Source organism: Leptidea sinapis, chromosome 2, assembly GCF_905404315.1.
Source record: "Leptidea sinapis chromosome 2, ilLepSina1.1, whole genome shotgun sequence".
NCBI lineage: Eukaryota > Metazoa > Arthropoda > Insecta > Lepidoptera > Pieridae > Leptidea > Leptidea sinapis.
In genome coordinates, this window is record NC_066266.1 from 14858849 (window position 1) to 15147206 (window position 288358).

At 35.4% G+C, this 288358-nt stretch overlaps 4 protein-coding genes across 9 annotated transcripts in view; 3 read left to right on the forward strand and 1 right to left on the reverse strand.

The window, feature by feature from the left end:
* Positions 1-10616: 10616 nt before the first annotated feature.
* Positions 10617-192709, reverse strand: LOC126976801 (LIM domain only protein 7). Of its 6 annotated transcripts, none has more exons than XM_050825433.1 (17): positions 192556-192709; positions 147172-147210; positions 91392-91589; positions 58382-58582; positions 54640-54779; positions 32575-32707; positions 29846-31297; positions 28034-28351; positions 27598-27924; positions 26987-27142; positions 25591-25659; positions 24708-25135; positions 23338-23458; positions 21532-21648; positions 20384-20490; positions 14530-14660; positions 10617-13207 (listed from the first exon to the last, which is right to left on the reverse strand). In XM_050825433.1, the coding sequence occupies exons 3-17, from the start codon at positions 91488-91490 to the stop codon at positions 13020-13022; spliced, it is 3987 nt and encodes a 1328-aa protein (XP_050681390.1). In that variant the 5' UTR covers positions 91491-91589; positions 147172-147210; positions 192556-192709; the 3' UTR covers positions 10617-13019. The 6 variants fall into 6 exon arrangements, with proteins under 6 accessions (XP_050681390.1, XP_050681365.1, XP_050681381.1 ...); XM_050825408.1 differs by having other exon boundaries at positions 29651-31297; XM_050825424.1 differs by lacking the exon at positions 25591-25659 and having other exon boundaries at positions 29651-31297.
* A 42552-nt stretch (positions 192710-235261) lies between these two features.
* Positions 235262-238567, forward strand: LOC126976849 (transient receptor potential channel pyrexia-like). Its single transcript, XM_050825481.1, has one exon. It carries the CDS (start codon positions 235266-235268, stop codon positions 238236-238238), a length of 2973 nt encoding a protein of 990 aa, XP_050681438.1. The 5' UTR covers positions 235262-235265; the 3' UTR covers positions 238239-238567.
* A 27101-nt stretch (positions 238568-265668) lies between these two features.
* On the forward strand, positions 265669-275446 carry LOC126977374 (trypsin CFT-1-like). Its single transcript, XM_050826140.1, has 4 exons — positions 265669-265728; positions 267912-268086; positions 268916-269174; positions 275072-275446. The coding sequence occupies exons 1-4, from the start codon at positions 265686-265688 to the stop codon at positions 275375-275377; spliced, it is 783 nt and encodes a 260-aa protein (XP_050682097.1). The 5' UTR covers positions 265669-265685; the 3' UTR covers positions 275378-275446.
* Positions 275447-282509: 7063 nt separating this feature from the next.
* The window catches only part of LOC126977366 (trypsin, alkaline C-like), a 5972-nt gene continuing 123 nt past the window's right edge, over positions 282510-288358 (forward strand). The window contains exons 1-4 of the mRNA XM_050826129.1: positions 282510-282657; positions 283041-283224; positions 287614-287872; positions 288116-288358. The exon at positions 288116-288358 is cut by the window's right edge and continues 123 nt beyond it. Coding sequence (XP_050682086.1) covers positions 282618-282657; positions 283041-283224; positions 287614-287872; positions 288116-288358 — 726 coding nt within the window. The 5' untranslated portion in view covers positions 282510-282617. The remainder of the gene's footprint in view (positions 282658-283040; positions 283225-287613; positions 287873-288115) is intronic.

Genomic DNA, 288358 nt, shown 5'->3' on the forward strand with positions numbered 1-288358 from the left:
TTTATCCACAGTACTCGAGCATTTTTTAATATAAAAAATTACATTTTTAGGCCCGCTTGAATGATATTGAACTGATTTAGATGTCCCAAAAAATCAATCGATATGAATTCGGTGATGGGTTGAAGAGAATTCAACGAATATCGTGGATGCATGGTTACATCCAGTGACGGTAGTTAGTGGGGCCCTCAATAGCAGAGTTTGCTCTCGTTTCTACTAAGTATAATATATTATGTATAGGTATATCGGTACCCGACCCAACCTTTCGTGACGTTTTGTTATGTAGCGCCTGGTCAACTATTTCGTCCCAAGTCAATATTGAAGAAAACCAATTCGTTCACTCTGACGCGGGGTCTGTCGTATCCAGGCACCCCGCAGATAACACAGCCCCACCCCTTGATAAATACCACCGTCACCGGAGTTTAAGTTTATGTGTAGTGTTAGTCCGGGGCTGAATTCAATGTAAAGTGTTTTAACATCAAAATTTTAGATACTTCTCGTTTGATTTGAATTGTTAATAAACGTTTGTGTGGTAAAAGTTACTATAACATAAATGACTTTCTTAATGATAACAGAGATTGGGAATAAAGTGACCGCCCTCAGGCTATTAAATAATAAGTTTCATTGCACAATATTACTTTGTAAACATAATTTTTCGATGAAAAAAAAAACCCGCTGATTTTATTGCGCCCGTTCTTCTCAGGTCTGAGGCATTCGTTTTGGAATGAATGGTAGTTTTTGACTTTCAATAAGTGATGTCACATCCTAATTTGAATAAAAATATTTGAATTTGAATTTGAAAATGTAGTATCTGAAAGCTTTCGTCTTTCATTAGTCGTCTTGAGTCATAAGATCGATGGATGATACATCTAAAAAACTATGATTATATTTTAATTTCTTTATATTATATTTCAGGATCCGTGCAGCTTTCGAAGCAATATTCAAAAGATCTTCATTACTTCCAGTAGAAACTCCTTAAGGAGAAATATGGTTTGAATTTGGAACGTTGAAATTAAAATGAATACATTGATGAATACTCTTGGCATATGGTCTTTATATTAAGTTCGTATTCAAAAATAGAATAGTTTTATTATTGATCTGGCGTCGAATACGTATCGAACTGGCCTCAAAAATAAGAATTTTTATTGATATTAATATCCGAATTCGTTGCGCTAACGATTCTAAATGACATCTGTAATCCCTTGGTGTAGGGTCTACTATTTTTTTTATGACAATACGAGACGAGCAAGACGTTCAGCTGGTGGTAATTGATACGCCCTGCCCATTACAATGCAGTATTGTAATGGGCAGGGAGCATCAGGATTCTTGAAAAACCCCAGAAAATATGAGCGGCTCTACATTTGCGCTGGTCACCTTGAGACACAAGATGTTAAGTCTCATTTGCCCAGTAATTCCACTAGCTACGGCGCTCTTCAGACCGAAACACAGTAATGTTTACACATTACTGCTTCACGGTAGAAATAGGCGCCGTTGAACGTTCCAATAATGGCCGTTTTGAACAAATTGGTTTGTTTACATTGTATAACACGGTTATTATGCTCACTGAAATGGTTGGAAATGGTCGCCACAAGTTGCAACTCGTAAACGGGTTCTCGTTGGGGTGCCAGGTCGACCTGTTATAGTTAATAAAATAAATCATTGTATTTGTTGGCAGCAATTAGTAATTATGACAATAATCACGACCATCATGTCCACGAAGCATTCTAACACCAACAATGAATTCAAGCTCTAAAGATTAATGTATCCAATTTACAAATAATTTATACTTAAACATTCTCTTGTATGTTCTTCTCACGAGCGATTAAATTTAGTTATTTAAAGGAAATATTTGTAGTGACGATTAAAAACGCTTAGTTTAAACAATAAAGTTTAATTGACTTTGACTTTATAAGTCACGTACCTATTTTTGTTTGTAAGTAAAGAATCAGCTGTTTTTTAACTACCATTGCGCTTAACTATTAATACTAATAAATATCCAGAAGAGTTAAGGATTGAGGGATTTTTTTCTGTAAATGCATTTATCCCCTTTACTTATTATTTTATATAAGTAACTCAGAAATAAAACGAAAAGGAAACCGAATACCTACTGCTCAAGAGTCAAGAGATAAATATACACTACTCCACAAACCAGCTCGTCCACTTTCATATATATTGCCGATTAATACTGCAGGAGCTATTGTGTACATGCCCTTACACAGCGGAGAGAATTGACAATAGCCGGTCAAGTTTGCAAGTATTATATGTTCACTCGGTATGTTGATGTAAGTCACCTACGCTATAGGTTGCTTATTTATAAACATAACATAACATTCTTTATTTTAATAGGTTGGGAAACATCTTTTTTATATCTATTTGACTTTCTACTAGAATTACATATATATAATAATAAAAAGCTGGTTTTGTTGAGTTGAAGGTCGCGTCGTCTGTATGATAAAACGCTGCACCACACACAGCTACCTAGCAAAACTTAAGAGATTTTACCTGAGAGGTGTTAGCGCATGTTAAGTTATTTTTACGGTATTATGTCCTATGCTATATAGTTATGGAGCTATGCAGGCGATACCATCTTTGTAGGTACTGCTGAAGAGCGCAATTCGCACTTTTTATAACCTAGGTTTTAGAAAACTATAATGAAAAAAATTAAGAAATAACGTACGCCCAATAGCGGATTATCTATTAACGTTATTACGTAAGTTAGTAAGTCTTATTGGGCGTTGTACCTATATTATTTTACAACATGATTCCACAAAATTTACAGAAAAGAAATTTTATTCCAAAAAACAAGGAACCGGCCAAGTTATCGTGCCCGTTCTTTTCAGGTCTTATACATATTTTATTCGATTGAATGGTAGTTTTTAACGTTTAATAAGTGATTTCAATCTAGTCCTGTTTTAAATATCAAAGTTGAATAAAAAAACGAAATTTGAATTGGCTTCTAACAATAGTACATAGACGTCCAATTATTGAATGGTAAGGCAAAACGTTTCTGATGGTAATGGGCAGGCAGTATCAATTACCATCAGCTAACCGTCCTGCTCGTCTCATCCCTTATTGTCATGAAAATAATACATCAACTACTTACTACATAAAACTTATACCCAAATAGGGATGTAAACCATAATAATGTATTCCATAAATCTGCTGGCAATGATGTCAATTGGTTCCAACACAAAAAACCGGAAATGTCTCATGACAATCGTCAATTACATTATTTATCGAATGTTTCGATCTCCGTAGCGAATATATTAGGGGAGAGTGGGTCATAGTTAATCCTGGGTTTCAATGGAGTTTTTACTATAATAAATATCTTCTTATATATTATTAAGGATCAACGAAAAACACGTGATATCTGCTCGTCTGATATTTTCTTCCACCGTTTTAGATATTCTGTGATGGTAGTGTGTCCTTGACACGATATAAATACGGAAAGATTGATTAAATACGAATAAGTTGTAGCAAAAGGAAAAACATGTTTTTTAATGTGGTTCTAAGATTGTTCTATGTCTATATGAATAATATAATGATTTAACTTTACATTTGATAAATATTAAAACTATTTTAGTTTGTAATTGGGTTAGCTAGACTTTTTTCGTGACTTTTAATGAAATGATGAAAAAATATATCGGACTTCAAACTACAGATCCGACAAGCATGCCCTATTAGCTGTTGTGGTCAGATATTATAACATAAGAAATAAAGCTATACTGATAAATCGTGCCACTATTTATCTTAGTGAAAGTACAAATATTGGATATAAGAATATTTGGGATCTTCAAAATTGCTTAAATATCAAGGCAGTATACCAGGATATCCTGACAGCGCAAAAACTATTTTTGATATTATAGCCAGCCAAGTGGTTCTGCAAGGCACCAGAAAATGATTTTTTTTTATTCTAAGTCGTGGATTGATTAACATAACATGTCAAATAAATGTTTGTAAATATTCAATTATTTATTTGTAATTTTTTGATTTGGTCTTCGATAAAGTTTCGTTGTAATAATTATTTTATATTGATTTAGAATATAAAAAAATATTAAGTAAAATTATTTAAGTTTACGTCTTTTACTGTGCCTTTCACGTTCGATCTGGTGTGCCCCAAAGTAGATTCAATTCACTGTAAGCCATGCCTGATCTAAACTGATTACACACGAACCATACAGTTCACAGAGTACAATTTTGAATTAAAGCGGATGTGTGGCGTTCCTCCGCAGTGCGGTTTTCAAGGAACTTTCTTCCACGCACTATAAAGCTGTGGTAGCTTTCTTGTACGGATTTTCCGGGACGATATGGCATAGGCACCTTCAAAACAAACACGTACACCTTCCTTAAGGGCCGCAACGTTGGAAAACTAGTCAATAAACGAATTTTTATTTAAAGATAAGATACTTATACTATGATATAGTTTCAGATATTTATAGCCATAAACTTTGAAACTGCTTCACTTAAGAACAAAAGTGCTTCATCCTTACCCCCATTCTCCCCTTGTATTTAATGCAACATTGAATTTGCACGGCACTGGCTTTCAGGGCCATGGGAAACCATGTATGCCTACAGATATACATGTTTATAATGAGTAAAGTTTGTACCAATCACACCTCGAGATTGCCTTTCCAATCAGGTCAAAATAAACGGTGTGTGTGCTAATATACTCACCAAGCGAGTATCACTTAGTCGATCAAGCCGACGTTACCCGACTCTCTCATCCAAAACCTATAAAATAAACTGCCCAGACCGTCTATAGTAGATTTTACAACGAGTGCACAAAACGAACCATTTCTATTCGAGACCTTTGGTAACCCGAGCCGAAGGCAAGGGCTGATAGTAATGTCGAGGAATAAATTGTTTTGTGGACGAGTTATATATTCTGCTTTTCATTGCGATTGCGAGGAAATAAAACAGTTGTAAAACATAACATATACATGACAAAAAAATTAGTACATTGTTTTTCCCGGCATGTTAACGGTATTTTTCAGAATATTGCATAAGCGTATTAGCAGAGAGTGCTAAATCCTTTTCTTCACTGGCCATTTTAACAATTTTAGCAAATTTGAAGAAACCAATAAACGCACGAAAAAACAAGACCCGTTTCCCGCCGCTTTTTTTTAAACTTACGTCATTGATATTAGACTTGGGCTCCGGGCCTATAATACAGCCTACTATTAAATTAATTTTGTAATATATATATATATATATATATTAATTAAATAACCTTACCGTATTCTAACGTAAATATCTTTTATGTCTTAAAAACACATGAGGCAAATAAATTAAAGTAAATATTATAAAATAGCAAATTCTATCTCTGAACTTTTTATTGTATTTGGCTGTATGGCTCATTTTCTTTGCCTTAATATAGATGCATTTATGAGTAGATACGTTAATGCACTATTTCGTGCATAAATACGCAATTTCAGAGCATGAGAATTGAAAAAGATATTTTCGCTTTAAAAGACTTGGGAATATTTTTTTAAAACTTCCTAAGCTTGCAATGTATTATAGATTTCAAAATTTCTCTCTCACTCTGTCTTCATATTATGTATAATATATTGATAAGTATACATGTTTGTGTTTAGTTCTTGTGATATAAATAAATATTAAATGGTTTTTGTAATTATTTAAATGAGTAACAATCGCGTTAAATAAAAAAATATTTATGATTATTATTTATCAATTGAAGTTTATGACCAATTTTTTAAATTGGTTTTACATGACAAACTTTATACCGTAATATGGCAGACAAGACAGTTATCGCTGATAATATAGTGACTCATCTTCAAGAAGACCGTACTCAATATTATGTGTCGGAATGGTTGGGTATCAGTCGTTCCACTGGTCAGAGGACCTGAAATAGGTTTTGAGAAACCGGTTTCTTTGAAAAGATGACCGATGATCGAAGATCAGGAAAAAAACGATGTACTGAGCCCAGAAACGATCGATATATTGTGAGCCAAGGTTTACGAAATCCTTAGTCTACCTACAATAACAGCAAAAACAATCCTGAACATGTTAGAAATGTGAGTGTTGGCGTATGGACTGCGTATGGAGGAGACTTCTACAAAACGATTTAAGCAGTCGAAGACCAGCTAGGGGTCCTAAATAACTACGTGGGCACCGTAATGTAAGGTTAAGATTTTCCCAAAACTTTGCAACGTGGACAGATGTAGAATGAAGTGACCGAACCTCGAAGAACCTCGTCCAAAGAATAAGGAAGTTATTTAAGCCAGTGGAGGCCACACTCCATATTTAAAATGAAATGACACAAATTAAGATCGACTTAGTTACCAAACAAATTTATTTTTACTTCCGTAAATAATATTTATTTTACTTTATAAAATCTCTTTTACAACTGTTAAAACAGCTTAAAGTAGGTATGTACGCGATAAATCAAAGTACCGTTTCGTTCGTCGTTTTTCCGTTTTTCGTGTCTGTCTTGTTAAATCGATATTGAAAAGTCCCAGTAGACATTTTTGCTCTTGGAAAAAAAAAAATACTTCAAGTTAATAGATATGTGACCTATTTTTTTCATATGTATTGCTTTTTCCTGAACAGACTACTGAGAATCCTTCTGGAAGACGAGCCCAAGACTCTATTATAGAGGCTTATACTGAACTTTGAGGTATTGTTCACAGCGGGGATCAGTAAATGCGTTTGCATGTTATCGAACCCACGACCACTTAGTTACATCATGATACTCATTAACAAGGAATAATTACTGATCCACATGCGACCAGTTGCGACCAGTTTGTGGGTTGTTGTTCTCGAAGATACCAGGCGTCGCCTGCGTTGTCTTATAATTGTTATTTTCCTGTTTCTTGTTTACTCACGAGTTGTCTCGAACTATGGCACGAGCAGATGACCGGGCTGTTATTAAGCAACATCATATGACCATCACATGAAAAAATTATAAAATATATTGATTTTATATTTTTTTTGTGTGACGTATAATTTAACATGTTGTTTGAATAAGTAATTGACGACCCATATAGCCCAGTGGTCAGTGACCCTGAGCTAGAAGTTCCCGAGCTCGAATCCCGGTAGGTTTATTTTAATATGATGAAAATGAATGTTTGTTTCCGGGTCATGGATGTTTATATATATTTATGTATGTTTAAGTAAGTATTAAATGATTCCTTGTCTTGCACCCATAGTATAGGCTATGCCTAGTTTGGGGCAAAATAATTTGTGTAAGAGTGTGTGAGTATTATTATAATTAATTGTAAAACATTGTTTATTTAGAAAAGTGATGATCTACATTGACGTACAATAAAAAACGTTCAAAGCCTATTGTGTAGGCACGCTCATTAGAATTTTATTTAGAGTTTGAGTGTGGTGCGAAAGGGAACGCGAACACGCGGCAAGATCATTTTCTTTTAGCAATTTAAATGTAATTATTTAGCAAAATGAATAAAAACGTCAATTTAGTTACACAATTTTTGTTAATCTAAAGAGGCACTTACCTGAAATATGACATACATCCTTTTTAAGTTAGGATATACTGTTTTTATTCATATTTATTTATTTGCTATATTATCTGGACAGTTATTCACTGAACACTTTGGCATTGCGTGGCGTTGTATTCAAAGCGCAGTCGAAACCCAACTGAATAAAAACTCTGCCAAATACGACGCATACGCAGAGTTTCGCTTCAGATAATTTTTGAGCGTAATTGTTCGGCAAAGTCAATGATACAACAATAGTGTCTAATAAATACTTTAAACATTTTACTTTTATTATTGAACCAACAGCACACAAAAATTAAACTAATTACAAAAATATTATGCGATGGCCGACTGCTATTTACAGGTTCACACCATTTATGGTAAAACATTTAACGCTCTAATTAAACTATGATTAAATCAAAATAAAAAAATGAACTTATAAATATAAAGATTTTGTGTGTATGAGTGTATGTGCGTATGTCTTAAGATGTTATCAAAAAAAAAAATCAAAAATTTATTATTTAGCATTTTAGTAAATAGTATTTGAAGGACTTCCCTTTTAAGTTCGCAGAACCTGTGTTAGGGAAGACCGCTCTTTCCAACGGATAAGAATGCTTACACATTTAACAAAAACATAAATTATACTTAATTAAATAAATCTTAAGCATAAAATAAACAACTAAAAATCGTTTCAATATTGAAGGTAGATTAATATTTGCGTGGCTCACACTAAACTTGTAAATAATATACCTACATAAAAACACTTGTCATCGTCTCAAGAATGTGCGACCACTGTAAGTATGAACTTAGGTAATTTGTAGTTTTACGAATATTTATTTAATAGTAAAATGTTCAAAGTACGATATTCAGATAACAATCAAATTACAACAAGCGAAATTTAATTATCTATTCATATAATAGACTACACTATAATTACAACCAAAATTAATGTAATATATATTTTTTAGAACACACATTTACACTATTTTAATCATATTATAATTAATTTAGCAAGTTTTCAGTTTCTAAAGAATTAAGAGTTTTCAGCCATTTTGTAACGCTAGTTTTACATTCCCTACATGTCTTTTTGTATATATTTAAGATTTTATTTGCAGTATTGTATAATTTAGGAGCCTGTGCATCAAATTGTTTAGACGCAAATTTAGTTTTAGTAAATTTACATTTAATTATTGTATTTTTTTTACGTTTATTTCAAATCAAAGGATCTATAGATTTAGTTTTGTGTATTTTTAGTATGCATTGCAAAATATATAATTTTCTTACGGATAAAAGGTCCGCATCTTCATATAATTTTGTGGTATCATACAGACGATTCTTTCTTAGCATATATTTAATTATTGCTCTCTCTGCTCGTTCTTTGCTTAAGAATTGAGTTTTAAAAGTACCGCCCCAGATTCTTATACAATATAGAAGGATAGATTGTATCAGAGATGTATATATATACTTAATAAGTTTGATATCACAGACCACCGAATGCTGGGCATAAATAGAGTGAGTAATTGGGACATTAAAAAGGGTGATACGCCTTGTACGCTTATTCGGGACTCTAAATTGCATAAATAAAGATGTAAGTTCGGTCTTTTAATTGCATTAATTTATGGTGGCTACAGGATTCCTCATAACTAGAACCATAATGCTTTAGGCGATATTCTAATACGTTTACAAATTTTTATTGTATATTCTCTATTTCATCAATATATATCCTATAATATGGTATGTTTAACAACAAATTTAAGCTACAATTTCTTTATGAAAAATTAGGACTAACGATCGTACGGCTCACCTGGTGTTAAGTGATCACCGCCACCCACATTGCAACACCAGAGGAAACACAGGAGCGTTGCCGGCCTTTAAGGAAGGTGTACGCGCTATTTTCACACAATCACATTTCTACAAAATAAGTAACTCGTTTATGGGCCAGTTTATATTTCGATTTTACAAACGTCGTAGTTATTAATATCCAGGATGTTTCATTATGTAAATTTAAATATATAATTAAGAAAATTCTCTGTAGAAACTAGAAAGGGTACCTATTACAAAATATCTGATTATTTGGATGACAAGCAGCCTTGGAACAAAAGCTACTCAACTACATTAAGCTAAAAATAATTAGTATACTAAATATTTACCAGTGGCAGGCTCCTTTACTAGATTATGGGTACCACAACGACGCCTTTTTCTGCCGTGATTCGTGAAGCAGTGATGTGTAAACATTATTGAGTTTCGGTCAGAAGGGTACCGTAGCTAGTCAAATTACTGGGCAAATGAGACTTAAGAGCTAATGTTTCAAGGTGACGAGCGTGTTAAAATATTGAGGGTAGTGTAATATTATACGAATAAGATTCAAGCTAAAATATATGGCAAGTATTTATTTCAACCAGTAAAGATACATTAAATTCTAATTCTAATATTTTTATTCAAAATAGGATTTTAAATCACTTATTGAACGTCAAAAACTACCACCCATTCAAATAGACTGCCACAGACCTGAGAAGAACGGGCGCAAGAAACTCGACGGGCTTTTTCTATATCAACTTATTTATATTATATTTTTTTTTATATTAACATTGGAACGAAACCGTTATTATTCAAAATAATAAATTATAGTGAATTAATTAATTAATTAATTTAACTTTTAACTATTTTGATTTATAAATATTATCAACATAATATATAATATATTCATCATTACTAACTGATATTATTAGTTATTTACTTCACACAGCATCTTAAGAAGAGCAGCACATAACTATAGGTACTATATTCATAGTCATAATATAATTCTATTCCTTCACAATTCGTAGATCTTAATTATTCGTTCAATGTTATCATCTCTTTCTCTTGCTTGTCGTCAACAGGTGGTATGCGTTGAACGAAACAACATGCTTTTCGACCATATCTTACAGATCATTTGTTTTCTTATAATTGATACATTTACAAGCTTTTATTATATCGCATTCTTTGCTCTTTACCAGCAAAACAGTAGATAGGTACGTAATATACAACATACAAGTTTTATATTGTTTATATGGTTTTGTAAGTTTGTAACAGTTGGGCGAAGCAATCAGTCATATGAACTACTGATAAAATTGTGGCTTTTTTTTCCCGAATCATTGTTAAAGTAAAAAATCACAAAGGTATTTGTTTAAAACATTTATTTATTGATACAAGTTGTTCCTTAAACTATGTACATCGCCATATTAATTACATGTAAGGATATATAAGTGCTCCATAAAATATTAAAAAAAAAGATTCATCAAAAATATTCCCAAATGATGTTAGAGTGATGTGTGATATATTAACAGATACATTTAACATATTTGGATAAGTGTTAAACTACACTAGAATACTAATTAAAGCTAATTAACACAATTGTCGCATAAATTAGAATTATATACAAAACTATACAACATCCCCCGGGTTAAAAATCAAACTTAGAACGAGTTAAACTATAAATAATATTGACCGTAATAATATCTAGACAAACTGTGGCGTACAAAATAAATAACTTTGTCTATTGTCGTGTATTATAATAATTCCATATAGTTTAACACTTGTGAAGATAAATGATATTGTTTCTATATTTAAAATACGGCATCATTGTCTAGATATTATTACATCACAGCTATTATTACATCGAAGTGGGCCGCAACCAGCCATAGATTTATTTAACCACAATAATTATTGCTCCACATTTAAAACACGCCACATCACAAAATTTCCGTAAAGTGAATTACTTGTGGCTATATTCAATTGTGGCGTTATAATTGCGTTAATGATATGACGGATATCTGGCTGGTATTAGTGTATACCAACTTGAGGATTGCGATAATTATTGAATGAGGGTGAACGAATAGACATGTTATGGCATGGCACAAATATATGAGGATGAATTATAAAGGCTAACACCAAAGATGCGGCGCCGTATTAACTGCGCTGATTGGTGACAAGTCACTATGTAAATGATTTGGTATCTTAAAGATAGATAAAAAACTAACGTTAAAGGCCGTTGCTTGCAAATATTGGTTACTAACGGCAAATTTATCAGTTACTTAGTGTTAAAGGCAAGGTTAAGTATTATACGACTATTTAAATGAAACCGCTGTATACTTTTAGCGGGACGAAGCGTTGAAGGCTATAATATTTAAGAAGTTAAACCAGTTCTGGATAGTGTCACACAGAAAAATTAAAAAAGTTAAATAATATATCTTAGTAAAATAAGGAGTTGCTGAGGGATCTAGAATACTTACACTACGATGGAAGATAAACAAAAGCGTGCAATAGTGGACTCAGTTCGGGCTGAGTCCAAAGACGTTTTGTGGTGCGCTAGGTGTGGCGTGTAGGTCGTTTAAATGATTATTTTATTTGCATTCACTCTCATTTCATTGTATTATTAATGAGATTTTTAATCATACAATGACTTGCGTTCTATGCTATAGTTGGTATTATAAACTGGTTACTAAATAAATACTGGATTAATTAGCTACGCCGGTCAGCTATCCAAATTGCGGTAGGTATTCCTAGCTCTACTAATAAGCTTGCTCCAGTATTAAAACCATTATTATTGCTAATTACTTAATAATATAAGGAAAATAGTTATGACAAAAGATAAATATATATTAATATAATATTCTAAGAATTGTTGTGAAGTAACAAAGATAAAGAAGTTAATGTTTAGAAGAGAAGATGTAAGATGAAGAGTAGAGAAGATGTAAGAATCTAACGTAATATATTGGTATTTTATTCACTTTACAGTTTTTGGTACATCACTTTCAATATTGTATGATTATAGTGATTTATTAAAATAGATGCTTAACATTAAAACATTGATACAAAAGTACTATTATGAGAAATAATCTGAATCCTTTAGTATAGCTAACTAACATTATTGTTACATCAAGGCATGTCATTAATTCCAGACTCTTGGAATTTCTTCCCGAAAGTTCCTTTAGTTCATGAAACAAGCACAATAGAGTATAATATTTCTATTTTCTTCATATTAGTTATAAGTACGTTAATGTTGTTTCACTCGAAGCTGACATGTATCAGTTTACTATCTGATACATGTCAGCTTCTACCTGGCCTCTACGTACAAAGCGACATGTTAGAAAACATCATTTACAGGAAACCAAGATAAAGTTATAAACCAACATATATAAAATTGTTAATTGTGAATTAATATTAATTTTATCACTTTTCAATATATTTTTTTTTACAAAATTTGACAGATTGATCATTAAGATTTTTATGAGTTAAATCTATTAACTAAATTTTATTTTATTACATTCGATACGCATTTGCTAGGTTTAGATTTTATTTATCTCTCATAAATCTTATCTTTATTTTATAATTCACATACACTGTGGAAAAATATCATAAAACAATTACATTTTTTGTTTTTTTTTTTTTTTAACATATCGCTTCATACGTAGGTACTCGTCGTGAGTGTATAGAGCGGTAGTGCCGCTGTTGCTATCTCGTTCAAGACTTGTCTCGTTCGTACTAGTCCCGTTATAGTCCAGGAGGTGGTGTTGTCGGCTGCTAGACGCGCGAGTACTTGTCTCCATCGTCGGTGGAGTAGCAGGCGTGGCAGTGTAGCTGTTGCTGTCTCACTCGCACGTCGGCGCCGACCCGTCCGTCTCCGAGCGCCGCGCCGCACACCGCACACGTGAAGCACCACACGTGGTAGCACAGCGACAGAGACTCGATGATCATGGCCGCGCCCCGACCTGGCCACAATTTATAACTTAGGACACCTCTGAACTTGCAAACAAAGTGGCAGTGATCTTTTAAAGGTCAACTATTTTATGAAATTATACTTCTGTGTGGCTCTTGTGAAGTATTTTTTAAATACGGACTCACAATTTTACTTTGTTATTTTAGAGTCGAATGTTTGTGTACTGCGCTGTCGATGGCTAACTATTGCTTCGTTACAAATTAAGATACAGCCGTGCACGTAGTATTCGTACTAAAAGGCGGCAAAAGTAGTGAAGAAGCAATTTGATTAAATCCTGTCCTAAAGCAATAGATTGAATATTCGGAAATGAAGCTTTTATGGGCGTATCCATGGCTTGTATTTTAAAAGATAGTTAGTGTTAAAATAAACTCTTGAGCGGTATTATTATTTTGACGAGATTTTTTTATCATGTGACATTTAAATAAGAAGTAATATGAAATACATCAACAATCAACAGAATACATTATCCAACTTCATTGATAGTTTTAAATCGGCAAAGGTGTATCACGATAAGACTCCTGGGAAGGTGGTTAAGCCACTTAACAACACCATGTTCCATAGAGAAGATACCCTTTCAGTATGAGTCATCGACCATGACCACAAGACCGTTTTAGGCTTTTTAGGTGATTATACACTTTTTAAATGGCGACCACGTTCCGGAAGATGCAGTGTTGGTAGGCCCCCCACAAAATGTACCGACGATCTGGTCAAGATCGCTGGAATACGTTGGATGAGGGCAGCGCAGGACCTATCGTCATGGAGATCTGTCCAGCAGTGGAGTAGTCTTCCGGCTGATATGATGATGATACCCGTTTTTGTAGATGATACCTACGTTGTATTACAAAACAACAACATGGCTTTACCAACTTTAGATTCAGGATCCATACTTAACAACGATTTTAAACAGCATAAGTGGCAGCAAACTAGATTGTTTGTCCACAATTATTATGTATGTTCCAATGTTGTAGAAGAAGATCCGTCTAGCCGTAATTAAATTTTTGTAACTATTATGATAATTGTTTTTTACAATCATAATATATAGAGATTATTTATTAATCCGGGTTTACTCACGTTTGATCGGTGTCGGTACCGACTAGTTTCGGACCATTCGGAGGTCCTTCATCAGGGTGAGTGTGGTGTGATTGCGATAACTTGAGTAAGAGTTGGGACGTTATCGAAACTAGTCGGTACCGACACCGATCAAACGTGAGTAAATCCGGATTAATAAATAATTTAATAATGACTCGCGAAAGTTTTAATAATTTAAAATGTAGAGATATATAAAGTTAAAGTCAGCTGTGGCTTGGTACTCACCTAGTTCCTCCCCGCATGCGGAGCACTTCCTCCGGCCGCTAACACTCAATAGTTTGTCCTCCCGCGCCGGGTCCCCGCGGGACAGGGAGTCGGGCCGCACTGGTCGCCGCTCCTGAGGGAGCTGCTGCTGACTGGAAACATTACAAATATGGAAATATAGAGTTATTCGTGATAATCAAGAAAACAGTATTTGTGTTAGGGATAGATACATATAACAATCTCGTTATTGAGCGCACGATGCAAAACCGTGCGCAGTTGGATTGCATTTCATCAGTGGGAGGCTCCTTTGCACGGGATACCAGCTTGATTATGGGCGCCACAACGGCGCTTTTTTCTGCAGTGAAGCAGTAATGTGAAAGCATTATTGTGTTTCGGACTGAAGGGCGCCACAGCTAGTGTATTTAATGGGCAAATGAGACTTAACATCTTATGTCTCAAGGTGACGAGCGTAGTTGTAGTGCCGCACAAAATTATTGGGTTTTTTAATAATCCTGAGCGGCACTGCATTACGATGGGCAGGGCGTATCAATTGCCAACAACTGAACGTCCTGCTCGTCTCATCCCTTATTTTCATAAAAAAATTGCATTTTCACCAGTGGGAGACTCCTTTGCACAGGATGCCGGCTAGATTATGGGTACAACAACGGCGCTTTTTTTCTGACATGAAGCAGTAATGTCAAAGATTTATCGTGTTTTGGTCTGAAGGGCGCCGTAGTTGGTGAAATTACTGGACAAATGAGACTAAACATCTTATGGGACTTATTGTAGCTCGGAATTATTGGGTTTTTCAATAATCTTGAGCGGCACGGCATTATAATGTGCAGGGCGTATCAATTACCATCAGCTCAACGTCCTGTTCGTCTCATCCCTTACCTACCATCAGTCTTCAGTCATATGAAAAAAAACTTGCAAAACCGTAGTTACGAAGGCCCAACATGGCTAAACCTGCATACGTTGCCACTGAATGATATCGTTCAATCAATCTTGTTCCAATTTATCTGAGAGTAACATTAAATATTGTTACATAAAAGTGCTTTTTCAAAACTTAATTCCCGACGCCCGATACATAACTCCGGTCAAATGAGAGTCTGCCTCGCACACGTTCCGCGTCACTCAGGGTTCCGTACTATAATATTTCAAATAATAATATTGACACACTCTTGGGGAGGCAAACGCCCGCAACAACAGGTGTCAAGAGATGAGATTCTGCCACGCACACGTTCCGCGTCACTCAGGGTTCCGTACTATAATATTTCAAATAATAATATTGACACACTCTTGGGGAGGCAAACGCCCGCAACAACAGGTGTCAAGAGATGCGTTGCCGGCCTTTAAGGTGGGAGTATGCTCTTTTCTTGAAGGTCCCTAAGTCGTATCTCTTCGGTAAAACCGCAGCCGGTAGTTGATTCCACAAAGTGGCTGTGTGAGACAAGAAATTTCTTGAAAAACGCGCGGTTGTGGAATGCCAGACGTCAACGTGATGCGGCCGCTGGAATCAACCCGAACAGCTCCTCTGAGCATTCCCTCTACTCCAGAGAGAACCCACATCTCTACGCAACGCCAAAGAATCAAGCCGATTGGAGATGACTTCCTCGTCGTTGTATGCGGTCAAATGGAAGAAGCTGATACTGGGGAGCAACAATATAGAAAGGTAAGCGAATCTATTATTACTGTAACCAGTTTTGATTGACAACTCGTAAACAGTCAACCACGCTTAGCATAGGTCCTTAGAATTATGATTACTAAACTAGCACTTATACGTGGGTAACACTGAAAATGTTTAGAACTGGCCGGTTAGGAACATTGCTAATGAAAACTTTTTTTGGCTTTCATTTTTAGAACTCTTTGGTAACCTAATGTAGTATATTGCATTCATTTGTCATTTGTTTTGGTGAATTGACGACAAATAATAAATATAAAACTCTTGTTACACGTGAAAATGAACGAGAAAATTTTCGGTCAATGGTTTATTATGACTTTCTTTGTGGGCTTACTCAACAACAAAGCTATGATAGGCTGCTAATAGCATTTCTTAATGAAGTTACATCTCGTGCCACGATTTACAATAGGTTTAACGAGTTTAAGCGTGATGGTAGCAATCTCAATGATGATCCGCATGAGGCACGTCCTTTAACAGAGACTACTGAAGATAACATCAATGCTGTGCGACGCATGATAGAGGAAGATAAGAGAGTGACCTATCAGCAGATACGGGCAAGCCTAGGCATTGGTATGAGTCAAGTTGAAAAATATTACACCAACATATAGGCGTCAGGCAGCTTTGTACCAGATGGATTCCCATGCTTTAACCGACGACCAGAAACACCTTCGCATGGATTGGTGTCGCCAGTTGTTAGATAAGTTCAACGGCGGTGACTCAAATGCTGTATTTGACATCATCACAGGTGATGAAAGTTGGATATATTGCTGCGAACAATCAGCTCAGTGGGTGTTTCCTTTCGAGGATCGGCCAACTAAGGTAAAGAAAGGAAGAAGTCAAGGAAAAAAGATGATTGCCTCATTCTTTGGTCGGAAAGGTCATTTCGCGGCAGTTGTGCTAGAAGATGGAAGAACAGTTACTGCAGACTGGTATGTCAATCGCTGTTTGCCTGTTGTGTTGGAAAAATTCGACAGCAGCGCCCTCGTAGCAGGATCCTCCTTCACCACGACTTGAATGAATATTTGACTATGGCAGGTGTCGAGATAATTAGTGATCCACCATACAATCCTGGCTTGCGCCCTGCGACTTTTATTTATTCCCAAGAACTAAAGATAAAATTCGAGGTATTCGCTTTAAAGCCCTGAAGATGCAGTGAAAGCGTACGAAAATGCCATAGAATGCTAAAGAAGAATGGGCCCAATGCTTTTCTCAGTGGTTCCATCGAATGCGACGATGTTGTAGAGAGGAACGGAGATTACTTCGAAAAACAAAAAAGTATTGGCAACTTTGTACATTAAGCCGTTTTTCATTTTCTAAACATTTTCAGTGTTACCTTATATTTCATAGTTCATACCCACTGCAAACATGCTTTTATATTTGACGGCCGTTTTCAATAACCTATCTATCCTTAGTTTAACTTACTAGAGGTAGACAAATCTATTCTTTTACGTTAAATTACATTTCAATAACCTACCGATAGATAGCGTTGGACTATAATTATATTGTACATAACTATGGACAGATAAGATCTTGTCATTAAACGGTGAGATTATTAGAGATACGTAATTGAAAACGGCTGTAAGCCAATAATAATGAATCAGTTAGTTTTGCTTATTTATATTTAGTTATTTTATTTTAACAAATTTTTAACCGACTTCAAAAAAGAAGCAGGTTAATAATTTGTCGGTATGTTTTTTTATGTTTGTTACCTCATAACTTTCGAGTGGCTGAACCGATTTTGATAATTCTTTTTTATTTGAAAGCTGGTGCTTCTCGTGTGGTCCCATTGTAATTTGGTCCAGATCTGACAGTGGCATTAATGCAAAAACGATAAAAGTCTTATATTTGCTAGCGACAAATATCTCAATATCGGACCAACCGATTTCGATGATTCTTTTTTTATTGGAAAGGCTATACTTCAAAGGCAGTATGGTGAAAGGTTCGTTAGGTTCTGATAATGGACGTACGCTACGTCGTTATGGTCAAGTAATTGTCGTAGTCGAATATGATGATCAATGGAACTCCTTAACGACTTACAGTAAGGGTGCGGATCTGTGGCGGAATTTCTAAATGTCTGTAATCAAATTGCAATGCGCTTACGTTCTTTGCTGCATTGGCAAATTTAGTAGATCTACATATATTTAAACAAATTATTAGTGAGTGTACTTCAGATTAAGTAAAAATAAAAGAAAATAAATAATAAAAAAACCGACGTCAAATCACTATTCCAACCAATAGATATAGTATGCACTAAAAAGTATATAAATAATAATAAAAATATATAAATAAAATAATATAATTCTAGTTACGATTATTGTTATTTTTGCAGTCGGTGTCAGCCAAGGTAGGTTTATAACTACATACATAGTAATAGGTGAGATGTGCTTGAGGCGCACAGGCGAGAGATTCCAAAAATAATAATAATTGTAACTAGAATTAGATGAATTAATTAGATTGTACAAAAATACGCAATTATTTTTATACTTTTTAGTGTATCTATGTGTGGTATTATATCTATTGTTTTGGTATAATGTTTTCGAATTCGGTTGATTTTTGTATTTTTTTTTTTAAAAAAATGTCATCCAAGTACAGAATTTCCATTACTAAAATTTATGGTGTTTTAAATTCACTCATAAAACCTCAAAAAATAGTATCGATTCGAAAATTTATGCCTCAGATCTGAGAAGTAGGGCGGGCGCAAGAAACTAAGCGGGCTTCGTTTTATTACAAATGAAAATTATAAACCGCCTGGTTGGTATTAAGGTGTGGTATTTTTAAGTAAGTCATGTACATCCGCATAAACGTTTATTAACAATTCTATTTTATTTTCTATTTATTTCTATTTATCTTGAATTTCTAACAATATAGATACATTGCTCAAAAAAAGATTTATGAATTTGACCTTGAAACTGTGTGGACCAGACCGACGTCTTTAAGAGGAAACATTCGCTGTGGCATATTTCACATTTAAGAATCCTAATACAACATACCGTCGCGATAACACGGTCGAGACTGTCATCAGTGGGTTAAGGAGAACTGCAACTCCGACTGAAAATCATGAGTAAAAAAAACTTAAAATTAGGGTTTCGTGCTCGGCAATTCCTTCCTCCAAAAATTACCCAATCGTAACAAAATATTGTAAACTGAATGGGAAAGGAATATTCTGCGTAGGACTTTTAATTATTGTTTTTTTTTTTTTGTGGAATTGTATACTTGGCTTGGATTTGTATATTTCTGTTTGTGGACTCTACAACTAAGCCGTTTTAAGCTAATATTATATAGTATGGATAAATATTCACGTTTAATTAATGTCTTGTCTTAAGTTCATTCGTCCTTTTAATGTCAGATCGAATAAAATCTGATTCAATCTTATATGATATGATTGGCTATCGTTATCAAACAGCATCTTTAAACATAGTATGGGCCAGAGTCTAGTCGCCGCAATCATCTTGTGGCAGTATCCTCGAAGGTCAGCACATCATAGAGCCACAGATACCTTTATAATAAACTCCATAAGGTCTTATGTCTGTATGGTCTAAGCATGTACAAATGTTGCTCACGAATGGCTCCTACTCCAAGAGTACTGTCTCACAGAGGTACTTCTGGAGGTCTTGGATAGTTAGCACGCCTATGAACTAGCTTGCACACATATCTTCAACATACACCGTCACACACGCACACCCTCCCACACGCTCCAGACAAACCCACTCTTTCGCGCATACACACACACCCTCTCATGCACACACACACATTTACCTTTATTATTTATAAAGTACCTACATAATTAGTATTTTCGATGATTAACGCGAATGTCACACATTTAAATAAACGTTAACCCGACGTTTCAAGACCTTTCCAGATCTCGTTTTCAGGGGGAAACGTCGGGTTAATTAAAATAAAAATATAACTTTTATGCAAAAAAATAATGTAAAAACAGTTACAATTACACGCGTTCTAATATTTAAAAAGTTTTTTATTTAAACCTACAGAGTCATTTTAACCAAAGCGTATTCCTCATAATTTCTTTTTTAGAAATCTTTTCATTCGCTGTGTAAAAGTGGAATCCTGGTGACAGTAATACAGATATACAGATATTTTATTACCTACCACAGGCACCAGCGACCCGCAACCAAAACCTTTGTGTCCCCTGTTCTTTATATCATTTTATAACAAAATGTGCAGTTACCCACTCACCTATGACTGAGGTGCGTCATGGTATGTAGCGGCGCAGAAGCTTCGTGGTAGGAGTGTCTGACGCGGCCCCGGTTTTTCTGTTCCTCGATGCGACGATGTTCAGCTTCCTGCAAGTACATTTAACAGTATATCCGGGACACGAAAGTACCCATAAGTCAACAATTGGTTTATGGAGCTTACTCTAATAGCTAGTTTAATATTCAACATACTAGGAGCTAATTCCATTGCCATAAATTGTGGTTGGCTGTTTCCGACCTATCAATCAAAATCCTTTGCAGAAACTACAGCATCCTTTTTATCTTGCTGTACACACAGATGTTCTTCACTCTCGCAGGCTTTGTTTATACGCTAGTATTTTTTAAGTCTATGTCTCCTCTGCGCAGGATGGCGGTGCATTTTTCTGCGGGCAACTGGTAATGTGAAGGCACAGATTATGTTTGATAACGTACTAGTCCTATTTAGGGAAATAGCTCAGCCTTTTTTTATGAAAAAGGAGGACAAACAAGGGTACAGGTCACCTGGTGTTAAGTGATCACCGCCGACCACATTCTGTAGCAACGCCAGAGGTATGTCATGAACGTTGCCGGCCTTTAAGGAAGGTGTACGCGCATTTTTGAACGTAACCATGGCGTATCCACATTCACAACTTTGTATTACGTAGAAGAAAGCTCCTTGAAAACCGCACTGTGGGGGACCGCCACACATCCAAAAGGTGGGGATAATATCCTAATTTGTGGCGTGTCGTGGTAAGGTGGAATTTGGTGACAGGAATCAGGAAACAGCTCTTCGGAACACTCACCGTGATAAATGCGGTAGAAGACATACACCTATCATATGGATATCATCTGGATGTGTGGCGTTCGTCTACAGTCTCCAGGAACAGTTAACAGTCTACACACACCTTCCTTTAAGGCCGGCAATGCTCCTGTGATTCCTTTGGTGTCGCAGGAGAATGTGTGCGGCGGTGATCACTTAACATCAGTTGACACGTATTCTCATTTTATGTCCTCCTCTTCATTAAAAATAGATTTCTTCTAAAACTTACTTTGTGATAGTAGCGATTATCATAACCATCAAGTTACTTATTTTGTCTTGCCCCTCTCATTACAAAATATTATTTAAAATAAATTGAGCCGGAGTAAACAAACCTGAACGAGCCAGTGGTTGTTATAGTTGTAGTTGTTTGGTTTCTGTCGCGGAGGGTTTCGGCTCTGAAGCCACTCCGAGTTGGTCATCAGCTTTGGTGTCGGCGCAGCGCTCAGAGCCTGATAAACAATATTAGTTAATATCAATGGTGAGATCTATTGAATATGGCAGAAATAATACATTTTTAAATGACAAAAAGGGACAAAACGAGTAGGACGTTCAGCTGTTGGTAATTGATACGCCCTACCCATTACAATGCAGTGTCCCTCAGGATTATGAGGATAACGCTGAGGATGAAAAACACAAAAATTCTGATCGGCACCACAATTGCGCTTGTCACCTTGAAAAATAAGATGTTAAGTCTCATTTGCATAGTAATTTCACCAAAACACAATAATGCTCTCACACAGGGGCGTGCATTGGTTTTCAAGCAAGGTAGGCACTGTGGATCTACCTGGTCGTAGTTTAGCTTTGGAATATGCAAAGATTGCTTATCGTAGGTAAAAGTACCTAGCGTAAGGAAAAATATTATGAGTGGGTGTTTGATAGAAGTTTCGTCACATAATAACGGAACCAAATTAAACTAAAATAACTTTAACACTATTGCTGTATTTATTTAGGTTCATAGCGATGTAAGCCTAATTGCCTATATTATATGCACGCCCCTGCTTACACATTTCTGCTTCACGGCAGAAAAAGGCACCGTTGTGGTACCCATAATCCAGCCGTCATCCTGTGCAAAGGTAAATGCCCTTAGTCGGATCTTACGACACCATTGGGCCTGGGACTTCCCTGTTCTTTTTTATGCCCTGGGAAAGCATAGGACATGACTGTAGAGTGTAGATCATGTAGAATTGACAATTTAATGTAATAAGGGATGCACTCGCATTACTTATATTATCATGATTTATAATATTCTTGACCACACATACGTATTTTAACAATTATTTAGAAAGGCGTAATAGATTTGTTTTAATCAAATTTTGGGATCATGTTGTAAAATCATATGCATCGCCCCATAATACTTACTAACTCGACATAGCCGAGAAGTAGGCATAACAAGTTTATGTTTGTTCCTGGTATCAGCATTATGATTATGGTAGTTTCTACAAAATTCGCTTACATACCTACATAGGTATACAAATACATAACATTATCTTGAATATACACTTGTTTAGTTATTGTTGACTTAGTGAACTTAATATAAACATAAACGACAAGGGATGCAAGCTTTAGGGGAAGCCTTAAAGAGAACATAAGACCGATTGTAAATACCGGTTTAAATAATTAAAAAAATATATATTTAGGTTAGACATAGATATCTTATGTATAAAATTCTCGTGTCGCTGTGTTTGTTACCGAAACGGCTTAACCGATTTGTATGAAATTTTGTGTGCATATCGGGTAGGTCTGAGAATCAGCCAACATCTATTTTTCATACCCTTTAATGATAAGACCTACTTCCACATATATTTATATTTTTTTGACAATTTTTTTTATTTTTATTTTATTATGAGTCAGTAAACACATGTAACATCCCGTCTACGACATATTTTTGTATCGCTATTCTGTTCCATTCACAGATCTGCAATAGGGTTGCAAGATGGCAATCGAATATAATAAATATTATTATAGTATAATAAATTTTATGTAGGTACAATATATTGGGTAGGTCTGAGAAACAGTCCTTATCTATATTTTAAACCCCAAAAATTTTAATTATTGAATGGTTTTTATTACTTTAAATGGCAATACAAAGTTTGCTGGGTCACCTTGTTATTATACAAGATTAGTGTAGTGTAGTGTACCTGTAGAGTGTGCCTCGTCATGGGGTGGTAGAGGGCGCCACTGCCGGTGGACACCCGCCGGTGCTGAGGGATCCTGCCATCCACGTTCACGTACTCCACGGCCGACGGAACCCGGCTGCTTCTGTAATGCCATTCACATCTCTGAAGTTAAACTTCTATTGGCACGTTAGGAAATAATTATCAGGACTGAATTTCTACGATACGCGCGTACACCGTCACGCAAATTCGGCACCCTGACGTTAGCTGGAGAACTAGGCCATTTGTATCATACTTCAGCTACCTTAAGCCCCTTTTAACTCATATATCTACTGAAGCAATGGACGAGAATTAAATAAATTTCAATACATAATTTCAATTTATATACAAGTTTTAAAATAAAATAAAAAACTATCTTCAATTGTATAAAGACAATTATATGATATTTGATTCCATGTTATTTAACTAAATATGCGGTATAATTGCTTCTTTATTACGATATTGTTTCACTACAAACGTAAAATAATTGTTTCAAGAATTTTTGTTTTATTATGTCAAGGAAGAATAACTTCTTTTAGTGCAAATATAAGTAAGTTAGTTGCATAGTTTCCCTTAACGCTGAAGTAATTTGCCGGGGAACTACAAACGCTCGAAGCATCCATAATCATAGCTGGTACCTAATAAAGTGTTCTAGACATAACAGCTATCATGTGTCAAAATTAAAAGATTTAACTGATTTTATCTACACGAAACATTGACATACTATATAGAACTAGACACACAATCACACTCAAACATTGTCTGACGCAAAATTTAACCTATGAGTCTATTAGACAGAGTTTTCATTCAGTTGTGTTTCGACCGCGCTTTGAATACAACGCCACGCAATGACAGTGTTCAGTGAAATTGTCCAAATAACAGCATACGCAAACTTAAAATGGATGAAGTATTGTATTTCAGGTAAGTGCCCCTTCAAATTAACAATATTGTGTAACGAACTTGACATTTTTGCTAAACAATGACATTTCTTAGTTCTTGCCTCGTGTTCGCGTCCTTCTCGCGCATGACGTAGTATCACTACTTCTAATGTGGGTACACAAAATTTAAATTGAACATTACTGCCACGAAATACGATGTCAATTTGAATGAATGTTTTAATGTTATCTGTATAAGTTAATGTATATGTATATACAATGCCGATCGGACATTTCAGGCGACTGGAGTCTAGTTGTATATAGTACGTCAAAAACACGAAATAAATAACCTTTTCTTTTTACTATAGCGAGTTATAATATGACACGCGTGCTCTGTTTATTTTACGGTGTGATCTCTTCGAGGCTCGCATAATCAATAAAAGTATAGATAGCTAGCATTAAAAATAGTGGCCAATGTACCTCATAGTTATTTCCCTCTCAATGGACTCCCTGCTCTTCGGTTTCGGTGGCAGCACAGGTTGAGTCGGTCTCATCACGTTCGGCACTGCCCTCCTCTCGTATTTCTTATCATCATACAACACCTTCCTGCTTTCCTCGACACCAAAGTGACTCTCAATGTGTTCTTCTGATACGAAGGGCTTACGTTTCAAGTTGTCATTAATTGGCGCTCTTTGTAATCTATCCCTCTCAGCTAACAACAAGTTGGGCATCGAGTGTCTGTAGTTATTTACACCTTTGGCTTGATGCTTCTCTGGTGTGCTGCCTTTTGATACGTCCTGTACCGATTTCTGTATGATGCGGTTCTGATCTCGAATCAGGTTCTCCCTCTGTCTTCTCAGTTCTTCTTGCTCAAGTTGTAGGAGTTCACGCTCGAATCGTAATACTTCCTATTAGATTATTGTTATTATTCCTCTTGATATTTTTTTATTATAGATATCAAGTTGTTAGTGCAAAGAAGCTTGTTAGAATGTTGAAAATTTGAATTAAATAATTTTTAGTTTACGTTTTTTTAAATTAATGATAATGATACAATTTCACTGACATATAATTTTATAACAATTCTATTATTTATCAAACTTTATAATATCAAGGCAATGATAAGAAGTCGATTCATATTTAATCTCTTGTCTTTGTAACTTATTCAATTTGAGTATGTTTTTCAAATGACAATGTTGCGTTCAGGAAAACATTAAATGCATATACATTTTTTGTATCATACAATGAATAACAAAAATGAACCCGTAGGTATTAAATAAGATATCACTTGGATGAGTTTAGTAGAGTGAAGAAGTAAACTAAAAATTATCTATACAATGATGAATTACTGTAAAATGTCAATCACCTTAGTGTGAACATCGTCATAATGCTCCCGCGACCAACCGTCGTTAATGCGAACGGCCTGCACACACACCTGTACACCGGGCGGCCATCTTGTTAATTGTTATTTACACACATAAAATGGCGGTAGAATAAATATTTCATTAGAAGATGTTAAACACAATTTTATAATGACATGTAAAGAAAATTAGGAGATAATTGAAAATTGTAATTTATGATTTGAAACAATGAATATATGTTAATATTATTTGTGAAGTCGTGTATGGTGCAAAGAATAATAAAAGAAAAGGTGCAACTACAAAGTGCAAATAAAAGGCATTCGTAATAATTAAATAAAATATATTTAAATCAAGAATACTTACAATATTCTAAACAGAACTAGATGGATCTACGAAATTGTATAACATTCTTTGAACGTCTCCTCTCCAATATTATTCTAATACAAGCATTAAAGCTGTGCTTTGGTTAATGCAGCATTAAAAATACTGGCTACCATAAGAAGGTAATTATCGCAGAAGAACATGCAGTCTTAATTCCTTAAAATCAAGATCAAGACTCGACATTCTCATCTCTGTAGGTATATATATATATATATATATATATATTGCTTCCTAAAGTTAAAGGTTATAAACCTACTATTTACTTATTAACTTCTTATGGTGCAATTACAAGCTATGTTACCATAACCAAAATAACAACAATTCAATCAACTCACCATACAGTAAATAAACTTTCGTTCATTACATATTTTTAAGTAATTATATTCATTGAAAAAGCAATAGCTCAAAGCTTTTCATAGAAATTAACTAGATAAACAACAATAACTACTAATTACTACATTAATATACTAATAGCAAACAAATAAAATGAAGAAAACTATAACTTATAAGTGATCAACAGATATAACATAATTAAAATTCTCTTTGAAGGGCATTACATAACATTATTATCTTTAAAAATTCTTTCACTTTATGAAATATTCAAGATAAGAGAATAGACATAATTGCAATGAAACCAACAATATTATATAAAACTAGTCGAATGCCCAAATATTCAAAAGTTCAAAAAGAAAACCACCGATTTATTTTAAAGCTTTTTGTCCACATTCTCATTAATTATGTATGCAATGACAATAAATAACGACGAGTTAAATTTCTTATGAATATATATTCATTCATAGAATATCTATACAATATCTGTAATCTATTCCGCCCTATCAGTAAAAATTTGCTCAAATAAAATTTGTTAGCCTTTGATCTTTTATTAAATTGTTATAAACATTTTTCTTTTTGTAGTAAATCTCAAGAGCCTTTAGCATACATTACTTTACCTACTACTACATAATATTTAGCATGAAGTTGGTACAATCAGTTTGTGGTTTACTCTTATTCACCACATACCTGTTGCTGTTGTATTTTCTTATCCAAGTGCTCTATCTTTGTATCATCGTTTGTTTGTATGTCTGTTAGCTTGTCTGTTAAGCTCTTCGTAAAATTGTCCTCTTGTTTCTTAGTAGCCTCTTCTTCATCAGATGTCACTGTTATTTGAGTGTATGGCTGAAACATTATTGTATTTATTATTATATCTCATTTTAACATTATTAATACAAACAAACGGCTAATATTACTGGAACTCCATCATTCTCTTGACGTTTTAAAATTATATACTGTCGTTATTCATATATTTCATATATTTACTGTTCATCTCAACAAAAAATTACGATTTGTAGGATAATTAACGCTGTTTTTTGTTCAGATGTAACTTTAGAGTATAGAATTTTACTTGTTCCTAGACAGTTATCTACATAAGGGTTATAAATTTAAACTAGAGAAAGCAGGGTTTAAGTCAGACCCGGTTAGTACGGACTGCTAAGCTAGCACTGGTCAACGCTACGATAATAACATCATTGGTTAACGCTTTAACGGGTTGTGACTATGACGGCACTTTGTAATGGTCTACAACGGCCATCTCAAAATGAACAAAATATTTGTTGGAACATAACAGCACGTACCTCACTATTCTGTCTACTGTGCGGTGCCGATGTTTCAGGAGATGATCCCTTGTACCACGCCTCTGCCGACGGTCCTCTATCAATATCAACACCAGAATCTCTGCTGTCTCTCAATTTCGCATCCATATCGTGTGACAGCGTTTTCTTATACAAAAGTTTCTCAATTTTAGTCGCTTCTTGTAGGAACGAAGTGAGATCGGGTCTCGGTGCTAGTGTTAAATCAACATCGAGGTAACTATCATCACCTTCAATCCCGAGGAAACTGCTGCGTTTGTTTCGTATTTCTTTTTTGATGCGGCGCGCAGAGTTGTTATGTTTAAAGTTACCCTGAAATAAATTACGGTGAGCAGTTATAAAATATTGCCTTTAAAGCTGCACGACATAGCTGAACCATTAATACGTAACATTCATTATATATAATTATTTTATTACTTACATTTCCAAGTAGTTCATCATCAGGACTATCTTCTGGGGGAGGAGGAGGTGGTTTTTCTTTGGGAGGTTCTAAAACTTTCGATGGCATGTCTAAAGGAAAAGTTCCTGTGTCAACTACATGGTTTTGTCCAAATATATCAATATTTTCATACAATGGAGCAAGTGGTGCATTCTTGTTATTATTAAATACTAATTCTTCTATCTTCTCATCTAATTGCGCTTCAGCCTTTGGAGGTTCAGCTGTGTTATTATTCATTGTAATATCTACACTCTCTTCAGAATCAAGTTCCTTAAACGCTAGTTCTAACGCATCAATTACCTGTAAATTTTAAGAATATTGTAAGTAGCTATTCACCAACAAATCTGGTATAATTTAAATTCATTAAAAGCGTAAAATAATAAAAATTTTATATATTTATAAGACACATGAGTCATGCACATACAAAGACAAAATGCGGATGCGTGTTAGTAATGAAGCGACCACTACATTTCTTACCTTGCATTAGCCCATCACCTTAAGCAGACACATTCCTAGCAAAAACAATTTATTAAACTTGGAAATATACATCCAACCTATTCTCAGAATGACACAGTTTGACTAAGACTTAATCGCTAGATAATGGTTGTTTGCTAATGATACGAGTCAAGATAAAGCGCTATTTTTTTATCATAGCAGTAGCTACTAGACCCTGATTTTTCTTAATGTCATTATAATTTGTCAACACTAATCTAGGTGATAATCGTTAAAGAATAATGTTAATGTCATTTGCGTGATTATATTAATAAATTACATAAATAAAACTCAAAAATAACAAGTAACATATATTTTTGATAATGAATTTACAGAGTCGAGAAATAAAATCAACTAACATTCTAAAAGGGATGGGGAAAAACATAAAAAATAAATATATAACAATAAAGGCGTGTTATAATAAACCCTGTTAAGTATTTATTAACTTTTTGTTTATGACGATATCGATCTTTACTTATTAAAACGTGATAAATTCGTGTTTAATGTTGTCTATTTATAACTGTTATAACACAAAGGGAATCGATCCTATTAAATATAAAAGCGGGTGAGTTGGCAAAGAGATCAGAAAATACTAGCGATCATATAACGGCACAAACTACAGAGTTCTCATCTGGCTTGCTTTTAAAGCAATACATGAGAATGTGTATGGATACACGTATTGATACGAATATTTAATGATCAATTTGTTCCTATACAGCCATTTGTGTTATTTGAATTTGTTACAGTTTGGATGGTTGTAACTTTGTTATTTATAAATAGAATAGTTTTTCGTCTATTTGGTTCAACAGGTCTTTTGGTTCGTTTCTGCCAAAACGGATTAGAATCTTGAGAGGTACTTACCACTCTATCATCATTTGCTGCGTTACTGAGAAAATTATGAGATTTATTAGACAGTTCTACATTATCATTACATGATGTGTGATTAGTTTGGGCTAAGTCTTTAAAGTCTACAACAGAGCTTATATTTGATGACACTACATTTTTAGCTTGGTTAGTTAGTGAATTTTTCTGAATGATTGACCTTAATGTATTAATGGAATTTTTTGGCGAAATGTTAGTAGTTGTTGTAATATTAGAGACAGTTACCATAGGCATGCTTTTGTTAGTTGTATTGTTGCTGTTAGTAGTTTCGTTGTCGCTACTCCCGCTTATACTAGTATGCCCAGCACCAGAGTTTAAGTTGTTACAGATTTCATTCAAGTTTAAGTGTATCGTCATTTTGCCCTCAAAGACCACCGTATCACCGTCCGATGCATTTGAAACTGGTTCATTAAGACTTACACTGGAGTCTTGGTTTTCTAAGCTTTTAAGTGTGTCTTCATCTTCTTTGTCAATTTGTATTTCGGTTAGTTCTTCAGTAACAGTGAACTCATCAGGATGTGATAAAGCTTGAGTGTAGTTGCTTGTGCTATCACTATTATCAGTCTTGTTATCATGTTCACTAACTTCTTCTATGAACAGGTCCGTTTTGATTTGACTTTCATTTGCAGACTTAGTTTCAGTTGGTTCATCAATTTTCGTTTCTACCGTGATTAAATCCTCGTTTGAAGAGTCATATTCCGAAACTTCAATCATAGGCTCTTCGATAGGAGACGCTACCTGCGTTAAATCAGCAATATCATCTGCTGGTGCACAAGAGTCTCGTGCAGTATGTATACCACTATCTTCAGTTTCGATGTCACTTGGAATAGCATTGCTTTGCATTTCAGCACAGTCAAAGTCTTCAAGACTTTGTGCCCTTTCAAAAGAGGTTTGAGAAGTTTGTTCGTTGATATCTAAACTATCAAGTGAGCGACAAAAGCTTTGCATTTGATCTTCTAATCCCAATAAATCTGTTTTATCAGAATTATTTACTGTACTCTTCGAAGATTTTACAACATTCATTATATCATTTTCAACAGATATTTTTGGTATTTCTTTATTCTTTGCTGCATCTAGACATGACAGACGTTCTTTAAGACTCATAGATACTTCTTTGACTCCAGTTTTGGATAACTTTGCTTCTTCTTCTGAAACTTGCGTTTTAAAACTAGAAAGACGCTCTTTTAGAGATTTTGTATAAGCTAGATCACCATTTGATAAACGTTTGACTTTGTCAGGTTCTGTAGATGTTACTTTTTCTAGACAAGACAATCTATCTTTTAAAGGTTTGACTTCTGTTGGTAATTTTGTTAGATCACTTGTCGATTTTACCAATTGACTTTCTTCAGTAAATTTTTCTAAATGGGAAAGTCGTTCTTTTATTGTTTTTTTATTTGTAATATCTGGTAATTTTGGTTTATTTGTGTGTGACTCTTGTGAGTTTTCACGTTCAAAATGTTCTCTTCGTTTGTGTATATCCACTTTTGGTAAATCTTTCTTAGGGTTATTATTCTTTAGATCGTTTGAACGCTCCAATTGGAAAGATGTTAACTTTTGTTCTATTTTATTGCTGACTGAAGTTCTGATTTTATAAATATCACCATTCAATTTTTCAGGTGATTTGTCTTTATCGTTTCTGTCACTATTGTTAACAGCTGTTTTTACAATATTGCTATTTGTAGTTGAAATAATCCTGGATTTATAACCTTCTATAGCACCTTCGTATGTGTATTCTTCTGGCTCTGGGGAGCTTATTGTAGCAGTGGTGCAAGTGTCGTATTCATTTGCACTCGATCCCGTTTTTCGGTTTCCGTCAAGGTTACACATATTATCCATGTCTGAATGGATTTTATCAAGATCCATGCCATCGCTCTGTAATAAAAAGCATAAATTTATATTATATGTTATGACACATGAACATCTTCCGTTGTGCTCCGGTGTTTACGCGTTTATTTCGACTAACGCTTAGGCTGTCATCTCTGGTCTGGCGCACCCCAGGATCAGCTCGATCCATTTGACCGCGTGCAACGCAGAGCAGCTCGAATTGTCGGGGACCTAGCGCTCTGTGAACGGCTGGATCACTTGGCGTTGCGTAGAGACGTCGCTTTATTGTGTGTCTTCTACCGCATTTATCACGGGGAGTGTTCCGAAGAGCTGTTCAACCTGATTCCTGCCGCCGAATTTCACCTTCGCACGACAAGCCACAAGTTACGATATCATCCCCACCATCTGGATGTGTGGCGGTCCTCCACAGTGCGGTTTTCAAGGAGCTTTCTTCCTCGTACTACTAAGCTGTGGAATGAGCTTCCTTGTGCGGTGTTTCTGGGACGATACGACATGGGTACCTTCAAGAAAAGCGCGTACACCTTCCTTAAAGGCCGGCAACGCTCTTGTGATTCCTCTGGTGTTGCAAGAGAGTGTGGGCGGCGGTCATCACTTAACACCAGGTGACCCGTACGCTCGTTTGTCCTCCTATCCCATAAAAAACAAAAGACACAGACTCATGGAAGCCAGCCTTTGTCCACTGGAATTCAAAAAAAGATGATAGCTCGGGTCTCCAAAATCATAGATAACATAATTAACCGCAAGCTCGTAAACCCCGGGGGTCACCAGTTGATCAACGACCGATAGTAGGGCATTTTGGTTAATTGGCTGCCCTTACTTTAGTATTTTATTATACTGGACACATGGATGGGCGAATATCGAAAGTAAGGCATAAGATTGGATAAATCCGAGATTTATATGAAGGCAAAGCTCAATTGTCTTCGAAGAATTTGGGGCAACTGTTTGCAACAAAAAAGCACGAACACACCTTCCTCAAAGACCGGCAATGCTCCTTTGAAGTCTCTGGTGTTGTCGGAGAACATGACAGTAATCACTTAAATTCAGGTGGCCGTAAGGTACGGTTTGTTCACCTCTTTTATCGGAATACGTCTACTGCTGAACAAAAGACTCTCCCAAAGATCTCCACGACGATCAGTCCTGCGCTGCCCTCATCCAAAGTATTCCGGCTGTTGTGGAGGGTCTACCAACACTGCATCTTCCGGTACATGGTCGCCATTCGACAACTTTGCTTCCCCACCGGCCATCTGTCCGTCGAACTGTGTCCTGCCCACTGTCACTTATTCTATTAAAAATAAACAACTTACAGCCAAGCTGTGCGTGTCACAGTCCTCGCTCAAGCTGCTCTTAGTGCTGGAGGTGCCTATGCCCAGGTCGCTGAGGTCGTGCGCTTCATCGTCCGTATACAAAGCCAGTGGGTTCCGCCTTCTGCGACCAGCGCTAGCAGCAACAATAACAAATACTTTATTAACAAAACGCAGACAATTTCAACCGCTATTCAATCACCAACAAGACAAAACAGATTGAGCAGTATTGTTCCGGGCCAGTTCCGCCACCATTAACTTCGGTTGTAAAATAGCAACTTGTAAACTCCCGTGTTTTTTATGATAATAAGAAACGAGACGTGCAGGGCGTTCAGCCGATGGTAATTGATACGCCCTGCCCATTACAATGCTGTGTTACTCAGGATTCTTGAAAAACACAAAAATTCTGAGCGGCACCATGATTGCGCTCGTCACCTTGAAACATAAGATGTTAAGTCTCATTTGCCCAGTAATTTGCCATTGCCTGTGTATTGGATTGAATCTTGTCTGAGTTCAACCGTCTCGACACCGAATGGGACAATATCATATTCAGAGCCTATATATATATACATATTTAAATATATTTTTATACAATTAGCATGTCGGTGTGCGCATGTATGTATATATATGTATGCTAAAATTAACTGTGATAATATTTCCCAAACGCGCTAAATGAAGTATAATTTATTTGTCCAATATTATAAAAGTATATAATATAAATAAAATTGTGGTAAAAATTACTGTGGGAAATAAAAAATTTAACACGCAACCCGTTTCAAGATGGATTGACACGAATAGCTATCTAGCAATGGGCTCGTCTAATATGATGTTTGGAGGAACAATTTACGTTTCGGCTTCAATTACGTAAGAGGTTAGCGAGGTTCAGTTCGCAGCGCGCACGCTATGGCCATTTCGTTTTATAATAAGCATGTGCGCGACACGCGTCACTTAAGGTTTGCTTTCTATTCAAATGTCAAAAAGTGTTACAGCGAAAGTATACACATGGTCGCTTCTTTTCACTTTTCTTTACATGATGGATCGGACACGTTATGCATAAATATGGTCACTATTATCTCGAATACTTGTTTTGAAACTTAGAAATTGAACAATAATCTCACTTCATTACCTAATGGACACTGGAACAGATCGCAGGGACGGAACGAGCAGATGACCGACCAAGTGTTACCAGCAAAAGCTACAGCTGAGACAATGTAATTTAACTATGTAACCAAAAAAAAGTATGTAAGTTCATTGGCGTATTAAAACAAAAATTATTAAAAGTAATATTGCTCGTGCTATTTCACGTTTATCTTGTAATTAAGAAGGTATTAAATAAAACCAATAAAAATATTGTTCCACCGCATAATGTAGTTAAGTAACGTGTAATAAATTATTATTAAATTATTTTTATACAATTGGAGTGAAATTATTATTTTTTAATTTTAAGACTTGCTCAAAATGAAATTATCATGGTCAAGTCCATTGGTTGTGGTTCAGTAGACATATTAGTTCCAGGCTTGGTAGCTCAAGTATGATACAAATATGGTTCTAGTTGACCAGCTAACGTAAGGGTGTCGAATTTGCGTGGCGGTTTCCATAACGCGCCCAAAGAGGTATAACTTCAAAAAAAGCACGTATTTACCAAAGGTGTGACAGACAACCTTATATGCAGGCGATGTTTGCCTCCATGTCGAAAAACGGTGACAGTCCAGAGACGCTTGCAGCAGTCTCAAAAGGGTGCTTAGCTCTCTGTGACGGCAGTTTTAGTTTGATACGATTGTAGATATTATATTATTATACGTCATTACTTATTATCGTATTTTATAAGCAAACCAGTGAACGCATGTTTTATATGCGTTCACTGCAATGACGTTCTATACATAACAACGTCATTGGTTCACTGGTATAATTCGTAATGACAACTATGAAAACTACTATCTTGACTCATTTCAACCGCAGTCCCCAAAGAAATGTGACCTGGAAAGGTCACGAAATGTTGCGATAGCTAAAATAATAATAAAAATGTAACTTTTACGCAAAATCTAATGTAAAAACAGTTACAATAACACGCGTTTTAATCCTTTAAAAAGTATTTTATTTAAACACTAATGATATTTTCCGACAAATTTAGATTCAAATCTTTTACTATCGGAACTTTCTTTCCCTATCCATAACAACGGACCCTGCAACTCCAGATGAATCACAGGAGCGTTGCCGGTTTGTAAATCTATGTCATATCGAACTTACAGTTTTAATAACAAGTCATAAAATTACTAGATAATTGCATTGTAGAGGTTTCAGATGGTAATAATGATATATCAGTGTTTATGATGTATAATTATTTAGTTTGAAAGTTAACACCAAACTTACATATATACAATACTAACTAATAAAATCCACGCTTTCCGGTGGCTTACTTCTGAGAAATTTACTAACTGCTCGTATAAACTTTTAAACCCCAAATTATTTATTTCTAATTGAACCTGCTCCTTCTCAATTTTAAAATAACGAACTTGCTGTCAACCGTTCATCTCTTATATTCTCTCCTTTTATTGATTTTATTACTTTGTTGTACCGAATGCTAAATTAATAATTATTTAAATTTAGGGTATATTTATATATAATTATTTTAATTTAGCTATAAAGTGCCACAGACTACCAACCAAGTAATCTGAACGAATTTCGTGTTATTTCACCGATTACATTCACTACAAGTGAAAATCCATTCTTTTTGCGAATTCTATCATGTTTGTACACCCAAAGGTCACAGGGCAAGTAATTATGAATGTATTGATTGAACTAACCAAAACTTTAAAATCGTAAAGCTTAAAGCTAATCAAAATTTAGGTACCTATCAGGGAATTTGATATAATCTTTTAGTAGATGAGAACTAGATAAAAGTGTAGTAAACGAAAGAAAATGACTTATTGAAATTCAAACAAGAATAATGCACAGCACGATAAATAACAGATGCTTGGTAATTACGAAGGGTTATAAACACCCAGAGAGAGGCAAGAACGTTCGCAAATTGTATGGGAATCGAACCCGCGTGACGGCAATTCGTGATGGCACGTCACAGGATAGCAGCGTGATTGTTGTTACGTGCCTGTTTCAATAGATGTTGATATATATTGTTTGTAGAATAGCAAAGTGAAGTTGTAATCCTGTAGTAAGACCGCTCTGTACCGACCGCCATCTAGTTGTGGAGGAACATACATCACAAATTAAAAAAATAAGAAATATTGGTATTCTACGTTGTCTAATTGATCTAAGTATATAAAATAGATTATGTCAACACTGCTGTGAAAACGGCTTCAATAGGTAATGATGATAATCTCGACGTTACAAACGTAGAGGTTGTTGTGCAGTGGTAAGATGGGGGGGACGGCGGGACGTACACGATTCAGTATCGCACGTACAAAGCGTGGTTTCGTGGATTTTTGCACGACAATCGACATGCGCAGTTATTGTTTACGCATATCGCGTGTCTTAAGTTATGAGCGATGGCGTTGCTTTAATTTTAGTTTAATATTATGATAAATTAATTTGGAATTAACGAAGTAGGCTATTACGACTCTCATTTATTAGAGCAACATTGGGTCGCGATTAGGACAACCTTTCTATAACGGTTCCCTTTATTTATGCCGCTACGGAAGCAACCTAGCTAGCCGCGGTCACCAATGCCTTTTGCCACCGTAGCGCAAGTCCTCACTCCTACCATGTCGCCTTGAGTGTTATCCGTCGGACTTCTCCTCCCGTCAACGGCATCTCTCGCGACGGTGGCCAGCCTAATGGTATGACATTGTTTACTTGGTATCGTAGAAGGCCGCTGGTGTCACTCGTAATAGACACAATGGCGTTTTCTCACATTACAAGCACGTTAAAGGTGGCAGGACATCAGCAGAAACGGTTGTAATCCTTATGAAGAGGAAATATGCGTTACTAGCTGGTGATGAATACATTTCTTCCGTTTGCGTTGGAGTTTTGGTTTGGGTTCCATCAGCAAGAACACTCATTAAAGAGTCGTCCAGACGACTTATAAATTTGACAGGTGACCCGAGATCTGGCGACGCACGCTTGGCAGAAAAAAATATTGGTAATTCAAAGGAAGTACCGCTGCCAGCTTTTTGTGCACGTTACCTGCGACTGTAACCTTAATACTGTTTGCTATTAATAATATATTGCGGTTTTATTTTTAAATCGATTGATGTAAATATAATTTAGTTTAGTATATTTATGCGAAAATTTAAAATTAAACTGTGACTTTTTTTATTCTTAAATACGATATTTCCCTCTTTGTGTACGATAGAAATGACGATCAATTTTTTTTAAAGAAATACACAGTTATAATATGTTATACTAGCTTTTAGTCCGGACTTCGCTGCGAACACCATAAAAAAGTCTTATAGATAAAGGTCTCCCTTCTTTTTCATTTCTATCTTTCATCTACCGTCGTTCTTATATGTTGACTTAAAATTCGTATCATGCTTCCTCAGAAACCTATAAATTTCAGGATATAATGCACCCTATATCCTTCTCTGTATCTCTGACAATAAGTGAGAAAAAACTCATGATGATGGGTTGAACAAGTGTATAAAAGAGTAACAAATAAATAAACCGCCATCGCTTCTAGTATAGACCGCATGCCCCCGCGTCGGTACGCTCGTGTATAAACACATAGCTCGCTGTCGCAACGTGTGAAACTCCGCTAGGGAAACGCAATTGTCGCGTTTTGACCAATGAATATTGTGTAGTGTATGTACTTGACTATAACATTACCTCGTAATCGCGTTACCAAACTCAATTTGCTCATGTAGTCTTATTTAGTAATAAATATCAAGTGAATATTGTCGAATATAAATTATCTAACTCTAAATGGGTATTTTTAACATATATAGATCAAAATAATAAATCTATTTGTCTTGTGATTCGCCGGATAGTCTCTGAATCGGCTGGATTGATTTCGACTGGACATTCGTTCAGTAGAACTTAACCACAACTTAACTCGTGTTATAAAGAGACTACTCTTACTTCTTTTTATAAATTAGGATTTTGTATTTATTTAGTACGAATTTGTATTCAATTCATATTCAAATTCCCACATTTATATTCAAAAATGGATATTAATTCAATTATTGAACGTCAAAAAGTCATATTAAAATTTATGCCTCAGACTTGAAAATAACGCGCGTAACAAACTCAGCGGGCTTGTCTTTTTTTTAATAATATTTAATTTCGTAACAATATAATTCCTCATTAAATATAATTATTACTAGATATAAACTTCCGCTTGAGAGTGGTCGCTCGATTCCCAATCTGTGGTATCATTATGAAAATCATTTATATTATTAGTCATTAATATTTACCACATATACGTCTTTAAAAAATCATTTAAATTCCTTAAATTATATTTATCACAATTTAACAAAATACATACTAACTCGACTTAACTGAGTATTGTCGTAACAAGCTGTCAATGTTTGTCCTGATGTTATTATGATTATCAAGTTTCTAGAAAATTCGCGCATACGCCTATATGTACATAAATAACATTATCAAAAATATATTAATAGGCAACAGTTAAAATGTTTATTTCTCATCTTTGAAGTGCCGAAACTTTCAAACACACCTCCCGGTATTAGGAGAGCTTATTTTTAATACCTAGCGATTTCATATTACAAAAATACTTCACGTTACGAAAATGTGAAAACAAAACACTGCATTCAAAACTTCAGAACAAAACACTGTATTCAAAATAACTAAAAACACTAGTATTCAATACTCGGAATTGAAACAAGTAGAAAATTGTGATGGACGTCGCTAGGACAGGTGAAAAAAACAGTTGATGAAAGAGATAGGAGTATAGCGGCGTCTCACTAGCCGCTGTTGTGATGCCGTTGTACTGTACGCTATGTCTGCCTATGATGGAGTACAACTAATGGTGCGTACACACTGATGTGTTAAAGAATATGTTATACAATTTCAATATATTTATGCTTAAACCAAACTTCGTGATACCTGACACTAAATATCTACAACGATGTCTTGACGTCGAGTCGCTAAGAATATTGAAAGGTTGTCACAAAAACATGCTTTAAAATTGATTTTAAGTTGATGCACCGCCATACACAATTGCACAATTGGTAAGCAAACTTAACGTGAAATAGTACTCATTTGATCTCAAATTTTAATAAGTTAGTAGTTTGGATTGTCATGTTTTATCGTGTTATGACATGACAATCCAAACGCATAATGAAGATTACGTGGCACGTTTAATAAGAGAACCAATGTGCAATTTAACTCATCCGTGCGACCGCGAACGGCGCGGGTTCGTAGAAGAGGTCGCCCTCTTTGTTAATTTAATAATCTTTAACTATTTGTTAATTAATACCTTGTTCTAACTATCCGGTGGATGGAATAATTAAAAATTCTAAATACTAAAGGGCAACGAATAAACGTTGATTAAACTCGTAACGACCGTAGATTGATTGTACGGATTTAGTTTGTGCAACCTAAAGAGAAAATTATGAAAGAAAATTGAAGTAAAATAAACTGAGATTTACAGTGCGGGTGAAAACCACAGGTAGCTAAATGTTAATGTAGGAACCTCCATATTGAAACATATTTTAACATTATCGATAGCCATATCTGTGGTGTGTCCTAAGCTTATCACACTGAGAAGCTAGCACATCGTATTTGGTAACCTGCGTAGCCAGGAAGCACAGCAGAGCTCCTAGTTTTTATCGATCAACAAGTCACATCCATAATGTCGCCGTGAAATTCTCGTAACAGCGGGAAATATTCGCTCAACTCATCTTTATATACATGCGTGGATAGTACATACAGCGAATGGGCATAGAACCCACTCGATGGTAACGTCATTAATATAAAGCGCGGGATACTCATACAATTAATTTTGATTAGTTACCGAGGAGATTATCAAAGTATGGCCATAAATTTGTGAGTTGTTTATTGATGTTTAGTTTTAATGCTAGATTTTTTTTCGTTTTATAATAAAAACCTAAATTTTTAAATTTTTTATTGCAATCTAGCCTTAGCCCGATTGTCTTATTTTCTCTATTAAGGGGAACAGACTGCGTTCTTGTTTTCTTTACGTTAATGCCAGAATGAATCATTAATTATATATTCCTAACACAAGAAAATCTAAAACCCTCCCGCAGCCATGTTTGTGTGGTAGGCATATGGCAGGGTTCTATAATGACAACTAGGTATGTATACCTACTGAAACTAATCTTCAGAAATATACGTTCAGTATACTACAAGATCACTTGCGTTTTACAAAAAATATGTAATTGCGTTTCCACACAACAGAAAAACACCTTTTTTATTTGAATGCATTATTATAAATTAGTTTCAAATATAATTTATGAGTATGATCAGATAACTTAGATTTAAATATTATTACATATTTATAAATTGCGAAAAGCGGGGGCCTCAGTATGGGGCCTTCATCAAAAGTTACTACTAGTAGGGGTTGAATATTATGCTCTGCAATTTTTACAATCTGTTGTCGGTGACTGAGGTACGATTGGAAGACTTTAATGTGGTGCCGGTTTTTTCTTTGTTCGAAGATTCATTTTAAAATGGTTTAATAAATTTCGGTACTCTTATTACTATTAAAATGTTATATTCTCTGATAGAAATTATATGTCTATTCAGATTAGAAATGGTATTTGGCTTGGTATTCATAAAACGAAATGAAGAAAATGTAAGGAATCTAATGAATGAGCTAACTCTTGAGTATTTTTTCGACCTCTCAACGTGACTAAACCACATAAACAAAAAGTCATTGCAATATTATAATATATCAAATACCATAAATGACTAACATTTGTTTCTCACGAATCTTACTCAATTACTTCAACCGTATCTGTATGATGGACGCAAGACAAGAGGGCTAGCGGTTATTATGAGATCAATCTCTGTTTTTTTTTATCTCAAGTGCCGTTTCAGTCTAAATGTGTACTATGTGCATTGATTTAATGATATATAACACAATATAAAAGCGAAAGCGATTTTATATTAAAGCGTGTTAAAATTAAATTCTATATCGATTTGAACTCGATTTAAAAAGAGGACAATTTGTATTTTTGTATGTAAATATAAAATTACCCAAAACATATTATCAATATGAATAATTTTCGTAATAGGTACTTTACTTCTTAGTTATTTTTCAGCTCATTTTCAGCTAAATGATCATAATTATTAAACGAGTCTTAGCGCAAAATTTCAATATCGTAGTCTGTGCACTCTGCCTTTAATAATATGTTAGTCTTTAAAAGTCGGCAACGCTTCTGTGATTCCTCTGGTGTTGCAAGACAATGTGGGAGGCGGTGATCACTTAAGCTCAGGTGACATGTACGCTCCTTTGTCCTTCTTTTGCATAAAAAAACTATTTATCGCTGACTCTCGTCACAAAGTCCACACGTCATCTGCGTATATGGTTCGATTATGATTTGGATCACAGCCATTTACGGCAAAGTATGAAGGGGATAGCAACCTGCCTCACAAGTAATGTTACAATCATTACTTCACTCGTCAACCTCTATGCTGTTGAATTTCTTAGTCATTCTGTACATGGCAGTGTTCGATAACAAAATGTATATTTTAACTATATATGATCTCAATGCGGATGACACTTGTCAGTCTCAGTATATAAATCACCACTGTTTTATTCATACGCCTGTTTTTCGCCGGCGGTGGAAGCAAAGAACAATACAAAAAAATATACCATATTACTTAGATCATTTATACGTCTAGATAGACTATGACAGCTGTGAAAACTTGAGTTTAGTTCTGCCTCTATTTGAGCAATTCACGCACACTAATACAAAGTGTCATACAAATCGCAAGAGTGCAAGACGTAGGGTGTTACGTAAACTATAGTATTAAACCTGTTTTTATCGCTTGTCTAACAGCAAGAGACTCTATCAAGACGTATAAACTATCTAAACGATATTATTATATGAAAGATTATTTCTTGACTAAATATTCACAATGGAATGATAAGAATATATTTATTTACCGAAAATAATAAAATCCTATATAGTAAGTATGTGTCCTAGGTAGAGTCTAGCGTGTCTGTACAATGGCTGTCATTAAAAAAAAGTTGTGTAATGAAGATTATTTTTAATTATTTTAGAGTTAAAATGCAATGACGTATGTTTGTATGTATGTTTGTAACTGACTCCTTTAAACGGCATTTTGACCCACTTTAAACGGCCAGATTTCATTCAAACTTTGTAGATTTATCGAGGACCGATGACAGTTCCAAATACCAAAGATTAAAATTTTTAATTCAACAAAAAAAATAAGCAGTGTAACATAATCAACCATGTGAGGCTTGGTTCATCTATCCACCAACAGATGGCGCTGTACAGATTGTAGAAAATCCTATGATGTTAAAGTTTAAACATACGCTTTTATAGAAAATTTAACTAAATAATAGTTTAAAAATAACTAAAAAACACGCTTTATATAAAATTCAAAAAAATATATTTCATTATAATAAAGCGTGGGGTGTAGAAGCATTATTATTTTAATAATATCTTAAAAAGCCCCCCACGCTTTTTTTACAATATTTTTTTTTTATACTATGTCCAATTTAAATTTATTTTCTATTTTTAGTTGAATTTTATATAATGCGTATTTTTTTAAACTATTATTTTTTAATCATAGCTATCTAATTATCTAAATAAATAGTTCCAAAATTATATAAAAAATAAATAACATAAAAGGTCTTTCGCCGCAACGCTTTGCTTAGTAAGAAGGTAGTAGGTACTAAAAGTCTACAAATTGCGTATTCGTTCAAGAGCGCAGTTGTAGTGCTGCTCATATTTTTTGGGGTTTTTCACGAATCCTGAGAAGCACTGCATTGTAATGAGCAGGGCGTATCAATTATCATGAGCTAAACGGCCTGTTCGTCTTGTCCCTTATTTTCATAAAAAATAATTTCGTAGTTGTCTCTAAGGAGCTATCTAAGCGAGCTAATCTATTGTGTATATTATATATTCGATTGAAGGTGCACAGTGAGCTTTAAAAACAGCGAATATAAAAATCCAGTATTATTTAACTTAGCAATATAGAAATGTATATATAAAGCCAGTTTCCTCTGTGTAAGTTTCGATAAATGTTTAATTACATACGGAGGTGCTCAGTGAAAGTGAAGTTACATACAAATAGATAGATCCGAGTGACACGGCTAGCTGCCCGACAGACAGACCGGGGCAGGAAATGTTACCTGTCAATGATATCAAGAACTCGGTAAACTATACCTACTTATTATATACCTACGAGCGGCATAAATATCGTTTGCGGCAATTTAATCGGTCTTATATAGGCTGGAAAGAAAGTTAAAATTCAGAATCATATATTTTTATTTTAAGTAGTATTTAAAATCTCTTATTGAACGTTAAAAACTATCATCAATTTGCAAATGTACGCCTCAGACCTGAGAAGAACGAGCACAAGAAACTCAGCGGGCGTTTTTATTTATAAAATTTTGTCTCATTATAATATTGTACACTAAAATTGATAATCAAATAGCTTGAGGGCGGTTGCCTCATTCGAAATCTGTGGTATCATTAAGAAAGTCATTTATGTTATAGTAAAATTTACCACACAATCGTAACAACAAATTATGTTTTGTACATTTTCAGGTTGTAAAAGCATATATATACATCGCCAACAAAAGACTAGCACGTATTTCGGATTTTTAACCGCGCGGATTCATTTAATAAATTAATTAATTTCCGTCCACTATTTGTAGTACAAAATTTGTTGTAGAATGACAATTGATACAAAGCATTTGTAACTTGGCTAGGCCTGCTGAGTACAAACTGAGTCAAACCGCGCAGATTTTCTTCCACAAGTGCGTGCAGCTTTATACAACTTCATATGCCACAGAATTTTGCGGGAGAAATCGTGCGGGGAAAATTCGCAATGCGTGCTAGCACTTACGTCTAGATAAACTGTGACAGCTGTGAAAACATCGAAACTAAAAGGTTGAAAGTTAACCTTTATTTTGAGCAATGCACACTAACACAAAGTTACACATACAAATCGCGTAAGAAACCAGGCCTGTTCTCATCGGTTGTATAGCAGCAAGAGGCTTTGTCTAGACGAATAAATAATGTATGTTCCTGGTGTTAACATTATGATTATAACAATATCTAAGAAATTCGCTTATCTGCCGGAACATACACAATATCAAGACCATGACAAATCAAGAGACCGGTAACTAATACGAAAATGATGACATAGTAAGTACTTTTGTTTGCCACCATTTTAAAAGGAGTGCTTCATACATCAAACTTCTGACATAGTTTTTGGACGTTTTTAATCGCACCACCCTTTCATTTGTGGCACTCTCGTGTGTGGAGTTAAACCCAAACTACCTCAATATTACTATAAATTGTTCATCAATTATATGGTTGTACAACAGACAGATCTCCATTGATTTGTTCGAAGGATTTCCATTAGGAATGACACCAGATAGAGCTGTGTTTAGTAGATCACGTCAGATAGACAGACAGACGCACAGTTTAGCGTAATTGTGCACCGTTGCAACTTTCTCGTTGCCTGTTTTGCAATTGTAACGTGAAAGTTATCTCTTAATTCAAAACTCTACTTTCAAGAAACATACTTATATTTTATTTGTGCATGTTTTTTATTCTAAGCAATAACTTCTTAGTTTTTATATTTATTTTAATATACATTTTGTCAACACGAAGCGAAAATATAAGCATAAAGCGGCCATCTATCTTTCTGTAGATCTCCATTGGTTTTGACAAATCAATACAATTTGATATAAGCACGATTAAAAAGTATAAATTATAACTATTATCTACCAATTTGATCAACAACAGGTTCTTCTTTTTACAACAACTAGACTCCTAATCGCAGACTAAAAGGTCCGAGCGACGTTGACATCAACTGTTATACGGATAATATTAAAACATTCATTCAAATTAACACCTTATTTCGTGGCAGTAATGATTAAAGTGTATGAACGAAAACTCTGCCTAATAAACGCGTAGGCAGAGTTTACCTAAACAGTAGCAAACTACATGTCGACTACCGATTAGGGTACAAATGGAAAAAAGAATATGTCGGCTAGAGGACAGAAAAAAAAAGTTACTTCCATTTTAAGAAAGTGGCGTAAATAAAACGAAGGCGAAATTACCATGACTGGAGGAAAGCTTAAAGACTTAAAATGAATTTATTTAACAAAAATATTGAAGTTTGATATATTTGAGTTTACAATATTTTTAGTAAAACCGGAAACAATGAAATATGAATGTCTTTAGTCTCTCAGTTAGAAAATACTCAAATGTAGATTCTCGCCGATTCTCTTGGCTCACTTAAAGAATACCATCATACTTTTAAGTCAAACAAAGTATATAACCCAATAACTTAAATGAATAGTACTTAGTTATAAAACACTAACTTTATGTTAATATTGGTCAATGCAGTGCATTTCTCTTATATTACACATGTACAGGTGTAATATTAGAATTATTAATAATGTTAAGTTTATACTTGTAAATGAGTGTATTTGGTTGAAGTGACTACTAAGTAAATAAATAAGTTTCACTATCTCAGTAAATTACTGCTTTGCGGCCAAAAGGCGCGCCGCCTGTGCAAAGTAACATGTCATATTATATCATAGTATACTTATATATAAGAGTTACGGTTAATTGATATGAGATATTAATGATATAATGAATGTTGAAATTTCAGCAGTTATCGTATTACGCTTACGGTGAAACAGAGCGCGGTAATTAGGAATCATATTGTGTGTCTGTCTCCTATACTTACGAGATGGAAATGAGATACATTAGGTATTTGTGTTTATAAAGGGTATTTCAAAGAGAGCTGGGTATATTTGAAATAAAATAAAAACAGATTGATTGTTAACAGCTTGGTACATCATATTAATTATTCAAGGCTAACTCTAATGTAAATATGAAAACACTTCTCTTTTTCCATCAAGGGACCCTGCAATACTACAAGCACCTTACTGTACAACTACATTGTTTCAGAGAAACTGTTTTAGTATGTGCATAAAACCTACAATCCCAAAGATAATAAAAAAGATATCGTCAAATAGTAATTTCTCATCTAAATGGAAAAACTACCAAACCTCACAAATGGGAGGCTCCTTTCCACAGGATGCCGGCTAGATTATGAGTACCACAACGGCACCTTTTTCTCCCGTGAAGCAGTAATATGTAAGCATTCTTGTGTTTCGGTCTGAAGGGCGTCCCAGCTAGTGAAACTGGGCAAATGAGATTTAACATCTTATGTCTTAAGGTGACGAGCGCAATTGTAGTGCCGCTCACAATTTTTGGGTTTTCCAAGAATCCTGAGTGGCTGCATGGTAATGGGCATGGCGTATCAATTACCATCAACTGAACGTCCTGCTGGTCTATTATGTCTATGTTGACAAATATGCACGTCATATATATGGAGAAAATGCACCAACCTCATAGGTCTTTTTGTAACATCAAATTGATATATTTATGCAAATAAAAACTTTGTCTTTGGCATACCACCTATGGAATACCACATATTTAAATGACCACCCCTACTTCGAATAGTAACGTGAATATGAGAGGTCCAATTTTCCATCACTTTTTGCCATAACGGCACCTCTATGTCACTGATAACCTAACCTGTTATGTTTCCCTTTAGGTGTTGCGACAGTTCTTGGCTTGTTGGCATACACCAGTCATTTCAAATAAACCCACAACATCAAGGTGTGTTAAATCACACGATCTTTGACGCCATATCTTGTCCCCGAAGCCTGAGATCAAGAACCGTTGAATTTATCATTCAATAAATTAGTAACAGGTCACATAGTATTTTAGTAAATAGTCACACATAACCAATTTGCAATTATACTGTGTCTTAGAAGCACAAATTCAATTCAAATATAAGGTACAATCCGATATGTTTAAGAACTGCAGACAAGTTTAAGTTACATTAAGTTGTGGGAACGGGCAGCCGAGCGTCGCGGGCACAGCACAGACAGACGGACAGATCCGGTTACTTATTGTTCCGTATTATCTAACTTGGGTAACATAGCCATTGTCTGTGGTAGGGAACGGCGCTGGTAGTGTCAGTAGTTAGTACCCACAAAAGTTTCATGTTACTAATAAGGAATTACATTCAAAACAGATTGAAACCGCATGTGCTTTATTCTTAGTAATCTCTTTCACGATAAGTAGCCATATTTTAGGATTTGTACATTATTTACTGCTCATGCAAATCAATTAACATTGTATACCTTATAATTTAAATCTTGTACCTAATACATATATTTAACAGTAATCATAAATTATACAAATAAATAAATCCAGTGTCCTGATGTTTGTTTCCAGTGAACTCCTAAACTAATGAACGGATTTTAATGGGGATTACTTCATGGAGTGCAGTTTAGTCCTACTTGAGACCCATAATAAATCATTAACAATTATTGCTAATACTTTTTGTATGGACATATTATCTATGAGAGAATTTATTGACGCACGGTTGAGTATACTTTACGAAAAAATTCTTGAAGTTATGAAATATTATTGACAATTTCATACAAAACAGTATTTTATTAATTATGTACAGAACAACGTCTGTCGGGTCACCTAGTTTTATATAAGAAATAGCATACCGGCGAGAGACTGACGTTTGGGAAGTGGTGAGGAGAGATGAGGAGAGATGGATTGGCAGCCAGGTGGTAGGTTGTATGCTCTAAACATGAAGGTACAACATACACAACATCAGCACATAATAATGAAACAAAAAACTGAAAAAAAGTGTGTATTTAGTACTTATTTATGAACGCAAGAAGTTATACTTCTTTGGCCTAACGAAGCAAGAATCATTAAAGTGATTTATTCCTCGTGCTATTCTACGTTTTTAGAAAGACAATTTTGTTAAAATCTTGCAAAGATGACATTGACAATTAATTATTGAATAATGTATACGGCTGTATGGGCTTGAACCCTTTGCCTGTCCTAATAATGGACGAAGAAACCAAAAAAAAAATAATAATAAATGACGCAAACGTCAGAAAATTTTAGGAACCAACTTCAACCTGTTACTTTTGTGTTACAGTGATCACTCTCATCATTTTTTCATAACGCGCCTAAACAAGTATAACTTCCAAAATATTGAATGTATCGATACGCTTAAGGTTTTATTACCATCCTGTGACGCGTAAATGCTGATGCCAGTGTTCAAAGTAGTATTCTAATTATGTATTCTCTCCCGAATTAAAGCGAACTCTATGAGTAAATATTTTATTCGAGAAAATTCGAATAACTACAAAACGATAAAATTGTTTCTGAATGAATTAAACTATTTATATTATCGAGTAATAACCAGTTTAATGACATTCATATAACGTGTCTAACATCCGCGTGACCGTCTGTATGTGTGTCAGTGGATTACCTCGCAACACATTAAATAATTAGAAACATTAACTTCTGAAAATTCGAGATTCACAACAACCAAATTAACTAAAGAATCCAGAATTTTGGTGTTCTTTATGGGTAAAGTTATATTTCATTGTATAAAAGTTTTTTTTTTATAATTCAGAATCATCTTCAATCGCTAGTAAGTAAAGTAGGTACGCATTTTGATAATTCCATCCTCGGCGAAATAACTACATTTTATCGAACTTGTAGCCAATTTTCACATTCATGTATTTGATATTACAAAATGATTTAATGTTACACAGACGTTTTGATTCTAATCGATCAAAATGAATATAGAGAATAGATTCATGTGAGACATTTATATTAAAGTATTTTGAAAGTATTCAGTAATTACCGAAATTGGTAAAGTAATGGATATGTTGGCAACACTGTGTCGCAAGACTTGAATGGCGCTGAGAATGTATGTGGAACCAATTATTATTGTAAGTAATATTGCTTTATAACTGACTGTCTGATTTGAATGTATGATCTGTGTCATTATGTCCGAGGCCATATGTATCGTGAGAAATATAGAAAAACACATCCTAAGATACATCTAACTACCCCTTCCCGAGGAGCTATAAACTTGCGAGGCTTACACGCCGTCCCGCGGGAACCCATGTGAACTGCTCCGTCGCTAGGGCTATCCAGGAAAACTTCTATTATCCTGCCATTCCGTCATTGCACAGGTACAATGACTCGTTGGTCAGTGAAGCGAATAAGAAAGCTGATATGCTGATCTGCTCTCTTTCGCATCCTTCTCGGCTCACACCACCGTTATTCAGCCATCCTGGTGGTGATATTCTGGAATGGCGCAGGCGCTTTTTCGCCTTGAACATACATAAATTGAGTGACCCCGAATTGGCTCCCGTCCTTACCCGTCAAAATGAGTTGGTCATACAAATTTTTCCTTCAAATTCACGCAGTTTTACAAATAAGTACATTTTTATCTTAATTAAAATATCGTCAAATATTGTAATAAACAATTTATTTAATTTCTATTTATTTTATTAATACAAAAACAATTGCAATTACACTTTCTCATTATTATGAAGTATCACCGTGGCATTTGCAGGCCCGTTATTATAGCTTACTCCTGTGGGAAATACTTCACCGAAATACTTCTTCTGTGGAGATTCACTGTCAGTGATTCTGTATAAAACGCGTTATCCGTTAATTCTATGCCAATCAATTAAAGGAATTGTCCGGGATCGAGTGTTCTGTGAGCGGCTGGATCACTTGGCGTTGCGTAGAGACACTTCAATGTATGCTGTCTACCGTATCTATCACGGGAAGTTTTTCGAAGAGCTCTTTGACATGATTCCTGACGTCAAGCTTTACCTTCGCACCACACGCCTCAAATTACGATATCATCCCTACCATCTGGATGTGTGGCATTGTGATTTTCAAGAAACTTTCTTTCACTTCTTTCTTCTCCGCTGTTTCCACGTCGATACGATATGGGTATCTACAAAAAAAAGCGCATTCACCTTCGTAAAAGGCCGGCATTGCTCCTATGATTCCTCTGGTGTTGCAAGAGAATGTGGCCGGGGGTGATTACTTAACATCAGGTGACTCGTACGCTTGTTTGTCCTCCTTTTCTATAATAAAAGGTGGCCGAAGTAGTATCTGACACATATTGTACTGAATACCTAAAAATGAGTTTCACAGAGAATTAAAAACGTGGACGTATTCTAAAAAGTTAAAATACAATATTGTGTAATAAATTGCTAATAGTCTTTTGCTTATTTACTGCAATAATTTAAAATAAGTCTAAAAAGACACAAATCTTGTGGGTAATGTAACAAAAATGCAACAGTTGGGTGCGCATGAGCACTGTAACCCGATCAGTCGAGGCGTGACCACCGACTGAGACGGACGTAACTCACACCGGGCAGCTGGCACGTAAACATGGAAAGTTGATTTCCTCAGGGAAATTTGAGTTAAGGAATTTAATGGATTAGGTTACGGTGTTATTTATAGCAATTTGTTATTTTTAATTGATTATTACTTACTTCTGGGATAAAATATATACATGAAAGACCCAAAGAGATTCATCACACACTCACATGTTATTGCTTCCATTTTTGCATTTATACATTTTTTTTATTTGTTGCCTAGGCTAGCCGATCAATTAGTGAGCTAAACGTTTTGTTTTTCAACAAAACTGGGAAATCAAAGTTATAAATTTCATCTATATTATATTATGTTGTGGTGTATTATATTATGTTGGTCGCTTTCTGCGCCTATTTTGAATGAGTAAGCGTAGTTATACAAAGCAAGGTTCTTGGTAATAAGTTTGTATGAAGTAAGAAAATAAGGTACCCTAATGGTAGAAAGATTATACCAAGGGATATGAGCCTTCAATATACAAATTTATGTTTAGTCCAACTTTTATTGTACGTACAGATATACTTATTTCAAAAGCATTTTTAGGATTCCGTACCTCAAAAGGAAAAAACGAGATCACTTTGTTTGTCAAGACCCTTTACTTCGGGAACGCGTGGAGAGTTGAAAATTAAATGGATAAACTTATGTCCACAGGCTCATAGCTGTCAAACTTTTAAGTTAACGCCGTTAATGCCCCAACAAAGGGGTATTTAGATTCTATCAAGAAAAACAATATTCATAGGTCCCGATTACCTAAAACTATGAAATTTTGCAAGTAATACCGTCTTATACTACAAGTATAGGGTAAAATCTGAAACATTTGTAATTAAATAATTAAAAAATTGAAAGGACCCCTCGGCGGGCGAGTCCGACTCACATTTATCTGTTGTTTTTTTTTTATTTATATAATTGACACAGCCAAATAATCTAGCAATATAATAATAATAAAATCTTAATTGTTATTTGGTTTTAGTTCGTACCTGGGTTCGTCGCGAGCTTAAATGCCACTTGCTTGCTCTGTGTGCGGCGATGGTTCACTTATATTTATTTCTCACTTATTAAGTAATTTTAAGTGTTTGAGTATTTTTCTTGCATCGATTTGCATGGATTGTATTGAAATTTGATAGGAATTATAAAACTGCTAATATTGATTTAAAAGACAGGCAATGGGTTTCATTTCACTACTCATTAAAACCCAACAATTACAAAGTGTTAAATGGTAAACATTAGGTATGTTTTACCACTGACCATTTACTTTCACGTAAGAATAAGTAATTTTTTTGATCTTCATGAGTTATCTTTTCAGTTTCCGTTTGATGAAAGTAATGAATTCCTCGTTTAATATCGAATTTTTATTGTAAATGTTCAGTTTATATAAAAAAAAAAATAAAAAACAAGAGACCAGCTTACAAGCGAAGAGCCTTCCCAGAAAATTTACATATGATGAGAAATGCGGCCATGATAGACCTAGAAGAACTAACATTTGAAGTAGATTTTAAACGTTTAAATTTTTTGGTTTTATTATGTCTGCGGAAGTTCAAGCATCGTGTTCACCTGGTGCTTGGTAATTACCTCTATTTATTGAAGTGAAACTTCTTTGCGCGCATGAGGATATTTTTATGGATCAAAAGAAATAAAGTGACACGAAAATGTGGCATGTTTTTGTCGAAAAAGAGGGAGAGAGGTGAAACCGATTGAGATAGAGCGAGAAACGGCGAACGTAGCATGAAGCACATAGCCATGGAGCGAGAGTAGGGAGAGAGCGAGAGAGAAAGGGAGACCGAGAAAAAATACCATTGGGAGGCTCCATTGCACATGATGCCGTCTAGATTATGAGTATCACAACGGCACCTATTTCTGCCGTGAAGCAGTAATGTGTAAGCATTATTGTGTTTCGGTCTGACTGGTTTGGGGCGCCGTAGCTAGTGAAATTACTGGGCAAATGAGACTTAACATCTCTTAAATGTCTCAAGGTGACGAGCGCAGTTTAGTAGTTAAATTTTAACTTTACATGGCAAATCAGTCGCATAACGTCTTGCACTATACAGTAAACGCAGATATTTTTTGTTTAATTACATTATCATTAGTACCTATGTATACAGGGTGTAAGTAAGTTTCACTTGTGACATGTGTACAAACGCACGCAAATTTTTATTTATTCTATTTTAATAACCTATTGAAGTTACGTAAAATACAGCAGCTATATTAAACTACATTTGTAAATCTATAATGACGCGAACACTGCGTCCACGCAACAGCACTGCAGGCCTAAACAGTTAATCATGGCTGGTACACACGGATGATTGATTCACCACGCAACACCACATTACCAACAGATCGCTGCAGTAATTAAGGGCGATCGAATTATCTTCGGGTTAAGTAAACAAACTCACATAGAGCAAAATATTATTTTACTATGAAAGAAACTCTACGATTAGCTACGCGTCTGTCATTAAATCTACGGTGGCATGGTTACAAACATAGACTTACAATTAACAAGCTTATAGAAAAACTAAGTGTGTGAGGGAGAAAATCTCTAACGGAGATACAGCAAGATAGAAAGGGTAAGAGAAAATATTGTTACTGTAATAAAAAAAATGTTTTGGAACTATTAAAAATGAGTAAGACTATCAACAAAAAAAATATAACTATAACTTGTAATGATAAGCTTTTATGAAAATAAGGGATAAGACGAGAAGGACGATCAGCTGATGGTAAATGATACGCCCTGCCCATTGCAATGCAGTGCCACTCAGGATTCTTGAAAAACCCAAAAAGTCTGAGGGGCACTACAATTGCGCTCGCCACCTTGAGACCTAAGATGTTAAGTCCCATTTGCCCAGTAATTTCTCTAGCTGCGCCCTTCAGACCGAAACACAACAATGTTTACACATTACTGCTTCACGGCAAAATTGGCGCCGTTGTGGTACCCATAATCTAGCCGGCATCCTGTGCAAAGAACCTCCCACTGGTAAAGCTATCATAATTTTTACTGAATAGTAGTTATTTAATCAGGTCTGATTGTAACCGATTTTGATTGACAAGTCGTAGACAGTCACCCATGAAAAGCATTAGTTGTTTAGTATTTTCATTATTAAACTGCTAGGTAACGCACAAATTGAACACGCACTGTGAGGTCAGGTGATGTGTATGGTAACAAATAGCTTCTTCTCCTAGAACTTTGGCAAACAGTAGGACAATAATGAGGCATACAGCTATAGAGATTAGGCGGCGCGGCTTGAATAAGTTAACATAATCAATAAAGTAATTACCTATCATGGAGAGGATTGCGATCTTTATAAAGACAATTATTTTCTCAAAATAAATTTATTTTATTTTTGATTTAAGTTAAAGATATTCATTCCGTTAAATCATATCTGTTTTCTTAATTTCTCGTACTTTCCACATACCAAGATTGCAGTTAAAATGATTTGATGATTTCAAAGATTACTATTTAATTTTAAATATAACAATCGTTACCGTTTCCGTGGGAAAATGTGACACGTCCCTCGGATTGATAACTTCTCTATAAGTTGGTTTGACCACAATGACCTATGGCCTTTATTCTATCGCCACGTTGCAGATCTAATTACGGACTGGAGGCTAAGTTTCACAACACTTCAATTCATGTTATGGCATATGTGATAAATGTGTGTACACATTTTTTTTTCTTTTTTCACCCTCACCCTAACATTAGCATTAAATGAATTCCATATTTATTTATAAGCACACCATTTTAAAAAGGAAGATCGATTTGAATATTGTTTATTTTAATGTTTCTTCTACTCTTAACTAACGTGTTGGAAGTTAATTTAAGAAGAGAAGTTATTAATGTTTGCAAAGTTAAGAAGGCATGAATATTGCGAAAATTCAGAAATTTACATATATATGTCTTTTGTACAAGCTTACAACTTAACGATGGATATGCATTTTTTTTTAAATTTACAGTAGAGACAATAAATGGACCTCAGTGGCAATAATGTGGGAAGGGCTAATAGGAAAAAGATAGCAATGGACAGAGAGGCTTGGAACAAGCTGGATGAGGGGTTCCAATCAATAATGATGAAGACAGTATTACAACAGTTATTAATACCAATAAATTATATTTTTTCATAATTGGCTATGTAGAAGGTAGATTTAAACTTACTATGTAAATAGTTGTCACAATTTATGTGGATGTAGGTATATGGATGTACTTTATAATAGATGATAACTGTAATACAACTGAATAAATATAATTTAATAGTACATTGGCAATAAATAAATAGGTTTTATTAATATTATTATAAATTTTACCACCCAAACGCTTTTATTTTTTTTTTAATTCTTTTGAATTTCCTAATATATTTGTTTAAACATTTTCTGGGACCTTGCTGTAAAACCATATCATCGCCCGACAAAAACTAATTAACTCGACTTAGCCGAGTTGTAGGCATTATAACTTTCTAGCAAATTCGCTTATGTGCCTATGTACATACATAACATTATCAAGAATATATTGAGAGGCACCAGTCAAGATGTTTATTTCTTTAAATTTTTCCCTCACATATTTTTTAGGATCTAGGTTATAAATACCTCTCTTCTGCAGCACAAATATAGTGTTGATATCGGCAGCATTGCCGCATAACAATATACCATAGGTTATAATCTTAAGGGTAAAGTATGTATTCACGTGACTCACCGTTCCTCCATCATCTCGTTGAAGGTCTTGGACTTGCCTCTGGGCTGGTTGGTCTCGGTCTCCATCCGTTTGACCTCCACACACCTCTCTATTATGTGCTCCACCCGCTTCCGGCGAGATGACTTCCAATTGTCTAAGTTCTGGAACAAAGTAATTAAGACGCATTAGAACTAGCTTCTAAAACCAAATACTTCTTATTATGAAACGAATTAAACCTATTCCAAAAATTATCAATACTGACCAATTTTTAGGTAGGCCCTGCGATGTTATTAGTCGAAGAAACTATCTGACTGTCCGATTATTGAGCCAAATAAAGCGTCTCAATAAAGTTAACAAGGAAGAGATTTCTCAAGCGATTAGCGAGGGCCAAACGTCAATCAGAGCCCGGCTTTCCAAGCTACAGTATCAGCAATGAACTTGTTCAAGTAATCTAACTTCCTTGTTAATATTAATTTGTCAACTTAAACGATAACGCCTAAGGGTTTACTTAAGTAGGTAACTAGCTTCAGATCACTTTTAATATTACGAGAGTAAAAAGTTACGTACAATAAACAATTAGACTCACAATCTCGCTCAACAACACTCTGCGTCTATTAGAGAGAGTATTTATTCAGTTGTGTTTCGGCCGCGCTTTGAATACAACGCCACGCAATGACAAATTGTTCAGTGAAAAACTATTCAAGTAACAGCATATTCAAACTTAAAAAGAATGGAATGTTGTCTTTCAGGTAAGTGCCCTTTAAATAAACAAATTTTGTAACTAACTTTACGTATTTAATCATTTCGCACATTCGCACCATAATGAATGAGCGTAAACCTCTTGAAAACATCTTTACTGTATGAAACGCAAATATTCTAAACTTAAAAATTTAATTGAATTTCTCAAATTTATTTCAACTTACTGAATTTTGCCCTTGTTACACTGTGGAATTGAGGTATCGATATATACATATTTAAATATTCTAACGTCGCTTCATTGTGTGTCTTCTGCCACATTTATCGCGAGGGGTGTTCCGAAGATCTGTTTGACCTGGACTTCTACCTTCGCACGACATACAAAAAACTAGTATATCAACCCCACCATCTGGATGTTTGACGTTCCACTATAATGCGGTTTTCAAAAGAAGTTTCTTCCACGTTCATCCAAATTATGGTATTACCTTCCTTGTTGAAAACCTTTCTAAATTTATATTTCCTGCGGTGATCACTTTACATTAGACACTTACGTTCGTTTGTCCTCTTTTTCCATAAAAAATATAAAAAACTATAAATAGAAATATAAGATAACTTTAAATTTTAACAAGATGAAGGACTGTAGGCACCACCTAGAGCTGAATATAGTATTTAAGGTGAATAAGATGAATATATTGCTTTGCGAACCATGTTTATAAATACCAACAATAATTCAAATGTAAAGGAGGGTTAACAAAAGGCGGATACGATAGTGATTGTGTTCGCCAGCGTCTGTGGCTCCTCAGTGTCCGCTCCATTGTCAAGTCTACAGACCTTTACAACGTCCATGTTTAATAATACTTGGTGTCAGTACAGATGAAACTTGTCGTTAGTAAAACGAATCAAATAGACCATACGGAAACATTTCTAAATTGTTATTTTACATTGTTAATCTGAATTTATATAAAATGAAAAAAAAAAATTGTATTAGTAAAAGAAATAGTAATTAAGTAGTAAAATATAAAAATCGTCGATTGTATAATGTAATAGTCTCATGTATATTTTGATGATAACGATGTTCACTAAGAATTTAAAATTTTATTTAATAAGTAGCATTATGTAATTAGTTTTATTTACATATTATTGTTTGACGGAAAAATTATAGGGCAGATAAGATTTAAATGTTTTTTTAAATGCTTTGTAGTAGCTTGTCTTGTATGTAATCGAAACTTTGCACACTTATCAATAACCGATGACAGACAATACAGTAAATTAATTAGTCTGTCCCACTTTTATTAGCTCGGTATGTGTGTTTGTTTGTATGTAAAGAAATCTTTGAGCCAGATTTGTCGGAATAATTTGAAACTTTACACAATTATCAGGACCCATGACAATTAGTATTTTTTATAGTCTGTTCAATTTTTCAAACCAGGATTTTCAGGATGACGGATGTGTTTTTAATCCGATACCCGTAAGTGTTTATGCCAAAAACTAAACCGCGTGCTCAAACGTTCTTACAAATTTATGATCGTTTTAAGACTGAAAAACAATAATAAATTATATTTAAAATTTAAACATGGGGTGCTTAACGTAAGCTTACTAGAATAAGTAATTGAGTATTTTTGTTGCGTCAATTTGTATATATTGTAACTGAAATGATTTGTAAAAAGATGAAGCTGTAAACGTTAATTTAACAGAGTGGCAGTAGTATCTTTCCAATTCTTCTCATTAAAGCTTAATCCTTATCGAAGGTGCGATAAATATAAACAGATAAGAAAACTTTACATTGATAGGTGTTATTTTCTTGACCTACATGAATAAAGTGATTTTGTTTTGATTATGTTAGATCCCAACCCGAGACCTATTTATTATACTCAAAATATTAAATGATGTCCATAGTCAACTACGGGTCATCAGACGACATAGTACATACTTACGTACTTAATTTGTCAAATTACTGGCCGATTACCTCATTCTGATCCGAGTTGATTACCCATAAACATTCGCCTGGTATTTCCGGGAAGTTTCTGGAATATTGACATTTTATGGCGCCATTTAAAGATGGCGTCGCGCTATAAAAACTGTTTGTAGCATTTTTTTAGTAAATGTTGTTGCCCTGAGTTACCTTTAGCAGCGGGAAGTAGATATTGTAAGCCTTGAAAATACAGACATTAAGAGTGAACATATTATGAGCGAATAAAGTGACCAGAGCAGAGATGAGAACAATATAATAGGACCTAGGTGGCCTTATCTTAAACTTGAGTTTATGTTCACTCATTTTGATATCTTTGCTTCTCGTGTTGGATCAGTTGAAAATATGTATCTGGCTTGTAGACACTATAAATCTTATTGTTTAACTACTCAGAAAACAAGATATAACCAGATGGTGAGGATGATATCCTAATTTGCGGAGTGTCGTGTGAAGGTGGATTTCAGCAGCAGGAACCATGTCAAACAGCTCTTCGGAACACTCCGTCATAAATGCGGTAGAAGACACTCAATGAATGTACGTCTCTAAGCAACGCCAAGTGATCTTGCTTTAATTAAAAATTCGAATATTTTTAGTCAAAATAGGATTTGAAATGACTATTGAACGTCAAAAACTACCAACCATCCGAAATAGTATGCTTTCTACCTGAGAAGAACGGGCGCAAGTAACTCAGCGGGGTATTTTTCTTATTTTAGTTACAATATAATATGTAGTAAATAGCCTTTTTTATCACAATAAGGGACGAGACGAGCAGGACGTTCAGCTGGTTGTAATTGCCACTCAGAACTCTTGAAAAACCCATAAATCTGAGCGGCACTGCAATTGCGCTCGTCCCCTTGATACATAAGATGTTAAGTCTCATATGCCCAGTAATTTCGCTAGCTACGGCACCCTTCAGACCTAATCACTGTAATATTCATACATTGCTGCTTCACGACAGAAAAAGGCGCCGTTGTAGTACCCATAATCTACCCATCATACTGTGCAAAAGAGCCTCCCATTGGTAAAGCCTAGTAGCCTGAGGGCATTCGCTCCATTCCCATTGTGTGGTATCATTTAATGTGATGAACAAGGTCTCACCGACTGCCAGTCTTCCTGTCGCTCGAGGCGCGCTGGTTCTGTCCGCTTGGCGAGCTCTGCTCGTCGCAGCTGCTCGCGGGCGCGGGTGCCCAGGTCAGCGGGCCCCACCTTGATGAACTGCAGCGGGTTGGCAGCAGGCTTGCCCGGCAGCACGGACGCGGTGTGGGCTCGCGTCGCCAGGAAGTCGGCGCTGTCTGATGTCTGCAACAATATCACCAATGTTAACATCATATTGAAGACGAAGGTTTTCAACCAGTGCGTGGTGAACATCATTTAATGTATATTTTCTCTAATTAACTTTATTGTTTATGGCACCATTTAGATGAACATCTTGCTTCAATAACTAAAGAACGGCTGGAACGATCTTGATGAAAATGTATTTGTAGAAATAACATGATTGCAGAACAAAAGACTATATAGTATAAATATCCTCCAACTATTCCGCATCACATGTGCAACACCTGTCGTAATTCGCCCTCAGGAATCATTAGATTTTGAAAAGTTTGCGCAGAATAAAGCACAAAAACAATCACCACTATAAATATTTCTTTAACTTTACTGAATTCACCATAATATATTCGGAAAAAGTAGAGCTCGTGAGAAGAACATACAGGAAACTCAACGGCCACTCCTTTCAAACAATGGAGTATTTTACAATGGCTGCAAATATACATAACAAATTGGTTAGTACGCTGCTGAATCCAATATATGAATCGCGTTCAAAGTTAAAACCGTTTTAAATGTCTTAAAATAAACTGTATAAATATAAATTATCATATATTGGATTCATCATCATCGTAAGAATGCTTCGTCAACATGATGGTCGTGATTACTGTCATAGTTAGTAATAGCATCCAACAAATAAACAGGGCGACCTGGCACCACACACAGCACTCGTTCACGAGTTGACGCATGACCAGCCGTTGCACATATTTGAGGGAAGGAGATGACTCGGTACACGACCCCGCCGCAAGCAATGGGATTTTAGTGAGCATGACGAACCGTGCTATAGCATAGCATTATCGAATAATTTATATTACGCGAACGGTCCCAATTAAAAAACACCAAAATAATGGTTTAATTTATCATAGGAACGAACAATATACTATGTACTGAAGAAGTACCGGCCATAGGGCACAGTAATACTTATGAATGAAGTTTAAACAACTATTAACAAACTAAGCCGTGGATCGTTTAAAAACGGGATATTACTGTTGCTCGAATAATTAATTCGTTAAAGACGTGATTTGAATAAACTTTCACAGTAATTTCTTATTACTTAGAAAATATTACGACAATATTATTAGTAAGGTATTTAGTGAGGGAAAGGTCTTGATTTGTTTTAAATGTCATTTATTATGTGAATAAGAGGTGACGGACAGATCACTCAACTAATATTAAACGGCATAATCTAGGAAGAGCAATGACAAGATAATTCATTTAGGACGTATCACGAAACAATAGAAACCCGATATAACCGTACTGCGCCCGTCTCACCCGTCTCTCTCTTAATAAAATAAAATATTAATTATAAAATTTGAATAGTGCTGAAGCCATATCGATTCACTTGCAGCTGCGAAGTTGGGTGTAACGCACAGACATCAATATCTGGTTGTCGGTGCGGCCGCTACTTTCACTGTCCAAGTGAGTTATGGTCGACACGCCCCGCGGCTTGCTAGACGTACCCACCCACACAAAATATCCTAGTGAAATGAAGGTAGATCTCAAAAATTGTTCACACATTTATAGAGCAATGTGGATTTAAGTGATGGTAGGGTCAACCAAATGATTGCGGACCTAAAGTGGCAGTGGGCAAGGCAGACAGTTTGACGAACAGACCGTTGGGGCAGTGAAGTCCTCGAATGACTACCACGTACCGGAAGACGCAGTGTTGGTACCCCCCCCCACGTGATAGACCGACAATTTGGTCAAAATCGCCGGAATACGTTAGATGAGGGCAGTGCAGGACTGATGGTCGCGGAGTTCTTTTGGGGAGGCCTTTTTTATACGTCCAGTGGTATCTTAGTTTTCTTATAAATAATAATTAAACATTCAGAATGTCCGCATTCAGTGCGTGATGTGATAAAAATATATTACAGTACGATCATTTTTACGACCAATTTCCCTGCCATGGCGTATGTTGTATGACCATACCATAAACACACGGACGTCCAGACAAGATTGACGAAGATGATGATTGAAGATGTTCTATGTTGAACACTAAGATTAAGGATTTGTCTCCGTTGCGCTCCAACTAGATACCCCGGCATGGTCGCAAAGTGCGGCAACTAATACTAAGCCCACTTTGGAGTACTTGAACCAGACTTGAACAATGTGTGACGTCGACGTTCCACATGTTTTGTTAAACTTGACTAATAATTGAATCGAATCAATAATAATAAAAATCTAATGTGCCGGGTTGCGTAGTGCAATTTTGTAAAAGTAATACTACAAGAATTAAAAAAGACACTGGGATCACATATCATCAGTAAGTATGTCGTATTTTATTAATTTCAATGTAAAATAACACGAAGCGTAGGTATGTTACAAAATTTGAAACATGCCATTGAGTATCAAGGTGCCAGGTACACAAGCATCTAATAGTTGCCGTAATAAAAAAATAATTTTATTTACCGCACAGATTATTTTACTTGATATAAGTAACAGTTTCGAGAAAACTGCTTTTTTTTGACATTTCGAGAGTAGAGAGAGCGCTTAAGGTTTAGGCACTAGAGGCTTGCAATTAAAGAATGATGATTAAAGTTAGAAAAATATTTCATATATCATATAGTGTATTATAATCTAACCTGATTGATGGTTTGACGAGTTTTCTTCTTTCAAAATCTTCACTCGTCTCTAATCACTCGTTCATATGTCACACGCGGCATCAAATCTACGAACTGCTCGTCACAAGGCTGACGCTGTAACTGTCAGCCAGCGACACCGTAACCGTAACCAAGTTCCACAACAGTGCATTACAGAGCTAATTATATTCATTAAATATATGTAGGTAATTACAGCAACGGGCTTTCTGGGTTTAATTTGAATAACTTGATGTCTGATTTAAATAGAAATCGGCCAAGTGCGAGTCGGACAGTTATTATTCGAGAATTAAATAACTAACTGTTATAATATGTAACACTTTTTACAAACATGTACAGGATGGTTTTTGGAGAAGGGCGGTGATGGCCAAGTCGGAAACTACAAGACTTAGAGAAAAGTCGTGAACGGACTCATGCCTTCGATTTATAAGAAAACAATAATTAGTTTCTTTAAATTTCTTGAACTTCTGACGGAAATCGACCCGAATAATTTTTCAAAAAAATAATATACTCAGGTGGTATTATTGAATCGATAGACTCTGCTGCTGAAGGGAAAGAAAATAGAAAAAAATTACAAATTGCTTTTCATTCAATCATTCATTTCAGTCAAAAGATCAAGAAATTTTAAGATAAATCGAGGGCATGAGTCCCTTCAGGACTTTATTCTAAGTCTCATAGTTTCCGACTTGGCCATCACCGCCCTTCTCAAAAAACCAGCCTGTATACATTAAACTATCCAGAGAATCAAATGGTCTTATCAGATTGTTATCAAAAGATTCTGTAAGGCGTTGATTTTAGAGAGCAAAGAATCTCTTGAAGGTCTTGGTCTTGAAGGCATGTTGACAGTCGACAACAAAACAAAGCGAAACTCAATTAATTCATTGATACCTTGAATGGTAAAAGGAAAGTGCACGCACAAAGTTCAAGCTGCACTCTATTAATAGAGCGCGCGCCTCGTTGCACGATCTAAATCTCCGCACGGAATGCGCTCTATATTCAGCCACTCTAGACTTAGTTCACTCTTCGCATGTGTCACTCACTCGCGCCTATTTTAGTTCCGATCGACTCCCCTCCGTAGTAACCCAATTTGTAATTCAAGAGGATCTCATCAAATGATCGAACACTTACTAAAACGAAAAAAGCACTGTTCTCCTTCCAGACACGACTAATAACTAAAAAGTATTAACATGTACTGGTGTACCATTACCTGTGCTATTCAGCCACAGTCGAAAAAGGTTTTATTCCAGTTTAAACGGGATTATACTCTGTGTAACTTAACGCGCGAGTTCTCAACGTGAACAGAGACAAGCCACTGACTTTCACACTTTTCCAGCGAACGCCAGGGAAAGTAAAAATCTACTAATTACCGCTGCGACGCGGTTCATACGATTGTTTATGCTGAGATAATTGGTCTCTTTGTATTGTTTCTGTGACTAACATTCGATTGATTACAAACACGTTTAACTGATCGAAAGTGATGAAAGGGAATTAATACGTCATACGGAAAGCAGAACAATATACCCTACTTAATATTATAAATGTGAATGTTAGTTTGTTTGTTACCCTTTCACGCCTTAACCACTGAACCGATTTTGATGACATTTAGTACAGAGATAGATAAGAGCTTGGGAATTTGCATGGGATAAATATATATATATATATATATATATTTATCGGGAATAAAAGGCTTGACAGGGTTGAAATAGGGAGTGGCAGTTTGTATGACCATGCACCATGAAAATTTGTATGTATGCACTTGATAAGAAATAAATAAATATTTGTTCTAATGTTTTTAAAATTTTAACCTGTGTAGGGATGAAAGTTCTATAGTTGGTAGCTTATAAAAATGTATTAACCACAGGATATTTTTGTGTATTATTTGCAAAGTGAGTTTATAAAGAAATAAAAAATGCTACCCAAAGTAACTATTGCACGCGCATGAAGTTGCGGGTAATTGCTAGTTATTTAATACAATTGCTCAAAATACACAAACAGTTGTCTGTACTAATTTTTTTTTCGTAGCAAATAAACAATTTACAGCGTAAAAATCTACTATTAATAAAGAAGATTTAAATATATTTTTATTTAAATGTTTTGCGTTTAGTTATTTTGCGTTCAGATAAATTGTTAATGATAACAATTTGATGAACTGAATTGCTTAGCTAAGTGGCAGTTGCTAGTGACAAGACAGTTGTAGAGTGGAAGCTGTAGGGGAAGAAGCGAAGAAATCCGAAGAGGATGACCGAAAATGCGCTCGAGAGATGGTAACGGGACAAACTGGATGCATAAAGTCCAAACTTAGTGCCAGCTAAATAAAACCTGCACCATCCTGGTTTAAACAGACTAAAACAAAAGCGATAAAGAAAAATATTAATAAATTATTGTACAAGTCTTATGGAAAAAAGTTAAATGGTAAAGTTGTAGGTAATAAAAAGATATCCAAAATATTTGTTTTCCCCTTCCCGACCTCAGATCGCCAGTAATTTATTTTTCCTTTCATTTTTATAATCTTCTCTTCCATTTCCAATGGGTTTCATCCTACTATTATTTCTTTTGGTTTCAAAAATGATCTATCCTCGTCTATCAAGTTTGCGCTTTCGCTGCTACGCATTTATTACGAAATGCCATCTTGCTGGAAGTGTCACAAACAATGAATGACTAGATTACGTCGCGTGATGTTACAATAACCTAAGACGCATTGGTATGTGTTCAATATTTTTATTATTCGTGAAAATGAAAGTTGAACGCAGAGTATACATTATATTATTTTGTTGTATTCATTCAAGTAGCCATAACATGTTTACATTATTACAATCTGCCCAACTAGGTAAGTACTTGTACTCAGAAGTAATTGTTTAACAATAATGCTACTTAAAATGTACATATATAAACTAAACAGTATTAAACTATTAGACGAACGTTAATTTATTTAATAATAATATGATATAGTCTATGTCGTCTATAATGAAATACCAGTTGATATTATCCAAACCGTTCTCAATTTTACTTCTGAAGTGAAAAACTTCTTTAGCGGCGTGGAGCACTTTTCTTGGGATGAGTATAAAATTATAACTCGCGCCAGAACACGTGGGCTGATCGAAAATTCGTAAGACAGCCGTTGAAATTATGGATGAAAGTTGATGAACTTTTTAATGTTAAATTATTGTAATAATAATTCTGAAGTGTTAAATTTTCTATGTAAGATAATATTCTATGTAATTTTTGTGTAAGATAGCGCAATAAATGGATACTTATTGTATTGAACATATAAATGCAAGTACTTTTATACTGATAAATTAAGCAATTAGTGCGAAATTATTCCCTAACCATTCCAAAATATTAAGAAATGCACGACGTTAATGTTCAAGTGTTCACTTCTGCCGGCACTCCCGGAGTGCAACCCGTTTTTTTGTTCACCAAAGACGTGCGTCATAGTGCAATCAATAGCGCGCGTGAGGCATGCCCTTAACGCATGCGCGATGACGGTTGAAAGCTAAGCGCGCGCTGTGGTATCCGTTTTCCCGCGTCGGGTGGATTTCTGTGCCACAAAACGTTCAACAACAATGACGGAACTAAATGAAAATTAATATAGTTGCGGGGGATTCCTAAGACCTTCAATTATTGAAAGTGCCAATCAACATTTAATAGAACTATGAAGACGAAGGTTCAAGATGAAAATGCAGTGTGGACATAGATATTCTAGTTTAAGAGTAGCCGTTAGTTTGAGATCCGGTAACAATGTAGCTGAACTCAATTTTAGGGAACGCAGAGTGTTGCATCACGATGACTGTCCAATCATAACAGTTATATAAAATTTGACAATAATAATTACAGATCTCGTTAATCGATTAAATAATTAAAGACTTAATGAGTCGGACCTAATTATTGATTACTTCATGATTTCTAATAATTATGCAATTTTACGTAATGCATCCAAAAATGGTACGAACTAAATTTATAACAAAATAAAATGTAAGTAGTTCTGAGTTCCTATGTGTGTGTGATGGCTGGTCGACAAGCGTATCGATTAAGCGTAAGCTATGGGATTCAAAAATTGTGTTGTCTGCAAGTCGTATCTATTTAACTGAATTTTTCTAGGGAAAAAATTTTTATTGGGTAGTTTACATTAAAAAAAATACAGTGGGCATCGCGAGAGATCGATAATGAAAATATAGACTATAGAGTCTGAGAAAGCACCATAGGGTGCTGAAGAAAATTGCTTGGAGTATCGTGGACCGAATTTCGTAAAAACACCTCAATACTCCAGGGAGTAGATATCAAGCAGAGATTATCTACCGTAGTGATGTATTCTCACCTTGTTTGGACATGTAATGTGGAAGGCAGTAGATAGCGCTGAAGGACACTCACGCGATAGGCCGACCAAATAAAATCTGCTGTGGGCAGTCCAGAGCTCTGAATGACATCTAATAGAGAGAGATGGAGACAAACTGTGAGGTAACATCAGCTGTCTCTGACAGATATGTCACGTGCGTATCGACAGACAAGAATAACAATAACATATCGATATACGACAACCAAACGTTCATAATTCTTCTGGCTTCAGTTTTAATTTAAAGTTCTTACCCATACTAAGTACTCAAACCGCCTGCTGCAAACTATTTTGATGGGGAAAATTGCTGGTAAAAGAGGTGTTTGAAGAAGAAAGAAGTCTTGGCTCAAAAGTATAAGGGAGTGGACTGGCATCAAGACAGTCCAAGTAGTTCTTGGACTCCGCTTAGCCATAGACAAGGAGAAGTTTAAAAGACTGACTGCCGACCTCCAGCAATGGAGAGGTACGTGAAGAAGACGAAGAATTACTCAAAGAGAATAGTCAGTCTTCTTGTAGAACATTGACACTTACCTGAAGCAGGGTACAGATGTTCACACAGATACACACAAGCCACGACTGAGCCACCGCACATACATGTTACAGCACCGAGCTTTCACTACGTGACTGTGTTACTGATTCACTAATAATGCACAAATACGTCCCACGAATACAAACGTGTGATCCATTTACGTTATGTCATAAAACGAAAGCGACAATACTGGGCGTCGTTTTTAATAAATGGAGAGCCAGTTGATTTTTTTTTTATGGAATAGGAGGACAAACGAGCGTTCGGGTCGCCTGTTGTTAAGTGATCACCCCCGTCCACAATCTCTTGCAACACCAGAGGAATCACAGGAGAGTTGTGGGCCTTTAAGGAAGATGTACGCTCTTTTTTGAAGGTATCCATGTCGTATCGTCCCGGAAACACCGCACAAGGAAGTTCATTCCACATCTTCGTAGTACGTGGAAGAAAGCTCCTTGAAAACTGCACTGTGGAGGATCGCCACACATCCAGATGGTGAGGATGATATCCTAACTTGGGGCGTGTCGTGCGAAGGTGGAATTCGGCGGCAGGAATCAGGTTAAACAGCTCTTCGGAACACTCCCCGTGATAAATGCGGTAGAAAACACACAATGAAGCGACATCTCTACGCAACGCCAAGTGATCCAGCCGTTCACAGAGCACTGGGTCCCTCACAATTCGAGCTGCTCTACGTTCAAATGGTACGAGCTGATACTGGAGTGCGCCAGACCAGCAATACTCCATGTATGGCCGGACCTGCGCTTCGTAGAGCGCTAGAATGTGGGCCGGCTTGAAGTATTGCCGTGCTCTATTAATGACGCCCAGTTTCTTTGAAGCCAATTTGGCTTTGCCCTCCAGATGACCACGAAATTGGCAATCGCTCGAGATTTCGAGACCCAGTATTCCGATACTAGGCGAGGCTTAAGGGAAGTAATGTCGAAGAGCGGTGATACGACAAATGGGGTTTTTTTAGTGGTAAACGCGCAAACTTGAGTCTTCTGGGGGTTAAATTGGACAAGGTTCAATTTACCCCATTCCGCGACCTTCTCAAGAGAGGACTCGTTAGAAGACACAAGTTTCTCCCGGCACTGGTCGACGATTTCCTGAGAGAGACCTGCATGGCCCATGTATACGGCATCACCAGTGCTGTCGTCTGCATAGCAATGAATGTTGGAGGTGTCCAACATATCATTGATATGCAGAAGAAACAGCGTGGGAGATAGCACACAGCCTTGGGGCACTCCAGCATTCACGGGCTTCGGGTTCGAGCAATATCCGTCGACAACGACCTGTATACTGCGCCCAGTGAAGAAGCTGGAGGTCCACTTGCACAAGCTCTCGGGAAGCCCAAATGATCGAAGTTTTGAGAGGAGCACCTTGAGCCATACAAGATCAAAGGCCTTCGCTATATCCAGGCTAACTAACAGGCCTTCCTCCTTGCTTTCAATAGCCGCAGCCCATCTATGTGTTAGGTATACCAGAAGATCACCTGCCGACCGGCCATGGCGATGCATGCGGCGATGGCATGATTGGGAAAAGGTTTTAGTGATAGGGTCGTGGAGACTCGTGATATACAAGGAACTGTACTCTAAACTTCTTCGTCCTCAATTTAATCCTTAATATTATAATAACCTCTTGTCATTAAAACAGTTTTTACACATGTCTTGAATGTTTTGTCAAATAATTCTGTTATGGTGGTAGAGAATCCCAATAATGACTTACTTGCCTTGATTGTTCTAAGATATAGGTATTGAATAGTACCTAACATATATACAGCACTCTTACACCCGGAAATGCTCGACATAGCTGATAAGCATACTGCAAGTAGATGCACAGAGTCCCGAGAAGGCACTGTTGACACGGGCAAGTCAGTGGCTGATAGCGCCGGTCGCCGAACCCGCTATCGGTCACTCCGCACTCCCAGCCATTGTTACACAACCTGTTATATCACTTTCTATTTCACATCACCGACCTTATCATCGAGATGCAGTTCTAAACTTCTTTTTCGTATTTTCAGTATAAACTTTATTGGAAATCTTTTGACTTGTATCTTGCATGTTCGGTGCCTTGTGATGGCCGTTAAGAACTGTGTGTATGTGTGTGTGTGTGTTATGTACGCATGCAAGAAGTTACACTTCTTCGGCGCAATTAAAATAGAGACCCTAAAAATATTCCTCGTGCTACCATATTACTATTCTATGATAGGTACTATTTTACGTTTGTAGAAAGAACAATAAGGATGGTAATATATTATAAAATTTTATATACCACATATTAATTATTATATATTAAGAAATGATTTCTTTTTATTTTACAACTAACGCGCATCGTATAAATTCACTCTATTATTTTCACTAATGCGCCTATAGAAATATCACTTTAATAATTACATGAATGGTGAACGTCAGAATATGTCAGTTAAGTGTGCTTATATCAAACGTGGTAACAATAACAGTAAGTATCTTAAAATTTCCTAAACTCATATACGTGACAAACTTCTGGAAACTGACCTTGTTATGTTCGTGTATGTAACACTTAAACATAACGTTTGCCCCGATACGATTAAAGGGACGGGAAGATTTCCGATTTTTTTAAATAAAGAACAGTACTATAGCAATGAATTACAATATACTAGCGTATGTACAAACAAAGCGTGCGAGAGCGAAGAACATCTGTAAAGGAGAAAAATGTAAGCGAATCTATTGCTCCTGTAATTTTGACGTTTAAGTCGTAAACCGTCAGCCACGCTTGTCACTATCTACATAGTATTTAATATATTAAACCACTAGCTAACGCACACGTCGGCAGATCAAAATTGGTCATGAATTATCGGGCTGTCTCGTCGCCTATACACTAGTATATCCTAAGTCTATGATTCTTTTAAATGCACTTCATTAAAATCAATCAAAGCCAAAAATAGTCCAAAACTTATATAGTATATATATATATACATACTATATAAGTTTTGGACTATTTTTGTATATATATATATATATATATATATATATATATACACTGTCAATCCATCAATTGCCATACAATCTTTTCGTTCAAATATAAACCTGTTTTTATGAAATCAAAGTGGTTCATTAATCAATTTCGATGAGCGTCAATCGTCATAGTCAAAAAGTAAAATATTACACCAATGTTGCAATATCTTACTATTTAATTATAAAATTGTTTAATCCGCATTTCACGATAGTCCTTTCTTGAAAAATAGTCGCTCTCTCGACGCATTTATAATTTCATAATCATATCAGCCGGAAGACGTCTGCTGGACAAAGGCCTCCCCCATAGATCTCCATGACAATCTTGACTTTGCATCTTAACCAGATCGTTGGTCCATCTTGTGGGGGACAATACTGCGTCTTCCGGTACCTGGTCGTCGTTCGAGGACTTTACTGCTCCAACGGCCATCTGTCCGTCGAGCTATGTACCCTGCCCAATTTTTTTTTATGGAATAGGAGGATATCGTATCGTCCCGGAAACACCGCACAAGGAAGCTCATTCCACAGCTTTGTAGTACGAGGGAGAAAGCTCCTTGAAAACCGCACTGTGGAGGACCGCCACACATCCAGATGGTGGGGATGATATCCTAACTTGTGGCGTGTCGTGCGAAGGTTTAATTCGGCGGCAGGAATCAGGTTAAACCACTCCTCTTCAGTTTTGCAACCTGGGTTGGTGACTTTGGTTCTCCTACGGATCTCCTCATTACTGATTCGATCTCGCAGGGAAACTCCGATCATAGCGCATAATATGGTTGCATGAGCTTCCACATAAGGACCATAGTTAGCGACCACGTCTGCGTTCCGTATGTCATCGGTAGCAACACACATTGGTTGGAAACCTTCCTCATGATATTTGGCATTTTAAATTACAATAAAATTAAATTGTAAATACAACATAATTTATAACAGTATAATATACCTAATCTCATATTAAATGGGATATCAAATCCAGGTTAGCACAATATACTGAACAATCATTCACTGTATATCTTATCTAGCAGTTGTTCTAAGAAGGGTAATATTAACCGACTGATTCAGCCTGTTATCTTAATGCCTAGATGGCCTACAATCTAGATTTGTTTTTGTTTCAACTACACGACTACTTTTCTTAACCCCAATTATGCGGAGGTTAAAATCCTATTATTAATGGTTCGTGTCTACGGGGTTAAAAGCTGATCCATTTGCAATTAACCTCGATATTTCGGTGGAATGATAATAAATATGTCTGGATTCAAATATTTTTAGAATCTTAAAGGAGACTCGTAGTTTTTTTTTGCTGGCTAGATTAGTGCCGACAATGCACCAACCACACAGTATTATATGAATCGTATTCCAGATTTTATACTATTCCAAGCGGTTAATCCGATCTATCTGTTCCTCCGGTCATTCCCGCAATTGTACGTAACCTTCGAATGGTTGAAGCTGGTATTGCGATATTTATCAAAGTGCACTCATATTACATGTGTTATACGTCAGCATTAGCTCGAGCTGCACAATAAAACTTAGTATAATGCCATAAAATTAATCATTATAGTGTGATAATAAAACGATAAATTCCTTTTAATTAAACTTTCCGTGCAAATATTAATTGTATTCATCAATAAACACTACAAATGATAAACTAAAAGTAAATGTAATAAGCACATCTCCACAAAGCCATGGTATAATATTGTAAAGTGTCTATTCATGAACGGTTATCCTTCTTTACACGCTTTTTATTAGCTTCACTTGTATGTATGTTTGTTTGTAACACACTCGTTTAGGCGCGATTTTGACTCACTTTAAACGGCCAGATTTCGTTCAAACTACGTTGATTTATCGAGGACCGACGACAATACATTAATTTGATACAATTATTCTATTTTTCAATTTGCAAAATAATATTTTTGTTATTTTATATAAGTTCATCTATCGTTGATAAGGCAGGAATTAATGTTACTTTTAATTTCAACCATTATATTTAACCGATTTAATTGATATTAAGAACTTTTCGAATACCAAAGAGAACTTTTAATTTCACAATGCAAATAATAGTTAAAAAAAAACAAAAAAAACATGCATTTATAAATAAACCAAACTAAAAAGTAGGAAATATTTTATACTCTCTCGTTCAGATTTCTATAACAAGCGTGTTTTTTAGATTCTTTTTAACTACATTATATATATGTCATGCACAAATCTGTCCTCTATGGTTATGTCCATATTAAAACCAGAACTCTTCAAATTATTTTGAATTTAATCTTTCATGCGGAAATTTGGGCCGCTAACGGCCGTTCCCAATATTCAGTATATCTATTACTTGAGATAAAATTCATAACTATCGTTGAATTTTCTATCCCAATAAACTTATCTGCGGTTATTCGTACACGCTGGCTGTCAATGGGACGACGTATAGCTTACCAGCGATAGAAGTTTGTATAGAAATTGCAATTCACGCGTTCCAATACAAGGCGATAAGAATGACTTATCGGGTATATTGGGACAGCTTCAGATTATTGTAAGCATCAGATTTAATCGTTACACGATATATTATACGTATATAGGTAACCGAGTATCACTTCGGTAGGGCATTACAGTTTCGAATACAATCTACATATATTAAAAACTATGAATTTTTGAATACCCGAGAATTTAATACTTTAGTGTTTTTATGAGAAAGTGACAAGACGAGCACAACGTTTACCTTATACCTTTTTTACCTATTACCTTAGGATTTTTGAAACGCGTTGCACGTAAAAATTGGTGAAATGGTATGAGATAATACTGAAGAGAGAGATGAGGGCAATTCTACATATGTAGCCCAAACTGCACTTTTAAGATCGTTAGAATTAGTATGGGACGGGTCGGCTTTAAGAATTTCTTGTCTTGTTTAAATGAGAATTCGACTTCAGTATGTTGAAGTTCCAATAATTATTGTGTACTTCCCCGATTCAAACCTTTACCTTAACCATAAAACTTTCTTAAACAATTCTTTCCAGTTCGTAGCACTTTGGTTTTATACATTTTCTAGGATTATGTCGTTAAAGCATATACATCTCTCAACACAGGACCAACTATTTAGACTTAAACGAGTACTAGGCATCAAAAGTTCATGTTTTATCCTGGTGTTGACATTATGATTATCACAGTTTCTAGAAAATTCGCTAACATGTCTATGCATATACTTAACATTATCAATAATACACAAATAAAATTTTATGAACTATGCGGGACACGAACCCACGACCTCCGGCGTTCCGTGCCGGTGCTCCAACCAACTGAGCTAACAGGTCGAGTGACGGTTATAAAATCTTGTATGCTTTTTTCAACTCTTCTCAAATTATCAATAATATATTGAAAGGCAAAAGTTCCAATGCTTATGTCTTTAATTCATGTCTTATTGATGTGCATACCAATAAGTCAGATAGATAGATATAAGAATCAAATATGTATCAGGAATTTAAAATTATTAGTAGCCATATTTAAGTAGGTGAGCCTTTTTTAATAAATAAATAAATGATTATTTAGGACTTAGGTTATACTACTGTTATACGCCTACTGAGCTAGAGGTCACGGGTTCGAATCCCGGTATGTGCAAACATTTATATGATGAATATGAATGTTTGTTTCCGAGTCATGGATGTTTATATGTATGTTTAAGTAACTACATTGTATTAAATATATCGTTGCCTTTTACCCATAGTACAGGCTATGCATAGTTTGGAGCAAGATAATTTTGTGTGAGAGTGTGTCAATATTTATTTATTTAAATAACGACTGGCCTAAATAAACTATAAAAGATTAATAAAATACTTGAGTGAGCACAAACTCTTCGTTATATTAGCAACTTGAGTTTAAGTATGTTTTTCGTACGTAAGGCAGGCGCTAAAATCATGGAGTAAGTGAGACATTGACTTGAGTCGTAAAGTCTCACCCAACGGAACACTAAACGTCTAAATGAAATTACTATATTCTATGTCGTCACGTCCGTGTCCACCTCTCAAGCACGCAATGCTTTGGACTTAAAATAGGTTAAATTTTATGGATATATGTAAGTAGTATAGCTGTGTTTAATTTAGTGTCATACGCAGAGGGTACGCGAATAAAGCAGTTCGGAGGAGTTTTTAAGTTTTCCTTCTTTTGGCGCGTTAGAGAAAAAATGTCAGTGTGAATTATTACAATACGCGCGCACATCGTCACGGAAATACGGCACCCTGACGTTAGCTGATCAACTAGACCATTTGTATCATACTTCAGCTACTAAAAGCCTTTTGTAACTTATATGTCTACTGAACCAATGGACGAGAATTAAATAAATTTCAATATATGCTTTCAATTTACATACAAGATTAAATAATAATGACCCACGAGTCACGAACATTTAATAAAATCAAACATGTCCGTGCGCATATTCTGCGTGCAAGCATCCTGGGTTAAGGTTAAGCCCTTGTAAAGTGCGTGTTGGTCAATTTGACACACAACCTTTGAATATCTTTGTAAATGTTTACTGACGACACGTACTAAGGTACGTAAATCGAAAACAAATTGGTACTTCGGGCGCCGTAGCTAGTGAAATAACTGGGCAAATTAGACTTGACATCTTATGTGTCAAGGTGACGAGCGCCGTTGAGTGCCGCTCAGAATTTTTGGGTTTTTCAACAATCCTGAGCGGCACTACATTGTAATGTGCAGGGCATAACAATAACCATCAGCTGAACGTCCTGCTCGTCTCGTCCCTTATTTTCATAAAAAGCGTAAATTCGTGGCAGCCGGGGATCCAACTGGTGGATTCCTATGAAAGGTAACGCCAAAAGCATTGATTAGCTTTTGTGCCACCGACGCTCTATCAAGTATAATGATTTAAAAGCATATAATTTTATTATTGAAACATTTAAACATAAAATAGCACGATAAATAAAAATTTTCAAGATTTTTGTTGTATTACGCAAAAGAAAAATAACATCTTAATAACACATTTTTTTTTCAAGTTAGCCCGATACAAGTCTCGCCGCGTGTGTGTACTAGCGAGGTGACGACGTCAACAACGTAAACAGAATAAATCTAATTACAAGATTAGCTGCACTTGTCTGGCTGTCTCGAGCTACGCTTAATAGATCGATACACACTTTTGAAGGTTTTATATTATTTATTGGATCTAGACAAGCGATGTTTAATTGGCAGGGTGTTTAAGGTTTTGTTTTTAATGGAAAAGGAGGACAAACGAGCGTACGGGTCACCTGGTGTTAAGTGATCACCAGATTATCACAGGAGCGTTGCCGGCCGATTAGAAAAGTATAGGCGCTTGTTTTGAAGGTACCCACGTCGAATCGTCCCGGAAACACCGCGCAAGTAAGCTCATTCCACAGATTGGTTGTACGTGGAAGAAAGTTCCTTGAAAACCGCACTGTGGAGGAACGCTACACATCCAGATAGATGATATCCTACATTGTGGCGTGTCGTGGAAATCGGCGACAGGAATCAGGTGAAAGAGCTCTTCGAAACATTCGTATGAAAAAAAAAATGAAAAGACATGTTGTTCAGCTGATGGTAACTCGTATTAGTTAACCCTGCTTCGGATTCTTGATTGAAACCAAAATTCTGAGATCGCAATAAACTTCTCCATTTGAATTGAAATTTTATTTCAATTAGTTGAGTTTCTTGTATGTTCTTCTCAAAGAAAAGAGAAGCGAAGAATTAAATATTTATAGTGACTATTCAAAAGCGCTTAGTTTAGGCCTAGTTGACTTTGATTTTGACGTGGAATTTTCCCGGCCACAAATATTAATCGGCCATTCTGCTACTTATTCTTCGTTATCTTGTTATCATTTTGTTAGAGCTCTTATCGATGATAGCTTGATAAACAAAACATACTGTTATCAACAAATATTGTTTTACAATATGAAATACAACACCCTCTATCCTTCTGATCATATACTAAAAAAATATGGGTTGCACTCCGGGAGTGTCGGCAGAAGTTAAAACTTGAACATTAACGTTAAGAGATATATTGAGAACTTTTTAGAAAGAAATAAGAAATAATTCTGTTTTTAACTATAGAGAAAATAAATGTATAATCTTATTTCAATAATAAATAGGTACATGGGTTTTGTTCCGACAATGATTTTATTATAGTGTTGGTACAGAGCCAAAGATAAGCTATAGATTTATAGCAATACAGCATTAGAATAGTCGTAATAATCTCATACCTGGTATCGTCTTTTAATAACCTAAACACCATCAACCATCGGACAGTCTGGTGGGTGCCTCGCACCAATTGGTCCGGCGTCGAACTCAGTATGGTCAGGACGGTAATAACAATAATTTTGTGCGATGGAAAATGCGACATACCCTCGAATATGGTCCGGTACCAGACCGCGTCCGATGGTTCGGCCGTACCAAATTCGACCATGTGTTTAGGCTTTAACAACAGTTAACATCTGTACAAAGTAAGTCGGTGTAACAGTTTCATGTTTGTGTCCTATATAAACAGACACACACACGGTCTATTGTTACATTTTCTGCGTGCTTTATTGATCTAATGAAATTTCTAGCAATCAAATATGTTTTATTACATTGATTAATAAATAAAAATAATATAACACATATATTCCCCAACAGAAGGCAGGAAGGATTTCCTCAATCTGTAACAGTTCTGACAAAGTTGGCTTCCTTGGCTTCTTCTAATGTCAAAAACACCTGCTCTATCTTTCCCGACATATTAGCTCTTCAGATTTGTGCACTTTCATCCATCATCAACATCACCATACTAACCAAAAATTTCTAATCTACGAGTAAATTCAAATTATGTCTCAATGGGATCAGACTGTTCGGCTTCTGATAGACTATTGGATAGACTATCAGTAGCCTAACAGTTAATAGACTCCATTGAAACTCGTAGAAAGATAATTGCCGACCTTAAAGGATATTTCTTTTAAGGCTATACTAAAACAAAGTTATTCGACAGATGCTTTCTTAGGGTGGTATAATATATAATATGGACTATAAAATTAGCACGATAAACACTTATTACAATCAATGATTGATAGTTCCAAACAATTTTTATGACACAGTATTTATACAAAAGTAATGACAAACACACAGTCCTTGAAACAAGATATTTAAACGACTTATTTGTACATCACCAAACCCACCTTTGTATAATTCACCAAAAATGTTATGCAAATGGGATTAGTCATCATTATACTGATACCTACTTCTTTTATATTTGTCATAAGAAGTTTTACTTATACAATAATTAGTATTGTATACAAGAACATTTAAAATATTTCTGTCAAGTGATGAGATATGAAACAACAGTGAGAGGATTTTGAAACGTGTAAAGTGTAAATATTTCTAATTAGATACTTTAGAAAATAGAATAAGACGATACGACTTTCTATTGCTTCACGACATTTTATTGAATAAAGTAGATTACAGCGAACTACTTGCAAAGATATCATTTCAAGTACCACCATATCGAACACGAGATACAAAATTATTTCAAATACCAAATTTTAGGACGAGTTATTCACGAAACTCAGCTCTATGCCGTATTGCACAAACATAATATCAAAGATTATTCTATCTTATTAATAAATATTTTTCATTTGTCGAAATATAAACTTAAATCTTAAATAAGAAAAATAGCTCAGAACAAAATAAAGACACAAGCACACATCACATTACAACACACTCTACTTTTTGGTAATTAATGGTAAGATAAGTGTTTTATAATAATTCTGTAATTATTGTTTAATTATACTTGTAATGATTTTAAAAGAAAGCGTAATATTTCATTAATAAAGCCCATAATTTCATTAAATGTATTTTAATTTCGTACTCTTAACACTCGAAATGAAGCATTAGTAGCTCCCGAAACAGTAATTTTATTCATTAAAACAAATGGAAAATTGATAAGTAACTTTTTGTTCAGTGTTTAGGTGGGCTTATGTATATAGCTTGACTTGTTACAAATTAAACAGAAGATTACTGGGAAAATTCGCTGAATTATGTATCTTAAGACGGATGTTCAGAAGGTAGAGTCAATTTCGTGACAACCGAAAGAGTTACTTATTTCTAATATTCTCTTTAATGCACAAATATTTAAAAAATGAAATTTTAGGAAAAGATAATTTTACCCAACAAGTGTGTGATTCAATAGTTATAAAATCTAGTTGCTAATACTATTTTTATTTCGGGTGTTCAAATGTAACTTCCGAAATGATGGAATGACCCTAAATGTCTCAAGTGACGAGCACATATGCGATGCCGCTAGAATTTTAGGTACAATCAAGAATATTAGCAGCACTGCATTGTATGACGATGATCCAATGAAGTATATTTTATTTATAAGTGATTTAAATAAAAAAAAATTCGAAAGGATTTAAACACACGTCTATGACGAACGAAAGTTCAATGAATATTCTCTTTAAAGAGGTAAAGGTTTCTTACACAATCGGAGTGGAATGCATTAATATAATTTGCCCAAATATAACATATTCCTAAACGTATCATGTAGCCTTCGTCCAATGAGCCTGACATTGAGATGTTCGATGAGTCATCAGCCAGTATCCTTTCCCTCACATTTAGATGCGAATCTTGTTTTTAAGATGCATTTTAATGCAAATCTCTGTGTTGTTGATATAATAATTCAATTTATATAATATTGACATTTAATTTGGCTATCATAATTAAAATTATTTTATTACAATAAAATATGGAAAAAATATTAAACCACTATACATATACCAACTTGCATTGTAAGTATGTGTCCTGGCATAGCTCCAAAGTACTAAGGATGTAATAATGCAAAGCGTGGCTGTCTTTTTACGACTTGTCAATCAAAATCGGTTACATTACAATAGATTTTTGGTTTTTGTCTTGCTGTATCTCCTCCTGCTGTGTATGATCTAAGTCTAAACTCTAATATTATGTATTTTTTTAAGACAATAAGGGACGAGACGAGCAGTACGTTCAGCTGATGGTAATTGATACGCCCTGCCCGGATGACATGCCGCTCAGCAATTTTGAAAAACCCAAACATTCTAAGCGGCACTACAATCGCTCGTCATCTTGAGACATAAGATGTTAAGTCTGATTTGAACAGTAATTTTACTAGCTACGGTGCCCTTTAGACCGAAACACAGTAATGCTTACAGATTACTGCTTTAAGGCAGAAATAGGCGCTGTTGTGGTATCCATAATCTAGCCGGCATTCAGTGCAAAGGAGCCTCCCACTGGTATTGTTTGTGCACATACTATTTCAATATAAAATAATACCTCCGCGATATTCGATCATAAAATATTATTATAAAATATTTTATAACACAGAGTACAAACAAATATTACTATGAATACTTTCGCGGGCGCACCCATAACACGTTTTACTTTTATCAGGTGAATGGCTAAAGAACGCCAAGATATTATTTAAATACATAGATGTTGTTATCATAGTGCAACTATTGAGAAATATTTTTTATTTAAAAATTTAGGTAAGGTTATCGGGAAGATACTGCACAGTTTGAGATCAAACTGTGACTTGTCGACTGATAGCTATAAAAAACAACATTAATTCACCGAAATAAGGTAGTAGAACAATAAATTTCTTAATTTAATTAAAATAACAGTTGGCGGTCACCACAGTGCTGCTACCAGGCGTGAGCACTGCTTTTTAAGCACGAAACCATACCTACCGGCGCGCGGATACCTCGAGGTAGATAATCAATCGGCTGTCAATCACACACCAAGACGCGCGTTCATCTATTTGTTTTTTTGTATCGGGGTTAAAGAATTCTCAAACATGGAGAAGTGTAAAAAGTTTTAGACAATCAAAACAAACGTATTTATTGAGCCTAGGTATATAATTACACAAAGTAAGTAGGTAATTCTTTTTTCTGTCATCGGGCTAGTAAGGCACTTACTCTTTCAGTTACTCTTTATTCTGTTCTGCTATTTCTTGTGATAAAGCTGCTTTTCATGTTGACCGCGAAAGCAAAATTTAAAAAGACATTCTGATATATCAGCTACTATTAATCGAATCATAGCGTTGTTACAGCCCATTACATTACAAAAAATTGTACTAATATCGAGTGCATAGCAGTACGAGAGCTAGTGGTTACTCAATTACTTGATACCTTTTTGCAATAAATATATAAAATTGATCGCCAAAGCATAGCTACTGATTTGGTCGATCTCCCGACTAGTCAGTCCCACGCTCGTCCGACAGTGGCCGATAAACCCCATAAAAACCATCAATACTAAGGTCAGAATCACTGGCGCCAACCAGCCTCATAAACAGCAACGAATGAATACAGGTCAAACATGCGTGTAAAGGTACAGTCAAGCACAAATATATACAACCACGTAAAAATAAAAATTTAAACTTTGAAAAATATTTAATCTTGCTTTTCGCCAGTAATGCATAAGAGCGGTGATATGCAAGGCAGTTTGTTCTTTAATAAAAAAAACTGCAGGTACATAAAATATATATATTATTAGCAACATCACAATGGTTACATTTCAAATAATGAAATGTATAATATAATTATGAGCATTAAAATATATCACTTCGTGGAATTTTACTGAAACAGTTGAAAGTAAAAAACGTAATAGTATAATGTCACCAGTTTATAACGTTTCAGAAGGTCGCAACGTATCCAATTTTCAATGCGAAATTTTCAGATAAAATAATATATTTTCCATTAAAACATAGAATTAAAATTTATACATAGGAAGTTTTTAAGTACCTACCTATCAGATAAAATAATAACAACATCTTTCAATGACTTTGGAAGATAATCTGTGGAGAGTTTTTAGTTTTTTTCGCAAAATATTATGATAGGTGATTGGTTTCGATTATATTATGTGATGCTGACTGTACCTGGGTAACAACATTAATGAAACAAAGTCAATTGACGTGGTAAGTAGCAAGCGCTTCACTAATTCAATTACGGTGGGACCCGGGATTGTCACAAGACAGACGGACAGCGCGAGAAGTAACTACTAGTTGACGATTTAAAGTATTATTTAGATTTTAAATCAAGTATTTAATCGTTAATTTAAACACACGCGCTTTATCGTATTATGCTGATTACAATATACTTACATAATTTAGACGTCTAGATATAGTCACCTGCTGTTAGACAACCGATAAAAACAGGTCAGCTTTAATATTTAGGTGTGCGTGACAAGCTACGTCTTACATTCTCGAAATGTATGCACTTTTTGTTAATGTGCGTGCATTCCAAAGATAGACTTTAGTTCTTAATTAATTTTTTCGGCGTTTTCACAGCTGTCATAGTCTTTCTAGACGTATAAAATATGATCTAAGTCTGAAATAGTAAATGAAACCCCCTAGGAAAACACAAACCGTTGTTCCGGACTGTCATTGATGAAGCGAAAGGGCGTTGCAGGTGAATGTGACCCGTACTCTCGTTTGTCCACCTCCCGATGTTAAGTGATCACAGGAACGATGCCAGCCTTTCAGAAAGGTGTTCACGCTTTTTTTTAAGAAAGCTCCTTGAAAACCGCATCGTAAAGGAACGCCACACATACAGATGGTGGGGATGATGGCCTATATGGCGTGTCTTCCCAAGTGGAATTTTGAATGTATAACCGCAACAATGGCCCCTGCATCGTGTTAGTGTGAGAAGTGAGTTTCACGTGCCTTTTGAACTACTTGATAAGGAATTATTAATTTAAATATTCAGAATATCTTACAATGTGTATAGGAAGGCCGGCAATGCTCTTGTGATTCCTTGGTGTTGCAAGAGAATGTGGGCGGCGGTGATCACTTAACACCAGATGACCCGTACGCTTGTTTGTCCTCCTATTCCATAAAAAAGAAAGAAATTTTTTAAGCCGACTGCGATTGTTTTTGGACGACGTCAAATATGTGCTATAATAAAGTGTAAAACGGTCTTCGCGAAACGTCAATATGATGCTTGCTCGTCTAACCTTTACAATAAGATTCACGAGAAGACTTTTATCTAGACAAAGTACTTATAATAATACTTACAAAAAAATTAAACACACACACAGACACTTGTCTGTGCTGTACTGCGAAACTAGTTTTTAAATTTTATTACAATTAACAAGTATACCCATGTATATAATTAACTAGTATTATGTAATAAACATTGTAAATTTTGTTGTTTAAGTTATTCGCAGTGAGTTTAAAAAAAAGTGAAAATAAAGTATTATTATTGCATCGTGTAATTTGGTGACAAGATAGCGGCAGATGTGTGATATTGTTATTACGGCGTTGTGGACAAGAGGCCTTATATTTTATTCATTAATATTCAGTGTTCCTTTCAAGACGTTTGCAATAAAGTATGTTACAAATTAGTGTGAGTGTGGGCCGGAAATGAAGCTCTCATGACAAAAGTTCAGCAAACACGCACTGCCGCGTCGCTTGATAATTGGAGGCCATTCCACCGTTGCGTAACAGACCGCTGGAGTAGTGGCCAAAACTCGTATTACAATCACGTTATTGTCTGTTAGTACTAATTGGTACTTGCTAACGAGAAAAAGTTATCAAAACAAAAAATCAAATTTAGTATTAAACTAAATAAAGCTCTGATTCCTCTCTACCAATGTGGAGTAAAAGACCATGTAGTGACAGCTATACCAAGAACAAGGCCACATTATCTCCGGACCTCGCTGGACCGTGAAGTCGCCTCCCGTTCCCCTTTCACCCCCTCGCCACTAGTAGTGTTGCGTCAGTACGCTTTGCAGTTTCATTATCGTTACATATACATGTCATGGATATTTTCATGCTATCACTGCTTTTTTTTTAAGTTTTTACTAAAAAATTTTGACTGTTGTTGTTAATAGTTAATCGTTGTCTTTAGTTTTGATATTAATAGATAAAAGTTATCCACAAAGGGTCTGTTTATCCTTCTTGAATTAATAATACGTTACAATTAGAGCTTTACCTAAATAAATAATATATCTCCTTATTTGATTTAGCTTCCCTTGTTGTACTACATACAAGTCATCTACAAAAGCCTCAAAACGTAACGGTTACAATCAATTAGCAGCAATGAATAGCAACTGCTTTACAACACAAGCATCTCTCACAACGCTGAGTTCTGCTAGCATCGCTTTGTAGAGACACCTCATCATTTAGCACGTGTAGAAATGGACCATCGTGCTGCAAGGCTGTATAATGTATGAATAATGAATAACGATAGATTTGAATGGCATCGTCATTGTGACAAGTAAATATGCATTCAAAGTTCTTCGAGTATTTATGCTTTAAATGAAAATGTCACTTCTTGCTCATGAGCAATGGAGGCGTTATTAAATAAAATAAATCAAGGAAATTTATGAAGAAGGTTCGTTGAGAATTTAGTCATCAAACGATGTAGCACCAAACCATGGTACCACCAGCTCACCCCCATGCTACTCACTCTAGGATAATTAAGTATAGACTAACGGCCGTTCCCAATATACTATCTACAGATAGAGATAAATTACAACCTTCTACTGTCAGTAATTACCTGTCAATAATCTGAAGCTGTCTCAATATACCCGATAAGTAATTCTTATGGCCTTATATTGGGACGCGTGAATTGCAATTTCCATACAAACTTCTATCGCTGGTAAGCTATACGTCGTCCCATTGACAGACCGCGTGTACGGATTAGGTGAGTTACCGTAGATAAGTTCATTGGGACAGAAAAGTCAACGATAGTTACGATTTTTTATCTCAAGTAGGCCACAACCGGAGATAGAATGAATATTGGGAACGGCTGTAAGGGTGGCTATTAATAATGTTACAACTCCACAAACCCATCACGTTTAATTTTCGAACCTGTCATTTTATATGAACATGTATATTGTTTTTCGCCAATCTGTGTTAAACATTCTTATGATATTCAAACGGAGTGGGTTGAAAAAGAGAAAATAGTTCCAATGATAAAATTACAGAATGAAACTCTATCCGCTTGGTAATTAAGTGTTTTTGTACCGCGATATTGAAAGATACAACGTGGTTTTTTTTTTGATATTATTTAATATTTACGGGATTATGATATGCCATATATTTCTATATAACACTAATACTAAAAACATTTCCTGTTAATTAATTAATTAACTTCTAACAATTTCTAACTATCTTGTTTATGATATCAAAGTGATTTAATGTTGACGTCTCATCGCCATTCACAACAAAGTTGCAAATTTCCTCTTTGACTTTGGAAAATTATTGAAACGCAATAACAAAATCAATTAACATCATGAGATAATTAATTAAATTAATTGATATTAATGTCAACAAAACATCTTATCGTGACCTAACTCACAAGTCACAATTTTACCCGCGGTCACACGATCGGCTCTTATCGGAGGCAATTAATTAATAATACCCATGTGTAGATAATTATAAAATAAAATTCAGGAAATATTTAATTTAAATATAAAGGAAAGAAAATCAGTAAAACTGACAACATTTTCATCAAATGTTTCAATTAAACTTGTTGTCCGAAACGGAAAAGAATTGATCAAACTGAATTTAGTTACTCCGGGTTGGGTAAAGAATTTTTCGACAGCCATACATAGAAAACGTCATAAATACTTCAATTAGTTTCTCTTTATGTCGGTTGGTGAAGAGACACCAGTGGGAGGCTCCTTTGCACAGAATGCCGGCTAGATTATGGGTACCACAACGGCGTCTATTTCTGCCGCTAGTGAAATTACTGGGAAAATGAGACTTAACGTCGTACGTCTCAAAGTGACGACCGCAATTGTAGTGCCGCTCAGAATTTTTGGGTTTTTCAAGAATTCTGAGCGGCACTGCATTGTAATGGGCAGGGCATATCAATTACCATCAGCTGAGTGTCCTGCTCACCTCGTCCCTTATTTTTTTATTAAAAAAAAGACACTCGGTACATGGAGCCCGGAGAAGCAGAGAATGAACATGTACTATCTATATAGTACATGTTCATTCTCTGCTTCTCGGGGCTCTGCTTCTATATATAGATATAGGCTTATATCTCATAACTTTTTACTCCGAAATCATTATAAATATGAAATGTTTGTGACCATCAAAGTCAAATAAACGTTACTCAATTAGGCATAAGCTAAGCGTTTTTGAATCGCCACTACAAATATTTCTTTTAAATTTCTGAATCTATATATGTATATATAATAAAAGTGGTCTTTATTTGAGGCTCAATCACGATCACTGATCGTATCGATATGAAACTACTACCATTCGATGCGAAATTTATCCTAGAACATTCCTTCATTATTATTTTTTTTTTTAATTCGCCCAGTGTTCGTAAATAGTTGAGCTCGCGAGAAGAACATATATAAGAAACTCAACGGCCACTCTTTTCAATCAAGTCACTTCTTCAGTCGGTCCTATTCGGTGTCCGACGAGAATGGAGAGCGTTCGACTGCACTCATTAAAATGCAATAAAACATTATTACACGTAACAAGCGATGTTTTGGTAACTCTCGGAAGGAAAGCGAGCTCTACAGCACTTACGTCACGAGAGCTATTTGAACAGCGCATAATGAGCTATGTACTGCGTAGGAAATGCTATTGTTATATCTGGTAAGTTTTGGGAATAGAATAATTTAATAAATACGGATTACGTGACTGAATACAATATTGTATGCCTATTATTCTTGTCATTCAAAAATGTTAAAGGGTTCCATCGGTAATGATAAAAAAAGTTGAATTGATTGATCCAACAGTATAACGTGAGACGTTTTTTTTATAAAAATAAGGGTCGAGACGAGCAGGACGTTCATTTGATGGTAATTGATACGCCCTGCCCATTACAATGTAGTGCCGCTCAGGATTCTTGAAAACCACAAAAATTCTGAGGGGCAAAACAATTGCGCTCATTACCTTGAGACATAAGATGTTAAGTCTCATTTGTCCAGTTATTTCACTAGCTACGGCGCCCTTTAGCGAAACACAGTAGTGCTTACACATTAATACTTCACGGCAGAAATAGGCGCCCTAGTGGTACTCATAATATAGCCGGCATCCTGCGCAAAGGAGCCTGCCACTGGTGAAACATAAACTCAAATTATATTTTGTAATTTCAAAATGTCGTGGAGAATCTTATTTCTGTCTATCTTTCAATATAAGTCCCTAGTATTTTTAAATTCGGTATTTGTTTCGTAAAAAGTTTCATTAAGCATATAATGTACTATGATAGAACATATAAAATAATTTGTATGCAAAGTATTAGCACGTATTAGTATCTTAATATTCCACAATACGACGTAAATAAAAATAATTTGAATGTAATACGACTGACCTTAGTATTGACAATAAGTCTTTACAAATGTCAATCTGACAGTACTATGTACGTTGTGCATTCAAATATAGAAAAGGTATAGACATTAGATACAAACGTAAGCCGTGCGGAATCGACAAGGAAATAAGAGTGTCGCACTTGACCCCATTACAACTGGTTGTGCCGCTCCAATTACACGAATATCAACCTTATTTGCATAACAATAGTCTGAACAAAACTAGTACCTACTTGCAGAGATATAAACTTAATGTCATTGGCTTAAGACCGAGATTTGAATAAATTGATAAATAAATAGAATGTGTCACCGATGTGTATGAAAGATTGAAAGTGTGGTGTTAGGTTATGTGCACACTGGAAATACTATTTGGTGCTAATATAGCAAAACATTGTGCTAAACGAAATAGTTAGTTGTTCGGGTTGATACCAACGGCCGAATTCCACCAACGGACATTACGTCAAAATGCTAAATACCACCCGCATCACGTTGACGTCTTGCATTCCACAACCGCGCGTTTTGCAAGAGATTTCTTGCCACTCACAGTCAATTTGTGGAATCAATTACCGGCTGCTATTTTCCCGAACCGATACAACTTAGGGACCTTCATGAACAGAGCAGTAATGCACCCCTTGAGCACTGGAGTTGCGGATGTCCTTAGGCGGTTGGCTCACCAGTCGTTATCACGTGAGCTTCTTATATAAAAAAGAAGAATTATGAAGTCAAAAATCTTTGTTCGTTTAAAACGTTCACCTTATGGTAAGTGATACGCCCTGGCCATTACAATACAGTGCCACTCACGACTCTTGTAAATCTCAAATTTTTGACCAGCATCCCAATTGCATTCGTCACTCTGAGACATAAAATGTTAAGTGTCACTAACACAGTAAATGTTACTATCCACTGCACCTTTCAACACAATATTGCGTGACGGATGAAGAAGCACAGATAAATAACAAAAAGTAAAATATCAAATAATAACGAGGTATAAAAAATTATAAACTGCACTTTTATAAATACATACTAGCTCACCTTTACTACTTTCATGTAGCTTCGAGTTCTAAGGTCATCGCAATCTGAAGCCGAAACGTGTTGCATCAGTACAGTGTAGTTTCATTACCGTTAAGTACATTTCGTGATATTTTCGTGCTATCACTGCTTCTGTTTTTGAAGTTTTCATTGTTACGTTTTGACTTGTGTTGTTAATAAATCTGTACTTTCTGTTGTTCTGTGTCACTATAATAGTACCTACTCCCGGAAAATTAAATACTTTTTTTACTTAACCCAGATTCTTTCACTGATTTTTCAAAATTATAATAATAATAATCAGTATCACAACACGATATCATTACATCAAGCATATAATACTGATACAATAAATCGGTGTTTATATATTTACAATATTAGTGATGGTTTTTTTTTTCACACCGTAAGAAAGTGACCATGTGACGTCATCGACGATAGGTTCGGTGACAATGTAACCGGGTAATAAATCTCATTTGATTTGATTGGTTGACACTCATGTCGTTTCGATCACGGTTTCAATGTGATAGTATGACAGTGTGCACAACGCGTAAGCTGTGATATTTCCAGAAGAACTGATACCGTATGATAGACCTTGATTGGGGTCACGCCGCGCTGTGATTGATTGGTTTGTGAACCGGATCCTTATCACACACGCGAGAGGGCATTGTCTTCAGTTAGGAATGTAGATCTGCAGACTCTCCAAGAATTCACTAAAGAAGAAGATAAGGAAATAACTAGAAACCTTAATTCGGTTACAGCTGTTATCAGATTGTAAATTGTTACAAAGTAAAAAATTGTACACTGAATATTTTCGATAAGAATACTTGCTGTGTGTTCTTGAAAACAATACCGAAGCAAATAAGTAGTTCATAGAACAAAGGACTGCAACGCAAAAAGTACTGGAAAGATTTAGTTCAAATTTTGCATGAACAAAAAGTAAGGCCATCATAATATATGTTATATATTGTCACGCTGATGTAGAAATACTATCATTGCTGCTTTATAGCGTTCACGTGGACGACGTCGCGGGCAGCAGCTAGTTAAAATAATATCTTTATCAATAGATTTATGCATTGTAGCTATAATTTTAAACCATTGTGCATGCAAAGCAGAAAATTATTAAGATTTTCGTAGTCCGAACACAATATAAATATTTTACACACGCCGTGTTAAATGTTAAGTTATATTTGGTAAGAAGGAAATTGTTTCTCGAATATTCTTCAATAAGGCGGGTTGCGGAAGTCGTTAAATGTCATCTTGTTGAACATTGAACAGTTTTTTAATTAACATAATATATATTTAATATTAACGTGTGTTGAAAATAAATTTTGTTACTAAATAAATGAAATCAAAAATATTTTATTTCAAAGGTAAATTAAAATCACACTTGAAATATGTCATTTCTTTCATACGGATTATTAGGAAGGCAGATTTCCTTTGAGAAGAACGAGCAAGAAGGATGCTCTTTTGAAAAGTTTCTTATTTTCAATACAATTTACAAATCATCTCAATTACCTACAATATATGTAAAGTGAGGCTTTTGTCTAGCAGTGGACGACTACCGGCTGATGATGATGATGAAAGTGATGCAACAAAATACTCAAACGTCAAATACTTAATGCCTGACACGGGAAGTAAAAAAAGTAAATTAATAAGTAAAAACACGAGAGTTGTTGAGTATAGTAGGTGCAATCAATCCACACACACCGCAAATAAATAAAAGTAATATGCGGAACATTGTTGAAGGGCCAAAAATTTACAATTTTAAAGTAAATAGAAGCTCTATATGAAATTCAAATAACTACAACCATTATCTAGTGCCCAGTACATTACCACTCAAGCTAATAATTCCGTGAAATAACCAATAAACTAAAGAGTAGATAATAAAGGAATGTGGTGTGAACCTTAGCATTTACACTGAGAAATCTGTGGACTGTGAAGGTCGATGGCAAATGTCAGTTGCAGACTGTACTGCTTCATATAGGCAGGTGATTTTATTGCCAATAAATACGCTTACTACCTTTTTGTAGAGGGGGAAGATGGACAACGGAGGATGGCGAGAATACATTTATTTTGGGACCCACTGAAAGAAGTGGCGTACATCGTGGAAACTTATTAATAATTGTAGAACGTAACAAAATTAAGAAAAAAACAAATCGTAAGTTAGTCTAAAAAGGTGGGTCGGGGACTCAGTGCTCTGTGAACGGCTGGATCACTTGGCGTTGCGTAGAGACGTCGCTTCATTGTATGTCTTCTACCGCATTTATCACGGGGAGTGTTCCGAAAAACTGTTTAACCTGATTCCTGCCGCCGAATTTCACCTTCGCACGACACGCCACAAGTTAGGATATCATCCCCACCATCTGGATGTGTGGCGGTCCTCCACAGTGCGGTTTTAAAGAAGCTTTCTCCCTCGTACTACAAAGCTGTGGAATGAGCTTCCTTGTGCGGTGTTTCCGGGACGATACGACATGGGTACCTTCAAAAAAAGCGCGTACACCTTCCTTAAAGGAAATGAGGCAGAAGTTCTTGGGAATGGCATTAGACTGGACTGGACATATTTAGCTTCAAGAGACAATGGTTTTACAACATGATGAGTATTATCTCTATCACAACACTACTGAAGTTCAAATTACAAAATTTAAACACCCTCGCATATATTGTTACATATTATTTTAAGGTTTCTTAACCACAAAGCATCCTTCCGATAGGAGCCTTCCCTAGCAAAGACAAAACATTTTAGCTCACATTGAACGAGCGTTGTTTGATATTTAACCTAATTTATGTTTAAATATTTTTTTTGCATGGATAACACAACAGGAAACGAAATTTTTCGTTGGTCCTAGGGACTTCTACCAATCATTTTGAACTGCATTTAAAATAAAAAATGCAGCCATTAAATAATGTCACACGAACAAGGAAACGGTTCGTAAAGACCCTTGGGCGTCGGCGACAGTACTGAGGGGAAAGGCTACTAAACGACCTTCGTCGTATTTCCGCGTCGATGTATTTTACGATCAACATGGTCTGAGAAGTCCGGCCAATGGTCTAGTATAGTTTAATGAAAAATAAATTATTGCAAAATACCTCTACTAAATTATTAATGTTTGGAGTTTATTGCATCAAATCCCTAACGATTTATTATATAGAGGTTATCTGCCATGTTATAAAACCTGCAGTTATCTATAGTTAATTAAAATGGTACATATTTGGACGATAAGACAGCACTTATAATCATTTTATGAAATGTTGTCATATTCAATTGGTATGAACATTAAGGCACCGGTCTATACGAAATTGAATTCGAAAAAGGACAGTTGAGAAAGGGTTCTTAGAATTTTATGATTAAGATTAAGATTATTATTATTAACACTTTTGATTTTAACGGTAACATAGCAGCCATTATCAAGCTTTGTAGGTCATTATATATATCTCACTGATCAAATCCCGTGACATTAATTTATACTTGCTTATTTTTAGTTTTTTTTGGTTTGAGTTTCCAATGGTATTATATTTTTTATGCCGTATTAATTAAAACGTAGTTTTAAATTGTATGTGTTGCGGTGTTACTTAAGTAGTTATGTACAGCATGTAAAGAGTGTAATTAGTTACTCAAATAAGTAAATAAATATCTGTATTATAACACTTCTTATATTCAACTAACGACACAATAACTAAGATCACACTTAGTTTTCCTGTATCGATAAATAATATTATATTATCATAAATAAATAACTATTATTCCAGTCATTGATTTGTTCTCTCCACAAACGCTAAAAATTTACTGTGATAAGTAAACGTAGTTAACATTATTAGAGCAAAAAAGAGTTTAAATCCTAAAAAAGCGGTAATCGCCTATCGTAAGAAAGTGAAACTTTTTAAAACATCTTTAACGCTAAATCGCGTTTAACCGTTACAAATCACTTGCAAATTAGAATTCCAATTGATATTGTATTTCTCAAATGATTCTTGTTTTTACTACAATGTTCTGAATACAAGTCATTGAATGTAATGGTGTTGTAAACGTTACAGAACACAAAAACAGAAACTGGACAAGTTTGACATGGTATTCAAATCCGTACTGCAATACTGATTGTAAGGAAATGTTTGTTTAGATTTAAGTGGAACATATTTAAATTGATATATTGATTGGATTGGACAACGATGATATAAAAGACGATTTAAAGGGTGAAATAATTATATCAGTACACATAACTGAATACATATTTATCTTTGCGAGGAAATATTTACTAAATATAGACAATATTTCGACAAATAATTATCTACTAGGTAAAGAAGACTAGACAAACGCCAAATCATAACATATCACCAGGATAACATCATTCTTTTTAAAAACGCCGGAAAGACTATTCAACGACATTGCACTAAATTCTCAAAAATAGAATCAAGCGTAGGAAAGACAGACTAACAGAGTCTGTACATCACTGTGTAGTGCAGCAAGAATACACCTGAAATCTACATCATCAATAATTATAACTTATTAATTTATTTCAAGGAATATTAACAGCTATTGACACATAATAAAAGTACATTAAACAACTTAGTGCTACTTACAGATATTCACGAATAGACGATAGAAGTAGTAAGAAGGAAAATTATAAAGAGTTCAACATGTAATATTATAATCTAATAATAAGTACACTTTATATTTACAGGTTAGTCAACGGATTCAAAAAATGAATTCACGATACATTGTTTCATTGCGTTAACAGAACTATATTAAAAATATTTTAATTAATTATTTCAATGCTTAGTTAATAGGTGGAGCTACACTGGTTAGCTACACTTGAATAATAATACATTTAGATATAAACGTGAATATATATGCTGTCTTTAAATTTTGCCAGTTTCTCTATACTGGATGCAAAAATAGTGTGCAAGCACTTCTGTGTTGCTAGTAAAGTAACTCAGAATTTTAGCTTTTCAACCCTTAGCAACTGTTTTTGTATTGTGTAGAGCGTACCTATCATTCACCAGCCAGTGCAGCTTCATATACGATGACGTTAGATAAATACAGGAAACTTACAGCTTTGGAGTAGCCGCTGCAGGCGCTGCCATCTGAAGAGTTGCTGTTGCGGCGCTCGGTGGAGGCCGGCGGCGACCACGTGCTGCTCTCTGACGGCATCTCACATAGCAGGCACTAGCACTGGCTAACGGCTCTCCCACTCTCACTCACTGACACTGCCCGGCACAACGTCCGCGGCCGCAATCACATCACGGATATCTGCAACAAAGATCAACATTCAAATCTTATGTTTTAAAAATTTCAGTGTCAGTTGTCACTGTAAAATCTATCCTAAACGACTAAATATCTATGATGCTGAAATTTATCCTGTTTCCCTGGACTGCAATAAATTTCACATGAAATTTTGGCGATAAATTCTATTAAATTATTCTAAGGTGTATTAAATATCGGTCTAGCAGAAAAAGTTTTTCGGTTCCTCTATAAATACATATATTATTATAATAAAATTAAATAATTCATCCATTGGTCACATTATTGACAATTGCAACTAAACAAGAGATGTTGGTCGCAGAATTTTGAAATACCAAATGATTACAGTAAATCTACTTGCAACGATTTAAGTGGTTATTGATAAAAAATGCATTGAGTCAGAAAATATTCTGGAATGATTTCAGAATGCTTAAATGACTGTTAAAAAGTTATGAAATTTGAGAAGAAAACACCGTTACCTGAGTACTTATTTTTGTTATATGCCATCTGTTGTTGACATTTATAATGACAAACCATAAACTTATAGACAAAACTCTCCTCATTATCGCGAGACTAAAATTTAAATGTTCATAACTGTTTTATGATTACTTTAAAGTGTGAACAAAGCGCACAATCTGCATTTATAATTAAATAATTCTAGCAAATGTTTTTCTCGCGCTATGTGTCATTTTACTGTTTAATTACTTTTTCTAGAATATACTATATCATTAAAAGCCTTGGTTTTTGTAAGTGTTCAAGTCATCGTTTCGCATTTAAAAATATTCTATTCGAATTTCCATTTATGTGTTGAATTTGACGAAACAAACGGTCTTAAAGTACTTTCAAGTGGAGTTTTTGCTGTTGCCTTGGGTCGCTCAGCCACATGTGTCGCTACTGGTTTGTCGTAGTGTTCCAAGTTATTAAACGACAATCACTAAGCGAAAGTATTTAATAATGTTTACAATTTACATTCAACCGGTATTTTATTACAGCAATACAATAAGTGTTTATTTTCAATAATGTTTTCTATTTGTATGAGTAGTTTGTATACACGTACATGGTTGCAGCGTTTACATTTTATACAGAATTGAATTTACAGATAAAATTTTCTTTTGACAGGATTGGAGTCAAGCGTATACGGATCCTAATAACCAACCAGTATAAAATGCAAAGAATTTTAATATTTTGTAAAATGTGATAGTCATCAGCCAAGCAAATAAAAATGCATTCTTGATTGGTTCTGCGTAGGCCACCTTAAATTGTACAGCTTTCTATTATGTACGCTAAGCAATTTTGTTATTGTATGATTTAAAAGATGGGCTTGAAGTTTCTTAACAGTTCTTCTCTCTTCATGACGTTTATGTCGTTATATTATTATTACTCTTTATGGTAAATAAATATATTTCTATACCTATTCTAATGACTAGCTGATAATACTAGGTAGGCATTCCGGTTGAGGTCATATTCGAAATAATCTTTCATGAATGAGCGTTTATAATGCTACTTCGAGTCATACCCGGGTATTAATAATGTATTAAAACTGTACATACCATCTAACAATGCGAAACACCGTTTACTATTGGAAAAGCCGTTAAGTTCTGTTTGGCACGTTTCGCTTATCAGTTCAAGACAATTTCTGGGGATTACGTGTTCGGAGACAAGAACTAAGGATTTGTAGCTCTGTAGGGGGAAGCGGTGACAGAGTAAAGGTCCTGTCAACTACGCCGTATACCAGTTAAAATTAATCATTAACAGTGACCCGCATCACGTTGACTTCTGGCATTCCACAACCGCGCGTTTTACAAGTAATTTCTTGCCTTACAGCCACATTGTGAAATCAATTACCGGCTGCCGTTCCGGAACCGGTACGACTTAGGGATCTTCAAGAAAAGGGCATATTCCCACCTTAAAGGCCGGCAATGTATCTCCTGACACCTATTGTTGCGGATGTCCAAAGTCGGTTGCCTCACCACTCCCCATCCCAAGAGCTTCTTGCCTAAATCTCTCTCTAATTGATTAAATCTCTCAGACAACAGGGTTGTACCAAAATTATTAATTCGTTCTACTTATATTTAATTTTATATCGAACTTGCTCCACTTTTACAAAAATAATGTAGATGGGTACATTTCTTCGATAATTTATACCTTATAGTTTACACTAGATAGAACCTCTTGTTGCTAGACAACCAATGAAAACAGGCCAGGTTTATTACTTTAGTGTGCGTGACTAGCTACGTCTTACACTCACGAATTGTATGCAAATTTGTGTAAGTCTGCGTGAATTGCTCATAATAGAGGTTAACACTCAACCTCAATTTTTTAACATTTTATCCGAAACAGGGCGACCAGAGCGAGGTACACCTTCAACCAAGTAGGTGATACATTAACTGACTGCAATAGATTTGCTATCATCATCATCAGTCGGAAGATGTCTTCTGCTGGACAAAGGACTCAATTAACAAAATATTGAGACACTTTTACACAAATCATCTTGCCTCAAACTAGGCATAGCCTGTAACTATGGGTACAAGACAACGATATATTTAATACAATATACTTACTTAAACATACATAAATATAAACATCCATGACTCGGAATCAAACATATTCATCATATAAATGTTTGCACCTACCGGGATTCGAACCCGGGACTTAAAGATGGATCATTAGATACTATAAATATCACAAATATTTTGATTTGCTTAGCGTTTTCCTTTTACGTAATAAAAATTTTAAATAGTGTCGATTTTCTTCATTAAATTCACTCAGTTTCATAGAAAGAAAAACAAAAATGCTGGAAATAACATTTAACTTTTTTCAAATGTAACTTTAAAAAAGTTATCTCATCTAAACCAGGTAGATAGAAATTACAAGTTCATACATATTTATGCGAAAAGACTTTTTCCCCTACATATACAATCATCTCAGTCAATTTGTAATATGTTGTTGTCCTGACAAAAAGACCGACTTATCGATAAAAGTCCGGATTTTAAAGTTTATCTAGTTTAAATATTGTTTCTCGTAAAGATTAAAGACTTTTATTTTATATTAGTTAATATTATGCACCTATTTTTATTACTGTATTCCGTCACATTTAAGATGAAATCCGGACAATATGCGGACTTGAGTCTAAAAGTCCGGATTAATCCGGACGGATGATAGCCCTATCTGTACTTACACATTCCCACTATCCAAAATCTCATCAGAACGTGGTAATATAAAAATGAACTCGGAAAGAAATTGCGTAAACGAAGACAAATCATCAATTGGTAAAAACATCACTTAAAATGTGAATCGAATGAAAGCAAGGTTAATTAAAAGTTAATTATTATAATGATTATCGCTAGGTTGCGTCACCTCGCAACTTATCCACCTACTTTCCTTCGTGTTACAATTGAGTACTTCGTGTTGGCACTCGTAGAACATAACTTCCTATTCATTCATATTTTGCATAATTACAAATAGTGCATTCAATTCTGTTGTTGGATGTACAAGTTTCAACGATTTCATTCGAAATATTTAACTACGACTACCTACTACCTACCGAGTGATTTCGAATCCTACTAAGAATTAGTGGTTTAAAACAGTAAACTAATTTTTATGCCGACCGTATATTTTTATATGAAAACTTGTTTATATACGTTAGGTATAAATAACAACTTTAGGTGATCACTTACCATCACATGAATCGAATAACATGAGCAATAAAATAAAAAGAAAGGTAGGTACCAAAGTACTAAGCTATACTTAAGTCTTGTCAAATGTAAAAATATCAATTTGTTACTGTTGATTCAGAATTCTTAAACATGATAAACTAAGATTAGATAACGCTATACCTATCAGATGAAAATGGGGTATTACTCAGCTCGATAAATATTAAAACCATTTTAACCATATAATAAATAATTGTACTACTATTAAAAATAAATATACTGGAAGAATAAATAAATAAATAGTCGCAACAATCTTATCTCTTGGAACAGTTTGTGAAACTAATAATTTGATCAATAAGTACTTAAATAAAAGAACACTAAATACCAACTGTGTGTTAACTTAAAAATTATTCCAGATGCACTCGAGAGCACATATCTGATAAGCCAATCAATGACGTCACAGATTCACAATAGAAACACTAATTACCCGAATATATCACAATGGCAGGCAACTGTTTCGTTTGCTAAACGACGAGTATTTTATAATAATCGTAGCAGCAAGCAATACGTCCGCACACGGCGACGGCGCAATTCGAACTGAAATCTGAATGTGAAATGTGTATGTGAATTGTGATTCATCCCACCGCTGGCACTGGGTACCTACTCGATGTCTCGATAGTCGATAGTGGCTGCTCGATCTACATCGATAAATCGATAACGATTGGAGAAATGCCTTGCAATTTTACTATCATGCAATACTTAATTCGCTGCGGCTATTTTGACTTAATATTTTCGCAATGACTGCAACGGTCAGATGTCTCAGAAATAAAGACGGCTTGCACATAATTAAATTTGATCCGTAATGAATTAAAAGTGTAGTTACAAATATTGGTCACTTGTTTTATGAAATTACATGAAAATTATGAAAGAAACTTATAAAGTACTGAACCTACACTTTGGCTGAGATCTATAGACCGTACTTAAGACTGCCCAAACTTTATTTACGTAAAACTTATTTGAGTATAAGCTTAGCATATTTGGTTCTTTTTATAGTCATTTGACAGCTGAAATTATGCTGAGCTTAAGCTAAGATAGCCCAATGCTAAAGTCAAGTTCGCGTTTTATCACACACAGCTAAGTTTTACGTAAGTAAGGTCTGAGCAAAGTTTAAGTACGCTTTATAGATATATATAGCCTCTTTGGCTTAAACCTTAGCTCCTTTTCACAAAAATGAAGTTTGTGACTCCATTAGGTTAGCCCCCAACCATTAGGTTACCAAAACGTAACTCCCGGTTTCAAATCCCGGTAGGTGCAATCATTTATATCAAGGAAATGAATGTTTTTTTCCGAGTCATGGATGTTTATTTGTATTTGTGTATGTTTTAGTATGTATATCGTATTAAATATATCATTGTCTTGCACCCATAGTACAGGCTATGCTCAGTTTGGGGCATGATAATTTGTGTAAGAGTGTGTCAATATTATTATTATTTTTTACGTCCAATGCTAGACAAAGGCTTCCCCCAAAGATTTCCACGATATATTCCAGCGATCTTGAACAGATCGTCAGTTCATCTTGTGGGGGCCTACCAACACCGCATCTTCCGGTACCTCGTCGCCATCTGTCCGTCGAACTGTACGCTCTGCCCACTGCCACTTTACTTTCGCAATCATTTGGGCTATTTCAGTAACTTTGAGTAATGATTTCTATGATAAAAATTTGTGGTTTCTGTATCATAAAATATTTTTTGTTTTGCGCATCCGTTATTCACATACTTTGAAAATAAGGTAATAAGTAGTTATCAACAAATCTCTGTTGATGTTTGGACTAACAGTGTTTGAAAACATTTCGCGAAGGATTATTTTTAATTTAAGTTACAACTAATACTTAAATGATATCAATTTATACAAACATGAAGACAACAGACAGTGTTTATTGGAATTTACATGTATCTATAAGGTCTCTATTTCACCGAAACCGTGTCCGAAAGCTACCAAACTAGATACCACAACTAACAACACAAACATCAGTTTAATGACGCGTCCGAGATGGTCGCGCCGCCAAATCAGTTGCGCCACCACGGTGTCCTAGCCACATTTTTAACTATTGCTTTCTGGTTTCTTGTCCCCTTTGACAGAATTATTATAACTTACTTTTAATTTCAATTTATAGAATATATAGGTTGTCACGAGACTCTCGTGCCAGAGTTTGAAGAGTCAACATCTCCTCAGGATGCCTCGTATAGAGCCTCAAGAAAACTCAAAATATTTGGATAATTATAGATTTCCGCAAAATAACGCCTAATTAAATAATTTTTTTATGTATGTTGTTGTATATATAATATAATACAAAATAAGTAAAGTAAGCATAATTCAGTGACGTCACACCAGTTCAAGGTAAACATGTAACTTGGTGTATTAGTTCAAGGATGCTCGCAAATTATTATTTTATTATAAAAAAGTTATGTGAATATAGAAATATTCCTCGGCACTAACATTTAATTACCTATTGTATAGAGGTATATACAAAAAATCAACCAAATTAATGTTCTTTTTTTTTCAAGTGAAACTGCTTTGCGAGGGTAGGTATAAATTTAACGGATGAAACGTAATAAAGTGACACAAACATGTGCCACGATTTTGTCCAAGAAGAGGGAGAGAGCAATCGAGACCGATTGGAAGAGATTGAGAAAGAGCGAACGTAGCATGAAGCACATAGCCATGGAGCGATAGAGCAAGGGAGACCGAAAAAAAATACAAGCTATTGTTTGATGTATTCCTTTCGTCGATAAATATTTAAATATTAGAACTTTAGATGGCAATTCTGTCGCTTAAAGTGTTGTACTACAGTAAACGCAGTTTTTTTTATTTAATTACATTATTAATAGTGCCTATGTATACAGTGTGTTAAATTTATAAAGAGACATTCTGTGTGAGACATAAATATTTTGTAAATCATCCAATACTAAGCAGTTGCTCAGAGTAACTTATATATTTGTGCTGAGTGAGTCCTAGTATTTATTATAATGGTCTGGTATTTTATTCTAAAATTGAAAATGGCACGTACAGTTTATTCTTCATCGTGAATTGATGAAATTGAAGCTATCCGCTATCTGGTGCCACACCTCGTAGAGTTCGTCCTTGTGCGAGTTAAACTCGCACTATTCCGGTTGTTTTAGCGATACGGGACTCCAAAAATAACTATCAGAGAGTAGATACTACAACACTTGCTGTGTACTTGTTGTAGAACATGCACCTCTCGAGGAGGAAATATCTACAATGCATATTACATCACCGTTCACGAGGTGACAATACAAACATAGTGTATAGATATCTGCATATTATAATAGCACGTACATACTCGTACATGAACACAACCGTAACGTAAGCGAATGTAGTTCACATTTTATGCGCCATTGTTGCAATCTATTATATGTAGGTACATGGTGCAATTCGTGTCTGTGGCTTACGTCGAAGCTTTCTACCGACATTCGACAGTGTATTACCCATAGACTTAGTATATACTAGCGTATAATCGACCCGGCAGCCAGATAGTTCGTGGCCAATTTTGTGATTCGTTAGTAAGTTAGCATGGATGAAAATGAAAACTGTTTGAGGGGACCTTTGCCAAGACGTAGCCTGTTCTCAGATAAATTGTTCAGGATAAAAAGCTATTTTTTTTTTCTTTATGTTTATATACAAGATATCAAGCGTGTTAATAAAACGAAGTGTAAAGTTACTCCAAGTTTAAAACTTTTTGTCTGTGTAAAGTTACTTCAAGTTTAAAACTTTTTGCTGAGTCCTTTGTCACTACAGAATTACATGACAGGGAGGAGTCATTTTAAATTTGGAGTAACTTTTGCACTGCATTTATTAGTAAAACAGAATGTGTGTTAGTTTGGAATAGTTTTCACATAAGTAACAGAAATCTGTTTTTAGAGATCTATATCGAAACGGGAGCCATGTTACTAAATCTTTATTCGTAAGTCCGTCCGCCAACCGCAACAGTTGGGGTTTTGACACAGTAAGACGTATTTTGCCGCCATAATAACTAAAATGGAAAATGAATGAATATGGCGGCAACGCAAATTAAATAATAAAAAAAAGGATTTACAAATATTTATACAAAGTATTTATTTTATTGTATATAGTAGAATGTTACCAAATCATTCGAGTAAGATAGTTTGTATGTACAGTTGGAGCCGGAAGGCAACATTAAGACCTAATTTTTAATAAATTAAGGCTACGCAATACAAAATAAACTCTTTAGTAAGAGCGTAAACACATCACGAACAGTCACAAGATTTTAAATATTCAAAAAACTAAGTGCTTACATGTTTTTCATAACTTTACGATTTCAAAATAAAGTTTGTGTTTAAAATAATAAGAAGAAAATACCTGACCTTGCTGGCGTCCAACCAGAGTAGGTATAATAAACTTAGTGCCCTATAAAGAAAATATTTAATATTTAACAGTCAACGTCAAAGTCAAAGTCAAATAAACTTCATTCAATTAGGCTTAAACTAAGCGCTTTTAAATCGTCACTATAAATATTTCTTTTAAATTACAGAATCTACCCTATTATGTCGTGAGAAAAATAAACACGAAACTCAACGGACATTATTTTCAATCAAATAGAGTATTTTACAGTGGCGGTAGTATACATAACAAATTAGTTTGTAAGGTGCTGCATCCAATATATGATTCGAGTTTAAATAATATCAAATATTATATAAAAAGTAATAGAGGATTTACTGCATAAATATAATATGTGAAATCTGAGCGGACTTACTACAAACATATATAAGCATTACAGCAGCTGATGATACTTTATGATATTTTGTTTTTTTACTCCATTTTTTTAATAATTTCCATTTTTCCAAGAAGATCAAAAAGTCCCAGTATCCAAGTGTCTGCGAGGTGATTGAAGAGTCACACCGTGATATCGCTCGAGTAACTCGACAGAGAGTAATTACATTTTAAACGCACACTGATTGGCAGTTCTTGTAAGTGAAGCTGATATCTTGTATCATTCCACATAATTGTAATGCGAATTATTTTGACACATAGTTGCCAGCTTATACTTGCTGACACACTTGTTTTTTTATGACAATAAGGGATGAGGCGAGCAGGACGTTCAGCTGATGGTAATTGACACGCCTTGCCCATTCCAACGCAATGTCGCTCAGTTCTTGAAAAACCCAACAATTATGACTACAATTACGCTTTTCCTCTTGAGACATAAGATGTTGTACAATATTGTTGTACATATAATTAAAAAGAGCGCAAAAAATAATGCTGGGAGAGTTTCTTGCGCCGCTTCATCAGAGCGCCATTTGTTTCCGAAGCGGTGGTAGTGTTAGAAGTGACATCAAAAAGAATTTTAAAGGAATCAATTTTGAGAAAATAAATGCCTTTTTATGCCTTTCATTATTAGTCTCATTTGCCCAGTAATTCAATAGCTACGGCGCACTTCAGACCGCAACACAATAATGCTTACAAATTACTGCTCCACCGCAGAAATAGGCGCCGTTTTGGTACTCATAATCTAGCCGGCATCTTGTGGAAAGGAGCTGGTAAATTCCCTTAGTTTCTTACGACACCCTTAGGCCTGGGACTTTACTATTATTTTTATATATGGGGAAGCACAGGGAAAAAGTTATTAGGTCATTGTATTTTCAGAAGGGCTCGCTTTAATGCTTCTTTACCTCCCTTTCTTAAAATATGGGCAGATAGCTGATTGATGCACCACCTCGACTTTTCTTTTTTTTTTCGAAAGGCCGGCAACACATGTCTTGATCATTCATTTCACCACCCCCATCCCGTGAGCCTCTTGCCCGTTTGCCCCCTCTTATATAAAAAATTTAAAGCTCAACTTTTGCCAAGAGCTGGTAAAAGTTAAATGTACACGTTAAATTATCTATTTTGAATGTATGCCCTTAAAATGTCTAGTTCATCGACATCATAATATGCTTGTGTAATTCCTGGCACATGGACATTCTATTTTAATTCCCAGTGACTGACAGAGGTATTGCTACGCTTGTTTTGTGATAGTTATGGGTAAATGATTCCATTTATCATCACGTGAATCATCTGTTACCATCGCATCCCATAAAGTTGACAGAGTAATTCTACTAAAGAGAGGGTTCTCTGCTTTTGAGGTTGGTACTACTGTGGCGCATTTTCTGACGCCAAGCAATAATGGTAATTTTGGTTTCAATCAAGAATTCTGAAAACACCATTTTCATGGGCAGGGTGTATTACTTATCATAAGACGAACGACTTGCTTGTCTTGTTGAATTGAAGGACGTGGTAAAAAGTAGAAATACTGCAGAGTGCTTTAAATAATATTGAGAGATTGGGACAATAGAGAGTAGCTAATAGTAGCAGGAGTCACACTTAGTTACACCTTTTAAAAGTAATTGTTACTTTAAATGAGCGCCAATAAGATTCACTTACGCATTTTAAATTGTAAACGTACTTAGTTCGTAGCTGCGTTGGAATTATCTGACATTGATAACGCTACTAAGCTATTATTTGTTTGTGGCTGTCGTGTGGTCGGGACAAGTTTGAAAAAACTTAAGCTACCTTACAATTCAAAAATGACAGAAGAACATGGGCAGAGAAAGGAAAATATTTAACTATGACTAAAATGCACTTCAGAAAGAACGACGCGGTGAGCAACCGACAACCCAGCACTTATCTACCTCGAGGTTTCAGCGCCTGTAGCTATGTTTTCGTACGTAAACGCAGAGTGACACATGCCTGCTTTAACGTAGGTGTCCGTTTTCTGAAGGTACCCATGTCCAATCGTCCTGGAGACATCGTGCAAGGAATTTCTTGCGCCGTTTCCTTTTTCAGGGCGCCGTGCCTGAAGTAGTGGTGTCGAAATGACTAAAATAGGAATCACAAAATAAGATTTTGAGAACATAAATTATTTTTATAGCAGCAGGTGTAAGGCCGGGTAAGGTCAGCCAGTCAGATTACGTAATAAGAGCACAGGCCTGTCGAATGTGGGTCGCTGGTCGCTCACTGCTGCAGACCTTGAGTGACGTTTTAAATTTCCTTCAGTACATTCGAATAGAGCAATCTGATATGCGATTGTGTTTGTAGAGTTGAACATTTTAAACATTTAAGTCTTCGTTCTTTATAAATTATATATTAATACAATATTTGTGCTGCAGAAGAGGGCTATTCACGCTATTTATAACCTATTTCCTAGAGAATAATTGAGAGCAAAATTCAAAGAAATTAAAATCTTGACTGATGCTTCTTAATATATTCTTGATAATGTAATGTATGTTCATAGGCACATAAGTAAATTTGCCAGAAACTGTCATAACCATAATGTTAACACCAGGAACAGACATAAACTGATGATGCCTTCTACTCAGCTAAGTCGAGTTAGTAAGTCTTTTGTGGGGCGATGTATATGCTTTTACAACAAGATCCCAGAAAATGTTCAAAAAAAAAGTATTAGGTTATTCAAAAGAATTGTTAAAAAACATTTGTGTGGTAAAGGTTACTATAACATAAATGACTTTCTTAATGATACCACAGATTGGGAATGGAGCGACCGCTCTCAGGCTATGAAATAATAAGTTTAATTGTACAATGTAACTTTGTTAATGTAACTTTAATTGTAAATCATATTTTTGATGAAAAAAAAAGCCCGCTGAGTTTGTTGCGCCCATTCTTCTCAGGCCTGAGGCATTCATTTTAGAATGAGTGGTAGTTTTTTTTTGAATTTCAATAAGTGATTTCACATCCTATTTAGAATAAAAATATTTGAATTTAAATATAATAGTTTATAAGCTTACATGAAGTAAATAATAATAAAACTATTGACACACTCTTAGACAAATTATCTTGCCCCAAAGTAGGCACAGCCTGTAGGTACTATGGTTGCAAGACAACGATATTTTTAATACGATATACTTACTTAGACATACATAAATACAAATAAAAATCCATGGCTCGGAAACAAACATTCATATTCATCATATAAATTATTGCACCTACCGGGATTCGAAAACTTAGACCTCTAGCCCAGTAGGCATGGTCACTAACCACTGGGCTATACATAGGGGTCGTAGAAAAATCTAAATGTTGTCAGTACGAGAAAGGGTACCAAGAAAAATGGCAGCATTTTGACGTTTTGGATAGCTATCCCTTAGGAGATCCGTTTGCCGAAATAAACGCGTAATCTCTAGGTAAATATATTGTGGCATAAATATAAAATTGTTTTCAACGATGACTGTTGAAAGTATGACACTATTAGTTAAACGTAGGAAAGTTATACTTTCCTACATTTAACCAACTCCTATTACCCCACGAAATTACCAACAGTCATTATAATTCACGGATGTGGTCATCAATTGGCGATAATTTTTATATTTGACACTGCACACTCTGCCACATCTACCCCGGAAGGACTTAGATGCAGGTAAGGAAGCAAATGCCATGGGAATTTATGACAGAGCATATCATCCTTTCAGTGTCAGAATCTACACGACAATGTATTTGTTATTTATGCAACATAGACTTCTATCCAAAATTTAAGAACGAAGAGTGCTCGGATGTTTCCCGAGAGGTTGCAGGTTCGAGTTCGCATCGTTCATATATTTTGGATACAAATTTAATTTTGTATAATTAATCCCTATAAGATATTTCATTGAAAATAACAAATTGTATTTATTATTATAATTAAATTAAAAATAAACTCTTAAAAAAATCTGTTAGTTTCACATTTATAAATTCTTAGTCAAATGATGCATGCAGGTTGTGGGACAGTGGAGCCAACAGCAGTACATATCCAATAGACCTGCGAAGCCATGATGCACAAACAATACATCCACTTAGGACAGCATCCTGCAGCTAGAAAAATTGCAACTCACTGCTCCCCAAAGAATTTAAATGTTCCTGGAAACAACAATTCTAAGTAGTGAAAGTTGAAGGAGTGCCACAATCGATCGATATCTGGTCGAAGTGGCACATATATTCAAATACAACCCAATAAAAAACATTGAAAACTAAGATATTATACGACGAAAACGTAAAATACAACGTATTCTGATGTGACAATTTTTCAAACCTTTAATTTGGACAAATGACCATGAGATGTCTGAAGACAATATGTCTTTTATGAGAGAAATTTATCAATTAATAAGCGGTATCGCAGCTAATATTTCAAAAAATCCCGCCATCAACACAAGATTCACAGAAGACGACACAATATTGGCTTGGCAATGAAACATCAGGTCACTGAATATATTAGAAACGCGTCGCGTAACATTCGACATCTTTGACAACCAATATATTGATGCATAGTTTATACACATAAACTAACACGTTATTGGCTTGTTAAATCACTTAATAAATTTCTTCTTCTTTGTCTCAAAACAGTATTAAATGTGAATTACAAGACTCTCCATTTATTCTTATATCGTGTGCCGTTTTCTTATTTCATTAGTATTATGAATCTGGACAGTACATATTCTATTGTCATTTGTCCTTGATAATTTAGCAAATTTTCAAGTAAATTCGAGATACTACTTTACTTAAAGGTGGTGAAACTTACGTTGAAAGATTTCGTTAGGCAGATAGCTAAATTATATAAATATTTCTGTTTTTTTACTATTATGAAAATAAGGGACGAGACGAGCAGGACTGACAGCTGATATTAATTGATACGTCCTGACAATGCAATGCCGCTCAGGATTCTTGAAAAACTCAAACATTCTGAGCGGCACTACAATTGCGCTCGTCACCTTGAGACATAACATGTTGTCTCATTTGCCCAGTAATTTCACTAGCTACGGCGCCCTTCAGACCGAAACATACTAATGTCTACACATTTCTGCTTCACGGCAGATATAGGCGCCGTTGTGGTACCCATAATCTAGCCGGCATCTTGTGCAAAGTAGCCTCTCACTGGAAAAAGTAATAAGATTTATAATTTTTTCTGTCCTAATCAATGATGTTTCCCGTTTAACGCATAATAAACCTTTTTAGGTGTTGATCAATTACAGCCAATAATCAACAATCGATTGACTATTACACAGACACTATACATTAACGGAAAAAGTGGATCAGCTTCATCAAATGTCTCAATGGTTCGCTTGTCTGTTGTAACTTGACAAAAACAACAATATTTTTGAAGACGTCAGCGAAATAAATGCACAGATATATAAACTGAAGAAAGCTGATTGCAAGCTAGAAGTAATCTACGTCTGTTGCCCCTCGTTATAGCAAGTGACCCTATTTTTTACACTCTTTTTATTAGCTTCACCTGTATGTTTGTTTGTAACCGACTCATTTGGGCGCGATTTTGAACCACTTTAAACGGCCAGATTTCGTTCAAACTTCGTAGATTTATCGAAGACTGATGACAATACATTAACTTCATAAAATTATTCAATTTTTACAAGATTTTTGTTAATTTATATAATTTTCGTCTATCGGCTATATGGCAGGAATTAATGTTAATTTTAAATTTCAACCATTATCTTTAATAGATTTATTACTTCCACGTATTTAAAACAATCGCTCAAGTTATGTGCCGCGTCTACGTATATTTTGGTAATATTAATATAATATCATTAAAGCATCCTACAATGTCATCCTTAATGCGATACTGAGCACACTATTGTTCATTTAATAATGTTCTTGAAATTAATATCGGCTATCTGCGTCCGCTTTTGATATTCGGCAGCACTTATAGCCCTTTTGCCAATTCAATCAAACTATCTCGATCATAAAATATTCAAAAGGATGTAGCTTGTTATATTTTACAAGGAATTATAATGACGAAATCAAAATAGCACCACGTTCTAATATGAAGCCGTACAAGGTGCAGCCATATCTTTAAAAGTTTCCTTGATCTAGCAACACTGATGTAACACCGGCTATGCACGATAGCTTAAAATACCAGCACCTACATAGGATTATACTATTGTTTTGAATTTCAGTTTTCGTCTGTTACTACAAATACATTATATCTTTTTTATATCCAGTTCGACTTTGAATGTCAAGTCTTTATAGCCTTCGAGCAAACCTGATGTTTTCTTTACCTTTCACAAAAGTTGATTTTTATATAAGTATACGAATTCGACTTTTGCTATACTTATAACCTTCCCGCGAGTGCAAGCAGTAATTTGGCAAGGTTTTATCACAATCAGATGAATGTTCTGGTAAAGCATTAAGCACGAACACTTTATTTTTGAATAAGTAGATACTTATATAACATTTGTATGTATTAAATTAACTTATATACTAAATTAACAATTTACGCCAATTTTTTTATTATAAATAGATGTTATAATATATATTCTTGTTGTAGTGCCTATGTAACATTCATAATCCTAAGCCAGTCACCTGATTTAAAGTAATTACCACCGCCCACATTCACTTGCAACATTAGATGAATTAGAAAGAAAGGTGTACGCGCATTTGTTTAAAGGTACCCATGTCGCATCATCTTGTATATATCCCAGCGGATACTCCATAGGGAGTGCCGCTTGCGCCTCTCTCTCCTCAAGAGAAGGTCGTCTTCGTTGTAGGCACTTACCCAAAGCCAACCTCAGGTGGTATTTAGTGGGTTAGGCACTTAGGTTTTACGTGAGTCTCACATAACCAACGCAGAAATAGGCTGCATTGATATGCATGAGCTTTGACCACCTCCTTCCCATCGTTATCCCGAAGGGTAGCACTTTCCCTTTGTCTAGGCGCAAAATAAAAATAATCGTCTTGTAAACACAGCACAAGGAAGCTCATTCCACAGCTTTGTGGTAAGTTCCTTGAACACGACACTGTGGAGGAATGCCACACATACAGATGGTGGGGTTGATATCTATATTGAGCCTTAATTTTAAATAAATTTTGCCCAATCAATTCAGTACTTACCAAGTTGGTATAACTAAGCTCCTGTTTCTCGCATATACGGCGAACTACATTTAATTATTTTGAGGACGTATTGTTAATTATGTTAGTTGTATGAAGGCACATCCTGTTACATTGTAAAATCAAAGTCTTCGGTGATCAATCTCCTTAGTATACCTAAGATATATAATAAGTTCACGTATTTAATATGTATATATTGATGTAGTAATAATGAGCCAACGAAATCTGATACGAGGCGCATCAAATCGTATCTTAACCTATCATTATAAACACCAAAAAACATTTCGCAAAAACGATCAACAGATGGCCTCTTTGACCTTTTCGAATTCTTTATACATGCACGTTAATATGGACTGTTTGTCTTTAGTTTTGGGTCCAATTTGTTATATCAGAGAGAACATTTGACGCTTTGATTGTGGTAGGAAGAAAGGTTAGGCTTGAGGTACACTTAGCTTTAAAAATTTTCATTTTATTCTTAACACTTACTCGTAGGTCAGTTTCAAAGTTTCAATTACATATCATGACGATGTTAAATGTCAAAAGTATAATGTGAAAACTTAGTCAATACTATAAAACCTTTTTACATTTATAAAAAAATCATATTGTTTATTCATAGTATTAAAAATAATAAACTTTACTTATATTTACTGAACCTTATAATAACAAAACAAACAGGATAAAAATAACTCCCACTTGGTATTACTTGTATAAAGTCACGAGTTCGGACAGATGCGCATCATTGTCAAATTAACATCTTTGTTCTTGCAAACATTAAAGTGACGTTACTAAAATGGCGATGACACCTTATCAACCCAAAAAGTCATTTTAATCTGTAAGGGATTGTTCTTTATTAGAGTCTCTAAAACAAAATTAGGGACTCTTTTCACTTCGTCGTCGAAGTGTCGATACTCTTAACAACACATATCAAGTAAAAATCAATATCAATCAGCATCAATCAACACGATGAATAGTCTTTTCGGTCTCATATTATATCACTGCAAGTATTATATATGTAAGTAAATCAAAATAAGATGATTCCACTGCAAATACTTATAATCATAAAATTTGTCGAATTAGCAAGGTAACTTTCGTCAAATTATTATATTCAGAGGAAATACATAAATTGTTACCAGTGTGTCGAAGCCTAACAAAAAACGAGAAATAACAAAGCGGTACCCGAGCGACCTTGGGCTTAACTGTAGGCCACATGGTCCTCACTCCGAACCCCCCACCCCCCACCCCAGCCGTGGCCCGGCCCAGCTATGCGACCGGTTCTGTTTTTTTGATTCCTGCGCCCGCGCCGCAGGGCCTTTCAATTACTCTACCATGACTTGTGCTTTGTATTGTTTCAAGCATACCATCGCCAGGAAATATGAAGATTTGTAAATTATGTATATAATTAGAAAGCACTAATAATAGCAAAAATCATCTTACACGGTGTTCGACGTAGGATGCGTTGGTATACCTATCGACAGTACGATATACGAACATGCGACAATAACGTATTATTAAATAGTAATTTCACAGAGTAAGGATGGATACAGCTTACGTTTCAAGTATTTTCCAGGAACATAACGCAGTTTTAACCTTAAGAAAGTATTTTATTGAAATATTATTAATTAATAATATTCAATAGTATGTTGAAATAAAAAAACAACGATTTCTTCACTACAACAGTGCGACCAGAGTACACTCAGCAACCGTTCACGAGTTTGCGAATGGACCAGCCATCCTATTTTGCTAGCGCAAGATACCACTGTTTGCGAGAGGCCCTCCATCGACTGTTTAGAAAGTAACATTGTGTAAAGCGGTGACATAAATGATAACAATCGAGCGTTCAAGTTATCTCGCCAATTGTCTGCTTCACGTTAATATAACAGACTCACGACCACTATCCATAAGGCACAGATATCATAATTTTAAGTCGTCTAAACTAATATTAATATTATGAAACACATAGTGCAAGAAATAATTGGTGAAAGAACGGAATGTTGAGAATCTATGGCTATATAGAAAAAAAAACATTGTTTATCCCTGCTGTGGTAGTATGAACAAATTAACAGAGCAAAAGAAGATAGAAGTGTTGGGGAAGGTCGACACAGGCAAATATTTCACGATTAGGTCTAAGATGTACCGGAAGGGAGTCAGGTAACGAATGATATGTGTCATGATAAGAGAACTAGCATGAAAGGGTAGATCCAGGGAAGGTTGATCGTAAAGTAGATCGTGGCTATCAAAGGTCGATCTGCCATCGGTATCCTCTAGGAAACCGTGTGATTAAAATATGCATCTATGAACATTTATGCTAAGAATAAAGGCAAAATCACAGATGTGTCAAATTTATAGCAACCCGAAAGTGGCAATAGGCTGGAATAATACGAGCATTTCATATGCCGAGGACTAGTACAGTCAACTCACCTTAACTTTGAGCCGTTTATTCCAGCTACCGGACTTCATCGTATTAAGCCTACCAAAAAGGTCATAAAGTGTTGCCTAATTTTTTTGCAGCTTATCGAAAAATATTCCAAAGTTGATATTTTTATCAGATGGATGATTTCTAAGGCCGAAACATGAATACCGCGCTTCATATCCTTTCCTGTTGTTAGCCAATGGTTTTTATTTAATTTTATTTAATTCCAAATTAGCGAAAAACAAAACTAGATAAAGAAGAAACAATCTTTCAATAAAGACCATCAATCATAAAGTTAGTTTCTGGAATTGATGATTTTAAATCAAGTTATGTTTACTATAAAGTTCGACCAATGACGGAAGAGCCCTGTCACCTTGAAGTAGTCAAGGCAAAAAAATTTAAACACCTAAAGATAGATTTCGTTAATTACGAATTCAACAGAACCTAATATTCAGCAAAGATACCTTTAACAACATTTGATTGCTTGATATTGTTTTTGCTAAATTTGACGACGTGAAAGAATTCGGAAACACAACGGTCCGATTACAGTTAGGAACGCATTAAATCGTAAACGACGAAGAAACGACGCCAAACAACGATATTTTAAACAATAAAGTCACTTATAAATTTATAATAATTATGCGATACGAATACCGTTGTAAATTGATTTCCAAAATTACTGATGTTTTCCTGATAAAGTAATAATTAATGTAAAATTACGGGGCTGGAGATTATAATAATTTACTACGTTAAAATAATAAGAACTCGATGTATTGTAACAGATATTCGCCACCAACACATGTTCCAAATTTAAATAGTTTTTTTCAAAATAGGATTGGATATCAGTTATTAAAAGTCTAAAACTACCTCATATTCGAAAAAGTATGCCTCAGACGTAACGGGCGCAAGAAACTCAGCGGGGTTATTTTTTTTCATAAAAATATGGTTACAATATAACATCGTACAATAAAATGTATTATTTAATAGCCTGAAGGCGGTGTCCCCGTTCCCAGTCTATGGTATTATTAACAATGTTACGACTACAGTGCGGTTTTCAAGGAACCACGTACCACCAATAATGTTCCACGTACAACCAAGCTGTAGCATAAGCTTTTTTGTGCAATGTTACGACATGGATATCTTCAAAATAAGCGTGTAACTTTCTAAGGGGACGGCAATGCTTCTGTGATTCCTCTGATGTTTCAACAGTGGTCATCTGGGCGGCGGTGATCACTTAACATCCGTACGCTCGTTTATCTAATAAAATTGAAATTGAAAGATTATAAATGAAATTTCATATTCTTAGCTGACCTCTACTCGACGAAAGGAATATATAATAAACTACGACCAAATATATAATAAACTTTATTACTTCAGATTATACCTAAAAAATATTGTTGATATTATTTGAACGAGCAAAGAATCGCTAAGCCGTTTCAAATCCGAAATATTACTTTTTCGGCTTTGCGGCCAGTGTCATAATCAAACCATATATGAATACGATCTCCTTGTAGCAGTACCTTATATCGCCGGTATAGTCCTAACTCTGATTTATCACTAAGCTAAATTTTAAAAGTGGGCTTTCAATGTACTGCTTTCAGCGTCAAGAGTCACCACTGATCAGTGACCACAACAGTAACAGTTAACCCACATCGTGATATGAAACAATACTCCTTGATGAAGATCAATCGTGAACAAATTGAGCGAGCTATTTTCGTAACAACTGCCAAACTATTGCGCAACATCGTTTCTTTAGATTGTCATTCAATAGAGAAATGTTAAGATAAAAAACTGAAATGTTCAGATGGTTTGCCATAGACGGAAGGAAAGATATAGATCTAATGTGGATGGCAGTATAGTAATAGGGATATGTACAATATTTGGCTTTTTATTTCAACGTTATTGCAATTGTAATGATCATAGCACGATTTATTGGCTGATAGATCGATTTACCCTCTATGAAGTAGTATCCTCCTCTCAATATTCTCTAATCGTGGTAAATATTCTTAAAGTGTGAATACAGATGATGTACCGAAGATGAGCCAGATCAAGAGTATCTTGAGTTGGTTGAATGTTTTGTCAAAGATTTGACACGAGTGGAATAATCCAGATGTGTCAGGACCGTGGCAAGTGGTGACTGTCTCTGTGAGACGTCTATGTGATTGTGTATATACAATAATATGTGAGTTTATCAATTATTGCAGTTTGTGGTATTGTAACGACTAGTAATTGTAACGTAATAGATTATCTTCTATGTAGGGTGGTAAACGGTAAGAGATAGATCTTCACATGACCTATGCGCACATAAATATTTTACACTTTATCTTGTCGTTTATAGTGTTATAAAAGAGCGTTTACGGCTTCAGTTGCCAAAACTGATAAAATAAAGTATAAAAAGCTAAAAATTTTCAGGTAAAAGGTTGAGAGAAAAACAGGCACATATTTATAACACTTTCTTATAGACTTTACATCGATATAATAAAATAGATAGTGCAAAATATTTTTATTATCCTGTTTATGAATGACAAGATAAAACAAGGATGAAAACTTTTTATCAATTAATCGGATGGTTGAAGCTCGCTTCTTAGACAAATTCAATTTTTATTATAATAACTACATTCGAAAATTAATGCGTTAAATCTGAAAATTATGGTCGCAAGAAACTCAGCGGGTTTCTTCTTATCTTTAATAAAATTTTGGTTACAATATTATAAGATTGTACCATAATCAAATTTATTATTTAATAGCCTGAGGGCGGTCGCTCGATTCCCAATCTGTTTTATCATTAAGAAAGTTAATTACGTTATAGTAACCTTTGCCATATAGAAGTTATTTAACAAAAAATATATAAAATAATAATATAACTGTGTTCTTACATTTAATTTTGACGTTTGTCACGCAGTCCCCCTGAAAACGTGACCTGGAAAGGTCTCGAAATCTTTACGTAACAATTTCATGCGCTTTAATCCTTTGAAGTGTTTTATTTACGTGTGAACAATTAGCGGTGTAATAGGCGTAGAAAATAGCGTGTAATGTCGATCCAATAATTGATAAAAATAACTAAATATAGTCATTTATACCGCATGATGCAAGGTGCTCTAGATGGAGTACTATTACGTACATCATTCTGTCATGTCGTCCTTGTCAACTACAACAAAACATGAAATATTCACAAGAGCGTATTTATATTCAGGTTAAGTTACGCACAGCGTGCCAACTGCTCGGTTGGTAACTTGAAATTAGCGGTATTTTTGGCACTACCATACCAATTGGGTATTAGCAATGATTTTAAGTATACTATTATCATTGGATATTAGTATGATATACAGCATAGAACGTCATTGTATACAGCTGTAATATACAAATGATTTAAGTCTTCTTTAGTGTTAATTCCGCCAATATTTGTTTTTAAAACAATTCGACACGTGTTTCGCCTCTACACGAGGCATCCTCAGGACGTGTTGTCTCGCCAAAATCTGGCACGAGACATCGTGTCGAGTCTCGTGTCGAATTGTTGCAAAAAAAAATATTGGCGGAATTAACACTAAAGAAGACTTAAATCATTTGTATTATTATGGATTTCCGCAAAGTGACGCCTAATTCAATATTTTTTTTTACAGTTGTAGTACTCATTGAACGAGACCTATGTTTACTCGTGGGTTCCGGTAGAAGGGCTATTAATTCCTAAATAAACTTAATTTAATATTTTTTTATCTAAAAAAATTTTTTTTCAAGCAACCACAAGTGTCACAAACCTTGATATTATATCGTCTATAATAAATGTAACCTAAAAGGTACATCTCAAATCAAAAGTCTGAGTATAATAGATCCCATCATTTCATAGATAGGTCGAATCAGACAGACGTACTTAATATTACACATATTACCGTCTACACATAAATGTACATTAAGTGAATAGCTGTTATTTTACACTTGTATCGGGATCTTTAATAGTATGATGTGATCAGTACCTTCGTAAGGAACCTCTTATAGATATATTTTTTATTTAATCTGCGGTGAGTTGGGGGAGAATGCCGTTCAGATGAGGACACCAGTGTCTCGATTGACTTCCAAGAACACAATTGCTCATATTCAGCGTTTTCATCGCCAAGAAATGAGCTACATTCATATTAAACAATACTTTGATAAGTAATAACTTAAACATTTAAGTGATTATTGAATACTAACAGTGTTATAATAAAGCTAACGTAATGTTTATAAAGTATTTCGTAACTCCAGTATTGCAAACAAGATATAAAAACAGAGAATAACATAAAACACACAAATGCATCGGCACAACCCACGAAAATAACGGAACGAACGGCCCATAAAGTATAAAAATACATAAAAATTAACATTACGGTCCATAACGCGGCAAATAAGACCTTTGTAGTTTATGGTCATGCTCTGTTAGTCAACAACACTATGCCATAGTCTATGGTCAACATGGCGGCCGGCCAATGAACTCTTGCGTTCGCAACAAAAATGTACATTCACCATGCCTATAATAGTTCTCAAATATTTACGAGTTTTATCTCGAGACTTTTGTTGTTTAGCCCACTACCACAATGAATATTATTCAAGATATATGCGAAGTTAATGTTTCATGAAAATATTTCTGTAGGGTTAAAATAATAAAATAAAATATTAAGTTTAATAAAATATACATGATATGGTATTTTCATACCATTCTAAGAGTACTTGTATGCTATAAATCAGCGACTTTGGCCGATCTCAAGAAATGGCAAGAGAGTTAGGTTTTTAATTACTGAATCTACCATATGGTCGGAAAAAGTAGAGCTAAACATACAAGAGACTCAACTGCCACTCTGTTCAATAAAATAGAGTAATTTACAATGGCTGTAATATGCAAAACAAATGAGTTTCTTTGGTGCTGCATCCAATATAAGAATAGTTTAAGGACACAGTTGAAATCATAAAAAAGGTGGCACGAAAATGTTCTGTTTTTTCAATGAGATACGATTATTCAATTTAGCTCTCAAAAGAGTTATAAAAGGATAATTAAAATTAGATCGATAGTATTTTTACTCGTAAATTACACCTATTTTTAAATAATTACAATTAACCAGGCCTTCATACATAAAAACTTATTTTATGTATGAAGGCATTTTACAAGTACAAGTAGCTACTCGTTTAGAAATGATTTATCGCGAAGCGTCCGAAAATGTTTTACAATTTGAATCCTCATTGGACACATTTGATAGTTATTTCTCTATTCAGCAGAAGCGCGACTTCCACCTGGCAACTACACGTTCATCGTTAAAACTATATGTACCAATACGGAAGATTACAAAGACCATCTTACACTAACTCGAAGTATTGGCTGTATTCTAGGAATATCTTGTCCAAAGAAATTTCAAACTCAAATCTATGGTATTTTGGTAAGATATTATCATCCACCATCTGGACGTGTGGCGGTCCACAGTGCGGTTTTCTAGGAACTTTCTTCCACGTACAACCTTTCTGTGGAATGAGCGTTTTGTGCAGTGTTTCAAGGAAAATACGACATGGGTAGCTTAAAAGGAAGCGCGTATTCCTTTTTAAAAGTTCGCTAACCCTCCTGTGATACCGCTGGTGTTGCAGGAGAATGTGATCAGCGGTGATCACTTAACACCAAATGACCCGTATGCTCGTTCTGCATAAAGAATTGTACCAGATGGGACAGAGAGCGTCGACGCCCTCATACAAGACTAATAGATTAGGACGTAAAATCACAATTAATTATATAATTTTTTGGCATGATACATAATATATTGTTGCAGTTGTTGATGCAGTATAATAATATAGTCCCCGCGCGTTGATAATCGGACAGCCATCTTGTCTAAGTGTCAGATCGAAACAGACTTTTCAAAAATAAGTTCACTTGCAAATTAGTTTGGTTTATATTTATCTTCATGTCTAAACAATCTCAATTATTCATTTAAAATCTTTTGTAACCTCGTTACAGTTTTAATATTAATGCATATATTTAACGCAATCTTCTATCTTATCGATATCAGTCATTTATTTAATTACCAGTGGCTTTAAGAGATAGAGATTGTCATATTATAATCGGCTTTGTCAAGCAAGCTCATAAGTTTTCATTAATCCCAAATTAAGTCATATATGTAGATACTCCACATTGGTAATGGTAATAAGGTAGGTATGTTATTAGATTTGTATAAGGCCTTGTACACATACAAATTCAAATCATTAAGAAAGTCATTTATGTAATAATAACCGTTACCAAACAAACGTTTTTTAACAATCTTTTGAGTATCGTAAAACTTTTGTTCGCTCGCTCCACAAAAGGCTTAATAATTCGAATTAGCCGAGTAGTAGGCATAATAAATTTATATTTTTTCTCGTGTTAACATTATGATTGTCACAGTTTGTAGCAAATTCCTCAATGTGCTTATGAACATATAGAACATTATCAAGAATATAATATTGAGAAGCAAAAGATTCTTTAGGACCTAGGTTACAACCTTTTTTACTCGCCGCGCCACAAATGCTCTTTCTCTTTCCCTCCAATATTTATTTTTGCTATAGAAGAAAAGGACAAAAGAGTATAAACAGGTCACCTGTTGCTATCTTGTAACACCAGAGGAATCACAAGATCGTTGCAGACCTAAGCAGTGTCGAATAAAACGGTTCTATCCTCTTAACCAGTGGGAAGCTCCTTTGCACAGGATGCCAGCTAGATCATAGGTACCACAAAAGCGCCTATTTCTGCCGCGAAGCAGTGATGTGTCAACATTATCGTGTTTAGGTCTGAAGGGCCCCGTAGCTTGTGAAATTACTGGGCAAATGAGACTCTAGTTCCGCTAAGAACTTTTGGGTTTTTCAATAATTCAGAGCGGCACTGCATTGTAATGGGCAGGGTGTATCAATTACCATCATCGGAACGACCTGCTCGTTTTTTTCCTTATTTTAATAAAAAAAAATATGAAATCGCCAGCGACGTTTTAAATTGTGATAAAGAGGAATTATTTTTATTTTATTTAAGATAATGTAAGAGTTTTTTAGTTTAGGTATTGCGATGTCTCTGTGTTTGGTTCGCTGTGATTCCAAGCTTAAAAGAAGTTTAAATAAAAAAATTACATATTTTCAAATGTTGTTATACTTTTTGAGTGTCAATTCCGCAAGTTTTGCCTTTAATCAATTCACGTGTTTCACCTCTACACGAGGCATCCTCAGGAGATGTTAACTCGCCAAATTTTGACTCGAGACTGAGTGAGTCCCGTGTCTCATATATAAATAAAAGATGTACAAAAAGTCGTGATAAAAATCACAACATTAGGATTGTAATAGATTTCCGCAAAATAACGCCTAATTCAATAAGTTTATAAATTTGTTATAAAACATTTACTAAAAGGCCGGCAACGCACCTGCGATTCCTCTGGCGTGAGAATGTGGGCGACGGTGATCACTTCAGCCTCCTCTTCCATAAAAAAAATTACCTATAAAGTATAATACTTATGGATGAGCATCGTTATCACAAATGAAATTCAGTAATAAGTAAGCTCGTAATCAGAAGCAGAAATATTTAAATAAAACTTCAATGAACAAAGACAAAATATATTAGATTCTGTTTCCATTGTTCAATTTTAAGAAAAGAAGTGAGTCTTATTAAAGATTACATGTAATTATGTTTATATAAATGGGCTCTGTCTATTTCTCAATCTTGTAACTTTTCAAAATTTTATTAATTAAGTATTGCTTTTAAGTTTCATAATCGTATGACACTAACAATACTGTATTATATCACATCACCCACTGGTATTGTGCACATTTTCCAGGTAAATCTCACAAACTGTTAGGAAACACATACATATGGCAGTATAGTATGTAATGTAGACAATATTTAATACTACCAACTCCCTGCGACGTCGTCCCAGAATTAATATTATGTAGTCTTATATGTTGTACCGTTCTTTTGCAAAAATATCTTTAGAAAATTCATACAAAAACTAACAAGAGGGGTTAAATTATGCAATTGCCGTTTTATTGTAATAGGTACTTCGAATTAACATAGAACCTTCATGGTTTGAGATTTTTGAGTGAAACTTCTTTCACATTGTACCAGGTTTTGTGTTTTTAAAAGAAGAATTACATAATTCTACTTTTAAAAACATGCAACATTCGATTATCGACTTTCAGTTGTTTTTTTTATTCAGTATAGCTCACACAGCATGAGGAACCGTTTAAGCTCCATAGGAACTGCAATTAGAAGCCATTCGTCACCGTTCCGTATTCGCCAGAGCTTGCAGCACCTTTTATTTCGTGATTTGGACAATTTTCTACGTAATAAAAAGTTTCTTCTCAGGAGGCAATACAAAAAGCTTTCACACAGTTTGTCGAATCAAGATCACCACAGTTCTATCGCAAAGGCATGACCTTCCTATTAGATGGCAGCAATGTATAGACTCCACAGTGCGGTTTTAAAGAACTTTCTTTCAAGCTGTGGAATGTGCCTTACTTGTGCAGTGTTTCCCGGACGATACCACACGGGTACCTTAATAGAAAAGAGCGTTCCTAAAAGACGGGCGAGTGTCCTGTAAGTCCTATGGTGTTGCAAGAGAATGTGGGCGCCGGTGATCTTTCATACAAATAAGTTCTAGATTTATTAATGTATGAATTACCAAGCTCAATTAAAATAGTATCTATACAGATAGGCATAATCTATATATATAAAAATGAATTGCTGTTCGTTAAGTCTCGCTTAAAGTTCGTTAAGTTCGTTAAAACTCAAGAACGGCTGGACCGATTTGGCTAATTTTGGTCTTGAATTATTTGTGGAAGTCCAGAGGTTTAAAAGGTGAATAAATAGGAAAATGCTGCTAAATTAAATAAAAACATACAAAATTGTTTTTCCTTTGATGTGTCCATACATAATTTCTATGAGAGAATTTATTGACGCACGGCTCGACAGTTCTGCTGTGAAACAATTTCATTACGACAGCAGGGTGCATATTTTACGAAGTAATTTTTGATGTTATGATATATTATTGACAAATTCATATAAAAACATTATTTCATTTATTATACACAGAACAACGTCTGTTGGGTCAGCTAGTACTATATATTATAGGTAACGTCAGGGATTCCAACTGTTCTGGAAAAAGGAGTATTATACGTCAATTTTAAACAAATAATCATCAAAGATAGTTTTCTACATATAGCAGCTGTTTGCACACTTATTTGGACAAACTTAAACATTTCTCAGTTTTTACTCAAAGAAGGATGAAGACATAAGTCCGAGAAATTATGTATTGTGTAAAAATATTCCGCGGAAATTACCATTTCTCATGCGTCAGAACTGTCCTTAACCTGTCTGTTTATTCGGAGAAATCAAAGCATCAGAGTATTTGATTAAACAAGTTCCACGAAATAAGTTATAGATCAGATTGGAAAAGAAGCCGATATCGTTCCGAGGACAAGCGCAGATTATCGATACAAAACTGAATAATATATAAACGAAATTTTGGAAGAATCGATAAATACCTACATTGAAATATATGAGCCACAAAAAAGGAGATTTCCAAATATCTTTATTTACCACACGCCACTAAATTTAAGAACAAATTCACCACATAAAGTAAAATTGAGGGCCCATAAATGTTTTATTACTTTCATTCCAATCTGCTCACAGTAATATATATTTACATTCCCTAATTCTTTAACGCCCACATCACCGGATAAGCAGAAGTCAAAGTCGTATCGCAACTTATCTCTTTCGTATCATAATTTCGACAATTGGAAACGCTATTACACGATCCTCAACATCGGCGTATCCGTGGGTGAAATTTATTAGCATTGTTTTTGTCTAAGCGATTATCACCCTTAACAGAGTGTAGTAATGGCTAGAAATGTAAATACGAAATCGGTGTTTAACGCGTTTTGAATCATTTGCGTGTTTTTCAAAGTTATTGAGGATGCGCTTGGAAAAGTAATGAGTTTTGTGAGATACGACGTTTGCCAATTACTAGTTGTCGTTTACTTGCGACACAGCAGGACACAATTTGCAGATGTCAAATAGGCCAAAATGTCAGGACGAGGTACCACCAAAAGAGTGACAGAATGGGATGAAAACAACAAAATTGCTGCAGCAATACAACATGACAAAGATAAAACACAAACAGAAAATCTTTTCAGAAGACAATTAACCACTGACGCTAATGACGTCGAATAATAAAAGACGAATAGAAAACATTAAAATATTGAACAAAAAATAATTATTTGACATTCTATCCGAAGGTATGTCGCTCATCAAAACATCTTATTGCCATTCATAAAAGGATACAAGCTTATCTCTTGTCTCTCTTACATATTGGTCATATTATATCGCACAACTGTTTATGAAATGAAATAAAATTTATTTATTGCATCGAATACAGTATACATAAGTATCTTAAATCTATTGTAGTTTCTTCTATTCGCCTAATTTAAATTACCATACATATACACACAAATAAATGATTATTTTGATTTACTTTGATACGACTTGGACTTGATACTATCCAGATCATACTGACCCTGTCATGGGCAGCAGATATCGCTTTACTTTTTTTTATGAAATAAGGGACGAGACGAGTAGGATCTTCAGATGATGGTAATTGATAAACCATGCCTATTACAATGCAGTGCCGCTCAGGATTCTTGAAAAACCTAAAAATTCTGAGCGGCACTACAATTGTACTCGTCACCTTGAGAAGTAAGATGTTAAGTCTCATTTGCACAATAATTTCACTAGCTACGGTGCCCTTCAGACCGAGACACAGTAATGTTATTGTACCCATACTCTAGCCGACTTCCTGTGCAAAGGAGCGTCCCACTCCACTTCTTTTATTTTCTTTAATCTGTTCATGCGGTGTCTGTTGTCTAAAAATATAAAATAATAATAGAATATTGAGAGCCTATGTGATATAGTATATTTTTAAAAAGCTTACATTGACAATAGCTGACTTAACCTTCAATTTAACTTTTATTTACAATTGATGAAATAGTTTGTCAAAATTATTTAAAAATAGAACTCTATTGACATTGTAAAAATAAAGCAGTTCTATATTAATTTGAATGGAATTCCAAAGAACGTAACTCTTTCATTAATAAAATATACAAATAAAGGAAAATGTCAAGAACAACAAAACTATAAATTTACTAAATTATTTCCAATTGTTATTTACTTGTGAAATAATAATTATATAATATTTTTCTTTGGATTGCTATGGTGATTTTAATACATTTATATTTTACACAAATTAAATTTGTAACCAAAATTTATGAACCATGCGAGACTGAAACCCAAATATTATTATGTGATTCAATTGCTTTTTTATTCTACATTTGATCAGTTATCAAAGTCTCCAATAGTGTTAACATCTGTGCAAACAAGGTATGCGTTTGATATTTTATTATGAAATATATGTAGGTTGATAGGTTCGGTACAGACAGATACGGCAGGTTAGCATTCCTGAGACCTAACCTGATAACAGGTTGATTTCTAAAAGCTGGCCGATCTGCTCTGTATTGCAACACTGTTAGCCGATGTCACTGTGTACTAAATGTCGGTGTTAACAGAACTTGTAGCTAGTGAAATTACTCGGCAAATGTGACTTGACATATTATGTCTCAAGGTGACGAGCGCAACAGTTGTGCCAGTTTTGCAAGAATCCTGAGGGGTACTACATTGTAATGGGCATGGCGTATCAAGTATCATCATCGTCCTGCTTGTCTCATCCCTTATTTTCATATAAAAAAATGTTAACCGCTGTAGCCGATTTTATAGTGTTGCGATTGATTGCAAATTGAACTACAAAAATCAGTTTATTTCATAAAAATATTTTGACAATTGTTAAAATCTTCCTTCAATCAACATAGATAGACATGTTGTTGCTGTAAACTATGTAACAGTGTATAAAACTGACTGGTGGTGACTGGTTCTGGACATCTCTAGCGCATGTTCCAACAATTGTCGTTGATAAATTATTGGTCAGTAATTTGTCAGTTTTAAAATTTTGCTATGAGTAAGACAGGCACCTATTCAAACATAAAAATAAAAATACAGTACAACTCAATATTATTTTAATTAATCAAAATAATAATGTTGATGACGTATGAGTAGTTATATTGTGAGTTTTATAAATTTGTCTGTCACAGATTCCAAAATGGCAGTAATGTAATTAAAAGAAATTTAGAAAAATACTTAAAAAGAAACTCCGCCGGTAAGGTTGAAGGTCCCTAAGAAAACTATAGCTGATAATTGATTCCATAATGTGGATGTACGAGCCAAGAAGAAAAAGAAGGGTATATCTTAATCTTCTTTCTTGTATCTTGTACAATTGTACAGATGACATCCTGTTCTAGTAATAAATCTATCAACAGAAGTTAATAAACAATTTGTTATTTTAACACTTTAAATATTCCTCACTTCTGGAATTAATTCTACAAATCTGAGAGTTGAACAAGATGTACGAAGATTAACGATTCGTACGTCACTTAAACCGTTGGTTCAGTTGGTTAGAGCGCTCGGACGGAACGAACGAGGTATCTGCATCGTTCAGAAATTTTGGTTACAAATTAAATTTGTAGAGCTAAATTAATGAAGTAATTGTTAAAACTGACAGCATACAAGATTATTCGATGAACTGATAACATTTTACAACCTCGAAACAATTTGGGAGGTATTCGTAAAACACTCTCTAGGTTGTTTCGTAGTAATCTATCAAGAAGCTGACATCTCCGACCATCGCGGTTATGATTGAAAGATACCCGCCAATATGTTGCACAATATAACTGAAATATTATCGATTTTGTCTCATTATAACCTCAAGCATTTATTACCGATTCTGACCACAATGGCCGACATTGTAGCAAATAATTACATCATGAGACCAGCATGAGAGACATTTCATGATAGAGACCTGACATCATCATGAATTTGGATCTGATACGTCATATCCGTGGGTTTTTGGCCATAATTGGCCAGCTTATGCTAGTGTGTAAGATATTCAATAGTATGGTAAATAGTAGAATAAAATAGAAAACAATTACTTAGTAACAAAAACACAACATTTTCAATTTACAAAATTAATTAAAATATTAAATAAGATAACAAAAATTATTCAGATATAAAAAAAAGTGTGTGACGCGTGATTTCCTGCAAAAAAGAGCTGACTCAGTACATTGTTGTGTTAACACAACACTGATTGTCAGCAGCCCATCGTAACATTTGTACTTGAGAGTTGCTGTAGTCTTCCCATTGTAATTAATTTCTTAGCAAGTCCAATAATAATTTGTTACAGCTACTCCATAATTGCAATTTTTTATGACAATAAATGACGAGACGAGCTGAATGTTCAGCTGATGGTAATTGATACGCCCCGCCCATTACAATGCAGTGCCGCTCAGGATTCTTGAGAAACCCAAAAACTTTGAGCGGCACTGCAATTGAGCTAATGTTAAGTCTCATTTGCCCAGTAATTTAACTAGCTGCGGCGCCTTTCAGATCGAATCACAATAATGCTTACACATTACTGCTTCACGGCAGAAAAAGTCGCCGTTGTGGTACACATAATCCAGCCGGCAAAGGTAAATGACCTTAGTCGCCTCTTACGACACCATTGGGCCTGTGACTTCCTCCCTGTTCTCTTTAATGCCCTGGGAAAGCATAGGGCAAGTTAGTACGTGTAGCCGCAAAATAATCCGACAAAAACAGTTTAATATAACGTAACATCAGTAAATGAATTGGAAAGTTTAGATAAATATGAAACCCACGCAGGAGTCATGCGCAGAAGAATAACACGGGCGGTCAGTCGATACAGTTTCGTCACCTAACGTAAGAACATCACGGGTTAGATACGAGAGATTGGGATAACGTTAAAACCTTAGATCATTCAGTCTGACACTTTCACATTCAGACAGCTGTGAAAACGCCTAAAAATTGAGGACGATTGTTAACCTCTATTTTGAGTAATGCACACATACTAACACAAAGTGACACACTAAAGTAATAAGCCTGGCCCGTTTTCATCGATTGTCTAGCAGCAAGATTCTCTATCTAGATGTATAAATCATCTAAAGTTATGACTCGCTGTTATTTAATGCATACAATATTATTATTATATAAATCGCGGTGACGATAAATTTTAATATTTAAAATAAACCTGCATTAATTTAACCGGCGGGTACACAGCGAAGACCAATGAAATAACCACATATTGTGAAATGAATACCAGCATCTGATCGATACACAAAAGACTAATATCCTGAAGATTAGAGAAAGAAAGAATACAAAAATGTAATGTATGAATACATATTATTTACTCTTAAACCAAAAGTTACAAAAGCGTACAATATTTGCACAATGCACTATCGCTCAAGTGGTTACAGCCAAGACAAGCATCTAATTTTTCCACAATTATACTGGCAAACAATTTTCTACCTTAACAAATCAACTTTACGGGCCAGTATTGTATGTGAGTATTAGTATACGTAACACCAGTGAGCGTTATTGACGATATTTACTATCTTAGATTGTAGTTATCTTATTTCGTAATTTATTTTTTATTCCATGTCTATAGGTTACGAGTCTATGTTTGGATTGGGTTTGTTTTCACAATAATGGTGTAATTCCTCCTACCGTAGATCTCTCATACATGTATTTTTCTAACAAAATTCTGTGCGCAACGCATCAATGTGTGACCTCATCTATCATTAGGATTGTTTCGAGGACTCCTAGTTCTGAGCCCATCATCTCAGTTACTTAGCAAGCTGGGACTAGTGTCCTTTACATATTCCCATGGTGACGTGTAAGTATCGCGCTACTTGCTACATTTAAGAAGTCACAACGACTTTTTAAATCAAGTAGACATACATATTATATTTTCTACATGTAGCACCAAACTTAAAAGAACGTTAACTAATAAGTTTTCCAGAGTAAATAATTGTAGTGAAGTTAGTTTTAAAGAGTAACATTACATCCTAGCAATAGGTTTATATACCTATTTATATATATGTAAGTATGTGGAAACTTTTTAGCAGCCATCGCTAATTTTAGGTATTTCATAAGTACCATTGTAAACTAGATGTAAGTTTCCCAAATAATAATACAATAACACTCTCCTCATCTCCATTTGGGTGTGTCATACACAGGTAAATTGAAATTATCCCCGATATATTATTTACAAGAACGGTCTTACTTCGGAAGTATTTCTAACACTACATGAAGTACACTATAGTCGATGGTAATTCCTCTGGTTTGCAAAGGTGATCACTTATTAACAAGCCACCCACAAGGTCGTTATGACAGCAAGAAATAATCTTATCACCGAACCCCAGCCACTGCTCCTGCAAGCCTATTGTTTGAAAGGTATCAGACTAAAAGTTACCCAAATTGAAATTCAGTCCAAACCAATCATGGATACGAACTAAATTAACGCATTATTAGTATAACCCAATCAGTGTACAGTTAAACCAATCAAAACATAACCAAAGGTTTTTTAATTCAATTGGCGATGGCGTAACAAAGAGGTACGTATTACGTTTTCACTAATTCACCATAAATGTGGTACGGTACTGTCGCGGCACTCTGGCAACAATTGACGTGCTTATATACATTTAACCTACTTTAAACTGTTTTTGTAACAGCAATAACCCGCCGAAAGAGATTATTGGGTATTCATAGGCAAAAATATTTAATAGAAAGCAATTTTTGTGTCTGTGTTATATAAGAAATTAAAGTATATAAAAGTATTGGGTTGCAATACTTTGCCATTAATCAAAGGAACGCGTTACGTTCTTTATATTTTATTACCAAATTATATATGAGCCAAGTTTTCTTATATATGAGAACGTATCGAGACGAGCAAGTCGTTCATTTTATGGTAAGTAATACTCCCTGCCCATGACAATGAAGTGCCGCTTAGGATTATTGATTGAACCCAATATTCTGAGTCGCATCGTTACTTTGATACACATACCTACGGCCTTACTAATAAACTCAGTAAAAATTTATACCTGAGAATAAAACAAGAATATACAAAATATTGACAAATGAAGATAACTCTTGGTTTAATCTCAGGTATAATTTTATACTAAGTTTATTTGTAAGGCCGAAGATGTTTATTCTAATAATACCAGTCATTAGTTCACTAGCTACGGCGCCTTTCTAACTGAAACACAATAATGTTTGCACATAAATGCTTAACGACAGAGAAAGGAACCGCTATGGTACTCATACAGTCGACATACTGCGCAGAACTCCTCCTTCTAGTAAACAGAAGGCTCACGAGTAGAGAGAAGCCATGAAAAAAACGACTAATCTGTTATGTAGCCAAACCTCTTGTACAATGCCATAGCTGTATATAACACTCAAACAATTATATCTCATTCATACCGGATCACTAATAGTTAACAATCTTACTGGCAGAAAGAAGTCATGAAAAGCGGCTAAACTGTGATATAGCTAAAACTTCTGTACAAGGTCTTAGTAGTATATAACACTAAAATATTTCTCAACGTACGTTCCGAGCACATATTCCCCAATATAGAGCTATTACAGAGATTAGTTAAGCTGTAATTATATCTCAGTCAGAGCGGATCGCGGCGGCCGCGCCGTTCAACTAATTGTTATTTATAGAGTATGTAATTTGGATTGTGCTCTGCTGTTAGCTACTGATATTCGATAACCTGTTTTAATAATTTATTGCTGCTTCGAGGGCACTTTTAAGAGGCTAATTATGGTTTTTGTCATATGATTAGCTATGAGCCTCGACTATACATACTCATGTGGCAATAGCACTGTTTGAATTCAGTTTTTTTCGTTACAAGAAGCCAACCGCGATATCGCCTGCGTAATTCTCGCTTACATGGCAATTTTTTGTGAATCGGACTTTATTCATAATATGATTTTACGCGGATGACTTTTTATTTCAAAAATAAAAGAAAACATGAATTTAAAAAAAAATATTGATGGGACTGCCGTTTTGACTGGAACAATCAAACAGAGTAGCAAAAAATATTTGTTTCTACGACATTAGTAGGTAAAATTTTGGCAAAATGTTTTTTCCGATTAGAAACAAACATTTCAATTGGTGGTTGTTATAGACTGTAACTTATAAGGAATGGTTATATATACTTAAGATAATAGATGAAAAGTAATTAATTATACTTATCAAAGTCACCTTACAATGAAGACAGATAGCGATAACATTGTAATAGCAATTGAATGTAAGATTGTCATCATCAATAACAGAGTCACAATAGTTAACTAGCTTCCAACACACAATGGCGCGGTGTTCCAGGACGACACGACACCACAGATTGACACGTCCACTTGTCAGCTTAAACAAATTTGACCTCCGAATTATAGTGGCACCGTAAGAGCGCTTTCGCACCTCGTCCGAACGGAATCCTATCCGTACCCGAGAAAAACGGTCCGGTGTAGTCATAGAACTATTTCTAACGGTTGACGGAAAGAAATCGGATGCCAGAAGCCAGATCCAGTGCGTAAACTATACTAGAAATAGTTCTGCGACTACTTCGGTTTGTGTTTTCACGGATACGGATCGGATTCGGATCGGACGTACTGCGAAAGCGCTCTAACGGGGTACATATAACTAATTAGGCACCTATTCACAATCATCGTAACAGTAATCTACAAGTACAGAGGCAATGTTTTCGATGACGAAACCATCACTCTTATAATCCTGTAACGGAGTAAAGACCAATAAACGGGCAGAAATCCAAGAATATATGAAGTCGCTCCGAAAAGTGTATAAACATCACAGGAGTGTCAAACGACTCTACATGTCACCTGGTGTTAAGTGATCACCGCCGCCTGCATCCTCCTGCAACACCAGAAAATCACAGGAGAGTTGCCGGCCTTTAGAAGACTGCGCTTTTTTTGAAGATACCATGTCGTATCTCCCATTACCATGGGCGTTCCACAGGGTTCGATTCTTGGGCCATTCCTATTCCTTGTATATATAAATGATTTACCATACTTTGTACAAAATAAACATGAGATAGTATTGTTCGCAGATACTTCTTTACTTTTTAAACTACATAGACAGCATACTGCTTTTGATGACGTGAACAATGCTATCTCCAAAGTAGTGGAATGGTTCACTACGAATAATCTCCTTCTTAATGAAAAAAAAACCAAATGTATTAAATTTTCCCTGCTTATGTTGTTAACAGTTTGACACAAATATTAGACAGGTTGACACAAATATTGTAGTAAAAGACGATGAGTTGAAACCTGTAGATACAACCGTATTTTTAGGGATTACCTTAGATACCAAACTTCAGTGGGGTCCTCATATTATGAATTTGGTGAAAATGCTTAGTTCTGCAGCATACGCAGTTAAAAAAAATTCGGCAACTTACGGATGAAAATACCGCGAGGTTGGTCTACTTCAGCTATTATCATAGTCTGATGACATACGGTATTTTACTTTGGGGACATGCTGCCGATGTTAACATCATTTTCACACTGCAGAAGCGAGCTATTCGTGCCATCTATAAATTAGGACCAAGAGTGTCACTAAGGGAAAAATTTAAGGAAATAAAAGTTTTGACTTTGACATCGCAATACATATATGAAAACCTTGTTTATGTATTAAAAATATAAATTCGTTTAAAAAAATTAGTGACACTCATAATGTCAATACTAGAAATAGGGATAGGCTTGCTGTTCATGTAAGTCGACTCCAAAAAGTCTCAACTTCATTCAGAGGTCTGTGTATACGTTTTTATAATAAGGTCCCTATTGACATTCAGAACTTACCTTTAAATAAATATAAATCAGTGCGAAAGAAAAAGTTGTATACAAAAGGGTACTATAAAATATCTGAATATCTGGATCTAAAGAACCCTTGGGACTGAGCTGCTGGGCTGTTACATGTCTGTCTTAGTTTGATAAATGTCATTATAGTTATATAATTTAAATATTAATATTGTTTCTGTTTTTTAATCAATTTTAATAATCATTATCATGAGTTATGTAATTTTAAACAAAATTGTCAGTAGAGGCATTTAGTAAGTATTGCATAATATGTAGATGAACTTGAATTGTTTTTTTATTCGGTAGATTTCTCGTGGCAGGTATCGTCATGCTCGCTTAAATGCCTCTGCTTGTGGCGGCGACGTGGGGCGGGTCGTTCCCTTCCCTAAAATATGGTCGAGGGAGGCGATGGCTGGTCCATGCGTCATGCTCGTGAACGGGTGCTACTCGTGGGGGCTGGATGATCTTGTTACCGGGAGGTCTGCTTGATGTGTTTTTTTATTATTATTATTTCCTTTAAAGTTAAAGTTATTATATATTTTATTTTATGAAATGCTCACATAATGCCTCTATTTATTTACGGTATGTGTGGATTGATGCATCTACTATACTCAATAACTCTTGTGTTTATAAGTATTAATTTACTTTTTTTTCTTTTTTTGACTTACTCATGTAAGCCTTTCAGTTTTTGACTTTTGAGTATTTTTGTTGCGTCACTGTGCATATATTGTAATTGAAATTATTTGTAAAACAACTAAAATGTAAATCTTGACTTAAAAGAGTGGCAATGAGTTTCTTGCTACATCATCTCATTAGCTCAACCCTTTACGAAGTAGCGGTAAATTCAATAAGAAACAATATATATATATTTTTTTTTGACATTCATAAGTGTCATTTTTGTGACCTACATTAATAGTGTTTTGAATTTGAATATCGTCCTGAAAAAAAACTTCCCGCTCAAGGAAGCTTACATTAAACCAACACATGGTTTGGTTGAACGTGACTCCTGGGCGGTAGAGGAACGCGAGACATCTATGTGGTGGGGTGGTTGGCTAGATTATGGCGAACTGGTTGGAGTTACCAACTAAACCTGTTCGTAAAATGGACCAAATTAAGGAGTTTAATTGCAGAAAGGGGAGCTCGACGGCTATCACTACCATGAGACGCCCCGTATATGGCTTAAAATTATAATATAAATACTGTTATACAGTATATTTAACATTATATTGTTTTAGAAACTGCAACATTACATTCGATTGATATTTACTATAATAATAAATACAATATTTTAACTTAAACTATTGTTTATATAAAAAAAAAGATGCGTTCCTCGCGCATGCAGTACGGTGCAACCCATAATCTATAATAGATAAAAGTATATAAATGGCGCGCAATAAATTCTCGACGCCATTTTGTTTTCGTGAGCATATTATGACGTAATGGCCTTTGTTTTGCCTAATTACTCATTTCTTCAAGATAAGTATTTTTAATAGAAGTATGAGCGTTTACTAATCGATACTATAGGCAATTATGAAGATTGGTTATTATTACAATCTACTTGGATGATAAATATTCGGCTATTATTGAATGAAACTGAACTGTCACGCTGGGCTACGTAGCGTTCGTTCGGAAGTCTACCGGAGTCGACAAAGGGAGCAAAGCAAAATTCTCAGAGCAAAATTTACCAGAAATTAAACGAATTTGATTTATTATTTATTTAATTTTATAAATTGTGGAAAATTCTAGAAATTGGTTGTTGCACATCACAATTCGCCTATAAATCGGAATATAAGTATAATTGTCGATAACGTAAATTAATATATTTTTGCGTTATCAACACACATTATAAAGTTATAATTCAACAATTTAATAAAAAGGTACCACTCCTAAATAATTATTTTTAAAACAGTGTTATTATGAATGATAATATTTTATTGTGAATACATAACAAAACAAATTGTTGTTATTCATATTTCCTCGCTTTGATGAAGTTTCACTTCTGTTGTTTTTTCTATCCTGTCCTGTAAAAAAGTGTACGCGCTTTTTTTGAAGGTACCCATGTCGTATCGTCCTAGACACGGCACAATGGAGTTATTTCCACAGTTTGGTCGTACATGGAAGAAAGTTACTTGAAAACCGCACTGTGGAAGGAACGCCACACATACAGATGGTGGGGATCATATCATAATTTGTAAGGTGTCGTGCGAAGGTCGTATTTCTTTTGAAATTCTTGGAAATAACTTACAAATACAATGGTTTTATTTAGTATTTAATTTACAATATGGACAAAAAAAAAGGTATTTGGACTCGTGATAACTCTATTATTGTACACCCACAAAAGCGTGATCTTCATAATAAAAGGACTACTCTACGTACGTTTTTATACTAGCTCGGGTAATTCTATTCTACAATAATTCTAATGCGTTAGGCTTCATCTTGTTTAATTTCATTATTTAAAAATCTTCTAAACTAACCAGCACTACCGAATGCACGGTTTCAAAACCATGTCCAAAATCTGTAATTTAATTTAATTTTAAAGTTGTATATCCGAGTACTCAATAACAACAATATAATACATTTGTTGATACTTCCCATTATTTGGCTTAATAGCTTTCTTTTCCATTCTGCTTCATGAAATAAAACGACTGGATTTGATTACCGCCAGTACAGTACACTCGCCACAATAGTTGCGTAAACGACCTCGTCGATTCTCTTTAAAACATTTAATCTATTGCTTTATTGAATGAATAGTGTGTCGATATCGGTAGACCGCGACGTTGTGAACGCTCCCGCTAAATAGAGCGGGACACAACATTTAACAGCTTTTTTTTTGTAATGATAGTTAGCGACGAGACGAACAGGACGTTCAGCTGATGGTAATTGAAACGCCCTGCCCATTTCAATACAGTGCCGCTCAGGATTCATGAAAAAACAAAAAATTCTGAGAGGCACTACAATTATTGCGTTCGTCACCTTGCGAAATAAAATGATAAGTCTCATTTGCACAGTAATTTCCCTTCAGACCGAAACACAGTTATGTTTACACATTACTTCTTCAAGGTAGAAATAGGCGCCGTTGGGATACCTATAATCTAGCCGGCATCCTGTGCAAAAGAGCCTCCCACTGGTTGGTTTGCACTGGAGCTAGTTTGGTAATTCTGCACTCATCTCTGTATAGTTGCGGTTGATATATTAAATTACTAAATAATTGATAAACGATTAAAAGTGTTAATAGTTAATGTGCCATTTGCGATAGAAACTAAAATCCAATAATATTATTTAATATTTGTAAAGTGTTCGCTTCACCCGTAAAATCACCGAAAACACTGCGCGTTTTAATGCACGCGTTTTCTGCGTGATAGTTCTATTCTACAGAAGATAATCAGATAAATGTTGACAATACCGGTTCGCGTGATGCCGCATCGCTTTGTGATTGGTCACCGGCCGCAAATGTACTCAAACATGGATCGTAAACAATTGGTCGGCGGTCACGGTCGTCGCGCAGCGCGTACTCTGTGACGCTCATTGTGCTAGGGTTGAAGGCCAATTCATATTTGCCATCCAATTACAGAGTCCAAACTGAGTGAGTAGTATCGTGTATACATTTAAAGATACAGTTAGATTAATAAAATGTGTGCATTTATGTACGCACGGCAGGCACATATGCATATAGGCACTTTGGCGTAACAAAACAAAAATCCTTTAATAATTTACTTTTAAGAAAAACAGTATTGTAATAAGGTATTAAATACAACCACTGAAAATATTATAATACCGCAAAATTTTGTTAAATAACATTTATTTGACTATCATTAAAATATTTTTATACATTAAATAAAAAAATAAAATAATTAGTTTTTTTACAACAACTTTTAGATATTGAAATTTATTTATAACATAATATATTAAACTATCGTCCATTGGTTGTGGTTCAGAAGACATAGAGTTACAAGAGGCTTGGTAGCAGAAGTATGATACAAATGGTCTAGTTGACCAGATAACTTCAGTCGTAACGGTAAGCGCGCGCATCGTTAAAATTCACTCTAATAATTTTACCCTAACGAGCCAAAAGAAGTAGGTATGCCTTCAAAGATCAGTCTCTCGAGTCTAGGAGTTTTCTCTTCTCTCGTCTCTTTCATACACACTCCTCTCTCACTCTCTCATTCGTTAGATTTAATTCGCCAACGTTTTTTGTGTGTAGCCCCAGCCCGAACCATCGAAATACCTACGCTAGGTTAACTTCTACATGTAAACCTATAATAGCTACATCAAGTTAAAACATGAATCAGCCCGTACATTTTCATATTATATTAAATTAATCGCAACATAAAAGTTATTATGACAATCAAGACACGTTTATTGCCATCTGCAATCTTAACGACTGCTCGTTTAAAGTGCTTTATGCCTAAAAATATACCAGATAACACTTAGGGCTAACATATTTTTGAACTCAAAGGATTTTGAATCTTATTCCACATGTATTAAGAATAATTTCAACATCAAACATAGCTATTACACCACCATTTAATAAACATTATTTTTATTATAACGATAGGTATTTGAGGCCTCGTTTAAACCAATTAAATGTTGTAACTATTAATATTGATATTAGTGTTGGGAGTACCATTCAGTGTAGGTAGATATTTAAATATATTTTAGAGGAATATTTACTCTATTACTCGTATAATAAATACCGTTGACGAATTGAATAGTATGACAGACATTGATAAAAATAAAACCCGTACTACGTCTTCACATAAAACGTCACACACGAAGCGTTTCAAACTCTCGTAAAGAATAGGACGAAGACCAAAATACTTGAATCACGGGGCCATGAGTAAGTAGAACATTATACCTGCAAGCGTTATGCACGAAGGGTTAACACGATCGATCATTTAATTTCGTAGGGCCTCGCCGATAACAGTTCTTTAAGACAGAAGAAAACTACAGCGGCTTTTACTATCACTATAAAATCACTATAAAATTTTAACATCCATTCCTTAGTGCCTACGTACCTACACAACGAAAAATAAGAAAATTTAAATTAAATTTCAGGATTTGGTGTAGGTACCTACTTGAAAACATTGTTTAATTAACAAACTATTGTGATTTAATAACTCGGAAGTGGCAGCCCTGACTGCTGTACCGGCACTCCTGTAGTTATCGCCGACAATAACAACGCCGAGTCTTAGGAGGATGTTATTTGATGAATATAAAAAGGACAACCACAACATACAACTATTATATGATCAATTTCAAATACTACAGTCCATTTTTTTTCGTTGTTTACTATGTCCTTACTTAAAAACTCAAAATTTAAACAAACACAAAACAAATTTGACTAAGTATATATGTTTGCGTCGCAATTGTCTATAGGTACTCTTTGTTGTAATTTTTTGTAATGGCAAACTATAGAGCAGATAGATTCCTGTAGGTAATAGAGAGATACCTATAGACAACTCTGACTCTGCCGGTTAACCTTAATCGATTGTCACCGGGCTCTCAACTCATCAGTGGGCACCGGTTTGTTCGCATCGCATATTCATTAATCAGTGGGCATCGGTATATTCGCATCGCATATTCATTAATTCATCAGTGGGCACTGATATATTCGCATCGCATTCATTAGTTCATTCGTGGACACTGGTATATTCGCATCATACATTCATTATTTCACCGGTGGCCACCAGCATATTCGCATCGCATAAAAGTCCTCGGTGTAACAGATAAATTCACTAAACGCCGAGCGGACACACACTTTAACACCTATACCAGGAAGTTCCTATAGGATAAGCGGAGGCACCAGCAGACCATCTCTCCTCGGAATCTCAGATTTACTGTCTATTTTTTCACCCTAAATAATTTTTATTTTTAATATTATATGTTTTCCTACGCACGCGCTTATACAATATATTTTTGTTTTTATTTAAAATAACAGACATAGTATTATATTTTATGAATGTATGTATTTACATTGAGATTGACGAGTCTAATAGCCTAAACAATTGGTTGGATTTGGTAGCGCCGGACCATCGGACGGTCCGGTGGGCGTGGGTGGGCACCTCTCCCCAATTGGTCCGGCGTAGTACTTGGTCCCCCAAGCCAACTGGTCATCACGGGGGATAAGTACCAGGATTTTTGATAAAACAGGAATATACTGACCGAATAGTGGACGTAAAAGGAATATCCGAAAGAATTGCAAATGAACTCACCGACTGAAGCAGATAAAAAAGAAGCTATAGATAAAATAGCGCATTTCTTTCAAACATTACAAGAAACGGTGGATTCCGCTTACAAGAATATGATAATAATGGGTGATTGTAACGGACAAATGGGGAATGCCATGAAGGCGAAGAGTATGCTGTAGGAAAACACGGTAATGGCAAGAGAAGTAAATGCGGAGAAAGATTGTTAAACTTTGGACAAGAAATCTAACTAAGTATCATGAATAGCTTTTACAAAAAGAAAAAGAGTAACAAATGGACGTGATGTTCTCCAAATAGGTTGCATCGTAATGAAATCGATTATATTATGACCAATAAACAAAGAGTTTTTAAAGATTTGTCATTTATATATAATTTTAATTTTAACTCTGACCATAAGATGATACGTGCGACATTACGAAGAACACACACGAAGAGTGGAAGGCTGCAATCTAAATCCGTACCCGGTGTTAGTTTTAAAAATGAGGCGAAAATAAAGAACAGCCTAAAAGAAAGTGAGGGAAAAGATAACAATAAATCAACTCAATCGAAATATTGCGACCTTGTAAATATCCTAAAACCTGAAGCTAGAAAAGCATATATAAATAATAGAGGAATACTATCTACAGAAACAACTCTTTAATTAATTACGAAAACAGGCGGAATAAAGAAAGCGTGTAAAGAGTTAGAAACAAAGAAAAATTGGATGCCTAATATGAAAGATAAACGCGGAAAGTGCACTAACAAAAGATTGTAAATATTAAATATTGCTACGGAATATTACAAGGATCTACATCAAAGCAAAAACGATAATCTCAATAATATAGTGATTGACACAGAGGAAACTGAACATAATATACCACTTGTTCTAGAAGAAGAAACAGAAAAAGCTGTTGGAATGCAGAAGTTAGGAAAAGCGCCCGGTCCCGGTCACTAATGAACTTCTTAGGATATAAATACCAGTAATTGTACCAAAATTTACCAATTTATTCAACGCAATAATAAATACAGAATATATCCCGGAAGATTGGGCGAAATCTATGGGTTTTGTTACACAAAAAAGGGGACAAAGGAGACATTTGCAAATACGGACCGATAAGCCGGATTTAGAAGTAACTTCTCCACTATAGATCATATTCACGTCCTACGACAGATACTTCAGAAATATTCAGAATACAATAAAGTGTACTTTCTGGGTTTCGTAGACTTCAACAAAGCTTTCGCTTCGTTGGAACGTCACTATATATGGGAATTATTATAGCGACAAGGGATCCCTAGAAAGAACATACGTATTTTCAAAAACATTTGCCAAAAAATTACAGCTCAAATGAAATTGGAAACGACAGGCGACGAGTTTCCAATTGAAAGAGGCGTCCGTCAAGGTGACCCTATATCGCCAAAATTATTCTCAGCTGTGTTGGAGACGATCGATTACAATAAATAACCAGCAATTACAATTTGTACACGAATATATTTATTTTTGGCAGAAATAATTTGAAAGAAGAACAGCTAATACATGGAAAAGATTTTGGTCGCTAAGTGAAAAAATGAAAAACAAAGAGATGCCAATGTCAGAGAAAGGCATTTTTTTAATACATTCATCATGCCATGTCTCACATACGCATGCCAAACCTGGGCCTTAACAGAACAGCAACAAAATAAAATCAATATAGTATGTCTGAATGGGATAGAGAGAAGCGTATTGAGAGTAAGAAGAAGAGATAGACTACAGATAAAAAAAGATAAAAGGGATAACTAAGTCCAAAAAAGTTCAAGCAGTATATTGGCCGATTGTCGAAAGACAAGCTGTTGTGAGGGGAAAAGAACCGAATGCCGACGATAGCTAGGGAGACTCCCTTGTACAGGATTCCGGCCAGATTATGGGTGTGGTACCCATAATCTAACGGCGCCTATTTCTGCCGTGAAGCAATAATGTGTCAGCATTACTGTTATCTGTCTTTCGGTCTGAACCATCAGCAGAACATCCTGCTCGTCTCGGCCCTTATTTTCATAAAACAAAGTTAGTTTAAGTTAATGATATTTCGTTACCCCTTTTAAGCTATTAATATGTTTTGATAATTAAGTAAAAAATAACAGCAATAAACCAATGAAAGTCATAGCAATAAAGGCTTATTTTATTTAAGTACTAGGTACAGTCCATGCAGCAATTCTAATAATTTTGTGCGATAGACAAAGCAACTTACGATCGTATACGCAGACTGCGTCCCATGGTTCGGCCGTACCAAATCCGATTATGTATTTATAGTTTTATCGATAATAATAGCAAGGTGTCAAACTTTTCTCGAATCGATTATTTTCGCTTCGATTTTATTGAAAGAAGTTCTCAGTCGGTTTAAACTGCAAATAAACTTAAAGCGCTCGAATGAACACATATTAAGTTCGCTAGCCGCATGTAGAGACGGTACAAGGTGTGTTCCAGCCATAACAATAATAAACGTTGCCTTTCATCGTGGGCGCCATTGAGCGCGAGATTTACAAGCAATCGTAGAAAGATTCCACGAAAACAGAACGGAATCCGGATCCGAGGTGCAGCAGATGGTTCGTGTCTAAATACGGACGTGATTATCAAAATAAACCTTCAAGGGCATCGCACCCGAGATACATTGCCTACAGTTCTTGACTAGAGACTCTGGTAAGCTTCTTTTGTTCATAATATTGGGTCCCCTTATAGTAAATACTTTCTACTGCCCGGATACATTATCTCTGGAACTGACGATGACGTCACATCGTCGCTTTGTTACGGTGCGCATAAGAGGCATCACTTGGTTACTATTATTAATAAATAAATAACGACATAGAACAACATAAACTACTTCTGTAGTTTAACAATAAAAGTCTAAACGCAACAATGAAAACTTCAAAAACACGTAGTGTAAGCACGAAATTATCACAACATTTACCTAAAGGTAATGAAACTGCACACCGTACTCACGCAACAGGACGACCCCGAAAGGCTGAAAGGGGATTAGTATGGGGCTGAAGGTTCCAGCGAGATACAGAGATGTGGCGATTTCCGCAAATAGTGCCTAATTACATAAATACATTCATCAATTTCACATTACTAAATAATGCATCTTACATGCAGTTGCTACAATCCTATAATTACTCCTACATAATTTTTAGGGTGTCCTTCAATTCCTTATTGCGATCATGATCGTCAGAAATGAAAGTGCGATAAATCTAGAAGATATATTGCAAATGAAAAACAGTCCAAAGTACGCCATAAACGACGACAACAAGCTAATCTACACAAGATATAATATACAAATATAATATAATATACCTTTACTTATTTAGAACGTAGTTATGCGAATTGATACATCTACTACTACTCTCCTTTGAGTTTTTTTAAGTTTAATCACTTTCTTTTCTTGTTTTTACTGATACAAGGAAGACATAACATACACTGTATAAAATATACTGTAAATATGCATTAAAAAAGGCCTCGTCTTCTCATTAAAGCTCAACTCTCTGACATTTACGTGCCATTTTGAGGGTACCACCTTTTGAAGACGGCTAATAAACAACAACATATAATACAATGTCGTTACATTTACCCCTATAGCCCAGTGGTTAGTGACGCTGCCTACTGAGCTAGAGGTCCCGGGTTCGAATCCCGGTAGGTGCAATCATTTATATGATGAATATGGATGTTTGTTTCCGAGTCAGGGATGTCTATATGTATTTATGTATGTTTAAGTAAGTATATTACAGGATATGCCCAGTTTGGGGCAAGATAATTTGTGTTAAAGTGTGTCAATATTTATTTATCATTATTAAAGTCGAAAGCTATAGGTAAACAATACCTGTATTTAGCTCAACATTAACGAAACTACATTTGTGTCTGTTTGTGTATATTTTAATCAGTTTACGAGACAGAGTCTAACAGGCGTAATTACAGAGCCACTTGTTTTCGTCTGCACATATTAGTGAAGTGGGTCATTCAGGTTTGTGTAAACAATGATATTAGTGGCACAGCATCTCTTTGTTCCACCATTACTGTACTGATGTACGAGTCGTAATTAGAACGACGTTTAGTGGTGAACAATTCCTTGTTAGTATCTTTTATGTTATACAATTGGTATTTACATGCTATGATGTTGGAAACAGTGGTTATATAGATTTGTTCTTATTTTACTTATACTGAGAGTTCAATTGTATAGTGAAAATATTGAAAAACTTAAAAACATGACCTCAGGATAAAAATTATAATAGGCTTATTTTCTGCAGTTTTCAAAATATTAAATTTTTTCGCAAGCATCAGAAAATTATACTTGTATCGTACATAATAGTAACACACTAAAATTCAATATAAATATTACTAAATTACTAACAAACTCATATATCATTCCTCATGTTAAATGACCTACTACTACTTTCTTTAGATATGCTGTTGTTCTTGTTAACCATCAATTATTTATTACCTCTTGTGTTACAAGACGTGGCAGTTAGTTATTTTTACTTCTACTGTTGGTATTATTTTTTTTACAAAAGACCAGCCTGTGGATTTTCTTTGCAACCTATTCTTCGCTCTTCTAGTGCACTAAAACACCAAACAAACTACAACCTGTTTGCATACAATTTCCACATAGTATGTGTGACAATTGGATTTTACAATCGATTAGTAAAATTTAGAATGTTCAACAAGAATGCGATTACATACTTATATATACGACCCATATAGCTGAATGGTTAGTGACCCTGACTACTAAGCTAGAGGTCCCGGGTTCGAATCCCGGTAGGTGCAAGCATTTATATGATGAATATGAATGTTTGTTTCCGAGTCATGGATGTTTATATGTATTTATGTATGTATAAGTAAGTATATTGTATTAAATATATCGTTGTCTTGTACCCATAACACAGGCTTTGCCTAATTTGGGGCAAGATAATTTGTGTAAAAGTGTGTCAATATTATTATTATTATACTTAATGTGATTCGTATAAATAAGACTACAATAATTACAATAATTTATTTTATTAGAACTTGGTTTCGTTTGAAAACAATCCATATGTAAAGTTCTTATGTATTTTACTAATTGTAATATTATAATACTCTAGAGTCTAGACTAACAAATGGAGAGCCGTTTTTTCCTTAGGTTATACTGCGAAAACTACTGAGCTGACACATCAAATTATTGATAAAAACATTAAACTGATTTTTTTACTTATCCGGAACATATATTTTTTGACTTAGAAATGCCTATACCAATTAGAGGTTTTGGTTACATTTTTCGACAATTTATACAATGAGAGTAATTGAATTTATATGACAAAACAATGTTTGTCGGGTCATATCTAGTAGTATAATATATTGGTAAGTTGCAAGCCAACAAAGTGGCTGCCGTAATATTCTAGTAGGTAGGTACCTACAATTATGACATTCTCCGTTAGAGGACATTGGGAACATTATCACGGACAGTAATGACTCGGCTAGACGACTCAACTGGCGCACCAGAGGGGAGTAAAACGTTAATCTTGATTAAAGAGTAAAATGTGAATATTTAAAACAATTGCGAAAACGCTATAGGTATATATGCTTTTACAACATGGCCCCAGAAAACGTACTAAAAAGAATTGTTAGGAAACGTCTAAGTGGTAAAGATTATTTATATCAGAAATGACTTTTTTAATGGTACCACAGATTGGGAATAGAGCAACCCCGCCTTCAGGCTGTTTAATATTTAAGTTTATTAAAAAATTAAGACAACCACCCGTTGTACTTTCCTTTTCTATATTTATGTTATTTGGAGTAATGTTAACCGAACGTTAATTTATGATTTTTTAGTTACAACATGTGATTTGAAAAAATAAAAAGTACGATATTTCTTTTTTATTTATATTATTTCCTTAATGCTCTAAGGCATTTAATATAATTGTAGGATCTGTTTGCCATGTAAATTAACAGCGTTTTGCAAAACAACTGAAAACCAAGTATTAGTAAACAAACTATTTGTCTGTTTGTTCCGATAAATCTTCGAGACGAGTGGTCCAATTGTTCACTGGCGTAAGTCATACCAAGGTAACACTAAAAATGTTTAGTTGTCAATACTTTTATTGTTTTTCGAAGTCGTCTCCTTTCCTCTCTACACCTCGTCGCATTCGATGCAACCACTGAGAAAAGAAGTGTGCCCATTCTTCCTTAGGGGTCTTTTCTATGGCATTTTTATTTATGGCGTACGCTTTCACCGCATCTTCAGGGCTCGTAAAGCGAATACCTCGGCGCCAGGTCAGGACTGTATGGTGGATGACTCATTATCTCGACACGTCAAACATTCAACAGTCCGTTTTGCGGAGTGCGCTGAAGCATTGTCGTGGTGAAGGAGGATCCTGCTTCGAGGGCGCTGCTGTAGAATTTTTTTCCAAGAGAACATGCAAACAGCGATTGACATACCAGTCTTCAGTAACTGTCCTTCCATCTTATAGCACATCTGTTGCGAAATGACCTTTCCGTCCAAAGAATGAGGCAATCATCTTTATTCCTTGACTTCTTCCTTTCTTTTCATTACTTGGCTGATCCTCGAAAGAAAACACACACTGAGCTGATTGTCTTTTGGTTTCGGTTTCGTTGCAATATATCCAGCCTTCAACACCTGTGACAATGTCAAATACAGCATTTGAGTCACCGCCGTTGAACTTATCTAACATTTAGGTACACCAGACCATGTGAAGGTGTTTCTGGTCGTCGGTTAAAGTATGGGGAATCCAGCTGATACAAAGCTTCCGGACGCCTAAATGTTCTTGTAATATTTTTTGAACTTGACTCATACCAATGCCTAAGCTTGTCCGTATCTGCTTATAGGTCACTCTCTTTTCTTCCTCTATCATGCGTCGCACAGCACTGATGTTATCTTCAGTAGTCTCTGTTAAAGGGCGTCCCTCACGCGGATCATCATTGAGATAGCTACGTCCACGCTTAAACTCGTTAAACCAATTGTAGAGATGGGGCTTCACTAAGAAATGCTAATCGCAGCCTATCATAGCTTTGTTGTTGAGTCAGCCCACAACGAAAGTCATAATAAATCATTGACCGAAAATTTTCTCGTGTTAGGTTCATTTTCACGTGTAACAAGAGTTTTAGATTTGCCGCCAATTCACAAAAACAAATGACAAATGAATGCAATATACCACATTAGGTTACCATAGAGTTCTAAAATTGAAATTGAAAAAAGTTTTCATTAGCAATGTTTCTAACTGGCCAGTTCTAAACATTTTCAGTGTTACCCACGTATAATTAAAATCTGTGAAATTGTTGTGGGACCTACAAATCACTAATCAAACTATGGCGACTATCTGCTGAGATTATGCATACGGCCTTCTACACGATCGGCATTAACCGCTGACCATCGCGTCCTTTGTCGGGGTTGATTTAAAAATTGTTAGTGTAGAAATCAGTTGACAAACTAATATATGGTCTATACCTTGGTCACGAGCGCATCCTTCGCGACAGGCTTTGCTTTCTTTTTTTTCTTCTTCACTCAAGCATAAAAAGTTATTGCCAAACGGATCTTTTGTTGCTTCCAAAGACAAAACCATATTCAGCTACGTCTTTACGCTTGGAATGCCAGTTGAGTCAATCACCAGTCGTATATAAAAATCGTTTGACCCGATCAAGGACACAATCGTGTAGATGGCCTTTAATAATCACTTCTGTAAGTGATCCGTTTGCTCGTATGTGCTCTCTTCCATACAAAAGGTAGTCTGCCATGCGGCGTTCAGTATTTCTCAATATTTTTTATGACAGTCTGTAATGGCTTGGTCGCCAGCTCTATCGGCAGTCGGCTCACAGACCGCATTGCGATTACATTCACAAACGTAAGTCGACACAACGGTACTTAATGACCCACATAGCCTATGTGTAACATAGCACACCTAGCTTGCCCATGCACTGCACAGATTTACTCACGTGTGATAACATATTTCTATAACGATTTGTTCTTTTAAAGTGATATCCCTCTTCTTGGATTAATTAAATTAAATTTGTAACCAAAATAAATGGACGATGCGAGACTCGAACCCGCGTCCTCTCGGGTTTCGTCCTAGCGCTCTTCCAATGACCCAAAGCTATGTCTTGAACAAGATTTTTGGGTTTCTAAGGATTCGGGATCAGGATAAGGATGGATCGAAAGCTATTCAGGTTACATTGCTTTGGAGTTACAAAATGAGGTTTGTTTTTGGTGTGTTTACATTGTAAGTCACGTGCTTTGTAAACTAATTGGAACATTAATTAATTTTGTAACTACCATCGCATCTGCTAGGCCAGGCGTACATACAGGGGCGCAGCAGACATGCGAGGGACAAGCGGCTCCTCAATATAAATATCTGGATGTGTGGCGGTCCTCCACAGTGCGATTTTCAAGGATTTTTCTTCGTCGTACTACAAAGCTGTGGAATGAGCTTTCTAGTGTGGTGTTTCCGGGACGATACAACACTGCTGCCTTAAAAAAAAGCGGGTACACTTTAAACGCAGGCAATGCTCATGTGATCCCTCTAGTGTTTCAAGAGAATGTGGGTGGCGGTGATCACTTAACACCAGGTGACCCGTACGCCCGTTAGTGCTCTTCATAAAAAAATACAGAAAAGGGTGTGACATATTAGTAAACAGCTTTATTTATTGAATGGTATTTTCTTATGTTACATAGCAAATAATAAAACCATATTCACTCAGAGCACGGTAATCTATGTAGTATGTAGTATACAAACACGACGTCCATTTTGTTTTATCGTCGCATTTTATCTGATACTCACGCGTTACATCACATCGGGTAGAATCGTGTCGTCTCGTACGTGCTAGTTCTATTCCATATTACACAAGTGCAATGATTACTTGTTTCTATAATAACAGTCTTTCAAAGAAAAGTCCACAGGTCATTCAAATGCTAAGCAGTGTAAAAGATTTAAATGTTATGTGTTATTTCTGCTAAGAGCTTAGCGATAACTCTATTGTATTCTAGCGATAATTATGGATCATTTTCAGAGTAAAGGATACGTCATTATCTGTGGATTTGACGACGATGACGTCACATTGTCGCTTTGTTACGGTGTGCAAAACAAGAATCAACATCACTAGAATACTATAATTAATAAATAAACTATGATTTATTTTTTTCTGTATTTTAGTTTGATATAAAGGTGTTGTGTTGTGATGCTGAATATTATTATTATAATGATGAAACATCAATGAAAGTGTCTAGGTGAAGCTCAAAGAGTTTTTGTTTTTTTGGTAGTACTATTATAGCGACACAGAACAACAAAAACTACAAAACTATTACCAACAAAAGCAAAAACATAACAATGAGAAGTTCAAAAACAAAGCAGTGATAGCACAAAATACCACGACATGAATTCTAAAGGAATCAATTTTGAGAAAATAAATGCCTTTTATGCTTTTTCATGTACCTAAAACTGTAATGCAACTGCAAACCGTACTGATACAACAGGACGAGCGCGTGGGGGTAAAAGGGGAATGGGAGGGGGCTTCACGTTCCAGCGAAGCTACTAATCCCTAATATATTCTAAGTCTAGTAAGTATAGTATAAATAATAATAATTTTAAATCGAATATGAGAAGGCGTTGACCACTAGTGACTAGACCACAAACCATATTGTCTATGACACAAATGGGAGCGAGTTATATCAAGTTTTCTCTGTCACCGCTACACCGCAGTATCTCCTTAATAGTATCGCGCCTAGCTCTGTGTTGCGGTCGAGTTGTTTCTACATCTGTGTGTTATCAATTATCAAACCAGTTGATCGCGGCTACTCCAATACAAACAGGAACCGAATCACCCCAAATTTTAGTTTTCGTTTAAAACAGCACGAATTGGAACCGTACGAAATAAGTTTTCTTATTTTAAAGCTTTATTGTGGAGTGCAAACTTCTTTACGCTCCGCGAGTAGGTACTTTATTTTTTAAAGCCAATAAGGGACGAGACGAACAGGACGTTCAGCTGATGGTAATTGATACGCTCTGCTCATTACAGTGCAACTCAGGATTATTGAACGGCTTTATAACGTACAGGTAGAGTCGGCTCAAGTCGTATAAGAGAGCGCCATCAGACCAGACACTCTCACACTCAGGCCTTGTTCCCGTCGTCGTATGCATAGACAACAGAACGCCACTTGCTTCTATCCTTACAAGCCTCACGCGCTCCGTTCCGGGTGCTTCGGACCTTTCCTATTCTCAATACGTCTCCAATTCTACGACAAATGTTCTACGAGGTCTTCCGCGGCCGAAATGCCCACAAACACTTGCCTTATATATTTGATAAGGCACTCTTTCTTCAGTAATTCGCTCCACGTGTCCAAACCATCAGTCACCAGTCAACCATAGTATAAATAAATATTTTATTGTAAATGAATTAAATGAAAAATTACTTTATGAATAATATATATTATATAACAATAATTGTTGTTAACTAGATCAGCTTTACTCACAATTAATCGGTGTTTGACCGTATAGTTTCGGACCAAAATAATAAGAAATTCTTAAAGATTCTAATAGCACTGTCCTTGATTCATTCGTATATGCACGCACAAAAACTAGTTCCGTATAAATCGTATATTCACAATAAAACTGCTGTTATCTCCACAGATTATGCCAAAATTTGGAGTATTAGTAACGGGACCCGTCGTAATGGACTATCAAACGGTGTCTCGACAAATAAACTCCAATTAGAGTGTTATTAGATCATAAATATGCACGAACTGGCCTCAAAGATTCTTTGTATGACTGAGCGACGAGCATGGGATTCTCTTGTTGGTCTTTTTATGATGCTAAGTGATACGCCCTGCATATTAGAAGGTAGTGCCATTTACTCAATACCCTGATTACTGTGTTACTGCAGAAAATATAATTAACAGTCTGGAAAAAACTAAAACATCTCTTTAAACTGTTCTGTGACAACACACGCTAAACTAAATACTTACAAGAAAATAATTTTTAATAGGCATAAAATAACAATAGTGAGATTAAGTAAAAAATGTTTTTATTGTAAATAAGCATGTGTTGTTTGATATCAATTAGCTAGATAAATCGCGTACACCTTCCTTAAAGGCCGGCAACGCTCCTGTGATTCCTCTGGCGTTGCAAGACAATGTGAGCAGCGGTGATCACTTAACACCAGGTGAACCGTACGCTCGTTTGTCCTCCTTTTCCATAAAAAAAATGTTTTATTCACAAATATTCATTTAACAGATGATCTTAAAAAAAACCCACGCCATTCACCATAGATCTGTGTTTTAATGATTTGTTGCTATAGTACAATATTATTACTCTATCATATTTTCAGTTGACAAATAGAGACCGCAGTGTCTTAATAAAAGGTTCCATTGGCTACACAAGTTACGGGATATTAGATGTTTTTAATAGGAAAAATACGAGATAAGTTTAATAAATCGACCTTAGATTAGACAGCTGTGAAAACATCGAAAAAAATTGAAGTTGACAGTTAAACTCTATTTTGAGCAATGCACGCACACTAACACAAAGTGACATATAAATTGCGAATGTAAGACGTAAGCTACGTCTTACGTCACGCACACTAAAGTAATAAACCTGGCCAGTTTTCATCGGTTGTCAAGCAGCAAGATGCTCTATCAATATTCGAAGTAGGACAACCTCAATATCACATAAGTCCCGTCAGCAAAAAAAGCGCTGGAACATTTTAATTGTATTCATGTCACCTTCACAGTACAAGTCGACAGCTAAGCTTTATCCGCTGTATTGGGATCACATCGTGTCACGCTTCCAATTCGACATTCCGTCACAAGACACCGATATGTCACGTAGGACGTTCTAGTTAACGTTGTATTGTCATGACGGTGACGCTAAGTGTGTCTTGCGGTTAAAGGCTCATTTTCCAGAGTACGGTAAGTAGTAATATGGCAAGTAATGAATTAAAAAGTGACTATTCATCAAATAACACGTGTAGATAGATATTCAAATACAAATATTTTTATTCAAAATAAACATAAAATATCATATCACTTATTGAAAGTCAAAAACTACCATCCATTCGAAAAAGTATACCTCAGACCTGAGAAGAACGGGCGCAACAAACTCAGCGGGCTTCTTTTTTTTTTTTTTCATAAAAATATAACTATAACGAATAAAGATCTTTAAAATGTAGCCATACCAAATTAAATCGAGAGGTTTATTATGTTTTATTACTTACAACCCGGGAAACGATGTTTTGTAATTTAAATAAATAATTGTCAGATGTAATGACATGTCACTAACTGAATTGTATGTATTGCGAATGGGTATTTCTAAGTCCAAAAAATATAGGTTCCGAATAAGTAATCACCAATAAATCATATACTACCTTAAACCTTCTCCGAAACACGCTGTATTTTATGGTAGATATTAGTATTATTCCGACGGGTTCAATAATTTTCGCAGAATAACCAAACAAAAAAAACGGCTCTCAATTTACATATTCATTCAGGTAAAAGATATAGGTACATCTATGAATTTCAAAGTTAGATAATTTGCATACTTAATCGTATCGTTAGAAATGTAAAAAACCACACTGATGAGAAAAACGCAAAGACCGATAATAGGTTATTAGAGATAAAGGAGTAAATATTATGTAATAAGTTATAAAACTCACCAATCTCGACAAGCTGTGAGGCAATGACGTTAATATGACCTGAAACAGAAAATAATTAACTATAATAAAACAATAAATTGTGATATCAATGCAACTTTTAAACATTTCATCATAGACGTACAACATGATTTTGTATTAGGAAAATCCCCTATTTTGAATCTACTCATTTTTACAAACTATACTTTTTATAGCTTGGATCAAAAAGCACACATTGAAACGATCTCCACAGGCTTCAACAAGGCGTTCGTAAAGGTTGACCGTCTGATACTTTTGAAAAAACTTTCCTACAACGGAATCAAAGACAATCTATTGCGTTGGTTCAGTTCGTACTTACAAAGTCATCTTTAGTCTGTTGTTATTAACTAGCATGTCTCTTCGTCTGTTGTTGTCACAACGGGTGTCCTTCAAGGATCTATCCTAGGACCATCACAATTTGTACTCTTCATAAATGATATCTCGTCTTGTTCCATACTGATAACTTTTTAATACAGGAGTATATCACTCCTGTATTCGGGACCAAAATGACATAAAATGAATATAGTCTGATGTAGTGAGATTTGAAAAATATTGTCAAATTAATAAACTCTGTCCCTTAAGCAAATTTATTCTACTAGTTTTCGACTCAGAAAAAACTGTGAGAGACCTTGGTGTGTATCTAGTATCAAGATGCAATACTTGCACTTGATGTTCATGTAGAAAATGAAGTACTTAAAGCGTACCAAACGCTAGGTTTCATAACAAGAAATACGAAACCCTCTAAGTGCAAAGACATATTTACCTGCCTCTCTTTGATAGTCTAGTTGGATCGCATTTAGAATATGTGTCACCATTCTAAAATCCATTAAATGCATTTTTCATTAAAAAAAATTAAATAGTTCAAAAAAAATCTTAATTACCATCTGCGTCTATCCCGCTGCTCACTTACAACGAACTGTTAGCAAAACATAATTCCCTATCTTTGAGTAACCGAAGACGGCTGAATGACGGAGTAACGCTCTTTCAAATTTGTAACGGCGAGATTAATTCTTCCCAATTCTTATCTGAAATTAATTTCGTGTACCGTCTATAGCCCTAGTGGCTTATCACCCAACTTATTCCACGTCTCATACATTACGTTGAATAGCATTGACATGTTTTCGTGCTCCTTGTATACCTAAAACTAATCATTGATAAATATTCAGTTCTAATCAATCTTAGATCTTATTATTTTTGCTTTGTATATACAAGTTTTTCAATGATATAGCTTACTCTTACCAAGTGTTATTAACCTTTACTGCAATTAACTTTTATTGTAAGTTGAACGTGAACGCTTGCACCAAAGCAGATGTCACTTTTATCTCCAACTACTATGTTCTCAGTGAGACGTTCAGCGGGATTGCAATTATTTTAGTTCGTAATAATTTGAATGTTTATTTAATCTTTTGTTTCTGTTTTCGTCACCATTAAAGAAAATTAATAAATAAGTAAATCTGCGCATGTCCGTATATTTATAACGGGATAATTAATAAGAAATGCAGTTAGTAAAGTGGCGGAATACAGTCCTGCCATTATTTACTTTCTCCCTGCTAACATTGATTTCTCTCATGAATCTTATTCTTTCGTAGTGAACCGAATGAATTAATCTAATTGTTTCTCAAACGGTTTCTTCGAAAGAGAAGCTGCGTTAACGCATTAAAGGGCCACGTTCGTATAAAATATACAAAGTAAATATAAGAATAGAAGATAGAAGTGGTTCTCAATAATAGTTCACGTTATTCAGGTTATTGAAAAAGTTTGGTTGTGTGACAGACCTATTATAGAGAGGATGGATGAAATTAGATTGACTGCACAAATATGGAATTTGGGAAAGGTTATTACACCAAACGTATATTGCAACATCAGAGCGAGATGTATAAAAGCTAAGAGTACCAAATCAGAAATGGACATAGCAAACAAATTCATTATCTCTACATGTTCCCTTTCCGAAACAGATTTGGGCTATTTATGTAATCTATACGTATTTTTAACCGACTTCAAAAAAGGAGGAGGTTCTCAATTCGTTGGTATGTTTTTCTTCATGGATGTTACCTCAAAACTTTTGACTGGGTGAACCGATTTTGATAATTCTTTTTTTTATTTCAAAGCTGGTGCTTCCCGTATGGTCTCATTGTAATTTGGTCCAGATCTGACAATGGCATCCATGAGAAAAACATAAAAGTCTTAAATTTGCTATACATATGTATAGCAAATTTTAAATGCCAATTTAAATCTCTTGTTAGAATATGGATCGTTAAGCCAACGAGAAAAAAATATCGTTCATAACCGTCATATTGTACAAAATATTGCAAATCATATCCATAATTTAAAATGGATGGTGATCGAAAGCGGACATCACAAGTGTACCGTGAAACACTTCCCCACTTCGTCACACGTCATTGGGACGAGTGAGATGCATATATTTTGCAATTAGCGTTCTAAATGACTTTGTTAAGGTGATCGATGTAACTGTAATCTTTTACACACATATTCATACACAGTATACATGTAACAGTTTTCAACTTTCTTTGAGTGCAATATATTTTAAAAAAGATTTAAAAATTTCAAACTCAATTTGAAGCTGAATAAAATATGGATGTTATACTAGAATAAATTATATTACACTATAGCCCAGTACCTGTATCATAATACAGATACAGGTCTAAATTATCATACTGTAATGTCTGCACTGTGGCCGGACAGTACTCAAAGCCGTAGCAAAAGTAATAAATTGTTATCAGTAGGAATGTTGCAAATGAAACAAATAAATCTTGTATAAGAGGCTTGTTTATTACGGTGCGGTAGTTGCATCCTGATTGCTACAGCCATTTCGCGTGTCTGTACTTGTTTTATATCCGACATTTGTTAGTCTAGCTTATTAATAGCTCCAGTCAACTCGAATATTGTTCTATGCGATTCTCTTTTAGGGACGAGACGAGCAGGAAGTTCAGCTGATGGTAATTGATACACCCTGCCCTACTCAGGGTTTTTGTAAAACCCAAGACTTCTGAGATGTTGTCTCATTTGCCCAGTAATTTCTCTAGCTAAGGCGCCCTTCAGACCGAAATACATAAATACTAACACATTACTGCTTCACGGCAGAAAAAGGTGCCGTTGTGGTACCCATAATCTAGCCGGCATCATGTGCCGGACGGAGCCTCCCACTGGTGTCTCCTAAGGGTCCCTCTTATATCCGTAACATATCGTATGTGGACTCTGCCAATGTTGGCAGACTTCTGCAAATTGGCTGGCCAATTTCAGAAAGACATTGGCCGTGAGATGAAATTGTGTCCAATACCTACTTGGTACTAATTTACCAATTCAATTCTAAAGTAACTAATTATGCTGTGTTTACCCAATTCACTTTAGTTTTAAGTTGTGCACATATATATGTATTCTAAGACTTTCTGTGTACTATCTGTTGGTAAACCCTAATTAATAAATAAAACTTCTTAAAAAAAACTTATCAATAAGAACATCAGCAAAGAAAATTACTCTTTAAGTAACTTCGAAAAAATCTTATGTTGCTTATAATATGTAACATAAAAGATTCTTTTAAAGTTGAACTAATTATAATAAGTACTTACTTGTATAAGTCGTTGTCATTGTCCGAGTCATTATTCATCTTGCCATTTGTGTAACGTTCTTGACTGTCTTCTTCTACTTGTTAGGATTCTAATACGAGAAACTATCGTCAATGTACAACAACAATGATTGCATATACTACTAAAAAGAGGTGAACATATATTTTTTGTGTCTTTTAAAGTAATATTTCATCCATTCCATGGAATACGCTACAATTTACACCAAAATAAGTTTCGGCTGCTGTATCTATACATTGCCACATTAACTCCAGTTGCTAAAAAATTTCGTGGTCAATAAGCAGCAATGTAAAGCATTTATAATATAGTTCAGATTTGATTCTGACAGGGAGCGTCCTCTTGACCTACTGCCGTTGACCCTTCCCTGAACAACAAGTCTCTCTATGGCATGCTCTCTACGTCGCGTGATATGTCCGAAGTATCTGAGGATACGGGCTCTGACTATAGATGAAAGCCTTTCTTTCACCTTGAGCTCTTCAAGTATCGAGACGTTTGTGCGGCGTTGTGTCCAAGATACTCGTAGCATTCGTCTCCAACACCACATTTCTAGTGCGTCAATCGTCAATAGATGCACTAGCTTTTTTTAATTTGATTAGTCATTGTCGGCATTATCCGACTGTCAGGTAATCTATACGCTAGTGTGTGGGTCTGATGTGACTCATCTTAGTCTTACATAATTTTATACGTTTAGCTCTTGCGGTTAGGCAACGCATTACAACAGGCCTGGTTAATTACTTTAGTGTGCATGACAGCTATGTCTTACACTCGCGATTCGTTACTTTATTATAGTGTGCGTGTGTTGCTGAAAATAGAGGGTAACAGTTCGTCTGTATTTTTTTTCAACGCGTTCCCAAGTGTCACAGTCTATCAAGACGTATTACTTATCTAAGATCTCAGTTACAACTAACGGGAATGCCTGTGAGAGTGCAAGTAAAGATATTTGATAAAAAGTAAACAGAACAGTATATTATTTCTTATCGACACACAGTCGTCTCAAACCGCGGCGTTTTTGCCGAGCGTCCGATGTCGCCCAGTGCCTTACATGTGGCGGGTTTTTGTCGCGTGTAATTGGTTGCTAGTGGGACAAGCATCGTATTCTCGGAGGTCGTTAGTGTTGGTTCCTTCTGGCCTACATCGGCCTAACGAATGGAAAAACTTTAATAATGTGCGGTTAACACCAACAATAAATAATATTGACGCACATTTACACAAATTATGTTGACCCAAACTAGGCATATTCCAATTCAAAATAAAAATAATATATTATGATATCACTTATTTAAAGTCAAAAACTACCACTCATTCGAAACAGTATGCCTCAGACCTGAGAAGAACGGGCGCAACAAACTCAACGGGCTTTTGTTTCACAAAAATATGGTAACAATATGTAATATCGTACAATAAAACTTATTTTTTAATAGCCTGAGGGCGGTCGCTCCATTCCCAGTCTGTGATATCATTAAGAAAGACATTTATGTTTGCGTCATTTTTACCTTGACCACACAAACCTTTTTTTGACAATTCTTTTAAATTTCGTAATATATTTGTTTTGAACATTTCCTGGGATCTTGTTGTAAAAGCATAATATATAACGCCCCACAAAAACCTTCTACCTAGACTTAGCCGAGTAGTAGGCATTATTAGTTTATGTCTGTTTCTGATGTTTACATTATGGTTATGACCGTTTCTAGTTTTATTCTACTATTTTATTCAATTTCTCTTATATGTCTATGTATATACATAACATTATCAAGAATATATATAGCCCATATAAAAACAAATAAACATCCATGACTCGGATACAAACATACATATTCATTGTATAAAAATGTTTACACCTAACGGGATCTAAACCCGGGCCGTCTAGCTTAGAAGGTAGAGTCACTAACCACTGGGCTATTGGGTCGTCCAAGAACGACTAGAAACCACGGCTACATTGAGATGTAGAACTCCGGAAGTTGCTAAAGTTGAGGAAATATGCAACACTTGGCAGATACATATTTGACTTGAGGGTGGAGACGATGGGTTCTTGGGTTCCATCAGCGAAAATAAGCATATTTTTTATTCGATATCTCTCACGTCTGGGAATAATTAAATTAAATTTATAACCAACATTTATAATCGAAAGTTTCAAAAGTTCAACGCATGTATCGTAAATCTTGTTTAAATCGCAGAGCGCTCGGTCGGAATCCGAGAGGTCGCGGGCTCGAGTCCCGCATCGTTCATAAATTTTGGTAAAAAATTTAATCGAAAACTAAGTCAAAGCACCTTACAAATTTGATAGATAGCCAAAAATCTGGCAATTACTGGAACAAAGTATGTTTTGGCAAGTAGTTAACGTTGCCGGCTTTTTGGGCACAAGTACTGCAGATTGCGATCTAAATTTAATTTATTACTCATAATCATTCAATTATTCACATTGTTCTAACTGGTGAACCCTACAGTACATACTTTTCGATCCTCATAAAAAATATGTTTAGTATGATGTTATGAACTTATCAATGACAAGGAAACGTCCAGGATAGCTCCGATGATTTCTGTGTTCTGCGGTCATTGTTTTATTATGTAATGTATATACTTAGTCTGGTCATAAATACTGTTACAATTCAAATAAAGAAAATATTACATTTTAATTTGGAATCCGTAATTTTTTTATGATTGTTCATTGAGTTTTCTCATTTTGGCGCCAATACATTGTACAATATTTATTAGTAGTGTACAGTTTTAGACAGTACGGCCTCCTCCAAATGTCATGAAATTTAAACAATGCTTCAAGTTTACCATTTTAACCTTATAATTCAATCTTAAATTTAAACAATGCTTCAAGTTTACCATTTTAACCTTATAATTCAATCTTAAATTTAAACAATGCTTCAAGTTTACCATTTTAACCTTATAATTCAATCTTAAATTTAAACAATGCTTCAAGTTTACCATTTTAACCTTATAATTCAATCTTAAATTTAAACAATGCTTCAAGTTTACCATTTTAACCTTATAATTCAATCTTAAATTTAAATAATGCTTCAAGTTTACCATTTTAACCTTATAATTCAATCTTAAATTTAAACAATGCTTCAAGTTTACCATTTTAACCTTATAATTCAATCTTAAATTTAAATAATGCTTCAAGTTTACCATTTTAACCTTATAATTCAATCTTAAATTTAAACAATGCTTCAAGTTTACCATTTTAACCTTATAATTCAATCTTAAATAATGCTTCAAGTTTACCATTTTAACCTTATAATTCAATCTTAAATTTAAACAATGCTTCAAGTTTACCATTTTAACCTTATAATTCAATCTTAAATTTAAACAATGCTTCAAGTTTACCATTTTAACCTTATAATTCAATCTTAAATTTAAATAATGCTTCAAGTTTACCATTTTAACCTTATAATTCAATCTTAAATTTAAACAATGCTTCAAGTTTACCATTTTAACCTTATAATTCAATCTTAAATTTTCGTCTCAACTCTAAAACATTCAAAAATTCATCACACGTGTCTAAAACATTTTTCGCCATTGTTGTTGCTATGTTGGGCGATGATTAAAAATTCTTTTTTTACTGGAACAGAAATTGATGGTTTCGGAATAGTTATAACTGAAATCAAAAAAATAACACAGGATCGCTACTTTATTAGTATATCACGGTAAGCAACAACTACGGCACAGCACTACACTGCAGCGCGATCTTCAACGCTTTCATAGATTGTCACTGTCTTTCAAGACGTATTAATTATCTATGTTATATATCTACAGCAGTGGGAGATTCCTTTTCGCAGGAGTTCGGCTAGATTATGGGTACCATAACGGCGCCTATATCTTCCGTGTAGCAGTAATGTGTAAACATTATTGTGTTTCGTTCTGAAGGGCGCCGTAGTTAGTGAAATTACTGGGCAAATGAGACTTAACATCTTACGTCTCAAGATGACGAGCACAATTGTAGTGCCGCTCAGAATTTTTGGGTTTTTCAAGATTCCTGAGCGGCACTGCATTGTAATGGGTAGAGCGTAGCAATTACCATCAGCTGAACATCCTGCTCGTCTCGTCCCTTATTTACATAAAAAAAATAGCACACCTACTCGCAAAAATAAGTGGAACATGGTAAATCCAAAGTAAAACCTATTTGGTGTGCACGGCTACATCGAATCTACGAATAAATCTTCGATCAGTACTTTTTATTCGTAGATTCACTAATATCAAGTCTGCCTTAAACTTTTTATACGTTTTATTAAAATGTATCTATTATGCTATCATTTACACCTTCCTACCTACACAGTAGAAAACAATAACATTAAGAAAATATTTGACATTTGACTTTTTGTCGTACAGCTAAGCATTATTTGACGACCCCTATAGCCCAGTAAATAGTGATCCTGCCTACTGAGTTAGAGATCTCGGTTTCAAATCCCGGTAGGCGCAAACATTTATATGAATGTTTGTTTCCATGTCATGAATGTTTATATGTATTTATGTATGTTTAAGTACGTATATTGTATTAAATATATCTTACTCTTGTACCCATAGTACAGGCTATGCCTAGTTTGGAGCAAGATAATTTGTGTAAAAGTGTATCAATATTTATTATTTGCTCTGAGGGTATTTTTACTTCTAGGTGTATGAAGCATCGACTTAGATCTTACTAGCATTAATTCGCTTTCCTTTTCTATCTCGCTGAAAGTCCGTTAGAGATGTTCTTTTCTCTCGCACGGTTTGTTTGTCTATACGTTAGTACTGTTTGTTATTTTTAGGTAATGTTCTTCACTTCTGGGAGTATACAAACTTAATTTGTACGAAAGTTTATATTCCAGCGCTCTTACCAACGCCCCACCCGAGAGTTGAACAAATATACCAAGATTTACGGATAATGCGGCATGCGGACGGTTGGATTTTTTTACAACTTGTTTGAAATTTTAGTATTAATTCAATATGTATACTCTAGAAGATTATAAGTGTGTGGTATGAAGTCCCCATCTCAATATCCGCTCACGTACAATAAACATCACTATACTCACAATCACGCTCAAAAATTGAAGCAAACTGCCGAAGCCTCTATTAGGTAGAGTTTTCGTTCAGTTGTGTTTCGACCGCGCTTAGAATACAACGCCACGCAATGGCTAAGCTAAATAATTACATTTCAATCGCTTAATCTTATGAGCGTATACAATAGACTGTGAACATTACTGCCAGGAAATAAGGTGTCAATTTGAGTGAATGTTTTAATGTAATCTGAATATATGTCAATATCAGAACAGATACCTACAACGACGTGAGTCTTCAATCTTCTTAAGCGTCACAATCAAATCAGGTCGCGGTTGTGTCACGGTGTCGCACCAATCACGATTGGTTTCGGCTCATGCGCGGCGCATGCGCACCTTTTCACATTTTTTACCACTCTCATTACTCAGTAAACGGCGGCCGATTTACAGCTCGTCATCACACACAGTTTTTGTGGTAAATCTTTCTTGTTGTAATAATTTGGTAAAATTGCGGGTCGAAATCTCGCTTTGTTGGTTCTGTGTTGTACTTTTTGTATTGAAAATTCTTAAGGCTTATTCTGAACAGTTTTATATTATGTGTATTGAATGAGAAGTAGGCGTCACGCTCGGCTATGTGGCGTCCGTTAGGCTAAACTCTGCTTGAGTCGACTAAGGAAAAGTTGAAGTAATATACACGAGTAGTTCTAAAAATATTACATAATTCTTATAGTGTGTTATTTATTAATGCGGCTTCATTCACGATTCATCGGTGCGGATACTGGCTTGTTACGGACCATTCGGAGATCAGTGACAGTGCATGCCTTAAACTCCGACACGTCACACTATACTAGGTTCGAAAAGGTAAAAGCATTGGTTCGCGATAAAAACATTGTGTCTCGCAAGTTTCTGGAAACCATAGAAATCGATCGTCATCTTATTTTTAATAGAGACAAGGGTTGGCTTCTGCCACCTACTTGGAAACCAGTGTTACAAAACGCGCCTCGCAACAAGTCCTATAATGCCGATGTGCTTCCTTGGGCGGTCTTTCCGTGACAATACGACATGGGTACCTTCAAAAAAGTACCTACACCTCCTTAAAGGCCGGCGACGCTCCTGTGATTTCTCTGGCCTTGCAAGAGAATGTGGGCGGTGTTGACCACTTACACCAGGTGATCCGTAAGCTCGATTGTTCTCCTTTTACATACAAAAAACATCCTCACAACCAGCGGTCAAGGGGAGTATACTCTGTTCTTGAAGGGAAAAGTTGAGTAACTAATCTATATTCAGTTCTCGCATTTACATTTGTTCGCCGCTTTACAAGGTCGGTAACGATTGTAAAATTATTCTGGTGTTATAATAACATGGACTGCGATAATCACTTACCATCAGGTGATAATAATAATAATATAATATTCACATTACATACATTTACATAATCTTGCCCCAAACCAGGTATAAGCCTGTGCTATGGGTTGCAAGATAACGATATGCTTAATACGATTTACTTACGCATGCATAATATATCTAAACATCACTCGGAAACAAAATTCCATATTCATATTAATGTTTGCACCTACCGGTATTCGAACCCGGGACCTCTAGCTCAGTAGGCTACTACAGTCACTAACCACTGGGCTATATGAGTCGCCATATGGTAACCCGTGTGGTTATTTGCTCTGCATTTCCATCAAAAAGGAATGCCAAAGTATGTTGATCATTACTTAGTCTATTAATACTTAAAGATAAAATATTAAGTATGATATGAGCGATAAATTCAACGAATTGACGGCTTAAATAATCTTGCAATCTTTATGAAACAAAGATCAAGATAACGCCAATATGTTGCTACTTCTTGTCATCATTTCCCATGAAACATAGAAGATTTAATTTAATAATTTAGAAACCTAACGCCCTTAATGTTGTATACAGTTAGCGCATCCCACATACTGTTGCGAATGACCGCAATGTCTAAAAGGTCACACAGCTTACCTCATACTTTGTTGTCAATTTAAGTTTGTATTTCTCTTAACCTACAAATTTCTATACTCACAATAATATTACTTTAATAAAAAATTTATAACTGTATTTTAAAATAAACTATTAATCCATTATCTATCAATATACAATCAGTTGCAATTGGTTATTCGTGAAATTCTTGGTCAATTTAGTTAAAAGAAATTTCCTCCACAGTGCGGTTTTCAAGGGCTTTCACTTACTTCCACGTACAACCAAGCTGTGCAATGAGCTTCTTTGTGCGGTGTTTCCAAGGCGATATGACATGGATACCTTCAAAAACGACAAACACCTTTGTAAAAGACCGACACAACGCTCCTGTGATTCCTCCCGTGTTGCAAGAGAATGTGGGGGGCGGTGACCACTTGAAAGCATATGACCCGTACGCTCGTTTGTTCTTCTCTCCCATAAAAAAGAACGGAAAATTTGAAAATACCTACCTAAATCTTTTTGTAATTTTGTATAGAAATGGCTTAATATGAAAATAACGTTAGATATTCTATTAGCATTGAGACTGTTCTACAGTCACTTTATGTTTCCGCTACAAATCGATTGATATTTTTGGAACATACGTGGAACCACAGAACATACTAGTTTTTTCTGTTCCGTGCATGGAACGTATCGTATACCTAGTCTTGCCATAAATACTGAAACAAAGAAAAAATTCTATTGCAAATAACATTTATTACTTTTACAGTTTAATACATAAATATAAAACAATTTAAAAGTCCAGTTATCAATAGAAGCACACACTATTTCCATGGAAAACGTCTTCACTGCCAATCGTACGTTTGTTTAAGGGACTCCAAATTATCGACACTTTCGTGACGTCATGAATTATAATTAGGTTATAGCACTATCGTATTCATTAGCTCTGCATTCGACTCGTGTGATCTGTAACTGTCACGCACACTAAAGTAAACCTAGCATATTGTCATGCGTTGCTTAACAGCAAGACACTCAAGTCTATAAAATTTATTAAAGATCCTCAAAAATTCATTAAATCCTTTGATAAATTTTAAGTTAAAAAAGCGGCCAAAAGCGAGTTGGACTCACCCATGAAGGATTTCGTAATAGCAAGTAACATAATATAAAAGTTCTTGTATGTTTGACATTTACAACGTATTAAAAAAAACTACTTATAAACCAAATTTCGGAGGAAGTTTTCGTGGTAATGTATATATCATATATTTTTTTTAGTTTTATCATTCTCTTATTAAGAAGTTACAGGACACACATTTTACCACTTTGGAAGTGTCTCGCGCAAACTATTCAGTTTAGAAAAAAATTATAATAGAAACCTCAACATCATTAATGAAGACCTATCCATAGATATACCACATGTATGTATTTGATGAAATAAATATTGAGTTTCACATCGAGTACAGATGTAGGTACTAAATAGATATTTACCAACAATTTTCAACAGTATAGTTCTTATACTTTCGAAAATAAAATGACTGTGACTTACGAACGGACAGAAAGACAAACATGACAAATCTATAAGGGTTCCGATTTTTGCCATTAGGCTACGGTACCTACCCTAAAAACCATCCCTGTGATTTTTTTTAAATAAACGTAATTTTTTCAACGTCGTTTTTTTTAATACTAGACACAGTAAGCGTAGACAAGTCAACGCCCCGAGTTAGCTTTCATGAGGGTAAATCATAAAAACGTTTAACTCGTCCTATAAATATACACAAACAAAAACAGAGACATCTGCAGTAAATGCTCGACATTTCTCACCTGCCCGGTGATCATTCCTTACGAAGACTAACAACCGTTGTGGAAGTTATGTTTAAGTTTAGGGATCCGCAGGACCATATATAGAACAACTTTGTTTTAGTATGTTTGCTATAGTTTATTAATAGTGTTCTGTAAAATTGAGCACTTAAAGTGTGTGAGAATCTTTTTGTGGTTACTTAAAGAAATATAAATATTTATTTACCACAGGGAGCGACCATAACATAACATATTGCAACAACACTTGGTAAACGTCATCAAAAAAAAAGCGCATACACCTTCCTCAAAGGCCGGCGCTCCTGTGATTCCTCTGGGGTTGCAAGAGAGTGTGGGCGGCGGTGATCACTTAACAACAGGTGACCCGTACGCTCGTTTGTCCTCCTATTCCATAAAAAAAAAGCTACATCAGTTCGTAGAGAGGCTTTGACATGGGATAGAAAAAAACTCCCAGCCCATCTTTTAAATAATTATATAGCAACTTGGCCTACTTAATATAATATTATTCATTTCCAGACAAGAAACATGCATCAATATCCTCTATCTATATGATCTCCTGTACTATAAGTATGCCTCCATCGTCAAAGAAGCTTTAATATATTATATTTCTTGAATTTGTGCTCATTGCGGTGTTTTATTGTCAAATTTAATACTTAATACCATACCACAACCTGAGAGTTGAACAAAGCATACAAGATTTTATAAAGATACGTCACTCGAACGGTTAGCTCAGTTGATTAGAGCACCGGCACGGAACGCGGTCGTGGGTTCGAGTCCCGCATCGTTCATAAAACTATGTTGTTTTTCAAATTTTATTTGAATACATTATATAACCTATGAAGGAGCCCTTAACCCTAGCTAAGCTATTACACGGCACGTACAGTTCATTATTTCTTCTACAACTGTTCTCACCCCTGGGCTGGCGTTCCCCAGTACCAGCTTCTTCTATTTAAACGCAAACAATGAATTTGTTTATTTTATTTGATTTAAATGTATACGTATTTGAATCTTTGGTAATGCGTAGAGATGTGGATTCTCTCTGCTTCTTCTATCACAGTTATCTCGGGGAGTGTTTAAAGTTGTTCGTGTTTATCAACCGAATTCCACCACCGAACATTACGTCAAAATACCACCCGCATCATGATGACGTCTGGCACTCCACAACCACGCGTTATGCAAGAAAATTGCCTTGCACAGCCACTTTGAGGAGTCAATTACCGGCTGCTGTTTACCCGAACCGATACTACTTAGGGACCCTCGAGAACAGATCATAGTCAATCAACTAATCATCATCAATCGTTGTCCATGGGCGGCTGCTTCACCACTCCTCATCCCGTGACCGATTGCCCGTTTGTCACCTTCTTATATAAAAAAACTATGACTGATATTCCAAGCGATATTTTCAGTTGTTCACCGGGGGACTGTTGTTGTTAAAATTTATCTTGTTTGTTGTGTACATCATAGAGGAATAGTCCCGAAATTTGACCATATTTCATAATTTCTTTTAGTATATAATATGAATGAGTTTTTTCTCAAATCGCGATTGCAAAATAAAAACACTAAATGTTCTCAAAAACAAATAAAACTCCAGAACAGGCGACTATTTTGAAAAATAAAAATTATTCTCACTGTTTATTGAACGTCATATAATGTACATATTATTATATCGAGTTAATAACTTCGGCATTTGCGTCGAGATAGCGGCTGACTTGTGGACTGGTGTCACTCAGGGATTACTCCACTTCGGAGATGTATTTCCAATTTATAATTGCACTCGATAAGACGGCTTGGTTTAGATACAGTTATGATTGACTTAAGCCAACGCATATGGCTCAATGACAGTTAACTGTTCTTTTCCCGACTTCACAAACGGAGATCGTTTACAGTCCGTCTGCATTTTTTTGTGTGAATATCACACGATTTCTCTGACAATTGTGATCGGAGTTTAAAGATTCTCTTTTTACATGAAATGTCATATAATTCTTATACATTATTAATAAAGAAACTATATATTTAATACGACATACATCCATAAACTCGAAATGATGACTCGAAAATAAACATCCATATTTATCATATTATAAATGTTTGCAACAAGCGGGATTTGAACCCTTCTAGCTCAGTAGGAGGGTCACTAACCAATAGGCCATACGAGTCGTCAGAATAAAATAGAAAGCAAATAATAATTTAATACATATTATATACATTCATAATAAATTATTGATGATCTCTGGGAATATCGTTAATTGGAAATGATTGTTAATTACACAAAATATCGTTAATGAAGCTAGGTAGAAAGTAATTTTATGTAATTAATTTTTATCGTATTTCATTAATCAATATTGATGTAGTGTTCAATAATGAATTCTGTCGCTACTTATTTAATTAATTTCGTCAATGTTTAGATAAAAAGTGGCTGCAATTTAATTACGTGAGACACGGGAATTAATTGACAACAGATAATAACACTAATACGTTTACCAAGTTATATCTTTAATGGAGTGTATTAAATCTTGTCTCTTCGTACTTGACATGATAGTGAACGAGTTTCTTTAAGGCCTGAATTGACTTTGTAAACCGAAAATTCTCTCCAGTTTTAACCGTTTTTGGTTTAAATTAATATAACTAGCAGTTATGAAAACATTTAATATTATAATAGTGTTATGATACAATACGATGGATTTATGTTATACTTTTTGTTACTTCAAATCACATGTTTTAAATGGAAACCATAAATTGAACTCGGAATATTTAGTTTCACCTTTCGGTTAATATTACTCCAAATAACATAATTATTGTTTAGAAAAATGCAGAAAAGTAATATATATCGGTTGGTTGTAAATGTTTTAGACATACATAATTATTAATTAATCATTATTTTAACGTTTAAATATGACTCGTACGCCATCCTCCTAAAATCAATATCCGATATATCGTGGCATTAGTCGTGTCCTACTCTTAGTTACATCGTATTCAATGTCGAAACGATGATTGAACGAATTTACTCGTGGTGCGCATCTTAGCCCGGCTGGCCACCTGCACTCACCCTAAGAGCAAAGTCCCTGGTGTGTATTAATAAAATAAAATGAAACTCCTTATATTTTACCAAAATGAATGACCAATGCAATGAGAAGCGTCGTTGCACAGCATGAATAATGAACAAAATTAAAGTTATTATTACATTTGATATATGTAATATGAATTTAAGTTGAGGCTCTTCGTTTCCGTCTATGTATATTATTATAATAATAATAATTATTATATATAATATTATAATGTATTAGAATAGTGATTATTGTTTTTGTTATTATAATGTCTACATTATTAACAACAAAAACAATAACTCTTAAAAATAATGATCGTTATTTTTAATGCATAATTAAATAGATTCAAGCAAAATTTTAATTAAACTTAATTTTACTGTCCGTTTTGCCTATAAATATCCTTTTAAATTTATATTTAAATATTTATAGTCTTCAACAGTTGGTCTTATGAAAACCATCTTATAATTTATATATCTTATAATTATTCAGTCTGGTCCCAGAATTTGGCAAGTCAATGTCTCCTAAGAGTCCCTCTTATATCCGTATGTCCGTAACACATCGTATGCGGACTCTTTCTTCTCACTTTCATTACTACCTTCAGAGAAAAGAAATCCTATCTGTTACAATAATTTGTACTTATAGTGACCATCTTGGTTTCTCAAAATTTCAGCTGTCTGTCTGGGTGGCCGACTGAGATACTGACTATTAACTAAATGCAGTTTTTGTGTTAATTATGAACTAAAAGCTCAATCGGAGGTAAAGATTAACAGTTCGCTGGCTTACGACAAGTTCAAGGTTACAAATAACATCATAAGCCCGCATTCGTTGTGACAAAAAACCAATATCGATTACAGAGAAAGTGAATACCTACTGCTAATTGAGTCTACGACGCGAATTCAGAGAAATTGTCAACGATACCAATGTGCATGTTTTTGTTGTTTTACAATTGAATACACGAGGATTGTGTTCGGTTATAACCATATTATTCAATTTATTTCTTTAGATTACTAATATTTATTAAAATAAATCAAATCATAACTATATTTACAATACTATGATTTCATTAAATTAAAACTATCATTACGGGGAAGCGTACCAAGAATACTGGCAGTATTTCCACGTTGATCCGTTGACCGAAATAGCTGCCAGCGCTTGGGTTTCCAGTAGCGCTATTGATGTGCGAAAATAGTACTTTGTAAATTCTTCGCGCCTGTGTGACCCACGGGTTAAGTGTCTTGAACCAAACCAAACGGCACCCATAATCTGGTTGGCGTCCTGTGCTAAGAAGACTTGGACCTGGGACTTCCCTATTCTTTTTATGCCCCGAAGAAGCAAGGTTTTACTGATATGGCTTACGGAGTAAGCATTCAAAATATGTAGCATGCATGTATAAAATCAAGTGCTGGTTTTACAAAAAGGCGATTCAATTTTACTTATCTACAAATAGACTGTCACATTTCCCGGCCCAGTTAGTAGCGTTAACCTCTGGCGAGAGTTCCGTGTCACTCCGCGTACACTGCGGTGTCTGTTCGCTAATGAAACGAACAGGCGTAACCCAATCACTCGTGAAACCAGAGTCGAAGTGAAATCGGGGCGAAATTATACAGAAAGTATCGTTTGTTCAGCGCCCGTGAATACACCCGTCGCCGATTAGTTCGGCGTTCAGTTTTACTTTTTAGTTTCCGCCGTGCCTTTGAAGGAAGTGACAATAGGAAAGCAATTTACATTTCGCGATTCAAACGCACTGCTTTCATGTCCCTTCTTACTTGAGGGCTTGTATTTCCAAAGGTGCAAGTTTTAAAACTTCATATTATTTTAATTGATTGGAATAGGCTTATTTTGCGGAACTCCATAATTATTCAAATGTAAGACTGAGTCTCGTGCCAGTATTTGAGGATGCCTGAGGATGCCTCGTGTATAGGCGAAACACGTGTCGAATTTAATGAAAACGAATCTTTTCGGGATTTACACTCAATAAGGCTCACAGTTTGAATGACTACATATTACGTTTTTAATTACTGTGATAGGATGATAGATTGTATTAATCTTTATTGTAATATGTTTTTACCCAACTTGAAGAACGGAGGAGGTTATCAATTCGTGTTTATTTCTTTAGTGGTACCTCATACTCGTATTTCTATCGTTTATAAACCTGACTGGTCACAGATTTAAAAATAATGAAATGCTTATAAATGTTATAGAGATGTTGTTATATATTCGGGTTCGAATCCCGGTAGGTGCAAGCATTTATATGATGAATATGGATGTTTGTTTCCGAGTCATGGATGTTTAAATGTATTTATGTATGTTTATATGAATTTATATATGTCTAAGTAAGTATATTGTATTAAATATATCGTTGTCTTGTAACCCATAACACAGGCTATAAATGCTTAACTTGGGGAAAGATAATTTGTGTAAAAAGTGTGTCAATATTATTATTATTATTATTATACATGAGATAACTTCTTATAAAGGCATATCTTTAAAGTGAAATTGTGATGGCGTTAAAAATTGAGATTATTTGAACAAAATATACTTTTTATTTCCACCGGTTTATACACAACCGTTGATTAATAAAAGCGGTGACACTTAATAAAAAAGTCATGAATTTTCCTTATCTAAATGAGTTCTAAGAAAACGCTAGAATTAGCAAAAATAACTTAAATATTGAAAATAAAACAATAAATAAATTACCGGAGGTACATTCACAATGATATGGCAAAACTATTTATTTCTTTATCAATGTGTCTAATGTAACCTTGAACGATTATTTTTATTGCCAATTATTATGACTATTGGCTTGCGATAGCTTGCACTAAAAAGTCGAGTTACATTTTTTTTTTTTTTTTTCTTGGGATTTTTTTTTGTTGTCATATCTTTAACATTACCACCTTTTCGGAAACGGTGAAATTTTATAACTTGCCACAACCAAGTTGATATAATAATAAGTCTTTTTTTGTTTCTCTTTTTTTATGAAAATAAAGGAGGAGACGAGCAGGACGTTCAGCTGATGGTAATTGATACGCCCTGCCCATTACAATACAGCCCGCTCAAGATAATTGAAAAACCCTTAAAAGTACACATAACAGATAACACGGCAGAAATAGGCGCCGTTGAGAGTCTCTTTTCTGGATGTCAGCGTCTTGTAGTAGGTATATTTCAACGGGCACAATGTCAGATTTTAGATCTGTCATCTAGTAGTTCGGCACACGTCAACAAGTGTGGAAAAAAAACTTTATTTCAGCAATAAAATAATCTGTAGCAATTAAATCTAAAATAAAAAATTCTCGTGTGCCGGTGTTTGTAGCCAAACTCCGACACGATTTAACTGAATTGTATGAAATTTTGTGTACATATCGGGTAGGTGTGAGAATGGGCCAGTATCTATTTTTCATACCTCTAAATAATAAGGGTTTTTTTGTTTTTATTTTTTTTTGAACCATTTCTTTATTTTTTTATTTTATTATGATTCATCGATAAAAAAATATATAAAGTTTTAAGTTTACACCCGTCTACGATCCAGATCATAGATCCGCTATAGACTTGTAAGATGGCAATCGAATATAATGATTATTGTAGTACGATAAATTCAATTTACGATATTTTTGGTAAGTCTGAGAATCGGTCGTCATCTATTCTTTATACCCGAAAAATTTTGTTATTCAATTTTATTAAATTACTTTATATGACAATACAAAGTTTGCTGAGTCAGCTAGTATGTTTAGTTTTTGTTTGCCCAGTTTATTTTGCACGCGAAAACGCTCATTGGTTCATGGTGGCCGAATATGACGTCACATGTCAGAAATAAATGCTATCACGTAATATAACAAACGAATCTTCAAGAAAAGAGGTGATGATAATTGAGGCGTGACGTCATTTACGCTTCCGTTAACATGGCCGACCGCCATGTTTTACTCTTTTATTTAATTGATCTCAATATTTAAATCGAAACTGGCTTACTTTGCTTTATAATAAATTATTCATTGTTTAATACTTACATGGTAATATTGCACGAAGATTCATTAGATTGATTTTTGAATCAAATCTATCGTACCGCATTAGCTGGAAACGTCATTTGGAAAAAAAAACACAATAGCTAAACTCTAGGTTTTTGTAAACAAATGTTTACGTAACTTGTTGAAAGTGTGGTTGTAACTGTAAACGAAATGATTCGGCAAAAAACAAACACAAAACTATGGAGACAAAATGACAAAAAAATAAATTTATCGGTGTTCTACAATCGAAAACTTCATGGAAGTGCATCATTTCTATTCATTTAATTCCGAATAATCAGCATATACTTACCTCCTAAAACATTACAACCTTTAGTGTGTCTTCGCCTCCTGAGCAATTCTTATCAATATCAGTCACTGCCCTTCTTTCTACAAGACACAACATATCAGGCATCCTGAGGTCTTCCTGGACAGTTAATTCAACTCATCCCGCATTATCCTGGTGGCCCGACCTAAGTCCTAACAGACCAAACGCATTGACCCTACCCTAAACTTGCAGAGCTTGTTTATGCGACAATGTAGGGGTTCCGAAATTGTACACTGTAAAGACCGAAAAGCCCGCAAGGGCTGCCTCCTTATTCCTTAATTGAAGTCTTGGCAAGCCTTTAAAAAATATTGACGTTGGACTATGTATCTAATATCATTAAACGAGCAATTCTTGTATATATATATGTATATAATCTGAATCTTGGAAACGGCTCCAACGATTTTCATAAAATTTAGTATAAAGTTAGTTTCGGGGGGATAAATCGATCTAGCTAGGTTTCAATTTAAAAAAAAATGTAGTTTTATCCGTGTTTTAATGAAAAACAAAGGTAAAGGTCGTTACACTCTTGATAGAGCGGTCGTGGTCATCACGAAGTGAAAACTATATACAAGACTATAATAGCTCAGATGGGACTTTGGGTGATCCGGAATGCAGAAGACCCCGGTCCGAATCCAGGTGTTCTATTAGTTTTTTTTTGTTCAAGTTTTGTACATCCTGAAAAATCCGAGCAAGGCTCGGTCGTCCGGATATTTTATATAAAAGCTGGACACGCCTCGCCACATTACTGAAGTTCAAGATACCTTAAACGTAGAAATATCCTAATCAAATTCCAAAATCGGGCAAATATCCCTCAAGTATACATTTTGTGAATTATACGCTATTCCGACTCGTTAGTGCGACGAGATAGAACACTAAGCCTGAAAGTGCACCGTGAACAGTTAAAGTTTGGAAACCCTTTTATCAGTGCATTCAATTAAAGTTTCGTTCTTGTACGAGATATTGCAGCTAAACACAGTGAAGCTATATAGCATGCCATCTCAAGACTAGAGTAATTTGCGTTCGTGTAGTTTCGTATATATCGTTAATGAATAAACAGTATTTTTTATGAAAGTATTGACTGATTATAATTGATACGCCATGTCCATTATAATGCAGTGCCGCTCAGGATTCTTGAATAATCCAAAAATTCTGAGCGGCACTACAATTGCGCTCGTCACCTTGAGACATAAGATGTTAAGTCTAATTTTCCCAGTAATTTCAGTAGGTACAGCGCCTTTCAGACCGAAACACAGTAATGTTTACACATTACTGCTTCACGGCAGAAATAGGCGCCACGCCGTTGTGGTACCCATAATCTAGCCGGCATCCAGTGCAAAGGAGCCTCCCACAGTTTTCTGTATGCAGTGGTCAGCGTTACAAGATGACCGGCGCTCGATGCCGACAATCGAACAAATCAAACGAAATTACCAATACGAAGAAAATAAACTACGGCTTCTCATTGTTGCGTCATTCGCTCTAATCGCTCGCAGGGTAAATAAAGTACCTATAACGACCAACATATTTTACAATATTGTTCTACTCCACGCCATCTGTTATCCAGGTCTAGACTACAATATACAATCAAACGTTATATTTGGTTGTGTGCGGCAGTTTTGGCCTTTATTTATACCGATGTAAAGAACACATTGCATGATATATCAAACACAGACGTCACTCTCGAGTAGGATGTAAACTCAAATCAGACCGTCTAAATTACTATAGTACATTAGGGTAGGTTCCGATACAGGTTAAGTCCGGTAATTTAAAAGTCGATTTTTTATTTGTATCGTATCGATAGACGCTGACTGAAGCGAGGGGCAGAATAAAATGGTGTTTTGTTTAGAAGTTGTTCAAATTATCCGGACTTGCACAGTATCCGAAGTTACCTTAGTAATTAATTAATTACATCGATTTCAACAAAATTCAGCGTCGAAGCTATTGGAGTAGCAAAACAAAATGGGGGTATTTTAATTAAAAAAAACTTTTGATAAAAACTTAAAACGTTTGATAACTTAAACTAATCTAAGTTGAACTGTTTAATATTGAAGTTGTTTAACTTTAGAATAGCTAAGGTTATTACTTAAATTAAAATTTTTGTGTTACATATTAAAAAGATAATGTAAGGAAAGGTTATTTATAAATAAAATCTTTTATTGATTATAAAATATATTATATCTATTCTTACTTACAATTCTTGAAAAGGTATATTAGAATTTTGTATTGTACGTACATTACATACGGTACATTTTTAGTATCATTATTTAATTCTATACAAATAACAATTGGTTAGAGTAAGAGAGGAGCCTGCCTACCGCAGCCGTATGCGTGAAAGAAAGGGAAGCCTACAGACTGGCGCCGTAACGCGTTACGTTACGACGCGGTTTATCCCCCATAAGAACTTATCAGTTTATAAAAATAGTAGCTTATAAGAATTAAAAAAAAAAATAGTACGTATTACAAATAATTGTGTACGATCGAGTTCGGACATTTATCGTTCATTTGTTATAATAAATTCAGCAAAACATCGTCTGGTTACTAATAACATTAAAAATACAAATTTAATGAAACGATTGTTTTGTCAATGGAACAAGCTCCTGGTTGGAATAATTTGGAAAGTTTTTAAGTGAACTCACATCGGTGTCAATGTATGCGAGAATGTTGTAATTTGATTCTTGTGTGTGATAATGGTTCTTTAACTGAACGAAAGTTACTTTTAATGCGGCTTATTGAAAATGTTTTGTTAACGAATCTCACTGATATATTTACTCAAAAGGAGCAAAAACAAATGAGTTGTATAAAAATTATTTAATTATTGAATAAATGTGGTCGATTTCTTTGAATATTCTGTAGTTATTCAAATAAAATACTATTTTTAAATATATATTTTTGGTGAAAGTTTATCATATATTCAACCCGACTTTAGTATTCTTTGCAGGATAATGTTTTCTGGGGGACTGTGGTTGACACCACGTTGAGGTTGGACTGAGGTGGCAGTTCTCATAGTAGTTGTGCATTTGTTGATTGCATGTTACCAGTGGGAGGCTCCCGTGCACAGAATGCCGGCTAGAATATGGGTAACACAACGGCGTCTATTTCTGCCATGAAGCAGTAATATGTAAGCATCACTGTGTTTCGGTCTGAAGGGCGCCGTAGCTAGTGAAATTACCGGGCAAATGAGACTTAACATCTTATGTCTCAAGGTAACGAGTACAGTTGTAGTGCCGCTAAGAATTTTTAGGGCTTTCAAGAATCCAGAGCGGCACTGCATTGTTATGGGCAGGGCGTATCAATTACCATCAGCTGATCGTCCTGCTCGTCTCGTCCCTTATGTTTATAATAAAAATATGTGTTAATAATTGAGAAGAAGAGGTCAAAAGCGGAGTTTAACCCAATCTCAGAAAGAAACAGTATAAAATTCATAAAAAAATAGGTTAAATAAAAAAGTAAAAAAGAATGTGCGTAGATAGTGTACAAAGAACATGTCCGTATATTTTTATTTAAATTAATGCAACGAAAAAAATCCAAATAATATTAAAATAAAAAGTTGGCAGTTGTAGAGACTGCAGATAGAAGTGAAAGATAAGAACTTTAAGTATTATAATTTGTAATTTCATAATTTTTAAAAACTATTAGATTATTAATTTCAATTTATTTGAAAACTTATTTTAAATAATATAATCAAACAAAAACACTTTTTCAACAATGTATACTGAACTTTTCACTAAAACCATATAATTTCACTTATAAGATATACCTACTAAAGTTGCACAATATGTCAGCTGTATAGCTACAGATATACTGCTATAAGCATTTTTGTGAAGCAAACTCACGATATTTCACACATCCAAAAAGGGTCAAGTGTAAGTATTTTTTTAAATTATTAAATATATCGCGTTTCGAGCATGTTGGTGACGCAAATCCATGAGGTTTTCCTCTACCAAACAGTGCCCAACGCGGCTAAAGAAGTTTTCACTTCAAAAATGCATTTACATAAATCTTAGATAAATGGAGATTAGCGCGGAGAAGGGAATTGAGCATAATCTCACGAAATGCTGAGGGATCACAACATTTTCTCGCGCCATTAACGATTTGGCCAAAAAATACCAACATTGTAACCTAACCGTCTCGAAACCAAATTGATGATGTTGTAATATGTTTTCCTTGACGTAATTATCTCATCATGTGTTAGTGCATGTGTGGTTTATGAAGTGCTGAGCCAAAGCAAACAGAATTATAATAAGTCTGTCAATCAACGTCACTAAAACTTGGTCTGTGCGTCATTAACCCAATATAATATTTTGTTGTTAACATTGATATTAGATACGATTGCTTTAACTTTAGGTATACAAATAAGTTGCTTTCAAGTAATACGTACCAATATATATAAAGAAATAAAGTAATCACCTATCAATTCCAGTGAGAGGTTTTATCAGATTTTACCAGTTCCCACAGGTCCTTTGCACAAGATGCCGGCTAGATTATGGGTACCACAACGGCGACTATTTCTGCCGTGAAGCAGTTATATGTAAGCATTACTCTGTTTCAGTCTTAAGGGCGTCGTAGCTAGTGAAATTACTGGGCAAATGAGACTTAACATCTTATATCTCAAGGTGACGAGGGCAATAATTGTAGTGCCGATTAGATTTTTTGGTATTTTCAAGATTCCTCACCGGCACTACATTGTAATAATGAGCAGAGCGTATCAATTCCCATCAGCTGAACGTCCTTCTCGTCCCGTCCCTTATTGTCATAAAAAACATCCACCCAGATGTGTAAGAGCTAGAGTAAGATTCAAAAGACTATTACACACGAGAGGTTCCGTAACATCAAACAAGATATAACAATTTATATTTTGTAAAGGCACACTCAAACTTTTTATCTAGGATTAATTGTTTTATATTTTGTTATATATGGTCTATGCTATATTATAATATTGGTGTAATTCAGTAAAGGTACTGCATTTATCATTCCATTTAAATACATGGAGGTACAGAATCATTTCTTTATACAACCACAAACAACATTAGAAGCAAAAGTCTCATCTATAAACAAATGTCAGCTTTTGATGCACTCCAGACAGTCTCAAATGCATCTACCTGAATAATACTACAACACACACGGTATTAGACCTTAACTCAATGTATTACAGAACAAATTCCTGTGTAATAAAGCTTCCTATGTCAATGTAAAGTAGGATTTAACACGCAGAGTTAGAACATAAATTCCATTGTGTAAGGATAATAAAAGGATCGTGCTCAACAGCTGTATTGTTGGGTCGGCGCCGAGGATCCTTTGTAAACTTACAAATGCAGATTGAAAATCCTTTTTGCGAAATGAAAAACTCACTAGTACTTGCTCTCTACACTACTTAAGTTCCCCTCGCAAAATTGTCTACACATACAATAAATGTATATGACATAAACTTAATTTATAATTGTTATGGTACTATCTTTATTTTATTTTTATGGAAAAGGAGGATAAACGAGCGTACGGGTCACCTGGTGTTAAGTGATCACCGCCGCCCACATTCTCCAGCAATACTAGATTAATCACAGGAGCATTGCCGGCCTTTAAAGAAATGTACGCGCCTTTTTTGAAGGGGTACCCACCCATGTCGTATCGTCCCGGAAACACCGCACAAGGAAGCTCATTCCACAGATTTGTAGTACGTGGAAGAAAGCTCCTTGAAAACGGCACTGTGGATACCGCCACACATCCAGATGATGAGGATGATATCCTAACTTGTGGCGTGTTGAAGGTGGAATTCTTCGGCAGGAATCAGATGAAATTATTATTATTATTGTAATACTCATTTCTATTAAGATTCATTAAAATAACAGATCTATACATCAATCAAAAGCTTAGGATTGCTACAGCAAGCAGCCTAGGCTTCGGGCCATAAAGTACTAGTTTTATTTATAGCAACAGTGGAGCAAAGCCTTTGTCTATCATCCGGGATTACTGGTTTGATCCCCGCCGTGAACAAATTTGTTTTCTATATTCGAATTAATATAATCACTTATATGACGCTCTTACGGCGAAGGAAAATTACTAGATACACATAGCAAAAAAACTGCAGTTTAAAAAAGCCTTTCACCCGTCTTCACACAAAATAGATGAGGATACACATATCAAATGAACTGCAAAAAGGTTCAAATAAGCTTAAACCGAGGCTGTCTGATAGAAAATAAGCTCGTGAATAGTTAATGCCAGCAGTGTTTCCTATCTCGTGCGTGATCTATCAGAACGTCACAATTAGAACGTTGATTCAGCCCTTGTTACGCGGAACAAGCTATTTCTGTCGCGGTCGTCGAATATTAGTGGACACTATCGCCACCCAACCCACACAGTAACCAACAAAGCCACCACAAAAACAATTGCCTGCTATAACAATCAAGTCATAACATGGGAGGTTAAATTAAATAGACCAAGCCATACGATATGAGTATACCGCTCTGGTCCAGAGTAAAATAGGCTAAGGCTGTTAGAGTTTCATGCATCCGGCTCACTATGCAAGAGCAAATTAGAACTCTTTGTACCATAGTACATTTCTATACCAGTGCGGACATAATCCCGTCTCTACAAATGTCCTGGTTTGTAGACGTTAACGGATCAACAAGAGGGACGAGTGAAAATGGGAATTCCGCACTTCAATGGAATAATCGAATATTTATAAATATATACAATAATACCGAATGTAATTTCGCAGGACAAAGGTTTTCTTTTTGAAGTAAAAGCTTCTTTAGCGGCGTTGAGAAATATTTCTTGGGATGGGTATAATATGTTAAACTCGCGTCAGGACACGTGACCTGATCGTAAATTTGTAGGACAGTCTTTGAAATTATGGATGATAGTTAAGTTACTGATAAAATATATAAAAAATGCACAATGTTAATATTCAAATTTTCACTTCTGCCGGTACTCCCGAAGTGCATCACTTACTAACTCACGAACTTAACTATTCAATACATCAACCTAATAAGCTTATAATGCAATAGACTTTTGTTTATTGTGCAACTTATACATACATATTGAAATTTATTTTATTGTCGTCCATTGGTTGTGGTTTGGTGGACATAATAATATTATGGTTGATTTGATTCCATCTAATGTCAGGGTGTCGAATTTGAGTGTCAGTGTGCGCGTGCATTGTAAAAATTCAGAGTGATTATTTGTGCCTTACAATCCAAAATACGTACAACTTGAGTATTGGGTTTCGCGCGCCATTACACAGGATGTGTTAATCTTATAACAATTATTTTCTCGACATCGACATATTCCCCTGCTGTGTTCAGACACCGTTTAAAAATAAAATTAAATTTGTTGTTATCGTTGCCCCAAGTTTAATTTAAATTGTTTACATCTTTTGTATCAATGCACATAGTCAAATTATTTCTGTTAATGTTTGCGTTTGTGGCTGTACCTTTGATTTTTCTTTTGTTAATATTGTATCTGTGAAACATGTGTTAGGACGCATCTATATTTACGAGGTGTGTTCAAAAAGTAACGAGAATTTTTAAATTTCGCGGGTTTGGAGAGTCCGACTGCATACAAAAAAAAATATTATGTTGGTACACATGTCCCTGAAGTAAGATAAAATTTTCAGCACTATTCATTGCTTACTTTTTGAGTGGCAGCCGCTAACGTTAGACGTGTTTTTCGAGCTCGGCGATTTTCGTTTGTGAAAAAAAATGGATCAAAGAATTTGTATTCAATTTTGCGTAAAAAATGAAATAAAGTGTAGTGAAGTTTGTAAAATGTTAACAAAAGCATATGGTGAGTCTGCTATGAGTAAAGCAAGGATTTACGAGTGGTATAAGCGTTTCCAAGATGGTCGCGAAAACGTTGAAGATGACGAACGACCCGGACGCCCAAGCACATCAACAACCGATGAAAACGTGAAAAAAGTGAAAGAAATGCTTATGAACGATCGCCGAATCACAATCAGAGAATTCGCTGATGATGTTGGCATATCAGTTTGCTCATGCCATGAAATTTTTTCGGATGTTTTGGGTATGAAACGTGTGGCAGCAAAATTCGTTCCAAAATTGTTAAATTTCGAAAAAAACAGCGGCGAATGGAAGTTGCTCAGGAGTCACTAAATGTAGTTAATAACGATGCAGAACAACTAAAACGTGTTATAACAGGTGACGAAACATGGGTTTACGGATATGAATTTATTATTGCATTAAAAGGCCGTCGTTTTACAACCATAGATGACATTAAAAGCGAATCGCTGAAAGAGATAAAAGCTATTTCATAGATCGAGTTTCAAAAGTGTTTCGAGGATTGGAAAGGCCTTGGCACAAGTGTATTATATCCGAGGGAGATTACTTTGAAGGGGACAAAATAGATATTGATGAATAAATAAAGATTTTTTTCATAAAACAAAAATTCTCGTTATTTTTTGAACACACCTCGTATATTTTGTATCTCTTCCTATATTATTTAGTTCTTGTGATGTGTTTGTTATTACATTGCCAGTCCAGCACCAAAGTAAACATAACCTTGACAACCAGCCAGCCGCTCACTGGTGCAGCCATCGAACCACAATGTGGTGCCTCACCCACCTTGCCAATTAAAGCGACTTATTATATCATTAATATTGATACTTGCAATGGAATTCAATATTATCCAACTCAATCTATGTCCTTGCCCAGCTATACTGGCTACCTATATTGTGCAGTCTACTACATCTAATACTAACAAATTAATTCGTTTAATGTATTCAAATATTTTTATTCAAAATAGGATGTGGCATCACTTATTGAAAGTCAAAAACTACTACCCATTCCAAAATGAATGCCTCAGACCTGAGAAGAACAGGCGCAACAAACTCGGCGGGCTTTTTATATTACAGCTATTGAAAAACAACTAATCAATTTTAAAGAGTGGCTGTTACTTATGTTTCTTGAAGGTTCTACTCAAAAGCTGTACTTTTCCGAACATATGGTAGATTCATTAATTTAAATTAAATATTTAAATTGTCGATTCAAAAGCGCTTAGTTTAAGCCTATTTGGAACAAGTTTATTTTGACTTTGATGAGCACGATAAGGCTGTACAAAGAAAAAATCCCTTGCGTGTTTGTCCGTAAAATCTGTGGAGTATGAATCACAGTAGAAAAATGCGCACTGCGGTTTGCAATAAATCTGTGATCTGCTACAGAATTGATGCGATCTGTTTTCGCATATATTTTTGTGGCTTATATTAACAAGTCTTGTAAAAATTGGAATTCACCGCAGGCTGCAATATCCGTATTGATATAAATATAGTATATTGCGTAAACATTTTTTTTGAATACTGGTTTCACTCCAGGTAATAAAAGAATAAGTATTTTATACAAATACATCAAATCATTTCAACAAACGACACTTATGAATGAGAATTGTGATTCATTTACAACTCCATATTTCGGAAAATATATGGCTTTAATGAGAAGAAGTCGCAAGGTAAGTTACCTATGGATGCATTGACTCTGATATTAAAGAATCTTCGATTTTTCCTTTTGTATTGGATTACCATAAAGAAAGACAGAATCCTTTGTAATTTAAGTTGACAAGAAAATTATAAGTATTATAAAAAATAATATGTTAAGCTTTATTGGCCTTCGAAAGGCTATTTCAATGTTTCTTTGTGATAAACTATTGAGATATATCAAATAACTAGTTGTTACCCGCGACTTCGTCGGGATCTAAAATTGTAACCATATTCGTTGGTGTTCCAATACTGCCACGTTCATATATATTAAAAAACGATATCTGTCATCGTTAAGGCAGCTTTCGTTACTTCGTTTTCGTTCGAACGTATTTCTCTGATTTACTTTCCAAATCTAAGTACCACAAAAAACACTTACTCACAAATACTGTGGCTTTCTATTGCTAACAGAATTTTCAAAATCGGTTCAGTAGATCCAGAGAAAACCTCCTACAATGGCACAAACTTTAAACTTTAAAATATTAGTATAGAATAGTATAAGATTATCATGGTGTTGAATTTGGGTTGTGTTGTATTTACAAGCACTTGTAAGAAGGCCGTATTACACATACTGAATCCGCATAGACAACTTGCCTCAAATCTGTGTAAACAAATCTTTATCTGAATTAGCTAAATCAATAAAAATAGTCACCACGCACTGCAGTAAATCACATCAAAACGAACATGATCTGAGTCACCGTCAAAACTGCGAGCTGATGACTGGACTGTCGTCAACTGGTTTGTCATGTGACCTTGAGCTCTGACATTGCGAAAACATTTCGAGTATTTTAGCTTATTTAGTATTGTGACATTAATTATTCAATACAGGAATAACGGCTGCTGAACAAACACAGTTATTGAAAGTTATATCACAATATTATAAGTTATGTCCTGAGTCTGAATAAAATGAAGTACTTTAGGTATTCTAACGAACATTAATGAGACGGCTCAATGTAAGATGAAACAAGACAAAATCAAATAAACTTTATTCAAATAGGCTAACCGCTTTTGAATCGTCATTATTAAAAAAAAAGAATCCCGCTGAGTTTCTTGCGCCCGTTATTTTCAGTTTTTGATGTTCAATACGTGATTTTAATTCCTATTTTGAATATAAATATCAACAGAAGTTAGTAAAGTTTTAACGAAGCCAATGAAATAGCCACGTGTCAGTCATATAAGCGGCCGTAACTGTCGCAGTTACCTCGGAATGTCGCCGCTATATATAACCCCACCTGGACGCGCCGGATCTACGTGTATCTTTAGATCTTCGTAATGCAACTCTATTTTAAAGCTGCGTTTACATTTATCTAAATATATATATACATATGTCGTAGTCAAGAACGTCGAGCATAAGAAGCGAGTACGAAGATGATTTGGTATTCGTCTTTGCTCGGGTGTAATCGGCCTGCGGTGCGTGTGCAGACGAGAGCGGGAGCCGGGCGAGCGCCGCGCAGTCAATGAAGACCGATTGAGCGAGGCGGTTGTGTCGCACGCGCATTCCTGGAACTCCACGTTCTTATTACATAATCATAAGGCTTTGAGAAGTGTTCCTATAATTACGATTGCAACGTTTGTTGCTAATATTTTTTTTTTTCAATTAATTTATTTATAAAACAGTACACTAAGTTAGAACTAAACATGATAACGTGTGTTTGTAAGAATGTTTACTTGCTGTCATGATCAACGCCCACAACAATGGACCATGTGACCGGACTTGCACAGTCATATAATTATATTTTTATACCGTTGTTATGTAAGTGGACAAAATGGTCGGTATTTACATACTAGGAACACAAAACCTTAAAAGCCTGATGATCTTGTAGTTGTAGTCAATTTAACATTTGCTGAAACTTCCATAATGTATAGGTACGTTAAAATTAAATTTATTATAATCAACTTATTGAAATATTTTTGTGTTGTAAAGTGCGAGTAAAAATATTTCACTAATCAACAAGGTACTTAGTAATTAAATTCTTTGTAAAAATGTGCTAATCGATCATTGAACCGCATTTATCACAGTTTTCACGTCTATACCTGTTTTTTTTTTAATGTAACTCCATGTCCAACTTTTTCTACGTTTGATTTTAAAAGGAAATAGAACAGGTCACTGAGAAAAGGACTTCAAATCCATTCTTTAACTAATTGATTTCTTTTAAAAATAATAATTTATTACTTGGGAGAGTGTATCAAGGCTTTCAGCTTCGCCCCGTGCTTCTAAATTACACCCTCGTAGAAAATCACTAACATTACTAGGACACTTCTTTGTGAATGACAAGTGTGTATAGCTGTCACTGTACTTATTGGAAAATGTATTATTTAAATCACACCAAAGAAAAAATATTATACCGCAATGTATTTTTATTATTATCTAAAGTATAACACTGCGACTCTCAATTAATATGAGCGTTCGCTTCACTGTCATTTAATTATCTTAATATATATAAATTACGTGACACGTTGCTTTTCCGCGATGGACTCCTAAACTAATGAACGGGTTTTAATGGGGATTACTTCATGGAGTGCAGTTTAGTCCAACTTGAGAGATAGGATAATTTTTATAACGATTCGGGACCCATAATTATTTTTATTTTTAATTTAAGTTTTTTATGGACATATTTTCTATGAGAGGATTTAGTTACGCACGGTTTAACAGTTCCGCTGTGAAACATTTTCATTATAACAACAGGGAGAGCATTTTTTACGAAATAATCCGTGGACGTTTTGAAATGTTATTTTCAAATTCCTATAAAACAGTTTTTTATTATCAACAGAACAACGTCAACGTCGGGTCAGCTAGTTATTTATAAAAAACTAAGTTAGATTTTATTAGAGTATATTTTTCCTCGCCTTGAATCCAGAATATTGTGGAAAATGAGATTATGAGGCGTGCATTTTTGTATTTTCCAAACTTTTTTTTTCTATTTCCATGCCTTTTACTAACACCAAGCAAATATCCAAGGTTGTTGTTAATTTCTTATGTAAGTTTTAATACGCGGCAATAGAACTACATGCTCTATAAAATGTTTCAACTATCACGCATAGAATGTAGTAAGTTTCACGCGATGCAGCCGGCTGACAGACTAAACGAACGAATCATAGTGGATAAGCAAAAATATATGCTGGCATACCTAATGGGTACTGGATTCGGAACCGTAAAACCCACGGGTTTCTTTATTAAGGTTTGATCATCCATAATCATCAGACTTACTAGAAGAAGAAATGCATATTGAAGTAGTAGTTTCATAAATATAATATAAAAACTAATTTAGGCTGCCGCATATAAAAAATGGAGCGGATTAAGAACAATATTGGGTTTATTAGGTATTATTTAAGGAATGATTCACATTATTGTGTAGCCGGCTTCACACTTCAAGATCGATGAATGTTTTACAAAACACGATTACCAAAACATAACCTACACGTGGTTTTTTGAGGGAAGGGTAATGTAACAGCACCCTTGTATCAGTAGCAAATTTTAGTCCTCTGTGGAAGAACATCAGTCGAAATTAGGAGTTTAGCATCATGTACCAAGCACACGAAGCGAAGCGCTTCTAGCGCTCACCCGGTTCATCCGGTATGGACCCAGCTAATTGAATTTCTGTTCTGGACAAACGACGAGTATGGACACGAAGAGTTAGCAGTGTTGGGCGAGGACAGTTGTCTGGGAACAAACAAACACCCACCTCTTCCGGCTCCGATATCCTTCCCCCACACCACATAACGTGGACTCAGTTTAGAAAGTGTGGCTTATCATGTATCTTTGTTTAGTATCTATAGAATGACTAGCGACTTTGGTCGGGTGAAATGGTTATACTGTGGGTTATTGATTTCAGTTATGAGTGGTCGGCAATTTTAATAATCTGGCGCACTTACAATATATTTCACGGGGACACCATGGTTGCGCATCCAAACGGACTTCCCTATAGAGCTGTATATATTTTATTGCAAGCAGCGACTGGTTGTGCCACTACGCGTGGTGTTCTGGTGAGATATAGCCCTTGTAGTATTAGCGACTTATTTTTTAAAACACTTTTAACACAGATTACCTTGTCCTAAGCTAGGCATAGCCTGTACTATAGGTGCAAAACAACGATTTAAGTTCAAATTGTAACATTTTATTTAGTTCACAAAATATCATGAGTTTTTTGTTGCATTAAATTTTAATAAGTACAAAACTTATTTTCGAAATAAAAGTAGTATTAGTGGCTTTAATATCCGATAGATAAACGAATGTCAGGCTTTACCGTGATAAACAGGAACAAATACACGTAAAAGAAAAAACTGTATTTTGACAGTGACATAACAAGCAGACACTTTTTTATATGTTAGTTGTTACTAGCCGTTCCCACGCGCTAATTTTAAAAGGAATTAAAATAATGAAGGAACATTGGAATTTGATGAATAAATAGCCTAAACCATCTAGCGTAAATTTTGCATCGAATGGTGGAAGTTTCATGTCGATACGATAAGTGGTTTAGGCGTGATTGACCCTCAAACAAAGACCATTTTCATTATATATATTTATATATATATATATAGAATAGCCGTTACCGCCCGCTGCACTGTGCGAATTTTAAAAGGAAGGAACGTTTTAATTCGAAAAACAAGTACCAATGAACCATCTGGGATAAATTTCATGCAGATACGATCAGTGGATTAAGCGTGAAAGGGCCTCAAACAAAAACCATTTTCATTATATATATAGAGATTGATTATTGATAGATTGTCTAAGTATTTTGGATTTCAAGAATTGATCATGAGCGGCACTGCTTTTAAGTTGGCAGGGTGTGGGTAAGTGTCACTATCCATCGAGAAATGAAGTAAATTTGTTATCGGTTTCATCACTTCGTCAAAAAATAACAATAGTGTAGTTTTTATATATTTTGATTACGTTGAAAAAACAACTAGAAGGTCCGCCGTCTATTCGATACCCAGTACTGATGACTTCACCGGAGTGTTATGACGGTTGGTAGCAAGTCACGACCACAGTAATTACCAGCGCTAGAGTTAATCATAAAGTAGCAGCCATGCTGTCATCAGTCGCTAGTACTCGTACATGCAAAATACAATGTGAAATGACAACAATTGATGCGTATTTACAAATGGGCACTTTCGAATATACAATGTATAGTACTGAAATAGTGAAGAAATTGATTGCATTTAAATCTACTTAATAAACAATAAATAAATAAAAAAGACATTAATTCTACTACTCCTGCTTATATAAGCACAAGTTTTTATAGTTAATTTTAATGGCATTAGGAGGAATAATGATCACACTTAAATCGAAACCAAATACAAAGAATACACTTTCATACTCAAAACTTAGAAAAGGCAACTGACAACAAGGTAGTGACACAAATAATTAAGTGTTGTAAGCAAATATTAAGTAAAAGAAAGACAGCTGATAGGATCAGGCTATTACCAGATACGAGTAGCTAACATGACATGGTTGATGTGACGACACGGGAACACTCACAGCAAGCAACAACAGAGAAAACAGCCGCTAACGATGAAAGTGCGCTATCAATTGTCAATTGATCAATAGCGCACTTAACACAATGCCGAAAAGATAGATTCAGATAAGATTGCCTTTCTAGCGTATTTACCGCCTTGCTCCTTTCCGAGCATAGCCTTATAAGTACGTAGTCCATACTTAGGAGCACTTACCAAAAACACCAGTTTTCACCAGGAACTAAGTAATTTTGTAGACCTTAAAAAAAGTGATTGCAAAAGTACATATTACATAATCATTCAAAAGTAAATATTACTGGAACTAATTTGTTTTACTGGCAGAAAATGTCACGTAACCATAAAGCAAAAAAAAAAAAAAATACAAACAATCAGAATAACCATGATGTTAAATTACTTTACAAGCGACCCACGCGATAATGAAGGTTAAACTTAAATATTCTACATTTATATATTTTAAAATACTCATCAAAATAAAATCTGCGATAAAATAATAATAAGTTGGCGCAGTACCAAAATGGAATAAATGGGCAAATTGACGAGTTAATTACTGAGAACTTTTCTCACATTAAAACTAACACAAAAGTATAAAAACGTAGCAATAACCAAGATTCCCACCGCCATAATTGAGGTCTGCAAACAAACACATCGATTACGTAAAACGACATTGTATTCTCGCATCAACACCAACAGGAGTGATAATATCGCACTTAGCACCAGGGCCATAAGGGTTAGTTTGTGTGTTATACAATATAATATACTGCATGCACCATTTATAATCACTTTCGCCTTCGTTCGATAGTGCCTATTGATAAAAAGCAAGTGTGCCAATCGAAAAGATACGCATTAAGAAAATGTAACTAAGAGTTATGTAGAGCGTCTTCATGTACCCAAAGGAGCGGTGTACCTCAGGGTTTTGTTTTTGGTCCTATGTCAATCACAATATACTAAATTGTATTGAACAAAATAAGCAGTTGCAAGACTAACAAAAATAAAAGAGGCATTATTGTAGATACATCAACTCTTCTCGACAAAGACACATGGTTGATATAAATGACTCATCAGCCCTTAGAACGGTTGATAGTGAGAACGCTGTAGCTCCAGCCGCACCTATGTCTATATAACATTTAATCACTCGAGGCCGATCGCGAACATTTTTGAAAAGTCACTCCAAAGAAATCTTTTTTCAGAAAATAAATGACATACCTAATTCTCTATGACGTTCGGAAAGTCGACGAGGACGACTTAGTATAACAAATAATATTTTAATGTGCTGTTTCTTCGTTGAGACGTCTTTAGAAAACGGTCGGTCACAAATCGCAGCATGATACACGTAGAACTAAGTACTTTTTAACGTCGATGGATCATTAGTGAATTGAGACGAACTATCCCACTCTCATCATAGATAATAATGCAAAAAAAACAACTAAAAATTTATTATTCGTAAAGATCTCCCTCGGCAGGGTTTCGTCCTTACCAGATTACGCTTCAAGGTCATGCTTAGTGTCGTAAACTATGATGTCATTGAAGCGTTAAGGCTAAGGGATTAATAAGGGATTCATAAGTATCTATGATCAGATGTATGCAATGACATAAATCAGTGGCTATCTGCAAAGGGAAGTTACTGCCACATTCATACAAAGATTACTTGAGAGAACTGAAATAAAATGAGCTAAGTAAGGTGGGCGTCGTGTCGCCTTGACACCGAGACTCGCTCGATCTTATCTTGTAAATTAATTTCAAACCTTGATCGGAACACAATCTCCTTACCAATTCAATTTAATAAATCTGATTTATACATAATGGGAATCAACTCAAGAGCTGAATACGAATCTTATAATGTACAACTGAATGCGTTGAGATCATTTTAACGCAGCTGTTTAGGACTACTACTGGTTAATCCCTCTCCACTCCATATTCGACTATGGATTGTGAATCCGCAGAGGGTTAAGTATATACCGATTATATAAAAAGGGGAATAGATGCTATCTCTCATGGTCTATCACAGGGTGATTTTTAGAGCTAATTCTTGCCGCACAATATTCCAAATAGTAAAATAACATCATCATCATCACTTGAATGTGTAGCGGTCATCAACAGTCCCGTTCTCAAGGTAATTTCTTCACTGTGCATACAAAATGTCTAATGAGGATCCTGACTGATTCGACCTTATTAAAATGTGCGTTAAAGGCCGGTAATGCTACTGTACTGTTTGAGAGCCCACGGATGTGATCACGCACTATTGGCTCGTATTATCATATGTCCTCCTATCCCAAAAAAGGCTTCTAATTATCTCCTTGGTTACAAGCAAGCTTCTCATATTATAATTCGAAAGGGATGTGTACTATTGTGTCTGTGTCATCTTCTTCTTCTGGTACCATAGAGGATATGGAATGATCCAAGGATCATTTTTCTAACCGCTTCTCTAACTTGAGTGTTTCTTCCCAGCACGTCAGCTCTCTCGAGTGCCCATCAAGTATTTAATTTTCTCGTGCCATGTCATTCTCCTACGGCCTCTACCCCTGCTTCTGTGTATCTATTAGTGTCACATCGATTTGAAAACATGGTGCAGGAATCTTGGACTAGAGTACGATGGTACAGGGAAATTTTCTTTGGAACCGCCGCAATTATGATCCAAAATAGCCCATCTCAGGACAGTTACTGCGCTCAAGATAAAGGGCAATACCGACCTGAATTTAATGATTTACGACCAGCAATTACTCTTACGACATTCTCGATAAATGGTACATATTCATAAATGGTAATACATTTCATATCTCTCGATGCCGGATGGAAAACTGAGGCACAGTACAGGGCATTGAGGCTAAATATAGTTTAATGGAAAGTGCTTATACAAGTTACTATTTTATCTGCAACTTATATTAAGCCAATAATATCAGTTTACAAGGTCCAATTAAGTATTTAATTTACATATTATGAATTATGAAAGTGCATTTAATAAGAATCAGTGTGCGTCATTTTAATTAATTACTACATTTTAAAAAATATTAATTGGCTTTAAACCTTTTGAAAAATAAAATTATGGACAAATTAGGTACTTAGAATAATTTTATTTATTAAATAGCGAGATATTGAAGGATATTGACAAACCGTTAAGGAACTGAGACTTTAAAGATTGAAGTTATTATCATTTAAATTATAACATTATTAATTTAAGGTACTAAGGCTCAAGACTGAAATTAGAGAAATAGAAAAAAAGCCCAAGACGTCTGTGTGACCCTTTCAAAGGTTTCGTTCGAGAAAAAAAATGTCATGTTAACGTTCAATTTTGTTACGCTACCTGCGTATAAATTTTGAAAACCTGTAAGCAGAGATAACCGTAATAAGACAATTGTAATTGTAAATACGAAGGAACCACTTTGCAAGCATCGTAAAACCATTATCATAACCAAACAAATGAAAAATCATAATCTACACAAACATAACAGCAACGATTAATTATTGAAATAAAGTGACTTTCAACTCTCAAGGTCAACGCAAGGTCACGCCTACGGTCCGCAAAAACAACATTATGTCAACAAAAACTTTTAGAGCTATAAATCGAATAAAGGCCCCTGTCCACTGTCACGTGTCGCACGTTGCGTTTACAATGATAATATTGTTCTAATGAGCTCACATTCCATTCGTAATTCGCTTCCGATTGACTACTGTCTTACTAATAACAATAATACGTATGTTTGCATGGTTACATGAACGTTTGTCGGAAAGTTTAAAACGGGCCCAAGTATGGTTTACATAAACTTTAAGCATATTCATTCATTTCCAGTGTGTTGTAACAATTTCATAAAATAAATCACTTTAACAATTATTGAGGTCAATTATTAAATACTGTATAGAATACATATTTCCTACTGTTAAGAAATTTAAGCCTCAGTAAGAAACTAGAAAATTGGCCAACTAGAAGATGCGCTGATCGAATAACAAAAACTGAAAACCAAGAGTAATAAAAATCAACACCTTGAATAAGAAATTAGAAGAGTTTATTTTCGAATAAATAATATTCAATAGTCAACGCTAGGAAATGGAAATATTTCACCACCAATGGTTTAGCATGCAAGCTGTTTTGCTGTCGGTCCCGCTAAAGTATGCATTGTAATTAAGCACGCTTCATTAGCGGTTCCTACGTAAACTCACCTTGGTCGCCTATTAACTCTATTGTTCAATCATTTTCAACGCTGTGACAATTGCATTAGCTATACAAATATGACTGGTGCAACGCACAGCTGGAATTCCTCAATCGGTTCGAACCCCGAGCGACGTGTAGACGGTTTTTCATATGTTTTTCTACCACATCTATCATGAAAGATTTTAAAAGAGTGACTGGACAAACGTGGAGATGATCTGCTCTGAACAGATCACAATGGAAAATTCTGGAGGAGGCCTATGTCGGAAGACAAGCGAACAATGTAGAAGATTAAGAATATTACTTAGATTACAATATTACTTAGATTGTATATATTGTGCTAATCTTTACATTGTTTGTAATGAAGGCTTATTCATTCATTCATTCATATATCATGAAAGTGCTTCACAAACTGAAATAACATCTTAACCATCAGGGTATGTGGCCTTCAAGCAACTTTCTTCAACGTGCAACTTAACTGTGGATTGAGCTTCCTTATGCCACAGAAACAAGAGTAACAGTAACAATGGCTTCACATAGTTATACCTTTTAAAGAAATAGCTACTTAGACAGCCCGCTAATAAGATTCATTTTATATCGCGTTCGTAACTGCGCTGGACTATACATTGATAAATTAGGTAAGACACTACGATCTACTCGTATTTACTAATTCAGAGCTGAGCGCATTTTTACGCTACTTAGTTAAACTTATGGCTTTAAGGTCGAGAAACAATCTGCCAATGCCAAAGAAACCATACAATGCACACGATTGCAGAAGAAAGAATTACCTCCTACTTTGCCCGATTATGTAACTAGGGGTTATTGTTAGTCTGTTTAGTTTACATAAAAAACAAAGTTAACTTCTCAGCCGGACCGATCATCGTGGAGGCCATTGTCCGGAATAAAGTAAACTTCTACTCCGAACATATAAAAAAGAAAGTAAAATGTGTACCTATGGCTGGAATAAACGTCTTTTTGATGCGCGCATAGTGATATTTACAGCTGATTGTGTGGTGTTTTTAGGTTGATACGACATGGGTACTATAAAAAAAGCGTGTACAATCACCTAAAAGGCTGGCAACGCGCATTTTTTTATTTAATGTTGCAAGAGAGTAATTATCGGCTGTTCCCGAACATATACGAAGGCTGGCGACGCATCTCTTGACTCCTATTGTTGCGGATGTTACCACTTCCAATCACTTGAGCCTCAAGCCCATTTGCTACTTTAATATCATAAAATCATAAAAAAGAAAGCAGTCTGTGGTTAAGAAGAAATGTCAAAAAGATTAGAAGTGAAAGCATTAGAAATAGGACAAAACTAATTGATGCTGCTAGATGCAGGTAATGTCGCAAGATTCATGGCCAAAAGGTGGACAGTTCAAACGACAATTTTGGGGAGGACCATCTGGCAAAAGAAAAAGAGGCCGCCCAAGAAGCAGATTTGATTGATTAAATAAATAATAGTAGATGAAATAACAAAAACGGCAGGAAAAGAATAGAAAGGTAAAAGCACAGAAGAGGGATACACGGAGTAAGTTGGAGGATTATACTCAGAGTGGGGTTCCAATAATATAACTTTTATATACGCGTAGCCTTCAGATAATATTATGTATTTGAAGAAGGTTGGAGTCAATAAAGGCTGATTATTATTATTATATCATAACATAAAAAAACATCAGTCGAGGAAACATAAAAAGTGATAAAGTTTATTATTCGTACTACTGCTGTTACCAAACATATAATGGAGATTGTCGTCAGCTTTTACATGGTTCAATCGTAAATCGATAGTCAGCCGTGCCGAATTATTATTTCACAATATTGTGAAAATTATTGTTAACTGCATGTCAAGGAGTTGTGTCCAATTTCGCCAATTATCAGTAATGTTGTTTGCCTGTTATTGTTTAACAAATATCTGTCCGCGACTTTGTTCGCATTAGGACTAGTCCCTAAGTACAACGAATGAACGGCTAACGAGAGAGATAAAGATCTCACTTCTTTTTCACTCGCCTTGCAATAAATTCTCTCTTTCTTTCTTAAATAAAAAGCATATACATCTCCCCACAAAAGACTTGGAGGTTTTTAGATAGTAATAGTAGGTATAGTTCCTAATGGTAACATTATGGTTATGACTGATTCTAGAAAATTTACTTGCTTATGTGTGTCTATGTAATAGTAATGCCAACAGTGGCTGACTGTTCAGCACTTGTCAAACAATCGGTTACAGTAACAATAGAGCCACTTTGCTTTTTTATTTTGTTGTATCTCCGTTAGAGATATTATGTTGTCTCTGGCTCGCTTTGTTTGACTATAGGCCAGTATATTTTAAGTCTATGATTGGGACTCACTTGAGCAATCTCGTACCACCTGCTAACTTATAATTGTTAGGCTATCCTTTGAATAATGTTTCTAATTAAAAGCGCTTTGACGTACAACAAATATACTCACAGTCATGCTCAAAAATTGTCTTAAGCAAAACTCTGCCTAAGCGTCTATTAGGCATAGACCGCGCTTTCAATACAATGCCACGCAATTGCAGTGTTCAGTGAATAACTCTCCATTTAACTTTAAAAGATTTAGTATCGTATTTCAGGTTAGCTCCTTTAAATTAACAAAATTATGTTTTGACGTTTTTAATCATTTTGCTAAATAATTGCATTTCAATTGCTAAAACAAAATACATCTTCTTATGGAAATGCGTCACAAAATCACGCTTACTTCTCAAAATACCGAAGTACACATAATGTGACATATAAATTCACTTCACAAGCCATAAACACCGCAAGATCTCGCGTGTGCATTTGCAAACAATGCACCGAACACAGGCTCGTCGCTTGGTTATTAAATAAGCACACACCATCTCACACCTTGAATATTAAACATGATGGTGTAGATATCCCGATGAACATTAAAGTTAATTTTGTGACACAGCTTTTCTTTTGTCTTCAAAAATCGAACGAGTGCTAGTCGGATAAGAGCACCCTCAGATCATTTATGCATCTAGACTTTAGATAGTCTGTGACAACTGTGAAAACATCGAAAAAAATTGATGCTGACAGTTAACGTCTGTTAAGAGCAATGCAGGCACACTAAAATAATAAACCGGCCCTGATTTCATTGGTTGTCTAGCAGCAAGAGGCTGTATCTAGACGTAAAATTACACATGTCAAAAGTTATACATAAATGTTACCATTCACCAACACTTTGGAGAAGGCTGTAATGAAAGGCTGGAACAAGAAAAGTATTGACACTTTAAAATCAATATTTTCGCTTTATTATTTAACTTGTTTATTACAATGTATTTCATGCGATGCAACAAAATACTCAAACGTCATGACTTTCAGGTGTAAGTTAAAGAAAACATAAATAAAATTTGTAACCAAAATTTATGAACGATGTGGGACTCGACCCTAATACCTGTCGCGTTCCGTGCGAGCGCTCTTCAAACTGAGCCAATCGTTTGAGTGACGTATCATCGATAAATTTTGTAATTAATCCCAATAGTGAGAGTTATCATTTTAAAACATAACAAATTGTTAAGAAAACATGTAAATTAATATCTAAACTAGCTGATGACCGGCTAAACTTGAACAAATGAAGAAATATTATATACCTATACAAAATTACATATCAATATTAAAAAAAAAAATTCGTTAATTAATTTTGTAAGAGGTTCAATTAGTAGAATTATTTCCTTTTTCCCTGTTCTTGACATGTGTCAAAAATTTATCTTATACACTGGCCATAGAAAATGGCCCCCTTACTGGGCAGAGATATGCTCAAGTGATTCTCAATGAGTATGCTGGCCCGTATTTAGCAAATATGGGTGATGGATCGATGCTGATGCATGATAATGCCCGGCCACACACGGCTCATATGGTACAAGAGTATATTCACGAGGTCGGTATCAGTGTGATGGCTTGGCCATCACACTGTCCTGATCTCAACCCGATTGAACACGCCTGGGGTGAGATTGGGAGGCTAGTCAGAAATCGCAGACCACCACCTACTACCCTCAGGGCACAAAAAGCAGGCCCTGGTAGAAGAATGGGAGAAAATTCCCCAACATCGGCTCCGAAACCTAGTGTTCAGTATGCCAAACCGGCCCGAAGCTGTAATCAGAGCACGAGGAGGCAATACCAGCTATTAAAAATTAAATAACATGTAATACAATTTAGTTGAATTTTTTTACACTAAACTAAAAATGTCTATTTTCATTGTTATATCTTTTTTAAGTTAAAAATGTTACTAATGTATAATTTTAGATTCTAAGAATTAAAGCCTATAAAATTTGCAACAAAACGTTTTTAATCTAAGTCTCTACCTTCTATAGTTAAGAAAAAAAATTAATTTGAAAAGTGTGATACTTACTTTTGCAGGCCAGTGTATATAATATTCATACAGAAATACAATTTTAAATTAATAATATTAAGAGTCAATCCAATTAAAACTAATCTTATCTCTCAAATTGTTTCAAAATTCACACCGTGTGCAAATTTTGATAAGAAGCAGTGCAGTACTTTCGAAGTTCTTGCAGACAAAATACAATGTGACACGAAAATTTTATATCATCATAATATACTTAAAGGAAATATATTATCTAATATCTATATGGCAGATTAAGCAAACCAGTCCGAGTACAATAATTATTACCGTAACAGAGATATTATAAGCAACATTACGGTTTTAAAACAGAAGTACTGAATAAGTAATAAATCGTCTTAAATCCCATTTTTATATTATAATAACTTCATTTTACAAAAGTTTCTTAATAGAAACAGATTATTTTCGAATCCTCTAGTGATGTAAATAAGTTGCGTGGCGGCGATCATCTAAATTAGGACCCGTGTACATTAGCTTCCTTATACAATAAGCAGTTATAGAGAATAACTTAAAGGTTGTAGTAACATTCCCATAAAAACTGATTTCTCACGTTTTACTAATATAATGCTCTACATTACGTTATTGGTCGGTTTCAAAGAAGGCTCCGTGGTGTTATGAAAGGCTACTATGTCAAGGCTGTATCGTTTTGTAATTAGATTAAATATGTCCAATTAACGCTAGGTGGATGCATTCATTATATATTTAGAATCAGGTTTCATTCCCCAATAGGCGTTATTTTATGAAGCTCCTAGGTACCTATTTGCTGTCTGCGACGTTGATCAAATTGATATTTTTAGTACTTGTACTATTTATAAGGGTTCCGTACCCAAAGGGAAAACTGGACCCTATTACTAAGATTCCGCTGTCAGTCACCAGAATGTATTTTTTTTTTATGAAAATAAGGGACGAGACGAGCAGGACGTTCAGCTGATGGTAATGATACGCCCTACCCATTACAATGCAGTGCCGCTCAGGATTCTTGAAAATCCCAAAAATTCTGAGTGGCACTACAATTGCGGTCGTCACCTTGAGACAAGATGTTAAGTCTCATTTGCCCAGTAATTTCACTAGCTACGGCGCCTTTCAGACCGAAACACAGTAATGTTTACACATTACTGCTTCACAACAGAGATAGGCGCCGTTGTGGTAGCATTAATCTAGCCAGTTTCCTGTGCAAAGGAGCCTCCCACTGGTAAATCTCATCTACTCTGATTTAGTGATTTTACATTTTCACAGATGTCGTATTTCTGTTGCCGCAAAAACAACAAATACTTACTAAAAAAAATTATTTAATAGGAACCCATACAACAAACGCGATTTTTGTTGATGTTATACGGAACCCTTTGTGTGCGAGGTCGACTCGCACCTGGCCGGTTTTAGTATATTATATTCTTTTGTATATGAAGGTAGTCTTTATGTTGTTTAATACTTACCCAAAATTTGAATTAAATAATTCACTAGTTTTGCCTGTACATACATACAGACAAACAGACAGAAACAATACAAAGCAAGAACATATTTTAAAAAATGACGATTCTACTAGGTATAAGTATACTAACTATAAGATGTATCTAGATATTTATACATACATTCACAAATATCATATCTTACTACCTATAATGTAACGTAGAACAAGTTTCATAGTTAAATTCTTCACGTGTGTTTTGATTTTTGAACAGACGAGGCAACAAAAATAAAACGCCGACAAGACTATAACTCTCGGAGCTTCCGTTATTTTAACACATAAACTGTTACAAGAACATAATATTAATTTAGTTATTCCATCAGGTTTTAGTTTAACAATCCATCACTATCTACCTGCGGAAAGGTACCTACTATAGTATTTTGTGCCGAATTGATTCATCTTTCATGGTAGGTTTGTTCAAAAGAATAAAACCGATATAGGTAGGTATTAAGTTTAACGTTTTTATTCTGAGTTAACTATATTTTGTACCTACATTCAAATAATAAATAGGTAGGTAACTAATAAATTAATTAATAGCCGATTGTTTTGTTTATACCACATAAAAATATGATGTCCTGCATTGTACAAACTACAGTGCAATCTACTAGATATTAGATAATTCTAGTTGTAAATTTTTCTAGCCATGGTCAGTGATACACAGCGGTTTTTTCTGCAAATACCCTTCTAACTAAATGGAAAGTACTGTTAGATTGATCGTATACTTACATAAAAGGATTTTAATGCGCCGCAATCACAATAGTACAGCTTGGTCACTACACAAACGTTTATAAATCACAAATTGTGTACAGTTAGGTTATTATTTGGTGTGTGAAAGAGCACAGAAAACGGAGCACGACCCACAGACGAACGAAGCGGCGGTGCGCGGCGGACTAAATGTAATTTGAATGCCGTGAGCCGTGAGCCGTGAGCTTGCGCGATGCAGGCGACGGGGGGCGGGGCGGAGCCTCTTGAGACTTGATCACTGCTCTGTGTTGCCGCAGCTGAAGTACACAACGTCACCGTCACAATCATACTCTTGAGCCCAAAACACTTCTGCTATTTTGTATTCCTATCCTACCGTAATAGCACTTATATAACTAGATAATAATTATCTACTAGTAGTAACCGCAACTTCGTCTGCGTGGTCTTCAAATTGGTTCTACAGATAGGGTTGCCTGGTTGGTTGGGTTAGGAAACAGGAGGACAAATGAGCATACGGGTCATGTGATGGTAAGTGATCACCTCTTTTGTAACACCAAAGGTTGATTCCTTTGGTGTAACAAAATAAGATCGTATGTATTAAGATCGTTGCTGATCATATAATTAATTGAATCAGGCGTTATTTTGCGAAATTCCATAATTTTACGTAAGTATTGTACGTAATTAATAATAATAGGCCCTTTTTTATGAAAATAAAGGACGAGACGAGCAGCACGTTCAGCTGATGGTAATTGATACGCCCTGCCCATTACAACGCCGTGCCACTCAGGAAAAACTCTTGAAAAACCCTAAAAATTTTAAGCGGCAATACAAATTCGCTCGTCACCTTGAGACATAAGATGTCAAGTGTCATTTGCCCAGTAATTTCAATAACTACGGCGCCCTTAAGACCGAAACACAATAATGCTTTCACATTACTGGCTCACGGCAGAAAAAGGTGCCGTTGCGGTACCCATAATCTAGCCGGCATCCTGTGCAAAGGAGCCACCCACTGGTGAATTTTACGGCAATGCAGGCAAGCGGGTGGTATATTGTGCATATTATTAGTAACTAGTGTTTAACAAAACTTGGCCGATTTAACATTATAGATATTAATTCATAGTCTCGTGCCAGATTTTGGCGAGACAACACGTCCTGAGGATGCCTCGTGTAGAGGCGAAACACGTGTCGAATTGTTTTAAGAACAAGTATTGGCGGCATTAACACTAAAGAAAACTTAAATCTCTACTGCACCACAACGATGATAATAATTTTGGCTGCATTGCCAAATAATGAAATACCATGAGACATGTATCTATGTAAGTTAGTTGTATAATATTTTTAAACGGCTCCAGAAGTAAGTCTACAGGAAATCGTTCTATAGATACCCAATGTAATATGGAATCAAGAGTAATGTAATACCAAGGAATATAGCAGATTCCACCACTTTTACCACACACCAACAAAACAATTGCATTCACGACTTTGACATTTGGAAAATTCGCATAATTTTACATAAGTATTTGTTTTTATTGCTATTTAAATATAAGTTTTAGGCATTGAAAACAAAGTCAGATAGGATATTGTTTACTTCTTCATACGAACATGGTTTCTTTTCAGTTTGAATGTGAATGAAACGTAATCCACAAACAATTATTCTACCTTATATTGTTTTCTACAAGATAAGGTAGATTAGTATGGGGGTAAAGGGGACCGGTCCTAGAATAGACCCTTGTGGTAGGTAATCCATATTGAGAGCAGTCACAGAAGATCTTCTGCCGTATACATCGACTTTCTGCATCGAGCGCAGTTCATTTTATGTCCTAGCAATATATCTTCCCGACCAGCATTGAATGTTGAGCTGTGAACGCAATCAAATGCCTTAGAAAAGTGACATAACATAACAGGAACATTGTTTAGCTTAACATCAGCTACCGTAGTCAAACGTGCCCTAGTAATGCCAAACTGTTAACTGTGTTGTGTTGGTGCATATCAATACAAGTATTAGTTCCTGACGAATTCTTTTATCAGAATAAGATTTTATTTTCAAATTGGTCTGGATATAACACGAATTTTCAACGTCTATCTTTTCAAATTGGTGGAAAACGCAGCATCCAGTGTTCCGTGTGCCCCGAGTCATGCCTTGAACGATTGTCATAAAAGAGCAAGTGTGTATACCTATATACAGTTAAATGTAACCACGTTAGAAATATACGTCATTGCAGTTCGGCACAGCTAAACAAAAATACGTATTAATCGTGCAGACGCATCTTGACAACCCAAATATAAGAATTATGGCGTCAATATGGTCGCAGCATAATATAAAAAGTTAAAGTTACGATTCTAACGTTTTGACTACTACAATTTACTTTAAGTATCTATTGACAGTGTCACTTTTTAAATAAACACTTATATATGTATATTTATAAACGCGACGTAAAGTTATTCGAAGTTTAAGACTTTTCTTTTTCTTTGTCACTAACGAATAACATGACAGGGAGAAGTAATTTTAATCTTGGGGTGAGTTTACCTTGAGCTTATTAATACAATAGTTAAAATATAGATACCACTTCACACTAACTAGACGTTTGTTTGACGTGTATCTTTACGGTGTCAGACAACGATCTCGTTGTGCGCGTGCCCCATAAAAATATACTACGAAATGATTTCAGCGCGATTAAAGTTTATTTTAATCTAGTCGTATATGTGGGTACTTATACGTATAAATAGCAGTGGTAAATGGTAGGCATGACCCACGAGGCAATACCAGTACCAATATGACGTGTTGGTGGGTTAGCACATCTCGTTTGTTACAATTTCCGTTCGATCTTTACGATTTCCGCTCAGGTACCGTTGCTTCATGGTTTACTGCTAGTCGTTTTATTTATTTCTGCTTACATTCTGATAAAACATATTACCAAGATATGTAATATTATTTCTCAAATGTATTTTTCATAATGTCATGATATTCTTCATCAAATTTAATGATTCAAACACTATTTTAATGCTCATGTTGAGCTTCATTATTTTTATGAATGAGTAGGATAAATGACACCTGATGTTAAGTGATCACCGCCACCCATTTTTAACCGCAGAGGAATGACAGGAGCGTTGCCGTTGCTCAAAAGTATAGAAACTTTATTGAGATACCTCGATTAATACACCTCGTATGCAAATCTTATATCTTTAATATTAATAAAATATTATTATTTGTATGTGCTACCTATTGATGGGTTTGAAGCTAAATGTAAGTCTCGCCACGCGTGACTTTTATTTATTTTTTACTTTGTACTCACGGACTAGTAAAAAATAAGGACTCCGTGTCACCTTACAAAACAGTGTAGCACCAAAACAAGCCGATTAACGTATAAATACATAGCCACACGCACACACTTACACTACTACAGGCCGATAGGCGGCCATTATTAGAATTGTCATCGTCTGTGACAGATCAGTTTGTGTCTTAATAAAATATTTCAAAAATGCCGTCGTGCGTTGTGAAAAAGTGTAAAAACAATACTATATAAGTATTTGTGGCCATATATGATTATTTAAGGGAGAAAAATTGTGTAACTAGTATCCCCCGTAACCGCACACTCACTAGCATAACGGTGCTTCACTTGCTAATATCACGGCGCGGAGTCCTTCTTTTTTTACACGTCCGTGTTTGTACTATAATCAATAAGATTTCGTTGCTTTTTATTGTCATATATTAAATAGTGCTTAAATTTTAAAGTAGCTATGGGTAGGCCTACGAAATGTTCCGCGTGCCTTAAACAATTTAGATCCTCTATATCACGTTCTTCTGAGACACTGAAATATCGAGAAGGACGTTTGTTAGCTATGAATGATGAATAGCCCAGTAAGATCCACTTATCGGCAAATGGGTAAATAATAATAATTTATAAACAAACTTAATGAAACCTCCTAAAAATATAGTAGCAGTACACAAACTATACTAACACCATCCACGTAAGCAATTTTTTTTATAAAAAAGATTCATAAAATGAAAACTACTGGGCCAAACTATGTCAAATTTTTATGGGACCAAATGGCAAACATTTCGCATCAAACCAAAGAAGAATCGCGAAAATTGGATCATAAACTTTAGCGTAATCGGTTTAGAAATAGAAATAGAAACACACTTTATTAGCAATAAAAAACACTCACACAAAAAACAATAATTTACAATATTAATTAAAATATTAAAATACTAAATTAAATGACGTAACAAATATTATAAAAACTTAATAATAAATAAATAAAAATAACAGTGTGAGCGTGATTCCCTGCTAAAAGGAGCTGACTCAGTATATTGTTGTGTCAGTGCAGAAGACACCAACACAACTCTGGTTTTCAGCAGCTCCTCGTGACATTTTAAGTAGAAAAATCCTTTAGTCTTCCCATTGCAAATTAATTTGCGTAGGTATCAAAGTAAGTAGTGTAATAAAATAAAAATAAGTAAATAATTGTAATAATAATAAATATTAAATCATACTATAAACTATACGTAACTGTATATAATATAATAAAGGTACTATAAATGAGATATAAATATATTGGTGAACATTAAATAATGATAAAAATACAGAATTGTGTTAATTTATAAGATACATGTGCAATGTATCTTATAAATTAACACAATCAAGGATGATTATTATATAATGATTCTAAAATAGTTTGTTTATATTTCAATCTAAAATTATAAACATTTTTTAATAGTCTTAAAGGCGGCGGTAAATTATTCCAGCACTTAGTAGCACTGTATCGAAAACTACCCCTGAACGCTGTTGAATGATGCCGGGGCACCGCTAATATCTGCGAGGCAGATCTGGTCTTTATATTATTAGCACTGCGTTGCCCTAGCCATTCAAGTTTATTATACAAGTAAAGGGGTACTTTAGTGTGTATGATACCGAAAAGCAACTAAATGCAGACACCTCCGACCTTCCATGTTAAGTATATTGGCGTGTTTTAAGTATGGAGTTATGTGTTGCCTAGGCGGAATATTCAAGCAGAATCGGGCGCATGCATTTTGTAATCGTTGGATGGAACATTTTGTTTTGTACAGTAACCTTGGACCATACACCACGTCACAGTAATTAAGCTTTGATATTACAAGTGCGTCACATAATGTGACTCGAAGTTCTGTACTTAGATATTTTTTAATTTTGTAGATAACTTTCAGTCTATAAAAACAATTCGATAACACTCGGCTTATATATTTTTCGAAGCGCATGTTTTCGTCAATTATTAAACCCAATTTACGCGCCTCGTGGACCCGCTCAATCTCTGTGTTGTAAATCATGACCTTCGGATTGTACTGCTCAGTCGTATTCACTGACATAGGGGTGCCAAGGATTATAAATTTTGTTTTTGAGGGATTTAAAATTAATGAGTTTACATACACAAAAAAAGAAACCAATCGAATTGAGACCCTCCTCTTTTTCAAAGTCGGTTAAAAAGTAGATTCACCCGGTCATTTGCCGAAATAATGTGTTTATCAAATTATTGTGATAGTAGCATATGCATCAAGTACATACCAAGTCCGAGCAACTACGGTAATGTTGACTGACACAGTAAATATTTACTCAATAATCACAACACAGCGCTCCGACACACTATAGTAATTCTCCCACGACACAAATGACTCAATGTAATTATAATTCTTGTACTACCCTCATTATTGTCTAATATGGTTGGCATTTATAACTTTGTGGGATAATTAGTCAATTATAACTATTGATTTTTATAATACTGATGTAATAACGACATTCAAATTCAATTGTATGTATTCAAACGTCATTACGCATTAGCCTTAGAGAGTACTAAGACTTAGCTCAGAATTTACTTACGTATAACTTAGTTGAATGTAAGCTTAGCATAATCTTTGATTTAAGGAAAAGTCAAGTTTGCGTTTTATCGCACTCAGCTAAGTTTTACATAAGTAAAGTCTAAGAACGCTCTATAGATATAGCTTTATAGTATACGACTCACTGTCCATAAGGCAGATATTTTCTGATGTGGACTAAATAGTCCAGATGGGCAACGGAACAGATTACCGTCCTATGAATTTATATCCTTAACCGTTTAATAAAGACAGAGGAGTCACAAGATTTTAGGAAGTTTAAAATTACTTCTACTTGTCATGAATTTTTTTTATGACTATAAGGGACGAGACGAGCAAGACGTTCAGCCGTTGTAATTGATGCGCCCTGTCCATTACAATGCTTTGCCACTCAGGATTCTTGAAAAACCCAAATAATCTGAGCGGCACTACAATTGCGCTCGCCACCTTGAGACATTCAAAGGCATAAAATTCTTTTTGAATTACTTTAGAATTATTTTTGATGTCATTCCTAATATACTAGATACTACTACCGCTTCGGGAACAAATGGCGCCCTTATATCGTAGCATAATAAGGCTTACACATTACTTCTTCACGGCCGAAATAGGCGCTGTTGTGGTACCCATAATCTAGCCGGCAACTTGTGCAAAGAAGCCTCGTACTGATTCTTCAGTGACAAAAATAAGATAAAGACTTACAGCCTCACAAATAAAATTAGCATAAAGTTATAACTAATCATAAGCCAAGAATATGTAAAATGTTTACAAATATTTTACTTACGAATGGATTGTTCGGACGTATAACGTTTCCCGCGTTTATTTACAAGCTTATCATTAGGAAAACTTCAGAATTATCATTGTATTGACAGTGTTGTCAACGATAATGTAAACATTTTGCACTTTCTTTGTTTATCATTAGTTATAACTTTATACCAAGTGTATTTGTAAGGCCGAAAAATTTAAAACTGGGAATAACTTTACACTGCGTTTATTAATCACACAGACTTTGTTTAAGGGAGTGACACTAGTGGTTCTACCTATTGCGCTACTGACGCTTGAGAGCCGTACGTGATGCTTATGAACGGGGTGGCTGGATGGATCTCTAATCGCGAACATCTGCTCTTTTTGAATAAGTAGTTTGATTTATACAGATTATAATCGTTAAGTGTGACCAGGGCATTATTCCGTAACCATTACAGATATAAAAAACACTTTAAACTGATATCGAAAGTACGTTATCTAATCAGTAAAATGACATCAAGAACTTTTTAAAAATCATACTAGAAGTACCTATTTAAAGTGATCATATTAAACACTCCCCCCCATACATTTAGTATGAGATCAAATACCTGTAGGTACCTTTGTTTGTTTGTTATGTGGGTAGGTGCACCTTTCTAAATGGCCGGCAACGTACCTGTGATTCCTCTGGTGTTACAAGAGAATGTGGACGGCGGTGATTACCTACCATCAGGTGACCCGTACGATCGTTTGTCCTCCTCTTCCATAAAAAACATATTCAAATTAATAGTTAATAGATTATGGATTTTTAATAAAAAGGCATTGAAAACATAGATTTGAATTTAGCGAAGCTACTAAAAAAGAGATGCGTGTACCAATGCTAGTAAGGAACGTGTTCTACTTACGGGGCTTCAAGTATATACTTTGCGCCGTGTAGGAATATAAACGTAGTTATAAATAATAAGTGAGCTGGCGGCGACGATATTGAACGATTGCATTGCTCTTATAATTACAAGCGACAGAATGTCACCGGAGCTAGAATGTTGTTATAACTAGATTTTTGTTTAAATTAATTTCTTGTTGCAATGGCGCGGCTAAAAATGTAATAAATACCAGTTTGGCGGGCGGTGGAATGACAGGTCAAGTTTGTCGTGGCGTTAGTTCTGCACACACGTTGATATGTACACGAAAATATGTGTTATGATCGAAGGATATTAGGTCCTTTATTTGAATGTTGCATGATTTCATTAACATGCAAATGAACCAATTACATACTTACAGAGACCGAATTTGAACTTGCAACATCGGCATTACTAACAATTTTATATATATTTTATTCTCTACAAATCATTAAGAAAAATCTCCTAAAATATACCGAACACAGGGCTAAAAGTAATCAAATTAAAGTAATACATTGTATGCAAACTAGACTTTTATTTCATTAACTTGTTTTAAGGCCCTGGGTTCAAGACCTGTCAAAAAATTACATTATAAATATTTGACACATATGCAGCTACTACAGAGTAGCGATGGATAATGTTAACATGAGGAACAAACATAAACTTGCTATGCCTACTACTAGGCTAAGTCGAGTCAGTAAGTCTTTTATGGAGCGATCTATATTATGCTTTTACAACAAGAAAATGTTCAAAATAAAAGTATTACGATATTGAAAAGAATTGTTCAAAAACGTTTATGTAGTAAAGGTTACTATAGCGTAAATGGAGCGACCGCCTTCAGGCTATTACATAATAAGTTTAACTGTACAATATTACTTTGTAAACATGTTTTTAGATGAAAAAAAAGCCCGCTGAGTGTGTTGCGCCCATTCTTCTCAGGTCTGAGGCATTCGTTTAGGAATGGGTGGTAGTTTTTGACTTTCAATAAGTGATGGCACATCCTATTTTGAATAAAAATATTTGAATTACAATTTGATACTTACGTTGAAGAAAATTTCCATTCCGCTACATACCTGACTTTTAAATCAGTGTATGGTTGTCTGAAAGAGATCGCTTGTACCGAGAAGAGCGCTATATTTGTGCTCCTTTGCCGATAACATTATATTCATGTATGTTTTCGGGTGCTTAAATTAAAAATTTTCTTACATCATGTACCGGATATTAACTTCTGTGCTCTGTGCGTTGAATTTGCATGACTTTTCCCTAACGCGGGAAAAGAAGTATGTCTTCAAAAATAAAACAAAGACAGAATGGTTGTGTATTATTTCCATAAATAAAATTGTGTCTTGGGCTCGAAGTATTTCATCGAGGAACGTAATATTTAAATGATCCATTTAGGGCACCATTCACACTTACGTGCAGTTCACACGACCTCCATACTTTCACACATCCATTTGGTTCGATCGTGTTATCATATTTCACACTCCCACCAACTGAAGCACATACCTTCATCAACAAATGTATTTACAGCTAGATAATAGCCCAGTGTCAAGTCTACTCGCTGTTCAGAGTTTTTTTTATAGAAAAGAAGCTTAAGAAGCTTACCGGTCACCTAGCATTAAGTGATTTCCATACATTCTCTTGCAACACCAGAGGAATAAAAAGAGCGTTGCCGGCCTTTAAGGAAGGTGTATGCGCTCTGTTTGAAGGTACCCACGTCGTGTCGGCCTGGAAACATCGCATAGGAAGCTCAATCCACAGCTTTGTAGTACGTGGAAGTAAGTTCCTTGAAAACCGCACTGTGGATTACGGCCACACATCCAGCTGACGTATTTGTAAGAGATTGAAATTACTTAAGACATTCCTAATTGTTCGAGGTCCCCTAGGATCCAAGAGAGATCCCGCATTTGGGTACGTTAACGGAACAAAAAATTAAGGATTCACAAGTAATCAACAAAATTTTGGTTTTTCTAAAATAAAAAACTAGGAAATGTGTTGGCTAGGCTTTATCTAGCAATTACACATAATTATATAAATAGTTGTGTAAATATATATATCGTATTAATTATTGCAGTTTTTTAAGAAGAAGAAGAGAATCACTGGGAAAGTTGTTTATGGAATTATTCTCCTCTCTAAAATGTCTTTTTCTGATGACAATAAGTTACGATAATTATGGTAATTGATACGCCCTGCTCATTTTAATGCAGTGCCGCTCAGGACTTTTGAAAAAACCCAAAAATTCTGAGTGGCACTACAATTGCGGTCGAGACCTTGAGACATAAGATGTTAAGTCTCATTTGCCCAGTAATTTCACTAGCTACGGCGCCGTTCAGATCGAAACACTATAATGCTAACACATTACTGCTTTACGGGAGAAATAGGCGCCGTTGTGGTACCCATAATCCTGTACTAAGGAGCCTCCCACTGGTCTTGTCTTGTATATTATGTGAGCCATCTTCACCTCTCCCTATTCGTGGCAGTGCACATTCAGTATTAAAATATTTTTATTAAATTATGATTATTTAAATACTTCTATACAAAAATCGCTTATTGCAATACAATAATTCAAACGTTTTTGATATAACCAAATTCAATTTATATAAACTACAGTTTTAAATTTATGAAAAATTTGTAAAATTGTGCGAATGAGGCCTTAGCTATCTAAAGCGAATAGATGTCTTGTGCAATGTTGAATTGCTACTTAAAATTAGTTCTCGGAGAGTTTTAAGCAATCGGTTTTGTTCCTTGTTTCTATGTCGTACTGTCTTTGGTGTTCTGGAGTTTGATTGGCAGTGAGAACCAAGATTTTGGAACTGATACACAAAGATCCCAGTAGTCAAAGAACTACAGATTTTTTTAACTATAACTTATTTGATCTAATGCTGCCGACGGCAATCGCTGCGACAGGCAATGTTTCGAAAGAAAACAGTGAGACAAGTTTGGAAGAGCTTAGAAAGTTCATTAAATCAAAATTAGAAATAAATAATTAGAATTAAGATTAGGCTACTAATAACATGGTTGATATGAAAAATGATTTATTTGATTGCGAGATGTATCAAACGGTAGCCGGTATGCTAATGGCAAGCCCAAAACTAATGAATATTAAATGAGGTATTGGAAGTTGCAGTCAGTGATTGACGCACAGGTAGCTGATGTAAATTGTGCCTGTAGATTCCATTAGTAGTGATTTTAGGATAAAAATGATAAAAATCGTTAGTTAATGATAAAAGTTAAGAGGGAAACCTACACATGATGACAAACTAGTGTATCAGTCTTCTGATGGCAAAACCACTCATATTTTTTTGCAAGAACAGAGAATTCACAGGGGCGTTGTCTGGCTATTAGGTTGATGTAAATACCCGAATTTTTCGGATGTTCCTGGTATTACCAGCAACAAACATTAAATTATCTTGCTTACTACCTTACCTAGTTAGTCTTTTGTGTGGCGATGTATAAATGCTTTTACAACAAGATCCCAGAAAATGTTCAAAACATATGTATAACAAAATTTAAAAGAATTGTTAAAACACGTTTGCGTGGAAAAAAAAAGAAGCCCCCTGAGATTTTTGTTCCTCTCAGGTCTGAGGCAAAATATTATAGTTTTTGATATTCAATAAGTGACTTCATATCCATCCATATATGGAGAAGTGTGATGTTGATGATGGTGAGCATGCATGATCCAATGGTGGATTTTAGCCTATCTGCCACTACGCACTACGCACTACAATACTGTCGCTCTAGTTGACACGTACGCTCATTTTTCTTTCTTTTCCATATAAAAAAATCTTAAGTTAATAAACAGTTTCCAGTACTAAGCTAAAATAACCTAAAATAAAGAAACTGAAAACCTTTCAAGATTGAAACTTTGTTTTAAGGGGGACTATTGGCGAAGATCCGTGGGCCAACTAATGGTTTTTTTGTGGTAAATGCGCAATATAAGTTATCTGGGAGGTTAAATTAAGCATAATCCATTTTTCCCCATCCCATGTTCGTCACGTCGTAACGTCAAAGATCTCGCCGAACAATTTTCTAGCTGATTTCTTTCTATTTTTGCTAACAGTCGAGTAAGAGGCAAAATGTGCCCCAAAGTTGTGCTAAGATGTGCCCTATTTTTTATCTTGCAAAATGCTAAGACCAAATTGACCGTATCTTCGAATTAGTTAATTTATTTAGAGGTTTCATTTTGCATATCTTCATTTAAATAATTGCTGAGTTCTTTAATAAAAAAAGCTTTCGACAGACATCAAGGTCAAATCATAAGGGTTCGTTTTTTCTTTGGAGTTACTCAACTCAACGAAATCATGGTATACAGCAATATGATGTCGAATAAATTGTCGGGGACCCAGTGCTCTGTGAACGGCTGGATCACTTAACGTTACGTAGCGACATCGCTTCATTGAGTGTCTTCTGCCGCATTTATCAAGGGGAGTGTACCGAAGAGCTGTTTCACCTGATTCCTGCAGCCGAATTCTACCTTAGCACGACACGCCACAAGTTAGGATATCATCCCCACCGACTGAATGTGGGCGGTGGTGATCACTTAACACCATGTGACCCCGTACGCTTGTTTGTTTTACTTTTCCATAAAAAAAAAATTTTCAGTTAGTAGGCTGTTTCCTTTAATATCAGTACTAATCTAAAATAAACTTCTAAAATAAAGAATCTTAAGACCTTTTAAGACTCAAACTTTGTATCCTCAGACATAAACTCTCTACAAAAACAAAATATAACTTAAAGTTAAAACTGAATAAAATATAACCTGGCATTTTCACTACAGAGTTACTAAATTATTTAGTAGAATGATATTTTTTTAAAATATCGCGTGATATGTAATACTAAATATATCAACCGCTAGCCCACAGTTTGTATTAAGTCAGCAGTGGAATATAATAATTTGATTTATTAGACCACTGAACCGGTAATTAAGTCATAAACTTATTGCGTTCATTTATTCTCCGATGATATATTATATTATGTCTTTTGATTAGTATATACTTTTATAATAAAGTCCCAGCTACTGTTCAGTCATTATCTATCAATAAATTTAAGTGTTTTATTAAAAAATGGCTCTGTCGTAAATCCTACTGCACCACAGCTGAATATCTAAGTCATCATACAGCCTGGCTAGATTATGATTTTTTTATAGCGATAGAAATGACTGTACAATATTGTATATTTTTATTGAAAAGAGCGCAAATAAAAGAATGCTCGGAGAGTTTCTTGCGCCGCTTCTTCTCTTTCCGATCCCCATTTAGTTCCAAAGCGGTAGTAGTATTTAGTATGTTAGAAATTACATCAAAAAGAATTGTAAAGGAATCAATTTTGAGAAAATAAATGCCTTTATGTCTAGTGCTCGTGGCTTCAAAAGCATAAAATAATCAATTTTTGTCATAAAACACATATTGCTATATGTAAGTACTATCGATCAATATCTTCGTAGAACATAATATAAAGAACAATATTAATATGTAACGTCCCATACATATAGACAAATCACATCATATCAAAACAAAGCCAAAATATGGAACATGGACGAAGCAAAGTGGATGTCTGTCTATGTCCTTCATAATTGAACTTTCACATTTGACAGCTATCACTTTTGATATGCCTTTGGTTTGAAAACTTGTATTTATTGTTGTTGTGAGATACATCCTTTGAGATAAAAATAGCTTCTTACAAATTTTGGTTTGCGATGCCAACTGAATCTTTTCTTCACCAAATAATAAATTAATATCAGCATATTATCATACTTTACTCATTTATAAAGCTTATAAAAAATGTATAAAAAAATCCATTGTTAGGTGTGGAGTTCGTACCCACGAGAGAAATTTCGGGTGCCAGAGCTTAAATCTAACGCCTTAGGCTACTCGGATAACTTGACTTGAAAGCTATAGTTGAAATTATTTATTCAAGTTCACCTCTACTCCGCGGCCAGCTGTAATGCGACATGCGATAGACGGATGAAAAATATGAGGCGATGTAATAAAAGTATATATAGTAGTACTCGTAGTATAGTGAAATTTATGAAGAAAGCGTATCTATAGACTTAAAACCTGTAAATTTGTACAAATACAAAATATAATATTATATAGACGATAAAAATGTATGGATACTGTGAAAACTGTAAAAGGATCAGGATAAAACTTGCTGAGTTTCTTGCTGGTTCTTTTCAGAACAAGTTTTCGTGGTATCTGTTGAACCGATGCCATCAAAATTAACTTTCAAAAGTGTACAAATTGTACCTAAATCAATAAAGATATTTCATTTTTTTTTTATGGAATAGGAGGACAAGCGAGCGTACGGGTCACCTGTTGTTAAGTGATCACCGCCGCCCACATCTCTTGCAACACCAGAGGAATCACAGGAACGTTGCCGGCCTTTAAGGAAGGTGTACGCGCTTTTCCTTATTTTTTTTTCTTAATTTCTTTTATTTTGGAGTCTTCCAAATCCAATAGATTCAAAAGACTCCTAGCTGAGTTGTACAACCATATATTGAAGTAGTGTGCCTGCCACACTGCTTGTCACTGTTATGGATAAGTTAATCAATTTACCGTTGTCGTAGTTATCTAATGGCCATCGATTAGGATTAGGTTATAGGTCTGCTATGAGCTGGATTGATCTGCGCGTAGAAAGTTATTTGTAAATGTATTAACCTAATAGCATTAGTGGCAGTATAAATTGTCAACATAAAATTAACTGATATAGAATAACAGACAGGCTAACTTTATAAAATAGTCGAATTTATGTCAGTGACACATAGAACTTTAATTGATACAAAAAGGAGATGGACGAATTATGAATGGTCCTGTGCCCTAGAATGTACATAATATAAAATCAATGTCATTTTAAAGTAGACATCTTCTAGCACAAAAGTAATATATGTGCGTATTGCTCAGCATCGGTGGATAACATTTCTTATTATTATGGTATAATATATAAGTATATTGAATACAGTCACTATAAAATATAAATGTGTACCTAATAATATTATGTCTTATCAAAAACCAAAAAGCGCGAATTTGTTCTAACTTACTTTATAATATATCGAATTATTTAGTCATTGTCATTTATTTTGATGTTAGATCGGTGACTCGAGGTTGAGTGCTGCCAACATAAAAATGAAATACTTAATCCGTAATTACGTTTAGATTATTTTATTTAATTTAAATTCGATTTGTTGGTTATATTTGTATATACACTGGCCTTCAAAAGTCCCAAGATATAATTTGAAATAAAAAGGACTCCAAAGAGAATTTAATTTTGTACATAAAAACTTTATAGTCGGTAACCTTCTTATAAGAATTAGCTGAAAAAAAACTTCAAAACCAAAACCATTCCTTTTTCAAAGTGGATGTTTCCGAATTACAATTTTACCATTCACATTTTTCTTTCTGTTTTAAATTTTTTTCAAGATCGATGGGTCTTGTTTTAAAGAAGAATGATAATGCCCGGCCACACACGGCTCATATCTAACAAGAGTATATTCAGTAGGTCGGTATCAGCGTGATGGCTTGGCCATCAAGAAGTCCTGATCTCAACCCGATTGAACACGCCTGGGATGAGCTTGGGAGGCTAGTCAGAAATCGCAGACCACCACCTACTACTCTCAGGGCACTAAAGCAGGCCCTGGTAGAAGAATGGGAGAATATTCCCCAACATCGGCTCCTAAACCTAGTGTTCAGTATGCCAAACCAGCCCGAAGCTGTAATCAGAGCACGAGGAGGCACTACCAGTTATTAAAAATTAAATAACATGTAATACATTTTAGTTGATTTTTTTTACACTAAACTAAAAATGTATATTTTCATTGTTTTATCTTTTTTAAGTTAAAAATGTTACTAATGTATAATTTTAGTTTCTAAGAATTAAAGCCTATAAAATTTGCAACAAAACGTTTTTAATCTTAAATCTCTACCTTCTATTAGGTAATTATTATATTTATAAATTTATTATAATTAAATTATGCCAACGTTTGTACTGAATCTAGAAATCAGAAAAAAACTTTTTATTCAGAATTTTTACCAACAGCTGCTATAGTGAATAAATACCTATACCTTACCTTTTTTAATTATTATTTGTAATACATTAATATTTTTTGGGCTATAAATTATGTAGCTTATAGATAGGTGAATAAATTATAAGAATATCCGTCATTAAAAAGCCGGCATAAGACATTTTTAGTAATTTTAGTTTTCTTCTGCTGCATTAATTTTACCGGCGAGTTTTCATAAAAAATGTAACAAAGAAGCTGAACATAAAAGGAAGCGAAATAAAGTTACATTATTTGGTGCGATTTTTCAAGTCGGCAGGAGTCAGATCAAACAGCTCTTCAGTTCTGAGCTACCCGTGATAAATTCGGTAGTAGAAACACACACAAGCGACGTCTCTGCGCAACACCAAGTTATCTGGCCGTTCAACTAACTAGATCTTCAGATGCTCCGAGCAGCCAAAGTTCCAGCTGATACTGGGGTCCATCAGACTAAGAAGAGAGCAATATTCGAAATATGGCTACATCTGCGGCACATAGAGTCCAGAATGTGGCTGGCTTTCGGCTCAGGTTTGTTAATGACAGTTCGTTTGCAATAATTATACCTGACTGCAGTTGTGGGAACTAAAAAAAGTCAAAACAAATTGAATTAGTTCCCAAGTACCCATAATCTAGCCGGCTCCCTGTGCAAAGGAGTTTCCCATCGGTTCCCAGTTTTTTCCTCTTCATTTTGCTTTGGCTTCGACGACACAAGGACATGTTGTTATCGCTCTAAGCTTACATCTTGGATGTCCACCTAATATGACCGTCATATCATCGCCTGCTATGAGCAAGTAGTTAGCTGCGCGATGAAATGTTAACGGGTTCCGTACATTGCGTAATGCGACGCGGAATCCCAACCACGTACGTTAAATGCTAAATACTTTAAATGTTTAGGTCACTTAGTTTATATTTAGATGATATAATTATAAAATAACCTCCTTGCTACAAATGCTTTGCTTTATAGAATGTAATGCGATAGTAAAATACAATGTAGACTTGTGCTTATTTATATGACGAGCATAAAATGAAGTAAATTAGTTATTTATTCAATTAGAAGAATTTTTTTAGAATGTTTATAGTTTTTATCAATTTGCTTCTTTTAATTTCAGTATCATACTATTAATCATCTCAATTATACTACTAAAAACCCAAGCGCTGGCAGCTATTTCGGTCAACTGATCATCCTAGCTCTCCAACGAGGAAATACTGCCAGTATACTTGGTACACTTCCCCGTACTGATAGTTTTTACTTCATGTCTCCGGGTACGTGGTCGCCATTCGAAGACCTTACTGCCGCAACCTACCTACCTCGAACTATGTGCCCTGCCCACTGCCAATTCAGTTTTGCAATCTTTTGTGCTATGTCGGTGACTTTGGTTCTCCTACGGATCTCCTCATTCCTGATTCGATCTCGCAGGGAAACTCCGATCATAGCCCTCTGCATTGCCCTCTGAGCGACAATGTGCTTCCTCATAAGGCAACACTCACTGGTTGAACACCTTCGTCTTCAGACACTGCTTAGTTATAAGCAATGAGTTTAAATGCAAAAATAGATGATTTCACGTTAAAGCAGCTATATTTAAAAAAAACCGGAAAGCAGCAATGAGCAAATTCGCCTCTCACTCACTGATTTTATGTTCTCATGTAAGTGACGACAGACTTAATGAGAAATTAAAGTTCTTTAAACCGATATTTTAAGTAAACTATTAAACATGAAGTTCCGCAATCCGCTAGTGGATGCGGTCGCACGTGAGCCCTGCCCTTTACAAATACAAGTATATGCGACTTAATAAGTACACGGCTACCACTATGTAGTATGTAGGGTTGCCACACTCAATTCACAATGCTAAACATATTCTTTTTTAGGGGTCCTTTCTCGAGAGTTGTCGAATTGAGCCTTGTGAAGGGAAGCCAACTGTTTCTGGAAGATGTAGAGTATGTCTGATTTCAGAGAGAGAAAGAGTAACTGAGAGTAATGAAAAGGAGTGTCATCAAAAGTATTATTTATTAGTTAAAATATTATTATATTGATAAATTAATATGTGTTAACAAGCGCTACCAATGTCATGTAGCCATAAGACCTCTCAATTAATAATTACATTTATGTATCTGCTTTTATTCATTACTGTCTTAGTAATGTTATTTTATATATAACTTTATATACATTTTCGAAGAACGGGTAACGGGTAAAACCAATATTTTCCCAATTTTTGAAAATTCTCAAGCGGGAAGTTATAGAATATTAATTGCGTCAACCCTATGATATCCCTAAGGCCTATTGCTAACTATACACTCTGTTCTGTGTTATTGCGATCAGCAAGTTCTGCAACTGATTTATAATTTGTTAAAACCCTAAGGTGTTATCTTAAATTAATGTTAGTCATAAACTAAGCTCTATATCTTTGTTACAATAACACAGCCTGCTTAAGAGTTGATTTGGCGGATAAAATGAGATGGTAGTAAGTTTGACTCCCGCAGGGTATTTTAGAAACCCAGTCAAACCCAGACTCGTTTATAATTCTACAGTTATTTATTAGGCAGTTCAACATAATTTATCTTAAATCTTTGACAAACATAAAAGTATTATTTATAACAAGCTGACCGGGCAGACTTCGTACTGCCTCAATTAATAAATAAAAGACCAGAACTTTTGTATAAAATAATCTTAAAACAAACAAACAGAATCCTTTTTTTATTAAAACAAATAAAAAGAAATGCTTGGTATTAATGAAATTTTATTATTATTTTCGATTAATTGCACGTGAATGCTTGCTTATAAAACAGGGTTTTCCTGAAAATTGAAACCTTATAAATAGCTAGCTATTTATAAGGTTTCAATTTAATTTTGACAGACACACACAGTTATGTTATAGTAAATTATTTAACCTAAAGTTTTGTGATAAACTATATTTTTTGTTTTGTTTTTGTTTTGTGGTGCGGTTAGGTTCAGAAATTTTTATTTTTTCACAAAACTTAAGATTTATCAATCTACATAAAAATAATTAGCTAGATAGTTAACAAGTGTAGTTAATCTACCTACTATAAGTACTTAAAATTATGTTTATTTTTTACCTCCTGAGATAGAAAGATATAAAAGTTCTAAGTAGTTGAATAACTATCATAATATATCAAATTAAAATAATAGTTTAAAATGAATATTTTAAACTATTATTTTAATTTGATTTCTGAATGACGCGATGGGGGACAAATAGTTGTTTTTATTTAATTCCGAGCATTTTAGCGAGACAAACGGACAGCTATTTATTTTTATATATATAGATTTATGACATACATTTTCTAATATAGTAAAGTCCTGGTTATGATATAAAGCCTAAGTAATAATCTCCTCATCACCAGAGGAGCGACGCTGACCTTACAGGAAGGTGGACGCGCTTTTTTTGAAGGAACCCAAGTCGTATCAAAGACAAAGTCAAATAAACTTTATTCAACTAGGCCTAAACTAAACTCTTTTGAATAGTCACTCTAAATATTTTTTTTAAATCGACGTTGTCGTGAGATGAACATACAAAAATCTCAATGGCCACTCTTTTTAATCAAATAGAGTATTTTACAATGGCTCTAATATACAAAACTTATTAGTTTGTAAGGTGCTGCATCCAATAAATGAATCGTGTTTAAATAATATAAATTATTTCAACGAATAAACTGTATTAATATAAATTATTGTATATCGGATTCATCAACGTTTAGAGCTTGAATTTAATATTTGTGTAAGGATGATTCAAGAACTGAGACTCAAGATTCAAGAAAATTCTACCATATACCAGAGCCGGAGAATCCCTCCCCGAGCATTCGCGCTCGGGCTGCCCCTCGTATTCTGGGGAGGACACAGCACCGCGCATATCTAAGGACAAACAGGGCAGCAACACCACGGCACCCCGCTCCACGCTTAATGTGGACTTCTGTAACATCAGGGGAATTCACTTCAATTTAAACGCCGTCCACCACCACCTTGAGACGGCGCAGCCTGCCTTGTGTTTCCTTACGGAGACGCAGATATCTCGACCTAGCGATACGTCATATTTAACGTACCCCGGGTAAAAAATCGAGCATAATTTTTGCCTCATGCTGGGGTATGTGTGTACGTAAGGGAGGATATCTGCTGTCGCCGTCTCGGTAATTTTGAGGGTAGGGACCTGTCTACTCTCTGGCTTCGCGTAGATTTAGAGGACCGCGTCCGTGTCTACAGGTCCCATAGTGGTAATGCAGAAACGTTCTGCATTACCACTATGGGAGGCTGCTTCAAGCGGCATTTGATGACGTGCTTGCACAGATTTCAACGAGCACAATGCCGAATCGCTTGGATCACGTACCACAGACTACGTAGGGCGATCTGCATTGGCGTATGTTCTGTCCCAATCGGTTGAGTCGCCAACCCGGCTCCCGGATGTGGATAGCCAAATGCCGTCCTTATTAGATCTTCTGCTGACTACACATCCCGATAGTTACCAGGTCACCGTTGACGCCCCTCTCGGAACGTCCGACCATTGCCTGGTCAGGAATGTAGTGCCTATCCGACGCCAACGTCGCAGACCACCAGTGACCCGCCGCGTTTGGCACTACAAGTCAGCAGATTGGGATAGGATGCGTTCCTTTTTTGAATCCTACCCTTGGGGCAAGATTTGTTTCTCTTCGGATGATCCTAGTGCCTGCGCCGTTGCAGTAGCCGATGTGATACTGCAGGGCATGGATATTTTTATAACAAGCTCTGTAGTACCGATCGGTGGCAGATCACAGCCCTGGTTCGATGCGTCAGTTAAAGCCATCTGACTGCAAAAAACAGGCGTATCGAACTTGGGTTGCGGCGCTGGGTTCAAAGGATCCGAACTGCAAAGTTCTGAAGAGGAAATATAACCGTGCCTCCAGATTTTTTAAGCGGCAAATGGCCAGTGCGAAATCGAAGCACGTCGTCAAAATTGACGAGCAGCTTTCCAGTTACCCGACCAGAACATGCAAGTTCTGGTTGTTGTCGAAAGCTGCTCTTGGTAACTTCATCCAGCCGTCCATGCCGCCGTTGCACATGAGGAATGACACCCTGGCCCATACGGCAAAAGAGAAAGCCAAACTCCTGTGCACTCTTTTCGCCTCCAACTCGACTCTTGACGACAACGGAAAAACCGCCAACCATCCCGCGGTGTCAGAGCTCCATGCCTGTAGTACAGTTCAGGCAAAAAACTGTTCGACGAGCTCTGTTTTCGTTGGACGTCAGGAAGTCGAGCGGGCCAGATGGCATTTCTCCAATCTTAGAACGTGTGCCCCTGAGTTGAAGCCGGTGCTAACGCGTTTTTTCCGGCACTCTTATTCAAAAGGCGTAGTCCCTGACTCATGGAAGTCAGCCAGCAAACTACAGGCCTATAAGGATTACCTCCCTGCTTTGCAAAATCATGGAGAGCATAATTAACTGCCAGCTCTCAGTATACCTTGAGGGTCACCAGTTGATCAACGACCGGCAGTACGGCTTTCGCCATGGTCGGTCGACTGGCGATCTTCTGGTATACCTAACACATAGATGGGGAAGGCCTGGCAGTTAGCCTGGATATAGCGAAGGCCTTTGATCGTGTATGGCACAAGGCGCTCCTCTCAAAACTACCATCGTTTGGGCTTCCCTAGAGCTTATGCAAGTGAACCTCCAGCTTCCTCACTGGGCGCAGAATACTGGTCGTTGTCGACGGTTATTGCTCGATTCCAAAGCCCGTGAACGCTGGAGTGCCCCAAGGCTGTGTGCTATCTCCCACGCTGTTTCTTCTCCATATCAATGATATATTGGACACCTCCAACATGCATTGCTATGCAGACGACAGCACTGGTGATGCCGTATTCACGGGCCATGCAGGTCTCTCTCGGGAAATCGTCGACCAGTGCCGGGAGAAACTTGTGTCTTCTATCGAGTCCTCTCTCGAGAAGGTCGCGGAATGGGGTATATTGAACCTTGTCCAATTTAACCCCCAGAAGACTCAAGTTTGCGCGTTTACCACTAAGAAACCCCCATTTGCCGTATCACCGCTCTTCGAAAATACTTCCCTTAAAGCCTCGCCTAGTACCTCGGAATACTGGATCTCGAAATCTCGAGCGATTGCCAATTTCTTGGCCATCTGGAGGGCAAAGCCAAATTGGCTTCAAAGAAACAGGGCGTCATTAATTAGCACGGCAATACTTCAAGCCGGCCCACATTCAAGCGCTGTACAAAGCGCAGGTCCGGCCACACATGGAGTACTGCTGTCATCTCTGGTCTGGCGCACCCCAGTATCAGCTCGATCCATTTGACCACGTGCAACGCAGAGCAGCTCGAATTCTCGTGGACCCAGTGCTCTGTGAACGGCTGGATCACTTGGCGTTGCGTAGAGACGTCGCTTCATTGTGTGTCTTCTACCGCATTTATCACGGGGAGTGTTCCGAAGAGCTGTTTAACATGATTCCTGTCGCCGAATTCCACCTTCGCACGACACGCCACAAATTAGGATATCATCCCCACCATCTGGATGTGTGGCGGTCCTCCACAGTGCGGTTTTCAAGGAGCTTTCTTCCTCGGACTACTAAGCTGTGGAATGCGCTTCCTTGTGCGGTGTTTCCGGGACGATACGACATGGGTAAAGTCAAAAAAGCGCGTACACCTTCCTTAAAGGCCGGCAACGCTCTTGTGATTCCTCTGGTGTTGCAAGAGAGTATGGACGGCGGTGATCACTTAACAACAGGTGACCCGTACGCTCGTTTTTCCTCCTATTTCATAAAAAAAGAGATTACGGTGAAACAAATAGAAAAACATCGGGTAATGAACATGACAATTGAATGTAAAAAATTGATTCCGGTATCACCTCCCGACAGTAGGTCCGTTGAAGTGGAATATAAAATATTGAAACCTCAGAGAAATACCTCGATATTAATTGTAGCTATTTTAGGCTTCCTAATGAGTTTGCTGGGATTGAGTACAATGCCATCGCGCGGTACAGACAGCACATTAATGCAGTAAACATTGTTTAAAATAATGCTGAGACATTATCTTCTGGTTTTGGCATTCCATTGAGTTTAATAATATAGTTAAAATATAGTTTTTCGCTTAAAAAACTCGACCATAATGGTGTCGTTCTAAGACGCACGCACCGGACGACTGAGCGTCGTACCACAGCCTACTATTGTTATAATAAGAGTCGGCTATGCTCCTACCGTTTTCCGAGACGGCAGATTCGTCGATTTTAATGTGAGCAAATAGACGTCTCAAATAGGAATTTAGGGCTCTCAGGTTTTTTTCTCTTTATTTGTTTTATACAACTATACTTATATTTATTTTGTAAATGAAACTGAATATGTTAACAGTACTTTTAATTCGCCAAAAAAATTTCAACTTTTTTTATGATAACCCTCATCAAAATAAGGAATAAGACCAACCAACCAACTCGGCACACTTCACTTTTGAAGTAAAACGAGGTTTGGCGCGTTTGGGAACAAGGAAAAGAAAAACAGGGGCGTCGATATTCGAGCGACATACAGTTCCGTGGTCACTTGAAAGATAAGACCGAACTGGCGACTAAAATGCCTGGTGTACTCAGTAAGGGGAGACAGTACTTCACTATAAGCCACAGCCTGCTATATAAGACGTGAATTCGGCGTCACATGGAGTACTGTTCTCATCTCTAGGCTGGTGGTCTCCAGTACCAGCGTCTTCCATTGGACCGCATACAACGCAGAGCGGCTCGAATCATCAGCGATCAAGTCATCCCCGATCGGCTTCTGTCGCATTTATAACAGCTAGTGCTCAGAGGAGCTGTTCGGGTTGATTCAAGCGATCGAATTCCACCAACGGACATTACGACAAAAAGTAAAATACCACCCGTATCACTTTGACGTCTGGGTTTCCGCAACCCGGCGTTTTGCATTTATAAATTTCATGCCACACACAGCCACCTTGTGGAATCTATTACCGGCTAGTGTTTTCCCGAACCGATTCGACTTAGGGACCTTCAAGAAAAGAGCATACTCCCACCGCCGGTATCTATTGACACCTGTTTTTGCGGATGTCCATGGGCGGTTGCCTCACCACTCCGCATCCATTGAGCCTTTTGCCTGTTTGCCTCCTCTTATAAAAAATATTGAAAGCGCGAGTTTTAATGTCTGGAAATTTTTAAACTAATAAGGAAAATATATTTCAGCTTAGATGATTGTTAAAACGACAATTGAAACTCGCATTTTCAATACAGGTTATACTTTGAAAAATCTATTAAAGTCAACAAAACCTGAGCCGTGTATGAGGGATATTGGCAGACTAAACGGACGGTGGACTGGCAATATTTATGTGGTACCTGAACCACATAAATATTTGTTTAAAATTCTTTGAATATCGTAATACATTTATTTTGAAGCTGTCACAATCAAACTTCCAAATCAGCCAAAGATACTGTCACTTATATACGTAATATTTCAGCACTTGGCACGCAATTCAGAATGATGCAATGTGCCGAATTGTAAGGTTTTTGTAGTGCTACAATTAGCGCCCAAAATTATTTTAATAGCAAAATTGTCTTCTCGCGTGACATGTCATTTTACTGTTCATATTTTCTATAATAATTATAGTACATTGATTATTTTGATGGTAATTGCCTGTCTCTATAAATCTAAGCGCCCAAGTCAGTTTTTTGCCTGTGTGGTTTATCCTAATCCTAATACGGTTGGGTTAATGTTAAACTTTCTGATTAGTCCATGCAGAAGTTATAAGTGCAATAGGTATAATGTCAATTGAATATGTATAGCAAGTATTTACTAAACATGATATGCTTTTACTCCACTGACCAATGAAATAATTTACAGGCTTATATTGTTTTGTTTAATAACTATTAGGTACTGTAATACCTACTTACGTACTAATTAAAGAAAGAAAGTTGTTTGAGTCACTAAGTAATAAGTTGTAACTTTAGTCAATAATCGTGTGAATTTGTTACTCACCACTTTTATGTCACGATTTTTGGGACAACTTGGTGGAAATTTATATCCATATACGTTGCTTTACTGATAATTTTGTCCAAACAAACACAAAAGGTGCTGCCTTGATACCTACCTAGGCAGTATAACTGTGCAAAGAAGCGAAAACAGTCTAAATCTGCCTGAAATTTAGACTGTTTTCATAACTTTTTTCATTAATATGTTGTCTGTACTTGCGTTATAACAAGATATAGTTTCATTTGTTCTTCGATAAGAAACCATACAATCGTTCAATTGGTAACAAGTATTTTGAGCAGTTAAGCCTGACGGGATTACGCGCCTAAAATAGTATTTAGAGAAGAAGGTGTGGCATGTTCCTACGGAATACTGCAAACTCATTTCTGCTTATAATGAACTGCGACTTTTTGCTTTTTACGTTTTTTTTTGGAAGAGGAGGATAAACGAAGGTATGGATCACTTGATTTTAATTCTTCACCGCTTACATTCTCCTACTACACCAGAAGAATCACATGAGCGCTGCCATCTTTTAAGATGGTGTACCCTCTTCTTTTATGTACTCATGTCGTATCGTCCTGGAAAAAACACGCAAGGAGGCCCATTGGTTTGGTTATTTATATAAGTTTTGTTATATCTAGAAGAAAGTTCCTTGAACACCGCTCTGCAGAGGCCACACATCCAGATGTTGAAGGTGATGAATTTTGTGGAGAATGTGAAATTCACCAGCAGGCTTCAGGTTCAAACAGCTCTTCAGAGCACATCCTAAGGGAGTATATGTGTAGGATATACATCACAATATATGCAGTAGAATACACACAAATGAGCAAGGTCTTTTCGCAACACCAAGTGATGTAAGCTGTTCACGTTGCGTGCCGTTACATGGTTTGAGTTGATACTGGGGTGCTGAGATGAGAGCTCCAGAGTGACCTGCGCTTTATCAGCTTAAATATACTAGTCGAACGTAGCTTAATATATACGTTCATAGATTGGGGGTTGAATTTATAACGGGCATTAAGGGCAATTAACAATAAATAGAGGTAGGTACTAGGCTAATTCAAAATGCCTTCAACGTCAAGGAAGAGTAATAATTGCGCATTTTTGTGATTCATCCAAGGTATTTGACTGCGTGCAACATGAAATTCACGTAAAACTTTGGCATTATGAATTCAAACCACATGTTTAGATCTATATACAAAATTTTTCTATAGAAAAATTCTGGTAGTCGATAAACGCTTCTCGTGGTAACCTGTAGGAATAGGTCATACTACGGATTCCTGTCTCGGTACTTTCCTGTTTTTTGTATATTATTATATTAGATTGCTGATGAAACTTTCCTTATTTTTAAAGTGTACTGTTTATTGTCAATTAACTAAGTATAGAAATTTAATATTTGTCTCCATTGTGCTAAAACATTGTTTCAATACTAAGAATACGGAATTGCATATTATAAAGAATACTTATTGTAGTTGTGATGTGTTCGTTTTAATAATAAAGTCGTACACGCTGTTCAAGCTTTATATATAAATAAATATTAACGATACACAGATTATCTAAAATATCGGAAAGCCTGGGAGGATGATGATGGAATTACAGCCGAGCTTCTGAGAGTTGGTGGTACTCCTATGCTTAAGATCTTCCAGAAGCTATTCAGTTCCGTCATCATCGAGCGCAAAACCAGGCAAACATGGCACAGAACTATAGTGGTTCTGCTCATCAAAAAGGCTTTAGCACCATCGACCCCAAACATACGCTCCAGCAGGTTATATAGAGGACAGAGGAGTATAACCAGTCACTGTGCTTGGCTTCATGGACGAGAATAATGAATATGAGAAGCCTTTAATTCAATCGAGCCTGGGCGCTGCTTCAAGATCTCCAGAGGTGTCACATTGACTATCGATATATTGAAGCTTTGAAGTGTTTGTATGGAAACACAGCCATGTTTGTCCATCTCCAAGATCAGACCTTGAAGCCTCTGCAGCGTGGAGTCAGAAAAGGCGATCTCATATCGGCGAAGCTGTTCACCGCTGCGTTAGAAGATATATTTAAACTTCTGAACTGAAACGGATTGGGCATCAATATCGACGGCGAATCCATCACTCGCCTTCGATTCGCAGACGATATCGTAATTATGGCTGAGACCATGGAGACTTAAGCTATTTGGTCGATGGCCTCAAAACAGCTTCCCAAGGAGTAGGTCTTGGCACTAACATGGACATGACGAAGATCATTTCAAATGTCAATGTCGCGCCTACTCCCCTTACAATTGGGAACTGTACTCGAGAAATTGTTGACGAGAAAGTCCACCTAGGACAAACAACCCAGTTAGGCAAGTCCAATTTCGTGAAATAAGTAACTCGTCGAATCGCTGGGGAACATTGTATGAGGACAGCGCAGGACCGATCATCGTGGAGATCTTTGGGGGATTGACGTCTTCCGGCTGACGATGAAACCTTAGCCAGAAATTATTTCTGTTTTATATTAGTCCTGTATGTAAATAAATAAAGTATGTCACTATGGCATAAAGGGAACTGCGCTCGATCTTCTGATTTCATATCTAAACAATAGAATGCAGAAGGTCGACGTGAATGGCAGGAGATCTCCTGGGACTCCTTTCAGTATGGGGGTACCACAAGGGTCTATTCTCGGACCGTTCCTCTTCCTTATCTATATATTCTACCTGACATCATGTACTGGTTTAGCGCTAATAACCTATTGTTAAATAGCAAGAAAACGAAATATATAAAATTTACCGTACCAAATAGTTTGTGTGGTAAAGGTTCCTATAACATAAATGACTTTCTTAATGATACCACAGATTAGGAATGGAGCGACCGCCCTGAGGCTATTAAATAATAAGTTTAATTGTACAATGTTACTTTGTTACTTTATAAATGTTACTTTAATTGTAAAACATATTTTTGATGAAAAAAAAAAGCCCGCTGAGTTTGTTGCGCCCATTCTTCTCAGGCCTGAGGCATTCAATTAGGAATGGGTAGTAGTTTTATTGACTTTCAATAAGTGATGTCACATCCTATTTTGAATAAAAATATTTGAATTTGAATTTGAAACAAATTTTGCTTCATGAGTTGACTTACATATTTTGTCCATCTCGGGAGCTACGGCACCATTTTTAAACTAGAGTAAGTAACGTACCTAGAATCCAGATTTGGTCCATGTGTCAAATCGGTTACGGGTGCTGCTTGTGGTGCCAGGTCGATCTGTTATCTATATAAAATATATAAAAATGAATTGCTGTTCGTTAGTATCGCTAAAACTCGAGAACGGCTGGACCGATTTGGCAAATTTAGGTCTTGAATTATTTGTGGAAGTCCAGAGAAGGTTTAAAAGGTAAAATGCTGCTAAATTAAATAAAAGCAACAAATTTGTTTTTCCTTTGATGTGTCCATACATAATTTCTATGAGAGAATTGATTGCCGCACGGTTTGACAGTTCTGCTGTGAAACAATTTCATTACGACAGCAGGGTGCATATTTTACGAAGTAATTTTTGATGTTATGATATATTATTGACACATTCATATAAAAACATTATTTTATTTATTACTAGCGGACCCGACAGACGTTGCTCCGTTTAAAAAAAACTCTCGCTGATGGAATTTCGTAAAATCCGTTCTTAGCTGACCTCTACTCGACCAAAAGAATATTCCTACGTACCTATATAATTTCAAGTCTCTACGCCTTATGGTTCTAACTCGACATGCAAAATGTTCATGAAGTAGTTGCTGCAGATCATGAAGAATTGCTATTATTATTGCTGCATTATCGTCAACGCTGCATGACGTGCACTGTCAGTTGTATTTTATTACTCATGTAGCGTGAAACTAACAAAAAACTTAATTGAATTCTTTCTATTCTCGAGATGTCATCAAAATGTCAATCCATACACAATGTATGAGAAAATAAATGTTTTTTTTTGTGATTTTTTCGATATTTTATTACTTATTATCCTATTCCGGACTAAGAGTAACCCAAAAAATCAAACAACAGAAAAAATGGTCTAGCCGTTCTTGAGTTATAAATGGTGTAACTAACACGACTTTCTTTTATATATATAGATATACAGAACAACGTCTGTCGGGTCAGCTAGTAGTTAATAACTAATTGTATTTTTTTGAATGCGATTATGACAGTAATCAAGAGTGACATGTCCACGAAGCATCCTTACACAAACAATGAATTCAAGGTCTACAAGTTATTGTATCCAATATAATATCACAGTAGAAATATGGAACAGTGTGGAAACTATATGATATATGGGTTATGGATCCAACAAAGGATAATTTATATTTATACAGTTTATGCTTTGTAACTTTTTACATTTTTAAGTACCACGATTCATAATATATAGGATGTAGCACGATACAAACTAATTTGTTTGAATATTACAGCCATTTTAAATACTCGTTGAGTTTCTTGTATGTTCTTCTCACGAGCTCTATTTTTTCCGATCATTCAGTAATTTAAAAGAATAATTTATAGTGACGATTCAAAAGCGCTTAGTTTAATTTATTGAATAAAGTTTATTGGAATTTGATTGGAAGGAGGTATTCAAAAAAGGTGTTTTGTTCTCACCGTATACAATCTACTAATATATTATCTACAATACCTATTTAAGCATGACTTCAGCATTGAATAAATAATTTGTTGAGTGGCATCTAAAAGCTAAATTAACATTAGTGATTGTATTGGCGAAGTAAAATTATGATTGTAAGGTATTTGATCGGGCTTGCGGGCGAGTGGCGGCCGGCTTAATGCAAAATATAAATATACTCGAATAGTGGCACGTGCTACTTATACTGAGGTTTTATTGGCTACCGATATGGGCTTTAGGCCTGTTATAATTCTGTTGGGGTGCAGCTACACTATGTTGCTTGTCTCTCGGGAAATTGTCGGCTAGTGCTGGAAAAAAATGTGTGCAAAAAAAAGCGCCACGGCCGTACCATCCTTTTCTCGAAGCAGGTCATTTGTGACCCCCTATCACTTTGTTGCGCATAAAACTAGAAGCGTGAATTTTCAGTTACCAAGCAGGCATTGTATAATCTCGCATAATTCCATTCAATTTGAACCAGTAGTTTAAAAATTATAACTAGTCAAAGTTTCTTAAATTTGTCACTTATCACTTTTGATTATCGGTAAAATCAAGATAATTTAATTATTAAAACACAAAAGACTTTTAATATTATATGGTCACTGTTAGATTATCTAAGGTTAGTTGATTACGTAATAACTTACGAATTTACCAGTGGGAGGCTCCTTTGAGCAGGATGCGGGCTAGATTATGGGTACCACAACGGCGCCTATTTCTGCAGTGAAGCAGTAATGTGTAAACGTTACTGTGTTTCAGTCGGAAGGGCGCTGTAGATAGTGAAATTACTGGGCAAATAAACATCTTGTGTCTCAAGGTGACGAGCGCAATTTGTAGTGCCACTCAGAATTTTTCGATTTTTCAAGAATTCTGAGCGGCACTGCATTGTAATGGGCTGGGCGTATCAATTACCATCAGCTGAACGACCTGCACATCTCGTCCCTTATTTTCATAAAAAAAAACTTAAGACAGAAGGACCTATAACTCGGGACTGCAATAATTGTCAGTCTTGGTATTATATGGATCTAACAACTTTTTACGGTAGAAGAACTGAGTTGCGAGACTTGGTTTTTTTACATGTTATATTTTATGGCATTTTATATTCTGTCAGGTCCTCTGTTGAAAGATGAAATTTTCTTCAATTAAGCCGCCAGAAGCCTGAAGCTTAAGCCTCAATAAATAGTTATACTAATATTAATAGTTGTACTATCTGTCTTCTTATGTATAAAATGTATAAAACTTATTTATTTTATATAAAATATTGCTGTGCCCTTGCAGGGCTTTGTAAAAATGTGATCTGCAATAAAATATTTTGATTTGATTTGAGACATCTGTTAGAAGTGAAAACTTAGAAGTTTTAGTATTAATATTATAAATTTCATTATCTTTAAAGAAATTAAATTACTTATTTCAATTTAATTTTAAAACTTATTTTCCATACTATATTTGTTGCACTAATGTTGCACAATACGTCAGCTGTATAGAGATTTCACCAATACAAAAACTATATATACTTATTTTTTTTAGTTACTTTATCAAATATTTAAAATGATGATGAATTTCTATTACAAAATAATATTGTATTGTGTTTATGAAAATAAAATATTGTGATATATAAACCAGCGCAGTGTGATCGAGCCTTTACACTGTTAGCCTTACGCAGTAACATTTATTTCCGTACAATGAGAGCCGGAATGTTGGTCCTTCATTGAAAACCAATTTACAGTCGATTGTTCTTTTTCCACAACAACGTTTTGAGCTATAAAACTTTAAATTATTAATATAGTTAACTCCGCTGGTGTTGCAGTCTGCATGGAGTCATAATTATTTACCATTGCTAATAAAAGTCTTACTCATCGTTTTAAAACATAGTCTTCTTCAGTAGAGAAGTAGCGATGTATTATATATATATGTATGTATAGGTATTATCTGCAACTGGACATCAATTTTGCGAGAAAACGATCCTGAGTTGAGATCCGCAGGCCAGTTCGACAACTTCACATTGTTTCGAAAACACATTGGTACATGGCAGTGCAGCAAGTCTACTCAGCAATCCATATGGTCACCTGATGGTATGTAATCACCGCAGACCATACTCTTTTGTAACACCAGAAGAATCACAAGAGCGTTCGCAACTTTATAAAGGGTCTAATAACCGTACAAATTAATTAGAATACCACAGAGACACGTGGACGATACGTGGCGGGCTATGATCTAATCTGGGATCCGGGGTTCTAATCAACGGTTCAATCTATTCTGCCATCAATGTCTTATTATTCCCGTTCACGTGACAGCACACATGCGTCAATCCTTCACATGACATTTATGCAGATGTAGAGTTCGGAGAGACATCCTTAGTATAATGACACTACGCATCTAATAACAGCTGTTCCCAATATACTATCTACAGATAGAGATGAAGTCAGTAGAAGGAAGTAAACCTTCTACTGTTAGTTATTAGCTATCAATAATCTGAAGCTGTCCCAATATACCCGATATATTGGGATATTGGGAATTGGATGGAATGGACGCGCGAATTGCAATTTCCATACAAACTTCTATCGCTGGCAGAAAGCGTGTGCGGATAAGGTAAGTTACCATCGATAAGTTTATTGGGACCGAAAAGTCAACGATAGTTACGTTTTTTATCGCAAGTAGACCACAACCGGAGATAGACTGAATATTGGGAACGGCTGTAAGCCGCATGTATAATTCGATCTAAATTTCTGTCGTTCTATATTTCTTTATCTACGTCCAAATTCTCTTACAACATTAAACATTGAGGTAATTCATAATTGTTAATATTATATTATTACTAACAGTTAGCATAAGCTCAATCCTTTAGGGTAATCAAATCAAAATCACTTTATTCATGCAGGTCAAGGAAATGACTTTTCTTTTTATATTCACCGCCCTTGAGGGTTGAGCTTTAATAAGAAGAAGAAGAAGTAGCAAGAGTCTAATTGTGACAATCACTCACTCACAAATCATTTCAGTTACAATATATGTAAAGTGATGCAACAATAATACTCAAACTACAAATACTCAAAAAAAATGTAAATTAATACGTAAAATCATGAGTTATACTGAGTACAGTCACGGCCGACCATAACTGTATCAACAATAATAGTAGGCCATGGTACAGTAGATGCATCAATCCACACACACCGTAAATAAATAAAGGTATTTAGCGAAATGTGCAGAGTGTCCGAATACAGGATCATCATGGCACCTCAAGTAGTGCCTGTTCACGAGCATGACCCATGGGCCAGCCATCGCCTCCCTCGACCATATTTTAGGGTGATAAAAGGTGATAAGTCTCATTAGCCCAGTATTTTCACTCACAAACATAATAACATAATAGTGCTTGCACGTTACTTCTTCACGACAGAAGCAGAAGCTGTGGTACCCACTTAGCCCCCAGCCTATGCTAAGAAGTCTCCAACTGGTGTGAGCCTTTCAAAATTGTTTGTACTGCGTATCAGCCTTAACAGCCGAAAAACGCCCGCTGCTGGATAAAAGGCCTCCTCAAAGATCTCCACGCCGATCGGTTCTCCGAAATTCTGCCCAAATTCAACCTATTCCGGCAAACTTGACTAGATTATCGCCCATCTAGTGGGGGGCTGTTTCTTCCACTATGTGATCGAAATTCGAGGATTTTACTGTCCTAAGGGCTATCTGTCCTTCGAACTATGTACCCTGCCTATTGCAACTTCAGTTTCGCAATCATCCGGGCTATGACACACAAACATACATCCATACGAGCGTCTATTTTCTAGAATCTAGATACTCATATTATATATATATATATATATATATATAATAATATATATATATTTGTATACGGACACATTTCATATTTTTACTGATTGTAATACAGAATATTTCTCCCGATTCAAAATAAATCCCAAAGAAATATAGTGTAAACATTGAAATAAACATTTACGTTTATCGTATAAACAGAATCCATTCTTGATAATTGTATTTAAATGGTGAGGTTGAACCCACTCAGCTTACGTTCACGGAAATAAATTGTTTACCTTACGAACCGCGTTATACTCTACGATCATAATTATGGAATTGGTATTTAGGTTTTACTCTAGGTCTGATTTGGTTATATGTTAACTTTCTTTATGGGATATCATGATACTTTTACATGTTTTATATTAGCTTGACCTGTATCTATGTAACAGAATATTTGGTCACAATTTTCACTAAGGCTACGGAATTTTATAAGGTTCTTTTGTGAACATACTTTCACCGAAGTTGACCTATGTGAAGATGATATCAAGCTTGAGATATACTATCATCGAGGACTCAGTGGTTTGAGTGGCTACCTTGCGGAGCTGCGATGGCAGGATTAGCCGTCCAGCCCAACACGCAACATAGGCGACATTAAGACTTTCTAAATCGCAGCAAAGATTATGACAATAACGCTATGTTTTATGGCCGCATCCAATGTCGGATTTTGGTGCTTCTTAATATTTTTTTTTCTTTTTTAGGGATAGTAAACAGTTGTTACAATAATTATTTAATTAAAATTGAATAAATATTACCTAGAGTTAGGTATAGAAGTGTTTCTGATCTAGATTTAATGTCATTGGTCTATAGATCCACAATCTGCATACCAATACATGCTAATCTCACATACTTATACAAACACCAATCTATAAAGATCAATGCATAGTTAGATAGAAAAAAGACACCACCAAAATATAGGTCAGGTCAGGTAATTAGTAATGCGATTAAATATATAAAGCAGCCGTTCGTTAACACATCAATAAAACAAGACAAAGATTGAGCTTACAAAGACATGAAATTCAGAGGAAACACACATTATCCCGTAGACGCTACTGCAGCTGCAAAGCTAACATATGACTAAGGCCCGTCTTCCAGCTGTGTCACAATGCTCACTTCGTGATCTGTTCCGTTTGGCTCTTTTATACGCAGTTGTAAAGACAGTGACAAAACACACTTGAGCACGGATAACGTAAGTATTGAGGCGCCTGCTGGAACACAGGCTTTATATAAAACAGACCGCGGCGCCGCTCGAACACGCACCACACCTCAATTAAAGTTATTTTGGTTCTACCATCGTTTGTAAGTAATGCGTGATTAATGCGGAATACCTAGAATCGTTACACGGGCCGTGTACACACAGTAAGCACGCTCTTTTGTTGCGATAAACCATCAGTTAGGATAAATTAATTTACAGATTACGTCGATATTATTGCATCTTTTTCTTGAGGGTCCTCCTCTTCCACATACGACACAACGAACTTACGGTCACCTGATTGTAGATTTGAACTGATGCAATTACCGCAAGCCCGTGTTATTTTGTAACTCCAGAGGAATCACAATTCGAAGACCGAAAACACATGGGTACGTGGTGGTTTAACTATTAATAACCGTGTAACGTTTATATTATTTAAGGGTGCCTTAATTAATATTCTAAAATTAAAATAGCTAGAACTGTCTCGTTTTCTGGCATTGTAACCTTGTAGCCTTGAAAGTATTCATAATTTAATATTATTATAGTACAAAGTTGTTATTTACAAGATACAAATGGATGTTTTTATTTGTTTACTTACATTATAATAGTGGTATTATTACTAGTCATCCCATAAATATTGTTAGAAGGAGCTTTAGGTACTGTAAAAATCCGTTACTTTATAAATTAATACAATTAAATTAAAAAATGGGATGCGCATTCAAAGTTATCACCATTGAAATCTGCATTTACTCCATGGGAAAAGTCATCCAACAGAATGTTTTAGTAACGCATATATGACAGCGTTCAGAGCATGCTATGTTCTCCATAAACAAACCATAAATAATAATACAGAAGAATAGGATCTAAACTAGATGACAAGCAGTCTTCAGCTCTGATGGAATCAGAAACGTTCGTTTCGAACCACCCTTGTTGCGGATTCAGCTTCATAACCCGGTGCTGAGTTTTGCTGAAAGGACAACATGCTGATGTGAGGAATAAGCCTCTTAACAGCGTTGACTTCTTAAGAATCGGAACTTAACATACCTGTGTTGATTTGTATCACATTATTCATAAAGAATGTCTAAGTCACTTTATCATACCTTGTAACCTCATCTTATTTATTTAGTTATTTTTTTATGGATAACAAATGGTTCTCAAAATACATTCTGAAAGGCAAAGTAGAGGATAAAATTAAAATCTAGTGAGAACCCACACCGTTATCTTCAGGTTGATTTTATAGTGTTATACATAGTTGAAAATGAAATTTTAACATAAAAAAAGTAATACATGAAATAAATAAGAAAGAGATACATTACTTTTGTATTAGTCTTAACTATAATTATTATCATTTATAAGTAATGTATTGTTAACAAACATTAAAATGAAAATAATAAATAATAACACAATATAAACCATTCTATATTATATTTATCCTACTAATAAGATTCGTGGTCATCTGGAGGGCAAAGCCAAATTGGCTTCAAAGAAACTGGGCGTCATTAATAGAGCACGGCAATACTTCAAGCCGGCCCACATACTAGCGCTCTACAAAGCGCAGGTCCGGCCACACATGGAGTATTGCTGTCATCTCTGGTCTGGCGCACCCCAGTATCACCCCAGGATCCATTTGACCGCGTGCAACGCAGAGCAGCTCGAATTGTCGGGGACCCAGTGCTCTGTGAACGGCTGGATCACTTGGCGTTGCGTAGAGACGTCGCTTCATTGTGTGTCTTCTACCGCATTTATCACGGGGAGTGTTCCGAAGAGCTGTTTAACCTGATTCCTGCCGCCGAATTCTTCGCACGACACGCCACAAGTTAGGATATCATCCTCACCATCTGGATGTGTGGCGGTCCTCCACAGAGCGGTTTTCAAGGAGCTTTCTTCCACGTACTACAAAGCTTTGGAATGAGCTTCCTTGTGCGGTGTTTCCGGGACGATACGACATGGGTACCTTCAAAAAAAGCGCGTACACCTTCCTTAAAGGCCGGCAACGCTCTTGTGATTCCTCTGGTGTTGCAAGAGATTGTGGGCGGCGGCGATCACTTAACAACAGGTGACCCGTACGCTCGTTTGTCCTCCTATTCCATAAAAAAAAAAAGATGTCTACCACTTGCTATTTAAATTGTGTTTTTGTCTGCACCAATCTCCTACTGCTCTACCTTCTGAGCGGGACCTGTAACGAGCTAAGTTTTGACAATTAATTTGCAACTAGCGACGACCCGTTCGTCTTCTTCTGATTCGATCTCCTCATTCTCACCAGAGTGCCTGCACGGCGGCCACTCTCGCACTGCACACCGTTACACCCGAGCTGAGACGAATACCGAATCATCCTCGTGCTCGCTTCTTGACTCGACCTTCTTGACTACTACATAATATAAGTATAGAAAACATATTCTTTGATAAATTAGACGACTACCAAGACGACAGCTAATTCATAGATAATAACTGTAAAGTCAAGTAATGGTAGCTTTTTAGATCAAGCACACGCTCTAATTCCTCAAAATTGTAATTAGTCATAAGGTTCAAGACGGTCACCGGTTTGATCCGGTCGGCTGTCGGGTGGCGGTCGGATTATCCGCACTGGCTGCGTCCATAACTCTGACACCCGTGACACGTCGCTGTCTGTGTTATCTATCGTTAGAAATGCTTCAACATCGTGATATTTTGTTACAACGTGCATTGATATTCGTCACCTTCAATCAACTGTTATGAATGTTACCGAAAATGCGCGAACACGTTCTACAAACACAAATTAAGCATTTTAATATTAGGCATACATAACCACTATCGGCCTTATAAATAAACTTGAAATAAAACGAAATGTATACAAATAGACATTTTGTTTACGATTGTTTTATTCGGACGTAGAACGTTTCCTGCGTTTATTAGCACGGCTGCCTGACATTCGGAATACTTCAGAATTAGGTATCATTGTATTGAAAGTCTTGTTAGCGATATAGCCATGTTTTTTTTGCATAATCTCGGTTTATTCTCAGGTATAACTATATATAAGGTAGAATGTTATATTGATAGGGTTGCTTATTCTTATTTATTGATGAAAGATCAAAATGTTCCTGGGACATCATTTCATTTAACTGATTAATATCTCATTTTATATTCTATATAAAATAATTCCTGCCACATTCTTATTTTCAAAATTTTCACTCAATAAATAAAATAAATGAGATTAAGAAATTGAAGTTTAGATTATTATAGCACATAACAATACAACGTTGTTATTGAATACTTTATAAATAATATATTTTTATAGGTACAAAAGTACCTAGTAATAAATAAATCAGTACACTTGGAGAATCACAAAAAGTATTACTGAGCAATTTGAAAAAACTTAAAACCGTTCAATTTTAAAGGTTAAATAACATTATTAAACACATAGAGAAAAATCTGAGTTGTGTCAAGTCACACCAAAGAGAGGTTGTACTTCAAAAATAATTGTATGGCGATTAGAAGTTAACAGTGACGTCATCTTGGTGTTATACCACGTGGTGGCCGGTGGGTGGAAATAAATAAAATAAAACTCGCGAAAAGAGAAAGTGACACTGAAACCGTACCGTACGCCAACGAATAGGATGTGTTTTGTTTTTTTATAATTACTCGAACCGTTTAATGCTCATTACATAAAAGCAATTACGTTTGATCTCGCTTAACATATTTGGAACAGCTCATAATCTAGCTAATAATGCGTGTAATGTATTCTGCAACATTGCAAATGAAAGTAGTAGAGTTTGTTTGATGATACGTCATAAACAGCTGTCGTTTAAACAAATGTCACTCGCAATAATAAATGTGTGGCTTTTATACGTTACGATAATATGTCGTATATATAGCATTGCAAAAATATTTTAGTTTTAATGCATACAAACGCCTTTCTCTCTCAGTAGACAGAGACTGCATAGTTCCAAATTTTGAAGGGAAAACTTCTTTAGCGGCGTTGAGCACTTTTCTTGGGATGGGTATAAAATGTTAATCTGGCGACAGGTCACGTAACCTCATCGAAAATTCGTAAGACATTCGATGGAAGATTTATGCTTGTAACGAATTATAGTTTGGCTATGTCAACTTAATTACTGCCATTGGACCAGTGGTTTTATCATTGTGATTGCAAAGCCGAAGCACCGCGAGGTCGAGTGTTCGAATCTCAGCCGTGAAATATTTTTACAGTTTAGTTATTGAAGTGAAAATTTCTTTAGCGGCGTTGATCACTTTTCTTTGTTTGGTTATAAAATATTAAACTCACGTCAGGAAACGTGACCTGATCGAAAATTCGTAAGACAGTCGTTGAAATAATTATGGATGAAAGTTGTTTTTATGAGAGATAAACTTTTTAATGTAAAATACTTGTAATTGTTCTCAAGCGTTAAGTTTTTTATGTAATATAAATTGTTATTTTTGTCTAAATGTGAAATGTAAAAAACGTGTGTGCTTCAGACCACACAACTGAAGTAAAACAAAATATTCATGCATAAAATTGTTCAAGAATGAAATGAGATTACAAAATAATCAAGAATATATCATTCGCATATCGCTAGCATTCGTTCGGAACTCCCCAAATCAAGAAATCATGGTTCTAGGAGGTTCATGGTGACGCTAGCATTTTTTGTAACACAGGTTACTATAGCATAAATGGCTTTCTTAATCATACCACAGATAAGGAATGGTGTGACCACCACCAGGCTATTTAAATTATAAATGTGATTGTATCGAAATGTTATAAAAAAGAAGAAGCCCGCTGAGTTTCTTCTCAGGCGAGGCATAAATTTCCGAATGGGTGTTAGTTTTGGACTTTCAATAAGTGACTTCATACCTTATTTTGAATAAAAATATTTTAATTTGAATTCAAGATGCAGAAAAATGCCATTATAAATAAATTTTGTAAGCAAATTGCATATTTTTTCTTTATTTCTACAATTAGCTCTCGATTCGATAGAATATCTGTATTTAAGTGTTTGAATACGACGAAATATCGTATGGATTAAATAGTATCAAACTTGTTCAACAGCTATTAGTGTAGAATATGAACTAGTAGTTAATGATAACCTCTGACAGTTAAATTGTTGACTGTTTATTGAAAATTTGCTGTCTATTATTATTTCAAAGATGACAATGTTTTTATTTTTATTTTTATGAAATACGAGGTGGAGAGTGTCCTTACGAGAACATCGCCGCTCAAGTTATTTTGCAGAAATGGAGAAGGAACATACCACCGATTAACAAAGAAACACACCACACAATCACACTGCAGATGAACGCCTAGTTGCTGTCTACATGGTAGCTGGCAGCTGGCGCATATAATAAGCAGTAGAAATAAAATCAAAAGAAATCTGAAATAAAATGTTAGCTCCGATGCGCGACTGTCGTGTTCTCGTTATTATACGTGTTCCATAGTTCTATATCAAAAAGTACTTAAAACTAGGGGCTAGTATCTCCCATCAAGTTTATCGCCTGTGTTGGAAGGCACCGCACTTTTACCTTGATTTATATAAAGTTACAAAATTATATACTTAAAAGATATTAATAAAGATTAACTGACAAAAAAGAAGACATGATTCAGAGACGGGGGATTTCACAAGGGAAATTTGTAATTTGGAAGTGTATGTGTGCGTAGCGTAATAGCTACTCAGCTACTGTTCGCAACAGCAGATGTTAGTTTTTTACATTCATACCTAGGTAACACTGAAAATGTTTAGAAAATGAAAAACGGCTTAATGTAGAAAGTTGCCAATACTTTTATTGTTATTCGAAGTAATCTCCGTTCCTCTCTAAACATCGTCGCATTCGATGGAACCACTGAGAAAAGCAGTGGGCCTATTCTTTCTTAGGGGTCTCTTCTATGGCATTTTCGTACGCTTTCACCGCATCTTCAGGGCTCGTAAAGCGAATACCTCGAATTTTATCTTTAGTTCTTGGGAATAAATAAAGTTCGCAGGGTGCCAGGTCAGGACTGTATGGCGGATGACTAATTATCTCGACACCTGCCATAGTCAAATATTCAACAGTCCGTTTTGAAGGAGGATACTGCTTCGAGGGCGCTGCCGTCGAATTTTTTCCAAGACAACAGGCAAAAAGCGATTAACATACCAGTCTGCAGTAACTGTCCTTCCAGCTTCTAGCACAACTGTCGCGAAATGACCTTTCCGACCTATGAAAGAATGAGGCAATCATCTTTTTCCTTGACTTCTTCCTTTCTTTACCTTTGTTGGTCGATCCTCGAATGGAAACACTCACTGAGCTGTTTGTCTTTTGGTTTCGGGTTCGAAGCAATATATCCAGCTTTCGTCACCTGTAACGATGTCAAATACAGCCTTTGAACTTGTCTAACATTGTGCGACACCAGTCTATGCGAAGGTGTTTCTGGTCTTCGGTTAAAATATGGGGAATCCATCTGGTACAAAGCTTCCTGACGCCTAAATGTTCATGTAATATTTTTTGAACTTGACTCATGCCAATGTCTTGGCTTGCCCGTGTCTGCTGATAGGCACTCTCTTATCTTCCTCTATCATGCGTTGCACAGCACTGATGTTATCTTCAGTAGTCGCTGTTAAAGGACGTCCCTAACGCGGATCATCATTGAGTTTGCTACGTCTACGCTTAAACTCGTTAAACTGTAAAAATTTTAAATAGTGGCACAAGATGGGGCAACATTAAGAAATGATAATCGCAGCCTATCATAGCTTTGTTATTGAGTAAGCCCACAACGAAAGTAATAATATATCTATCCATTCACAAAAACAAATGACAACTGAATGCAATATACTACGTCATTAGGTTACCAAAGAGTTCTAAAATTGAAATTCAAAAAAAGTTTTCCTTAGTAATGTTTCTAACAAATTTCCAGCCAGTTCAAAAAACTTTCAGTGTCACCCACGTATATGTTTTTGAACCGCTTGATAAATTTTCTATCAGCAAAAATGCGTTTGATCTAGAAGCTCTTGCCACAATGTCTTTTTACCTTTTTTGCAGGATTTTAGGGTCATATGCGATTCTTCTTTTTAAAGTACATTGTTTTAAACAATTTGTTATGTTTTTAAAGTGATAACCCTCACTTCTAGGATTAATACACAAATAAAATTTGAAAACAAAATTTTATGAACGATACGGGACTCGATACCACGAACTCTGGCGTTCCGTGCCAGTGCTCTGCCAACTGAGCTAACAGTTCGAGTGAGATAAAATCTTGTATGCTTTGTTCAACTCTCAGGTTGTGGCTTCATCTACAGGATCTACTTTACAGTTGATAACCTGCTCAACATCAATACTTGCATATTAGGAAATTGAATTGAGATGTCGCTCTTGTAAATCTAAACAATTTGTTATGTTTTTAAAGTGATAACCCTCATTTCTAGGATTAATACACAAATAAAATTTTAAAACAAATATATCTTACGATGTTAAATTATTCTTATTATAATATTCACTTGGCCTTTGTGCTTCCTCATAAGTGGTTTCATTGACCGCTAAGGAGTTGTTATAATGAGTTCATTGAAACCACTGACTGTTTAATACCTTGTCTTACATTGCATGTAAATATTGTGTATAATGCATTCTCGTTGACATTGCAAACAGACTGACAGACAGGAGGATCTCATGTCTGAGTCAATATTGGTTTTATGTAGGTAATTGAAACTGGGTTGATGCTGTACAATCTAGTACTCTGCCACCTTTTTACAGTAACGTATATGTTTTTAAATGTATATATTTTCTTTAAAAATATATATTTATTGTTGGTGAGATATTTAATTCACTAACGACAAGTTCTTCTGATTCAATAATATTATTCATATCATTATTAAAAATATATTACTAGTCACGAGCCGCTTCTTACTCGCGTTCTCTTTCCCGTGTATGCATGCCAGGTTAATCATATGCAATGGTAGTTAAAACTTAGAAAAAATGCTCCAACTTGTTCAAAAAGCTCGTGATTTCTTTATTTATTCGTTCCCAAACAACATACATGTATTAATCATTACAAAATAACGCTAGTTTAAACAAACCATGATTAACATATACGTCAATTAAATAGAAAAACTAATGATGGCGTGATATTTAACTAAAATAAATGTACAATAGGTAATTTTATGTAAATATATATCTACAATAGGTAATTTTATGTATATCTTGATTTACAATGCAAGCAAACCAATTCGTTCAATTTCAATGTAACTTTATGGGAAATCTTTGACCTGAATAGCTATTGATCCCGACCACCTAGAAAGCCAACTCAAACGATTTTGATTTTTTCCTGAGGCCTTTCCAACGTTATATTATGGAGTACAGACTCCATAATAAGTACAGACTTATTGTGGTTGCTGAGGAGTAATTCTAATTAAAACACCGTCTTTGTACTTTATATAATATATATCTAGATATTCAGAAAGATATGTTAATACGAAATCTGTACTTTTACTTTTCATGTATAATAATATTTCTTTTTCTTATTCACCTTATTTTGTCAGTGTTGAATGAGACTGACCTGTCACGCTCGGTTACGTAATTGTCATTCGGTAAAAAGAAAAGACACACACACAATCACACATTACGCTCATTACAAATATTTATTTTCCTAATTTGCGCAGTAAAAATAGCGTGATAAATCACGGCGTCAAATTAAAGATCTCGCCTGTCTTAGTTTAGAGATAAGATAAGCGAGAGTCTATGTTCAGTCGCGAGAGAACAATGGACAACTTTGGTTATCGCGAGATGGGGTGGCCGTCACCTCTGCAGACACCGCCTCCACAAACGCCAAGATCGCGATTGACAAATAGTTTTAGTTCTCGATCCAGAGAACCGGAAGAAGTGCCTCTACGAAACTCTTTCAAACATGTTCGTAACATTGATGTACTTGAATCAGGAAGTGAAGCGGGAAAGACTAAGGAATATTTATTTGTGGGGCCATCACCACCAGCCGAGGATGCTCCTCCAATGTACCATAGCTTTGATTTTATGACACCCGACCCAGAAGCAAGGCTGACTGAAGACATGATACGACGAGCATTATGTGAAAGAGCCTTAACTTTGGGAGCAGGACGATTTTTTGATGATATTGAATGTGGTTTAATAACATCCGAAAACATAGAAGAACACATTGCGTCTGCACCAGAAGTTGTTGTTAACTTAACGTTGCTTTGGGCTGCTTTATTAGCTCGTGATGAAGTATTACCCACAGTTGTGCTAGCTGGAGCAGATGTACATTACTCGGATCCAATTGGCTTAACGGCATTGCACATTGCTGCATTTAGTGGTGCAAGTAGATCGGTGGTATATTTGCTGTCCATCGGGGCTGATATCGATTATGTCCCTAAATATTTTGCTCCTCTACACTGCGCTGCATTTGGTAATTCCTTAGAGGTAGCTGATCTTTTAATTTCAAATGGTGCGTCTCTACATGCGGTTGTGCAAAGAGCTGGCTGTGAAGATAATCTTGTGCATTGTGCTGTACGAAATGATGCTGTAGAATGCATGGAACTGTTCATTGAAAAAGGTGTTGATCCGGCTTATATTACGTCAGGAGGTATGAATGCTTTACATTTAGCAGCGAATCTTGGTGCCCAAAGGTGTCTGGGATTCTTACTGAAAGAAACCAAACTGAGTGTAAATGGTGCAACAAAAAACAGAGATAAGGAATGTACTGCCTTACACTTAGCAGCTGCACGAGGCTATACAGAATGTGTAGAACTACTGTTATCTGAAGGTGCTAAAGCAAATGCAAAAAACTTCCGAGGGTTGACAGCTCTACACCTCGCATCTCGCTGTTCTTGCTTGGAATGCGTGGAAGTTCTTCTGAGAGATGGTAATGCAGACCCAAATGCTGAAGATTTTGATAAAAGATCTCCATTACATGCCGCCATCACAAAGTCTGAACGAGCTTGTGATATCATTGAGATACTGGTAAGTTGGGGTGCGCAAACAAATAAAAAAGACGAATATGGTTACTCTCCAATACATCTTGCTGCAATAGACGGTTTAACTAGCTGTGTAGAAACGCTCATATTTTTAGGGGCGGATGTAACATCAAAATCAAAAAAGGGTCATACAGCGTTAAGCGTAATTGTCAGAAAAGCTCCCAAGTCTCTGGCCATTATAAAATATAACTTAGATTCTGGAATTTCACTAAGTCGATCAACAGAAGGAAATGAAGAGGTTCAAATTGAATTTGATTTCGGAAAATTGTTAAAATATTCTTATCCGCGTGAAATCACCTATGTCAACAGTTTAATCGATGAAGGTCAGAAAGATATATTACAACATCCGCTATGTTTAGCATTTCTATTCATGAAATGGAAGAAGATAAGAAAGTTCTATTTGGCCAGACTTGTATTTTGTTTCCTGTTTGTATTGTTTTTGTCAACGTACGTGCTGACAGCTGTTGTGAAAACGTGCCACGGAAAATATTCTAAGAAATACGATGTGCCTAATGAACTTTGCCAGAATCAGTCTTTAGTTGGTGATATTTTAGAAGATAATCCTATAGAATTAGAAAGATGGGTGTTATTGGCAATTACAATTTTTGAAATAATCAGGAAGCTAACAGGAATAACAGGATATTCAAGTGTTTATCAATACTTTACAACTTTTGAAAACTTATTGGAGTGGTTTGTCTTACTATCTGTTTTTTTCCTATATGATATTGAGAAAGATTATGGATGGCAAAACCATATAGAGGGATACGCAGTTTTGGGAGCTTGGACCAATTTAATGTTGATGATGGGGCAGTTGCCAATGTTCGGCGACTACGTAGCAATGTATCAAAAAGTTTTAACTGAATTTTTTAAATTGTTACTAGCTTATATTTGTTTACTATTGGGCTTTGCCATATGTTTCCTTGTAGTATTCCCGAACGAAGAAATGTTTTCGAACCCTTTGATGGGATTAATTAGTACTCTATCAATGATGGTTGGAGAATTAAATTTAAATATATTAATCAACGATCCATTACGAGACGATCCACCCTTAATATTCGAACTTTCATCTCAAATTATTTTCATATTATTTTTGATGTTTGTAACAATTATTCTTATGAATTTGTTAGTTGGTATAGCTGTCCACGATATTCAAGGTCTTCGAAAAACAGCGGGACTTTCAAAGCTGGTACGACAAACAAAACTAATTTTATTCGTGGAAATGGGTATGTTTAGTGCATTATTACCGAAGTGTTTACACAAATACATTTATAGAACTGCTCTAGTATCACCAGAAGCTGGAAAAGTTATATTGAGCGTAAAACCCTTAAATCCAAGAGAAAAAAGGTTACCTACAGACATTATGATGGCCGCATATGAGTTGGCACAGTTAAACAAATTAAAGTCAAATACATCTATGAAAGAGGTATTGTATAAAAATAAGTACCACTCTTCGAAATTCAAGAACGACGGACAGACGGATCACCAGTTCAACATTGAGATAAGGGGCATGCAGGAGAAAATAGATCAGACAACATTCAATCTAAAGAAAATAGACCAGGAGATGAGACACTTGAACACGTTGCTTCTCGAACAGCAACATTTGCTACAAAATTTGTTCAAAGTCACAGACAAATCGTATTTACAAACACCGTCTCAAAACTATTCTGAATCTCCATTTAATTTTTCAAGCAATAACTCTGATATCACTTCTATCGCCAAATGTTAAATATAAATAAAAAAAGATATAAGATAAAATAATTATTAAGATCTACAATATAATATTGAGGCAACCTAAATACTTATTTCAAGGAAAAGATTCATTACAGCGCAAAACACATAGTAGTGTATTTACTCAAGATACATTTCCATGTAAGTTTATGTATTAAATAAACACATCTTGAGTTATAAGAATCTGTTATTTGTTAAGTAATTAGATTTTTTAACATAAGATGCTTGTTATCTTTGCTTGATAATAGTGTTAACTGGCTGATAAGAAATGATGTGATTAAAGGCTCAACTCAATCAGGGTACAATAAATTTGATTTTAAAGTAAAACATGATGTTATCATTGTTATTCCTTATTCTGAAAACAATCTTGGTGCATTGCGATGTAGATCTTTAAAAGATATATTAACAATTTGTTATGTTTTTAAAGTGATAACTCTCACTATGCTTATGACTATAGACTGGCTTATGGCGACTGTCTCAGAACAACATTATACTTAAATAGTAGCTACGCAATGTGTATAAAATTATTCAATTATCTATCTCTAGAAATAACAAACTTACTCCTGTATAAGTGATTAATGGATTTTTTTTAATTTTAAGAAAACTTATTGCATGATAAATATTAGCCGAATAGAAGACACTACAATAAATTAAGATCGATAATGTATATATTATACTGTATTGGATGCATTACATAAATTTCATTTCATTTCAATTATCCTTACTAAGCCTCTTTAACTAAAATTGATGATTGGTGATGCTGCCTCTTTGTGATAGGTTTGTCATTAATATATATATTATTATTTATATATGATATGAAAACGTTTTAAACTTCAAGTACAATTTCGTATATTGATTTAATTCATAGTAAACAAAGTATTATTTCCTCAGATTTTAGCAAATATATTGAGGCTGGGTCTTTATTAATAAAATAAATATTATATTTACACACTCTTACACAAATTATCTTGCCCCAAACCAGTATAGCCTGTACTATGGGTGCGTGTAACGATATATTTAATACAATATACTTACTTAAACATACATAAATCCAAACAAACATCTATGACTCGGAAACAAACATTCATATTCATCATATAAATGATTACACCACCAGGTTCGAACCCGGGACCTCTAGCTCAGTAGGCAATTAATTAAGGCTTAGATTAACCCCCTTATTCATAATGGTCCGCTAACTTTAAACAGCCACTTAGGAGTGTTTTTTCTCATTCTGACTTAGGTCAATAGAAGAAGACAGAGTGAGAATTAGCAATGCTTTAAGTTAGCAGACTATTATGAATGAGGGGGTAAATCTTTGTAAGACCTCCGTGTTTTCCATCGCTATCCATAAATATGACAAAGTGTCTTTCAATTTTGCACTTCTTGAAATGAAAGAATAAGACAGTTTGTTATATTGCTATTAATGTAATATCCCTCACTTCGGGGATTAAATATTTAAATTTAATTTGTATGTCGAAACCCGAGAGACGCGGGTTCCAGTCCCGCATCGTCATAAATTTTAATACAAATTAAAAGAAAGAAAAATAAAGAAATATTGGTCTATTTTATTTATTTGTGGTACTGAACAATTTCTCTTAGTGCAATACAATTAAATCAATTTGAAAATTGCAATGTTTTCAATGGGAACTTTTATCTCTCCAGAGACAAAGCCCCAATGTTTGAAACAATACTTAAAGTTTTACACGAGTTTATAAGTGCTAAATAAGTAGAATCACGTTTACTTCTGATAAAAATTACAGGGTTGTGTTAACTGGCGAGAGGTCGCACGCCATAGCGGGTACAGCCGCGTGGGATCCGAAACACCCGAAGAAGAAAGACTTTAAGAATCGAATCCCAATTGATATAAATCTAGAATTTTATACATGTAATAAAATCGCAACAAAGTAAATACTGTACATAGATTAATTTATTGAAATAAAACTTGCTGTGTGTTTTACAAACAATACCGAAGCTAAAAATGAAGTTTATTGAATTTTTGTCTACTGTACGGACGTAAGGGAAAAACCCAGAAACCACTGATAAGAGGTCGGCTTTATATAATGTAGATATAGTATTTTCTTTGATTGACGCTAACATTAAAATAAAATACTTTTTAAAGGATTAAAACGTATTTGTAATCCTAACTTGTTTTTACATTACATTAAATTAAATTGCAATAGAGAAGACGGACTAAAATTATCTAACACCTGGGATCCAAAAGTCTTGAAGTTAAAACCCAAAAGTACTCATACCGAAATGAAGAGGACACTGCGAGTAAAAAAATAGTAAAAATGAATGTGTAGCCATTGTTTTTAACTTGCCTTAGTTTAAATACAATAATGTCTTGAGTCTTGTACCAATTATCATACAATTTGCATTAAATATTATGTTAATAAATTATATAGCTTTATAATTAAAAAAAAAAACTTCTGACGCCCGATACATAACTATAGTGTAGAATAAAATAATTAATATTGACCCAGAGAGCATCACGTGATGGTAAATACTAATACATATTATCAGCGCATTAGATGACAGCGTATATATGTTGTAGGCTTAGAATATTAACACTACAATATTCTAAGGTCCTAGGTATACTGTCGAAACCGTGATATTATAATTTCACTAGTGATATTAAAATTAAACGTGACATTGTAAAGTAAAGTAAAGAATGATAAATGACATTGTAATGTCACGGGTACACTATAGTTATCTATATATTATATTATAAAAGAAAGTCGTGTTAGTTACATCGTTTATAACTCAAGAACGGCTAGACCAATTTTTCTGTTGTTAGATTTTTTGGATTTCTCTTAGTCTGGAATAGGATAATAAGTAATAAAATATCAAAATAATTACGAAAAAATTATTATTATAGAAAAAAATATTTTCTGATACATTTTGTATGGATTGACATTTTGATGACATCTCGAGAATAGAAAGAATTCAATTAAGTTTTTTGTTAGTTTCACGCTACATGAGTAATAAAATACATCTGACAGTGCACGTCATGTTATTCAAGTTGACTGGTGGGTGCAATGACGTTCTTATGTATAGAATGTCATTGGGTGGGTGTGTTTGTTTCGAGTTTCTATTAGCTTATTGTGCCATCTTTCCCGACATAGACGTAATGCAACTAGGATTCGAAACATTGCGAATTGGACTGAAGAAGAACAAGAAATTGCAGGTAAAAAGCACCGCGTTAGTATGGGCTCGACGTTGTGTTTCTGAATCACAAGAGCAAAGCGAGGCAGCCAGTAAACCTCAGAGATCAACAACTAGATAATTTTCGACGCACAAGAAGAAATTTATGATTTGAATCGAGCAGCGTTTCGATACGATTGCGGTACTGATTACCGCTTGCATACTAGCGTTCACATTGGGTCAATGGACGTTGTTTGCAAGTATTTTCCGGAGAAACGCCAGGATTGTGCTGCCTTAGTGGAAAACTACCGAATCACGAAATTTTCTAGCAAACACTCAAAATACAATGTTTGCTTCCAAATATCCTCATTTGGGGCAGACATTATCTAAGAACGACGATTTAATCCGAAATTCAGGGTATTAATTTATTTATATTCTTACACACAATACAGTAGAAGAATAACATACCTACTATACTTATTCCTATGTATTATGTATGGTAATTCTAAAAATAAGTGTTCTGCATTAACTAGTTCATGAACATTTTGCAGGTCGAGTTAGCCCGCAAATCTTTAATTTCCGATCCGTCTTGCATTCGCCATGACCATTAACAAATATCAAGGCCAATTCTTGAAAGTTTGTGATCTGAATCTAGAAAATCCATTTCCCATATATATAAGAGATTACCACGTATATAGTCACTCATCACGATATTTCTGGAACCATAAGGCGTAGAGACTTGAATTTTGGTAGGTATATTCCTTTCGTCGAGAAGAGGTCAGCTAAGAACGGATTTTACGAAATTCCATCGGCGAGAGTTTTTTTTTAACAGAACAACGTTTGTCGGGTTCGCTAGTATTATAATAAATCTAGGAACCAATGGCGTTCTATAGAACATCATTGTATATTACAAATGAAGTTTGTAGTGTGAGACGTCGAGCGTCTGATTGGTCAATTTTTTTCATGCGCAATTTGTAAAACAATTATAGTAAACATTGGAGCGTGTATGTAATATTCCATCTGAAATTATTGTTGAAATAGTAGTAAACAAGGAATAATTCGGTTCGTTGTGATTGACAAATTTTTGAGTGTGTAAATTTCTTTTTGGGACCTACTAGTGAACAAGGGCTGATTCGGTTCTGGCCTGCATCGCTCGGCTCGTGCTTTGTGATTAACAGTTTTAATTTGTTTTTGGGACCTACAAGTGAATAAGGGCCGTTAGATAACAATTAGTTAATTACACTAATGCATGACTACTTAAAAAAAATGACTATACAATAATTACAAGAAACAGACCAATCAGAGACGGCCTCATAAACTAACGACCAATAAAATTGTCAAAATAACATTGCTTTACGATACCACTATTGACATTACAATGTCACTAAAACCAGGCCGTTAAATTGCACGAAACGAATTCTATTGACAATCTACCGTTTAATTACGGTAATTATAATATCACGGCTTTGCGAAAATACCTGCGAAATATTATATAGGTCAATCAGTTAGCTGAATAATATGTAACATTATTTGAATCGCTTTTGAAGGTAAGTCAAAGAAGAATTATGGCATAATGTAATAAAGAGCTTACTAGTAGAGTGAATTAAATTAGCAATAATCAATTTCATTTTCATCAGTGGGAGGCTCCTTTGCACAACATGCCGGCTAGACTAGGAGTAACAAAACGGCGTCCATTTCTGCCGTAAAGCAGTAATTTGTAAGCATTATTGTGTTTCAGTCTGAAGGGTGGCGTAAGTGAAATTATTACTGTGCAAATGAGATTAAACATCTTATGTCTCAAGGTGAGGAACGCAATTGTAGTGCCGATCAGAATTATTGTGTTTTTCAAGAATCATTAAATCACTACGGCACTGCATTGTAGTGGGTAGAGCGTATCAATAATCTGCTACCTTTAAAAAAAATATTGTTCCTATGCCTTGATTGTCAGAGGCATGTACGGACTTAGTAATAGGATGCCTGGTCGTTATATTTTGGTAACGATATTCTAAATATTATCTTGTTAGGTAGTAGGTTCAGATTATTTTACAAATCAGAAATGCGTGTGAGGTTTGTGTTTCAGTGCAGCGTGAGTCACTTCATGAGTTAATCAATGTGTTAGTCCAGTTCTGCTGGCAGTTATGGCCACGAACAATAGTGTATGCGAGCTGGATGTGAGGAATGCGGACGTTGTTAGTGCTTGAGATTTACATCTGATTACTTACGCACAAAGCTGTAGCCAGAAAACTGGAAGTATATATTTGAAAACGTAAACCTTTCAATTATTAATGAGATTTTCTTCGCAAAGTATATAATTATATTACACTAGATGAGCCAGCAAACGTTGTATTGCCATCATAGTAAACAACTGTAGTTAATCTACCAAGTATAGGTAGCTAAAATTAAGTTCGTTTTTTACCTCCTGAGAAATTTAGGAAGATACAAAGATTCTAATTAGTTATTCATTTTAAACTATTCTTTCAACTTGATTTCTGATCGACGGGGGACATATCAAAGGAAAAACGAAATTGTTGTTTTTATTTAATACCGAAAATTTTCATATTTATTCACCTTTTAAACCTTCTCTGGAATTCCACAAATAATTCAAGACCAAAATTAGCCATATCGGTCCAGCCGTTCTCGAGTTTTAGCTAGACTAACGAACAGCAATTCATTTATATATATAGATAGATTTAAAATTCTAAATGAATTTTTTTTTGAATGCTGGCGACAGAATTTCAATTATTTCGTGTATTCCCCCTATCGATCGAAACTCTTCTGTAATAATAATTTATATATCATTATCATCATCCAGAAGACGTCCACTTCTGGACAAAGGCCGTCCCCCAATGATTTCTATATGAGATGAGTTAAATCAATTAAATTTGAAGTTATTTCTAAGTTGTACGTTTTAACTTAAGATTTCAAGAGTGTAACAGGGTAGAATAATTTGTGTGGGGAATCTTCATGGATTGTTTCGCTTGAGAGGTGGATCTTTTTGTAGACCTTATAGGTTGTATAATATAAGATATTGGAGTGTACTGAATTCAGTCCAGATCCACATTTAAGTTTTTATTTCCCTATCCCTTAGATTTTTATAAAAATAAAAGCCAAAAATATATCGAAATATCACCGGTAAAGAACTTGTACGTAGTTGAAGTGTAAAGGCTAGATAAGAAGGATGGTACTACATCGTAATTTTGTACGTGCGATAATATCCCACAATTTTTTTTTATTCTAGAGTTCATTCCGCCTCCAACTTGACCAGACCAGGCCCTGCTTCATCGCTGTTTACATTTTGACCTGACAAATCATGACTGTTTTGAAGGTCGGTTACTTCCACGCGCATGTAAGTATACCGGACCCGAATCTATCGTATAGTTATAATCACGACCAGAGCCTACAAGAGATAATTTTTGTACGTACGATTTGATTTTGTGATACGTAACGAAATTTTTAACACGATTGATGCAATTCAAGAGGTCCGTTTTACTTGAAAATTAACAGAAGTTAGACGAAATCATCCCCACCAACCGAATAGTTGGCGTTCGTGTACAGTGAAGAAATTTTTTTACTTTCTTCCGCATACCTTCAAACTATGGAATAATAAGCCTCGTGCGGGTTTTCAGGATAATCGGAAAATATGACCTTAAACAGGGTAAAAGTACACTTTTGACCCGCCAACGTTCTTGAGATTCCTCTGGTATTGCAGGAAAATGTGGGAGGCGGCTAACATCAGGTGACGTTACCGCTCGTTTGTCCTCCTCTTCCATAAAAAAAATTTTTCAAGGACTAACCACAATATTCTGATTTTTGCACCTTGTATGTAGCACAATAAAAAAATACCGACACATGAGTACGATGCAACAAAAAAATATAGGCCCTTTAATAAAAGGAAATTAAAGAAAAGAAATTTACCTACTTGTAAACTGCGATTACAAGATCATTTATAGGGCTAGATAGACTGGGACAACTGTGACCAGAGTCTCCTTTGCACAGGATGCCGGCTAGGTTTTGGGTACCACTACGGTGCCTATTTCTGCCGTGAAGCAGTAATTTGTAAACTTTACTGTGTTTCGGTCTGAAGGGCGCCGTAACTAGTAAAATTACTGCGCAAATGAGACTTAACATCTTATGTCTCAAGGTGACGAGCGCAATTGTAGTGCCTTTCAGAATTTATGGGCTTTTCAAGAATCCTGAGCGGCGCTGCATTGTAATGGGCAGGGTAAAAATAAAAAATATAATGTGAAAACGAGCAAAAAATTGAGATTGACTGTTAACCTCTATTTTGACGCACGCAATAACACTAAAAGACATACAAATTATCTAACAGCAAGGCGCTCTATCTAGACTTATAAATTATCTATGGACTATATTTTTGTAAAAGACGACACGGATTTGTAAAGTGTGAAGCCACCTATATAATGAGGTGTAATCCAATCATGCTGAAACCTCGCCGGGTCCTGTCCACTGTTGACGATCAGAGTGGGATCACCTCACCGCACAACAAGGTCAACTAACGGAACCAGATTGTGTTCCATCAATAAACTTCCATAGTTTACTATTTTGTTATTCCCTGCCTTGTTCAATAAAGCTATTTGAGTATAACTTATTAAGATTATTTAGTGTTGTAATTTATGTTCGAAACAAAATTTATGAAGTAAAACCACGAGCAAGCCTGAGGAATAATAAATATTCTTAAAATGTTTAAACCACCAAAAGATATTCTACTGTGTCCATACATCATGAGGACACCAAGGAACGACTTCAATGGTCCAACTTGATACTGGAACGCCCCAAGGGAGAGGTGAGAGTACTCCAACACCTGCCAAACACTAGTTTAACGCAAAGAACACATCTTTCTTTTTGTAATCTTATCTGCAATTCCGTTCCTGAAATCTGTCAGATTTAGAGTCAGAATCAGACAGAAACAGTGAAGAATTTGGATTTTTAATCTTTGCCCTCTTATTGTCAAGCGAATGCGTCGCCATCTCCTAACCGTTTTTGCATTTTTTTATGGAAAAGGAGTACAAACAAGCGTATGGGTCACATGGTATTAAGTGATCACCGCCGCCTACATTCTCTTGCAACACCAGAAGAATCACAGGAGTGTTGCCGGCCTTTAAGGAATGTGTACGCGCTTTTTTTAAGGTACTTCTGTCGTATCGTCCCGGAAACACAGCACCAGGAAGCTCATTTCACAGCTTTGCTGCCGGCAAATCCTTGAAAACCGCACTGTGGAGGAACGCCACACATCCCGATGGTGGGGACGATAAACTTATTTGTGCAGAGTCGTGTGAAGGTGGAATTTGGCTTCAGGAATCAAATGAAACAGTCGAATAACAATATAACCAGTGTTTACTTTGGCAATAAAATAATGCTTCTATATCGATATCATCGAGACTCTAAACATTATGAATGTTTAATCCAAGGATAATTAAATTCGATTTAATCTAGTTTATTTTTAGCACTCAACCAATTGACCAAGAAATTAATATCCTACTTATGCTATATACAAGTCAAATTAATATCCGGAGACATTATAAAGCTTGCACGCGAAGACACAACCGATCTAAATGAACCAATTAAGTAATCTGTAATGAAACATCGGCCATATTGCGTGCACTTTATGTAAGCTTGGTTTCCGCAATGGGAGCAGAAGTGATTCTAGTATGAACCACAGCTATCGTATGCCGCTATCGACTCTGTGTACAGTCGATATGAAAATAATTTATATTTTTATATTTTTTTTATATTATCAAAATATATATCTTCTCGTTACTTACTTTGTATTTCTATCCCCACTACGCCTCATAACCGCATAAAATACAAAGTCAAATAAAAATACACCCTAAAAGTGTTCTGAGATATATTTGAAATCTTTATAGAGTATTATACAGTATGGTCTACATACCTATGAAATAAATAAAAATATAAGTAATTCTAGTCCACAGAACTATCGCAAAATTAATTATTTAATTAAAATCTTTAAATTGAAAAAGTGAAATTTTCAAACAAAATAAATATACTAAGAACTAGCAGTACTGTTTATTAGACGACGTACATTGACCTCTGGATCGTCGGCTTCACCTTTGATTTGTTTGATTACTTGCGACGTAATAAAAATTCTCTATGTTCATTCTTACGAACACTTTTTTATTTCGGTATAACTGAACTGAACTGTAAATTCAATATTGTGCATCTTGTTTTATATTCAAAATAACTCAACCGTATTCGCAAACGTGAAAGAAAAACTAAATGTCAAATTTACCGTAAAAGCAATAACAATTAATAAACTTAAAAACACAATTTACACATGTACACACAACACATACAGTAGTAGAAAGTGTCCATTTCAGCTTGATTCCTTCGAAAGGCAAACACATAATCTATTTGCCCAGAAGACTCGCGATACACTGGCCACTGATTAGTGATGACTGAAGTGGTGAACATTCAAATAACCAAAAAAAATAAGTCTTTAATAGGGAATACCTCACAATTATACTTTATCGATACTTTTTTACCATTATTTAGCATCCATTACGAAATACCTACCCAAGGATAGGATACAATAGGGTACAACTATTTTTGTGTTATTCGAATGTTATTATAATTTTAACAAATTATTACGTGACGTCGTTCTGGCTGCTGTGAGCAAATTTAACAAGAAGAATCCGCAAGATAAGTTAAACTCTCGCCATCTTGGTATTGGAGGAACTAAAAAACCTATATTTGTATCCGAACATCTAACTCCATTAACCAATGCTCTTTACGCGGCTACCCGTTTGAAAGCAAAACAGATGCAGTATAAGTTTGTATGGATTCGCAATGGGCGCGTTTTTACGAGAAAAAATGAAAACTGCCAAGCCTTGCTTATTAAGAACAACGAAACCTTAAATCTTTTAACTTAATTTAGTATATTAAATTGTAAACTTAGTATATAATTGTAGCTTAATAATTTATTGTTTTTCTCTATAGTTTTTTTTTATAAGATGCTTAACATTTATTACCAAAATGCTCAAGGGTTGAGAACTAAGACGACAAACTTTCTAAGGAACTTATCAACTTCTAATTATAAGGTCATCGCTCTTACCGAAACTTGTTTGAGATCCAGTATTTCAAACAATGAATTATTTGACAACAGATATACCGTCTATCGTAGGGATCGTTCGAGTTCTAGCAATACTTAATCAGATGGTGGAGGAGTTATGTTAGCAGTCTCTAAGGACATTTCTTCTTTCAGAGTTGAGTCATGGGAATCAGATGTCGAGGATTTATGGGTCACATTACATGTTAATATTAATCAAGCAATAAAAAAACTTTCTATATGTGTGGTATATCTACCTCCACCTGTAAAAATTGGGACGTTGACACAGAATTTGGACAAAATTGACTTAGCTTTCAACTTAAGCGATGACGTCATTATAGTTAGTGATTTCAACCTAGGGTTTATTAACTAGAAGTCACAAGCAAACGAAGTTTTTATGACTCCCTGTAACTATAACAATACTTTTGGCTTTGCCTTAGTTGATTTCATGTCTATGAATAACCTAAAGCAATTTAATTGTATTAGTAATAGCGATGACCGCTTTTTAGATTTAGTATTGAGTAACATGTCTTATATTAATGTATCAGCCCCACCTGACGTGTTAAGTAGGACATATACGAATCATCCTAGTTTATTGTTAAATATTGAAAGTTCTGGAATATCATTTTTGCGAGCGAGAGGTAATGCAAAACTAAATTTTTATAAAGGTGACTATGTTTCTATTATCAATGATCTGAAAACTATTGATTGGAATCGAAGGCTATGCGTCCATGATAACGTAAATAGTATGGTATCTGAGTTCTATAAAATAATTAACAATATCATTAACAAATTTGTTCCTAAAACAACCAACACGAGATCTAAATATCCGGTATGGTTCAGCTCTTCCTTAATAAAATTGCTTGCTGAAAAAGAAAAATTACGTAAGAGGTTCCGAATATATAAGAATCCTAGAGATGAATTAGAGTATCACATGATTAGAAAGCGTTGTCATAAACTTTATGATGATTGCTATACTAAATACAAGCGAAATATTGAAGCAAACATTCCAAATAATCCAAAATGTTTTTGGAGTTTTGTTAAAAATAAAAAAGGCGGCCATTCAACACTTCCCTCTTGTATGAAAATGGATAATGCTACAGCACAAACAGCAGTGGATATTGCCAATCTATTTTCATATCAATTTTCTTCTATATACACTTGTGGTCAGCGTCGCGTTCGCAGTTCTAGTCTAGTCGATATTGGTAATGTTCATTCTCTGATGTCCCTGAGCTTCAGTGAAGCTGAAATATCTCAGAAAATAAAAGGACTCGACATTAATAAAGGAGCTGGGCCAGACTCGATTCCTCCTCTCTTTGTTAAACGATGTAGGTTTGCAATATCATTACCCTTAACTATTATCTTCAATAGATCACTTAAAGAAGGTGAATTTCCTGAAGAATGGAAAAAGTCTCGTGTTGTACCTGTATATAAAAAGGGGGATATTACCGACGTAAAAAATTACCGTCCTATATGCATTTTGTCTTGTTTTTCCAAGCTTTTTGAATCAGTCCTTCATCCTGTTATCTCCAAAAATATTGACAGTTTGATCTCCAATGAGCAACATGGTTTCAGGAAGGGCCGTTCAATTCAAATGAACCTCATCTCTTTTGTCACCGAAGTATTTCAAGAATTGGACAATGGGCGCCAGATTGATGCGATATATACAGATTTTAGTAATGCCTTCGATAAAGTCAGTCACCCTTTATTGATTCAGAAGCTAAGTAATTATGGAATTGGAGGAAACTTACTGAAGTGGTTCGAGTCATATCTTCATAATAGACTTCAGTCAGTAGTTGTAGGAGGCACTGAATCTAATTCATATATTGCGCGATCTGGTGCTCCCCAGGGATCCCACCTAGGACCGTTGCTCTTTTTGATATTTGTGAATGACGTTAGGAATCATATCAAATATTGTAAAGCTTCTCTCTTCGCCGATGATTTAAAAATTTATAAAGTTATCAACTCTGCCTCTGAGGCTGCTTTTGTTCAAAGTGATCTCAATGGTATAAAAGATTGGTGCCTATTAAATGGTATGATTCTAAATGCAAGCAAATGTTTTCATATTAAGTACACTAGAAAAAAAAACCGCTTGTTACAGTGTATGAGCTCGATGGCGCACCATTAAAAGAAGTGCAGGAAATTCGTGACTTGGGGGTAACTATTGATAGCAAAATAACGTTTATTACACAAGTTAATAAAGTAGTTACCACATCCACACGAATGTTAGGATTTCTAAAGCGAAACTCGAATTGTTTCAGCTCCAAAACGAAAACAATTCTATATAACGCTCTAGTGCGCAGTCATATCGAATATGGTAGTATTATATGGAATCCCCTATATACGATCCATTCGCAACGCATAGAGAGTATCCAAAGAGCATTCACGCGACACCTTGCATACATTAGTACTGGATTCTCTCATAGACACCCGTACCATCAGCGCCTCAGGAAATTTAATATGATTTCATTGCTCGATCGGAGATCTCTTTCCGGAGTAATATTTTTGTACAAACTCTTAAACGGTCAAATACAATGTAGTAACCTCTTGCAGAATGTTAACCTTGTTGTCCCATATTTATTCCCAAGGTTCAAAATCAAGAGAATCTTCCAAGTTCCTTCTGTAAAAACCAACCTGGGAGTTCAGGCGCCTCTCGCTCGAATTCTTCGCGAGTACAATAAGTTAAACGATACCAATTCAGAACTTGATATATTCGGTGGTAGGCTGGTCAGGTTTAAAGAAAGTGTTGTTAAACACTTAGCTCGTACTCAATCGCATTTGTCAAATAAATAGTTTTTCTTTTTTTTCGTCTTCATTGTTTTCATTATTTTAATAAGTTAAAGTTATAATTTGTACTTTTATTTTTTTTTGTTTTTATTATAGTTTAGATAGTATTAGTTCTATTTTTTAGAAGTATTTAGGGAGTATTTTTTGTAATTTTTATGTTCACCATAATTGTCGTATACTTTAGAACTACTAATTGTAACATTAGATTAAGAAAATTGTATTGTATATGATGTGGTGTGCTTTAATAAATAAATAAATTTAATTAACTTCTAGCAAGTATTTTTTTACGATTTACCTTAAAAAAAGAAACTACCTTTTTTTTGGGTTGTGGGGTACTAAAAGGGTTTTTTGATGTGACGATATAAGTTCCTCACTCGCATAGAATTATGAAAGAATAATAATATGGGTAGGTGTGTTTGTTGGGGAGGATATCTGCTGTCAACGTTTCGGCAATTTCAAGGGTAGGGTGTGCTCTCTGGCTGCGCGTAGATTATGAAGACCACGTCCAGTCATGTCTACAAGTCATCTGGAAGGTGTCAAGGAAGCCAAGTTGGCTTCAATGAAGCTAGGGGTCATTAATAGATCACGGTAATACTTCAAGCTGACCTAGATTCTAGCGCACTCCAAAAGCGCAGGAACACCAGATACTGCCTGTATTGTTGTCACCTCTGGTCAGACGCACCCCCGTATCAGCTAGAACCTAATGCCCGCGTGCAACGCATAGCTGCTCGAATTGTCGCGGATCCAGTGCTCTGTGAACGGCTAGATCATTTGGCGTTGCTGGGAGTTTCCGAACAACTGCTTGGCCTGATTCCTGCCGCCGAATTCCACTTTCGCACGACTCGCCACAAATTACGATATCATCTCCACCATCAGGATGTCAAGCGTTCCCTAACAGTGCCTTTTTCAAAGAACTTTCTTCCTTGACATAGGTATCTTTAAAATCAGCCTGTACACCTTTCTAAAAGCCCGGCAATGCTCCTGTGATTCCTTTGGTGTTGTAAGAGAATGTGGGCGGCGGTGACCAATTAACATCAGGTGTCTACGCTCATTTGTCTTGTTTGTGTTTAAAACCTGAGTAGCAACGGGTAAGTTGATACGGTTTTTAAAAATTAGATTGCTTTGTATTAAACATGTAAGACATTAGAAAACGTTTTTGTTTATTTCTCCTTTGTTTATAAATATTATCTGTTTGCTACTTAAACAAAAAAATAATAATTTAAATAAATTCATTTTCATTTCATTTCATTAAATACACTAAGTATTTAAGTTTAAGTAACTTAGTAAGCGTAGTGTTTTAAGGTTTTTTACGATATTTCTAGAAACACTGTGCGCTAAGTATTTAAAGTTAAATAGCTTTTTGAATCGGGTATTATTTTCTTTAAAAGAAGCTATTTATTGATGTGTTGCGCCCTACCCTAAGTTACCCGTCCGCGTTCTTTCACTTTAGGACGGTCCGACACGTTTGAAGTCACCGCTAGAAGCGAACAGGCAACATCGCTTGTGTTCTATCCGACAAATGACCAGCGTCTTTGAACTTGAAGCACGCGGGGTGGCAACATCGCATTTTGATGTGCAAAAATTCAAGTGCATTGAATCATTGAGTGTTGACCCAGTGACCTCGTGACCCGATTGTACAATGTATAGCATGTTAATATTCGCTCCAAATTAAAAGTCTACTTTTTGACCGAACTAGTTCACCGATATTTTTCATGTTTTATATATCGTCAGCAGATGTTATAGCAAGTATGTGGCTTCATTTAATTCATAGATGTAAAATACATACTGTATAAATCGGCATCGGTAAGTGTCAACAGTAAAACACTGCAAGAGGCCAATGGAAACAGAGACCGAAGGCCAACAAAAGGACTTCCCATTTCTTTCACTCGCCTTGCCTCTCAATCTCTTTCATTTTATTAGTTCAGCTTTATGAGAAGATTACAGATAAAATAATTCAGATGCTACTATTTCCAAACAATCATAAGGTATGTATGTATTCGAGATATGTCGATACCATAATAATAATTCTACTCCGGATCATTTTATTTCTGATTTGATCTGGCGATTAATTGGAATTAAATGAGTCAATGGCAAATCTGTGTATGTTATACAAAACATTATAATTATTGACATTGCGAACGTTATTTAATATTTTATACTAAATGTTGATATCAGGCTCAAAAGGCTTAGAGCACCACACAAGATGGCATACTTATCGGTTTTTTTAAATAACATTTTAAAGAGTGATTTCTCCATCTACGACCAGTATGGAAGAGGCCTTTTAGCCTCATAAACAGACAAGTACCTTATAAGGGTACACGATATGAGAATTGCTACTAGAACAGCTTAGCTGTGGAATAATTTGTATGTCGTCAATGCTCGTTGAAAGTAGGTATTTGCTGACTGTACGTGTTACTTCCTCTTTGTCACTTACGATCGAGCCATATTGAGGGCTAAAATCAGTCTCATATTAAAAAAGTATAAAAATAATAATTTAACAAATAGTATAATAATGAGTAATTCAAGTAATTATTGATTGATTTAACTTCAACAAAATTTTTCAAAAAACGTAATATTATTTAGTGGAATATACTTTTTTGCGAGACTGTACACGTTGGCATTACATTGGAGACCGCGGGCGCCTCATTGCAACTGCAAAGTCTTTATAAATTGCCGACACTCGATACAAGGTGCCCGCCGCTAAGCGAATACATCCAGTACTTTCAGCTCCTTGCTATAATTGACCTCACTTAGTTTTCATGTACTATAAAGGACGTACTATGTATAGTCGTAGTATGTATCTTAATCACTCAACTATTACAAACTATAATTTTACTCAACTTTATTCATCTTACTTTATCTCTGTCGATGTTTTTGGTATGTCAAATTTTTAGTTTCAATAATTTAGAAAGAAAAGTTAATTTAGTCCTTAGGAAAAGTTGGATGGAATTAATTACCTTAAAAAATATTCACGAGACTCTAAAAATAAACAGAAGCTCTGAATATAATGAATGATATGGCTCATACGGCTAGCTTTTGTATGTTGTTGTTTCTTTTTTAAATAGATCTTCATCGCTGCTACATCTGTTTGTATCAAGACGTACTAGTTGTTGCTTCACCAAATAAATTTGGTTTCCCTATAATATATTTTTATTTAATATTTCACATTAAAAAAAAACAGTAGACATAATATAAATAATGTTTCATTTACACCTGTATATACCTTAATTTATAATGTACTCAATAACTCTAGTTTTTACGTATTAATTTACATTTAATTTTTTGACTTACTCGTGTAAGGAATTCATTTGCATATATTGTAATTAAAATGTATCGTAAAAAGATAAATCTCTAAGTGTTGATTTAAAAGAGTGGCAATGAGTTTCTAGCCAATTATATAATCCATTTTAGAGATACACAAAAATTAACTCTTTCTTTTTGACCATATATCCATAGCGATTCGAATCACCAAGGAATAAATAATTTCCGATGCAATGTGAATCGAGCAATTGAAAATGTCCAAGACATTTCGTAATGCGATCCAAAATAACTTCAGCATCAAAATGATGAATAATTACGGCGAGCACTTAACTCTAATTATAATTATGACAGAGATGAATTTAATAAGTCATTGCTTTATAAATATCTTAACTCTGATTCAGTTATTATATTTGTGGCGATCTGAACTCTATACGCTTTAGTAACATTTATTTAAATATTCACATTCTAAATAATGAAGAAGAACTGAGGGCCTACCATCACCTTTTAATAAGCGATGCAATTCCGATGCAGTTCAGTTTAAGTACCTAAACTGCACCGCTAAAAATCGTACCATGAAGTGCGGTCCACTGAATAGCGTTTGGATCGCATAAGAAGAATGAACGAAATTTATTTTTACATTTTATTTTAATTCATTCTTGCGAAAAAGCTATAGCCCGGGCCCTACAGCCTCGTCTTTAGTATTTTCGTTTACGGTATTTATTTTCAGTATTTTGTTTTACAAAAAAGTCCCATAAAGTATTCTCATCTCATCTTTCATCAATATAATTTTCCTTTTCTGTATGTTTTCACTATTTTTTTAAAGTTATTAACAACACGAGTCACTTTCCTCTAAGGAAGTAGCAACTTTTTTCGAATCGCTCACTTTGACACATAAGCTACCCAGTTTAGGTTGAAATATTACCTCATGGTACGAATGAATGAACGAACTAACATCATTTTTGAAATTCAATTGATATCATTGCGATTTAATCAGTTGATTTGACGCCAACCTAAATTAGATAGCTCTAACCACGTCGTGGTACGAAATAGCAAAGCAGTTCATTTTAGGTTGTCAATTGAATCGCAATAATAGTTCACGGTAGGTCCTCTGTTTCTTTAGCTTGCATGTTACCTCCGTCTATGAATTTTATAACAGCAGCCATATGCATTGGTTTTTATAATTTGATCACCGTAGCCCAAACTCTCTTGTACCATCTCTCGTGGAACATACTCCAGATGAATAAACGTATAAAGAAAGGTTGAATAATCGAACATATGAATACGAAAACCGAAAATAAATTGCTACATGGCAACATTTTTAAACGCCTGAATAATTTTGATAGCAAAGTGTACATTATACAATTTATTATTTTTTCAGAAAGGATTAGAGGGTTTGAATGTTATTTATTTTTCGTTTTTTTTTCTTGATAAGGTTGAAAGTATTATTCAATTATGAAAATTAATCGCTTCATTTTAAACTTTATTCAATTAGTCTTAAATATATCTTTCAAATTGCTGAATTCATGTATCCAATATATTATGAATCGTGTTTCGCCTTAATAACGTTTTAAATATAAAAGATAAATATAAATACAGTTTGAATTCATTATTTGTACTAGGATGCTTCGTGAATATAATGATCGTTATTGTTTTCACAATTAGTAATTGCATCCAACAAAAACAATGATTTATTAACTATAACAGGTCACGAGTTGACATATGGACCAGGCATGGTTCCCTTCGCACATATTTAGGATCCGGCACACGACGCCGCCGCAAGCAATGCCATTTTAGCGAGCATGACGAACCGTTTTTTAATAAGGCTCACAAAGCAAACCCACAAAATTATTCTATATAATGCAATTTAAATAGATTATATATTACAAACTAAAATAATATATTCATGTTACATAACATTATACAATCTTAATATGAAAATTTATTATAAGGTGAACCAGAAGCATCTATTTTCCATACTTATTTATCCTCTATATATTCTTTGATCGTATAGGTTTTTGAACAAGGCGATTTTTATATCTTTTTCAATTTAATTTATTTTTGTACTAGACTTCTAATACGTACAGTGACTGGAATTGCTACTGAAGATTGCCAATTTATACTGAAAATTCGTTTTTTTTTTAATTGAACATATTATTTAATCAAAATAATTACTATTATCTATATATATAAACGTAAAAGTCCTGAGTGACTGACTCACTCACTTAAATCAACGCCCAGCCCAAACCGTTGAACCTAGAAAGCTGATTTTTTCACAACAGGTAGTTTACATAACGTAAGTATCCACTAAGACCGGATTTTTGAAAATTCTACCCTTAAGGGGGTATAAAGGGAGTTGAAAGTTAGTATGGGGATGGAGTAAAATTTTAAGTAAGAGACTTGAAACTTTGCGTATGAATTCCTTATTACAATACAAGAAAATAACTTTCAGCGTTTTGAAAAAATTCACCTCTAAAGGGGTTAAAAAGGTGTGCAAAGTTTGTATGAACCGATTTAGATGAAATTTGGTATATAGATAGTTTGAGACCCGGGGAAGGACATAGGATTTTTTATTACGGAAGTCATCCCCTAGGGGATGAAATAGGGGGGTGGAGGTTTGTATGGCGCTACGATATTTAAACGAGTTCCATGCGGACGGAATCGCAGGCAGAAGCTAAATAGGGGTGCAAAGTGTGTATGGGGAAACTCTTTTTTAGAGCTATAGGGGGTTAAATAGATTTTTTTGACATTTGATTACATGTAGGTATGAAGTGCCCCCCTCATTTTTTTTTAGGGTGCCGTACCCAAAGGGTAAAAACGGGACACTATTACTAAGACTCCGCTGTCCGTCCGACTGCCTGTCTGTCTGTGCGTCACCAGGCTCGGTTAGTTTGCCATAGCAATCTTCCTCGATAATATGTTGGGAACGGGAGCGAAAATGGTAGCCGGAACTGGAATAGGACATGAGATAATCTTCAATTCCAAAGTTATTATTTCTAAAAGTCTTTATCTACGCGGACGAAGTCGCGGGCATAAGCTAGTTATGTATACATTGCTGCCATCTAATAGGAAGGTCATTTATGCCTTTGCGATAGAACTGTGGTACCTAATCAAGATTCGACAAACTGTGTGAAAGCATTTTGTACTGCCTCCTGAGAAGAAAACTTTTTATAACGTAGAAAATATTCCAAATCACATATTAAATGGTAGTCCATATTTTTCATTAAAAAAAAAAGTATAACCAAATTTGATTCTTAATCCAGGCGAAGCGCGGTTTTTTAACTGAATTCAAAAAAGAGGAGGTTTTCACTTGGATTGGTATATTTTTACGTATGTCTTAAACTGATTATGCTGAGATTTATGCCCAGATTTCCGTGATTCTTTAGTTTGATGAGTAATTGTTGCGATTTGGTACCATACAAAATTTGCATAGTTTGATTAAGTAGATTTCAATTTATAAACATTTTTGCTTATGTGGGGGATGTAATTTTAGTTTTCACCCGATCTTTTAAAAAAGGACGACCTGGTCCGCTTTTAAGTACACCCAAATGTGGTGTTTTCTATAAGAAACTTTTAGCAGGCAGTAATGAGTTTTGAATCCTCTTTATAAGTGCGCCGCAATTATCTTTTTGAATTTGGAACATCTTAGTCTATTTATATTTCTATTATTTATTAAAAAAAAAAAATATTGTGTTAAGGATTTTTTTAATTTTAAGTGAACTTTTTGCATGCTAATTTAAATGAGCCGAATAGAAGACACTACAATAAATTTAAGATCTATACTGTATACTGTATTCGACGTAATAAATAATTTTCATTTCATTTCATAGTGTTCGTCGCCAAAGAAATCGAACGCTAATATTGTTTGAATATAAATATAATAGTCGCACCGCCGGCTGAATAAAAAAATAAAAAGCCCGCTGAGTTTCTTCCGCCCATTCTTCTCAGGTCTGAGGCAGTCTCTTTTGAATGGGTGGTAGTTTTTGACGTCCAATAAGTGATTTTAAATCCTATTTTGAATAAAAATATTTGAATTTGAATAAAAAACAAGAAATCAATCAAATTAAGAACTTGTTAGAACTGTGTTTGTTTATTGAAAACTGAGTTCTTCAAGTGACATTGAAAGTATAGAATTAACTCCATAAAGTATTAGAAGTGACGCAAGAAATATAATGGATAATCTATATTACCTGCAAAATTTCGGGAGAAATATATGAAACCCTATGGTAATTTTATTGAATGAAGAAATGCAAGAGGCACCAAGAATTTTTCAGAAGTTTTTTTCTTAGTCAAAACTAAACAACCTTCCACTCTTTGGAGTACCTACTCGATGTTAAAATCAACAGTTAGTTCTAATAACAACGTAAAACTAGACACATATTCGAAATTAGTAGCGTATCTGACGAGGATGTCTGATGGATTAAACCCTAAAAAATGTTCTCAAAGTGTTCTCAGTTTAAAATGAAGACTTACCTTAATGAGGCGCCTGACAAAGTCTTTCTTGCCGTAAAAGTAAGTAACTATAATAATATGTGTGTTTTAAAATTCGCATTTTATCGTAACCTGTACTTCGATGGATACTTGTCTTATTCACATTGGTTTTGTTACAGGTGGCTTTAATATTCGGAGTACACGGAGCTTGTCGTGTCAATAAACTTTTAAAAATAACTTTTGATGATGTTGATAATCACTCGGTTTTACTGTTAGTAAAACTGACAAAACCTGACCGATCCTTCGTAATCCGAGAAGAATACAAAACTATTGTACAGGAATACCTGGACCTGCGTCCTGCTGATATGAAAACCAATCGGTTTTTCATCCGTTATCAAACTGGCAAGTGCTTCAAAGAAGTTATGGATAAAATATAATTTCTAACATGCCACAAGAAATCCCCACTTATTTGAAGTTATCAGATATCAAACTGTAGACAGGACATTGTTATCGTCGTGCTTCTGCTACCTTTTTGGCAGATTTTGGAGTTGACTAAACTGTTCTCAACCGACATGGAAGATGGAAGTCGCTGTAGCAGAGGAGTATAAAGAAGATTCTATTGCGAACAATCTTAAAGCATGTGAACGCTCCGTGGAAAGCATTAAATTTCAACCTTTAGTTAATCCATGCATGCCACTGTCGCCACGCCCATCTAAATCAGCAATCAGCAAATTTTCATCAAAATCAGCCAGATTTGGACATTATTTCAAATGCGCACAATATAAAATCTACATCAATCTATTCCTAATAAAACTGTAACAATAAATTTTCATAATTGTGAAAATATCTCAAATGTAATAAGTTAATTCAAGTTAAGTCGTTTTATAAATACATACTATTTAATTTCAATTTAGTTGTTACTCTATGTTTTTCAAATTATAATATTACAATTAGGTATGAGACGTCTTTTCTTTCCTCATAGTGCGCAAAATATATATCATTGACAATCTATTATTGTGTACGGCTTTTTTATGCAATTCAATACAATATATTTTATCCTTTTCTGTGCGGTTTTCAAGGCGCTTTCTTCCACCTACTACAAAGCTGTGGAATGAGCCTCCTTGTGCGGTGTTTCCGGGACGATACGACAGCGGTACCTTCAAAAAAGCGCGTACACTTTCCTTCAGGGCCAGCAACTCTCCTGTGATTCCTCTGGTGTTGCAAGAGAATGTGGGCGGCGGTGATCACTTAACACCAGGTGACCCGTACGCTCGTTTGTCCTCCTTTTTCCATTTAAAAAAACAAAACATTTTTTTTTGTGTTTCTCTATGATCTTTATAGATTTCACTGTCAAGAGGCAAACGTTTTAACATTGTTTTGAACCTCCGGGAATCAGTCGAGTGACCTTCAGACTCGGGAAAACTAACACAACGACAAGTAATACGCGCGTGGAGATAATATAAAGTTAATCCTTATATAACCCAATGCTTAAACCCTTAAATTTTATAATCAGTTATGTCTAATACTACTGATAGATATATTAGTGATAAAATGTATATTTACAAGTCTACTGTTTTTAAATATATTAAGTTGTATGATAAGTGAATACCTAATTGAATCTCAATTGTGTGATTTACTAACAGATGGAGCTTCAATAATCTTGGGACGTGGGATCATATCCTTAATCTTTAAACGAGCAATTCTTGTATATATATTATCTGAATCTTGAAAACGGCTCCAACAATTTTAATGACATTTAGTAAACAGGAAGTTTTGGGAGCGAGAAACCGATCTAGCTAGGTTTCAATTTTAAAAAATGTAATTTTATCTGTGTTTTAATGAGAAACTGCTTCAATAACATTAGAATACAAAGGTAAATTTCGCCACTATATAAAAGACTATAAAAGCTCAGATGGGACATTGGGTGATCCGGAAAGCAACAGACCCCGGTTCGAATCCAGATGTCCTATTAGTTTTGTCTTGTTCAATTTTTGTACATTCTTAAAAATCCGAGCAAGGCTTATCCGGTCGTCCAGGTACTTATACTTTGTATGTTTATTATCTCTTACTATATTAAATTTACATTTCCTTATTTTTTAATTTCATAAAGTAAAAGCTATTATTAGTTATTAATATTGGGGAGCATTTCCTCGTTGGATAGCTTATAGATCCTGTGCCCGCTACTATGAGAGAACTTAAAAACGCGCTACAGAAAGAATGGATCGCAATCCCTAAGAGTTTTATAGATAATTTAATTAGGGGTATGGCAAGAAGATTAGAAACAAGACAAAATAAGAGCCTAATACTAAGTATTAATAACTAAAGTTACACGTTGGAACCTTTCCTAACGTTTGTGGAAAAAACAGTATACAATGTTGTATTCAGAAATGTTTTTTCCTATTCATTTTATTTTAACCTTATTTTGGTTGATCTAGTTAATTGACCAATAATTTTATCTACCTTTTTAATTAAAAATAAATAATAAGAAAACCCAAATTAATATACTTAATTGTCACAAAGTTCTACAATGTTTTGTTTTATACACACTTTCATTTGGATGGGATTACTAATTATGACCATCATGTTCACGAAGCATCCTTACACAAACTATGAATGTAAGTTCTAAGGTTGATGCATCCAATATAAGATTATTTATATTAATATAGTTTATTCTTTATAACTTTTTTATGAAATTATTATATTTTACTAAACACAATCATATAGTGGATGTAGCACCTTACAAACTATTGTTTATGTATATTACAGCCATTGTAAAATAATAATAATAATATTGACACACTTTTACACTAACTATCTTGCCCCAAATTAGACATATTGTATCTTTTTTACAATGACATATTTAATACTAAAATAAAATAAACATACTCTATTTGATTAAAAAGAGTAGACGTTGAGTTTCTTGTATATTATTCTTACTAGCTCTACTTTTTCTTTACCCCGAATACGAATATCGCAATGAATGACGTCACGTACGCTATTTTACATAGTTATACAACGTGTCGCATACAGTATTTTTTCTGCAACTAGGTAATTTTATATATATTAAGAACAATATATGTCATAAAACAAAAATTAAACAAACTAATATCAAAAATTAAATGTTCTGTGTACTCTGGCGGGTGTTTTCATTTTTCCTTCAAGAAATGGCAAAAGTACACCCACACAGCAAATGCAGGAAAGATGAAAATTGCAAAATATACCAAGCAGCATCTTGGCAAATTATATTATCAAGTATTTTTCTTAAGTTGATGTTAAAATGTTATCTCTAATGATTTAAACATGAAAATGAAATCTTGAGATATGACATGTTAAATCTCATTTGCCCATTAATTTTACTAGCTACGTCGCCCTAAACACAATAATGCTTACACATTACTACTTCACGGCAGAAATAGGCGCCGTTGTGGTACCCATAATCTAGCCGGCTTCCTGTGCAAAGGTGCCTCCTACTGGTTGAGGATTATGTATCAAAGGAGCCTCTTACTGGATGTATGTTCTTATATAACTGATTGTGACTGTATGAATGACAGTTTAAACGACAGTGAATTGAACGCTCATACTAATTAAGAGAGTCCGCAGTGTCTTACATTAGATAATAGAAGAAATATATTCCGATACCATAATTTTTTCGACCAATTTCCTTGCCACATACACCTTTCCACACACGCACGTCCAGTTATTAACTATGTTAAAACCTGTATATAAATTGAAATAATAATATATTGAAATAAATTTAGTTCTCGTCTGTCGATTGTGGTTCGGTAGACATATGAGTTACAAGAGGCTTGGTTGAAGTGTGATACAAATGATCTACGGCCGTTTTCAATAACCTATCTATCCTTAGTTTAACTTGCTAGAGGTAGACAAATCTATCCTTTTACGCTTACATTACTTACATTTCAATAACCTATTGACAGATAGCTTTGGACTATAGCTATATTGGACATAATTATGGATAGATAAGATCTTGTCATTAAACGGTGACAGCAATGTATCCGTAAGTTAAACTAAGGATAGATAGGTTATTGAAAACGGCTTCTTGTTGATCAACTATAAATTTCAGGGTGTCGTATTTGTGCGTATCATAATAATTCACTCTGATATTTTTGTCCTTATACGCCAAAATAAGTTTAATTTCAACAAATCAATTTCAGTTTCAAGAAAACTGCTTTTTTGACACGTCGATAGTAGAGCACAAACTTTTCACAACGCTTCGCTCACGTGGCGTGCAATGGTCATTCATTTTTGACAAATATTAATTGATGATGACGATTTATATCGCATTCAATAATATTTTAAGAAGTAATAAACTAGTTTCAACCAAAACGTGACGCCTTCGTTAAAAAGATTACGTTGTTTAAAGCGCTTAAAGTCCAAAATTAGAACTTGTCACTGAATAATAGAATTAGAAACGATTAGGATTACAAATATTTTATCTTCACGTAGATTGGTTAAATCCAATTATTACATTAAATTCACTTTTCTTCAAGCGCAAAGATTGAAGTTGGATTATTATAATCAATTATCTCAAGTCATAAAATTTTAGTTGCTTATGATCGTACTACTGATTACGTATGGTGAAGGGTAAAATCAGCAATAACAGGTCGCTATAATAAATTGATTAAAAAAATACAAAAAATTCAAGATACTCATACTCCTGCATGCCAGCGATAATGAAGTCATCCGCAGGGCATTTTTATACCAGCTGTTTTAGAACCAAATGGTATTCGTCGCGATGGCAAGAGTCCTGATGGAATGACCATTGGGCACGGGGAAAGGCGCTGGTGTGGGACGCACACAGTCTTTTATCTTTGTCCCGTTTGGTGTCGAGACACTTGGCTCGAGCAGCCCATAGGTACGGAGAATGTACAATGTACTATCTACACGCCGCCATAATCCTAATGGTAACCCAAGCGCTGGCAGCTACTTGACCAACGGATCAGCCTAGCTATCCAACGCGAAAATGCTGCCAATAGTCTTGGTACGCTTCCCCGTAATGATAGTTTTAATTTAATGTTATCTTAGTATTGTACATATATTTGCAAGCATTCTTTTTTTATTATTAACCTTCGTAAACCCGTTCAGTTATCTTACTAACTAATTGTTAGTTGAAATACACGAAATAAGCACATAAATCGCATATTAAAATAAAGTTAGAGCCCTTCTATTCAATCTCCGCTCGTATTAAACCTCTGACGTATAAGACATTATAAGTTCAATGTGTTAGCAAGAGATAGCTTTTAGCTATAATTGATGAAGAAGTTCCTTACAAGTAGGGCGTTAAATCAGAAGTGAGAATGCAATTTTCCGATAACTTTTATTAAATTAATTTTATTTTTATTTATTCACCTCTTAGCATAACCTCTTGGAATATATATTCACTAAACTTAAGATTCTATTCTTAAGAAACTCTTCATTCTGCACAAATAATCTCTTACGTCGGTGACTATGACTTCATAATCTTAGAATCTCTGTTCTTTTAAATAATCTTTCTCTTTATTTCTGAAATAGACCGACATCACTGTCGGCTACGTCGGGAGGATGCTAAAGTATTTCAAAGTCAGCATCTCAAATTACAATAGTGTACCTGTGAGCCGGGGTAAAATATTGATGATACAAAACAATTTTTACTATTTTGCCACGCCGTTTTGCACGAATTTTGTTACCCAGTTTTTATATTCTTTCTACATAATATATTAGTTGGAGTTAGTAACAGTAGCTCAATGGTCTAGCCCCCTTATTCATAATAGTTTGCTTACTTAAAGCATTGCTAATTCTCACTCTGTTTTCTTCTATTGACCTAAGTCAGAATGAGAAAAAACACTCCTTAGCGGCTGTTTTAAGTTAGCGGACCATTATGAATAAGGGGGTAGATATTCAATTATGACCACCCCTTCATTTCTGAGCGTTCGTGAACAAAAACTATGAACACTATCAGTACACGTCATAGTTTCAATAACTATCAAGCGGTGACAAGGCAATCACCTAAAATATATATTAAACTTAAAAAAAAAATGGAATAGGAGGCCAAACGAGCGTACGGATCACTGAGTGTTAAGTGGTCACCGCCATCCACATTTTCTTGCAACACGAGGAACCACAGGAGCGTTGCTGACCTCCTAGAAAGGTGTACTCACTTTTTTTAATGTACCCATGTCGTATCGTCCAGGAAACACTGCACAGGGAAGCTCATTCAACAGCTTAGTTATCTGTGGAAGAAAGCTTCTTGAAAACCGCACTGTGGAGGAGCGACATATCCAGATGGTGGCGATAATATTCTAATTTGTGGCGTGTCGTCTGAAGGTGCAATACAACGGTAGGAATCAGGTCAAACAGCTCGTTGGAACACTACTCGTTATAGATTCGGTACAAGACACTCAATGAAGCGTGGTGGATGTTCAAACAGAAAACGGAAATCTTCTAATTATTTCTATTTTTTAATGTAACCAATATTCTATAAAAACAAAACAGCTCTGCGTTGTGATATTTTTTACTTCATGTCATGAGTGTATTGATAATAAGTATAGTAAATATATATATCAGTATTGTTAATTTGTGATTAAATATAATATGTTTTTATATGTGCTTGATGTGCCAAAATAGGTGCTTTTACCTTATGTAGTAAATTATTTCGTAAAAACTTAGATTAAATAATTGTTTAAATATTAGCACCCGTCTTTCTATGTATCTTGTTAGTGCGGGGTATTTCAAAAGTACATCATGAAGGCTTTCCTCGCTGTGTGTGTGCTCTTCGTTGCTGCAGGTATTTTATTCATTAACACGATTTTATTTTGAATTGAATGAGAATATCCATAAAAAAAAGAATTCTCCATAAAGTTATTATCACTATTCGTCTAAATAATCACGGGCACCTTAATTTGAAATGCACTCAGAACTGTTGGCTATTTTTTCTACGTAGTTTTTTAAAGGCGATAATTGTCAAAGACGCAAATAGTAATTCATAGATTCAAGGAGAATATAGTTTAAAACAAGTGTTTTATAATTATTCATTAAAATTTTCTAAGGCTTTTGAATAAAATCGATTTGTTGCTTTTTTGTGTCATAAAATAGTTGAAATTGATGTACCAAATTTCTTGGGCAACCCCAGCGCGTGTAAAGAACGGAACAAATTCATGGATGTCTTAGTAGGCGACTAAGGACTGATTCGAGAATTGATTGACGAGACTGACGTCATACAACTACAGCACGACCGGCCGTGCCATGCCGGGGAATATGTGTTCCTTTGGATGAAAATATGCTATCTCCTCGGCAACGAGAGTAGGCACTTGTCTATTCGTATAGATCTTCGGATTGGGTCGTCTTATGGTCCACATCCAAGCGATAGTTGATAATGTGTTTGCACAGGTACCTTCCACTGTGGTCGTTGTCATGGATTATAGATGGCTTGGGTTCCGGCAAACGCAAGGCGTTCTGTGAATAATTTTATATTCGTGTCGGCATATCTCAATTTGTTGACTCCCAGATCTGGGTAGCCGTATCCTTATTAGTTCCTCTGTAAAAAATAAACTCCGACAAATACCAGATTCTGTCGTTGTCATTTGTCATCGTCGTCAGGAATGTAGTGCCCTTTTAACGCTCTTGTTACTAAATACCTGCAAACGAGATTGTATTTGGGGATGTGGCTTCAATTCCTTTACATTTTCACTTTAAGTAAATTAAAATTTCTTACAAACTCAAAGATTAACCGCTTCAAACAAAAGGAATTTTCCAAACATCTGTTATACCAGAGATTGAGCTTTGTATCAAATAATAATAATTGTTGACAAGTGCGGACTGGGACGAAACCGGTTAAGGAGAGGAAGGCTATGACGTCTTCATAACAAGTTATACATATTTATATTTTCTGATAGTAACGTAGATAGGATCAACGCTTTGAGACTAAACATCAGAAAAATATAAGCAGCAGTTTTATGTACTCAAAGTATCTTTATAAACTCTAGTAAAACGCTACGAACTGCAGTAAAACTGACGATACAATATATGGTGGTAAGTCTCGACACCATTTCAAATGTATTGGTTTGTTGGACTTGGAAAACCATACCCAGTAAAATTTTGAATCAAAGCCTCTTGAAAGAAGGTAATGGTTCAGGAAAACACAGTTTCGTGATTATAATTTCAATACATTCTGTATTTCATAATAATATAGTGTTTCTGATTTAAAGAAAGCAGTATAATATACTTTAATTTTATTCATGTTTCATAAATTCAAATATTTGTGCTGCAGAAGAGGGCTATTCGCGCTATTTAAAACCTAGGTCCTAGAGAATCATTGAGAGCAAAATTCAAAGAAATTAACATCTTGACTGTTGCTTCTCAATATATTCTTGATAATGTAATGTATGTTCATAGGCACATAAGTGAATTTGCCAGAAACTGTCATAACCATAATGTTAACACCAGGAACAAACATAAACTGATGATGCCTACTACTCGGCTAAGTCGAGTAAGTAAGTCTTTTGTGGGGCGATGTATATGCTTTTACAACAAGATCCCAGAAAATGTTCAAAACAAAAGTATAATGTTATTCAAAAAAATTGTTAAAAAACGTTTGTGTGGTAAAGGTTACTATAACATAAATGACTGTCTTAATGATACCACAGATTGGGAATGGAGTGACCGCCCTCAGGCTATTAAATAATAAGTTTAATTGTACAATATTACTTTGTAAACATATTTATTCGATGGAAAAAAATAGCCCGCTGAGTTTGTTGCGCTCATTCTTCTCAGGTCTGAGGCATTCATTTTGGAATGGGTGGTAGTTTTTTGACTTTTAATAAGTGATATCACATCCTATTTTGAATAAAAATATTTGAATTTGAATTTGAATAACTTGTTACGTGTCGTACGAAGGTGGAATGTGGTGACAGAGATCAGGTGAAACAGATCTTCGGAATACTCGTCATGAACACATCTCGAATATTTCAGGTGCGGCAAAGGCAAAACGAATTGTAGGAGGGCAAGACACTACAATAGAAAATTATCCATGGATAGTCCAATTAGATACTTACAATACCTGGTCAATGACCTGGAGTCAAGGATGTGCTGCCAACATCCTCACCGCCACCTACGTGTTGTCTGCAGCTCACTGTTTTGAATCAGGGTTAGTATACACAACCCATTATTATTCCAAGTTTATTTCTTCGGAACTTTTTATATTGACGGCAATTCAAACAATATTGTGTTGACGCAGCGTCGTGGGGCGGGTCGGTCCCTACCTTTATATTACGGTCGAGGGAGGCGATAGATAGTCAGTGGATGATTCTATTATTGGAGACTCTACTTCATGTTGATAATATTAAAGTTATATCATATATTTACACTTTTATATATATTTTTATAATCGCTTATAAAATGCTCGCATTATAATACCTTTATTTATATACAGTGTGTGTGGCTTGATGCGTCTACAGCATTTTGACTGCACTCAATAACTCTTGTATTTTCATTTATACATTTTTTACTTACTCGTGTAGGGCGTTTGAGTATTTTGGTCATCATTTTATATAGTATATAGTAATTAAAATAATTTGTGAAACTATAAAGTTGCAAATGTTGATTGAAAGAGCAGCAATGATTTTCTTGGCACCTCTTCTCATATAAAGAAATATATATCTCAACCTTTTCCGAAGTGGTGGTAACATAACATAAGTATCAAAATGAATAAAATGATTTAGATTTATTTAAATTTTATTAAAACTCTCTGACTTCTTGTTGTTGGTTTTATTTCCGTACAACCATTAAGGTTGTGCAACTATTAGGGTTGGCCATGAGCAAACTTTTTTAACCTGATTTATAGATATGATTAACCAATAAAGTTACAACTTCTTTAGGACACGCTGAGCACTTAATATCGTGGGTCACTTAATGAGACTGAACTGTAACACAAGGCTATATAACGTTTGATCGGGTAATATTTTTATACTTTTCAGTCAAGCCCATGCTCCTCACCGGCGCATCCGAGCTGGCAGCACGTACAGGAACACCGGTGGTGTCGTCCACTACATCTCGACTGTGCTCAACCACCCAGAATACAGAGTTGCATCCAGATTCGATGGTGACATCACCCTCGTGAAACTCTCCACTCCTCTAATTTTCACGTCGAAAATCCAAAGGGGCACAATCATAGTTCAAGACGGCTATATCCCTGACGGTCTTCGTGTTGTACATGCTGGATGGGGAACTACTACGGTAGATATTTCTCAAATAAAATACTTAGAAAGCAATCATCATCATCATCAGCCTGAAGACGTCCACTGCTGGACAAAGCCTCCCCCAATGATTTCCACGACGATCGGTCCGGCGCTGCCCTCAACCGGGCTTATTCCGGCTATCTTGACCAGATCATCTGGGGGCCTACACAATCAGTTTCGAAATCATTTGGACTATGTCGGTAACTTTGGCTCTCCTATGGACATCCTCATTTCTGATTCGATCTCGCAGGGCAACTTCGAGCATAACCCTTTCCATTACTCTCTGAGAGACCATGAGCTTTCTTATAAGGCCCATAGTTAGCGACGACGTCTGCGTACCGTAAGTCATCACTGGCAACACATACTGGTGAAAACCTTCGTCTTCAGACACTGTGGTATTTGGGACGAGAAGATTTTACGGAGCTTCGCGAATGCAATAGTTAGCAATACACAATCGAAGCATGGGCCTTTCCGAATATGATCCTTTAATGCATAAACGTTACACCTCTTTGGAAAGGACAATTATTCAACTTTAGATACGCCAGCTCACTGCAAAAGATATAACGGGCATCATTTTTTTTTATTTGTATTCATTTTATTATAATCTGTCTCCTTCGCTGGGAAATTCAATAATATGTGTGTCCTACTATATATTGGCTTGCTTGGAGAATGGCCTATGACAAAACCAATTTCCATAATTAAGCATCTTGTTGGCTAGTTAGTAGATCTTGAGGTATTTTGCGTTTCAGTCTTCTTGATACTTTCGTTCTTTTGTTCATTAGGGCTTTTGCTAGTATCTTAGGGTGATTGACTGTTCTAGTTTGGTGTGCCTTAGCAAATTTTGTTATCTCATCCTTGACTGTTGGTATTCCGAGGTCATGGTGTAATAGATCATTTGGTACAAACCATGGAGCATTGGCTATTAATCGTAGTGTTTTATTCTGAAACCGTTGGATTATTTCAATATTTGAATGTGATGCGGTACCCCATAGCTGTATACCGTATGTCCAGATGGGTTTAAGAATTGCCTTGTAAAGCAGTACCTTGTTTTCAAGTGAAAGCTGTGACTTACGTCCAATAAGCCAATGCAGTTTGCTTAGTTTGATGCCTAATTGTTTTCTTTTAGTGAAAATGTGTTTTTGCCATGTGAGACGTTTGTCTAGGTGTAGGCCAAGATAACGCACATGCTCCGGTTAAGGGATTGTTACATTATTTAATTGAACAGGAGGACATGTAGCTCTTTTAAGGGTAAAAGTCACATTCACTGATTTCAATTCGTTAGCCTTGATTCTCCAATTTCTGAGCCAGGATGATATCTCATTCAGACCACTTTGCAGATAGTAGGATGCAACTGTTGGATCATTATGTGAAACCAAAATGGCGGTATCAGCGAAAGTGCCAGTTGTTACATATTCAGGAGTAGGTAAATCTGAAGTATAGAGCAAGTAGAGTGTAGGCCCGAGCATACTTCCCTGCGGGACACCGGCTTCGATGCTATGTAAGTTTGATAAAGCTTCGCCACTTTGCACGAGAAAATGTCTGTCTTCAATGTATGACTGGAAGACTTTATATGAGGTATGTCAAGGAAAGCGCTATTGCAGTATGCTTTATCTTCAAGAGATTTCATAATTTTTTCAGTTAATCTGTGAACTTGGTCGACTGTGGCATGTTTATTGCGGGACCCAAATTGGTGGTCTGGGATAAGTTTCTTATCCATTATAATAGGATGCATACGTTGAAGGAGCAGAGATTCAAAAATTTTTGAAGGGATTGGTCGTATTGTTGTAGGCGTATTGAGATAGTCAGTGACTCTTTTCTCATGCTCGGGGGTTCCTTCGTATGGGTGAGGCTTGAAGACACTTGCTAAATGTTGTGAAAAGATCACAGCTTTTTCCTCATCTGTGCGTGCCCAGTTCCCTATATTATTTCTTAGGGGGGGTGATGTAATAGTCGGTTGTTTCAATTTTCTTGTGGCTTTCCATAGAGAGTAATTTGTGGCCGCAGTGGAGTCCAAGGTACTTAGGTAATTTTGGAAACCTCTGTTGCGGTCATCATTCAGAGATCGTTCCACAACTCTTATCATGTGGTTTAATTTTTTGCGTGCGATGGGGCATCTACTTTGCTGCCATTGTTTCCTTGCCTTTCGTTTTTCAGCAATTTTGTCCATGGTGGATTGTCAACCTGTGTTGCTGGCTTGGTAATATTATCTTTAGGAGTTGCCGTCCAGGCGGCGTCTTGTATGCTAGCGTTAAAAAATTCGACAGCAGCTGTGATATCACTTGCTGACTTCAGGGTGATGGATTTTTGAAAAGTATTGTCTAAAAGTACTCGAAAAAGTGGCCAGCTAGTTTTATTTTTGTGGAGTGTACATTTTGGTAGTTTTTCTACAGCATTGGTACGTAGCTCTACAATGATTGGGGAGTGGTCAGATGATAAATCTAAACAACTAGAGCAAGATATGTTAATTTTCCGGATAGCATTTACAACACAAAATTCAATTAAATCCGGTATTTTTTAGGGTCAGTTGGCCAATATGTGAGCTGTCCTGTTGACACTACATCTAGTTTATTTGTTTGTATACATTTAAAGAGTTCTCTGCCTCGTGGCAGTATCAATCTAGAGCCCCAGAAGGTATGTTTAGCATTGTAGTCACCTCCCGCAATGAAGCGGCTGCCCAGAGACGAAAAAAGTCACTAAAATCGATCTCTTTAAAAGAGTATCTCGGAGGACAGTAAATTGCTGAAATCACAAAGTCACTAGACCAGTCGTTCACAACGATACTGGTAGCCTGTATGTAGTTTTTAGATATATTTTCATGCATATGGTGTTTGATTTTAGATCTAATAAGTATGGCAGTTCCACCATGAGCTTTGCCGTCTGGATGGTTAGAATTGTATAAGGTATAGCCATTAATGTAAAGATGACTTTTGGACGTAAAATGAGTTTCCGATATCAGCATTATGTCGATTTCGTTAGATGTCAAGAATATTTTTAACTCTGTTGAGTGGTTTGATAAGCCTTTGCATTCCAAATACATATTTTAATTGTATTTATCATTAAAAGCCAGCTTAGACGTGATTTCAGCTAACATTTTGGTTATAGTTAGCAGTTGGCTCATGAGAGTTTGTTTGTTGAGCAATGCTTTGTGTTTCATTATTGTCTGGATTGACTGCTGTAGCTTGGTTTTGTTTGGCAGCTACAGCGTATGATTTGGAATTGTGTTTTATATTGTATTGCTCGTGATGAATTATATCGTGTTAAGGTTGATCGGAAACCAGAGTCCTTCTCAAGCGAAGTGGAGGGTATTTAACTCTCTGGGGTTCTTTATATACTATGCAGCCCTTGTAGTTGGCCGGGTGGTTCCCTTCACAGAGGACACATTTTACGTCACTGGAGCGTGTTTTTCGGGGACAATCCGAGGTATGGTGTGCCGCCACGCATTTGACACATCTAGGCCTTCTGTGGCAGAATTTGTGTGTGTGTCCGTATTCCTGGCAGTTGGAACATTGTGGTATCTCCCGTTTTGGTCTTGGGGCTTCAAATATAACCCGACAATGGAGAAGCACTTTGACATTGCATGTGTCTTTGTTATTAGAGTTTGGATGTAAATCGACATAGAACATATGTAGAGGTTTTTTTGTTTTTCTGTCTTGGATGTTCCAGATGTTTGTCACTCTATGGTTTAGTTCTTCAAGGGCAGCCTTTAAAATCATCTGTGTCTGTAGACGGGTGCATGTGCTTTAGTACAACTCGAAAGCTGCGATTTTGTTTGGGCTGGTATGTAAAGAATTCAGTGTTCCTTTTTTTGAGTTCCTTATAAATGAGGGAGTATGTATCAGATGATTTTGATTGAATTTTGACTCGTTCACCTTGTAGAACTTTAACTACGTAGTCATTACTCGCTACTTCTTCTAACATTTTTGATAAGGGTTGCATATTGCTAACTTTGTCTACAAATATGGGGGGTGGTCTGATAGGTTTAGGTGCTGGATTCGCAGTGATTTGGCTTTCGTCGTCGAGTAAATCGAATCTGTTTGATGTTGGGACTGGAGCAGCGAGCCAGTAATTTAGTTTAGTTTGCTATAGAGTACGAGTTTGCGCGTCGGGACTGTTTCTTAGTCTTATTCTGTTCGTTGACTCTGTCTAGCTAGCTTCTTGGCTTATGGATTTCGTGGGATCAATAGGAGGATTGGCTTTGACCAGAAAGTGACTGTTGTTGGCAGATTCACTAAAAGAATTTGATCTGGGCTTATTTATTATTATAGTCCTTTATGGAAGACTTGTTGTAGAGTAGGTTTGGTTAACGTCGTAGATTTCATGTAACAGCGAGATTCACCCTCCCCAGAGTACGTAGGGTAGCCTGATCTCTGTTCTAATGAACAGGGTTCAGGGAGGGATTCTCCGGGGTAAATCATTTTTAAACTCCGCCATTCATAATTTCGGCTGATCCACAGTTTTGTCCTTTCTGTTAGGGTGGGATCCCTTAGGGTCGCGTCTTACTGGACTTAAGGCTCGCCCAAGCCTGTTCCTTTTCTGTTAGGGTTGGCTCCCTTAGGGACTTACCGGACTAAAGGCTTGCCCATGCCTGCTGGTTTTGGTTCACGCCGGGTATTTGATTTCCTCGGTGCCTCCCATATCTGGGGGGCGTTCCCCTATCCACCACCTGGGGACGCTGCTGATGGGAGACCAGAAACTCCACACAGCAATGGGCATCATGAAACAAAATGATTTGATCGTTCCACTTGAAGACCATTGTAACTGCGAAGTTCTATCTGAACGTCTGCTACAGTTAGTAACAAATCAACGCAAAATGGACGCGTGCGTGTGTTTTTCTGTGTTCAGACATTTGGGGTGGCAGTGAATAATGCCTTATAATATCTGTCCGACGTTGGATCGATTCATTAATTAAATCATTGAGCACTCTCGTTTCATTTTACGTTAGATTATACTAAGATTATACTACAATCGAGTCTCTAATCTTGCTAACGGCATATGCCACAGAGCTGAGTCTATCTGCTAGTTGGGTAATATGTGGACCCTACTGAAGCTTTCTTATTAAGACCGTAGTGTACACAAGTTCCAATCTCTGGTCATATATAAGTACGATGGTTCGTACCTCCGCTGTGTTTCTTGTAATGAACCTTAAACACTTTGTTTTTTTACTGTTTAAGTGCAGATTATTCGTCTCAAACCAACGCACCATCTTTGAGAGTGCATTGTTTACCTCGTCATCAATATCTGCACGTCACTTCACTGTAAAAATAAGAGAAGTATCACCAGAAAACAACACGAAATCATTGCTATCATTTACCACAAACCGTAAATCGTTATTATATATCGAATATATTACTCTTTCACTTAAATATGATTTACAAAGATTAAGGGCTTTATTTTTTACTCCATAATGCTTTAATTTTAGGAGTAAAGTTTCATGGTGGACGCAATCATATGCTTTGAAAAAAGTCACAAAAAATGCCCAATGCATCCTGTGCCTTTTCCCAGGCGTCAAAAATGTATTCAATGAGTCTAATACGCGCATTAATTGTTGATAGATCCTCCATAAAATCATGTATATGTCTAGATACTATGACTGCTGTGAAAACGTCGAAAAAAACTGATGAGGTTGTCTGTTAACCTCTATTTTGACCAATGCACGCACACTTACAAAATGTGACCTACAAATCGCGAGTGTAAGACGTACTCGTAGCTTGTTACGCACACTAAAGTAATAAACCTGGCCAGTTGTCCAGCAGTAAGAGGCTCTATCTAGGCGTATAAATTATGTAAGATTAGGACATCAACGTTTGTTGTTTTAATAAGCTTATTAATTGTACTACGAATTGTATTCAGATATTTCTTTTAACGTATGCTTTATTAAAAACTGCTTTATTTCAGTGGGGAGGTGTGGCGGCCCGAATCCTTCAAGATGTAGAGGTTAACGTGATCAACAATGAACTGTGCGCTAGTCGGTATTTACAGTTGGATCGAAACAGCATCGTTACCAAAAACATGATCTGCGTTGGCTTATTGGACGTCGGTGGTCGCGATGCCTGCCAAGGTGATTCTGGAGGCCCACTCTACTACGAGGAGCTCATCATCGGCATCGTTTCTTGGGGACACAGATGTGCCAACGACACTTTCCCCGGAGTCAACACCGCTGTTGCATCTTATACAAACTGGATTGTCGCAAATGCTGTTTAATTTAGTACAAATTTGTTTTATTTGTGTAATAAATGTCTTCTGTACATAATAAATAATTTGACGAGGTTTTATATTGTATCATTGTTAAACTCTGGTGTCTAGGATGTCCATCTCATCACTTCCCATCACTATCGATAGGAAGTACTTAAAAATAATAATATTTTTACTTCTCATGCTCTCGAATTGCTTATTTGTGCACGATATAGGCTGCACTAAATCGATTTTTGTGCACAAGTGCACAAAAGGATCTTCTCATACATGTATCTATATTAAGGCAAAGAAAATGAGCCATACAGCTAAACACAATAAAAAGTTCAGAGATAGAATTTGTTATATCTTAATATTTACTTTAATTTATTTGCCTCATGTGTTTTTTAAGACATAAAAGATATTAAAATTAAAATACGGTAGGTTATTTAATTAATTAATTAAAATATAAAGTATCAAATTAATTCAATAGTAGGCTGTATAGGTCTGGAGCCCAAACCTAATATCAATGTCGTAAGATTTAAAAAACGCGGCGGGAAACAGGTCTTGTTTTTTCGTGCGTTTATTACTTTCTTCAAATTTGCTAAAATTGTTAAAAATTTCCATGTTATACTACTGTTTTATTTCCTCGCAATCGAAATGAAAAGCAGAGTTTACAACTCGTCCACAAAACCTTTCTATCCTCGACATTACTATCAGCTAAAAGTCTCGGATAAAAATTGTTCGTTTTGTGCACTCGTTTGTAAAATCTACTATTTATTAATATTAAAGGTTCACATAAGGGGTGTAATAAATAAAATCTTTATTAAGTTATTCGTATTTAAGCTTCGATAGAAACCTAGATTCCTATCAGAATAACTTTTTTAAAAAAAGATGCGTTAAAACGCCGTAATCCCGGATGTGTGTTTATATGAAAAAAAAAAAATTCGTTTAAAAAAACCGAGTTCAAAAACTGAAAAGTATCAAATAACTAAAAATTTAATTCATTACACCTTTACCTTTAATATTAATAAAATGCTATTATTTATATGTGCTACCTAGGTTTTAAGTCTGTGCTAAGCCCTAAACAAAATAAAACTTAATATTATAAACAGCTTACTTACTGTAATTATTAAGGTTTTCTGGCCACACGTGTCTGTCCACTTGGGTTGTTTTGTTCTAGACTAAGCTATCCTGCTCAAAGCCACGAGAGGCGAGAGACTTACTATTACATTTGGCTAGGCACCGACTTCAAAGCTATCAATATTTAGCACATACAAATAATAGTATTTTATTAATATCAAAGGTAAAGGTGTATTAAATTAAATTTTTTGTCATTTGATAATTTTCAGTTTTGAAGTCGGTTTTTTTGAACAAAGTTTTTTTGTATTTATTACTTTTTAGTGTCAGTTAATTATTATAGTGTATAATCAACTTGAATGAAAACTCGTAAAAAAGCAGCACACAAAAAACAATTAGGTATATCATCGAGGTAAACAAAAAATGTTTCATAAAATGAAAACTGCTGGGCCAAACTCTGTAAAATTTTTATGGGACCAAATGGCACCTATTCTGCATCGAACTAAAAAATTACGTAAACCGGATCATAAATCTCAGAGTAATCGGTGTACATACATAAAAAAAATACCGATCGAATTGATAACCTCCTCGTTTTTGAAGTCGGTTAAAAATATGACGAGTTGGCCGCTCTTAAGATATAACATCTTACGTCTTATTAGGCTAGTACTCTCATTAGCTACGGCGCCCTTCAAACTGAAAGACAATAATGCTTGCAAATTATTTTTTCACGGCAAAACTTTATAAGAAAAGCCGAAATTTTATTAGAATAAAAGGAGTCCGTTGGATTTGTTGCGCCCGTTCTACTCAGGTCTTAGGCATACATTTTTGAATGAGTGATACTTCCGCTAAGTTTGACGTTCATTAAGTGAATTTAAATCCTATTTATGTATATATATATACAATTGAATTTTTGTGCGTTATTCGCGCTAAAACTCAAAAACGTCTTGACCTATTTCTATAATTTTTTTGTTACATTCGTTATGGTACAAGGATGAAAAAAAACGGAAATATACATTTAAAATTGAATCCCTATTTCACCACTATGCGAGAACGACTGTACTGAAATTGCAATTTTTTTTATATATTTTTTTTTTACATATGTAAATAAAGGCAGTGACATAGCTGTCAAAGTCAAAATAAAATTTCGTGAGAAGAACATATAAGAAACTCGACGGCCACTCTTTTCAATCAAAATATAGAGTATTTTACAACGACTCTCATATACATAACAAATTTGGTTGTAACCTTGATTCATGTTTGTGTTAGGATGCTTTGTGAACATGATGGTCGATAACTATCACAATTAGTAATTGCATCCAACAAATACAAGGACCCGACACACGACGCCGCCGTAAGCAATGCCATTCACTAAGTATGGCGAACTATGTTATAGCATACCTACCCATAATGACTAAAAATTACAAAATTTATACTCACAAAGCTAGCCCCCAAATGATAGTACACAGGGTGTTGCACAACTACCCGTAAAACCGAAAGGAGGTTAAATGCGGCTTTATAACGAGTCTATTGACAATATTTAAGAAACGTAGTAACGTCGTATAACATACCTCAAATAAAATAGAAAAAATATTATTATTTTCACTGATGTGCAAACCCTATTTCAGTAAAATTAAAATTAAAGAGTAAACTACGCAGAATGTATTTACTTTTCTACCTAATCCGCGGGACGAAAAAAATTTTAAAAGACCTAACCTAACGAAACAACTTAAACGAACACCTCCTTTTTCATAATAAACGTCCATTTTGCAGAAACGGCTCAAAGTTTTGCTCCTCAAGCCTTGTCCAAAACACAACCTCTCTCGTCGGGATATCCCGACGAAGCCATATGGCTTGTGTGGCATTTCCACCATGTCGGCGTTATTGATGCGAAAACCGATCCAACACGCTGTTCAATCTCGGCAACCATTGGGCAATCTGGGAAATACACTCTGTCCTTCACATAAAAATCTTTTGAAGCCAGTACTTGAGTATAATGACATCTTTGTATTCAGGGAGCAAACATTTATGAATGAAAAATAGAAAACCATTAAAGTAGACAATTATTAGGTAAAATAGATACATAGGCCTTTCTGTTTAATAATCTGGTTCCCTCCCTGACATGACAGCTTACTAGGGTTGACAACATTTTTGGCTTTGATAATTTATTATATTTTTTACCGGGTATTTTGTAACACGTTGTATAATGAAATTACAGTGGATTCTATATAAACCAAAAGAATTTATTATGATATTCATATTACATTCGATTATACAATCGTAATATAAAGAATTATTAGGTGGACCAGGAGCATCTATTTTTCATACTTTTTTATCCTCTTAAGTTAGACTAAGAAGCATTGTTGTTAGGCTCCCCACAAGATGGACCGACGATCTGGTCAAGATCGTCGGAATATATTGGATGAAGGCAGTGCAGGACCGATCGTCGTGGAAACGTTTGAGGGAGGACTTTGTCCATCAGTGAACGTCTTCCGGCTGATGATGATGATATTCCTAAATCGTACAGTAGGATTTTTGAATAAGAACTTACCAAGGCACAAATGTTATCTATAATTTGAGCGATCATAAAAACTTTGGCTATGTAGATAAAGTTATATTATTTTAATTTATATAATAAAGATTACATATAATAAAAGAATACGATTTATCTTCATTAAGTTTAGCATTGAAAATTGATAGCAAGCTTCAGCATGAACAATAAACTGTTTCTTAAGCCTGTCATATATTTTACACAAGGAAACAATGTAATGATAAAGGAGCTGGACTAAGATGTATGGGCCTGTGCCCCAAAATGTACATAAATAAAATACCTAGTCTTGCCATACATGCTGAATCAAAAAAAAGTTCTATTGCAAATAACATTTATTACTATTACAGTATTTTATTTTAATACATAAATATAAATTAATTAAAACTAAAAAAAGCTAATTCGAAGTGGTCTCCATTGGCTGCAATACAGTCCTTCAAACGTCGAAGCCAGTTCTTAATAGAGGCACACACTCTTTCCATGGAAAATTTCTTCACTGCCCATCGTACGGATTGTTTTTTAGGGACTCCAAATTATGGTGTTTAAAGCAAGCCGTGCTCTTTAAACCTGAACATAAACTAATTGCGGATTAAAATCAGAACTTGTCGACGGCCAATAGCTCTAATGCAGTCCAAAACGTTCGTTTCCAACCAGACCAGACTAGACTAACCAGCGTAGACTAAGCTTCTGAGACTAAGCTATGACCCAGCGCTGAGTCTTGCTGGATAGACCATTGTTGGTTATTGAAGATGGTGGTGTTAAGGGTCTTCACTAACTTCTCAAGATGTTTTGATACCTTTTTCAAAAAAGTATGACTCACTAATCCTACATAGCTAATACCACATCATGCCATCATCACTGAATTCGGATAGTGCCCACGTTGCACTCTGTCGACTTTTATTTGGTGTTACTTTACATACATTGTAAAAAATATAATGTAAAATTTTAAAACTGTAAATAGATTAAAAAGTATGGTAAGGACTTTTTTGCCATTTCTTCTTCTCAACTATTCCGAAGTGGTGTAAAATATTTGACATTCATAAGTCTCATTTTGGGCTAATTGAAAACTAACGTCCCTCCATTTAACTTAGGTGAGTGTAAGCTTAGCGTATTATTTGATATAGAACGTCATTGCATTTGACAGCTGAAATTATGCCAATCTTATGCTAACACAGCCCAATGCAAAACTCAATTTTGCGTCTTACGGCTGTTTTCAATAACGTATCTCTAGTTACGGATACATTGCTATCACCGTCTAATGACTTTGCTTGCATGGCTTGGCTTTACTAGGGGACGCTCGACTACGGATGCAGGTGTTGAACTCATCAGGAATATTTTTGAGGCCTGGGAGGAATCACAGAATGCACTTGGTATTTATCTAAGGCTTTTGATTGTGTTCAGCATTCAACGCTGGCCAGGAAGCTATGCCACTATGGTATAAGAGGATCTGCACTTGATCTTCTGATCTCATATTTAAATAATAGGATTCAGAGGGTCGAGGTGAATGGCAGGAGATCTCCTGGGACTCCTCTCGGTATGGGGGTACCACTAGGGTCTATTCTTGGACTTCCTTCCTCTTCCTAATTTATATAAATGATCTACCTAACCTTGTAGAAAAAAAAACATAAGGTGGTATTGTTTGCGGATGACACTTCACTTATATTCAAAGTGAAACGAAGCCAAGTTTTGTATGACGAAGTAAATAATGCTCTATCTGACATCGTGTACTGGTTTAGCGCCAATTACTTATTGTTAAATAATCATAAAACCAAATATATTAAATTCACCGCGCCAAATATCAAAAATGTAGGTACGAATATTTTATTAAATGGAGAGGTGGAAAACCAGTGGAATCTGCTATATTTCTTGGCATTACTCTTGATTCCAACTTGCAGTGGGGCCCCCATATTGAAGGATTGGCGAAAAGGCTTAGTTCGGCAGCATATGCGGTTAAGAAAATTAGACGGTTAACTGACATAGATACGGCGAGGTTAGTATACTTTAGTTATTTTCATAGTATTATGTCCTATGGTATATTGTTATGGGGCAGTGCGGCCGATATTAATACTTTCTTTGTGCTGCAGAAGAGGGCTATTTGCGCGATTTATAACCTAGGTCCTAAAGAATCATTAAGATAAAAATTTAACGAAATAAACATTTTGACTGTTGCTTCACAATACATTTTCGATAATGTTTTGTATGTTCATAAACACATTGAGGAATTTTCTAGAAACTGTGACATTCATAATGTTAACACGAGGAACAAACATAAACTTGTTATGCCTACTACTCGGTTGGGTCGAGTTAGTAAGTCTTTTGTTGGGCGATGTATATGCTTCTACAATATGATCCCAGAAAATGTACAAAACAAATGTGTTACGAAATTTAAAAGAATTGTTAAAAACGTTTGTGGGGAAAGGTTATTATAGCATAAACGATTTTCTTAATGACACCACGGACTGGGAATAAAGCGAACACCCTCAGGCTCTTTAATTATAAATGATTATTGTACGATATTACATTGTAATCCATATTTTATATTTAAAAAAAAAACCCGCTGAGTTTCTTGCGCCCATTCTTCTCAGGTCTGAGGCAGTCTCTTTTGAATGGGTGGTAGATTTTGACGTTCAATAAGTGATTTTAAATCCTATTTTGAATAAAAATATTTGAATTTGAATGACAAGATGTTATCTATCCATAATTATGTCCATTATAGTTATATTATTAGTTATAGTCCAATGCTATCTGTCAGCTAGGTTATTGAAATGTAAGTAAGCGTAATAGGATAGATTTATCTACCTCTAGTAAGTCAAACTAAGGATAGATAGGTTATTGAAAACAGCCGTAAATCACACTCAGTTAAGTTTTACGTAAGTATATTCTTAGCGAATTCTTAGTACGCCTTATAGGTCACAGCCTTAATTCACAGTACGCCGACTGTGTTGTGCACAACAGACACGCAGCACGGCCTGTGCCTTTATGTGAAATCGATTATCATAGTCCACAATTTGTTGTCAAGATGTGGATGAGCTGTGACGACATACCTTAGAAGCAGAGGAAATCTGCCAGTGGGAGACTCCTTTGCAGAGGATGTCGGCTAGATTATGGGTACCACAACGGTGCCTATTTCTGCCGTGAAACAATAATGCGTAAACTTTATTGTTTTTCGGTCTGAATGGTGCCGTAGTAAGTGAAATTACTGGACAAATGAAACTTAGCGCCATTTGTTTCCAACGTGATAGTTGTATCTAGAATATTAGAAATGACACCAAAAAGAATTCAAAAAGAAATTTATGCCTTTTAATGTCTCAAGGTGACGAGCGCAATTGAACAGGTTGTATCAATTACCGCTCTCTCCTTGTGTCGTCCCTTATTGTCATTAAAAAACTGCAGCATGTACTACAACGCTTACAGAGGTGGGTCAAGGTACAACCAAGAATTGACCGAAAAAGTAATAATAGGTAAAGATAACAGCCAGGATACGCAAGCCCATATAAAAGTGCAGCTACCCAAGGTGTCTGATAAGAGATAATAAAACAATTACAGTAATTTTAATAAATTGCTACAATAAAGATTGTGTTTATCGAGATATTTATATACGGTAGGTTACACATATTCTAGCCTAGTGTTTTACGTAATCTCACGGAAATGGCTTCTCGTTTGATACCAATTCTTCTGCTGTGTTCTGGTAAGTTCAATCTATTTTTATATTTGTCAAACAATCGCGGTTTTCGCGATATTACTTTTACAATGGAGAGTAGGAGTAACAACGAACATTTCTAAATTGGGAATGAAAATTGAGGAGCTGGTAATCCCAAAGAAATTTTTCGTTGTCACACATTTAAATAATATTGTCGTTATAAAAATTTGAAAGGGGCTTTTTATAATAACATAAATAAAAATTTAAAATAGAAACTGTATAAACATTACCCTGGAGACCGACACTGAAAAATTAAACAACAAAAATTAAACATTCAAAAAATAATCCTTTTATTTTGGTTGACCGTTGGTTTTGGCACAATTGACCAACCACCAAAACCAATTTTATTTGTTTTATTCGATGTTTTGCAGTCATAGGTACCGCCTTTGGCAAAACTCGCATCGTCGGCGGACAGGAAACTAGCATTGAGAGGTACCCGTCGATAGTCCAGGTTGATTTCTATAGTATTTGGACAGCAACATGGAGTCAGTCATGTGCTGGCAACATCATCACTGCGAAAATCATGTTATCCGCAGCGCATTGCTTTGAGGGAACGTAAGTATACAATAATTATTTTAAGTCTATAATTTTTAAATTACTGGTTCAAATTGACTGAAATTGAAATATACCGTATTTATACAATGCTTGCTTGGTTACTGAAAATTATTGCTTGTAGTTTTACCCACAACGATGTTATCATCATCATCATCATCGGCCGGAAGCCCTCCACTGCTGGACAAAGGCCTCCACCAAAATTTGCCACGACGTGGCGATCGGTCCTGCGCTACCCTCATTCAACGTATTCTGGCGATCTTAACCAGATCGTCAGTCCATCTTGTGGCGGGCCTACCAACATTGCGTCTTCCAGAACGTGGTCGCCATTCGAGGACCTTACTGCCCCAACGGCCATCTGTCCGTCGAACTATGTGCCTAACCCACTGCCACTATACTTTCGCAATCATTTTGATTATGGCGGTAACTTTGGTTCTCCTACGAATCTCCTTATTTCTGATTCGATCTCGTAGGGAAACTTCGAGCATAGCCCTCTCAATTGCCCTCTGAGTGACCATGAGCTTTCTCATAAAGCCCATAGTTAGCGACCACATCTGTGTACCGTAAGTCATCACTGGCAACACACACTGGTCGTCTTCAATGAAGTTATAGGGGGTCGAAAATGGCCTGATCTGCTTCGAGAAAAGGATAGTATAAGCCGTGCTTCTTGTTTTTACTCGACTTGGCGGAGATAGTGTCGTGATGCCAGATTTAACGGATTCTTGGAACGTAACTTTTGTCCCTTTTGATACGTAGGATTAATTAAAACTGTGCATTTAACTAAAACATTAAATTTGTTGTGAATATTTTTTTTTTGATATAACTAAAACAGTACGAAAAGCTGTGGCTCCATATTTAGACCTAGTACCTCTGTCGCTTGTGTACCGATTTTATTTCATTCGTTCCGAAACATTATCATTTGGTGATGTGGAACGGATGAAGAAGATCACTCGTAGCCACCAGTCTTTCACCAGTTTAAATTGCAAATTATTTGAATACAATATTTTTCGGAATGGTATAGAACAGTGTGACTATAAAGGACAATATTTTAAAGGTTTTATAAAAAACTAGCGGACCCGTCAGACATTGTCCTGTACACACGTGTTAAATTTGAAGAATCGGTTCAGATGTTAGGAGGAGATCACTAAAATAGGAGAATTATCTAAACCAATCTCAAATTCACTGGAACACTATAAAACAATCATTAAAATCGGTCCAACCATTTAGGAGGTAGTTCAATTGTGAATTTAAACCATCCTCGAATCCACTTGAAACACACACAGAAAATTTCATTCAAATCGGTCCAACCGCTTAGGAGGAGTTCACTTTCAACACACGCACAGAAGAATTATATTTCAAGATAGTGCGATCGAACTGACTGAAATGAAATTTCATTATTCATTTAGGTACACTAATGAAAGTCAATTATGATGCCCTTGGTTCAAGAGACTACCAGGGAGGAGTCCTTGTTCTGAGAAGAACTGGCAGGAAGCTCAGCAAGTTTTATCCTGATCCTTTTATAGTTTTCACAATATCCATACATTTTTATCGTCTAAATATTAAAGAAATTCAATAACATGATGTGGGAGGTTATTATATATTTGGATACATAGTTGTTGACTTGGTGACTCAGCTGGAAGGTCGGCATCAGAATCTTTTAATAGCATCTCGGAGTGAGGTAGATGCTCTAATAAGGATCCACGCACGTCTCTGAGCCGTTTGCACATAAAATTGCCATTAATTTTATGCGATACGCCACTGGCTATTACCACAAAAAAATCAAGCAATGTAATAAATGAAATATTAAACACACTTGCTCGTAAAGTAAGCCTTGTTACATCGTTCGAAGGGCCAAAAAAGATGAACTATAACACACACGTGCATATTAATATTACACACCACTGCATAACAGAATTATCATTAGATCATTATATGAGAGTAAACAGAGCATTTTCAACTAAACTGGGTTGTGCAGTTTTTTTTTGTTATAACAAAGAGGATTGTATATGCCGCTGAAACCCCATTTACATATTAGGAATAAAAAAAAATGTTCCTAATTAAGACGAAAAAACTATCATTTACATATTATTTATAATTCACCATAATCCTATAAAGGATTTTTAAGGAACAACTTTGTAGGAACAAAGAAAAAATTATCCTAGATGATATACGAAATTTGTAAGAATGTATGGATGTATGTTTGTTACTCTTTCACACAAAAACAACTGAATGGATTATAATGAAACATTAGAATACGAGTAATATAACTTTCACATCAGAATAACACATAGGCTATAATTTATAAAGATAAAGTGTGAGTTGTCTAAAATAATAATAATTTTTTATTTGCGAAAAACTGCCACCAAATTTTTTACAATTACAATAGATATGAACAATTAACATTAAATAAAGAAAAGAAAAAATAATAATACAAATGTTAAAAAACAATAAAGACAGATATTAATGCTTTAAAACATGTAAGGATTATTTAATAACTAGAAAACGAGGCAGCAGCGCATACGATACGTGGGAGTATATAGGAAAAAAATCAGAAATCTGCGAGCTATTCATGCACTGCAAAAAACTGTAGGAGTTACAAATATTAAAATGTATACTATAATTGTTTATTTTAAGTAATCCTAGAAAAAAGCCTGCGACAGCATATATCTATATTCATGTGTATATCATTATCGCCAAAAAAGTGAACCATTGATACAATAAAAATAATTTATTTATTTCTTATGCACATTTGTCTAAAATAATACAATAAGTATCACAATAAGTAGGAAATAAATCAGCAATCTGCGAGATATTCATGCGTGCACTGCAAAAAACTGTACGAGTTACAAATATAATAATGTATAATATATTTGTTTATCTTAAATAATCCTATAAAAAGCCTGCGATAGCGTATATCTATATTGTATGTGTAATCCATTATCGCCAAAGAATTGAACCAAATACAATAAAAATTATAAATTTAATTCTAACGCATATTTGGAACACAACACACAACGAATTGATCCTTATATCAAAATAAATACTTTTATCGAATCTGGTATTTAAACTACCTACTAATATTATAAATGCGAAAGTTTGTAAGAATGTATGGATGTATGGATGCTACATATATTATAAACGCGAAAGTTTGTAAGAATTTATAGATGTATGATTGTTACTCTATCACGGACAAACTACTGAATGGATTTTGATGAAACTTCACAATAATATAGCTTACACAACAGTATAACTTGTATTGATAAAGATATAGTGTGAATTATCCAAAAATAACGAAAAGTGACTAGTAAGTAGGAAAAAATACCAGCCATCTACGAGCTATTCTGGCGTGGGCCATAACAACCGTAGGAGTTACACGTATATAATGTATAATGGAAATATTTATCTTAAATAGTCCTTAAAAAATCCTGGGATAAAATATAATATCTCTCTTTTATATTTAAGCCATTATCGTCAAAAAAGTGAACCATAAATACAATAAAAATTGATAATTTATTTATAGGCATACATATGGGTAATGGGTATGCCATGTTTTTCCCACGGCCAACTCTAGGTGGCTTGCTCACGCATTTCTAAATCACAAAATCTGCATGTTTATGCTGACTGAAATAAATTGTTTAACATAGTTTGCAGTAGCTACCTATAATTTTTGCATCATATACATTCGTACCTATCTCTACTTACAAATTATAGCGTTTATAATATCTATTAGTGAGTTCATCATAAAATGATCAGTTCAAATTAATATACATTACACAATATAGACGACAACGAGCGTACCTATAGAACCTTGTGTTAAGTGATCACCACCGCCCACAACACACCAGAGGAACAACACCAGAGGAGTTACAGGGGCGTTCTTTATCTCTGGATCTAATAAATCCATTTCGAAAATTCTGTTACCAATAGGAAGCCAAAATTTTTGTGAGTGTAATACATATTATACATAAACCCGAAAAATAAAGACTTTCGTAGTAGTCGAATGTGTAAAGTACGTCGGAGAAAAATCAGTCGAACACTAACAATAATTTATTATGCATTTTATCACTAAAATTATAATTTTGAAGAAGGCTGTATGGTTATATGTATGTTATGTAATAAAACGTTTTTATTATATAATATTATAATTAATTGTTATTTTAAGTGTGATTTATCTTACATATGGGATTAATGATAAAAATTAAATTTGTAACCAAATTAACGGTTGGCTCAGTTGGTAAGAGCGCACGGACGGAATCCGAGAGATCGCCGGTTCTGATCTCGCATCGTTTATAAATTTATGTTACAAATTTTATTTAATTAATCCCAGAAGTGAGGGATATCACTTTAAAAATGTCAAATTGTTTAAATTTTAAAGGAGGATTGTATTTGTAGACTCGCATTGGCCATATACCGTCGTATCAGAGCTGGATCGACCAATCGTAACACTGGTGGCGTGGTCCATGACGTGGACTCTGTCCTCAACCACCCCGCTTACGGCATAGCGGCCAGATACGACGCTGACATCAACCTGGTCAGGCTGAGAACTCCCCTCGTATACACTCCTGTTGTCCAGAGAGTCACCATCATCAGTCACAACTCTGGAATACCTGACAACTCCGCAGTTACCCACGCTGGTTGGGGAACAACCTCGGTAAGGCTTTTAAACAATTACGAGCTTTTATTGATTCAGGAGTTATTTTGCGGAAATTCATAATTATCCAAAGAGTGCCAATTCCGCTAAGTTTTGTCTTCAATTAATTCGACACGTATTTGGCCTCTACACGAGACATCCTCAGGAGATGTTGACTCGCCAGATTCTGGCACGAGACATTTCTGTCTTGTGCCACGTGTCGAACTAATTGACTTTAAAATGATGATCTACTCGTATTTCCAGTCGGGAGGACAAGCGTCTCCGATTCTGCGAGATGTCGTCATCTACGTCATAAACAACCAGCTCTGCGCCGACCGTTACGCGCAGCTGTTCCCTAACAGTGTTTACAGAGTGACTAGAAACATGATCTGTGCTGGACTCTTGGACATCGGTGGTCGCGACGCCTGCCAGGGTGACTCTGGAGGTCCTCTCTACTACGGCACCTTGCTCGTTGGTATCGTGTCGTGGGGACACGGCTGCGCAAAC

Coding starts and splice junctions, on each gene's coding strand:
- LOC126976801 (XM_050825408.1), bottom strand. CDS start 91,490: ATGCCGTCAGAGAGCAGCACGTGGTCGCCGCCGGCCTCCACCGAGCGC. Junction 21,649..23,337: donor TGACGAGGCACACTCTACAG/GTACACTACACT, acceptor ATTGTTTATCAG/GCTCTGAGCGCTGCGCCGAC. Junction 13,208..14,529: donor CGCATGCGGGGAGGAACTAG/GTGAGTACCAAG, acceptor AATTGTGGCCAG/GTCGGGGCGCGGCCATGATC.
- LOC126976849 (XM_050825481.1), top strand. CDS start 235,266: ATGTTCAGTCGCGAGAGAACAATGGACAACTTTGGTTATCGCGAGATG.
- LOC126977374 (XM_050826140.1), top strand. CDS start 265,686: ATGAAGGCTTTCCTCGCTGTGTGTGTGCTCTTCGTTGCTGCAG. Junction 265,729..267,911: donor TGTGCTCTTCGTTGCTGCAG/GTATTTTATTCA, acceptor CGAATATTTCAG/GTGCGGCAAAGGCAAAACGA. Junction 268,087..268,915: donor GCTCACTGTTTTGAATCAGG/GTTAGTATACAC, acceptor TATACTTTTCAG/TCAAGCCCATGCTCCTCACC.